The sequence below is a fragment of the Xenopus tropicalis genome, chromosome 4, assembly GCF_000004195.4.
Source record: "Xenopus tropicalis strain Nigerian chromosome 4, UCB_Xtro_10.0, whole genome shotgun sequence".
NCBI lineage: Eukaryota > Metazoa > Chordata > Amphibia > Anura > Pipidae > Xenopus > Xenopus tropicalis.
Window position 1 is genome coordinate 124435203 of NC_030680.2, and position 271008 is coordinate 124706210.

At 39.6% G+C, this 271008-nt stretch overlaps 4 protein-coding genes across 19 annotated transcripts; 3 read left to right on the plus strand and 1 right to left on the minus strand.

Moving 5' to 3' along the window:
* Positions 1 to 13375: 13375 nt before the first annotated feature.
* Positions 13376 to 180378, plus strand: atp2b2 (ATPase plasma membrane Ca2+ transporting 2). 12 transcript variants are annotated; one of them, XM_004913900.4, is made up of 25 exons: positions 13376 to 13849; positions 84054 to 84568; positions 120207 to 120404; positions 133689 to 133946; positions 134190 to 134315; positions 137064 to 137189; positions 138359 to 138391; positions 139986 to 140081; positions 141539 to 141580; positions 144922 to 145086; positions 146493 to 146707; positions 147346 to 147588; positions 153183 to 153424; positions 153887 to 154121; positions 156276 to 156455; positions 157292 to 157379; positions 157770 to 157876; positions 158966 to 159157; positions 166144 to 166357; positions 167003 to 167214; positions 167925 to 168032; positions 168338 to 168520; positions 169431 to 169602; positions 173970 to 174022; positions 178699 to 180378. In XM_004913900.4, exons 2-24 carry the CDS (start codon positions 84370 to 84372, stop codon positions 173975 to 173977), a joined length of 3642 nt encoding a protein of 1213 aa, XP_004913957.1. In that variant the 5' UTR covers positions 13376 to 13849; positions 84054 to 84369; the 3' UTR covers positions 173978 to 174022; positions 178699 to 180378. The 12 variants fall into 12 exon arrangements, with proteins under 12 accessions (XP_004913957.1, XP_004913955.1, XP_031756966.1 ...); XM_004913898.4 differs by lacking the exon at positions 173970 to 174022 and having other exon boundaries at positions 178699 to 178821; XM_031901106.1 differs by lacking the exons at positions 138359 to 138391; positions 173970 to 174022 and having other exon boundaries at positions 178699 to 178821.
* Positions 180379 to 196350: 15972 nt separating this feature from the next.
* Positions 196351 to 237876, plus strand: fancd2 (FA complementation group D2). Of its 3 annotated transcripts, none has more exons than XM_031901108.1 (44): positions 196351 to 196459; positions 199970 to 200045; positions 200182 to 200322; positions 201683 to 201750; positions 202416 to 202519; positions 203705 to 203768; positions 204219 to 204271; positions 204366 to 204444; positions 207869 to 207993; positions 209486 to 209573; positions 210109 to 210213; positions 211608 to 211708; positions 211853 to 211958; positions 213079 to 213114; positions 214302 to 214448; positions 215131 to 215265; positions 215453 to 215584; positions 215661 to 215768; positions 216520 to 216629; positions 220110 to 220167; positions 220257 to 220376; positions 220944 to 221017; positions 221272 to 221412; positions 221790 to 221890; positions 222269 to 222384; positions 222486 to 222594; positions 223522 to 223623; positions 225617 to 225726; positions 225894 to 226034; positions 226466 to 226579; positions 227300 to 227428; positions 228035 to 228153; positions 231087 to 231197; positions 233088 to 233215; positions 233332 to 233431; positions 233652 to 233774; positions 234221 to 234314; positions 234938 to 235009; positions 235129 to 235167; positions 235701 to 235775; positions 236212 to 236286; positions 236379 to 236525; positions 236808 to 236900; positions 237435 to 237876. In XM_031901108.1, the coding sequence occupies exons 2-44, from the start codon at positions 199979 to 199981 to the stop codon at positions 237507 to 237509; spliced, it is 4335 nt and encodes a 1444-aa protein (XP_031756968.1). In that variant the 5' UTR covers positions 196351 to 196459; positions 199970 to 199978; the 3' UTR covers positions 237510 to 237876. The 3 variants fall into 3 exon arrangements, with proteins under 3 accessions (XP_031756968.1, XP_002934277.3, XP_031756967.1); XM_002934231.5 differs by lacking the exon at positions 196351 to 196459 and adding an exon at positions 196471 to 196632; XM_031901107.1 differs by lacking the exon at positions 196351 to 196459 and adding an exon at positions 199467 to 199664.
* A 2091-nt stretch (positions 237877 to 239967) lies between these two features.
* Positions 239968 to 240721, minus strand: fancd2os (FANCD2 opposite strand). The gene is given in 2 exon segments (NM_001097248.1): positions 239968 to 240513; positions 240676 to 240721. A coding segment is annotated over 1 exon segment (522 nt). The 5' UTR covers positions 240506 to 240513; positions 240676 to 240721; the 3' UTR covers positions 239968 to 239983.
* A 2375-nt stretch (positions 240722 to 243096) lies between these two features.
* emc3 (ER membrane protein complex subunit 3) lies at positions 243097 to 252054 on the plus strand. Of its 3 annotated transcripts, none has more exons than XM_012961145.2 (9): positions 243097 to 243254; positions 244188 to 244356; positions 245045 to 245102; positions 245668 to 245761; positions 246404 to 246508; positions 247377 to 247458; positions 248746 to 248825; positions 249416 to 249498; positions 250572 to 252054. In XM_012961145.2, exons 2-9 carry the CDS (start codon positions 244202 to 244204, stop codon positions 250698 to 250700), a joined length of 786 nt encoding a protein of 261 aa, XP_012816599.1. In that variant the 5' UTR covers positions 243097 to 243254; positions 244188 to 244201; the 3' UTR covers positions 250701 to 252054.
* The last annotated feature ends 18954 nt before the right edge of the window (positions 252055 to 271008 follow it).

Here is a 271008-nt window from a genome sequence, read left to right on the forward strand (position 1 = left end):
AAAATCATTTCAATATTGAATAAACCCAATAGGCTTGTTTTGCCCCCAATAAGGATTAATCATATCTTAATTGGGATCAAGTACAAGGTACTGTTTTATTAATACAGAGAAAAGGAAATTATTTTTTAAAATTGAGTCTATGGGAGATGGCCTTTCCGTAATTCGGAACTTTCTGGATAACGAGTTTAAGGATAAGCGATCCCATACCTGTATATAGAAGTATTGTTGGTGATGTGGTGGGGGTGAAGGCAGGAACTGTGGAAGGTTTGTGATCTGGGAAATAAATAGAGTTTACATGATAACAAATGGTTTCTCAGGATATCATTGGTAGTTATTTTGTCTAAGCTAGATGCCTAATAATTTGCTTTAGATGCCTTTTGCTTTTTGCCATATACTAACATTTATTAAAATTTGTAAAATAGTGTTTAATGAAGGAAACACACACACAACTTCCTATTGGTCTACATTTCCACCACCCCTAAATGTCTACCTGCATCTTTTTTGTTTGCAACCTTGATGCCAGTGCCCTCATACATTGCAAATGCAGCCCCAGCAGAGCAGATGGGAAGCAGCAATAACATCAGCCAAATTGTGGGCAGGCAAGCAGCACTGGAATTATAAAAAAAAGATCTTTTTAAGTCCACACTTCTCCCATAAATGGCCCCAATTAGTGTCAAATCCTGACAAGTTCCAGATCTCATTATTGGAATGGGATCAGGGTACATTATTTAAAGCATGGTTATATATGGTGATCTCAGGGTTAGCCTGTAATTACTGGGCCTGATGCAGGCTATCAGAACACACAGGCTAGTCTGTACGGGGGAGCTGGGGTTTTGCTCCATACCTGCAGAAACTCCAAGCTGGATGGACTTTTTGATTTGCATTTTTTTAAACAAATATAATAAATGGAAATGAGAAAATAACTTAGAAAATTGTTTTTGTTGCCTGTTTTTTTATTGCCAGTGAATGGTAGAGACTACATTATCATCTTCTGGAGTTAGAAAAGGATAATGGCATATTTCCCTCCTAATTCTATTCCTACAGCTGTCAAATATATACCGTCTCATAGGAATTTGGTTTCTGATGCTCATGATGCTTAGTATCAACAAACAATATTACCATGTCTGAGTCTCACAAAAAAATATTTTGTGAAACAAAATATTGATCACTGCAGGGAAGCGATAAAAATCTTTTAATTTTATGCACAGAGAACTCTGACTCTTCTGCAACTGTGTGGGAGGTTATGTAACTGGCTGGGGGGCCAAGAGGCAGTGTTGGACGTGCCGTTCAGGGCACTGGGACAGGGCTACTTTAAGGTACCAGTGGGCCCAGGGCAAAATTTAATTGGTGGGCCCCCACAGCCCCAATAAAGTTGTGATAGAATAACCCTCAAGCACATGGGGTTCAATATTGTAAGGCAGGCAATAAAGAAATGGTCTGTGCTTACTGAAGTAAAGATGAAACCCAAGGGTCCCACCCTGGACCAGCTCTGGAAGCAGATAAATGACAAAATGGTGATGCTACAAGAAAAAATGCAAATATTTTAAAATAATAATAATCTAGAACTCTTCCAATTGATTACAATATGAGATCTGCCACCTCTGCAGGCTGCCAAAAAACCTATCCCAGATGAAATGTGTGCTTGTGGGCCCCCTATCCCGGTGGGCTTTGGGCAAATGTTCCTTTTGCCCATTTATTAATCAACCCATGTTCATCATCATATATGTACCACTGGATGTATGTGAAGTAAAAATGAGGAGGAATGTATGTGGGATCTAGTATTAAGCTGGTCAGTTTAATGTTTATTCTTTAATGTATTAACATTTATTTTATTATTAACATTTATTTATAAAGCGCCAACATATTCCGCAGCGCTGTACAATAAGTGGGTTTCATACATTGGACATACAGAGTAACATATAAAGCAATCAATAACCGATACAAGAGGTGAAGAGAGCCCTGCCCAAAAGAGCTTACAATCTACAAGGAGAAAGGGTTGAGACACAAGGTGTGGGAATGGGCATGACCAGAGTTGTGAGAGGTGTGGCACAGGGTATTGCTAAACTAGATTAGGGTAAGCTTCTCTGAATAAATGTGTTTTTAGAGATCTCTTGAAGGCAGAGAGATTGGGAGAAAGTCTGATAGTTTGTGGGAGAGAATTCCAGAGAATGTACCGTGATTTCATCAATAAATGTGTTTTTGAATAAGCGCTAACCTAAATGGTAATCACTGCCTAGTAAATGTACCATTTAAGGCCTATGGGTTGAGTCAGCTTGTTATTAGTCCCTACACAAATAATAAATATATCTACTTCCCCAGCTCCCCGTTAATTCATCTTTCTAAGACTTTGGCATACAGTAACCCGCAGAAAGCAGATGCAATGGTCATGTTGTATAATTATATTCCTTTAGCCTAAGAAACAATACTGGTGAGGATACACATGTAAAGGAAGAAGAAAGCAGCTATGCAATGCATACAGTAGATCATACATGTTGCATGTAAAAGTGAAACTGACACCTACAGAAGGGCAGATTTATAGCTTTATTTTATTGAAGTAAAGGAACCTATTGTTCCTTAGGCTTCCTGTAAAGCATATGTGCGTTTTTTCTAGAACTCTAATGGCTTCCATTTTGGTGCAGTGCAGACTTTCGTTCCAACTCATCAAATTAATATTCTGAGCAGCAAGTGAGCCTGGATGGCAGAGCATTAGCAGCGCTGCTAGTACAGTGAGTTGTGCCGCACAAGTATATGCTCTGTCCAAGATTCCTAGAAAGAGGGAACCTGAGTCAGATCCACCTGAACTGTTACATTCTGTCTCTAACTGCCCATTCCCAGTGCTACCGGTGAGACATACAAGAAAGGCTAGGGGCTCTGTATGCTATCTGACATGCAGGGGTTTTGTTTGCTTTTTTTTTACTTTTAATAATAATAATAATAATAATAATAATAATAATAATAATAAAAAAGGTAAAACAAATCACACAAAACATGTATCTATAACATCACTTTTACTTTACTTTGTATCACACATGAAATCAGAATTGTCAGAAAAACCTGTCCCCCTTTGTACATTATTCTTATCCAACTTTACACCCGGGCACTTCTGCAGATTTTTAAGCTCTAATACAGTTAATGGAAGGAAGCAGGTTACCTACAGATGAGAAGCACAAGGTATACAAGAAACCCATCAGACAAGTGACTAAAAGTTTAAAAGGGAACTCTGGCTTCTGAACCAAAATTTGTTAAAGAGCCCAAAATAACACAGAAACCCACTGTAATCTGTTTCTTCAAAATTATGAATAAATACAATTTTAAATGCTGAAATCCAGCTGCAAAACAGTTCTTCTCTTTCTGCATGTTTTGAAATCTTGGCAGGGGAGGAGGGACTAAAACATTGATGTTACATATTGTAACAACTTCTCCACAGCTTACAGACAGAATGTAGGAACCCACAATGCATTTCACTGTGATGTTCCTTTCATTATTGACATCACGTGTACAGGAAATTGTGGGATTTGGAGGATGCAGGCTGTAGGTAGGCTGAGGACAGTCGACTACTTCTCAAAGTAGTCAGCCACATCAGCAGGGGGGCAGCCTAACATTGATTAAGGTGTGTTACATGGTGGAAAAACAGCTTCTTGTAGCCCCAGGTGCAAGCTGTGCCCTCTGCCTGGGTAAATAAATACAAATTATGAAAATAGCAGCACTCCGGTTATTTTGAAAAATAGTGACTTAAGTGCAAAAAGGCAAGGGGGGAAGCCTTAGGTAACTGTATCAAACCATATTATTATAACAAAAATCATGAAAAGACTACATATTTTTTATGTCATGTATATTGCAAAGTTGCTCCCTTTAAAGGGATACTGTCATGATTTTTATGGTGTACTTTTTATTTCTAAATTACGCTGTTAACATAGCAAATAATTCTACCATTTAAAATTTTATTCTTGAACCAATAAATGTGTATTTTTAGTTGTAATATTGGTGTGTAGGCACCATCTCAGTGCATTGTGCCTGAGTCTGAGCTTTCAGTAGAGCCAGCGCTACACATTAGAACTGCTTCCATGTAACTGGAGGAGTCCCAAGCCAGACTTTGTTTTTTTACTATTGAGTGCTATTCTGATATCTACCACTATTAGCAGTACATGTGTCAGTGAGCTGCTATATTGCTGCCTTCCTCCCATTGTTCTGCTGATTGGCTGCTGGGGGGAAAGGGAGGGGGGAAATATCACTCCAACTTGCAGCGCAGCAGTAAAGTGTGGCTGAAGTTTATCAGAGCACAAGTCACATGGCTGTGGCACCTTGGGAAATAAAAAAAAATGAAATGAATCTGTTTGCGCTTTGAAAAAACAGATTACAATGCAGGATTCTGCTCTATTAATTGATTTTGAAAAAAAAAACTTTTTTTTCCCATGACAGTATTCCTTTAAAGAAATAGTTATTTAAATTAATTAGAAAATGTAGTAGGTAGGATTTGGTCAGGCCTTCAGCAGAATACCAAGACTACAAAAAAAGTAATGTCTAATTTTGAATCTCACATTACACTTTATATATTCTATTAAAATTCTTCTGTAAACCCCTGCAACACTTTTTTTTTTACCTATAGTGGGCAGTTAAGAAAGGTAGTTTGAGTAGCAGCCACTATGTAAATCTGTTCATTTGATAATGTGGGGATGATATACAATAGTTATTGTGGTATGTGAAAAAGTTGGGACCCCCTAGTAAGTTAGTATTCATTTCCAAAATCTTCTTCAGGTAGCTCATGTTGGCTTTTAAATTATGCTTAGGATCCTTGTCTTCCCCTTTTCATTCTCAGCCTGGCTAACTGTTTCACATTGGCATCTAGAATTTGCTTATATTTAGTGGAATCCATTCTTTCTTCTACACAAATTTTTCCTGTGTCTAACATTTGGCAAGGTTTTAGGTTAATAAAATTCGACTCCTTTTTCCTTCCAAAAAACCTTTGGTGATTATGGCCAAAGAGTTCAATTTTGACTACACCAGTCCCAAAGCACTTGTTTCTGGAAGTCCTCTGCCTTGTCTAGATGCTGTTTTGCATACTTTAGAAATTATTTACTTTTTTGATAAAGTCCTGGTCACTCTTCCATGTAGATCTTGTTGTGAAAGCAACGCTGCACCATGGAACACTGCAACACTGCTCCTGTGTCAGCCAAACCTTCCCGCAGGTGCTTTGCAGTCACAGGCCTTTCTGGTTAGCCTACAAGCCATTTTCTCTAATCTAGATCTTGCATTGACTTCCACATTTCCCCTTAACTGCCATTTTTTTTTATGACATTGACAGTGGAAATTGTGAGCTGAAAGCAATCTAAATCTCTTTATAGCTATTACACACTCCAGAGATCTGGCACACCTTCCATTCTGGTGCGTTGCTCACATTTGGCTCCAAGATTTTAAAAAAATTGATGGCTTTTTCATTCTCCAACCTTTGCCCAAGCTGGCTCTGTTAACTACAGTTTCTGCCTAACCTCCTGTTCCTGTTTCGATTTCCTGGTTATTGACTAAGATTATTCACTGCCTGCCCAAACTGCTAGCCTTCCTTGACTACAATTCTGTTTACATAGTAACATAGCAACATTAAGTTAAGTAAGTTAGGTTGAAAAAAGACATACGTCCATCACGTTCAACCATAATGCCTATATATAACCTGCCTAACTTCTAGTTGATCCAAAAAAACCCCATCTGAAGCCTCTCTAATTTGCCGCAGAGGGGAAAAAAATCCTTGCTGACTCCATCATGGCAATCGGACCAGTCCCTGGATCAACTAGTACTAAGAGCTATCTCCCATAACCCTGTATTCCCTCACTTGCTAAAAAGCCATCCAGCCCCTTCTTAAAGCTATTAAATGTATCAGCCCGCACGACTGATTCGGGGAGGGAATTCCACAACTTCACAGCTCTCACAGTAAAAAATCTTTTCTGAATATTTAAACAGAATCTCCCTTCTTCTAAACGGAGTGGGTGCCCTGGTGTCCGGTGGAAGGACCTACTGGTAAATAAAGCATTAGAAAGGTTATTATATTATCCCCTTATATATTTATACATAGTTATCATGTCACCTCTTAAGCGCCTCTTCTCCAGTGTAAACAGACCCAACCTGGCCAGTCTTTCTTCATAACTTTCCATACCCTTTACCAGCTTAGTTGCCCTTCTCTGGACCCTCTCTAACTCAATAATGTCCCGTTTGAGCACTGGAGACCAAAACTGAACTGCATATTCTAGATGGGGCCTTACCAGCGCTCTGTAAAGGGGAAGAATAACCCCCTCCTCCCGTGAATCTATACCCTTTTAATACAGCTCAAAACCCTGTTTGCCCTTGCAGCTGCTGCCTGGCATTGCTTGCTACAGCCAAGTTTATTATCCACAAGGACTCCAAGATCCTTCTCCATTGTGGATTTGCCTAGTGCAGTCCCATTAAGTGTATAAGTGGCTTGCATATTTTTACATCCCAGGTGCATGACCTTACATTTATCCATATTAAATCTCATCTGCCACTTAGTTGCCCAGAATGCCAGTTTGTCAAGATCCTGCTGCAAGGATGCCACATCCTGGATAGAATTGACTGGGCTGCAGAGTTTTGTGTCATCTTCAAACACTGATACATTACTTATAATACCCTCCCCTAAGTCATTTCTGAACAAGTTAAACAAAAGTGGACCCAGTACAGAACCCTGAGGGACCCCACTGAGAACCTTACTCCAAGTAGAGAATGTACCATTAACAACCACCCTCTGTACCCGATCCTGTAGCCAGTTTTCTATCCATGTGCAAATGACTTCACTAAGACCAATAGACCTTAGCTTAGAAAGCAGTCGTTTGTGGGGAACGGTATCAAATGCTTTGGCAAAATTCAAATAGATTATATCTACTGCATCCCCACTGTCCAGCTTCTTACTTACCTCATCATAAAAAGCAATTAAATTGGTCTGACATGACCTGTCCTTCATAAAGCCATGCTGATTACTGCTCATAATGGCATTCTCCACTACATAATTTTGAATGTGATCCCTTAACAAGCCTTCAAATAACTTGCCCACCACGGATGTCAAACTTACAGGCCTATAATTGCCAGGCTGAGATCTTACTCCCTTTTTAAATATAGGAAGGCATTCGCCTTCTTCCAATCCCTAGGTACCATACCTGATGAAAGCGAGTCTGAGAATATCAGAAACAAGGGCCACTGCAATTCTGCCCCTAGCTCTCTCAGTACCCGAGGGTGTATTCCATCTGGCCCAGGTGCCTTGTTTACATTTATCATGTGTAACCCTTTAAGCACCATATCCTGTGCCAACCACTGTGTAGTTGGAGCTGAGGCAACAGTGCAGCTATTGGGTGGGACTTGGCCCTCTGGCTCCCCCTACTGTATACACAGAAGAAAAGAACTGGTTATGCACATCTGCCTTTTCTGTATCCGCTGTAACCATATTGTTACTATAACTCAATGGGGCCACACCCTCAACCTGTATCTTTTTACTATTAATATACTTAAAAAACTTTTTGGGGTTAGTCTTGGCCTCGGCCGCGATGCGCTCCTCATTATCTATCTTTGCCTTCCGGATTGCTGTTTTACTGCTGTACATGCGCAGTTTGTAAGACTATGAGGAAGCTTGCTGCTGATTGGCTCAGATCACACATTCCTAAGGGGGGGGGTTCTTAGCATTCTTGGGGAGGGGGGAGCGGGAGAGGAGAGAGAGCTGTGCAGACTCTGGCACAGGAAAAAAAAGAGACAGGAAATCCTGTTTCTTTTGATAGAGGACTCAGTGCAGCATTACTGTGAGTGCTTATGGTTGTATTTACACAGACCTTTCTGATAGAGCTTACTTAGTTTTTACCTTTCCTTCTCCTTTAAATAATTGGCAAATGGCTGCAGGTAGGCATGACCTCAGAGGGCAGTGGTGTTAAAACACTGTGTATGTTAAAGGCCTCTTAGGAGAAGCTTTGCTTCATAACATTTGTTTCTGGTACAGAATTGCTTCAGTTCTCTTCTGACTTTAAAAAATAAGGTTTCTACAACTTCTAGAAGAAGCTTAATTTCAATGGCTTATAGATATAAAAATTACATGTTACCTAAGAAAACTAGAAGCAATTTTCCAGTATACATATATTACGCATTTTCTAAGGGTTTAAAATGCATGTCTAAATATAATTGCTGCTTACAGCCATATCTGTCTGTACCTCGCTATTCTCCTTATTGCTGGTTCTGACTGCTATACTGCTGTTTTATAAATAGAGGCATACCTTCCCTTTACACTAAGGTTAATGCGGTACAGGTATCCTGAGAATGCTCCAGATAAAACAAGCCTAAGGAGTTGAGGGGATCAGCTGAAGTAATGTAATAAAATGTTAATCTACAAAGGACTGGCAAAATGTCCTAAGTGCAAGTAGAAAGAAAGATCAATCAGTATCATTTTCCACCAAGTATAAGGGTAATCATAATCAGATTAAGAAAGTTGTAAGAAGGAGCTGAGATGTATTAAAAGCTGTTCCATTATGGTGTAATGTGATACATAAAGGATGCTGAGCAAACAGATATTCTTTTATACAAAATAGAACAGTAGTGGTAAAGTTGCAGCCCTCCCAACGCGATTTAACATCAGCCAGCATCCTGTCTATTGGGGGTGCTAGAAGCAGGGCAGCCATCAGGGACCATGAAACACTGAGGTGCCTCTGTCTTTTTGGTATGGTTAATTTTTTTAACATTAGATAAAGCTACAATTGTTTTGTGCAGCAAATAAACATTTTATCTGTGAGACGACCTGCTACTTATATTCCTTTATTATTATATTATATTGTTTACTCAGGGTCTAGGGCAGTATTCATACATGTATCAGGTGACTTACTTGTAAGTTCTTGCTATAATTAACTTATAATAATAAACTTTGGTGGAATTTCTATTCAATGTCTTTTAGATTGCAAGCTCTTTTGTATTGGGCCCGCTGTACCTCTTGTATTGATTATTTGTTGTTTTTTTTTTTAATGTAATCTGTGTGTTCAATATATATGCCCATTTAATGTACAGCGCTGCGGAATATGTGGGCGCTTTATAGATCTTTGTTATAATAATATTGTTTGTTAGTTCTTTAGTTGTAAAAATATCATCATCATTTATTTATATAGCACTTTATTTTATACAGTGCTTTACATTCATTTCTAACAAACAGGGGTTTTACAACAATATAACAAACATGGTTTACAGAATAAAAATGGGATCCGAGGGTCCTGCTCATAAGAGCTTGCAATTGGATTTATATTAATGTTAATGGTTTCTTTTAGCAGATTATTTAAAGGGGAACTCCGGCTTCTGGACCAAAATTTCTTAAATAGCCCCGCACAAGACAGAAACCCCTAATATACCGATCACTGTCATTTGTTCCTTAAAAAAAGTATGAATAGATACCATTTGTATATGCTGAAATCTAATTGCAAAGTAGTTCTTCTCTTTCGGCATCATTTGAAATCTTAACAGGGGAGGAGGGACTAAAGCAGTGATGTTTAAAATTCTCCACAGCTTACAACAGCACACAGGAACTATATAACCCACAATGCATTGCACTGTGATGTTCCTTTCCTTATTGACATCACGTGTGCAGGGAATTGTGGGATTCGGAGGATGCAGGCTGAAAACAGGCTGAGGACAGTCGACTACTGTTACATTTTATTTGAGTCTCAAAGTAGTCCAAAGTTGCTTAAAATCATGTTTACTTTTCAAAAAAGCTTCAGTTGTGTTTGGGTGGAGTTTCCCCTTTAACTTTGTGTTAAACCTCACTTTAATGAAACTATCTTAGGGATTAAGGGGAAGATGAGCATAATAAGGTTTGATACGTTCTGCACATGTTCTGTACACCCTGGGATGTTTATTTGATTCTAATGTGAATTTCCTTCTAGCTGCTTTTCCCCCACACTATTGTTTCTATTGTATTGTTATTATACATTAGTTTCCAGTATTTATTTTGATGTATCAATAAATGCATAAAGGTTTAGAAGGTTGGGGACCTGATTTTCATAGTTTATATGAGAGGAAAAATTAATCAATTTAATTGTATAAAAAAAACAACATTTCCTTCTTTAAATTTCATATGGATTATGAAGCATTTCACATCTAAATTAAAAATCCCTGTGTCCTTGCTATCTGTTAATTATTATTTCAGCAACCTGGTCACACAACTAAGATGTGTACACATAGTAAATAAAACCTAAGAATGAATAGTTGGTTATCAAGGTACGACAGCACTGTAGGCACATTAAACCAAAAATGGCTCAGTACCATGATATAAGAAGGAATGGTGCCCAAAGCAGATTAGACCACACTTCTTGGATATTTGTTTTTTCCAGCCAGCATGGCCTAGTTTACTATCTAAAAGTTTCACCAATCTTCTATGCTGCCCACCAGAAAAAAAATATCACTTAGGAGAAGGAAGGGTTAATACCTTCAGCTGAGTTGCACCAGTAGTTAGCCAGCAGCAGCTCAGTGCCAGGAGAGCATTAAAGGAGAAGGAAAGTAATTTTGGCATTTTACTGCCAGTAGATTCGCCACATTAGTGCCACCTAGAAAACTATATTTATTCTGCAGAAAGCTTTACTATACCTGAGTAAAGAGCCATAGAAGCTCCCACTGATAGCAGCTGCCATTTTAGCTTGGTCTTGGTAGCTTCCTGCTGCAGTTATAGCTGTTGTAAGCTCAGATCACTCATTCCTAAGGGTGGGGGAAGTGAGTTCTTATCCATTCTTATGGGAGAGGGGGGAGCAGGAGAAGGGAGGGGGAGAGGGACAGAGGAAAAAACTGAGAAGACTCAAGCCCCAAACCTGATGGAGACCTAAAAGAGAGGAAGTCTGACACAGAAGAACATGTTCCCAAAAAAGGAGACAAGAAATCCTGTGTTTCTTTTGATAGAGGACTCTGTGCAGCATTTCTGTGAGTGCTTATGGCTGTATTTACATAGACCTTTCTGATAAAGCTTACTTAGTTTTTACTTTTCCATCTCCTTTAAAATGAGGCCCAGAAATCCTGGAAGCCAGTAACAGGTCAAACTGTGAAAAGAATAAAAACATATAGATAAAGAATATATGCCTCTGCACCACTGGTTGCTGCTAGTCCATGTTAGGGGATGCTAGGAGTTGTAATTAGCAACTAGTATGGAGCCACATGTTGCAGATCACATAGGCTGTAATCATAATACTACAGCACTCAAGTCCTGTGCAAGAACAATTTTTGAAACCCAGACCTGCATCTTTACCAGCTTGGACCTGCTACCTGACCACTGACCACCATTAAACAGGTTGTGTAGTTGCTGTACACTGGAAGTGACATCATCAGAAGAGTTTAACAAACCACGTTATACAAGAGGGTTTCCCTGGTCACTGGCAAAGAAAACACAGGGAGCCTACAAATACATCCAGGAAGTGGTGTTTATCTCTGAAGGGCAACCTCCAAAGGAGTCAGCAAGCCTTTGTGTTTCCTTGTAAAGCATTCAAGGAGGAGCCTGTCAGAGAGTTTGGAACTATGTTCCCTCTGTATTTGTTAGAAACTGCTTACTGGGGAACCCTTTCTTTCTTTCTGCTTACTTCAGGCGCTTATATAAGTGGAATGACATCACTACCATGAAGTTCCTGGAGGACTTTAACAGTTGGCCACAAAAACATAGAGTAGAGAAAGCTTTTGCATGGTTTTTTGAATTCCCAATTTAATTAACAGTGATGTAAACTCTTTTCTACCTTTAAGCAACTTTTGTTGGTGCTATTTCCATTCACACAGCTGAAGTATAGACAAAACGTGTGTATATCTTTCCTTCATTGTTCCAATCCCAAATACAAAAGGAGGACATTATAAAAACTGTGTCTTTTCAAAATAATTTTCTCAGAGGGGCCCCTGCAATGCTGGGGGGCCCAGGTAAAATACACTACGTATAAAACAGGCCTTGTTTATGTGATGAGGAATAACCTGGATTGTACAATAATTGATTAACAAAACAGTTATTATCGAAAGAATTCCTCCTCACAACAAGTGGTGATCAATATATTGCTCTGCAGTGTCCAAGGCACAGAGAGCGAGAATCGGATCATGTGCCTCCTCGACTATCCTTCAAATCCACTGCGGCATCAGGCCTGGCTGTCCCCTTCCCTTGCTGTGTCACTTAACATGATTAGTATACAGGACTGAGGAGCTTCCTGTACATTGCAATCATGAACCTGTCTCTCGCCGCACTGCCAGGAATACAGCAGCCGTTTGCAGCAGGAAGGCCACGTTTAGCCCATCAGAACTGAGAACATGTCTGAGTCACATACGGGTTGCCAGAGGATATCAGACGGAGGGATCTGCCTCATTTATTAATGTATTTATAAAGCTGCGCAAAATATTTAAAGTTTAAAAATACTGTGTAAAAACTGACAGTGTCTGAACTAAAGCCATGCATCATAATTGTGTCATATTGTGGTATTTATGAAGAATAACACACCTCCGACCTGGTGTAACCCATTATAGTCAATGGGACAGGTTGTAGGCAGCTTGTGTAAATGCTGTGCAAGTACATATATATATATATATATATATTACTGCAATGGTTGATATAGAAGGCACTTAGAAAAACATTTTAATTTGCCAAAGGCTCAGATCAAGCTCAACCCCCCCAACAAGAGGTCAGAGGTCAGGCTGGGTGTGGAAAGCCCAGAGCAGAGGCAATTAAGGCCCCAGATGGCACATATAAACGATGTACTCTGAGGGCAGCCTGAGAATGTTGGTCGGACCCCCTAGGCAGTACATACCCTGGCAGCTATGCATTTCCCAGCTGGGCAGAGAGAGATTATGCCTGAAGACCATATCAACTTAAGGCAGAAAGGGTTAAAATGGAAAGCTTGGCGCCTGTGCTCTATTCCCCTATAAGGAAATACTGGAACTGGTTATTTTTATGACAAGCTGTAGTTCACACTGCATGAATAGATATACTTATGGTCATGGATAAAGCATACAAACAAAAGAGTGTGTCTGTCTATAAATATGTTTATATTTATATATATCCTTTTTTATTACATATGTATACTCAGCAATGATATGAATGCAGCCCTTCTGCATATAATGTATTGGGAATTTGGGGGGCACTGTATGGTTACAAGATAGTAGATTGGAGGGTGGCACATTCCCTTCCCCAGGAGCTTACAATCTAAGTACAATGAATCCTCATGGCTGCAGAGAAAGAGCAGGTCACACACACACACACATTTTACTGGATGCTCAGAGGAGTTTATTATTGGTCCTGCCTCCTCCAAAAACTGTCTGGCTGTTCCACAGCTCCCCCCCATCATTATCATTTGGCCTCCTCTCCCCGCAAATAAAGTCAATGTATTTGTGCTCTGCGCCACCACATCCAGCCTTTTCCCCGGACTCGTAGGGGTTTTTTTTTTGCTTCCCATTGTAAGAAAGAGTGACATGTCCCAGGGGAAGTGTTACAGCCACAAATTACCCCAAACAATGGTTCAGTCCACATCTCTGGGCTTGTGTCTCCCCTGCCGCCTGGCTGTTGCATGCAGGCGTGTGCGCTCCGTGTGCTCCTTCCCTCCCCTTTTTCCCCGTACATTCCTTCTTCTTACACCGCTCCTGCACTGCTGCCAGTAAACATCCTTCTACACATCCCTTGTGATCTCACTGCACCACTGGGATGCTGTGACAGTTAAGTTCGGCTTCCTCTCCTCCCCCTACCTGCTGGGCTCCGATGGTACAGTCTGCAGAGGGACTCCTGTAATGTATCCTGCTTTATCAATCCGCTCCAGATGCTGAAGAGTGATTACTCTGCTCCTGTGTCATTGAAGTCATTTTGGATTTGTGATGATATCTTAGCCAAGTAAGTAGCGTCATCCCTAGCATGAGAATAAGGAGAAAAGGTGGGGACATCTTCACACCTCCCTCACAGCTCTTTAGAGCACTTTCTCCCCTGTCTCCCTTCTCCCTTTCCACCCTAAGCATCTTTATTGGGCAGTTGCCTTCTCCTGCCGCCGCCGCTGTCGCTGCTGCTGCTCATATGGTGCTGGCGACTTGGGAAGGACGATGTGCTGCGATTCTCAATGTGTGTCCTGTGAATCCACAGTAAGGTGACTCATTCCTATAGACACTGTGGGAAGCACTGGCTGCACCAGGTGCTGGGATCTCTGTTAGGGAGGGAGACAGGGGGCACCCTACAAGTCATGCTGGATACGGTTTATTTCTGTCATTTTTCTGAATGTCATTTAAAGAGCTGTTGTTTTTCTGCTGCTGCTGCTGCTGGAGAGGATGGATTCACTGCCCAAGTGATGCTGCTTGAGGTTAGCATTACAAGTCAAAGTGGGACCAGATTTGGCTGTTGAATTATATGTGTGATGCCTGGAAAACAGGAGGCTGGATAGATTTAACCTTGTGTCCTGGCAGGTATTTTTTCCACCCATGCAGAATCTACAGATGGAGCAGACCCTACTGAGAAAAAAAAAAATCTCCCATTTGGTATCCCTCATCAAGGGAATGGCTATAAATTGTAACATTGTGGGATTGCTGCACCAATGAAGATGAAGTAAAGTCTGCTCCATCTGTATGTGATGTCCTGGGATTGGGGATGTAAGTAATGCAGGGACATATATGGAGGGATAATTGTAATCAGGTTAATAGGTCTGAGTTCAATGTCCAGCCTGCAGCCGTCCAGCTGCTGTCAGATTGCAACTTCTAGCATCTCAATGACAGCTGGTGGCGTTGGGGGCATTGTGGGATTTGTAGTCCAGTAATGGCTGGAAGTCTGCAGCGTGGAAGTCGCTGTCCTACTTGCTCAGTCTCACAGTTTAGGCGCAGTGTCAGTGAGAAGGGAGTCGTGGCTGCTTGTTTGAATCCCAAAATTAGAAATCAGGAATTCGGTGCGGCAGGGATGCCCAACCTGCAGCCCCCCGCCTGTTTTTTTAACTGCAACTCCCACAATCCCGACACCTTTGGGGTTGCTGGGACTTGAGGTTCAGTGACAACTTGAGGGCTAGGGGTGAATTTCTTTAATACGATTATAAAGCACCTAACAAGGATTAAAACAGTTATTAGAGCAAAACTTTGTCGCCTTTTAAAAACTCCCCATTAGCCAGTAATTCTGCGCAGGGTTGCTTTTCCATAGGAACCTGGAAGAGTTTCAGATTATTTGATTAAAAGGTCTGGAAGGCTTGGCTTATAAATATATATATTATTATAGAAAGACTTCCCTGCTGGCTCTGTACGATGTTCTTCATTAGTGATCTCCCTGTGTTCTGTCTTTTTTGGATATAGGATGATTGGTTTTATTTAACTAGTTGCACGCTGGATCTTATTTACCTCTGCATGGTTTAAAGTATCTAATGTTGGTGTATGTTAACAGGAATTATCCTCTGGATGTACAGTGTGGCCCTTACACCTGAGTTACATGTAGGCCAGCTCAGTGCCTGGGTGATACTAAAGTAAAACAATCAGTCCTTCTATAGGATATATACCTTGTTATGATCACTTATAGGTCTAGATGAGAAACACATAGCACATTTGATCTCTCAGCTGCTTAGCCACTGCCCCCACTGGGCAAGGAAGAGTTAAGAGTCACTTATTTAATATCTAGCAGCAATCGGAGTGCGGAATGCAGCCCAAGGTCACATTGAGCTGATAGTGTTTGTTACAGGGGTGTCCCACCCAGGAGTAAAAGGCCACCTACCTGTCACAGTGCAAGACTGATGCACTGGTTGCAAATACATTTAAGTGTAATGAGCATTTAGTACTGGATTTTGTCAGGGCTTCCACAGTCACTATTCACCTTGCCTCAACATACTCTCTGGCTCCCTCTCAAATATTCACTCTGCGGAGCTTTAGTGCAGCATTGGCTTGCTCAGTTCCTATAAATGCAGTTTCCCTGGATAGAAGGCAGCAATGGGGGGCAACCTTTGGGCCCTTCAGTTGTTCTTAAACTGCAGCTCCCAGTGCTGTCTGCCTAGGAAGATTGTAAGAAGATGCTGGAAGTTGTAGTTCAGCAACAGCCAAAGGGCTGCATGTTGTTCATACCTGATCCAAGGACAAAATTCTGTTCATGGATTATAATATGCAAAATGGGGTTTTAACCTATGTGGGGTGTACAAAGGTGGGACTAATGTATTATCAGTTGGAAATGTCACCCATTGAGTTCTAAAGACAGAACCTGTGAGTCTGCATCAGCTCAGTGAGTGATGGGACCGCACTGACAAGGTGACTCCTGGATTCTGCAGTGCCGTTTCCTTGCAAGTTAACATCAGTGCAGCAGCCTTTGTTCCCTGTACAATACAGTGTACCTGGGCTCCCTGCTTTATGGCTACAAGCCTGCAGATGGTTTTGATGCATGATCAGAGATGTTCACAGAGCGGACTGACGGAAGGTCGTCCTTACTGTACTAATGGCAAGGTCAATAGCTCCTCCTGAGACATGTTGCATATTCCCTTTATCTGATTGGTCCCTTTGCTGTGCAACACTTTAGCCTAATAAGCAGCGGATTCCACCCCTATTCAGCAGAAGTGGGAGATGATGCAAAGGTGATGGGCAGAGAATGCTGGAGAGTTTAGAGTAATGCAGAATGTGTAGGTCTCGCAGTGCAGAGATGGTTATGGGGTGCTACTGGTATCACACAGTGCTGCATGCAGGCTGCTGCGTCATGCTCTTTGCATAATCTGAGTTTTTCATGACTGGGACATAGGGGAGACTTAGTGACTTGGCCTAACAGGTGCATATGCAACACAGGTATAAAACCCTGGCTTCACGCAGAGTCAGAACTTAATGAGTTAAAAACTGAGCCACATATTCTCCCTTTAGCTTTCATATTCACTTTAGCGTCCAACTGGTGCCCTTCCAACTCTAGATCAACTACAGTTCCCAGCATCCCTTGGTTGCTTTGGCTTGTTATAGAGAAATGCTTTCTTAGAATCCTGCTAATGCCCCCTCACCTTCTCTCAATCTGATTAAAAAGTTTCCAAGAAGATGTGTCACCTTAGGCCTCCAAGTTGTTGCTGAATTACAACTCTCAGTATTTCTTAATAGCCCTTCTTTTGTGGTACAAGAATGCCGAAAAGGCAGTAAGTTTGCAGAAAATTTAATATGCTTCTGTATATAATAATAAAACGAGTGAAAGTGATTTGTAGCAGCAGAGTGACATATGAAGCAAGGCAGACTATCACTGTAGTGCAGTCCATAGAGAATATTGACCCAAATCACATTAACTGGAGAATTTAATAAATGATTTTCTGTCCTTCATCCTACTTTCAGTGTCCTCTAGCTTCTCACACTGCACCAGTGCTGCAGCCGTATGAATGTATAATGTGGCATCCATCAGTGCCCATCAGGCCCGCTGTGGCAATCGGTGGATTCTGGCAAATGCCAGAGGGGCTGCTATAAGATGCCATAGACAGTCACTATATAGTGGGCTGCTGGTGGGGCTATTTGGGTCTTTGTCTATTTAAAATTCCAGGGCCTATTTTGAATCTAGTCTAGACCTGGTGACCATATTCATTTAAAATATTGTTGCTAAGGGCTGCCTGGGCCCTACACATGTTCTTGAAATTGAACTCCCAGTATCCTTTAACAAGCTGCAACACTCATAATGATGTTGGGAACATTTGAGAGTATACAGGTTTATCATCACTTAGGAATCATTTGGGCAGCCCCTTCTATTACCTATAACAGACTCCACCTGACATTTTTGCTGCTGCAGAGAGCCTACATAATAGCACTGAGTGACACCACTGTGAAACATGAACAGGCAACAGTATCCTGAACAGTATTCAGCCTCCTGCATTTATATGGTTATAAAACTCCTCTGTGACTCCTCCCTATGTTTTACAATAGGGGGTACTTTATTTACTATATAATTCACAAGAATGTCCTGTAAATTATACCCTTATAAACAGTGCCTTGTGATGTCATCAGTTATAATTATGCTTTACCGTGTGATAGGGGGGGTGGCATTAAAAAATGCAAGATGCATGCAATACAAAACCATAATAGGACCTGTATAGAGACCCCCTAAAACCCTCTTCTGTATGTATATGTTCCATCAGGCTCGTTAGCAGATGTACGTTTGTCGGTAATTGTTTTTTTTATCTTTAGCAAGTTTTTCTTTCTTTTATTTAGAAGAGGTGAATTTTGTGTTTTGTACACGAAAATAATAGCTATAAATATGTGGATGTAAAACTGCTACAACATATGGTTGTTTATACTCGCCTCATATGGACTCCTGAGGGGAAGGAAACTGTCTTTTGAAAATCTGTTGCAATTGGCTTTTGTCTTGGTTACCCCAAATCAGAAATTCAGGGCAGTGTTTGGCAGTAGTGGGTCCAGAAGTTAATGCCCCTTGTAGTGTCCTGCCACCATCTTTCTATACTGTGTATACTAACGCTCAGTTGAAACAGCATAAAAGAAAATCTGTAGTGTTATGGGGCATATCATGCAGGGTTGCACAGAATCCACTATTTTTGTATTCGGGCACACCTTGAAGCCTTTGTGAAAGATTTGGCCCAATAGTGAATCAAATCCTAATTTGCATGTGCAAATCTGTATAAGGAAGGACTAAATAGACCTGTGTGCCACGGGCGGCAAAAAAATTTCAATTCAGTTCGGCCAGGACCATGGATTTGGCCAAATCCAAATCCTGCTGAAAAAGGCCGAATTTTGGACGAATCCCGAACCGAATCCTAGATTTATTGCATCTCTAGTGCATGCAACTGCTGCACTGAGGGTACCCTCAAAATATGGGGTCAGGGGTGCTCAAGCATGCATGTACCCCACTAAAGACAACGTTGCCAGATGGGCAAGATAATAGGGCTCCTTTACAATGCCCCTCGCAGTGTGCAAAGTACAAGAAGGATACAATCAGACTTCTTTTTTTTTTCATTTTACCCATTGTGTGGGGCATTGTGTGAATAGCCGCAGGTCTCTGCACTTCATTTCGGAGCACATATTGCCCTTTGAATCTATTGTAGCCTGTGAAAGGCCATGCTAGATTCAAAAGGGGCGGGGAGTACACAGGTGCTCTCCCCTTCACCCACATACCTGCCCTTTTGTGCGGTACTCCGTGCAGAGAGCTGCAACCCTGGAGGGCACAATAGCTAGTAAATGAACATTAAGGGGGTACTCTTTTGAGCCCCTTGCACTTGTGCCCCCCGGAATTGTAAATAATCCCTAATATATTGTTAAATTAGGAAGTCTGGTTTAGGCCAGATTATAGACATTTGGTTTATGCTGATTGCACTGACAAACAGGTATCATAAATTGCATGGGTTTCCTCTGGGTTCTCTAGTTTCCTCCCACACTCCTAAAAACATATAGGCAGATAAACTGACTCCATATAAAATTGACCTCCTGCTGTGTGTAAATGTGATAGGGACCTTAGACTGTAAGCTCAATTGGGACAGGAACTATATAAATATCATATAATTAAAAAAAAAAAAAAATGTATAAAGTTTAATACAGTTATTTGGGCTGGGGAAAGTACATCAGCATGGGGTAACTTTATTCAAGTTTTTTTATTTATTTTTTTTTAAATGGCAGTTATAAACATTTGTACTTGATATGTTTAACTACCTCATTGCTAAAATGAAAAAAAAGTACATGTTTAATAATGTACTTTCCCCAGCTCATTTTAGAAACTTAAGGGTGCAGTTCTGTGATCATCGTCCCAACCTCACCTAGAAACACTGCTCTGTTTCCTAGGACCTATTTTTGCCAGGATTTTATTTTCTCTGCGGTATGGCAAAGGGCCCTTCAGCTAAGGAGTTAAGTGGCAAGGTATTCCAAACATGGTCTCCATCACAACTAAAATCCTCATTTGTGGTTGCCTTGGTGATGCTTGTTGCTTTGACATGGGGTGTTCCACTCTAGATTTAGATTTCAGCTTAATGGTGTCCATATCTTAATTATAGCACAGCGCGTTCCACGCAGGCTTGCACCCAGCCTGCCAGGATAGTGTTCCACCTGATGGACAAACACAGATATTTTTCTCTCCCTATACATCAGAAAGCTATAAGTGCCTCTGACTATGTTGATTGGGAAAGGAAAGGGCTAATTTAAAAAATGCTGTCATGTTGGGAAGGTGTTGGCTTGATGTGACACCTTGTTGGTGTGTGCTGCTACACTATAATGCGGTAATAAGGATCTGATTTAACTCTCTAGCTCCCAGTGCCTGCCAGTGGTAAGATTGTTATCACTGTGCCTTTTGCTTCCACGTCACACATACAATTTGCAATGAGAAAGTAACGGTCGTGCCTTGTTGTGATTGACAAGATGGAAGTCCCGAGCCGCTTGCCTTTGCTATTCTGCTCATCCCCTAAGCATCACGGGTGCTATTTATAGCAGCACATGCAAGAATAATTCCTTTTCCAGGGAGCCTGTTGTCAGCCTCTAACCAGCAGTTACTAGGCTGCATAGGAGGGGGGAGAAGGAAAAATGGGGTTTCACGAGACTGGCAAGGATGCTTTGCATTTGTGTAGATACAAATTGCCCAGCACTGCAAGGGAGGCTGCGTGTAATTCTACACAAAATAGACCCATAATAAGATTATTGAGGGATCTGCAGAAATGATGCGTTATGCTAATTCCCTGGGGAGTTTAGACAGGTCATAGTACAACGTGAGTTTGCCAGTAGGTTACAAAATGATAGAACAGGTATGGAATCCATTGTCTAGAATGCCTGAGATTTTCCAGATAAGAGATCTTTCTATAATTAGTAGCACCAATTAAAAACACACACACAATATGACTGATTTGCCACCAACATACATTTATGTACTTTAGCTACTATCAAGTATAAGCTGCAATTTTACAGGTGTGGAATCCCTTATCCAGAATGCTTGGGACTTGAGATTTCCCAGATAAGGGATCTTTCTGTAATATGGAGCACCAATTAAAAAAGACAACAATTGAATAGCATTGATTCGCCAGCAACATGGATTTATGTACCTTAGATAACATCAAGCAAAAGTTCTATTATAAAAAAAGAAAAAGGTAATTATTTTTTTAAAATATCATTATTTCCTTACAATGGACTCTATGGAACATGGCCTTGCTTTAATTCTGAGTTTTCTGGATAACAGGTTTCCAGATAAGGTATCCCATACCTGTTTTATTACAAGGAAATACATCCGTATTATTGTCATATTTTGGAGTTTTGTGGATAACAGACCTCCATCTTGGTATTGAAGAATGCAAGCTAATCAGTCTTTATGGTGCTTAAGGTAGAGGGATGGAACCAAGGCTCTTGTGGATCAGAATTGTATCCAGTGAACCAAATGGCAGAGAAACATATACTTTGGGATTATACACTGGGATTGTCAAAGATCACAAATCCACTGCATCAATTTAGGATTTTTATTATGTTTGTATTTTCTGTTTTCCACGGAAATAGTGAAATAAACAGGCTATATAGTTTTTGGGTTAATACAAGAATTTTCCTTAACTTGGCTATAGATCCATTATATGAAGGCTTTGAAATATGGAAATTCTATTTTAAATAGAATTCTTTTTAAAGGGAAAGGAAAGATACAACAAAATGTTAGGCACCCCCCAGTGATTATAATCACTTACCCCGGGCTGGTGTGCCTGGGGTACCTGCAAGATAAATAGGAATGTATCAGATGTGAAAGGTTACAGATAAGAATATTATTTATTGGTTACTTTGTATCCTTAGGTTTCCTCCTGTTGCCAAGTGAAAAGTATCATTTATTGACTATATGGACTGGGTAGACCTTGAGCACTTGCCTGCAGGCACTGGAATACCCTGAAGTTACTGGGCCCCACAGAAAAATCAGATTTAGGGTTTCCCTAAATTTTAGGGAATTAGTCAGTGTCCCCTGAGCCCCCTATACCTCCTGGGCCCCCAGCAGTAACCTCCTCTATTGTTACGTCCCTGCCTACTGCAGGAATTATCTCAGATTAGGAGGATAATTATCCCAATGATTGGAAATAAGCCAATGCTTTAGGATGCAAGAATGACATCACTTTGACATATAGTCAATTTTCATAAGAGCTTCTAGACCAGGCTAGGTGCCTCCCTAAAATTGTTCACATTAACTTTTTACTTCAACATTATACCTCTATTGCTTTAGTGCAGGGGTCCCCAACCGTTCCTACTCGTGAGCCACAGTCAAGTGTAAAAAGACTTGGGGAGCAACACAAGCACCATAAAAGTTCATGGAGGAACCAAATAAGGGCTAAGATTGGCTATTAGGGGCCTCTATGCCCCCTATCAGCTTACAGGGGGCTTTATTTGGTAGGAAGTCTTTTTTTTATTCAACCAAAACTTGCCACCAAGTCAGGATTTCAAACATAACTACCAGGTTTGGGGCCACTGAGAGCAACATCCAAGGGGGTTGGGGAGCAACATGTTGCCCCTGAGTCACTGGTTGGGGATCACTGCTTTAGTGTATAAAGTGCTGTGTATTTGTAATTCCATAACCGATGTCTGAAGGTCTGTTATTACTTTATATATCTTCTGATCTGTTGTTGCATTCAGTGTTTTTTGCCTTTGTTCCCGAGTCATTGCAAGTGCTCCCTATATACTCTATATATACTCAGCTGCCCCCACAATTGGCTTATTTTCCAGCCTCTAAAGCATTTAGATTGTAAGCTCTACAGGGCAGGGAACTCCATCCTCTTGTCTCTTTGATTCTTAACTTATTGCCACTGTACCTTGTATTTATTTGTATTTATTGTTATACTTTGTATTTATCTATTATTATTTTAATAACCCCTTGTTTGTATTAATGTATTCTCCTGTACAGCACTGAGTACATAAGTAGCACTTTATAAATAAAGATATACATACATTTTACTGCCTTAGGGTGGCTAGACATGGGGCGATAAATCTGCTGACAGACAGCAGCTTATTGGCCCCTGTTTTGGGTCCTTGGACAGGCCGAGCCAGTCCCAAGTGATATTTGGCCAAAAATTGGCAGCTGTGGATCTGGCAGATTTAAAAAATACCATTGGGGCAAGGAACGCATCAACTTACACCCCGGCAGTCTGCATTCCATCAATTTGATCCAATCTTTGACCCCATAAACCAGTTATCGTCTGCCTCAAGGTGGGCATATCAGGAAATGATCAGCTTTTTGGAGACCTTGCCAAATGAGCGGATCTTTCAGTGTATGGCCGGCTTTAGACTTCCTAAAGTAACTTTTCTTCCATCCACTTACCCACCGACATATGCCTGTATTTGAAATGATTCTATAATTGAAGCTGGCTCTCATCCAATTTGTACCATGTCAGTGGCAGTATTATGTAATGTCCTAGTGACGAGGAAATAAGGGGTAAAGTGAGTTGCAATAGGAAATATTTGGAAATGTATTCCTGCAGCAGGTGCTAAGGCCCTACATCTGTATTATGTAATGCTGAGGCCTCCGTATGTAAAAAAGCAACAGAAAAATGATACACTAAGGCCTGTTGGCTTATGTAAATGTAGTTGCTTGTTCTGGCTTATAGTGTATTTGTGGCCCAGTCACTTTCTAGGCTGTATGTATAGTAAAGGGCCCCCGGCTTCTCATCACGATCCTGTTAAAACACCCAGATTGAAATCCTTGAAACAAACACGCCAGTTATTCCCTCGCTCAGTCTTCTCGTGACTCTGGCACCTCCTACATGCTTTATTTCATTAATCTGTAATCGGTTGAAGTAATGAGATTTTCTGAAGTTTTCCCTCAGTTTTTTTTTTTTTTAGCTTTATTCTTTCTTCCTTTTCTTTCTTTGTTTTTTTTTTATATTCCCTTCAACTTCAATAAACCTGTGGTTCAGCTGTAAATCTTTCTTAATGAGTTTGGCGACTTAATTTTTAGCCGGACATGAGCAGTCACAATGCCTTCAGCCAATGATTGCATTAACCCATAACATCGGGATTCCTTGGGTTACCAGGAAACTAAATGGGATATATAATGATACGTAGATATATATATACAGTATAGATATATACATATATATACAAATGAGCATACTGTTCCTAGCTGATATTGAATTTTATTATGCCATGTCTGTGGCTGTAGCAGGGCCTTTTGTGCCCCGGGCCTCTAACATCAGGGGGGTCCCATGAGGAAAAAAGGTATATAGAACATATATGTGTAACAGCTGTTCAGTATGAGAAAGGCTGAAGGCTGCAGAGACACAGGCTGAGTGTTTTCCCTTTTCAGATAGGGGCTACAGGCATCCTGCATTGCAGGGCCCCCTCCCTATCTTCGGTCCTGGGCTGCAGTTTATTCTAAATGCTTGTCAACCCAAATTAAATTTCATGGTGAATGCCAGCAGTGTATTACTTGCTCATGATAAGGGAGGTAAAGGCAAGAATATCACTGGGCAACGAGGTCAGTGTAAAACTAAAACAGACAATAGTTACAAGGACAGATGGGAAATCCAGCTAATTAGATATATTGCAGCTTTGGAAATTTTTCAAAATGTAGGTTGATAATATTTAAAATTTCAGCTTAATGAATTTCTGCTGATGCTGTTGGGTACAGTACATCTTTTAATATCACAAAGTCTTACTGCATAAATGGATATTGTAAAATGCAGCTAATACTGGCTAACATGCATTTTATTTGTAAACTGTTCCCAAGCTTCATAGGCATAAGGCTTGTGCAATAAAAGATTTAAACTCTGTTTTAGTTAAAGTAACCCATACTGTAGGCTTGTAGACCTGGAATAATCTTTGCCGAATGATTTCCCCATTATTGCATTTACAGTATGTTGATACAGTATATATATATATAGTGATGCCATCAGTTATAATCGGTGCTTAGTGATGTAATTTCTGTCACATGACTCACTGAAACTTGTGTATTATAATAAATAATGTACCTCCCAGTTTTAAATTATAAGGATATAAGAAGCCATCTTGGAATTCCATAGAATGCCTCAGTGACTCATAATATCCTTATATTTTAGAATAGGGGGGTACATTGTTTACTAAAAAACATTTATATAATCTTGTTGGCATTTTTCTTACAATCCAACATTCTTGAATGCTTACACTTGCTGTATCTCTTATGTGTAATAATTATTCTCTTGGGAAGATACAGGTCTTACTAGAACTGTATAAATAAACCTGTTTCAGGTCTGCAATGGTGATAGGAATCTTGCTGCAGCCCATATTCTGCGTGCTCACCTGTGAGCCAGGTGAGGTTAAATAGATGGAGATGCTAGTATGTGTTTGTTATGATTATTGCTACTATAGTATTACGGTATATATTAGCTATATAAGGGACATTGTAATTACTTACAGTCGGAAATATTTAATATTCCCATAACTCTTATGTCTGTCTTGCCTGTCCCACTGTCTGTCTTGCCTGCCCTGGTTCTGGACAATGTCTTCAGAGCAATGGCACAGTGGTGCTTTTGGGTCTGAAGAAGAAGCAATTAATTGTGTCAACTGACACACTGAGGAGGAAATGATAATTAGCGATAGTGTAGCCACACATAAAACAGTGTGTAAAAAGTTGCATTTTGTTGCAGTTGTTGTACAATGCATATAATACATTGCATTGTTCTTGACACTTTTTATACGTGCAGGTTTTCTATAACATTGATCTAACTGATTTTAATGAAAAGAACCAAGTCACCAATGGTGTACAGACACATGGGAGATTTTATAAAGGAAACTCCACTTACTCATGGAGTACATAGCGCTAAAGAGTTTTTTGGTTGAGACTGTCCAATTCAGAAATTCAACAACAAGCAACAGTAGATATTTACTTACATCAGGCAGTCCCTGCTCCCTAGACTCTGCCTAAGTACAAAACACATAGAGGAGACGTCCCTCACCTGTTTTGACAGTTGATATGTGATGGTGTTCAGTATGTACGGCCCATCTCTGGATAGGTTTGGGAGTAGGCACTTTCTGATTTTACCTGGTAGGGGTGGCCTTCATGTAGTGGCTACAACCAGTAAGTAAATGCCTCTACAGTTGCTCACACTGAATTTATTTGTGAACAGAAACTCATCATTTATCTCATCCCATAAACCCTTATAGCGCCATTTACTATATAAGTAAAGTGGAGGCATTTCTATTCACTGTCTTAATATTTCAGTGAGCTATAAATGACTTTTAGGTATATGGCAAATGGGTTTTCTAAATCTGTGAATTCCTGTAGATTAATGAATTGAATAACTGCACAAAAGAATTGCTTATCATACTTATGAATTTAAAGTGATGCTATTTCTACTCTCGTGGATCATAAGTATCTCATACTCCCTCTCTGTATAAAAACTTGAATAGGATATTATTACTTGGAAGGGAAGAGAAAATGAAGAGGAAATTTCTTTACAGAATTCCAGATTCAAGTTACCACAAAATATTGGGTATTAACTCCATTAATAAATGTTGTGAATTGTACAAAATCTAGGCAAAAATTGTCTGTTTCATAAAAAAATGATAAATCTAGCCATCTAAAAGCTGTTGAGATGTGATAGAAGTCAATAGGAAATGTATCTTCAGCTTTCAAACAATTTTACAAAATCATGTTTTTTCGGACATTTTGCATCAGTCAGGATTTATCAGCTTGCTTAAAAATGAATGGGAAAATATGATTTGCATGATTTGCAACTGAATGTTTTACGATCATAGGAAAAAAACGCATGAGTCATGTTTTAGTGTGAATTTGAATTGTACTTTTTGATAACTATGCCTCTAGTTATGAACCATGAGTAGAGTAGATAGACTGGGTCATAGCTTCCTATCTGGTAATGTCTGTCTGTTGGTTGCGATGGGGTTTAGAAGACAGTCACAGCTATTACAGAAGATATTTTAAGGATTAGTGGATGCAATGTATATGGTTGGAAAAATGCCTAACTTGTAGGAAGTCTGGATAAGAGTTGATGGTTTCTAGTGTAGGGTCTCTTATTTAAAGTAGAATAAAGTCAATTTCCAGGGTGGGACATAAAAAGGTAGATGTAGAGAAAACCAATGCACTCAAATCTTTGAAAAGAATTGTGAGAACAGGGAAAATCATGTATTGTGTTTATTATGTGCTGCCAAGTAGGTTTGACACATGATGAATATAAGGTTAGAAGCATAACCTGGTCATCAAGTTCAACCTTGAAACCTGCCTAGACCAGTGAATCCCAACCAGTGGCTTGCGCGTAACATGTTGCTCACCAACCCCTTAGATGCTGCTGCCAATGGCCTCAAACAACAAGATTTACTGCCAAATAAAGCCTTCTGTAGGCTTACAGTCTGCAAAGAGGTTGCCTAATAGCCACTCTTAGCCCTTATTTGGCACCTCCATTAACTTTTATTATGCTTGTGTTGCTTCCCATTTGACTGTGGCTCACAAGTAAGAAAGGTTGAGGACCCCTGATCTAGAGGAAAGCAAAAAAAAAAAAACCATCTACGGCCTCTCTAATTTGCTTCAAAGGGGACAAAATTCCTTCGGGCTCCTAAGAGGGCAATTGGACTAGTCCCTGGATCAACTTCTTGAGCCAATACAACATTCTCAGGGAAAAAGTTTCACAAATTCACAGATCTCTTCACACTTTCTGTTTGTGTTTTGAAGCTCCTCAGTGGCTTTTCCATAATCAATGGCTTTTCCATAATGTGTGGTCATTTATACTTCATGTACATGGTCAGCTTTAAGTTGGTCAAGAATCTGTTTGTTTCTTCTTGTTTTCTCTTGTATCCTCAAGCATGTTAAACAGCATGTGTTAAAATATGCTATTATTTTATGGAGGTAGTAGTGAATTTCCAGAAATTATACTCCTAACATAATTCATATTTTAGCTTTTTGGAATAAGGAATTGTGATGGCCTATGGTCTTTGATACGCTTGGGTTACTGCTAGCAACCAAGAGCTAGGCAAATGCACACATCCTAACTTCCTTAGTTACAAATCATGGCAGTTTTTGACAGACTCCTCTACCTCTACCACCATGTGAAAATCCACTGCCATCATGTATGCCCCACACATGTGTTCCTTATGCACTATGAACTCTCCCCCTTATTTCCAGGACACATTCCTTTGTTAGGGTTGTGATACACGCGGCGACTAATCTCCCTGTGTGTCACAGCCCTTAGCGGGGAAGTCGTGTGTATGGAAATGAATATGAACTTGCAAATCATCACACTTTAACCGCCCCCATAAAGAAACAGAGATCAAGCTAACACAATGCCATTTCAGCTGGTACGTGATATAAGCAATAGTTGATATGAATTATTTAATGACAGGATTACTGCTGCCGAGCCCTAGTGGTATTTGGGAGTAGTCCCTGTGCTGGATTGTAAGGGTACAGGCCTGGGGATATCTAGATATGTTAGAGATTTCTCTTGCTAATCGCAGATGTATGTCTCATACCTCACTGACATGCATGGCTCTAACTGGACTTTAGCTTGCTGAAATTAGAAGTGTTAGGGCAGAGCTGCAGGGCCATGCTCTTTCCATTAAAAATGGGCCACAGGCAGTGGCAAGAGTCAGTTTTGATCATTTAAATCGCAGAATTGCAATACTAAATGTGCCCTGAGTGTTTGAGAAGCCCTCGGTTCTTCTCAGTTCTGTTTCAGTCTCAGAATGACTGACATATGGCATATTTACTCACATAAGCCAAGAGACATATAAAGTTTATACAAAAGGCAGTCGTGTAACTCATAGTTGATGCTAGTGAAGAGTGGAGAGCCCAGTGCTCATACAGATGGGCAAGTCATGCTTTGTGCCTTTTTTTGGATCAAAAGGTGGATTTATATTTTGCCCCCCCCGCATTGCAGAATGGAATGAAATTACAGGTATGGGACCCGTTATACAGAATGCTCAGGACCTGGGGTTTTCCGGATAAGGGGTGTTTCTCTAATTCGGATCTCCTACCTTAAGTCTACTAAAAAAATTATTTAAACCCAATAGAATTGTTTTGGCTCCAATAAGGATTAATTATGTCTTAGTTGGGATCAAGTACAAGGTACTGTTTTATTATTACAGAGAAAAAGGAAATCGTTTTTAAAAATTTTAATTATTTGATTACAATGGAGTCTATGGGAGATGGGCTTTCCGTAATTCAGAACTTTCTGGATAATGGGTTTCCAGATAAGGGGTCCGATACCTGAACAACACTATGAACTATGTGGCACTCCTTTCAATAGCAATTACATTTACATGTAATTATATTGGTTATTGCATATATAAGTTTGACAATTTGCTCCCTTCCCCCCCGGGTTGTCATGGCTGTTTGGTTTCATTTTAATGCTTTATTTCTTCTTTAACGTCATGTGACTTTGAAACTGAACAAACTCACTATAATTGTCTTTCTTATTGGATTATGTCGTTTTTGGGGAACCAGGCTCAGTTATCATGGCGTTCATGTATGTAATCAAATCTTTGGTGGGGAACTTAGTAATTGGCCAGATCCAAAAATTGTGGGTTTAATGCATTCCTACATGTAATGTACTAGGTGTCAGAGCTTTAGAATTTGCCTGAATACACAAATAAAGCTAACTTCAAATTACCTATTAAAACTTTAGGTGCCCTGTCATGTTTATTCCATGTAAGTTTGTGACTATGAAGGGCCTTTTCTTATACATGACTTTTCAATTTCTGCTATAAAGCCCACTAATGTATGAATGTAACATTAACATGCCCTTCGCAAGTCCCTCTTCTCTATAGGGAAAAAGACAAATCTCATTAGTATTTCCTCTTTACTTAGTTCACCTATAAATTATTTTCAGTATTTTTTTTCAAGAATGGCTTATTTTTGGGAAAATCTTGGCTTTAAGGGTGAAGACACACAGAGCTACTAGTAGCAGCTACTTGTCACGGTTACTAAAATAGACAATGCTGATCATTTACTGATATCTGTCTCTACGTGTGTTTTACCAGATGCAATTCTCAGTATTGTCTATGGCAGGGTATTTTCTGGAGTTTAGTAGTCGTGACAAGTAGCTGCTGCTAAGTAGCTCTCTCTGTCTTCACCCTAATTATTTATAGTTTTTAATTATTTGGCTTCTACTTCTACCTCTTTCCTGCTACTCAGATTTTACTGTCATTTCTTCTTTAGGTTCTGATATCTTCCAGTCAGTCATTATAACAACTGCCTGATTGCAACCAGATAGCTGCTGAATTTCCAAACTGGAGATCTACTAAGCAATACCATTTTTAAAGAATAAAAGAAATAAAATAAAGACCAGTTGCAAATTGTCTCAGAATATCACTGTCTACATCACACTAAGGGGCACATTTACTAAGACACGAATCTGAAGCGAATTGGAAAAATTCCGATTTGAAAACGAACATTTTGCGAGTTTTTCGTATTTTTTGCGATTTTTTCTGCGTCTTTACGACTTTTCGGAAATTGTCGCGACTTTTTCGTTACCGATACGATTTGCGCGAAAAAACGCGAGTTTTTCGTAGCCATTCCGAAAGTTGCGCAAAATCTGGCGATTTTTTCGTAGCGTTAAAACTTGCGCTAAAAGTTGCGCATTTTTCGTAGCGTTAAAACTTAAAAGGTGCGATGTTTCGCGCAAGTTTTAACGCTACGGAAAAATCGCAACTTTTAGCGCAAGTTTTAACGCTACGAAAAAATCGCCAGATTTTGCGCAACTTTCGGAATGGCTACGAAAAACTTGCGTTTTTTCACACAAATCGTATTAGTAACGAAAAAGTCGCGATAATTTTCCGAAAAAATCGCAAAATACCGATCATTACGAAAAGAACGCAATCGGACGCATTCGGCCCGTTCGTGGGTTAGTAAATGTGCCCCTAAATGTTCATTTAAAGCTGAACTTCTAGGGAGAAGGGAGAGTTGATTTGGAAGCAATTACTGTAAATTCCACAGATGCCTAATATATCTTGGCCTTTATGTAATTGAATACTGCATTATTAGTAATAATTTTGCATGTCATGATAGTTCAAAAAGACATTTTAACACCATAAAACAATTTTTTTTTAACCGTAAGCAACATCCAGATGTAAAAAGAGAGGGGAGCATTAAAAAGATTAATGGGGTTGCCAAATAAGGGCTGTGATTGGCTATTTGGTAGTCCCTGCGTTGACTGTCAGCCTACAGGAGGCTCTGTTCCATCTCTGTTGTCACCGGAGGGGGAGGTGGGGCAGGCGCAAGGTTATAAAAAAAAGTGGGCAAGACTGGGCCACTGGGGTACCGGGGAAAAAAACGATGGGCCCGGCAGCCCAGATCCAATTCCCCCCAGGGATCCGCCGTCTCCCTCCCCCGACGTGCCACAGGTAAGTTTCTTTTAGGAGCACTCAGGGAGGGGGTCGGAGGGTGTTGGGGCCATTGGGGGGTGCAGGGGCCCCTGAGGCAGAAGCCCGGGTGGGCCTTGTACCCCCCAGTCCGACCCTGGCAAGACATTCAGTAGTTGGCAGAGACTGTTTCTCGGTTGACTTTCAAACTGCTAAATTAGTAACCTTTATATCCATGTAATGTTTCTCTGCTTTGATTAATGATTACTGTGTGGTAAGAGAAGGGATAAAGCATTTTAGACCCCCCCCCAACTTCCAGTTAATACCTAGTAATACGGGCAAACCGGTGTTTCTCATGAAATGACAAAGCAAGAAAATTAAAATCTGCTCAGTGTAAATGTCACCTTCAGTCTTTTCTAGCCATGATCTCTATGAAAAGGTGATTGTTGCAGGCAGCGACCTGATTCACTGGCAGAGTACAGATCAGACCTCCAAGGGGAAAGGGATGTAAATGTAACAGTTTTCATGTTTTTAAAATGTTCTGATTAGTAGAGTTACATAAAACTGCTGAACATTTCATTTTCAAGGTTCCGTATAATGATTTTCTGCAGAAACCCATGCTGTGCCACTTTCTTCTTTTTTTTAAGGCACTGGTAGTATCTACATAAATGTCATTTTTGTTGCTGGCTATTATTTTTACCCCCCCCCCCCCACTTTCCTTGTAGTGATAGGTTAATGGCTTTCTGGGAACGCTTGTGAGCAAATGTATTCCTCTTATCCTGGTGGTATCTCAATAAAGGTCCCAGTGAGTATTGAAATATTGATCCTCAGTAAATATTAACACATGAATGGGTTAAGGCTCAACCCGTGTCCATGATTATGGAGAGAATTCATTTCAGAATTAGCATGACCTTTATCTTTAATCATTTTTTTAGAATGTCAGTGGAAGTGGCAAAATGCTGCTATAATCTTTATTTTTAAAAAGGGAATCTGGGATTTATTTGAAGGAACGCTCAAGCTCAATATCAAGAGATATTGTTGATTAAAACGAATTATAAAAAGAGGTCAGCATGAAAAATAGGCCATGCCAAGCCAATTTGCCCAGAATACTGCAGTACTTTACTGTATGGAATTGTTATATGAGTATGTACTTGGGGGATACCTTTTCCATGTTGGGTGGCTAACCAATGTTTTGAAAACTATAGTTTTACAGACAGTTTTTTTTTTTGAAAATTGAAGTCTTTTTAAAACTATCCTAAAATATGCTAAAATCCTCTTCCTCCATTTCTCCTCTGAGAAATTAGGAATGGCCAAGGTATAGGCATCCATGGCGGAATGGTTAGGTGAGCCCACAGGCCCTGGACCTGGGCCCATCAGGAGATTTCCTGGTTTCCTGGTAGGACAGTTCAATACTGATCACCTTGCTGTATTCCCTCACTGGCCATTAGCTTCAACTGATTGGACAGATGGTCAGATCATCGTCTGTAAAATTATCTGATAGAAACAGAATTCATGTTTCATTTGATGTTGGCAAGTTATCCAAATACCAAGGTTCCAAAATGGAGGCCCATCTAGAGAATCAAGATACTAAGTGCGAGCACATGGGGTTTGTGGCTGTTTTTACGTTTTCTACATTTCCCCTCATTTGTAAATGAGGCAGTTTTTAAGTAGGAGCAAGGGCTTATTTCCACCAATTCTGTAAACCCTAGTAACAAATGAACAGCAAGCACCTGATTAGTTACTTACGGTTAAAGGTATGGGATCCATCATCCAGAAAGTTCCGAATTACAGGAAGCCCATCTCCCATAGACTCCATTTTAACCAAATAATTCCAATTTTTCAAAATGATATCCTTTTTCTTTGTATTAATAAAACAGTACCTTGTACTTGATCCCAACTAAGATATAATTACCCCTTATTGGGGGCAGAACAGCCCTATTGGGTTTATTTAATGGTTAAATGATTCCCTTTTCCCTGTAATAATAAAACAGTACCTGTACTTGATCCCAACTAAGATATAATTACCCCTTATTGGGGGCAGAACAGCCCTATTGGGTTTATTTAATGGTTAAATGATTCCCTTTTCTCTGTAATAATAAAACAGTACCTGTACTTGATCCCAACTAAGATATAATTACCCCTTATTGGGGGCAGAACAGCCCTATTGGATTTATTCCATGGTTAAATGATTCCCTTTTCTCTGTAATAATAAAACAGTACCTGTACTTGATCCCAACTAAGATATAATTACCCCTTATTGGGGGCAGAACAGCCCTATTGGGTTTATTTCATGGTTAAATGATTCCCTTTTCTCTGTAATAATAAAACAGTACCTTGTACTTGATCCCAACTAAGATATAATTAATCCTTATTGGAGACAAAACAGTCCTATTGGGTTTAAATACTGTTTAAATGGTTTTTTTTAGCTGACTTAAGGTATGGAGACCCCTTATCCGTAAAACCCCAGGTCCCAAGCATTCTGGATAACTGGTCCCATATCTGTACTATGCCCAAACACTCTTGGAAATTGTTCCTAAACTCATGCTCTGTTAAAGTTTGGAATACTAGGGCTGCCATTTTGAATATCTGGCCAGTGAATGACTCTGCTTCTAACATTTGTATTGTGAGTTTATATAAGCATCTGAAACAATACACACTTATTTTCTTGTGACTCACTCCTTGATCTGCTTAGTTCTCTTTTAAAAGGATTACATTCAGGGAGATTAAATCCCAGTGCTTAGAGGACTAAGAGGTTTGTTAGTATAACCAAGTATTAAAAGTAGGGACAAATGTCTTAAAGGGAAACTCTGTGCATCTTAATACAGACACTGCCAGATGGATAGAAACAACTGGATGAATATCCAAACTGCAGTTTTTAAATCCTACATTGCAATGTGACCAAATATTTATGTGGGCCCCGAAGCATCTGTTAAAGTGACCCAGACTATGAAGGACCTCAGAATTGCCAGCGGAGTCTTTTATGGAGCGATAAGTACGACTGGATTGTTAATGTCTAATGGGCAAGGAAATGCTCTCCATATTTAGCCAAATGTGTTCTAGAATTGATATAAAGCATTTAAATGAACCAGCGCAGTAGGGATGTGTATTGTACATTATAGATAAAATGACAGGAAAGTATATTAACTTTGGCAGGGTGGCATTATTGCTTGGCAATCCTGTGTATTGCTGAGGATCAGGGAAAACTGAGAATTATTGCAAGAGACACCGGCGATGCAGACAGGTTATAATACTGTTTAAATCTACTTACTAACTGTGAAATTCAAAACAGAGGAACAAGGACCTGATATACATGGGTTGGTGTTGGTTGGTTGGCCACCATTTGTAGATGAGCGGCAGGGCTGATAGAAAATATGCTAATCAGATGGGTGGACCCAGCATGCCTTGCACTATTACTAAGCTGCACTGACAATTTCATAGTGATATAGTAACATAGTAAGAGGGAAAAAAAGCCATCCAGTTCAACCTTTTATGTCTATATGAAACCCGCCTAACTGCTAGCTGACATATTATATACAGTATAATATATATACAGTATATCAACTAGCATTAACTAGTACATCAGTATTATATCTACTGATATACTGTATATAATATATACAGAAAATCAGTAGAATATTCTCACATTTATAACAGAGTGTGCAGTATTTTATATAATACACAAGTTTCAGTAAGTCACAACATATTACAACACAGAACACTGATTATAACTGATGACATCACTAAGCACTGTTATATATTTCAGGCTATTCATGACTCTAGTGTAATAAACACATATATATCCTTATATTACGCAGCAGGGGCGTGGTTACCATATGTAGACACATACAATTAGTTAACACATTGAAGACCACTAAGCATCAATTATAATTGATTATAATTATTAACATATTCCGCAGCACTGTACAATGAGTGGGCTCAAACATTGGACGTACAAAATTACATACAAAGCAACCATACAAGAGGGCTCTGCCTAAAAGAGCTTACAATCTCTAAGATATTAATAACATCACTATTATAGTATAGATATATTTTACAGCTGATATGGGGCTCTTGTATTTTATGTTAGAAGTCACCTAGAAATTCTGAGACCATATAAAGGCATGAAGCCCTATTATGCCTTATACACATTAGGTCTCATCCATAATGGCCCACACAGTGCTCTTCACGTAGTACTGGATTTTCATTCAGTGGGGGGTGCAAGTGCTCCATAGATGAGCACTAAGGGGCATATTCTTGGGCCCCTTAGTGCTCTTGCACTTGTGCCCCTGGGGTCATAAATGACCCCTATTATCTTGTATAATTGTGTTTAGGTGTTGTCGTGTCTGTGACACATTTTTTGCTGGCGTTTTTCAGGGAGTGGAGAAAAACATTACATTACCCTTGTAAAAAGGATGAACACAATAAACACCACCACTACTTTGGTAGGACCAAGAGCCATTGGTGCAGTTATAAAACTGTGGCAGTGAAGCTTATGTAAAAAAAAACTGTGTATCTTACAATGTTTATTATTCCATAGGCTTTAGCGAACTCCAAAAGTCGGTTGAAGTGTATCACTGTGATATAGAATCTGGGATAAGTCTAGTATAGGAATATTTATAAATAGGGCTCCCAAAGTTTTCACATATAGAATTTCAAGGGGAAACTCCGCTTTCATGTAAATGCAGCAGATTCTTAAAAAAAATGTTGTTAAAGCCTGATTTTAATGCCCATTGTTATAAATAAGCCCCATATAAATAGAGTAAACAGGGCCCAAGGTTCCCCCGCAAACATGAATTACTCCTCTCTTTTTGCTACCAACACGCAGAGGTAAATGTGAACTCATCTAACCTTCCTGCTGCATTGCACCAGCACTAATAATTTCAGGAATAATTAGATTAATCTACTACAGACAACTCATGGCAACAAAGGACTGCTGTGCTGCCTTTTATGCTCATTCTGCTTTTCTATCTCCCTATTTATCTATCTATATATAGGTACAAGCACCCTTACCCAGGAAACCATTATTCAGAAAGAATAACAGGAGGGCCATCTCCCATAGAGTCCATTTTAGGCAAATATTTCCATTTTTTAAAAACAATTTCCTTTCCTCTGTAATAATAACACAGTAGCTTGTACTTAATGGTAACTGAGCTGCATGAATCCATATTGGTGGCAAAATAGTCCTATTGGGTTTATTTAACGTTTTAATAATTTTAGCAGACTTTTGGTATGGTGAAACAATTTAAAGAAAGACCACTTATCCAGAAGACCCAAATGTTCTGGATAATCTATTAGATTGTATACTGTATATATATATATACATTTAGATTCTATGTAAAGAAATTCTTTTATTAACATGTTCATCATCTCATTAACACAGAAGCAGAACAACTCACACCTTTTCCTGCATTCAGAGAATTTTTATTCTGCTTTGAGATCAACATTTTAATCTGACAGGGTGCTAAAGTTTTCTGTATAGTTGCTGTACTGCTAAGGAAGTGATTCTTAACCTATGGGTTAGGACCTCAAAACATTGGTGGGTAGATCTCCATGAGCGCATTAAGTAATTAATAAGTAGATAATACAAACTTAAATGAGATGTATAACACATTTTAAACTCATTTTTTGTGTTTGTTAAGCTGATTTCACAATGTTATGGGTCTAGGTTCAGAAACACTGTGCTACAGAATGGCAGGTTTTATATTTACTTTTGTTTTAGATTACAGTTATAGAACTGTCACACTCTTGTTTGGCTTCATGGTAAACAATCCCAGTGTCGGACTGGGACCTCAGGAGCCCACCAGAAAACCTTAGACCTAGGCCCACTCTCTAGACTATTTTTTCTCCTTTTCTCACCCAACCTCTTTATTCTCCTAGTCTCTTGTATTACATACTAGCATTTATTTCTCCTCTTTGACAGAAAGAGGAGAAATAGGGAATGACCATGAAACAGGCCAAATACTCAGGAGCAGGAGGGCCCACTGACACCTGGGCCCACCGGGAGTTTTCCTGGTATCCTGGTGGGCCAGTCCAACACTGAACAATCCCATACTGTCTACCCCTGGATCTCAGTATATCTGTCCAGACATAGTTATCGGATGCAACATTTAGGTGCCCATCCCTGCAGTATAGCAGCTATAAGGACTTCCGCACCCCATCTTATTATTAAATAATGTTCATTTCAAAAGAAGCTTAAATATTCTCTGGAATGTGGGAAAAGGTGTGAGCTGTTCTGCTTTTCCGTGTAAATGAGATGTTAAACATGTTAATAAAGATTTCTTTACGTAAAGAATAAAAGGGACAAAGGCACATTTTCCATACCAGCCCCATGAGGGGGATGCATAGGAAGGCTTCAATGCTGTCATTTATATACTGTATGTGCTGGGTAATTTGCGTGACATACATTCATGAAATTCATGGGTATCGTGAGAAACATACAGTAATTGCAGTACTATGTTCTTTACATTTCGTTACTTAAATCATGAAGAACATTCAAAGTACGAAAAATGCATCCTGCTTGTTGTCTTTACCAAATAAATACAGGCGTATTATATATCTTATGGCTCTGCAGTCATAACTCACCTCTGCTCTCTGTATCACAACTAAGGTGATTCTCATTGCATTGTCTCTGAGATAATCTGTAGCTTATTATTATTGCTTATTATAAATGTATAGTACACAAGAGCCATAAATATCCTGTAAATTATATTCTTATAAACAGTGCTTAGTCATAGCATAGCACATAGCAACTGTTGTTCGCAGGACAGTCCCTCTTTTGACAGTCCCGGATTCTTACTGAAAACTCTCATTTCCCTTTGATCTCCTGCACTGAATGTTAAAAAATATACAAATTTAATTAAAAAGTAGCTTTTGGCAGTGAGCCAAGAAAGTTTACAAGCTTCACCTGCACTGAGATACAATTGTAACTAATAAGCTAAACAGGTCTCTTGGGGAAACTGAGACTTGCAGCTTAAGGCTGATGCCACACGATGCGTATTGCGTACATTTCCGGCAGGCCGAAATGCGATTGCTGAGAATACATGCCATACACTCCTACCTGTGCCTGCACCCCAATGAATGGAATACGCTCGGGTGCAGGCACATGTAGCCGATATCCGCATAAAATGTAAGAAAATGCAAAGTCTTGCATTTTTATGCGGATATCGGCTACATGTGCCTGCACCCGAGCGTATTCCATTCATTGGGGTGCAGGCACAGGTAGGAGTGTATGGTGCGTATTCTTGGCCACATTAACTCATAGCCATGCCAACTACCCTCTAATGAACCTGCGGGAGTTTTTGAGTCCATGCCCTGTGCTCTGCCAGGGCTATTAAATATGGATCACGTCTGACAAATATGGAACAAGTCTGGTAGTCATCAAAAATTAGGATCTGTTATCTGGAATGCTTGGGACCTGTGTTTTTCTGGAAAAGGGATCTTTCCACAATTTGAATCCCCATACCTTAAAAAATGTGAAATAAACCCGGTAGGATTATTTTGCCACCAATATGGATTCACGCAGTTTAGTTACCATTAAGTACAAGGCAATTTTTTATTATTACATTGAAAAATTGTTTTTAAAAAATATATTTATTGGCTTAAAAAGGAGTCTATGGTAAGTCCAAGCTCTGGATAATGGAATTACAAATAAAGGATCCCATACCTGTATTTAATTGTTTGGCTGTTCTAAGTGTATTGGCTTGTACTTTTGTTACTCTGTAAGACTGCAGATATCTCTGCCTGCCAGTCTCTACTGACGTGAATATTCTACATACCCACTTTTTGCTTTTGGTTTTCCCTTAACTTTCTTTTAGCCTTGTGTGATTTGTGTTTCTTCATTTGTTTTTGTGATTCATGGGAATGTTCCTAAGGGTTTCCTAATCTGAGCGGTTGAGAACATATCATTATTTGTTATGCCATAGTCCAGGACAGCTTCTCTAGCTGGTTGCTAAACAACTTGAGACATATTTATAGTAGCTTCTAGCTGGCTTTAAATGAGCAAAATAAATCCTCCCTTGATCCACAATGGCCAGAAGACCCGGCCCTACATAAAACTTTATAATATGTATTAATTACCTGTATGTCTACACTATCTAGAATGAGACTGAATTATATAGAGATATTATATGTTTTGGTTCTCTCATATCAGTGAATCTAAGACTAAAGAACTAACTAAATCTGAACTTACTTTCGGTTCGGAACCATCTACTCATTGCGATTCTCCAAATGCTCACATTCTATTCTGCTTCTTTGTAGTCAAAATGTTCCATAATTGACACCAGCTTGTTGCCATTATGCCGTTTTAGCAAGTTTACCATTCTGCCCTAATGCAATATGCATGCTCTATGCAGTGCCCAAAGGCACGGCTCTCTATCTAGAAATGAGAACTTCACTGCTCTGCAGGCAGCATGGGCTTCATTCTGCAGCACTGCGTACAGGAAGGGAGCTAGATTGGCTGCCCATTGTATCCTCTGGAGAACTTGTTGCTGGGGAGCTCTGTGCTTTACTCCTGTTTATGGCAGGCATTAAAGAAGTGGTTCAGTATTTTTTTATAGTTTTTTTAATTATTTTCCTTCCTCTTCTACATTTCAAATGGGGGTCACTGACCCCAGCAGCCAAAAAGCTATAGCTCTGGGGACTTACAATTTTATTATTTTTACTTTGAATTACTTATCTTTCTCTTCAGTCCCTCTCCTATTCATATTCCAGTCTCTCATTCAAACAACTGCCTGGTTGCTAAGTTTAACAGGATCTAGCAATCAGATAGCTGCTAAAATTTCAGACTGGAGAGCTATTGAACAAGCTAAATAACTTGAAAAAAACCCCACCAAAAATAAACAATAAAAAAACAATTCTAAATTGTCTCACAATATCACTCTTTCATACTAAAAGTTAATTAAGTTAATAATTTAAGTGCAGGGCAGTCCTTTACCCAATAGTGCTCATTTCTGTGCCTTGTGCCAGATATTAATCTGTCATAGGATGTAAAATGCAGTAGCTTGATAACCTTAGTGAACAGGGCTATGAGTCCCTTAGTATGCCTGCAGTTGCACCTACCCTTTTGTAAATGGGCCCTAACAGCGGCCCTAGTGCAACAGTTTTTGCAATTTCAGGGGATATGATAGCTTAACAAGACTGCTGCTAGTTGCTCATCGTGCCTTTTAGTGTCTGTTTGCTGTCTTTAACAATTTCAGAAAAGTGGTATTTCCAGGAAAAAAAGAAGAAAAATCCAAAGTTTATCATTTTTCAGCAGGGAGTAGGCGGTATTTTGCTTGGCCAAGCAGTTCTGCTACGCGAGTCAATTTAATGCTAACATGATGGCTCTTGTAGAGATAGGAAGGCGGCTTCAGTTCCGTACTTCTGCTTGTCACTTTGCAGTAAGTGATTTGCACAGAATATCAACGGCAGGTAACAGAAGTCCTCAAAGCTGCAACCAAAAAAGCATTACAGAAGATACGAGCAGAAATTCCTGGATGAGAGAAACATATTTTAGTCTTACAAGCCATTGTGGCACGCCACCTTGACTTTTCTCTTCAAGAAGAAATGTTCATAATACCCATTCTGAGCAACCGCGAGGCATTGATTCCAGCAGCTCTGCACAGTGCGGATGTTAAATTCACAATGGAGCGTGCATTTTCTTTGTTATTGCTGGCTGAGCACGACCTGGTGAATTTCTCTCCTCTTGAGAGTATAATGCCTTTGTAGGGTTGCTATTGTGTGGCTGGCAGTGTTGAGCTGCTCGTGCACAAAAGGAGATAAGTGGAAGTTACAGTGCAAATGATACCTTTACAAAAGCCAAATAACAAACACATTTTCAGCCCCAGAACACATTGTCTAACCACCTGCACGCTCATTTTGTTAAGCTAAGCTGGCACATTGGCTACAAAGAAGGGAGAAGGCTAACGGGAAATTTGTTTGAAAATAATAAACAGGTTCCACAAAGGCAACTAATAAAGCTCAAAGTGGTTGATCCAAAACTGAAATTGTATCGGCCATGGCCTTGTGGTTGTAATAGCAAAATGCAGAAAAAAATGACTGACTGGCTGTGACTCTCAATAGAGAGTCTGGTGTCACTTAATGGTTTCTTCATTTGAATGTGCTGTGGGATAAATGTTACTTGTTCTGCACTTACCCTCATTGCTGGATATTCTTCCCTTGCACTTGGTAATGCAAACTCTTAATTGGGTATGATATTAGATACATCCCTAAACTCACTCTAATTGATGTCTATATTCCTCTTCAAACTTTAATAATCTTACTTGAGAATGTTACGGGATAAATGTTACCTGCTCTGCTCTTAATCTTACCCTCATTGCTGAACATTCTTCCCCTGCACTTGTTATATATGATATATGTTGCTTACTCGGCTTCTGAACTCACCCTCATTGATGTGTATATTCCTCTCCATTCCTTAATAGTCTTACTTGAGTATCTTACCCAACCTTATTGCTGAATATTTTCTATCTCCAGTTATTGAATGTGCTGAGGGATAAATGTTCCTTGCTCTTCATTTAAACTCACTCTGATAGCTGAGGATATGTCACCCAAACCCATATCATGAGGGAGATAATGATCCTCTCCAGGATGTTTTTAGACCTTATTTCATGTTATCATATACATGTATGGGACCTGTTATCCAGAATGCTTTGGACCTGGGGTTTTCTGGATAAGGGATCTTTCTTGCTAAAAATCATTTAAACATTAACCATACCCAATAGGATTGTTTTGCCCCAAATAGGGATTAATTATATCTTAGATGGGATCAAGTACAGGTACTGTTTTATTAGTACAGAGAAAAGAGAAATAATTTTCAAAAATTAGAATCATTTGCTTATAATGGTGTCTATGGGAGGCGGCCTTTCCATAATTCGGAACTTTCTGGATAATGGGTTTCCGCATAAGGGATCCCATACCTGTAGCTTGAAGAGGAATTTAGGCCTAAAAACCAGGACTGGATCATTATCTCCAAATGGGGTTGGCTGACAGCTCTGCCTCTTCACTTGTAAATACAAAATGTTATTGGGTAAGTTGTGGGCTAAATGCCTATTGCTCTTCGCTCAGTCTCATTGCTGATATGGCTCCTCACCAGTTATTGGGTGTGTTGTTGGCAAAATTTTTAAATTAAACAGCGACATTTGTTGGATGACCCCAAAGTGGGAGAAGCCAATAACAGCCAATCAAATTTCACTAATTGACTTTAATGGGGAAATTAAAACTGCTGCCAATCTTACAGCTTTGAGGCTACACTCACCAAACTTGAATCACACAGTCATGGGCTCAGCCTGAATGAAAATATGATGATTGTTGGATGCCCAAAAGTGGGCGGAGCCACCAACAGCCAATCATATTTTATGTATTGAATTTCAATGGGGAAATCCAACCTGCTGCCATTCTCACAGTATTAACATCAGGGTCCCCAAACTCTTCACAGTTGGTCACTAGGGGACTGCAGTTTTAGGTTTGAAAAAGTAGGCAGAGCCACCAACAGCCAATCAGATTTTACCTATTGAATTTTATTGGTTTAATGCCAGGGTTCTTTGCACAGTTTGTCACTTTATTACTAAGTACCAAGTTTAGAAAAGTGGGTGGAGCCAAGAACAGCCAATCAGATTTCACCTATAGGCTTTCATTGGTTTAAATTTAAACTGCTGCCATTCTATAAATATTGACTTTGCAGTCACCAGGCAACTGAGGTTCAAGGTTAGAAAAAGTGGGCGGAGACACCAACAGCCAATCAGATTTTACCTATTGACTTTCAGTGGGGAAATTCAACCTGCTGCCATTCTCACAGTATTAACATGTCAGGCGCAGCCACAGGTGGGTGGCTGGCAGGTAGGAGCTTATATGCCGTGTAATATGGGTACAGGGGGTACTGTGCTTGTGGATAGCCAGGAAACAAGTTATGTTGATGAAACATGATTTATTAAAGAAATTGAGTAATAAGAATATGGGAGTCCTTACAACAGGCCAGTGGTCAGAGGCAGGCAGAAGACGAAACAAATCCGTAAAACAGGCAGAGGGTCAGGACTGGCAGCAAACAAGGAGGGTCCGGAATAACAGGCAGTGGTCAAAGGCAGGCTGAAGGCAGGGAGAGTCCAAATAATCAGGCCGAGGTCAATACCGGGAGATCAAACAGAGGTCAGGAACAGGAGTTGTGGAACAGGGTAAGGTAACGGAATCAGGCAGGTATGTGGGCAGGAGTCAGGTAGGAACAGGGACTGGAACAAGCAGGTAAGGTCACTGGAACGTAAAAGGCTCAATGATCAAGCAACCAGGGGCTGCTTGTGACAGGCTTATAAAGCCCGTTAATTGACTGATTGGAACCACCTGGGCTAATTAAGGGAGGTGAAGGTGGACATAAACACAGAAGCAAAGAAGAGGGGTTAACAGAATGTTCAGGGTTGGATGCCCAAGGTCTCCAGTGGCTCAGTGTGGTAATGCAGAACCTGCCTAACATAGAGTCCAGAGTTCTGGTACAGGCAGGTCCTGACATAACACCAGGTGGCTTTTTAGGTTTAAAAAAGCGGGTGGAGCCATCAACAGCCAATCAGATTTCATGTGTACTTATACTATTTATGCCAGGGTCCCCAAACTTTGCAGAGCTATTCACTGGGTGACAATAATTCAAGGTTTGAAAAAAAAGTGTGTGGAGCCACAGATAGCCAATCAGACTTATTTCATTGATTTTAATGGGGAAATTTAAAGTGTTGCCATGCTCACACGTTTAAGGTGATGTCCCCAAACTTTTCACAGTTGGCCACTGGGGGACTAAGGATAAAGGTTAGAAAAAATTGGTAGAGCCACCAACAGCCAATCAGATTTCACCAATTGAATTTCATTGGTTTATATTTAAGCTGCTGCCATTCTCACACTATTTATATCAGGGTTCCCAAACTCTGCACTTTGTCAGTCATTGGATGACTACGTATTCAAAGTTAGAAAAACTGGGCGGAGCCACCAACAGCCAATAATGTTTCTTTAATTGATTTCAGCGCCATTCTCACATGTTTAATGTCAGTGTCCCAAAACTTTTCAAAGTTTGTCACCGGGGGACTAAGGTAAAAGGTTATAAAAAGTTAATGGAGCCAATCCATTTCCACCCATTAAATTTCATCGGTTTATATTTAAATCATTTTTAGTTCCCAAACTTTGCAGACTTGGTCACTGGGTGACTTCGACTCATGGTTAGAATAGTGGGTGGGGCCACCAACCACCAATCACAATTCACCTATTGACTTTTATTGGGTTAAATTTAAACTGCTGCCGTTCTTTAACTATTAATCCTAGGGTCCCTAAACTTTGCATGGTTAGTCACTGGGTCACTGCAGTTCCAGGTTAGAAAAAGGGGGCGGAGTCACCAACCGCCAATCAGATGTCACTCGTTGACTTTCAGTGGGGAAATTTAAATTGCTGCCATTCAGACACTATTAAAACCAGGGTCCCCAAACTTTGCACAGTGGTTTTTACTATATAACTGTGGTCCAAGGTTAGAAAAACTGGGTGGAGCCAACAACAGCCAATTAGATTTTATTCAGTCACTTCACATTTTTCAAACCAACTTGAGGTTTGTTCTTAAACTTCCCTTTCTAGTTATTATTATTATTATTATTATTATTAATATTATTCAGTAATACTAATTGCCAATTATAATTCAATTATCAATAATAATAATACATGTATGGGACCTGTTATCCAGAATACTCTGGTATAAACCGGTATATTGGGTTTCCATTCTTTGTCTACTAAACCCAATAATATTGTTTTGCCTCCAATAAGGATTAATTATATCTTAGTTGGGATCAAGTACATGTACTGTTTAATTATTACAGAGATAAAGGAAATATGTTTTAAAATTCTGAATTATTTGTTTAAACTGAGTCTATGGGAGATGGCTACCTCATAATTCAATCTTTCTGAATAATTGATTTCTGTACGTAATAACACAAATTACCTTTTTGTAGTCTAGGTGTATAGTCTTCCTCACAGTTTGGTGGATTATTATGGGTAGAGATATTATTCTGGGGACTCAATGGGGGGAATTCACAAAAATATCGGCAAAGGAAAATGTTGTTTGTGCTCCAAATTATTCACATACCAATTTTCCATTATTTTTCCACTTCTACCCACAATTTTTTAAAAATTTAATTAAAAAGTGGGCATGGCTATTGTGTACAACCTTTTTGAAAAATGTTGATAGGTTAATTTGGGTTTAAGTCTGTATAAAGAAAGTTTTTTTGTGCAAAAACGACATTTTCATAGCTCAATAACGACAATTTTTGACAGTGTATACAATACTTTTTAAAATTTGGCAGCATTACAATGAATCCATAAAATTATAAGATACAGGTATAGGACCCGTTATCCAGAATGCTCGGGACAAAGGGTATTCCGAATAAGGGGTCTTTCTGTAATTTGGAACTCTATACCTTAAGTCTACTAAAAAATCAATAAAACATTAATTAAACCCAATAGGATTGTTTTGTATCCAATAAGGATTATTTATATCTTAGTTGGGATCAATTACAAGGCACTGTTTTATTTCTACAGAGAAAAAGGAAATCAGTTTTAAAATTCTGAATTATTTGATTAAAATGGAGTCTATGGGAGACGGGCATTCCGTAATTCAGAGATTTCTGGATAACGGGTTTCCGGATAAGGGATCCCATACCTGTACCTTTGAGAACTGTGTACTTACTGACACTTTTGTGCCCCCATTGTGTCCTCCTTTACTTTTACTAATAAAGGCTGCAGTGGAGTGCATCATATGCATCTATTGCAGGTTTTTAGGATTTATAAAAAACTGCAGTGTTGTATACAACTAATATTACCGTTAGGGTTTATTTGCTTGTTTTTAGGAGCAACATGGCTTAAATTCCAGGTGTGAAATATCAAAAGTGACTTTTGCAGAATTCAGTCTGATCTTTTAGTAATGCACATTGCATTTGGCAGTGTTCCCCTTGTAATGAATACATCAAAGCATTCCAAGTGCGGGGTTTTGTGGTTGTTGCATAGAAAATAGTTAACTCTGCATTCATTCCTGGGAGATTATCCCATACCTGAGCGCAGTTAATAAAGTCCTCACTGCATTACGTTGGAGCACTTAGTAAGCCCCAGAGGCGAAGAAGGTAAAGAGCAAAGTTTTCCTGAAGAGGACTTTCATAGAAAAGTAAATAACACAAATTTTTAATAAAACATAATAATAAAGTGCTAACGAGATTCTACACTTACCCAGAAGGGCAACAGAACCCTTTCCTAGTGGCCCAGTGACCTCTTTTCTCTCTAGTGATGGAAATGTAGGTCACAGAAAATATAAGATTCGGAAAGCACCTTTTGTGTATAGTAGGACTTTACCTGTAAATTAGCCCAATGCTCTGCAGGTGATTTATCATGTGCACAAACTACCATATGGGCTATGGTTACCAACTGAGATGCTGAGATCAGAGATTCTTTCTCAAATAGTTATGCATTGTGTACAGCATATTGCAGGCAGTAGGGGAATTCTCTCTGGAGCCTTAAGCAGCTGACCTTGGGAATGGTCACCACAAGGGTTATGTAGCCACCTTAGCGTTATGCCGGTGTAGCAGCTGGTAACAAGCTTGCTAACAAACGTGTATGCATAAATGGATCAGCTAGATCAGTAAGTGGAAAATATGGAGATATGTTATTAAAAGCAGTTCTCTACCCAAGAAAATATTATTTTTGTATAATAAAACATTCCAAGTTAATTACACATTTTCAAGGGTTTTAATGTTATTTGGAAATCTAATTACAAATGAAATATGTATTTGTTTATCCTTCTCAAAAGCCTCCTGGTGCTTGTAGAATGGAGCACAAAGTGTTGCACCTCCCTCTTTATGCAGAACTAGAGGGGCTCATTTATCACTGGGCAAATTTGCCCATGGGCAGTAACCCATAGCAACAAATCAGTGATTGGCTTTTTTTCAGCCAGTTGCAGGTAGAACAATGAATGCAACAATTTGATTGGTTGCCATAGGTTACTACCCATGGGCAGATTTGCCCAGTGTTCATAAATGACCCCCCTGTGTTCTGCAGAACTGCATACATAGTAGGGGTATATGTGTCTGATGGGATGCTCCCTTTCTTGGGCCAGATAGGGAGTGGTGGGATATTCAAGGTACTAGGGAGCTTTGTACTTACCACCCTCCTTAAGTAAAGGGTTATATAGCCAGAGAATTATGGAGGCTTAGGAGGCTTAGCTTCCACCAACTGGTATATATTCATATATAATTATAAACTCTCAATGAAAACCATCTATTGGCAGTCTGCCTAAACAAAATGTCACTGGCTCCTCAGCAGCTAATTTCTGATCCCACCAAGGTACAGATCTCAGATTGCACATACTGTACCATTGCCAGTAGCACCACTGTTCTCTGTAGGGACCCATAGCATTGGTAAATTAGATGTAGCCGTAGTTATTTGTATCACCTCAAATGGTGTTTAAAGAACAGAGTTTTGCAGCCAGCAGTGCAGGCAGTTTGTCTGTTTGCCAGAGAAAGTTTGTGTCTCATGAATGAGTTTCAATATGTATTTAGATAACAAAAAACTGCAGTTGCTCATTAAATGAGGAGTAATTTTCTGTAGCACTAAATGTAGGATGGTTCTGCCAGGAAGTTGATGAAGCATCTAAACCCGAAAAGGGATCCTGACATTCTTTCTTTAGAAAGAAGTACAGGGCAATAAATCAAATCTGTTTGGTTCAAATCGGTTTAGCAAAGTGCTCATTCATCTTAAAGTTACAGGTACTCTCCCTCCTTGGAGCATCATTGTAACTACACCCCTGTCCATAACCCCTCCCACTTACAAAATAGTCACACCTCCTGTCAGTTCTCTCTCTCTTTATGCATCCCTTCTTAAATCATCCATTGTGGTTTTTTAGTCTAATGCTTAATTTATGACAAAATGTTTCAGTTATAAAGCTTCGTTAGATATTATTATTAGTAGCAAATTCAGGGATTATTTATAAAATATTAAAAAAACATCAAAGAAGCCAGTATACTAGTTAATGTAATGAATGATTAAATTCCTTGCTTCTTTGTAGCCTGCACAAAGGGGACCCCTAATTACCATCCCCTTTCCAAGCCTCGCAACTTTGTTGAATGCAGATTCTATTCATCATGAAAGACCTTTTGCTCCAGAGAGGCAAATTTATAGCTGACCTCCCTCATTCACACAGCTTTGGTTCTTCCTACTGAAGTCACACCAGAAGGACAACAAACTTCAGCAGTGAAGGATACCATAGCCAAAGGCAATGAGGAGTAGAAGAGAGTGGAAAATGTATATATATTATATAGTATATCTTTAATATATAGATCATTATATGCCTCTGATGAAACCAACTTCCAAAACGTCAGGCATTAATATCATCATTATACATTCATATATATGTTATGTATATGCTTTCCTTTATCTTCAGATCCTCATATCCATAGGCACTGCTTTCCTTGACTCTTCTGATCTGATGGGAGATCACACAATCCCTGACACGGAGGAGTGTGGGCAGATCATCTCTTGTACTTTATCCATTTTTTGGGCATAGAAAAGTCTCATGAGAAAGTTAGCTGCAGCCGCTCTATCATGACTCCTGACTGTGATTCTTTGTACGTATATTTTTATTTATATAGCGTTACTTGTATATCCAGCATGTAAATTAAAACAATACATTAACTGAATGGCTGGGGACCAATACAATAATAAAGTATAAATAAATACAAAAATACTTTTGCACCCCAGTGTAAAGTCTACATGCTGAAAGACCAGCGGAAGGATTATTGCCATCTTTAAATATCAATGATTTTAGCTATCATTATAAGAGGACCCACAGTATTACCACAGTAATCTGAGAACAATTTTAACAAAGTAATTAAACAAGAAAATATGAAAAGTGATTTAGGCTTTCGGAATGTTCTCTCGGCAGAAAAGGATTTAAACAAGACAAGCAATGTAAAGACAGTGAAGTTTGACGGAGTCTGAGAGATGTAACATCAGTTTAGCAGGGGAAGAGAAACGTGTTTTCCTTGCTATAATACAAAGACCCCCTGGCGATCACTAATCGCTTGGCTGCAGTACAACAGTTTGTAGTTTGAGATTGTTCCTGTCTATTTATATAGCACATTATTTAGAGCCTCTCCAGAACTGCCAATAAAAAAAAAAATAACAATCGGAACCATTTCACTGGCTTCACTGTCTACATGAAGTTATCAAATCTGGAATTATGGCCATGTCTTTTATGGGTATGGGTTGTTCTCTTGCATCTTTTATACTGGGTCTGGTTTGGAATGCCATTCCTCTGGCAGCACTTTACCAAGGGCAGAAAATAGCCAGTCCTAGGAACCCTGGCCACATTTCTGTTTTTTTTTTTTAACTGGAAATGTTGATCTTTTGGTGAAGAGAATGCCATTGCAAGCCCTGCTTGCCTTGCTTTCAGCACAGGAGTGGGGGTGAGAGATGGTGGCATCTGGTCTGCCACCTCAGGGTACAGGCCAGACCCACCCATTAATAAATAGTATTGGCTTTTTCTGATACAGATTTGTTATCATGTACTGTAAAAAATGCTTTCAATACAAAATCATTGTACTGTTCAAGATGCCAGGGTAATTAATGTTCTTGAGAAAGTTGGGTAATTTTTAAAGGTTCACTTTATCCTCAAAGAAAACACCCCAAAGTAATCATGATATACCCTTTGCTGGCACAACATGCTCTCTCCCGGCTTCCTGTAATTGGTAAAATCACAATAGGAAACTGGTTGGTTCTTGCCTTCACCAGTGACACAGTGACTGCTTAGGCAGGGCTAAAACATCAGACTGATAACCTTCATAAAAGTCTTAGGTAAATAACACAATTGGAAAAAGAATATATCCTCTGCTCTTCTTACTTACATTAGGCATACATAAGGAAAAAGGCATAGTGACCCCTTATTTTCTCTTATGGAACAACTGTGCCGCTTCCCACCCGCAGCCTAATGCCATTTATGTCAGATCATAAAGGAAAACATAACAACCCAACTTTCTTACAGCTTTCACTTGTCCTTTAGCTAGAAAGTATGATGGGACTTGGTTAATTTCTCCTAGTGTCCCCTTGCAATATCCCTCCTTTTGTGCTAGGCAAGATGTGCCTATGAATAAGTGCTCCTAACACACGAAACGCGTCAGGCACTCTTTTGTTTTTAAACATGACGAAATAAAGTACAGATTTTAACGGATTCCTCGTGTCCGAAGTGTTCTCGACGTCCTTCCTTCCACTTTGAAGATGTGCCATCACTTTACAGAGAGCCATCCCTTCATTTAGTGGCCGTTCTGTGTATGGCTGTGCTGGGCACCTTGTCATGTCCCTACTGTATATTTCAGTGAGAGCCGGTGCTGTGTCAGAGGCAACTGCAATGCAGACATCTACAGTGACTTGCACTTGCAGGACCAGCTTCCTCACATAGATGTGTGTATATATGTATATTTTTATTTATATAGGACTGTTTATGTACACAGTGCTGTACAGCAGAACAGTAAATGAATAGAACAATATATGTCATTGCAATAATGCATACAGATAAATACAAAGTGAGCACTTCTCTGTTATTCTGTTACTCAGCATGGCTTTGCACATACACGATAACTATATATATATATATATTTATATAAACCAGTGTTACTCTAGGGGGCCCATTTACTTACTCACGAACGGGCCGAATGCGTCCGATTGCGTTTTTTTCGTAATGATTGGTATTTTGCGATTTTTTCGGAAAATTATCGCGACTTTTTCATTACCAATACGATTTTTGCGGAAAAACGCGAGTTTTTCGTAGCCATTCCGAAAGTTGTGATTTTTTCGTAGCGTTAAAACTTGCGCAAAAAGTTGCGATTTTTTCATAGTGTTAAAACTTGCGCAAAACGTCGTGCCTTTTAAGTTTTAACGCTACGAAAAAAGCGCAACTTTTCGCGCAAGTTTTAACGCTACGAAAAAATCGCAACTTTCGGAATGGCTACGAAAAACTCGCGTTTTTTCGCGCAAATCGTATTGGTAACGAAAAAGTCGCGATAATTTCCAAAAAGTCGTAAAGGCGCCGAAAAAATACGAAAAAGTCGCAAAATGTTCGTTTTCCAATCGGAATTCTTCCAATTCGGTCGGAATTCGTGTCTTAGTAAATCAGCCCCTAGGCATGGCTAATTACATATTCTGGGAATGTGATTCCTATAGTGAGCACAGTAAGGACAACTAAAGGCTGCACAATACCTACTGCACAGATAATCAGCAAAGTGTAACTATCACTCCTGTATCTGAAGTTGTAGCTGTTGTTGGAAAAATTGGCCAACTGTGAATCCATGGCAGGGCTTCTTGGAAGGCTGACTATCCCAGAAAATTTGTTTGCCTAATTCTTTTCATTGGAAATTATGTGGAATTATCTGGCAAACTAATAGTGAGAGGGGATACACTTTCCTTTCCCAATTATCTTATGATACAGTTAATAGTTTATTGTAAAATATATAAGCCACAGAGGAGGCCCGTGACCAAATATAGGCATAAAGCCGAAGGCCTAGTGCTTTTATACAGGTCAAGGTATCTTCTAATATCCTCATATTTTACAACAGGGGGAAATTACACCACAAAGCACCTGATGACATCACTAAGCTCCAATTATAAGGATATAATTTACAGGATATTCATGGCTCTTGTGTATTATGCAATTTGGCCCAGTTCCAAATGAGCAAATTAGAGTACTTTGGCCATCTGTGTATGTGTGGGGGGTGCAGTATACCACACAATCTGTTCTTGTAGAGGATTGTGGCATATTTTGCTGTACATACACAGTGGGATCCTGGTAGCAAACATTCAAGAACTGCTGGAAGGCTGCAATTTGGGCACAAGTAGGAAACAAATGAATACTGTATACTTTATACTTTGCTACGGACATTTTCTGTCCAGTTGGGCCCCTCTGAGATGGGGGCCAGTCTAGTCACCCCTTCTGCCCTGCCCTAAAACCGCTCCTGATTCTGCCCAAGGAATCACAATTGAACTAATTTGCGCCTGCGGTTTCTTTGTCAGTGAAAGTCAGTATCTCCTTTGTCCCTATTAGCTGCTTGAGGTATCACACAGCCTGCTTACGGAATATAATTATTGCTTTGCCTCTCCAGTGGATTTGGGATGCTGAGCTGAGCGCAGCGAGGGGAGAGATGATTTATCTTCATTTTTTCTCTGCTTCTCTGACCTTCAGGCTGAATTTTTCCTGCCTATTACAAGGCAGCCTCTGCCTGGGGATCCATGACACCTTAGCCCAGAGAGGTGGCAAGCAATTTGTAACTGGTTACGTTCCAGAGTCATTATAAATGGCTTTGTTCTGTCGTTGATTCAGACTCTGCTGTCAGGCAAATGATACATAAGACGTATCACTTAGATCCTACGCCTCGTTGCTTCTTATTCATGTAGTGAAGGGGTTAACTGTTTTTTTTTTTTCTTTACAAGTGGCTGTCAAATATAAATGTACAATAAACAAATGTGTGGGTGTATGTGCGTATATATTTATATACCAAGATGGAGCAGCCATAGTGTGGTACTATGTTTTGGTGTAAAACAAAGTCCTTTATATCCATGTTGATTCAGGATATGGAAATCAATTGTAGGCCACCAGTTAAGGTGCAAAGTTATATGTATATGGTATTTCCCAAACGACTTCGGTTCTGGGACCACTGAAATTCTCATGGGTATCACTACCTGTGGTTATTGTTATTTAATTACAATAATATTGGTGAACAGAACTAAAGCTCAACAAAAAAGTAGGGTACCAGCCCATGGCACTTTAGCAGGGAAGATCTGTGCCCCCAAAGATGCCCCAGTAGCCCCCCATATTCTTTTCTGCTGATTCCCTGCACATGCTCTGTGCTGCTGGCACTTACCTGAGCTTAGGGGCCCACTCACATTATTCTGTATATATAGAATATAAATGGCTGATTAGAAATTTATTCAGATTCACATTACATGGCAGCTCCAATCAGCACAATTAGAATTAGTTTTTAATATTCGGTCCTGTAGCATCAGCTTATATAACATGTGAACCTCATTTTTTGCTTGATAATTTGCAACGCCCCCTAAGCTTGGCTTCTCAACACCTGCTCAGAGAGCACTGAGCATGTGCAGGGTCACTGACAAATCTAACAAAATCCAAGATGGGGATGTGACAACTTTGAAGGCCTGGATCATTACTATTATAGAGTTGCTGAACCTCTAGGCTGGTGCATTAAGTATATATACAGTACATCTAACTTACTGTCTTATTGTTTGTAAACCACAGCAATCATTCTGCAACTCCCAACTGTCCCAATTTCTGCAGGACAGTCCCAATTTTAAGCACAAACGCTGTATTCCTGAATAGCTATTTAAATGTTGTGCCGTTCCATCTGCCACTCACTTGCTGGAGTTGAAAAAGTAATCAAAGTAAATCAAAGATGGCTGTGCATTCTACTGTGTAACGCACGGCCATTTTTAATTTTGTTTCAACAAGGCAATAAAACCAAGCAGTGAGGAAGCGCTGGGAAAGAAGGACAACTTTGTGCTATTCTGCTTGTGTAGGTAATGCTTTAAATATTTCTGCAGTGATCTTACTGGCATGTGTGGAGTAATGAAGTGCTCATTGACCATTTCTGCAGTGATCTTACTGGCATGTGTGGGGTAATAAAGTGCTCATTGACCATTTCTGCAGTGATCTTACTGGCATGTATGGGTTAATGAAGTGCTCATTGACCATTTCTGCAGTGACGGACACGTCTTGAGGGGTTTTTTTTGTCTTGATTTTTCATGGTCAGGGTGTGGCTAAAAGATTGGCATGTTCAAAATTCACCTCTATGCCAAATGGTGGAAAGCATAATCATACTACCAGTTTTCATGGTCATTTGGCCACAATAGACTGCCTTCATTTTATTTGGTATTTTATTTATTTTAAACAGTACAGCAACTCCCACATTTATTAATAAATGCAGATGTACAGATTTATATTAGTGAACATTCATAAAAATGAAGAAAACGCTACTTATAAATACGACATGGATATTTGTCGCCATTATATTTCTTGGTCTTTTCAAGATGACGTTTAAAATTAACTAGGCTAAATCCAAGTATTTATTTGATTTAATGGGCTGGATATAAAATAATGGCCAAATGCTATTGGTGTAATAGAGCGTTGTAATTAAGCTAACAAACTGATGGCTAAATTGGGAAAAAGGATGAGGGAAGGGGCGTATAACCACTTGTTTGCTGATGGGTGTTAACAAAAAGGGGAAAAAAGGTGCAGTAACTACTGTCGTGGTTAGGTTAGAGCTTTAACAATCTATTTTTATTCTCCAGAATCCAAGGAAAGATTACTCCACATGTCACATCACTTAAAGCCATTACGAACAATATATCTTTGCAATTGCATGTGCTGTTGGATAATGCCATAATCAAACACTTCTATTCCATTGACTTCAAGTACTAAATTCATTTCTGCTGGCTCCCATGAGGCACTGTTCTCACACACAAACCAAGGGCACACATACATGCTAGCTTGCATCAGCCAATGAATGGCCAGAGCTGTGGCTTTTTCCCCCCACATTTCTTCCTGTTTGTTTTAGAACACTAGCTAAAGGGTAACTCTGGCTTTGGATCCCCACACAACACAGAAACCCCTAATATACCTGTAACTGTAATCTATTCCTTTGAAAAGTATGAATAAATACCATTTTTATATGCTGAAATCCAGCTGCAAAACAGTTCTTCTCTTTCTGCATCATTTGAAATCCTGGCAGGGAGGGACTAAAACTTTAGACAGCATGCAGGAACTACATAACCCACAATGCTTTGCACTGTGATGTTTCTTTCCTTATTGACATCACATGGACAGGGAATTGTGGGATTTGGAGGATGCAGGCTGAAGGCAGGCTAAGGACAGTCAACTACCAATACATTTTATTTGAGTCCCAAAGTAGTCATCCAGATCAGCAGGGGAACAGGGCGCCAGGCTTAGGGAACTGGTCCAAACCATATTATTACATTACAAATTATGAAAAGGCAGCATATTTTTTAATTATGTTTAGTTTTCAAAAAGCTTAAGGTGTGATCGGGTGGCATTCCGCTTTAACAAATCACCTAATAGGATATACATTATATGTGGGTTAAGTCCTGTAGACCTATAGGAAGTGCTTTTAAAAAGTATAACTATTTGTAGTTGTAGAAATAATGGGGGTTATTAAAAAACATGGCCCATATGCCAGTAGTTAGCCTTACCTGGCTTTGTGCAGGTGAAGGAGTGAAAGCAAACATATAATTGGCTCTTATGTTACTAGACGGGGCTAAAATTACTCACGTTGCCATATGTTACCATCATGCACAAACAGGACAAAGAGCACAATCGTATGGGTGGTTCTTCAAGCAGCCAAAATGAGAAAAAGTTGTATGTAATTGCAACCACAATTTGGTTGCAACCTCTTAGTAAATGATACTAAGAAACACTGTACAGAATTACATATATTGCTTTATATCTGTTTACCTTTGTCTGGTTGAACATAGACACATGATACTGTGAGCGAGAACCGTGCACTCAAAAGCATTTGCTTAAGTAATATATTCTATGGTGGAGTGTGTCTGATAGAAAACATCCTCTGTTTTGCAGTAACCTGCCCATTGTTGGAGGCTGTGTCATGCCCTTATTTATCTGTGATCTCTCTCCATCTTTAATGCTGTCTCTCCTGTGACAAAAAGATGAACTCTCTTTGGGGACTGGCACACGAAACCTGTGAGGCAGTAGAGATGGCAGCAGCTTGCTTCAAAGACAAGGTTAGGAGGTGGATCTTGGGCAGTGTGCCTGGAATACTAATGCACCCTCTTTTGCTGCACTGTCACTGCATATAGAGAGATGCAGACCTTTTAAGGGATTAGTTTCTATCTCTTTGCTAAGATTGCTTGCGGTGCTTTAAAGATTGTAGTACCAAGAGGGGGCTGGATTTTACCCAGTCTGTACTTTGGACTTTCTTTTGGGGGAGAAGATGATTTTTATTATAACTGTAGACATTTATAGGCATTCAGCAGCCACAACTTCCTTGTCCCTGAACTGTACACTTTATATATATATATATATATATATATATATATATATATATATATATATATATATATATATACACACATACATTGGAGTGTCCTCACTCTAATGCAAAAAATTATTTATCATGGGGTGCACAGCCAAAGTAAATATACAAAGAACAGTTTTCAAACCGACACACCCTATAAAAATCTTCACAAATTTATTGTAGACAAACTGGAGCTCATTTATCAACACTGGGCAAATTGGCCCATGGGCAGTAACCCAGAGCAACCAATCAGTAATTGGCTTTTTTCAGCCAGCTGCATGTAGAACAATGAATGCAACAATTCGATTGGTTGCCATAGGCACAACCCACTGCACAAAATGTTCCAACGTTTCGGTCCTCACTAGGCCCTTTCTCTGATATCGTGAGTGAGGACCGAAACGTTGGAACATTTTGTGTTGTGAAGATTTTTATAGTGTGTTTTATAGAGTGTGCCAGTCCGAAAACTGTTATATATATATATATATACATACATTTTTTTATTCTAAGACACAGTAGAATCAAGGCAATAGTAGTATATCATTGTAAAGAAACTATGTTTATTCCAGGATGAGGGCATAACATGCATTTTGACTGCCACAGTATATTATGGAAAACAAGTTTTAGAAGAAAAGGGCATTTTGATACAGTTTTCCTTAGAACAAGGGCACTTGATTTAGCAGAAAACAAAAAAAGATATTCTGCAGCTCAAAGCTGATCATAAAACCAATATAGTTTATTTTGATCGGAATAAAAAATGCTAGCCTGGGGTCTGTATGTATATTTTTAATTATGATCTGAATAAACTTTTTTGGTTTTATGGTCAGTTTTGAGTTGCAGGATATCCTTTTTTTTTGTTTTTTCCTTGAAGCTACCAATTTGTTTTGGTGGTTATATTCTGCTCTCATAGGCATTTTATGAGTCAATTATACTCCTTATTTAATACATTTTTGCTTGCTATTTCCATTGGCAGACACTGGCATGGACTGGGCAGAATTGCGGCCCTGAGTGCAACTGTCTGACATTGGCAGCATCTGTTATAGACAGGACTATTCCATTAAATTTCAGTGGGAAACAATGTCAGGTGTGGAAGGATGTTTTGACCACCACAGTTGCCCCTGGGAGCTTATTGGTAGTCAAAAAGCCTAAAAAATAAGGAACCAAAATGATTGTTTTAATAAAGGAGAAACAGGCAGAACTCTCATTCTATTCAACCCTTATTTATTTGGCTTATGGTACTAGTAAAATTGGTGAATTGGCCAACCACTTCTATCTGCAATTTACACATAATGCCTTTCAATTATATAGCATCTCTTCATTTTTTTATGTCTTTCAGTGGTTCCATGGTCAGTTGTTTTTGTATTATAAAATGCCTTCCATTATAGCAGCAAATCATTTTAGCACCACTGGCAGGCTGTCCATTAGTTATTAGGACAACACTTGCACAGTCAGTTTTCATTCAGAGGCAGTGAATGTAATGCTAATGAAATTGGTGTCTCTGGAGAGGCTTATTCATTAGTTTTACACAGTGCCGTTCTGTACACATTTCATGAACCTAGTTTGTACAGGAATGGACCCAGATGTTTGTAATTGTAGTTTTTATATAATTGTAGTTTGAGAGTAGGATGGCCTAAAAGTTACCAAACTCTGCAATTTAAACTTAATTCAGAGAAAAGCTTTCATACAGAAGCTATTAGCATTTCCCTGCTGAACACCAAGAATTACCTCTCAAAAACAAGAAATGAGAGAATAATCCTTACAAACGTAGCTATGGGAGGGAGGAAGCAAATCTCTTCTTCTCTTCCTTCAGCCGCCAGAGCCTTTAGAACAGTTTTCACTGAATATAAACCTAGTTTTCTGAGTCTGAACATGAATAAAATCTCAGCTTTCCATGTTATGAATAGCCATTACAAGGTTATGGATTAAAGCAAAGTCATCACAACTATAAGAACCTTGCCTTCGTTTCTCAGCATTTTCTGTAGGTAAAGGTCCACTAAACATTTTTATTCAAGAGGTGAATGCATAGTTCCTTTCCCCTGGAGCAGAGATGCACAGAGATGGGCACAACTCTTAGCATTCCAGGAGCACAAAGAGCTGCACCTGTGGGTGACAGAAAGTACTCCAGGGGAGCAGGTGCACTGTTGGCAAAAAAATGGCACTTTGCACCTGTATTATGCACTTTTTTTTGCCTTACTCCACTTGTGAATAAGCCCTAGAGAACCAGAAATGTATAAGATCCAAAGTCTTGTTTCCAGAACTCTCCCTTTTCTAATTTATAGTATTATTAAGTATTTATTGGCAATTGGTTTAGCAACAACCCTTGAGATCTCCAGAATACAGTTCAATTCTATTACATTTTCATTGAAAAGTGCATATCAAGAACAGGAGAGAAGACTGAATTAAGAGGCAAAGTGTAAAGTGAGCGCTTGTGGGATTTCCTGCTTACTTGTACTATAGTTACCTACTAATACATCCTATACCTGCACTAAGCACAGTTTAGCAGGATTCCTTTTTATCATTTATTTATATAGCACCATCATGTTATACAGCGTGTTACATTTATTTATAACAGGGTCTTACAATAATATAACTAACAAGGGTTACAGAACACAATGGGATCAGAGGGTTGTGCTCACAAGAGCTTACAATCTAAAAGGTTCGGAAACATTTGAAACATAAGAACGATGTTTGGAGTTATAATGGCTCTTTTGGAATCTATAAATAGCTACATGATAGTTCATTTTTCCTCCGCACAGCAGGCAGTAAAGCAGTTCTTACAAGTAATGGATGTGTTTAATTAGCCAAACATAATATTAATAGCAATGACTTTTAGCCAGATATGTTTGGCCAACAGGGATAAAGATTCCCCGAGGACCGACAAACTGGCCAAAAAATGTTGAAATAAAATGTCTCTTGATAATGACACACTACACTACAATTAATTTTCAGTGGGATTTATCTTCCATTTGAATTTGCCAGTCAACAAAACTTGTTAAAAAAAGTGAATAATTCCATTATCAGTCACAATTACTACAAGCAGCAGCTTCAAGGGGCAGGGGATCTTGGACCCAGAGACCAATTACTGAGCCGCCTTATTACTAAGCAAAGAGAGAGACTTCACAAGTTCCAGTAACCATATACTAATATTTTGCTTATGTCTGGGAAAACTGTAAAAGATAGATAGATAGAATATTGCTTGATGAGATGTTCAGGCAGCTCATGTTTTTAGGTTTCTGTTGATCAGTTTAACGTATGCCCAATTTAACTTATGCCAGTAACTGGTAAATATAGAATATTGCTTGATGACATTTTTTGGGGCATTTTTGAACGGAAAAATCCAATTCTGCAATGACTCGGTACTGACATGAGGAGAAATAGAATGGATTCAGGGCATTCACACAACCAGATAAATGTGGCTCGATGGAAAGGTTTTTGTTGGGGCAATTGGTGATTTCTCTTGGTTTCTCTTGCACCATGGGACCCCCAATTCTCAAGTTCATACTGCATAGCATTCGCAAAACATGGGCTCTTGTGGAGTCACTTTCTACTTTGTACATATGTAAAGGCAGCATTCCATGTCCCTATTTCCCCAAATAACAGGGCGTTGTAATGCTAAATTTCGACTAATATTGTATGTGTTTAAAACTATTCCATTCTCTTTTGGTCTGGCAGAAATATATGAGCGATAAACCCAATATATCCAGACTGTCCAACTGGAAGCCTTTGGGCTGACTGTGACCTCTCAGCAGATATTTATGGCTCTCTAGCTGTGCAAGGGCTCTGAAGGCTCCTTTGGAACATGTTGCCCACACACAACACAGTTTGATACATTTCGACCAAAGGACAGGTGGTATATCAGAAAATGATCCCTCTGCACAGGGTTGATTTGCAGCTGATGGAATATTAGAAGAGGAGGTGCCCAAGAAGTATTTACTGCAAATACAATATACCACTTAGTGTTTCTGTGTTTGCATAAAAGCAGCAGTTTAGGATGCGGCACCCTTATCTTATATCTTTATATGCCCTTGTCCCATGGTCACCTGACCATATATATAAATGTTATTCTCTCTTAGTTGCTTGTATCTCTTGTTAGAATCCTTTCATGTTGCTTCTTTCTGAAGATGGAGTGTTTTTTATGAAAGCAAAGGCTGCTCTTGTTTCCGTAATCCTGTTCTGTTCAGTTACAGCCCCCCAGTGGCTCGGTTATTAGTTCTGCCTCAACGGCGGTTCACAGTCTATTCTGACTTTGCTTCTGTAACTACACATCAAGCAAAGTAAAGGTGTTTGTCTTTCACGCGCTCTCCTGGAATCCAGGATTGAGACATTTTTCTTTTGTATGTGGAGGAATGTTTTAGAATTGTGTGTTAGACTAATGGAAACAGGACATTAGTGCTGCCTTAGTGCAGCATTGCATACCTACTGTATATACATCTGATTCAACGTGAGCAAAACAAAAAAAAACATATACTGAAAATATATTCTGCCTATTATTTTAAATAAGGAAATTATAATTTTATATTTTGATATTATAACGCACTAATGGATCATTGTTTTATTGTCACACTTACTACCACTCCCTCACTGTAATCAGCTGACCTAGTCTAAGTAAAGATAATGACTTCCGTATAAACAAACCCACTCCCTTCTCTTTTTGTATTGTCTGTCTTGGTCACAGATAAAGTGTCAAATGGTAACCTGCTCTTCTTCCCCACAGTTGCTTGCAAGAACCAGAAATTTAAAAACTAAAAGCAGTTTCTATTTCTTTGTTTACCCTGTTAAACTGAAGGAATAACAAAAATCATAGTCCTGTCAACTGAACTTGTGTTGAACAGGGGGGGTATAGGGCCTATTTAAATCCAAAATCAATAAATAACATGTTGCAAATATGTATGTCATTATTAAAAAATATTTCCCATTATTTCTAGGAACCCATACCAACCAATCAGCAGGTATCTTTTACTTGTCTTACTTGTTTTCTTGCTGGTTACTTTAAAGACATAAATTTCAAAAACTATTATAGATAGTCCATAGCACAACGTTTCAGTAACAGTGATTTAACACTCTGATTGCCTGCCAGCCAAAACAGCAGTGGAAAATCATGATGTTGGCAGTCTAAAACTGTTAATATCAGTAAAAGTAAAATTAATTAAAAAAATAAACAAAAGTTCATTGAGGTGCCAAACTAGGATTGGTTATTAGGCAGCCTCTTTGCACACTATCAGCTTACAGGGGGCTTTATTTGGTAGTAAATTTTGTTTTTATCCAACCAAAGTCAGGAATTCAAAAATAACTACCTGGTTTGGGGGCACTGAGAGCAACATCCAAGGGGTTGGTGAGCAACATGTTGCCCCCATGCCATTGGTTGGGGATCACTTTTCTACATCATACTAAAAGGTAAGCAACCTCTTTAATGAAATTACTATGAAGGGCCCTGCATTTATGGACGTGTTCTATATAATTAGAGTGGCATATTCCACATTGTACAATTGTGTGGGAAATTTTCCTTCAAATATAACAATAGAAATATCAGTACAATATTGGGACCAAGAATGGCTAATGTACAAAACTGGATGGAATTTGTTCGCTTTTATTGTTTCATTGAATGTATGAAGAAAAGGCAGATGTTCCTTGAGAGAGATAGAGGGGGGAGATACCCACAGAGGTAGTTTAGTGGCTTGTTTGGAATGCAGCGCAGGGCAGGATTGCATAGGGATGGCTCTCGTTGGTGGGTGCCTGCTGCAAAAGCTTGCGGAGAGCCGTTTTGAGGTCAGTATCATGTGTGGCGCCTCCATGGTAACTCTTTGTTTTCACAGCTCTCATTTGCTGAGATAATGCTCAGGTTGCAGGGGAACGGTAAATATATTCTGGGCAATGTGAAAGACTAGATTCTGCGAGGAGTTCATCTCAGTGTTACCGGCCGCCTCATGTACAATTCAATAGGTTTCCATGAAACATTCAAGGTATATCTTGATCTGTGAAAAGATGCTTTTTGTAGTGGATTATCATGTTAGAACAGTTGGAAGAACACACTGATAGAATTTATATGTGCTTTGATGGCTGCTGCTGCGGGGGGAAGAGTTCAGAATTAAAGTGACTCTTCTGACAGGTTCCAGGCATTCCAGCTATTAGCTACATACTATACAAGCCACATTATCCTAACCGCAACAGGCTTTAAAGGGGTTCACCCACCTCTCAAAACTGTTTTTTTACATAATGACATATAATGTAAATGTAAGCAACAACACACAATACATTTATTAAAGAGCTTTTAAAGCTATCTGTAAATGCACTTGCAGTTGAAAGCACTATATGTTTATCTCTTTAAAGGGATTCTGTCATGGTTTTTATGGTATACTTTTTATTTCTAAATTACACTGTTTACATAGCAAATAATTCACTCCATTTAAAAATTTGGCATGTCCTTATTTTGCTATGGACAGACCCTATGCATAACCTTTCAGAGAGGCCGCCCTGTCGGTGATGTCATTGGCAGGCCCTCCATGATGTCACTGGCGGGTTCCCTGGCAAGGGTGCCTTGGCTTGGGTTCCCTAGGGGCGGATTGAGCTCAGATGTGGCTCATAGTTTTGTGACCTACACTACAAAGTGGGATGTTGAACAACAAATAGACCCACCCCCAGTTATTTTGACTTTTGTTCAGTGAAAATTCCTGTAGACTGGATACTGGAAAGTTGCTTAGAATTACTCTGAGAATTGCACACTCAGGGTGGTGCAAGGAACGTTACTCTGACTAATAAAGCCAAACCTCTACAGGCTTAGGAGACTATTCAGAAAGTGTGTCACGTGCTTTAATAACAGAATTAACCATTTACCACATGTACCCTCGAGTATATTTGTGGTACAATACTACATTCATTTGGATACCCAATAAAAATCAGTAGCAATCCACACAGCAGCAACGAGAAACGTAGATCCTACTGTTGCAAAAAAGGAATATATAGAATAAATGTGAATAAATGTTACCCCCCTTCTGCCAGTGAGAACTACACTGTGTTCTTTCTATTTTGGTTCATTTCCATTAACTCCACATTGGCCATTTCAAACATGTCAATAGCTTTCCTTTACTGTGGCCAGCAGCACATTGTGCATTTTTTAAGCTGCACTTTGTATTGGTTGGTTGGACAATTACAGTAATAATAATAATCATTATGGCTCTTACGACATATAGAGACTTGGCACATACATCATGTTTCTTAGGCTATGTAGCCACAGTAACCTTCAGTCTGCAGATCTTATAAGCAATTGTAAAAATAGCACTTGACAAGTGGAACAGAGAAGCTGAACAAGGTTTTTGTATTTTAGACACTCGTTTCTATAGTTATTTGTTGTTGGCTATTTCTACTCTTAATTGGTCCGTACATTAACTCCATCAATACTGGGTGGAATGTTTGCAATCTGCTAGGGACATTGGTATGAAGTAATAAGAATAATACTCACCAGAGCACTTTAAACTAACACCTTGGGGCAGATTTATCAAAATATGAGATAAGAACTGTCCAACTTAAACTTTCAGCCTTTGATAAATGCATTTCTAAAAATCTAAAAATAAGTTTAATACCATCAGTATGCGCAGGCAGGATGTCTATTGTCTACTGCATCTGCCAAAATCACTATGGGTTACTAGACACCTGTATGAAAGCAAACATCTTATTGGTTGCTATGGGTTACTGCTGTTGGGCAATATATACCCTGCTTGGACTTAACTGTTACGCTGCCTTCTGTATAAGCATGTTATGATGGGTGGTAACTGCACTACCCAAATTCTTGTGCAGGTATGGGATCTGTTATCCAGAAACCCATTATCCAGAAATTACAAATTATGGAAAGCCTGTCTCCCATAGACTCCATTTTAATCAAATAATTTAGATTTTATTTAAATTGATTTCCTTTTTCTCTGTAATATTAAACCAGTACCTGTACTTGATCCCAACTAAGATATAATTAATCCTTATTAGGGGCAAAACAATCCTGTTGGGTTTAATTAATGTATTAGTGATTTTTTCGTAGACTTAAGGTATTGAGATCCAAATTACAGAAAAAAACCCTTATCCGGAATACCCTTGGTCCCGAGCATTCTGGATAACGGGTCCTATACCTGTATATACATTTGGGGAAAACCCATTTAGAATCCTCTAGAGCTACAGGGATAGTATCTAGAAATCAGTTAGGGCTCTATTTATAAAATGGCAGTAATGTTAGCTACTTTAATGCACTTTCTGACTTACGAGTGAAATATTCATCATTTCTTCATCGCTCCTAGGAAATATTGAGATTTTGTCAGGTCCGAGCAAAGACATTTCTGAGATGTTATGAGTGAAATCCATATCACAGTTCACTATAAATAAGGTCAAGTGAAAAAACATACAGTCAGAATTGTGTCACTGTTGTACTAGAATGAAACATTTCTGCAAACATTCAACAAATGTAACTGTTCTGAAGCTCAATGAATAGGGTTATTAATGTCTAATAATTACAGTATGGCAATTTATAGTCACAGATTTGCTATGTGCCAATCATCAGTATGAGTAGACAGTCCTTCACACTTTATTCACTAACCGTTTCATAGGTGATACATCAGATTTCAGATGAGTAGAAAAGCAAGAACCTTTGTTGTGCAACCCCATGCTTTACATGAAGCTGCTATCAAATACACTCACAATCCAATCGCTTTCAGTGTACAAGGGAGATCAAACCTTCTATTAAAGGCATAGCTAAAACTACTTCTAAGGAGGCCAAACACCCTGCAGAGAAGAAGCAAATAAGGAGTTACGAGGCCATTTTTCTGCTGTTGGGATTATTATTGGTGTTGTTTGTATTTATCTGTGCTTATCATTGCATTTTACCTTTGTACTTACCCCCAATGTCCCTCAAATACAATACTGTAACTAAGTTTAAAGGTTATAGAATAATTTTGGAGTTGGAGTTTGGGGGTCACTGTTTTTGGTAATGGGACTATTATCCCTGATTAACACCTGCTAATGATAATATAAATCCAACAAATAGCAGGAATAAGCGACTGAGAAAGGGCGTGGCTTCATACCATCATACAGGTCAGTAGACTTGGAGGTGACTTTTTACACAAAGACGCCCAGCCTTGATATCAATGGGTTCTGACAGTTGCACAGTAGTTTATAAAGAAGTACATAGTAGTTTACATACAAAAAGAGATGGGTTTGATCAATGCACAATACATGGTCCCACTATTTTCTAAGTAATTTTGTGTCTATGCTAGTGCATGTATGTTCAAAAACAGGGGTTTTAGTTACAAAGTTCCATGCACTTGCACTTGTTTGCAGCTGATTTGGCCAGATTACTCTCGCTTATAATATCATTTTATATTTTTACTAAGCCTTGGAGTGCTCCCAATGTTTGTGTATTTATGTACTATAGCAGAGTTACTCTTAAGGAAGAATGGCCAAACTTCTATGTAGTTGTAGCACCCCCTACACCTATCCCTTTAAATCATGGTCCTGTGCCTTTAAAAAAAAATGGGTGTTGGTCTGGGCAGTCCCTCTCCTTTAAAAGCCCCAGGTGGGGGTGGATTAAGCCTGTGAAACCAATGCTGTGATCTTGGCAATCTCTCTTCTATAAAAGCTAATGACGGGGGAGGACTAAGCTCTGTGGCTATAACCAATGTCCTGGACAAGAGACACTTATCCCAATAAACACTACCATGCAGGGAGGTGCCAGTCTTTAAAAAATATGACCGGAGGTAAATAGTTAGGACTACTATGTGGGGGTTCACCTTGATTGGTCTGGTCATATGATCATAACTTTGTAACTAAAAACCCGGTTTTTGAAAATACATGAACTGGCATAGATACTAAATTGCTTAGGAAAAAGGGGGACAGGGAATGTGCTTTGATCAAACCCCTCTCTTTTTGTGTGTTTGCTGCAAGTCGGCCATCTCTACTGCTTATCCCTATTTTGCACAATTCCTTATAATGCAATATTGAGGTCACATTAAGGTCTCCTAAAGATCATGTCCCCAACACTTTATTAAACAATGACCACACCTGATTACACACTGTCTATGCCCCATTATGATCTGACATTATGACAACCACATACAGTATATTAAGCTAGGGTACTCAGAAAATGCAGGAGGGTTGAAGGAATTGTGTTGGGTTTCTCTAGGAAGGAACAGGATCAATAGTCTTCAGTCTTTCCAATAATCACTAACCCTCTTCTTCTTGATTGAAAGAATGGAATACCATAGCTTCTGTAAATGTATATAAATTACATTACCCAATGAGCTTCTCCTACACTTAATTTACATTATAACCCTTCTCTTGCATTATAATGTTGATTCTAACATATATATGTTAAGCATCTGATTGGCTGATATTATCACTGATAATGATAATGTATCACTGATAATATACCCCTAAGAGTCCATGGTATTCCTTTGTAACAATTAGGCTGATAGCTGACCTTTCTGCACAGGATAGGTATTAGCCAAGGTGGGGAACATTAACAGCAACAATGTTCATGGCGAGCAAATTCACATTTACTGGTCCAATTGGCCTTTGCTGCAGATGCAATTAGAACAATTAGTTTGTGATTCCTGAGCCATTGTGGGTTGGTGGGTGACTGCCTTTGTCTCTGATGCTATGTCCTTGTTTTTGTTTGAATAGCTCAAGTAGCATTGGTAGGTAGTTCCTCTGGTGTCTTGTAACACGTGTGGTCTCCAGTTCCACAACTTGGTAACAAGTGGTAGCATTTAGATCAGTGACAAGTGATTTACCTTATGACATAGTGTAAGTTATCTAAGGTAGTATGTTAATCCTGTGGATCCACCTTTAGCTACCTCTGATGCATTTGTACACCCTGTACGCCCCCCTGTATTCTGCTAATGTTGCTTTCTCCATGATAGTGGGACATAAGGTGCAGTGACCTGGGACCCATCTCTAGGTGCCCCTGTAACATTTCCATTCCCATTATAATATAGAAAGTGGCTAAGCGGTGACTTTAAATGCTGCATATCTGCACTGTTTTAAAAACAATAAATAACTCTCAGCGGCATGAAGCCTGTACAAAGTAGAACAGCATGGTATTTGAAAAGATTTCTCGCAATTCAGTGAAATTTGTCGAACAGAAAAGGCTCTGTGTGGGAGACGTACTTATTGAGCTCCTGCATTGCTCGGTCCCTGCTGAGAGTAAACCCTGATCATATTTAGACTGCAAGTAGAACAGTTGCCACCTGGGACACCTGCAGGAAAGCTATTTTCCTTTTCCCACCTACTTATGAGAATTTTCTATTCTCATGACGTGCAGCAAGTGACAGCTGTTCATGGAAAAATCTGCAGAATTACTGTTTGTTCCAGCAGCACCTCTGGGCTCAACTTTCGGGAAGGCTTCGGCCAAGTGTGCATATATCCTATGTAGACAATTCTGGTTATGTCCAAGCAATGGTCCTTCACCAGAAGACAGACAGAGGAAAGCAGACAATATTTTGTTGGGGTTGTTATCAGGATAGGTGGTTGGATGTTGAATTTGATACTGTAAGTGTTAAAAAGATCTGGTTGGTTGCAGGTAGGTTCAAACCTGTTCACTTCAGTACGTGGAAACACAGACCAAAAGAAAAAATCAACAAACAGCTGTTGGATAGTCTGTGGTGTTAGGGACATATTTCAGTATTCTCACCCTAAACCCTATCAGTCTGATTGTGCCATTTCATTTGTTCTGTGCAAATCATTTCATCACAGCTCCAGTACATTAAGTTAATAAACAAATCTCCCAGATTTAATCCCTTGCACCACACACCATTACTTATAGTATGGATTGCGTGTGTCTGTTGACAGGGCTGTGCAATTTCATTCCTAAATAGGCACCAAAGCCAGCGCCAGGCAGGTTTTAGAGTTATTCTCATTTCAGCATTGGCTTATCTATAAATATGTCACTTTGTTTGATTGCCCTGAGTCAGGGTTAGGCCCATAATATGGTCTGTTAGTGACCTGTGACTGCTTCTTCTTATTGAAAACAATTCAGTGGGGGGGTGATGGGAAATGCAGCTCAGCAATATCTAGAGGACATCCCTCATGTATCTTGAGGTATCAAACAATTGATACAAAAATGTAATAGGTATTTTTGGCTTTCAGTATTAGGTGCCAAAAGCAAGTGCCTAAGGATGTTCTTTCCTAAAACCAACCCCTAATTTAGACTTGTAACTATGTAACATTACATAGTTACATAGTTCATTTGTATTGAAAACAGACCATCAACCATCAAAAAGTCCATCAAAATCTACAAATGAACCCCAGTGCACAAATATACACATACCTATATAGACCTATCTATACACTTGCATATATAACTATACTGTATACTGTAATATATAATTGGCATATCAGATTTTAAAATACATTTTATACAAGTATGGATGATTTAATAAAAAAAGGAATTTGGGTTTCATGCTTAATTTGCAAAGGGCTTTTATTATACAGCTTTTTTTTAATGTGTGGGTGACAGGTCCTCTTTAAATCTTCCATCCCTGTACATAGCAGCATAATTTGGATTTGTTTACCATTCCATACTCTTATTAATCAGACCATCCACATAATGAATATATGGGAATATATGGATTGTTTTTTGCTATGATACGTTTCTTCGGCAAATGAACAAAAAAATCCAGCAATCTTGGGATGCCATCACTTCTGCGGTTTGTGTGCATCATTGATATGTGAGGCCTGTGAGCTGTTGTACCTTTCCCACAGCATGGTTGCTTTTATGTTGCTAGTCAGACTGTCATAGCTGGCCATCTTTTACAAGGCTTCTGTAATGTTCTATAGACTGTTTCCAAACAGAAGTAGAGAAACAAGTACACAAAGGTCATATTTAATTTAAAACACATTACAAAAAAATGTTCCTTAAGTACATTTTGGGTTAAAATGGTTTTGTATATGCTGGTAGTAAATATTTTATATGGCTACTTGTGATACTGAACAGCTTTGTTTGACCTGCATGTCCCCAGCCCACCATCTGTCTATTTTCCATTATTTTAAAGTGCTTTATAGAGTACATTATTGAGTCCTTGCCCCAGTGAAGCTTACAATCTAAAGGCCCTATCACATTCATATACACTGGTCACTTACACTAGGAGCCAATTAACCTGCCTGTAAGTTTCTGGAGTGTGTTTGGAATCCCAGGAACAGAGAGAACATCCTAAGGGCAATATACTGGCATAGCGGTTACCATTGCTGCTTTCCTTCACATACAGCCAGAGCAACATCTGCTGAGAGTTGATATGTTCTCCTCATTTTGCGTGGCGTTCCTCAACATATTTTGGTTTCCTTCCACATTTCAAAAACATACAGGCAGGTTATCTGGCTCTTTATAAAACTGGCCATTCAAAATGTGATAGAGAATTTAGGGGTCATTTATGATAACTCCCAAAAAGTGGGCGCAAAAAGCATCTATTTTTTGCACTTTGCCTGCTATCAGTAATCCTTTGAAAACTCCACTGGGGTAGGGATGTATTTTCTCTGTAAAAGCACTGCAGAATATGTCAGCATAATATAGGTAAAGGATCATAATAATATAAACTCTTCGCAGATAATGACCAGCAGTGAATTAAAGGCAGCAGTGCTAATCACTAAACCCCAGAATCTGCTGAAGAGCCACAGATTATAGATCATTAATTGTGAATAAAGAACAGTTATTAGTACTGAGTCCAGCATTTGGCAGGCTGAGGGTATACGCCGAGGGTATACTAACAGGTACTAATTACACTGGAACTTTCATGTCCAAACGAGTTTGTATTCCAAGCACCACGGTTAGGTGAATCTAGTAATGCAGCTGAGCAAGTAAAGTCGATGCCTATGAAAACGAAGCGAGCATCACAAATTGCATCACTCCACCAGCTGTGGTACCCTAGTAGCTATGGAAAAATGACCCCACTGTGTCATCATTATCTCCTGTTCATTACAGTCTCTTGGCAATACCATCGCCTGCAGCAATTTCTGCCATTAGTGTTTTTCATGAGTTTAAAAGACACGGGGCTTGTTCTTCCCCCTCCCAGTATTAGAGCCTGCATTACAAAGATGTGCTGTCAGGGATACTCAGTTCCGCTTGTAGTTGAATGGACCGAATGAAAACGAATATGACTTTATTGTCCTCCAGCGAAGTGTCCCCAAAAGCTTTGTGTTTGTGAGGAGCTAAATGCTTGTGTGCTTGTGAATGAAGCGCCGCGCTTCAGTGTAATGCTTGGCTTAGCCTACGGATCACTTTACTGTGACTAATTGCTCCATGGGAACTTACTACTTAATTGTCTGTTATTCTCCCAATCGTCATTATTTTAGATTTTCTAAAATTATTTTATTTTGTCATGAGCTGGGGAATAAGAATATCAACCTATGGAGAAGTAGGGTAAAATCAAGCAGCATGTTAGAGCCATAATACCATTACATTATTCTACAGAACTGCTTTAACTACAAGGTGTTCCTATGTTGTTATATATATTTATGTATACCTGTGCTTTATATTTATTTATAAATACATATGCTGAAAGCTTCTCTAATGACCCCTGTATTTATAACCACTTGGGGTGCTTCAATGGAGAAAACATGAAGACAAGGCCACCGTCTGGCTGTACCAATGCAAATAACAGAAAACTGACATTTAGTAAAGAGCAACTGGCAAAGAGGTTAAGGGAGCACAACTACAGACTGATAATTTATTGTCTGCCCCATAATCAATGCCGCTGTTGTCAAGGCTAGAAATTCTGTGCCAGCTCAGTTAATGGGCTGCGGGGAAATTACACCCTACATGAATGCCTCTGTTACAGTAAGTCGTGGCACATCAGTGAGTTGGCCGTTCGCTGGCTAAATATAGAAAGGTTAAGTCATTTCCTGAGCGCTGGTGATGTGAGAGCAGCTGGAGGGGATGCTGTGTGCCGTACTGTCAGTACATGCATGTCATTGGCATTGCCAGGGCTGCACCGCGCAGCCACTCACTCTGCACTCACATCTATGTCCGGCCAAACGCACTGCATACAGGGTTATTCCTTATCAGAAATAATCACCAGATATACTGTACAGACTTATGTCCGTTAAGAGCAATAATATGTTTCCCATTAGTTTATTTCAATTCATTTAACTATACAAAGTCTATTCTTTGTAATCACCACTTTCAGAGGATAATTTTTTTTTTTTCATATTATCAAAAGATTTTCTCTGGTGGTTTTGCAGTTTGTTGCATCCTTTAACCCCTTAATGGCCATGGCTGCTTTATCCTGTAGAAAAGTAAGCTCTGGAATTCGTCATAGGCGCCATTGCCTCTTTCTGCACTAGCCTGAAATTGATAGGGCTTTTTAAACTATGGCAGAGCACATTTATATTAAAAGCAAGAAGGCACAGAAGGGAGGGTACTTACGCACACTGGTCTGTGCCCTTGCGCTGTACAGTCTATTTTAAGAGAACATGAGCTAGGTGGAAGAAAAATCCTACTGAGGAATAGGGTATAATTGCCCTTGAGTGCCACAAATTACTAATTAGTCTGAGGAGATGTTTTGTATCACCTTGCCCCTTCTGAGTCTACATACTTTACAGGGATCTGAATTACAGGAAGGTCCTCTCCCGCAGAGTACATGTTTTTAAATAATTTCCTTTTTTCTCTGTAATAATAAAGCAGAACCTTGTACTTAATGGTAACTAAGCTGCATGAATCCATATTGGGGGCAAAACCATCCGATTGGGTTTATATACTGTATGTTTAAATGTTTCTTAGTAGCCTTAAGGTATGGGGATCCACATTATGGGAACCAAAACCCTTATTTGAAAAACCTCAAGTTTAAAGCATTCTAGTTAATAGATCCCATTCGTCTATGGTTATACCAGTAGTTAGGCTAGAAAAAAGGCATCAGAATTAAAAAAAAACAAACAAACTAACCAACAAAAACTGTATATAACAATAACAATATATAACCATAACCTTGCCCTGTCCCCGGCCATTATTCCCAGATCCTCTAGCAGATTCAGTTTTATGATAAATTATAATTTAATATAAATTATAAAACTTATTTCTTGTTTTATTTGATGAAAACTGAATTGAATCCTATGGGGAAATCTAGAATTGAATTAGGAGTAACGTTTTTTCTTCTCAAACTGAATCTGACCCATTGGGTGTTATATCTTGACTTCAGCTGGTAAAAAGGGTTAATTAATATTGTACAATAAGGTTGCCACCTTTTGCCATTCCTAAGTCCAGGCAGGGGGGTGGGATGTGACATCACTGGGTGTGACAGTGATGTCATGTGGGCAGAGGTGATATCACAGGGGTGGTAATTGGCAAATCGCTGTGTCAATCTCAGACAGTCCTGCCTGGTTTTCAGAATTGGGAAATCTGGGCAGTCAGTTTTGACCTAGACAGCCCTGGATCAAAACCAGGTAGGTGGCAACCCTATTGTAGGTACATTTTTAAAGCTCAGATTGTACTTGTAGTTAGATTTACTGCATTTACATTTACTACAACCTCCTACTTACTTCAGCACAATGGCATCCACTGTGGCAGGGATTGATGTGGATGATATATAATTTCTGTCAAGCCCTGAAGAATATTGGTGCCATATAAATAAATGGTGGCTGGATCTATACTGATATTCTTATGGTTAGTCCTAAACATGCAAATGCTTCTTTCCATGATGAACCTTTATGCATCAAGGGTACATAGTACCAAGGGCCAGCCAATGGGGTATTTCATCTTTGAAATGTCACATGATTCTATAGGAAAAGGAGTGAAGGACTGAATATTGTCATACTATGTAGACAGAGAATTAAAGACTGAACTATAAGCTATAACTGCCAAGTGAGCACTTTAACTTTTTACACAGGGCATGACTTAGCCTACAGACACTCCCGACATCCCCTTGATGAGATTCCACAGTGGGAGTATACCTACTTTATATAGACATCTTGGCCTCACATTGCTGATCAGTCATAGTGGCTGTTCGTCATAGTGAATATGTGATTAGATTTTGTGTTTGTGTTTTTTTCCTTTAGTACTTTCTCAAGATTTTGTTCTAAAGAGGCAGCCATGACATCCCTTCTACTATCTAATCAACACTATCATGGCTGCTGATAAATTGGAAAGTACATGGAATTCTGTTTTAGAAAGTGGGAACCCTCGGCTATGCACAGGGAAAGCATCTGACTCATCAAGCTCTTCACGTTCTCTTTGAATATGAATTTGCTCCAAAGAACTCCAATTTGAACTCTGTTAAACCCAATAATGTCAGAAACCAGGTTCTTAGCGCAATGTTAGCGTTATCAGGTGAACACAAAGACATGCAGGCAGTTCTAATTACTAATAATTCCTACTTTGGTAGTCTAAGATAGGGCAGAAAACCTTAGTGATCTCATTCTCTCCCGACTGCACACAGAACAGGTTTATCTTGGATCAGTATTCCAACAAAAGATAACAATAATAGCTCTTTGTATTTTATGTTTCTAGAAGGCTGTGCAGCCCATTAAATCCGAGAACTACTCCTGCAGATATGACTTTTCCTTGTAGGGCATGTCATGTCTTTACAACCTTTTTACAAGCCCTTTTCCATAAAAATAACCCTTTTTCTATAGTGACATCTGATGCCCTTGACTTCTCTGTGATGCATTAAAGGAGAACTAAATCCTAAAATAAGAATATGGCTAAAATGCTGCCTACTGTAGCAGACCAGAGTTTTAACAGTCCTATAACAGTAAAAATTGTGGACTATATAACTCCTCAACTTCTGATCTTATTAGCCCATATCTTGAGTGTCAATGGCACTGCACATGCTCAGTGTGCTCTAGGCTGCTATTGCTAAGCTGGTTGCCAAGGGGTCAGTCTTTAAGCTTGGGTAACTGAAAGCTGCAATAAGCAGAAAAGAATAGAGGGCACTACTTGGGGCATCTAAGTGTGTTAAGGTCTTTACTGTTAAAGGGCTCTGACGTCCTTGGACTGCTGCAAAACGCAGCTCTGTATTCACGAGGGGGGGCTGGGGAAGGCATTCCCCTTGCCATAGTTTACCCATCCCTAACTTACGCATCATTTGTGCACTGTAAATAGAAACCCAGTGGAGCTAAGGCTGATGCAGACCAGAACATTGGTGGGGGCCATTATCCTGGAAGATTTTAAAACATGCATTATTGTGGAATTTCTGGTTATTTCTGTTCACACGCGCCTGTGATGCTTTGTTGCTGCAATGGAACCCCATGGTTTGCAATACTCATTCGCTACCAGTAATACAATAAAGCAGAATTTATCAGTACATTGATACATAATGGTAAGGCCAGATAGGGCTTTTCTCCATGACATCGACACGACGGAGTAATAAAAAAGACGTATTAACCTTTTTTAAATATTTTTAAGAGAAAACAATTGTTTGCAAACATATTTCAGGGGTTAGTTGCTAATGGAAAGTGCAATCCCAATTTTTAAGCATCCCGTGAGGCTTATTTTTATAGCATCCCCGGATCCGATTTCACAAAATGATTTTTCTCCAAGGTTAGAAGCCTAATTTGTCTCCCATTTAATCGCCCCTGGAGACTTTTGTATCTTTCTATTGATTTATTGTCAGACTGCTTTCTGGTCAATATCCTTCAGCAATCCAGCCAGTTGGATCCAAGGTTAGCCAGAGTGTGGCTTTTCTATTTGTTATGTTAAAACTCCTTATACTAAACTTGTGTTCTGGACTGCTGACTCTCCAATATCTTGTATATTTGTCTTTTAGTCCTATCCAGGTCAGCATCTTCATTGCCATGGTGTAAAGATGGACACTATCTGCAGCCATACTGTAAAACAATTAAAGAAATCCATATAGTAGGGGTGATTAGAGGGAATCAAAGGTTGAACGCTGCGCCAATAGTAGTTGAAAAGAAGCCATCTATTTAAAGTGTAGATGTGATAGATGAGTTTTATCGGATGAGAGCTTGCATACAGCAGGGCCATTTACGCTGGAAAAGTTGCTGTTTTACTGAGCTTCAGCCCAACAAGGTATAACCTTTATCAGAAATCAGTGGTACCCAAAAGGTGGCCTTATACAGGCCTGATAGTTCATCCTAGCAAACAGAACAATATAAAAATGGTTATACTTATGGACACTTAATCAGTTTTTGTTTGTAAGGGGTTATCACTGTAAAGACTGGAACAGCAGGAAGTGAGGTGGAGAGGCAGCTTCTCTTCACTTTCTTTCGGGCCCCCAACACAAACCATGATCACGTGATTATGTGGCACAGCAAGGCAATTATAAGCAGGTAAAACCTGCACGTTTATTTAGTGCAAAACAGTGACGTTTCGGGGTGAACCCCACAACGTCATTGTGTTGCACTAAATAAAAGTGGAGGTTTCACCTGCTTATAATTGCCTTGCTGTGCCAGTATCTATGCTGTTCAAGATTGGATTGGAGGGTGCCGTTCCCTCTTGATACTGGGCACCAGGCTAAAGTTTTTTCTTTTGGAGGAGCCAGGGTGTGCTGGTGAGTTTTTCTTTATCCACACGTGATTATCTGTCCAGTTGACCCCCCAACTTGCCATTGATGCTATAGTTTTATAGTCGAAAATTGTACAAACTGCCCAAAATACGGCCACTTTCATACACTAGCCGATTCTACAGTATCCCACCAAAGGGATAGACACCAAATGAGTGGTTATACACATGATTGTGTGGTTGCATATTTCCACATATACATGGGCCTCTCTGTTTTTTCACTGTACAATGACTTCTGATACATAAAAACAAAACAGGCCCAAAGAACAGTGCAGTATAGGCCAGGCCCCAATCCTGCCATAAACTCAACCTACTCTCTGGCTAGCTCTGTCCCTGAGTTTGCAGTTTGGCACTGTCCCATGAAAATTGGGATGTTGGGAAGAACCTTGCTGGTAAATATGTATTTGTGATTTAGATGGGGTCTTTCCTGTACATATAGCTAGAATCCTAGCATGGGAAGGAGATAGAAAGAGATACATTTATTATGCAAATGGTTGTATTAAACTATTTAAACAATTCAGTGCTAATTTATTTTACTACTGTTTTCTATGTTGTACAGCTTCTAGGCTCTAGGTTCTGGATGAACCCTTTCCCCCCTGAATAAGAAAGTCTGCGCCGTCTTTATGTACCATGGATTAAAATGGGTCGCTTGAATAAAGATTTGATGGCCGATCAGTTCATTCATCAAATGGTGTCTTGGTGACAATTTTATAGGGTGATTCTTGCTGATGTGTACATGTCTGAAATATATGTCTTTCAGAAGTTATTGCTTTGTAAGCATTCTGCTGTTCCCATAATAATTGGGCCTGTGGGGGTAGCACTGTTTTAATCTACAGAGGGCTTATCACTTTAATTTGGCAGAACAAGCTCTGTTAGCTGGCACTCAGATAAATGCACACCAATATTTACAGCAATCAAACCCGTCTATACAGGAAAGCTAATGACTTATATTGAATTTTTGAAGTAGAAAAAAATAAATAAAAGTTACCCCTGATTCTAAAGGAAGGGATTATGCCAAGGAGTTAAAATATAATTCTAGGTTCATTATACATTAGTTACAAAGTGAAATACAAAATGAAATGTGCCTGTTACTTGCTATTCTCCACCCTGCTGCTTCTCACTATCGACAAGTCTACCAAAGCATAAGGCACAATTTGGCCTGTCAGACGCAGTCTTGTACATAAATAATTGGTGATGGTAATACATATAGAAGAGAAAAAAATAATGACCGGTAGCCCACAGTATATATACAGACTTGTTTGATGTTCAAGCTTACCACTTCATTGCAGATATATGGACATGTGTTTATTATACAAACAAAATCCCTAAAAAGCTAATTAATACAGAGAAAGCTATAAGCTATCATGGTAGAAAACGCAGGCGGAAAAAAGCCCAGTGTGCCATTAGCCTTAAAAGTAATCTTAACCCAAAACATGGATTGATATAAATGTAACCAGACTGCATCTATTTGCAATTTACACTCATTTTCCATTTTCAATGGTTCCTGAGATATTTGCATTTGACTGCTAATATCAGGATTTTGCCTCAACTGGGAGCCAGCAGCCCTAGGGTTAAGGAAGAGCATAAATAGTGCATAGAGAGGTAGAGTCACTGACACTCGGGCCCTTCAAAATGCTGTTGAGCCAAGCCTGCCTAGCAGTATAAAACAGCAAAACTACCCAATGATTTATATGCTGTTTGCACATTGACCATTGGGTGTTTGAAACCTGTTCTTAGTTCTTTGTGTCCCCTCTACCACAGTGTAAAGGTGATGCTGACCCTATTAAATAAAGAAGACTCCCCTAGGAGTCAAGAAAGAAGAAACTGCTGTATTACTAGTATAACAAGTGGGTGGTGAGCAACAGTATGGTGGCATAAAGTGGTTCCTTTTGGGAATGTTTTGTGTACACTCTATGGCTTTGAAGTTTCTATTGTTGGCAATTAAATCTTGTATAATGCAATACAACTAACTTCTCTTTAACACTGCTTCCCAATGGCAGCATATCTTACAACTAACAGTGAACCTGCATTAAGAGCCTGGGGTGGGGGGCATTAATGAATAAATGAACTGCAAAGGTCAGTCCATGTGTAAAAGTGCCACAGGGGGAGCACTGTGGTCTGGAGTGCTGGGTTACTGCTTCCATTAGCTGTGTTTTTAGCTAAAACTGGTTAGAATGCAATGCTCCCAACCGCAATCAACACGTTTTGCACTCCTGTGTCCGTGTGATTGAATTGATGTGACCTTGTTACTGCAGCCGAGCGGAGAGACATGTACTGCCCGCAGTTGTATTCTCTGCATAGGGCCTAGGGACATCAAAGAGTTGCATGTTGTACTGTATATAATCTGGTGGGCCATTCTATTGTAAGGTGTAAGGGAACACATTGTCATTGCAGGGGTGGGGCTCTAAGGGTGGTGGTTTGTATGTATTAGGCTGGAGTTGGGCCATAATAGGAAAGCTGGGGTTACCCATGTAAAGCTCGTCGATAGGGCTAGCAGTTCCACCTCCTCCATTCTCCTGCCAGCCTCTGGACCTCCTGCCTCTCAATTCTCCCTGCTAATATCTACATACACTTTCCTATTTTGAGGCACTAAAATGTTTTATTAGAGAATAGCTATAAATCTAATTATTAATCTGCAATATACATCTATATGGTACATGCTTTTGGTCATAACAAATCACTCCATGGTTCTTTGCTTTATAGCCTCCAACTCATGGATCCTTCAATGCTCATGGAACTCCTCAGTGACTTCTATTGCTGAGGTTAGAGAAAGGGTAACCCTACCCCCTAATGCAAGTCTGGCCCCTCCATCTGAGAGAGAGGTGGAAAAACATAAGTATACATAAGTCTTGAACTTTCAGCCTGCAACCACAGCTCCTACCATTCCCCTGAAAGCAATTGCCTGTTATGAAATTCTGCATTGCAGTTCAAAAACAGCTGGGGGGGAGTGGTAAGGATGAGCATCATTAATATATATATATATATATATTAAAAAATATTGGATCTGGTGCTGAGGGTCAGACCCGGACTGGCAGTCTGTGGATTCTGCCAAATACCAGAGGGGCTGCTGTTAAATGCCACAGACAGTCACTATTTAGTGGGCTGGTGGGGGGCTGTTTGGGCCTCTGTGTACTTTGGAATTCCAGGGCTTATTTTGATCCCAGTCCAGGTCTGCTGAGGGCCCAGGGCAAATGCTCTTTCTACCCTACTATTTCATTAAGAGCGTAGAAAATAAAGACTTGGCGGGAATGCTGTACCTGTTATATTTGAAATCTACTGTCAGCTGTTCTGTCCACTCCCATAAAGATTTTATGCTCTGGAAAAAAAAAAGATTTCATGGACGCTGTCCATTTGAGAAAGACCTAATTAATTTGGCTGAGCCATAAATGCTGCGTCTAACCATCTGCTCACGTAAACAAGAGCAAGTTAAAATAATGATTTGATTTGTAAGAGTGGAAACCTACTGCAGAGATTGTGTCCTGGGTGCTGCTGTCTGCCTTATCCTTTAACCCTTGTGCACGCCGACTGGCACAATTCATAAGGTATAAGTAGCAGCAAAACTGAATCTAAGGAAAATAAGTATGATTTGCAAGATACAGGAGCATTTTCATACGAATGCATGAAAAAAAATACATGATATTAGGAATCACCAGGCCGCATCCTTGTTCATCCAACTCCCCCTCCGACTCTTTTTAGTTAATCTATATCCAACCAAGCAAATCCGGATGCCTCTGGGGAATGCTGAGACAAATGGTCAAAGTGGGACTTGCATATAGGAAAAGAATGAATATGCTTGGCTCTTCACCATCATAACAAAGCTCATGTTGATGGGTCCCATTGATGTTCCTTCTTTCCTATATAACTTTTCTTTTTGGGAAAGCCCATATTTACCTAAAGTTGAATTGTTTTAAAATGTTTGAAGTTTAGCATATTTAGGATTAGGTTATGTTATGCAGAGACATTTGAAAGAAACACTGAAAGAAATTTTACCCACAATCTAGTGGCAATAAGTCAGAGAAAATGAAATCAGGGGACAAACCATAGGAGGCAGTCTCAGCTGGGGCACTTGGAAATGTAAAATAACCTTCATCTCATGGAAATAAAAAACCTTTTTAAATATAATCAGGTAAAAATGTTGTTCTGTTCATAAAATGTTACTCTTCACTGTCTCTATCTCGGCAATCTCTCTTCTCTCTCTCTTCTTCTCTCATCATGCAGAAGTCGGGGTCAGTTTTGATTGACAGTTAGGTCTAATACATGTTTTAGGGGTGCTCCCTTTCCTAGCAGATGTATTAGATCTAACTCAAATACCTTATTCCAGCACAAGCAAGTAGCTAAAAAAATAACTGACTCCAGCACCAATCCTGCACGCAGACAGACAGAATTCCTGGGAATTTTAAAAGAATTTGCTGTAATATATCTTCTAGCCAAATGGAGCGCCTCTCCCCAAAGGATCTATAGGACCTGCCAATCAAAAAAATTTTGATTTTCGCAATAGTTCTCCTTTAATAAAGCAGGTTGCTAGTCCCAGGAGGAAACCCCAGTCTGCACTGTGAGTGATAGGGTTCTGCTGTATTGTGCAAGTTGATACGCATGCAGGCTATTATTTTTATATTTATTTATTGAAGCCTTCCAGGGGCGTCATTATTTGGGCGTTCAGGCTTATGTTTGGGATTGCCTACAGCCCACATGATTTTATTGATTCTGGTTGCCTGCTCACCAAAACAAGCTACACCAGAACATGCCACATCAGGCCTAATACAAGGGGAGATAGTTGCTGCAAGAGCACTTTTACTTGTGAGTAATTACAGCGGATATAAGTTTCATGGAAGAAGATGTCCTGACCGTATCAGTTTAATAGTGAGTTGTCTTTCTACTTAATATTGCATTAACACCTCTGACCTAATTTTGTATATACCACTCACCTAGACCTCTGCCTAGAAAGCATACATCCTGATGACTGAGATGCTTATCATTTATTATTTTAATTATGAAAAAATTTAGATTTACTGAAACATTGTAATAACGCGAAAAGTTTTCCCGTCGTAAAACTCGTGTTCCTGCCTTGTATTAGGCAGTGATAATAAGCTAACACTGGAAAATTACCACATTATAAACAAATATACAGTATAAATATTAAATAAATAAATAAATATAAAATTAATTAAATAAATAAAAATAAATAGTCCTCCAAGTGATACTAAAAAAATATTGGAAACACTGTGTTCTAGCTATTGAGTCAAATAAGTGGGGCTCATTTATGAACACCGGGGGCAAATCTGTATCTGGGCAGTAAGCCAAGGCAACCAATCAAATGTTTGCTATTGTTTTTCTATCTGCTGCTGCCTGAAAAATAGAGACAACCACAAATATGCAGATAAATAATGCATAATCCATCATTTTACGAAGAACAAGCTAGAGGGGTTGAATGCCCAAGAGGGCATTGAAATGACCATGTTTTCCTCTCAGTCTGAGGAATCATATATATCTATGGAATATATATATATTTATATTCATTTGTGGTGGCACAGATAGTGTGTATGCACCTGCTGGTTGTCTGGCAAGGTATGAAAGAAATGCAAGCTACTTTATAATTGCAGGGAAAGATGCGAATTTAAAAACATAGGAACAAAGATCACCCATTTTTTGCATGTTGCCCTATTGTATGCTATTACAGGTATGGGACCCATTATACAGAATGCTCGGGACCAAGGGTATTCCGGATAAGGGGTCTTTCCGTAATTTGGATCTCAGTACCTTAAGTCTACTAAAAAATCAATAAAACATTAATTAAACCCAATAGGATTGTTTTGCATCCAATAAGGATTAATTATATCTTAGTTGGGATCAATTAAAAGGTTCTGTTTTATTTCTACATAGAAAAAGGAAATCAGTTTTAAAATTCTGAATTATTTGATTAAAATGGAGTCTATGGGAGACGGGCTTTCCGTAATTCGGAGCTTTCTGGATAACGGGTTTCCGGATAAGGGGTCCGATACCTGTATATGCTCTGCTGTACTTGCTTAGGCACAGTCTTTGTGCACACAAAACAGACAGCAAAGGGGCTGGTTTTGTATCCATGTATATGGGAGGGAGTCGGACTCGGCTACAGGGCAAGAACCAAACGATGTTAAAAACATGGAGGATGAGTAAGGGAACCACTGCCTTTTGGAGACTGGTTCTGCCTATGGTCATCCTCACTTTACTCCCAGTGTTACCCTACCCCAAACAAATATAGATAAAAATAACAAATATTTATTTATTTATTTTGGCAGTTAAGCCTGACTGAGTTTACGCACATAGGTTTTATCTTTAGTAAATGAAATTCTCCAGGAACCATATTAGGCAATAAGGGAGCGTTACTGTACAAGGTTAAAGGAACAGTAACACCAAAAAATGAAAGTGTATAAAAGTAATTACAATATAATGTACTGTTGCCCTGCATTGCTACAACTGAGGTGTTTGCCTCAGAAAAACTACTATAGTTTATATAAATAAGCTGCTGTGTAGCCATGGGGGCAGCCATTCAAAGGAGAAAAGGCACAGGTTACTTGGCAGATAACAGATAAACCCCCATTATATGGGGCTTATCTACTAGTTATCTGCTATGTAACCTGTGCCTTTTCTCCTTTTTTCCAGCTTGAATGGCTGCCCCCATGGCTACACAGCAGCGTATTTATATAGTAGCTTTTCTGTAGCAAAAACACCAGTTTTTTGCAGAGCAACAGCACATTATATTTTATTTACTTTAAAACACTTTAATTTTTTGATGTTACTGTTCCTTTAATTTGGTAATTAAGAAGTTTAGGTTGGGCAGAATAATTATAAGCTGTCTGTGATTCAGGTCTGTGTTTAAAGGAAAACTATACCCCCAGAATGAATACTTAACCAGCAGACAGTTTATATCATATTAAGTGGCCTATTAAAGAAACTTACCAAACTGGAATATATGTATCAGTAAATATTGCCCTTTTACATCCTTTCCCTTGAGCCACCATTTAGGGATGGGCTGGGTGCTCCCTCAGAGATCAGCTGACAGGAAATAATGCAGCTCTGACTGTAACAGGAAGCAGCATGGGAGTAAAAGGCAGAACTTTGTCCATCAGTTGACTGATAGGGCCTAATATGTGTGCCTTGGCTTGTTTGTGTGCACCGTGAATCATATGATCCCAGGGGGCGGTCCTTAGTTCTTAAAATGGCAATTTTCTGTTTAAGATCACTCAATGGCATATAATACTGGAAAAGTATATTTTTATGATAACGGTTAATTTTACATGAAGCAGTGTTTTACGTATGAGCTGTCTTATACAGTATTTCTTTATAGGGACCTACATTGTTTAGGGGTATAGTTATCCTTTAAACTGAAAGGGTGCTTGAGTTATGACAACAGAAAGTGTTGAGGAAAGGATCAAGTGTTTTTACAATGACAGAGATCCAGTGACTACTGATAAATCACACGTTGGCAGACTCATTAGTAGGAAAACGGCACGAGATTTAAGTGGCGGATTTTTGTTAGGGAGGTTAAATCCTCTCATTTAGGTGGGAGGCCCTTGCAGGGCATCATTCTGGTGACATAGTTAGGACAATTGCTCCGAGATGTGAGAACCTACTAAAATATTAACCAACTTCATGTTTTGCATGTAGATATTCTTCCTTGTGCAGGCATTAGTCCCTGTGTTTTATATATCTGTTGTACAAATGCTTTTATTCACATTGCCCAAGAGGTGGGGACAGTTTAACTTTATATTTAGGAAATTCGAGTGTTTTAGCTACCTCCAAATTAGGAGTGATAAATATTTATTTGAAAGGAAAGCTCTGTCCCTTAAATAATTCATCCCTGCTGAAAACAGAACACACGGAAAGTAATGTATTTGCAGATCGCAGATAGGCCAGCATGTGGTTTATTTTAAAATAAAATTTCTGTATAATTTATGTATTTAAGCCTTTACTCCATTTTCATCCTCCACTCTGTTCTCTTGAGCCAATAAAAGATTGATGGACAGTGTAAACCTGCCCACGTAATTCAGGCGCATCTAAGCTGTCGGGCGGATGTCTTGCTTATCAATATACATGAGCCATCTCATTTAGCTTAGCTCTTGGGACCTGACCAGTGCTGGGGTCTGCATGGTGACTAGCTGCAGTGCCTTGCATGAAATTCTGCCTCTCTGACCTTAAGCTGGCTTGTGTTTTGGAGGCACAACCAAACCAAATTTTTAAATTGTATATTTTTGCTGCATTAGGAATCCCTTGCAGGACGATGGGTTTTTAAAGTCAGTGTTTTGTTTTCCTCATGAACTTTTTCTCTCTTTCTTCTCCCGTCCATGAAGGTGCTGCCGAGGGAATGAACATGCACTTGCTAGCGCCAGAGTTCAGCACGATGGGAAGCGGTGAATGGAAAGAATCTATTTTGCACCCTTGAAAAAATTAAAATCCCTTTGGGCTGTTGACTGGCTTGGGACCAACACTTCCAAGGATCTTTTTTTCCTAGTCTATTCCATCAGAAGCTCGCTGGATTGCCGCATTACAGGAAATCTGTCCGCAAATCAGAAGGGTTCTGTGCAAAATTTTCTCTTTAGTGTCCTATATATATTTTTTTAATTTTTCTTCCTGGAATTCTAGCCCTTAAGAACAAAGCACGTGGAAATGGGTGACATGAGTAATAGTGATTTTTATTCCAAGAACCAAAGAAATGAAGCCAACCATGCAGCTGATTACGGCTGTACCCTTATGGAGCTGCGCTCCCTCATGGAGCTGCGGGGGACCGAGGCAGTGGTTAAAATTAAAGAATGCTATGCGGACACTGATGGCTTGTGCAGGCGATTAAAGACATCTCCTACAGAAGGTAAGAGCCATTGTGCATATTTAAACATCACCATTAGGAATAAGTCAATGAAAATCAATTATGTCCTTGTCTTTGTCAGAGATATATTGCTCTTATTATACTACTGTTCCAAATATTGTTTAGGGCTTAACTATGGTCTGATTACAATGATCAATGGAACACAATTAGGGAGCATTCCAAAATTTGGAAAGAAATAGTATTGGGTTTAATGAGTTGAATATCCTGAGTGTTATTTTATTTACACTTGAGTCAAATGTCTCCACCTTAATTCTTTTTGAAGAACAGATTTTAGAAGGTGGGACATTGTTTTTCAAGCCATATCATTTATTAATTAATGTATTCATTATTCATTTACTTCAGTAACTGGCAAAATTTGTACTGTACAGTGTTTTTTTTAGTGCTCAGGTCATTGCCGAAATACCTATCAGCACTTTGTTGCATATATATATATATACTGTGTACAGATAGATAGATAGATAGATAGATAGATAGATAGATAGATATTTGAGAGTACTCTGTATTGAAGTCTCATCTTATTTGTTTATCTCAAAAATGACCATGGGGGACTCCAAGGAAACAAATGCTGAAGAGCAATGATGACTAGCTGACTGTATAGAAGAAAAATGTTCCACAAAGCTTCAAGCCCAGTGGGGATGCTGGTTAACTGTATTGACTAACTGAGACACAATGTATTTGTGGGAGGGAATGGCAGATGTACTCAGTGTCTTGATTAGTATTGTCCCCTTGGGTGCTGTACAAGGAGTAGTATTTGTTAACTCTTGAAATTTCCCCTCTGGCCATTTAATAGTCATGATTGTGAGCCAAATGTTGTTTGACTGTAAGCTAGAAGCAGGAGCCTTAAGAAGCATCCTGATTGGCCAGAGAGTTGTTTATCAAGTAACTTGGCCAATCATATTGCTCTGGCATGGGTCAGGCTACAGAACCATCATAACATTGCCAAATGTCATAAGGCAATGCAGAGCAGCAACATTTTGACCTTACAGTGGTTTTTAGTACTCATGTAATAAACCACCATGGGGTCCTTAGTAAGTGCCATGCAGTTTTGAAGGAGAGTCACTCATTTTGATGTGAACCCCATGACTGTATATGGACTTGTTTTTCCATGTTATGTGTCTTGGACTTTTTATAATAGACTTCTTATGCATCTAAAGTTACAACCCTCTGTTCAACCTACTGTGTAGAGCTGGAGATAGACCCGCCAGATTGTTTTTGATTGATTTACACTTTGACTGAAACTACCCTGTGTTCTGTTGATGGATGCTCCAAATCTGCTTGAAGATTTGATGGGTGGGTATGGACTAACAAAGGCTAAGAGAAAAGCAAAAATGTCATGTAAAGTTTTGTAAACATTATGGTTTACAAAGTGCTGAATCTCTTGCTGCCTTTTTGGTTGATTCCATCAAGATACATTTTCTCAGTATTTCCTTTACCACCCTATACTTCATTATAACATTAGGTACCACACAATAGGTAGACCATTGCACTGTGCTAATATTATGAAATGATAGACCTGTTATTGGCAAAGAGTAAACATAACAATCACACACAAGGATGTGCAAATAGACACAAGTACCCAGGGGGCATCATGGAACAGGGCATATAATGTTGGCCACTTTGAAATTATTGGTGGTATTGAGGTAAGGCTGAGCTGGTAGCCAGGATTTGTATCTCCAGAATAGTTAAGGATAATTTCTTAGATAATTTTCCTTTTATCATATATATGGGAGACTGGTAAAATCGGAAAATCTGTTTTGCTCCAGGGTCTACCACAACAGCTTGTAAATGAGGCTGGCACTACAGAACCTTATGGCCTTAAGCTTTACAGCAGGAAAGATGGTGTATTGGTGTGCAGCTGACTAATTTATTTAATTTAGCCAAAGATACACAGAACACGGCTATAACAGAGGCCTTGCAATTTAGCTTCTGTTTTAGATCAGAAAGAAATATTGATTTTGTACCTCCGTAAATCAATCAGACAATGCGTTACATTTCCTCTAAATGCTTAGCAAGTTAACAGACAGGCAGCTTGGGCCTATTTTTTTTTTTTCAACTTAGTGGCTGTCCAAAAATAATGAACCCTACGACACCCTGTAAAACACCTACTCATTTTATTTGGAACCTTATTACCTTATTCAAGAACACAAGTAAAATAAAGATACAGGATTGTATACCTTGACATATAACAATTCTAATGATTTCTATGGCTATAGTTTATTCTAACTTAATGAATGCAATGGTTCTCTAGGTGCTGGTCTGGCCTTGTGAAAGTTCTCATGATCTCACTGCTTCAGTGGTGTAAATTCATATTATTGGGCCCAACAGCAAAATCTTTTTCAGGCCCCCCAACTTTGGGAAGATACTAGGGTTCATTTACAGTTCCTTAGGAAGCATGTGCTTGAGAGCTAAGGTTGGCAAAAGCGTCTCCCTTAGTGCTGATATAACAAGCACTTACACCCTGGGAAAAGGTGAACTCTGCTCTTAGTACCAGATTAACAATCCACCCCGAGGATCAACACAGCATCAGGAGGCGCAGACAAGCCCTGTCCTTACTGCCTGCCATAGGGCCGATGGAAAGGACAGGGCCCCATGCAGTCTGCACCATCTGCCTCCCTCTACCTTGTGTGTCTGAATGAGGACAGGTAGGAGCTGAGAAAAGGATCCCCCCCCCCCCCCCCCCCCCCAGTGCAGGCAGTACTCTATTTAAGGGGCTAGCCAGAGCTCTCTCTACTCTGTTCTACCATCATTCTTCTTAAAAGGTGTAAATTGGACTGAGCTCTCCTGTATCTCAGAATATCCCAACACATAACAGTCTGTGTCCACTGGTGGGTGCATAAACCAATGGACCTTAGCTTCATTCCTGTTAATAACTTGTTTCCTCTCTTTGATGTTTGTCAGGTTATTGCATATTGCTTGCCCAAGCACCATATTTGATTTATAACACTGGTAACATTATTGTAAGAATATAGATATCAATCCTTACTAAGAGCTATGAGTGTTAAAAAGCCCCCCTTCCTGTTATATAACCTGCATATACTGAAAGCTCCTGATAATTTAGTGCAGTCAAGGTAGCTTCCTACATTCTCATGAATACCTCAATAGCCCTAGCAGTCTAATATAGTAGTTACAAAGTGACCATATGTGTATGTGTATTTTCTTACAGTCATAGATACATTGGTAATACAGGTATGGGATCGATTATCTAGAATCCCATTATCCAGAAAGTATTGATTTGTGGGAAGGCCATCTCCCATAGACTCCATTATTAGCAAATAATTCAAATTTTCAAAAATGATTTCCTTCTTCTCTGTAATAATAAAACAGACCCATGTACTTCATCCTAACTACAATATAAGTAATCCTTATTGGAGGCAAAACAACCCCATTGGGTTTATTTAATGTTGAAATGATTATTTAGTACACTTTAGGTATGGATAACAGGTCCCATACCTGTATTTCCAGATACTTGACAGAGGTTTTGTTGACATTGAATATGACCTTACTTACTTCAGTGTTCCCTATTTCCCCATCAGTAGGTTGAGGGGTTGAAAGTCTGGTGTGAAAGTTTCTCTTTGCAAAAGCCATAATTCACATTTATTTTTTGTCACGAGTGCTTCAGGCAAGATTAAAGCCATATCTCAGATACATTTCCTTCAGATCAGCTCCCAACCCTTTGTACACAAGTTACTAGTGGGTCTTTTGTACAGTGTTCCAGTGTTCCTTTGATTTAGGCCTCCCACTACCTCTTCACTAGAGCTGAGCCATGCTGTCAGAGGCTTTGTTGTCTCCCCCACACCTTACCTGTAAGCTCTAGCACACTGAGCACTCATTAAAGCCCTCTGTGTATTGCTTGCAGAACTACTAGTTATGTGTACCATAAGTAAAGCTTTTAAGCTTATACTCCCCCCCTTTTTTTTACATGAGCTCATTCAGTTAGGCTTATGTAAAAAAAGGGTGCATAAACTCGATTGCAAACATTGAAAGGACACCAGGATAGTCTTATCTCTGCTCGCTGGGACCAGTTCCCCTTAGGGATTCAGGCACTTAAAGTCCCTCTGCTTTCCACTATGAAAAAAACTGTGTAATAAAATATATATATATATTTTTCTGGTCCAAATAGTGTTTCTTCTGCTTTTTTTTTTTACATAAGCCTGAATTGTACTGAATAAAGTCACAATAAAGTCATAAAAAGGGGATGTAACCTAAAAAAATAAATTGATGTTAGCTTATTCAGAGTGGTCATCTGAACACGTTTTCGAATCACGTATATTTTCTATTTTTTTGTGGCTTTGGGGAAATTAGCTGGTCGATAACAGGCTTTCAAGTCAACGGCTCGCTTTAAAATTCAGTGGGTTTAACTGTCTGTGAACTTTCTATGCACTTCATGCATTGAGTTAACCCTTAGAATACATATCAGTAAATATTGCCCTTTTACATCTTTTCCATTGATCCACTATTTAGTGATGGGCTGGGTGCTCCCTCAGAGATCACATGACCAGAAATAATGCAGCTCTGACTGTAACAGGAAGAAATTTGGACGCAAAACTCTGCCCATTAATTGGCTGATGGGGCCTAGCATGTATGTGTGCCTTGGCTTGTTTGTGTGCATCATGAATTGATTCCAAGGGGCGGCACTTGATGCTTAAAATGGCAGTTTTCTATTTAGGATTACCCAATGGCACATACTACTAAAAAAGTATTTTTTATTAAAAATGGTTTATTTAGATGAAGCAGGGTTTATATATGAGCTGTTTATGCAATATACTTTTATAGAGACCTACATTGTTTGGCTGTACTGTAAATATACAGTGTATGGCTGATACAGGAAAATTCTATTATATTCTGATACTGTGTGTATAATATGATAACAGTTGCCTCACATACATATGTATCAAGGGTAAATTGAAATAAAATATTTAGTCAAATTGAATTATTTAAAATAAAAAAGAGCAATGGTTTAATGCTTCTCTGCAAATCAGAATTAAGTCACTTCCCCGGTCTTCAAAATAATTTTATTTGTTGTTAAGGCTCAGTACATTGTTAAACAGTGGTATACAGTAGTATTGGGCCTGTTATCTGGAAACCAGTTTTCCAGAAAGCTCCATATTACAGGAAGGCAACTCCCAAAGACTTCATTATAATCAAATAATTTCAATTTTTACAAACAATATTCTTTTCCAATGTAATAATAAAACAGTGCCTTGTATTTGATCTAATATATAATTAATCCTTATTGGGGGCAAAACAACCCTATTGGGCTTATTTCAAACCATCATATATTGTGCCCAGTTTCAGGCATGCTCTGACCCATCTGATATTCAGGGTGCCTTGTCTAAAAAGGGATAACTGATAACTGTGTATATAGTGTTATTGTATCTATAAAAGTATCGCCATACCAATTAGCACTGTAAAGTACAATAAAGGAGAACTAAAACCTTACTAAAGAAGTAGGGCTGAAATTTTGTACATTATATTTTTGCTTTTGTACCAGCCCAAGGCAACCACAGCCCTTTAGCAGGGAAGATCTGTGCCCCCCAAAGATGCCCCAGTAGCCCCCCATCTTCTTTTCTGCTGATTCCCTGCACATACTCACAATATACTGTATATATAGAATATAAATGTCACAATATAAGGCTGATTAGTAATTAATACAGATAATTACTACATGACAGCTCAGAAATCAGTACAAATAGCATCAGAATTTAAAAATCAGCGCTGTAGCATCAGCTTATATGACAGGCCAGCCTCTGCTTGTGACGCCCCCTAAGCTCGGCTTCTCAGCAGCTGCCCAGAGCACACTGAGCATGTGAGTGCCGCAGACACTTTCCAAGATGGGGAGCTCCTGTGACAAGTTTGAAGACCTGAACCATTTCTGCTATTGAGATGCTAAAACTTTAGGCTGGTGCAGCTATTTCAGTATATCAAATATTGCATTTTTAGGGTTTAGATCTCCTTTAAGAGTAAGATAGAACTGATCACCAGGAAGGACAAGTGAAGAGGTCAGAGGATCCTGCTTATCTTCTAGAACAGAGCCCTAAATGTGACGCTGACCCAGGACACAAAGAAACAGATGGGACAGGGAGAAGCGTAAAAGCAAAACGTAAAAACAAAGGCTTGTTTGCAATTATGACATTCTTGAAACTATATAGGGAAGTCATTGTTACTACAGGTATGGGATCCGTTATCTGGAAACCCATTATCCAGAAAGTTCCGAATTACGGCAAGGCCATCTCCCATAGAATCCATTATAAAAAAATAATTCTTTTTTAAAAATGATTTCCTTTTTCTCTGTGATAATAAAATAGTACCTTGTACTTGATCCCAACTAAGATATAATTAATCCTTACTGAAGGCTTATCGATCCTATTGGGTTTAAATGATGTTTAAATGAGGTATGGAGGTATGGAGATCCAAAATACAGAATGACCCCTTACCCAGAAAGCCCTGGGTCCCAAGCATTCTGGATAACAGGTCCCATACCTGTACAATATTTTCATCATTTATAAACTTGCCATAAGCTATAGCAACCTGACTAAATAATGGAGCACAAAGGGAGGCTTCTACACAGAAAGTCTGGAAACCAATCTTAAGAATAACTTTTAATTAAGGCAGTATGCACCAAAATCATTATTCTTAGCGAAGCATCAAAATATAGTTAATTGAGGGCAGAGCAATGCGGATATTATCTCATTATTGGCTTTTTCAGCTGCAGCACTGTACTTTAAATATATCTAACCTTGAGACGTCCTCTAATCGCCCACACACTCCTGCACAAAATGTAATGCCCTGTATGATAGGGGATCCCTGGGATTGCAGTGGTGATTAAACATATACTACAATTTTATTATCCATCAGTTTGCCTCAATCAAATAGTCTGTAGCAATCAGTCGTTAGTTAGCTTGTACTTGTCTAAAGGAGTTCAAATAATAAAAGCGCACATTGCGGCAAATCTTGCCGGTGTTACCATTTAATCCTCTTTCTCTGGTTCAGCCTTATTCAGTAGGGCAGCCCAGGGAACAGAATATTAGTTATAGTTCATGACTTAATCACTAGCTAGCAGTAAGTCATTAATATACGTTTTACTTGGCTTCCTCAGGATCTTATAGGTAACTGGTAATCCAAAAACTGCTGATTAACGATGCTTGGAGCCCACCAGGGGGAAGCATTTGGAGGTAGAGAAAATGATTCTGACGATATCTGAGTGGAATGTTGCTATATAAGAAGATGAGTAAAACATTGTAGTTTTTTCAGGAAAGCAAACTATAAAAGAGGACACTACATCCATCGGATTGTTCATCTCTCACACAAGTGCAAATAAATTGTCCTATTTAGAGTTGTTTGTGGGGCCAGATTTGCCCTTGGACTCGGGGCTTGCTATTCATAGTATCTTTCACTGGGCTGCAATGAGTTTTTTGTCTTTTAGGTTTTATTAAATCAGAAACCAAAGCCCCTAATAAACTATTGTTATTTAAACAAGATTTTCTCATGTTCTGTAGCACACATCATACAGCTCCTTGAATAGCCATACCTTCCAGTCTCCACCTTCTTGGCCCTCTGCCTCTGGCCTTGGTGTGTGGGCAGACCCTGTGGTTGCAGAGGGCTCAGGGGTATAGAGGGCCCAGCAAAACTCTAATGTATTATCAATTTTAGTATATTTTGGGTCCCCAATTTGAATTTGCTGTGGGGCCTAGTTACATCTACTTATGTCCCTGTGTGTGGGGTATTGCGGCACAAACAGAGAGACAACACATTGCGTCTGCATTCATTCATGGACTAAGGGGGGATGGGCCATGTCATACTTAATTAACCACTTTTTGGTACATTAGAATTCTTGAGTATCATATCCATATACTGTATATACTCGAGTATAAGCCTAGTTTTTCAGCACCCAAAATGTGCTGAAAAAGTCACCCTCGGCTTATACTTGAGTCAGGTGCCATGGGTCCCTCCAGGCTAGCACCCTTTGTCCTTTGTGTGCAAATTAGGCCACCTGCAACCAGACCCTCCAGTGCCCTGGCCTAGGCTCCCACTAGCAATACTCATTCCCCCTTACGTGTCCTCCGTGACTGGGTCTGCTGCCAGTTTGCTAATGCGCAGTGAGCGTGGGGTAGTACTCATTTTGTTTTTGTTGACCCTCTTCTCCACTTACAGAGCTAGTTTACTGTTTTTCTTTAAAATAAATATTTAAAAGCATATACCACACTGATGCCTCATTTAATGTCATTTTATTGGTATTTATTTTGATTATTGAAACTTAGCAGTAGCTGCTGCATTTCCCACCCTAGGCTTATACTCGAGTCAATAGGTTTTTCCAGTTTTCTTAGGTAAAATTAGGTACCTCTGCTTATATTCGGATCGGCTTATACTCGAGTATATACGGTAATCATTGATTTTATTATTGTTTTTGATTTACTCTTATTGTTACAATTAATACTGTTGACATTCTTATGTTTAGATTTACTACATCTAATTTTGCATAAAATATTTTGCCGTTTACATGCATTGAGTGGCTTAAAATACCCCCTAAGAGTTAATATATAGTTAAACTGGTTTATTTGAGTTATCTAACTCTTTTTATTACAGCAAATAAAAGTACTCAGTTTTGTTATACAATATAAAAAAAGCTTCATAAATCTTTTGGCAATAACACAAGTGTGGTCATAAAAATCAAACTCTCAGAACTATTGCGCCTGTTGTGTATAAACTGACTCTTCTGTAACTTTAGAAGCCATTTCAGATAATGATACCTGCTGGGTCACATCTAGGTATTGTTATCTGTCTGTGAAAGGGCAGTCCGTGGACACACTTTTCCCCATCAATAAATGAATACCTGAAAACCCCTGTGTCTTTGTGGCATATAAGAGAACTCCTCTTCACCCCTCCACTACAGGCACATTGGCAATTTATTTAAAATCGATTATGTTTACAGGAAGATAGGCATATCCATAAAGTTTCAAGGCACCATGAAAAAAAATATCAGCAGGATACAAAGCTTGTTTCCATGGCAGAACCTGGAACTGTCAGGTAGCCATTTCCATAATGTTTGTAGGCATCAAGATATAAGTTATCAGCAGGATTTAAATCTTGTTCCTATAGATAGAATATGTGACTGGGTCTGCTGCCAGTTTGCTAATGCGCAGTGAGTGTGGGGTAGTACTCATTTTGTTTTTGTTGACCCTCTTCTCCACTTACAGAGCTAGTTTACTGTTTTTCTTTAAAATAAATATTTAAAAGCATATACCACACTGATGCCTCATTTAATGTCATTTTATTGGTATTTATTTTGATTATTGAAACTTAGCAGTAGCTGCTGCATTTCCCACCCTAGGCTTATACTCGAGTCTATCTTGTTCCTATAGATAGAATATGTAATTTTAAGTAGCCATATCCATAAAGTTTCAAGGCATCACAAAATAAATTAACAGCGGAATAACGAAACTTGTTGCCATGGTAAAACCTGTAACCATATCCATAATGGTCCAAGGCATCAAGGAATAAAGTAACAGCAGGATTAAAAGGACATGTAAAGTCTATTTCACTGGGGGGAGGGGTGTTTGGCGCCCCCTAGTGAAATAGATTGCAAACATCTCTATACCTTCAATCTCCCATCTTTTGGCACTTTGCATTCTGCACATGAGCAGTAGCGTAGATCTGCCGGGTTTACGTTACAGCGCAGGCATGAACTTGGAGTTTTGCTAGGGAAGGAAATGAAGTAAAATGCCAGTGCAGTGTTTAGGGAGGTTTTTCCATAGGCTGATGCCCTTTTCTAACAGGAGCCTGGGAAAAACTTACCAATCTATTTCATTGGGGGTGCCTAATATTTTAGGTGCTAAAATATAATTTACATGTCCTTTACATATCCTTTAAACCTTTATATTGACCCTGTATATTATTGTGTAAAAGAATTTCACTAACTATTAAAACTTTCACTTCTCTATTAGCCTAAGAATCCAACACCAAGATAAATTACTGGGATGTAAGCAGCCTTGGTGTCTTCCCACTGCTCCAGCAAACTCCATGTTGTTGTTGGCTTTTATGCATTATGCTAAATATGAACAAAAGGTACAAAAAGTACAGCATTTGCAGAGATAACCTAAGGTTCACTTTAATCTGACTCATGATGATTCATGAAGGATTCTTGGCCCACAAATAGATCCTCTTTAAGCTTGTGTACTAAAAGGAAAACTGTACCCCCCAACAATGTTGCACTCTGTAAAAATATATTGTACTAAACAGCTCATATGTAAAACCCTAAATAGAAAATTGCGTTTTTAAGTACTAAGGGCCGCCCCCTGGGATTATACGATTCACACAAACAAACCAAGGGCACACATACATGCTAGGTCACATCAGCCAATTAATGGACAGAGTTTTGCCTTTTACTCCCACACTACTTCCTGTTACAGTTAGAGCTGCATTATTTCCTGTCAGGTGACATTGTCAGGTAGGTGGGCACACTGACCGACTAGAACTATGAAGCAAAAAAAGGCAATGGCACTCAGGGCTTGCAGCCCTGAGTGCCATTTGCCTTTTTCTGCTACATTGGATTTGGGAGGGTGCCGATCCCTCCAGCAGTGTGCACCGGGCATTCAGCTATTTTGGAGAGCTAGGGTGTGCGGAAAGGTCTCTGTTGTGCTGACTAGAACTATGAACAATGCAAGATCAGGAATGGAAAATACTAAACAAATCCCTTAGACTTTGGACTTAAATTTAGCTTAGAATTGTTGCATTAGGAATTGCTTAAAGCTTTAAATATTTTCCATGAAAATGGACAAAGCGCAGATGCTGTGAAAATGTTTTAGAATTTCTATTCAAATACTGGTTGAATCAGTTAATAAAAAGGCAATATTTCAAGCAGTTCAGAGATATCTCTTAAGTCCCATTAGATGTTGTCGACAAAGGACTTAAAAGGGGAGATATCAAAAAAAATTTGACAGTGTTGTCAATTACCCACTTTTATATTTTTCTTTGAGATAATTTATTTAAAATTCTTACGTGTTTCTTAGCTATCTATGGGCTTTTTTTTTATCAGTTTTTGAGTTTGTGAAGTCGAGTTTGTTTAATAAATATCGAATGTTCGCTTATTTATTAATAAGGAAAACTCGTTCAAATAAAAAACTCTCTTTATCTTTTAGCGCAAAAAATCTCAAATTGTGAAACGAAATCAAACTTGAACGTTGATAAATCTCCCCCTTGGCGTTCCTTGCCCCTGGTCTCCCCAGCAGCAGTGCTGATCCCCTCTGACATGTTGTTGCTAGGGTGCTGTTGCTCTCTATACTGAGAGTGCTGTCTCTGGCACGGTGGCATTTAGACTAATGTGGATATATCAGCAGCGCTACCCAGGCTTTATTGATCTGCCTCACATGTTTCCTCTCCAGATATTCTGCTTTGTCTGTATTATTGGATAGATTTATACTAGCAGCATCATTCACACAAGGACACCTGTGTCATAGAGAATCCCTGATATTCTCAGCACTATTGGCCCTTGCATTATTGATTGGCTGAGTGCATTGTCGTGGGCTGCCTACTCCCGTGGGATAGCTGAGCCTTGTCCCTAATTAAAAGGAAGAAAATGCCAGAGAAATGTTTCATTTTAATGATCTTTTGCTACTGGTCTACTGGTTGTCTTTTAAGTCAACCAGTAGACCAGTGGTAGAAACTGATATTTTATAGAGGTTTGAAACTGAATATGTTTTAATGAAACTACCAGGGTCAGACTGGGCTGCCGGGACACTGGAAAAAAATCCAGTGGCCCAGACCCAATCCTTGCTGGGGCTCCCCCGGCCGACTGTTCCTCCCCTGATGCATTAAACTTATGCACGCTCAGGGAAGGATGTTGTGTGGGGGACCCTGTGGGGGGTAAGCAAGGCTCAGCAGAGGGGGGTGCGGGGGACGTGGTGGGGGACGTGGACGTAAAGCTCCCACCCCAGAACAGCAGTGGTGAGCTTGAGGGCAGAACATTGCTTTTGTCTATTTGGAATATTTTAAGATTTGTTTTATTATTTTAGTGATATATAAATATATATATATATATACTTGTCTGTTATGTAACACTTAAGTTTTAATTACTAGATTAACAATACATATGCAAAGGAGACTGTTTCCTGTAGAGCTTACATTTACCATACTGATGATATATTTGGATTTGTTAAGAAGTATCAAGTACATGGGCGTGCTGAAAGACATCCTGACTGAATGGGCCTACTGACAAGGCAGCTTAGCTCTACTCCAGATTACTTTTCATGGAATCTGAACCAGACAGCCCCAATGGCAGCTCTGCAATAGGGTGTAGATTGAAAGTGGCAAAACAGCATTGTCAGCATGCCAAACTAGGGAACATGGCCAGCATTTTCTGGGTTCAGGTATCATTTACACTGATCTGGGTAGTTTCACACAATACTGGTTTTTGACCAAAGCACCAGCCATGAACAGTTTTACCCCCAAAAGATACTGCTGGCGAAATACTGAACTTGATCCATTTTAAAAGAGTGACAATACGGCATAATAATGAATGAAATGTGGCCAAAGTACTCTGCTGAATATTTTTTTCCTCCAGATTGGTGATGGAATTGAGTGGAGATGGAAAGAACAGCAAAACAGGAGGGAGAAATAGATAATTTTAACAAATAATCAAAAATCAGTCAATGGGTCATACACACGCAATCTTGAAACAAACGTACTGTAGATCATACGGTAATAAGAAATTTTCTAACTATAATCAATGAACAATTCTGTACTGTTTCTGAATAACCAAGTTACTCTTCACTGTTTCCCTTTCAGCATCTGTCTCTCTTTATTCTCTGCTCATACTTCATAGGAAGTCTGATTTTGAATGACAGATCCAGGATTTTTGCCCAAGTCAGTTATTTTGTTAGATTTTGTTCCTTTGTTTTTGTGCTGGAATCAGTTATTCGAGTGAGCGCTAATACATCTGCTGGGAAAGGAGCCCCCTAAAAGATATTTTGGTTCTAACTGCCAATAAAAATCTGACTCCCAACTCCTGCATGAAGCGGCAAGCTGCTGGGAGAGGGACATTAAAAAGAAACTTGATTATTTCAGAAATGATACAGAATTATATTTAGAACATTTCTTGTTTCAGTTTGATGAAGCTTATATTACATTTTTATTTTTGTGATAGTTTTCCTATAAATATATAATTAATTATAATGGATTATATCAATCGGAGATCAAGCATAACAATGTCTGTCTGTTTATAAGCGGTTACCATTGTGATTTGCAGATCCTATAATTACTATGGAGAGACGTCCAATAGCATCACAGGCACATAAAGGTCAAGCAAAGCCTTTCTGCTCTTTGTGTAACTTGTATTATATACCCAGGACCTGCCCTTGGCATGGGTGTGCCAGCTATGTTGCTAGAGCTCTAACAACCCACTGTGCTCAGGTAGTGATTCTTTCCAAAGGTAATAAAATGCCACACATTTACTAACACTGGGAAAATTTGCCCTAGGAGAAGAACCCTTTTTGCGTATTCTTTCTACAGGCTTTATAGCCAAAGGTAATCACTGATCAGTTGCTATTGGTTACTGCTCAGATTTACATAGTGTTAATAAATGAGCCCCAGGGTTAGTGTGAGTTCTACAGAATTGCAGAATATATAAGAAGTTCCAAAGGAGTCTAGAAGCACCTCCCAGACAATGATAAAGATTGACCTTTGCGATGATCTGTTGTAGAGATTATAGGACATTTGCAATTTCAGTATTTTATGGATAATCCCCTATGGTACCAGAATGATCAAGGATAACTTTGGGACTGGGAGCTTAGGGAGTAACTACAAAATATGGAAAAAGGCTTCTCTAATCAGATCTGCCCCTGCATAGCCTGCATGACATCACCCATGATTTTATTCCTATGCCCAGCAGAGGCCTTTGTTATGATGATATTTTATTGAATAGTGACAGTGATTCAGCATAAACCTGATACGGGGAATAAATGGTCTTTCCATAATTTGGATCTCCATACCCTAAATCTACTAAATAATAATTTAAACATGAATTAACCCCAATAGGATTATTTTGCTTCCAATAAGGATTCATTATAGCTTAGTTACCATCAAGAACAATTTACTGTTTTATTATTACAGAAAAAAGGAAATCATTTAAAAAAAAAATAAGAAGTCTATGGGTGATAACCTTCCTATAATTCAGATCTTTCTAGATAATAGGTTTCCAGATAACAGATCCCATTCCTGTTCCCTTAATGGTGGGTAAAGACTAAACCTGTTTATGACTAATAGTTCAATGTACTTTGTTGCCTTTTGTAATTCACTGATTAGAAGAAAGCTGGAGTACAATTCTCATTCTTCCCAAATTGCAGGAATTGAGTCCAACAAAGTAATATCAGTTGGTGTCGCTTTTCATTCATTGCATGGCGTAATTATTGTTTACTGGTTTATGAGAGCCAAGACTGCTTTTCTGTAATGAGCACCTTTTGTGGGTTCTTGCCAAGAGTCCAGGCTGGCAGGTAACACCATGGTTCATATCCTCTCTTCCAGTAGGGAAGTTGCAGTGAAAAAAAAACGGAAATTGTTTTGGCTTCACTTGAAGTGCTGAAATTTTACAGGTTGTACTGCCAAACTAGCTCTGTCAGCTAGAGATTATCATCCAGGCCTTTACTGCTAACCTCATTTTGCTCATGTGCTCGTTGCTTCTAGGTTTACATCTATGGTTTACAGGAACCTTAAACATTGAACTTGGTTGAACTGAAGATATAGAGGTTAGCTATATCTGCCAATAAAAAGACGTTTGAGACATTTGGCACAGATACATCTCACAGGTTAACTGTACCATAGAACAGGAAAGAAACCCAATATTAGCAATTTACTGATAAACCTCTTAATTGGCCATAGTTTGGACACAGTGGAAAACCTTTATCAGATAGTCCTCTACAAAGAGCTGTGTTCCTGGAGTGTTCTCCTATTTAGGGCAGCATTAAAAAAAATATTAGACTCAGGTGGAAACTAAGGCAATGCAGGCAGGTTGGTGACCTTACGTTTGTGTAGAATGTGACCCATTTACAGGGTCTCAGATGCCACATCCCATCCATCTCTTCCCTGTAGGGAACAGCTGGTGAAATGTGACATCTGACAACACCTTAAAACATTTTCATTGTCCATAGTTTAGACTCCTAGATAGCCCTTTGAATACCCAACCACTGACCCTTTAAATGTTGTTTTGCATCTCCATGCATCCTCAAACACACACACACACACACCATGTGACACATTTACATATCTCTTTTTCCCCTTAGGGAAGAGCTGATGGGATGTGACATCTGAGAACACTTCTAAACACCTTAATTATCCATAGTTTGGACTCCTTTTAATGGAGATAGCCCTTTACAAACAGCTGTTCTTGTTCTCCCCTTCAGAGCAGCATTTAGATAACAGCAGACTTAGGTGGAAACAATCCAAGCAGGTTGGTGACCTTAATTTGGACTGTACATATTGACTACCCAAATAGAGACTCTATAAATGTTGTTTTGCATCTCCACGCACCCTCTAACACACACCAGCTTTTGGTATGATGCTGGAACTGTCATTTACAGGTTCTCAGATGTCACATCCCACTGTCTCTTCCCTTTGGGCTGCTTAGGTTTCAGTATAGGTCCCAGGTTTTACTTCTGTGTCCCCCCAACCAATGGGGTTTTATTTATTACAGTTGTCCTTTGTGTTTTTAAGACACCACTAATGACATTATTATTGATATGATTTTCCTTTTTAATATATTTTTCAATGACAAGCCAGGAAGGATATGACCTTATTAGATATGTAGAATATGGCATTTGTGCTACTTTGCATGGACAGCAACCTGTATGCACCCTGTAAAAAGGGTCTGTGGGTTTATTTTGTTTCCCATACCTTGCTCTGGCTTGGGAGGCATGGTAACATTATGGTCCAACAAATTGCTATTTCACTATCCTTCAACAATCCCTGATTTTAAGTCTTTGACAAGGGGCATTGAATACTTTTATAAATGGCCACAGTCAGAATCATTTCACTCTTCAAAGTAAATCAAAATGGTGCAGTTTCCACTTCTGTACAAATCATCCCCTTAAATGGCCATTAAGATGCACTGAGCAGGCCTTTGTCAAACTGTGGGTTGGTCAAAATGATACATTGCCCTCTAAACAGTATTGAATTTTCAGTTTCTGGTTAGTGCTGCTTCTTCCATTGCTTTATTACCTGATTTCCTCCCCCCTAGTGATGTCAAGGGAAAATAAACCAAGAAGTAAACAACAAAACTTGTGCATTGCCTCAAATCACATACTGTACAACTGTACATATAGTAAACACAGTACAGTGGCATAGTTTGTTATGTGTAGAGACTATGCCTTCCCAAATATGTAGCATTGATGCCATACATATGAAACATATCTTTGTAAAGGGAAGAAGCACACCAATATGCCGGCAATGCCTTTAACTCATTAATTGCACAAACAAATAGCACAAGCTTTTGGGGGACAACCCCTTCTTCAGGTGAAATAAATGAGTTAAAGGCTTTGCTGGCATATTGTTGTGCTTCTTCCCTTTACAAAGACACATGGAAAAGGCTTAGGAGCACCCTCTGAGAGTACGTATGTAAGTGGTGTGCTGAAGATTTTTCTTTATATACATATGAAACGTGCATGCCACTTGGAAAAAGGAAACCCCATTGACTGCAAAGTAGCAGGACCCTTATTGGTCATAAGCCAGTGAGGCTTCTGCTGAGACAAGCAAAATGGCAGGTCCCGCTCAGATGTGTTCTGGACTAGTAATCAGATATATTTTCCAGGGCTGTGGAGTCGGAGGCAATTTTGGGTACCTGGAGTCAGAGTCGGAGTCGGCAAAAAATTAACCGACTCCGACTCCTACTAAATTTAAATGGGAATAAAAAAAAAAAAATAAAGCAAGTTTAAATGTCCCAATTCACAAACTCATTCATTGACTGTATGAATGTATAAAATACATTAGCATATTAAAAACAGAGGAGTCGGAGTCGGAAGTATCAGAAACTGAGGAGTTGGAGTCGGAGTCGGAGAATTTATCTACCGACTCCACAGCCCTGATATTTTCATAGTTAAGTGCATGAATAGGCAAAACTAATGTAAGAAAAACCTAATTAAGAATATTTATCAACTACATAATTAAGGATGTGAATTTCTATCTGTACCAACACCAAATCTACTTGCCATGAGTAATTAGACTATGTGAGAAGAGGTGAGGACTTTAACAGTAACCACTGTCATTTTGTGTGTAGAACAATAACTTGCAAATTAGGACCTTCTGGGGGTGCCCTTCATATTTTATTTTTATTTTATCACTTCTACCAATGGCAAATGATTAGTTGCATCTCAATCTTTTATTCCACTAATTATTTATACATAATATCTCAGTGTTTAAAGTCTGCCCACCTGACTAAGGTTTGTTTGGCATTGCGCAGAACTCAGGGTAATCTTGTCAATTAAAGGTTCCCTCATTACTCATTCTGATGGATGAATTATGGATGGCCAAGCCCGACAGAGCAGAGAGGGCTGCTAACAGATATGTGCCTTTGCTGGGCTGTGAAAGGGGATGCTCAAGAACAGTATTCTTTTAATAACTGCACTATTGTGTCCGAAGGTGGCAGTGGAAAACTTCATCTAGCCTAACACAGCACGCCATCAATAAGAGATGCTTAACTGCCTCAAAGGACATGTGATCTACAGTCCAGTCCTTGGCCTTTAGTGAACGTTATAATGAAAAGAAGAACTAATAATTCCAAGAGTCAACAGTCTTTCAATTCCCCTGATAGCCGGCACGCATCATGGAGAGCATATTTCATGATAAACATTGTGGCAGCTTATGTGGAATGTTCAATCAGAAAACAGTCTAGTTAGTTAGAGTAAAACATCCCAGCTCAAGCAATCATAACCAGATTGGCTCCAGGGACCCACAAATGGCAAAACATTAGACTTACTGTCATCCTTTACTGCTCCAGCAACATAATTATTTGAGTATGAAGTAAAAAATGTCTTGTGATCACATCCAGGTCTATTAGTTGGGCAAGTAGAACTACTGAAATGCACTGCCGATCACTTTACTTGGCATATTTAAATAGGAGTTTCAAGTATTATTATTATTTTCTTGGGGCTGCCAAACCTATGGCACTCTATCTACTTTTGTACTACAACTCCTAATAGCATGATCTGTAATAGTCTAAGACAGAATGACTAGGCCAAGGTAACACAGTGTTAAGAACATTTATAAATCATTTAAAAGGATTGTTCAACTTTTAGTATGATGTAGAGAGTAACATTCTAAGACAGTTAGCTGTTGGTCTTCATTTTACTTTTTGCTTTAGAGTAGGGTTGGTTAATTCAAGCTTGAAGGTGCCATACTGATCTAATTTTGGTTGTGCCAAGGCACTAGGATATTACGTGGTACAAGTCAGTTATCTGACTGATGATATAGAGTTAGATTAGGTTTTCTAACTCAACAAAAATGTCAAATACTGAGAGATAATAAAGAGCTATTTGGTAAAACGAGCACTGAAATGCAGAGAATCCCCAATATCAAGGGTTTCACATATATATCACATATCCTCATATATATCAATAAACCCTGCTCTCCAAAAGTTACATAGTAATACCTGAGTTTTCTTGTAACATCTTTATAAAATATACAGACCGTTTGTATATGTTATAAATATTCAATATACAAACTCACCCAGCTACTCTAGCCTTGCAGCTCCCTTCATGCCGACCCGACAGTTTTATGTTGCAGACACACAACACAAGTTTATTTAGTATGCAAAGTCATAATGAGAGTGAAATGGTAAAGCTAAGGAACACCTAGCATTGTAAGGCTGCTTGCAGAACTAAAACATTGCTCAGGAGAGCGCCTATTAAATGCACAAGGAGCTGCCCTCCCATGCTATCTGCACATCAAAAGATTCATTATAAAAGGACAAGCATAGGAAAACTCCCTAGGCACTGCCGATATATATTTTCCATCAGCATTCCCAGCTCAGGCCAGTGAGATCTAATTACCTGGATCAGGTAGAATACCCGGCCAGCATAATAGCACACATTTTAATTATCACTTTCTTTCCCCTAGCAACAATTCCTCGCACTGACAAGCACTGCATATCATGTTTGTGTAATGGCTTTTTCTCCTCCTAAGGACAAGGAATGACACCGGAGCTGAAATATTGATTTCCAAGTTCAGTTTGTGCTGAGGGCAGTCAGAACCCAAGTATGGCAGGGGCGACATTGAATCAGCAAGCTTATTTTGTTTTTCTTCGGCGCCTTTTACTTAAAGGACTTGTGCCTTCCCTTCTGCTCTTCCTTGTTAGTGAAATATGAGCGAGCTGGAGGTGAGGTGCAAATACTTTCTCTGAACAGGTGCAGAAGCAGCTAGAAAGTACATTCTCTCTCTCTCTTTATTAAATTCTGCTAAGCAAGCAGCTTGGCCGCACTCAGGCTGACAGCTTTTCCCTTAGGGCTAAATGAATCTGATTCACCTGGGTATTAGGATATTAGGACTCCTCATACTTCAGCTTTAGGCACAGCCAGGCCTGGACTCAGCACTTCTCTCTGTTTGATGGTACAGACCTGCCGTCCTCCTCATTGGAATCATTTGTCCCCATACAATGCAGGTCATTATAAAAATATATCACATAAAACAGCTCATATGTAAAACCCTGATTCATCTAAATTAACCATTTTCATTACAAAAAATACTTTTTTAGTAGTATGTGCCATTGAGTGATCTTAAATTGGAAATTGCCATTTTAAGTACTAAGGGCCGCCCCCAGGGAACATACGATTCAAAGTGCACACATACAAGCCAAAGCACATACATGCTAGGCCACATCAGCCAATTAATGGGCAGAGTTTTGTCTTTTACTCCCACACTACTTCCGGTTACAGTCAGAGCTGCATTATTTCCTGGCAGCTGATCTCTGATGGAGCACAAAGACCATCACAAGTGGTGGCTCAAGGGAAAAGATATAAAAGGGCAATATTTTCTGATATATTTCAGTTTGGTAAGATTGTTTAATAGGCCACTTAATATAATATAAACTGGTTAAGTATTCATTCTGGTGGTACAGTTTTCCTTAAAGAAGAAGGAAAGTTAACGGGGGTGCCAAATGTTATGCCCCCTCCCCAGTGATTACGATCGCTTACCTGGTGCTCCTATAAGCAGAAAAACGCACCAGCCTGGGGCAGCAAACTTCTTCCGTTTTCTTCCTTCGCGCCTGCTGCATATGGGCAATAGAGTGAATAGCCACAGTTTAACAACAAAGTCAGCTTTTTGACTCTACTGTGTATGCGTATCGGGACTCCCCCGATAATCCTGGGAGTTGCCTGATATCCCTCCCCCAGGTTCCCTTTGAGTTTTCAGCATTTAAAACCCCCAGTAGTTCATATACATAGTGCTTGCTAAGGGCCTAGTGCGCCTGTGCAGAAAACTGTGCAAGTCCCCTAGTTCTCTACAGTTGACAGCTCTGGGATTTGTTTTGAAGAAAACAAATGTTACCAGTTGTCTTAAAGTGATTATGACAGCCTCAATATGGCAAAAACATTTCACGGCATTCTAGTAGTGTGTCAATTAAATGTGTCAATTTGCCAGAATGTCATTACTTTAAGTAGTCAGCACCATTCTATTCTGTTGTCTGGGATGTCAGAGCGAATCCTCGCTAAAGGAGAAGGAAAGGTAAAATCACTAGGGAGTACCAACATTCCCCCCCCCCCCCCCAGTGATTCTATTCGCTGACACCTTGGCCCAGTGCTTATGTTTGCTAAAAACTACACCAGTGGGGTACTTCAGTAGGAGTTAATTCATCAAAATCTTCTTCCATTTTTTCTCTTCTGCCCCAGGATGGGTGCCCACACACAGTACAGTGAAAGGGCAATCTTAGAAGCAAAAAGCCTGCTTTTTACTCTACTGTGCATGCATCCCTAGCCCAGGGCCAAAGAGAAGAATGAAGAAACAAAATCACAATGTGGTGCTCTTACAGAAGTACCCCAGGCTAATGCAGTTGCCAATGAACAGAAGCACTGACCCAGAATCTCAGGTAAGAGATTATAATCACATGAGGGTACCTTTTATATTTCCTTCTCCTATTAAAGACAAGAAAAACCACCCATATCAGTTTAAAAGTGGCCCATTCCCCACATCCCCCATCACTATTCTTCTTCACTGGCTGCCTGATTGCCTTATGGCTTACCTGGGAAAGCAGAGTAGTACAGTGGGATTGGCGGCTACCATGTCTTGCCCTGTCACAGTCTCCCTCACAATCAAATTAAGGTGCTGTTCAAGGCGCCCAAGCAAAGGCAAGCGTTTAGGGCTGAATCGTCAGATGGGGTAGAATTCCTATTGTTTCTACATCCATATCTGACGATTTAGCTTTGATCGTTAGTGGAGGGTATGAATGATCTTTCCTGCAACCAATGGACGACCAATAACGTAATTGTAACGTGTATGGCCCCCTTTAGGCATTGCCTAAAACAAATAAAAGCTTTCTTATTGAGCAGGCTATACAAGCAGTTTTAAAAGACAGCAGGAACCACAAGTATTTTTAGGCACAAGCTCCTTATATGACTCCATTCATGCTTCATATAACATGACACTGGCAAAAGCTATTACACCAGCCAATTACTGTGGATTAAGCCGGCATGGAGAAATCATATCCTGGCACAAAGGCAAGACAGAGAGACCCACAATATACGACAGAGAAGTTTAGAAAGAAGAAAAGTGAAATATGCATTGCTGATCAGTATGAGCTGGTTATTTCACATTTCCTGAGTTCTTATTTCGTTTCTGTGAGTCAGCTAAATCTCCCGCCGTGTCTCCCATTTCATGTTCCAGCACAAAAAGTTTTGTTCCAAACAGGCAGTTATCATCACATGTGGTGGCCGCTCAGACTCATGAATAGTTGCTCTGCCTCTATTTTCCTTCTCTCAGAGCCCAGAATGTTCCAGGCACAGGCAAAGCACTTCACTGCTACACAATTACACACATTTAATAGCAGCCGCATAGTGAAGGCATTTTTATGTGACTCACGTTTTCAGTGATTTGCAGATTTATTTTAACTTTTTTGTCTAGTTGGCAGGTAGCGCTTTCTTAGCTCTCTGCATACTGTATGTTGAAGGCATAGGGCATATAATTATATGTAAAAACTGTTCTGTTGAATTGCCGTCCTTTGTTAGTGACTAAGAGACTGGCTTGACAGTTGTCAACTGGGCAATTAACCAGTACAGGAATACTTAATGGGATTGTTCACCTTGTGAGTTAACTATTAGTATGATGTAGAGAGTAATATTCTGAGATCATTTTTTATTATTCTTGTTTGTTTTTAATTATTTTAACTTTCATTCAGAAACTCTCTTGTTTGGAATTTCAGCAGTTATCTGGTTTCTAGGGTTCAACATGGTTTGAATGAGAGACTGATACATTTATAGGAGAGGACCTAAATAGAGAAATAATTAATAAAAAGCAACATTAACAACAAGGTGGTAGCCTTATTGGAAGAGTTTTTTTGGCTGCTGGGGTCAGTGACCCCCCATTTGAAACTTGGAAAGAGACAGAAGAAAAAGGCACATCATTCAAAAACTATAAAAAAAAAACCCTAAATAATAGGACCAACTGAAAATTTGCTTATAACTTGTATGGCCCCGGCAAAGGACCTCATTCAGTTTAGGGTGGATCTGGATTATTGATTCTAAGATAAGTTGTGGGTTGCCAGGCTAATTTCCAGAAATAATATGGATCCCAAGAGAAAAACATTAAGAAAGATTGAGTATGAAAATGCTATTCTCTACACCGAGTTATAGCTCCTCCTAGTGCAGTGGTTCTATACGGAGGGTAGTGGCTGAATAGTAGCTATCATGGGGGGGTCAGCCCAAAGGCAAGGTGAGGTCTGGGACAAAATGCTTGGTGTCATCGTCACACAAACACAATAACTGTGTCGTTCCAGGAGAACCTTTTCTGTCATATTGTCACATTGTGTTGGGGGGGTTGCAGAGTGGAGCTGTACCCCAGTCTATAGGAGGGCCATGCCAACCCCAGCGATCAGGAGGAAAAAAATGTATGTTTGGGGAGGATTGGGGTGGATCAAGGGTGGGCCAGGGGCTTAACTTAAGGGTATTACACATTTACTGGCAGCTATAACAAAAGTGGGGTTTCAGAATTATTTCTTTATTAGTGATAAATCATTTGTAGGAGCATGTCAGTAGCAAATGTTGAACTTGCCATTTAGATCTAGAAAGATTTTATGGTTTTATGATTTCATGATTTTAAAGGTTTTATGCTGTACCTGTAATCATTTAGAATGAATTAGGAAGGTCAAGGTTACCAGGCAGGGATGGCAAAGTGGATTAATTAATACAGGCCACTTGGGTTGGTAGTAGAAGTCATTTGCTTACTGCATGCCCGCAAATTTCCCTGCAGTCAGTTGCTGGAAAAATCCCACTAATTAAAGGTACATGTGTCAATATATGCTCCTTGAACTTCTGTATCAGACAGGGGTGGGCCAAGCCGACCGGGCACCCTAGGCAACCTGGTCGGGCAATTCCGCCCACCCCGCCCCCACCCCCCGAAGGGCGCATGCGCGCCAAAGCACAGGAGGAGGTGCAGGGGGGGCGGTGTGATCAGATTGGTCATTGCCTCCACCACTAATAACAAGCGGCGGGGGCAATGACATAGTAGCACTAGGGGTAGGCAGGAGAGGCTCCTGCCTGGCGCCCCTCGATCGTTGCGCCCTAGGCAGCTGCCTCTTCTGCCTACCCCTAGTTCTGGCCCTGGTATCAGAAGCAAGCATTGTTGCAGCTGTTGACAAAGGCATTTGGGATACCGGCCCCTCTGTACCAGGCAGTAGCTCCAGGGTACCCCCAGTGGGCACAGCGCGGATACACAAAGCCTCAGATGCACAAGTCATTCTCATGCCAAATGCCAGAAATGATGTCAGCTGAACTTTTATCATATTGGTCGTAATATCATCAGGTGCATCTCCCCCTGGTAACCAGAGTTTCACTGGAATCATTGGGAAAAACACAGCATTATGGGAAGAAATATATTGATTGTAAAGTAAAATACCCCAAGTGAGTTGGGTTTTTTCTCTGCAACTGAATTGTGGGTGCAAAGGAAATGAGGTGCTGCTGTGCCATTTAGCTGCAGCTTGAGTTATCTAGAAATATGCATTGTGCTTCAGTTCCAGACACTGTACAACAATAATAATAATTATGAAAGTAGATGCACGTAAATGCAATTATCAAAATTATTCCTTGTGTACGGTGGATGTAAAGAGAAAATATATTCCCCAGTTTCCTATTACCCACACCTGCTACATTGACTGCGCTTACAAAAGTAAGAACAAGAGCAAGCTCTGGCACGCCTCGCACCTTATCCCTTGTAGGCAAGGGCGTACTATGGCCTAGGGCTTATCTACAGTTTGTTTAGCCTCCTTGTAGCATCCACACATAGACATGCAAAAGTTAAACAGAACTGAGGTTATGGGAGACTGCAGATCCAGTGTGATGTGTTGGGACCCAGGCCCAGGCTGGCAATCTGTGGATTCTGGGGCTGCTGTAAGATGCCATAGACAGTCATTATTTATTGGGCTGGTGGGGGGCTGTTTGGACCTCTGTGTACTTGAAATGCCAGGGTCTATTTTAAATCTCTGTCCATTCCCGGTGGGACCATCATCATCCTCAGTGGGGTCCTGCACATTCAAGCTAAGAATAATGGAATTATATATACTATACAATATAATATGGGTCTATATCGCTCATTGCTAGAGAGAGGAGATCCTTTATAGGAAGACAAGCTACCCAATTAGAGAAATGACGTAGATACACAGAAGGGGGTTGTGGAAGCACTCCGAGGCTAAATAGAGTATACTCTATTTAGCCTTCCGTGTGGTTGCAGCACCCCCACACCCGTCCCTTTAATGGTGGTCTTATGCCTTTAAAAAAAATGGGTTTTGGTTAATGGGCAGTCTTCTTCTGTACAAGCTGCAAGCGGGAGGATTAAACCTGTAGAACCAATGCTGTGGTCTTGGCAATCTCTCTCTATAAAAGCTGAAGGCATGGGGGTGGACTAAACCCTCTGACTCAAACCAGCCCCCAGGTCAAGAATGGCTACTGTGCATAGGAGTGCCAGCCTTTGAAAAATATGACCAGAGGTACATAGACGTGGTATGGTGGCTTACCAATCTTATGATCATAATTTTGTAACTAAGAACCCGTGTTTTTGTAAATACATGCACTAGCATAGACAATTTCCTTATGAAACAGGGGACCAGGGAATGTGCATTGATCAATCCTCTTTTTTGTATGCTTGTAGAGAAATAATGTGCATAGAGATGCAGATGCACTGTACTAAGTGAGGATGTTTGGAGTAGGTAGATGTCTATGACTTCCCCCCCCCCCCCATTCACAAGACTCAAAGAATATCCTTGAGTACAAGGAATCTTTCCGTCTTGGAAATGATTGTTGAGATCCTGTAGATGCTCAGCAGAGCACACCAGCTATGGACAAGAAGTTGGGAGGTTTTCTTGTAGGATAATGGGATATTTAACCAGTGACATAACAAGAAGTTGCACAGCAGTGCATTTACATGAACAGACAGTTACAGGACATGCCGCTTGGGTATGCCGGGCCTCACCTGTTATTAGCCAAGTTGTGGGCACTGCAATGTTCTTAGCGGCTGGCAAATCGGATTGCAGTAAATTGTTTATGAGTTAAAGGCATGGGGTAATCTTGGATAAATTCATAAAACCCTCTAATCTGTGCTACAAAGCCAGACAAATATTTTTCACTGCAATTTATCTCCAGGAAGAAAAGACAGATTAGGTAGCATCTTTTGTTACTCTAGCCCCCTGTCTATATAGGTCAGGCCCTTTGCCCAGAGCCCATCCTTCCTTTTAACACTAGCGGTGAACTTGCCCATTATTTGAAATTCTGTAGCTTGAATGTTGCCAGGGTTAAACACAATATAAAGCTGCTCACATATAAAGAGCTGTAATGTTGTCTGCAGACGTATATGTTTTGCAATGTGATATACTGTGAGGTATAAATATAATCCAGCTAAAGCATAGTGTGAGTTTCTCCCTACAGTAGCGTATGAGTGTGAATAATACAGTGGGCTGCATATTTTAAAAGGGGACATCAGTGACTGCACCCAGTATACCACAGCTTTCCTGCAACATGCCATAGGCCGGGTTGCTGCAAATAACACTTGCACTGTAGTAGGCGGTAATTAAAGCTGTATACTGTTGCATTCTTGCCTAGTGATACAGTGTAAAGCAAGAGGGCTTCTAGGTATGTCCCCAGCAAGGAGTAAGGCCCATAGCCACATTTATTCAAGGCAAGGGACACAATATTTGGGGTACAAAAAAAAATTGTTTAACACTAAAGTACCCAGATATATATTAGTCCTCAGAATGCTGTGTTGGACTGAGATTCCAGGGGCCCACCAGAATTTAGAGCTTAGACCCACTTTCCAATAAATATATTCTCCTAGTCTCTGTTTTTTACATATTATATTCTATCCATCCATCCATTTCTCCAATACAGAAATAACCATAAAATAGGCCAGATGGTAAGGAGCAGAAGGGCCTACTGAACCCTTGCCCACCGTGAGTTCTTCTGTTTCCTGCCAAGTCCCAGTGCAGTGGGTAGAAGACCTTTTTCCTACATTGGATAATATAACTAATCAAAAAACAGACTGGAACATAAAGTACCCATCACCCAATGGAAAGTGTAGCCCTTTTAAAATTAAAGTCCCCAAACATTGAAAATGTCCACGATAAGGTTTATTCAGCATTATACAGTTAAATACTAAATATGTGTAAATATTATAAAAAGTCTATGAATAATTCAGTAAATGCATTTATGGGGTTATGAAATAAAGGGTACTAAGTTTTCCCAGGTGCAGTAACCTATAGCAACCAATCAGCAGGTAGCATTTATTAGTTACCAGCAAACATCTCACTGGTTGCTATGGGTTTCTGCTCCGGGGCAAACAAAGTGCCTTTTATTACATATGCTGCAACAAACCTTCCTCAGGTTAATAGGCAGAACTTCTTCAGACCCTTGTGAATATATGCAGTAAATTGAATAGAATTCAGGGATGCCCCATGTGGGTGGGTACAATAACTTATATCTGGGGTGTCTGTACAGCCTTGCCCCAGCAGTGCAACTCCAGCCTCTGGCTGCCAGTGGAAAGTGCTGTGCCTCGTTCTGCCAGTGCCTGAATAATAATAATAGCACTTGGGTGCAGCAGGAGGCGAGCTTGAAGATAATTGATGTGTACGACTGGGACAATTTCCTCTAAATTGATAAATTGCAAATGTCCCACTTGTCAAGGACTGTTTAATCTTTTTTAATTAGACAATCTAAATTGTATGAAAATTGGTAATTTGCATAATAGTACAGCTACCCCACTGTATCACCTGTATCAGGTGGCTGAGCATGCCGTACAATAAAATGACAACTTCAGTGGCTAATGCCGGCCAGTAGGTTTCCATAGCCAAGGTTAACTATGTTGTAATTGTACACTCAGTCTTAGAGGGTTGGATAGTTTTGCTCACAGTATAACTGCATCCGTGTCCAATAACACAAAATGTGTTAGGAGGGTGGAACTCAGGGGCAATGGAACACTGAGGTACCTCTGTCCTTTTGGTATGGTGATTTTTTTGAATGTTGGAAAAATCTATGTTTTGTGCACCATATAAATATTTCATGTGTGAGACTGCCTACCATTTGTATTACTGTATTGTTTATTCATGGTCCAGGGCAGCATTGGCAAGTGTATATGGTGGCTTACTCCTAATTACTTGTTATAGTTAAAGTCATAGGGTGGGGGAGGCACTAAGGAAACGATAGCTTTACCTGATACTACAGGTATGGTAAGGCTGATTTTGACCTTAATAGCCATCCACTTGGACATGTATAGATAACATGACGGCTTATAGCATATAACTTTTATGCAGACCCATCAGATTGCAGTTGTTCTGTCTGGACTGCAAATGCCATCTCATGACTTTTCCCTGGGAGTGGATAAGGCATCTGCCAACTTTCAAATTAAAAGGACAACTCCCTATTATTTATTTTTGGCAATGGATTGGTAGTGTGTGGATTACACAGTTGGATACTACAAGACAGTTGGGACCACAAGTTTAAATGTACAAAAGCTTTGCTTAAGGTGGGCATTGTGGCTAACCTTATCTCACTGCTTAACTGGTTAGGATTATTTTTCTTGATGTCCTTTATTGTGAGCATTGTGTTTCAACGAGATCACTAGGACAAGTAACTGACATTGGGGGTAGCCATTGGGCCAGCAGCAAAAGCTCGGGGATGGGGCTCTGTCCCTCTAATGCCCAGCACAGTAAACTGACAATGCTAGAGGTAGGGCTTCCTACATATGAGACTTCTGACTGCTTTTAAAGCATGTTTTTCTCAAAATTAAGTTTCCAAGGGAGCACTTTCTGATTATTTAATTCTTTGTGAGACTGTCCTTTGCCTTTAAAAGAAAAGATGAAGGAACTGAGCCAGGAGATTAGGCTGGTGTTTAACGTTGGGTAATGCAGTCTGCAGGCAATGCTCACATGTTTATTTTATTTTATTTATAATACATGAGCATTGTTAATACTTTTATGGTGTCTTGTAAATAATATAGGGGATAATGTATCTTCTGCATAAATTATAAGAATATTAGAACTTACCAATTAAGCCTCTTCAGACTTAAAGAATTATTAATGAATTCTTGGATTGTGGTCTCAAAGAATTTGAAAAACCGTAAAATGGCAAGGGGACTTCTAATATAGCCTTAATGGATAGGAAACGTTTTTGGCCTGCAGCCTTATATCTCTATATAGCTAACAGACCTGCTGTATTACTATAATGTACATTAATGCACACTTAAGGACTTATTTACAATTAGGGAAGGGGAGATGAAAATAAATAGTGCAAAGCTGGAGGACAAATGTAAATAGTACTCCAAGCACAAGTTTGCTCATGAACCTGTGCTGTGTACTGTTTGCACCGGTTATTAAATGGAGGGCTAGGTAGAGGTAGGGGGCACCTACATAGGAAAGTGTTAGTAATGTTTGGGTTAATAGGGCTGCTTAAGGCATGGTGTTCCACATTGAGGAAAGCCCCCTTAGCCTTAAGGCATGGTGCTCCACATTGAGGAAAGCCCCCTTAGCCTTAAGGCATGGTGCTCCACATTGAGGAAAGCCCCCTTAGCCTTAAGGCATGGTGCTCCACATTGAGGAAAGCCCCCTTAGCCTTAAGGCATGGTGCTCCACATTGAGGAAAGCCCCCTTAGCCTTAAGGCATGGTGCTCCACATTGAGGAAAGCCCCCTTAGCCTTAAGGCATGGTGCTGCACATTGAGGAAAGCCCCCTTAGCTTTAAGGCATGGTGCTCCACATTGAGGAAAGACCACTTAGCTTTAGGGCAAGGTTCTTCTTTACATTAAAGAAAAACCCTCTAGCCTTAAGGCATGGTGCTTCACATTAAGGAAAGAGCCCTTTTTTTCCTTGGTCCCAAATGTTGCAAATTACAGATCACATATTGGTAAATAGACATTTTCTATAATAGAATGCACTGCTTAATTGCTCAGCTGTCTGTCTGCAGCCCGCCAAGCGTGAAACATATGTTGTGCCTATGTGTAATTATAGAAATGATCTGTAATGGTGACGCTTTTGCTGAAGGCCTGGGAGCAACTGAGACTTCTCTAACACTGCAGGTATTTTCATTCTGACAACAGACATGTCTCTAACCTGCACAATCACAAACAAAAACATGTCTCCACTCTTTGTGATAGGATTTGCTGCAGACTGGCTGACACATGGGATGGGTTATAAGCATTTGAAATATTCTTGCATTTCCCATAATTCTTTTAGAGCAGATGATGAGAAAGAAAGCCAATGAGCTGTTAGCTATAAAATCCTGTGGGCGACAGCTGGGCTGACTGTGAAGGGCAAATGATTTTAAATTCCCCGCAGCACTTATAGCAGTAACACTCTGTTGCAATGTGGCCTGTGGTGGCTACAACTACCTCAAGGGGCTCCCAAATCAGACAAGCAAACACTTGTAAGATGTTGCTGCCGCAAGTTGTATGTCCTGGCACAGCAGCCGCTGATGGTTTAATTACGTGCCAGGATGGTAGAGATATGAGATGATCTGGCACAAAGCAGTGGGCTCTTTCTGTCGGTAAAAATAGCAGGGTACCCCGTTGTGATTGGAACTGCCAGTCTGCCAGGCATGGAGTTAGTGTAATGAGCACTGCAAAGCCCCTATCACTGCTATAGAATGTTATTAACCCACAGGCTGGCATGCTACATTTGTTGCCAACAACTTTTGCCACTTGGAGAGTGCTGGTATGTGAAATAATGTCACAAAACTGCTTAGTGGGTGGCCTGAAAAGTCTGTTAGCGAGTCTGACTTGTATAGTGGCTACAGAATGGGAGTTCATAAAGTTTTGCGATATCATGGCCTCTTTACTTGCCCTTCAGACATATAAATCAAGCAGCACGCCAACAATAAGGGGCATTTCTATCATTCTGTGCCACGCACTGTAGCAGGCATTCCGAGCATCTCATAAGAAGTACATTGTTACAATCGCACTCAGTCATCGCTGATAATAAATTCATATAGGAACGAATGATGAAGACTGACTGGAATTCAGCCGAGACTACAGAGCCTCCTTGCTGCGGCCTGGCTGGAATGTAACTTTCTCATAATTCTACAGAATGAAACCCCATTTATACGTTGATGGATAATTTGCTCAAAATATCATTCTAAACTGTACCAACTGACAATGAGCAGAATGACTTTTATATGAAACTATAGTTTTTAAAAGGATAGGGGTGGGGGCACTGTTAGCTAGTGGCATGGAACATGGAGGCTGAAGTGACGATAATCCTACAGAGGCTACCATGGCCCCACCAATCTGCCTCCCAAGCAGCATTAAATGCTTTCAGTGTAGTCAATCATTATTTCAAGACTATACTGCTTGGTGATATTCTAGTGGAACTGCAGTACCTCTGTTACAATATTGAAATACAAAGAAGGATAGAGTGTGCAGAAGGAAGCAAAAAATTAAGATCCAAAATTAAGATCCAGCGTACCATTTCTGGATCAGTCAATAAGTGTTTGAAATGGAATAGAACTGTCACAATCATTCCAATTAATAATTCCTATTAATAAACATTCCTATTAACCAGGGCACTCTGAGTAGGAGACAAAAGAAGTGTATTTATAGTTCCAGTGCCCCCACCCCAGAAGATGATTACAGTTGCTTACACTATCAGCAAGGAGTTTGTATGTCCACAGGCTTCCTCTGGGTACTTAATTGTCTACTTATAAAACTTGCTGCAGTGGCTGTGAATGTGATGTAGGTATATTAGACTGTAAGCTTCACTAGGCAGGCACTGAATCTGTTTGCTGCTGAATATGGCATAATATAAATAAATGATAATAATAATCTAGGTCACTAGCCCTGTATTGTCACCACTTCTTAGTGCCCTTCATTACACTAAGGTACCAGGGAATTCAGTTCTCCACTTCATCGTTGGTTAAAGTAAAGTAATCTATGCATAATTTCATTTTCTCCATAAAGAACTGTGAGTCCTGTGTGTTCTGGGTTCATAACATTAATATGACTTGATGGGGAAGTCTCAACTCATTCGTTTTCAGTTGAGAGTAACTGTATAAGCAGGATCCCATCTCTGGCTAAATAGTGTTTTCTTCTAGCCACTGCCATGCCCCATGCTCCAAATTATGGGAAGTCCATCTCCCATAGACTTCCTTTTCTCTGCAATAAAAAAACGGTACCTTGTTGATCCCAACTAATATATAATTAATCCTTATTGGAGGCAAAACAATCCTATTGGGTTTATTTAATGTTTAAATGGGTTATTAGTAGACTTAATGTATGGAGATCCAAATTACAGAAAGACTCCCTTATCCCGAAAACCCCAGGCCCCAAGCATTCTGGATAACAGGTCTGATAACTGTACTTCCTACCTAAAAACTGCTGCTTGGAGTGGTGACACCATGTAAAAGGAAAAGGGCAGTTGCACCCATCTCACACCCTGACAAAGACAGTTCTACAATTACGCACCTAAAACAAGAATGTTGATCACTTATCCTTGGAGCTGGAAGCCCCCCAGCACTATCTCCGATGTACAAATACGCTGTGCTTGATTGGGAAGGGGTCAGCAGAGCATATGCAAACAGGGGTTTAGTATAGGGGGTTCTACCTGCTGCTCTTCAACTCCTTGTAACTAAAACTTTTCTCATGACTCTTATATCAGTGTTTCAGTATACAGTAATCTGCTTGGGACCTAAACATTTAACAATTACTGGGATTTATATCAGGAAGGTTAAAGTCTCTCACACCTCTGCATGAAATGTCACCCATCTATTCAGCAATAAACATGGCAGGTCTACACACTCACCTGGTGTCTATAGCACAGACCAGAAACCCACCTGGTGTCTACAGCACAGACCAGAAACCCACCTGGTGTCTACAGCACAGACCGGACACCCACCTGGTGTCTATAGCACAGACCGGACACCCACCTGGTGTCTATAGCACAGACCGGACACCCACCTGGTGTCTACAGCACAGACCGGACACCCACCTGGTGTCTATAGCACAGACCGGACACCCACCTGGTGTCTATAGCACAGACCGGACACCCACCTGGTGTCTATAGCACAGACCGGACACCCACCTGGTGTCTACAGCACAGACCGGACACCCACCTGGTGTCTATAGCACAGACCGGACACCCACCTGGTGTCTACAGCACAGACCGGACACCCACCTGGTGTCTACAGCACAGACCGGACACCCACCTGGTGTCTACAGCACAGACCGGACACCCACCTGGTGTCTACAGCACAGACCGGACACCCACCTGGTGTCTACAGCACAGACCGGACACCCACCTGGTGTCTATAGCACAGACCGGACACCCACCTGGTGTCTATAGCACAGACCGGACACCCACCTGGTGTCTACAGCACAGACTGGACACCCACCTGGTGTCTATAGCACAGACCGGACACCCACCTGGTGTCTATAGCACAGACCGGACACCCACCTGGTGTCTATAGCACAGACCGGACACCCACCTGGTGTCTACAGCACAGACCGGACACCCACCTGGTGTCTACAGCACAGACCGGACACCCACCTGGTGTCTACAGCACAGACTGGACACCCACCTGGTGTCTACAGCACAGACTGGACACCCACCTGGTGTCTACAGCACAGACCGGACACCCACCTGGTGTCTATAGCACAGACCGGACACCCACCTGGTGTCTATAGCACAGACCGGACACCCACCTGGTGTCTATAGCACAGACCGGACACCCACCTGGTGTCTATAGCACAGACCGGACACCCACCTGGTGTCTACAGCACAGACCGGACACCAACCTGGTGTCTATAGCACAGACTGGACACCCACCTGGTGTCTATAGCACAGACCGGACACCCACCTGTTCTTAGTCTAAAATATAACTGAACAGACTGCCAACTTCAGTATAAGGTGTGGAAGTGTTTATACTAAACTATGCAAACATCCAACCACTGGTGTAACTAGAGGATTGTGAACCTCTTATACCTACTGGGGCCCCCAGCAATGGCAGGGTTGGCCTCCTGATCCAGCTTTTTCCTTTTGGCCTCAGAAAGGGGACCCCCAACCTATGTGCATTGTGCTAGTAGCTGTATTGTATCCCTGCGGCCTATCACTGTACAAGGTCAGACAGGAGAAGAGCAGACAGCTTGCCATGTAACAGTAGAGCTCCTAATCGCTGCACATTTATGCACCAAGGCAGCATCAGGCCATCGTATTTCATCCTTTCAGTTTCTCTATCCAGAGCGGCGGCTGACAAAGCAGCAGCAATCTTCTATGGGCAATGAAAATTTACAGAGCTTTGCATCCCTGAAGCAGCTGTTTGATCTGGCTCCTTCATGGTAGATAGCTTGCCTCAATATCTCTGCACTACATTTTACTGTCTGTCTGTCCCCGGAGTATTCAGGCAGTCTTACAAGATTAATTTAGTACAACTGACCCTATTTTATAACCGTAATCTTACTGTTGTGGTAGGCTGGCTAATAATGGCACTGATCTTGTTCAAGGACAAGCCAAGGGCAAGGCACCAAGCAGCCTGATAAATGAAAAGCATGAAACAGTTCCTGCCCATTGCGCTTACACCAAGCAGCGAGGTTACGGACAGAGGCAGTCAGTAATACAATATGGGAACTCTAGGGCTGTTTCACTATGTTATGGAGAGGCGCAGCCTGATGATTTGGTGGGTTCAGGCATCGTATCATGAAGGTTATCTGCATTTTGTTTTAGAATCATATGGCAAGGCCGCCTTTATTTTGGCATAAGCATTTTGAGTAATAACAGTGTGAACTACTGTAGTATATGAGCCCCTCTATGTTTTACTGGTATTTTCCTGAGTCCATGCTAACTTCAGCTTTGATGACACCCCACTTCTGCAGTAATTACCCATTACCATACTGCCAACAGTCCTAATAATTATCAGAATCATAAACACAACTGAGGAAATGTATTGGTAATAAGATGCTGTATCACTGATAGTATAAGGGAGGCAAATTGAAGAGAAACACCATCCAAACTAAAGTTTTTTGAAGAGTAAACATAATTTCAAGCCCCCTGTTCTTCTGCTGATCTGGCTGGCTACTTTGAGACTCACATAAAAGGTAACAGTAGTCAAACCTGTCCTTAGCCTACCTGCATGCTCCAAACCCCACAATTCCCAGCACATGTGATGTTAATTAGGAAAGGACCATCACAGTGCAATGCATTGTTGGTTATGCTGTTCCTGCATGCTGTCTGTAAGCTTTGGAGAAGTTGTTACAATTGTAACATCAGTGTTTTAGTCCCTCCTCCCATTCCAAGATTTCAAATGATGCAGAAAGAGAAGGACAGTTTTGAAGAAATAGATTACAGAGATAGGGATTTTAGGGGTTTCTGTTTTGTGTGGGGCTCTTTAACAAATTTTGGTTTGGAAGTTTTTCTTTAACTGCTATAAAGTAAGAGAACATTACATACCTGTCTTTCTTAAAATGTCCCAGTGCCACAAAGCTTTTTAGATTTAAAATGTAACTTATATATACATTGCACCCATGTAGAGCTTGGTGTGTCCCAGAGTGATAAACAGTGGAAATCATAGGCAACTGATAGGCACCTAACTGATACCAGCAATATTGCTGATTGACTTGGTTACAAGGAGTCAGTAGCCATATCTAACAAGCAGCTCATGATAGACACACTATATTTCAGAATGAAAGTAATGTCGACGCCACCTTTTCTACTCCCTCTGGATCTTCCTTCATACTGTTTGGCAATCAGTGTATACAATGAACACTAATTCTAACTGTAGATAGAAATGCGTAAAATGTTCTTCACTTCTGCATGAATTTGTCGATACGTAACTTTTTACTTTGTTGTAGTTTATTGATGTGGAATCTGGAAATAATGTCCCCAAAGTCCATGTATTTGAGTAGTCTTTTTATTTTGCATCTCTTTGGAATTTACTGTTGGAAAAGTTGCAGTTTATTATCCTCTTCTTCTCTCGTAGGCTTGCCTGGCACAGCTGCAGATCTAGAAAAAAGAAGGCAAACTTTTGGGCAAAACTTTATACCTCCAAAGAAGCCAAAAACTTTCTTACAACTAGTATGGGAAGCTCTTCAAGATGTGACACTGATTATCCTGGAAATTGCAGCCATTATATCCCTCGGCCTCTCATTTTATCGACCTCCTGGAGGAGAAACTGAAGGTAGGGCTGAAATAAAGATAATTCTTAGGTGTTACCGTCTGGTTTATATTCAATTTCTGGTTTCCAAATGTTTCTGTGTGCTTGGATTTAGGGCAAACAGGGCACTTGCATTAGCTTTAGGAATCACAGGGGAATCATTAAACAAAAAAAATTTTATTGTATGACATTTGTTAAAGGATATGAACCCGAGGTCCATGTTCTGTTGCATTGCTTTGGCCATTGGTGGGAATGTTTGACAACAGCTGCTGGTTGGCCATCCAATAATGTTTTCAACTTAGACTTGGGCTTCAGGCTTTTGCTTAGGTCTTCTTTCAACTCAAACTTCAGTTCTTCTGGCAGGTATTAATCCAGATCAGGGCTATCTACCAGGAGACCTTCTTGGTACAGTGATGCAGAACACTGAGTTAGTGACTGGCTGAGCAGACTTTGAGATGTCTTAAATCCCAGATCCCAGCTGTAATATTTCAGGGCTCAGAAAGATAGAATTATTATTACTAACAGGCTACCCTTCCACAATTATCTTTGCTGTATTATTGCGTTCCTTTTACTTCTATCCCCTAGTGTTTCCTTTCCAACATTTTTAAATGAACTTCCCCTTTAACTATCACATCTTTTTCTGTTCTCTTCCTCATGCTTTTTACTATCTCCAAAATGATCTTTACAAGCAAGGCAGAGGAATGGAAATCTGGACTTAACATTCTGTGTCACCCACCTCCTCTGTTAGTCGTGTCTCTGTACTTCAGGCACCAAAGGCAGAAATTTAATAACCAATGAAAGGTGCCAAGTTTGCACTAAGTTTAATAACTTATAGTATCCAATCAGAAGTTTCCTTTCAAGCAGGTTACCAGTAAGTGCTACCTTATCTTTGGTTGCTAAGTGTTGCATAAGGTCTAGTAACCCTTAGCAACTGAAGCAAAAGTAGAAGTTAACGGTAACTGCCAATTTATCTGGCTCCTAAGGGTTACTAGACATTATGCAAACTTTTCACCTTTTATTACAATACTTGGGTAAGAGTATTAGATCCATGGGGTAGAGAATGACTATCTATACACAACTCTTCATGAACCTAGTAGTACAATATATGAAATACTCTATATTCAGTGATACTGAAACCGTCTAGATTTTATAAGAATATGCACATAGCACTTTTAAATTATTCAGAATTCTCTATTTAGTGCGCACATCTTTACTGGACCTTTATTATTTATCCATGCTGGACCACTGGGTGCAGCATTGGCTCTGGGCCTTGTTCATGTCAGAAGGACCTAGTAGGTTATAGCACCAGTGAAACTGTGTCCGCAGCCTATTGGTTCTTCAAGTATGCAAACAAAGGGAGTCAATTGTGGCTAAATCCTTTTTTGTTTAAAGGGGACATATAGGATAACTAAATTTGGTAGGCAATAATGAATATTATATGTTGCTGGTTTTACTTTGGGCTAAAAAAATACATATTATTATATATTTTTAATATTAACTTTAAAAATGGCTCCTGTATTGGAGTTCCCTATAGATCTGAATTGTACCAGTCTGTGTTTCAAATGTCCTAACGGCCCCTGCCAGAAGCACCGTAGGAGAGGGAGAGCCAATCACAGCGCTGCAGTCACACAAGCAAAGACAGGCTTTGGTTCCTCATCAAGTCATCCTTGCTGCTGATTGGTTCCTATCCTACAGCGTAGGGTGGTGAGAACCACCAGTCCCCCTATACAGCCTGGGAATGAAGATAGCACAAAGTGAAACAGATGGGAGGGGCAGGTAGGGATATTGCAGAATATTTCAATAACTCAACTCAAAACCCTACCTTTTTAAGCACATTCCTTTTACATTTAAAGAAGTATAATGCACTGGCACATTCTAGTTTTTACACAATATGTCTCCATTAAATCATGGATATTTACCATAAAATGGTGGAAAATATAATTATTTTTTTCTCTTTAGACCAAAATAAAACATATAAATGTTTCATTTTGACGCACTAATCCTGAACATTAACTATAAGACCCAAGTTCAAGTTTAGAAGTCTGGCGCTGGATGCCAAACTCTTATTTGGTACAGTTAAAAGCCCTCATTTGAATCCAAATAAGCAGGGTAGAAAAACAGGAGGTGTGTTAGTCCGATGCATTGATTGGCTGAATGCCTCCCAGTTGCCCTGTAATTACTATAATTGCTAGTGTTATGATTCAGAAGGATCTGTGTGTAAGTTTTCTGTTTGTGCTCTTGCTATTTCTTCTGGAGTCTAGCTCCGAATAAAGACGTTAATCTGTTTAATTGCCGCCTATCCTGCACATCGCAACAAGTACAAATTATCTGCAGTGTTTGGTGTAAAAACTATTAGAATCACTAATTCAGAAATTAGGAGGATCTGAGAGATCACATAGACACATAAGGAAGCTATCGTCTCAGCCCTGGCAACGTTGGGTGGCACACGGACTTAGTCATCCAAAACCCCCCGGCACTGCCAAAGCAGCAAATGTATGAACTATGTATTATCAGGCCTGAGTACCAGTAAGAGCTCTGACTTTAGGGCAGGAAGGGCATTTCCCTGGCCTCCCAGCATCACAGGGCCCCTTGAGGAGGAAAGACTATAAGGTATGAGACTCCATATCTGCAATCTGAGGGACCAAGCCATGATGGATAAGGGGTTTAAAACATTGCACCTCTACATGTTCCTTCCCTGGATTATAGCAGAATTCTGATTTTTAAAGAGATTTGTGTGCAGTTTCCCAGGAGCAGAAGTTTTTGTATTGCTTGAACCCAGATATGCCAGTAAGATCACTGCACAAATGCATAATGTAAACTACATAAACCCCAGATGTGCCAGTAAGTTCATTGTAGAAAATAGGTATTGAGCACTGCATTAACCCCACACATGCCAGTAAAAACACTGTAGGAAATAGGTACTAAGCACTGCATTAACCCCACATGTGCCCCTAAGAACACTGTAGAAATTGGGTATAGAGCACCGCATTAACCCCATGCATGCCAGTAAAAACACTGTTGGAAATGGGTACTAAGCAATGCGCACAAGTTTGAACACTGTCGAACATGAATATTGAGCACTGCATTAACCCCGCACTTACCACTAAGAACACTGTATAAAATGGGTATTGAACACTGCATTAACCCCACATGTGCCAGTAAGAACTGTAGAAATTGAGTATGCAGCACTGCATTAACCCCATGTAAGTTTGAACACTGTCGAAAATTAATATCAAGCATTGCATTAACCCCACATGTACCACTAAGAACACTGTAGAAAATGGGTATTGAACACTGCATTAACCCCACATGTGCCAGTAAGAACTGTAGAAATTGAGTATGCATCACTGCATTAACCCCATGTTAGTTTGAACACTGTCGAAAATTAATATTGAGCACTGCATTAACCCCACATGTACCACTAAGAACACTGTAGAAAATGGGTATTGAACACTGCATTAACCCCACATGTGCCAGTAAGAACTGTAGAAATTGAGTATACAACACTGCAATAACCCCACATGTTACAGTTAGAACACTGTAGATAATGAGTACTGAGCACTGCATTAACCCCACATGTGCCAGTAAGAATGCTGTAGAAAATGAGTACTGAGCACTGCATTAACCCCACATGTGCCAGTAACAACACTGTCGAAAATGAGTATTAATTGCTGAATTAACCCCACTCGTGCCATTTTGATCAATGCAGAAAGTAGATCATCATCATGTTATCCTCTTTTTAGCAAAATAAGCTCCTTTATCTACTTTAGAGAAGGAGCAATACAAATATAGAGACACGGCACAATACAGCAGATACACAGGAGACCAGCACAAGTTCAGGGCCACAATTGACTTGCCCATAACAGTGTCATGTGTCATGGAGATACTGAGAGTTTTATGTTAGTAAAAAAATAGGATAATAAATAGAATGAAGACATAGCCATGTGACTATAAAAATATCCTTCACACAAGCAGAACAAGTTGCCATACTAGTTAAGTTATCCTAAAGGGATGATGATATTAATTAAGTCATTATGTCTGTGTCATCCGGAATGTCATCACCTGTGTCCCAGTCTGGCCTGGCACTTCTTTTCCTTCAAAACACAAACATACAGGCCAGACTGACTGTAGACACAGAGAATGTCAATTGGCTGGCCTCATATGGCTATACAAGCAAGTAACCGCTAGGCTTCCACTTCATAAAAAGTGGGTCAGACCTGGAAGTCCAGACAGCCATACCCCAAAACTGCTTTTTTTTTTTTTTGTAGCATTTTGTCAAAGGCAAATAGGTAACAAATACAAAAAATGAAGACCAACTGAAAAGTTTCTGAGAATAAAATACATAAAATAATAAAATACATAAAGGTAGACGACCCCTTTAAGTTCATTTATCAGACTAACACAGTTATTCTTTACTCTTGTGTGGAGCAGAATCCTGATATTCACAGGAGTATTTCTTTATTCTTTTCTTCATTGTATTTTCTTCTATCAAGCACTAGCATTAATCACATCACTTCATTTAAGGTTAAACCACATTTTCAGGGGCAAATGAAACATTTCCTTTGGTGAGAGCATCTCTACCCTGGCATTTATTCCAGCACTTGTTAGAATGCAGACACTTTACTGTGTCCCATGAGCAAGGACACTGTATTCCGTTTGATTTTTTCTTAGGTTTATTAGATATGTAGGTCCCAGAGATAGGCAAGTCAAGCCCATTACAAGCAACGCCTGTTTGTTTAGGAAACATTTAAAGGGAAAGTTTTTATATGATTAGGCAGAACTGGCGAATTTATTCCCATTTGCCCTCTGTGGTGCAGATTATTACAAGTCCCTTCAGCGGCCGATTAGGGAGGCAGGATCCGTGCAGGCTTTCCCAGCGGATCGGAACTCATTGACACAGGAAAGGGAATTAAAGCTGGCTGGCTGAGCATTCTGCCTGAAAGAACCACATTTAACAAAACTTAAATAACTATCACTATCACTGGGTTATGATATCTGGCACTTACTCCTACCCCCACTCATGCGTGCCTTTACTAACGGAGGTTAAACCTTACTACGAGGAAGATGAAATGTTATTAACTGGATCTGTTTCATTGTTTGCCTTTTCTGCAGAGCAGGGATAAGGAAACATTTTAGCATATAAATCCAGGACCCAGTTTAGAATTGGGCCACATCCTTAGGGTTTGGCTTTGGAATGGTGTTCGATTTAAAGTCATGTGACTTTAAATCTCTGGACAGCTAAATGCAACAGTTTCTTGTTAACAACTGATGCAAATTGTTTTATTAGTGCAATTTATTTTTCGAAATTAGATATACAGTTTGGTTTGGACAAATCTATGGTGGAGAATGCAGTATTCAGCCAAATCTCGAATACAGATGCTTCTGAATAGCAGATTATAGAATATAGGCACAAAAAGTAAAAGGTCTCTATGTAGGCCAATAAGGTGTCCAATAAGGCAATTATTTCTGCTAAATAATATAAGGTATACAGTACGTGTACAGCAGGCGGAATAAATAAGGCAGCCTATAAAGGCAGTACAGTATACTGTATTGCTGACCGGGGATGTGTGCTATTTATTAGGAGGATGGCAATAGAACTTGACCAAAGGCAAAGCTCAGGCAATGCCAAGCTTTCAGCAACAGTGGGGGCAGCAGCCATTGCACTTTGTTTAACTGAATTTCTTAGGGCCCAACAGGGAATGTAACACCATGTGCCCAATTTATCAATAATTAGGCTAAATGTAATTAATGTTATATAGGCTTATTATTAGGGTTGCCACCTTTCTTACCTGACAGGTCTGGAAAAGGAGGGGCAAGGGTGGGTGACAGGGGCAGAGCTAATTATATTTGGGTTAGGTAGTAATGTTTAGGGGCAGGGTGATGACATTGGGGGCAGGGCTACGATGTAGCATCTAGCGATTGGCTGATTTACAAATCAATAAGTTCTGTGTTTGGGTTTAATATCCCTGAAATCCAGAAGGCAGTTTCTAACTGGATAGCATGTATAAAAACCAGAATGTCATGTCCAGTTTAAAATAAGAAAGGTGGCGACCCTACTTATGATGAATAGAAGACAGGACTGATTGGAATAAACCTAGGTTGTGATCTCTGGGCCTTAACCTATTGGGAGATCAACTGGTACTGTATCAGGCCAGTATATCCCTCATATTAGGCTTTCTAGTAGAACAAGAGATGCACACATAGGCACTGGAGTTATATGGCACAATATATGAATGGCTAGATGGAAATGTGACAGGGTTAATAAGTGAAAGTTGGGAGCTGAGCAATAAGGAGGAGGAGGAAGAAGCTAAAAACGATAAAACGCTATAACTAGACTGAGGGAGTAAAACAGGCAGAGATATTAAAAGGACAGAGATAAAGTAATGTGAGGACAAGGTCTGACAGATCATAATGTTATAATGCATTAAGAGAGTAAGACTCAAGGGGAGGGGGGTTGTGAGCTACAAACCATAGAAATAGAATAAAAAAGGCAGATGCAATTATAGAGGCAGGAATAGGGCAGACAAAACTGCATATAAAAGGGTTGGAGGCAACAGTCAGGGTAGGGAACTGAAAGTAAGTGTGACAGATATAAACCCATTAACCTGTTCTACGTCTAACGTGTCAGATGGGAGAAGATAATAAGGCACATGGCAGGGAAGAGGGGGTAGCGCAAAGGGTGAAACTCTCTGACAATCCAAGACCCTAGGATGTGCTTCTTGGTTCTGGAGCAGTTTTTAGAAAGATATTCTGTGACCCTAAACGTGACTCCAGAAAATATACCCACTGAGCTAATTAGTTTGTTACTGTGTAACTAGCCCAGCTGCCACATGGCTGTATCAGTAGATTTATCTTTATAGGAAGGAAGAGGCACCATCGTAACAAAAAAAGCCCCTTTTTCTGCCCTATTCTCTTTCTAACATAATCTACATTTAATTAGGAACACAACCTTTAGAAACAATATTGAAACCCAATTTTCAACAGAATATCAAAATGTCCAGGGAAGGAAACCTGGCGGCTTTTCAGCTCATTGATGTGCGGAGTTTCCCCCATTCCTAACCATTTCTTGGTGCTTAGAAACACATAAAATGTACTTATGCACTCAGTGCAACGAGTGTGATACACAGTTTGCTTTTAAAGAGTACTAGAGTTTAACAAGAAGGTAGAAATACTGCATATTATGTTTTAGGCACCCACAGCCCTTTAGCAGGGAAGATCTGTGCCCCCAAAGATGCCCCAGTAGCCCCCCATCTTCTTTTCTGCTGATTCCCTGCCCATGCTCCGTGCTGCTGGCACTTACCTGAGCTTAGGGACCCACTCGCAATATACTGTATATATATATATATATATATATATATATATATATATATATATATATAAAGCAGCTGCTTTGTACATTGCTTCACTGTCCAGGCACCCAGGTAGTGTCCCAAACTTTTGGTGTGCAGCTTTTGAACTGTTTGTATATATATATATATATATAGAGAGAGAGAGAGAGAGAGAGAGAGAGAGAGAGAGAGAGAGAGAGAGAGAGAGAGAATATGAATGTCACAATATAAGGCTGATTAGGAAATCAAACAGATTCACATTAAAGGACAGCTCTGGAACCAGTGCAATTAGCATCAGAATTTAATTATCAGCCCTGTAGCATCAGTATATATGTCAGGCTAATCTCATTCTCAACTTTATAATTTGCAATGACCCCTAAGCTTAGCGTCAGCAGCTGCATCGATCACACTAAGCATGTGCAGTGTCACTGACACTCCTTAACAAATCAGTGATGGGGAGCTTCAGTGCACAATTTTGATGACCACGGATCATTGTCATTCTATAGAGATTCTAAATCTTCAGGACAGTGCAGTAAGTTCGGTATATAAAATGAAACATTTCAATCCAGTTTCTATTATTATGGGGTTATTTTCTCCTTTAAGCCCTGTGCATTCTTATATATGTTACTAAGACCTACTAGACCATGGGTTCCTGGTTAATTGCAAACCCAGTGGGACTCATTAATCAACACTGGGCAAATGTGCCCATGGGCAGCAACCAATCAGTGAATGGCTTTATTCAGCAAGCTCCAGGTAGAACAATGAATGTAACAATTTGATTGGTTGCCATGGGTTACTGATCATGGGCAAATTTGCCAGTGTTGATGAATGACCCTCACTGAGTCTTCCCTATTTAAAAAAATATATACTGCAGTACGGTCTTTTAATTAGTTTGTTTAAAACAGGGCAGGTAGTGACCAACATGGTTCATAGCTACAGGAATTAGCCAGGTAAACATTTCAAAGACAAGCAGACCTCAGTTGAAAGCCCCTTGTACAATAAAAGGTGCTGCTGTACAGCTGTAAGAGGCCAATTTTCTGCTTCTAGAATATGCTTGTGCTTGCGTGTTATTAATAAAGGAGCCTTTGGATATTTGAACATACAGAATGTTTGCTAGCCACACTAAAATACACATACAAACCCCAAACAGCCACATCCCTGTTTAGATTGAAGCTTGCAGCGCCAGTATAAAAGTATAATTAAATGCTTACCCTGGAATTCCTAGAACCTATTATTTTAGAAAACAGTTGCACAGAAGCATTTCTATGACAACTGGAAATGGATTGGTGGCACTGTTCCTCCGAATATGAGGATTAGTGTATGGAAGATTAAACACAACTTCACCCATGCTAATCCCTATGCTATTATTGGGCAGTACCTTGGAATCATTTGTTTTAATGCCCCCGAAAATGCTGAGGAGACAGAGATGAAGAAAAGAACACAAAGCACTGAGACAGTTGCAGGCAATTTCTGCTGCAGACAAATCGGAAATCCGTTCTGTGCAGGGAGGATTTAAGCGGTTTGCAGAGAGATTTATTCCACAGAGGTTCCTAAATGCTCATATTGTATATATATATATATATATATATAGACTTCAACTGGAAATAATAAAAGAGTCATACTGCCAGTCCTTTCAACTACTATAGGGCTGTTTTTAGCACTTTCTCCCCCCGGAATTTGCCTCTATATGTGAAAATGTTAGTTCTCCCAATATGGAGTGCAAAAAGTTGCGTCTCTGTATACAGTGCATTCTATAGGAGGAGCAGAGAATAAGCCTCACTTAGACATGCATATTTAGGACATGAAAGCGGAGTGCCAAGGTGAGTTAAGGTGCCAGGGAGCTCAATACCTGTTTATGGCAGGTGGTAAATCCATGGCTTCCTTGAGCCCAATTGTACTGGGCAGTAAGCACAGGTGCTTTTTATATGGGGCTCTAATATCTGTGGTTTAGCCACGGGTTCAGCTCCTGTACTTGCACCTAGCTGTGAAAAAACTGACTTGTATATTTACAGATGGTATTTCCTTTGGAAGCATTCCATGCTAAGGTTACCAGATTTCCAAAGTGACATATTTTTGTTTTGTTATATTTCCATAGGAGATCTTCAAAATAATTTGATACATACATTTTCTTTTCTTCAGCAACAGAAAAGCTGGGGGATGGGAAATTTAAAGGGAGTGGGTGTCAGGTGACAAGATCACTCCTGTTCTAGAAAAGCAATGATTGGCTGGAGGGCAGCTCTGTTGCCACGGGACAGATATAGGGTCAATTTGCCACAGGGACAGGAAACAGGGTCAGTCCCCCAGAAACGGGGATGGATGGTAACCTTATTCCATGCTTGTGATTGGGTGCTTTGTTATTGATAAAACACTACAGCAGGTTTTGTGAGTGAAAGTTTTTCTTGAGTACATAAGAAAACATTCAGATTAATATGTTTTATTTTGAGCTGCCAAGTAAGGTTTTTTGCTACTGCTAGGGGTGCTATAAAATTTTATTGGGCTTGAACTGCAGATACAGTAGTACCTGTGTCTGGAATCATTAGTTCACTCACTAGAAATTTCAAAACCCTCTTCCAGATACTCTAACTCTAGTGCCAGTTACAAGGCCTGCTGATCATTATACATATATATGTTAGGTTGTGGTTATACATTCAACCTCCAAAAGACCACTTTCATTTGAATAAACCCTGTCTCTTTTAAAGGAAAAGGAAAGTCATTTTGGCATTTTACTGCCAATAGATTTGCCACATTAGTGCTGCCTAGAACAATATATTTATTCTGCAGAAACCATTAACTTACATTGCTTAAGGTAGCAGCTGCCATTTTAAGTGGCTTCCTTCCTGCAGTCTCTAGCCATTATAGCTGAGATCACACGTTCCTAAGGGAGAGGGGAGGGAGTTCTTAGCATTCTGGTGGGAGCAGGAGAGGGGAGAGAGGAGAGAGCTGCGCAGACTCTTGCCCCGGGAATTAAGGCTGTTTCTGATAGAGGAAGTCAGACACGGGAACATCATGTTTACAAAAAAGAGACAAGAAATCCCGTGTTTCTTTTGATAGAGGAGTGCATCAGTACTGTAAATGCTTATGGCTTTACATAGACCTTTCCGATAAAGCTTACTTAGTTTTTACCTTTCTTTCTCCTTTAAGGTCTTTCAAGCCACAACAAAGAACTTTGAAAGGCATCCTATAAATGTTAGTGGCTCTGCTTGGAGTCCCAGGAGTTGAGTGACACATGGATTAGTTGCCACTTTAGTTAAGGTTTCTGCCAGGTGCTCCAAGCCGACAACTATGCCCACACATGCCCACAATCTATCTGCTCTAAACCCAACCCAGCTTCAGGCAAGCCTAGATTTCTAGTAAAGTGGTCTCTTACCATGGACACAGGTGTTAAGGTACTAAGGGCTAAGATCTGCACCCCTCAGTGCTCACTTAGTGAAGGAATTGCATCCAGGGAGGGTGCAAAGTGCAAAAAACATGGCTGCTTCTAGTTTCTCAGGTGTAATTATCTGAGCAACCAGGCAATAGTTTCAATTCCAAGCCTGAGTGCTGCAGAACAAAATGAAATGACAGTATAAACAAAACTAATTTATTTTTATTGTTTTTTTTCTGATGCCTCTGTGCCATAGAGTACATTTCCAATAGAATGGCCGGAGCACAGACCTTAAAGCAACAGAACATCCATCTCATAAGCACTCACTGTTGAACATTTGGTTTTAGATAAGAATGAAGGGGACTTCATGTGCTGAGATTTTATTCTTATTTTAGAGAAGGGGAATATTGTAGGAGATTAAGAAATGCAGGAACAAGGATTTTAGTAATCTCAGTAAAACTGATATTTGGTGGGGGCTGATTTAGGTAGGATAAGATACAGCAGTGAAATCGAATTATTTGTGCCTAGCTAATACTTCTGCAAAAGCTCCAGGTTGCCACTAACATTAGTGTGCATTTGAAGCTTTGCTTTTTTTTCTCTTATTCCTTAGAGCTCCAGGGCTTAGCTTTATAAAAGTGTCTAACAGTCTAGTAACCTATAGCAACAAATCAGCAAGTATCCGTCGACTGAAAGCAAACATTGGATTGATAATACCTGAATAGGTGCTGCTATCATCTATCTATCTGTCTGTCTCTCTATATACAGTATATAGGTATTAGTGTGTTAGATTTACCAGTTGTAAGACATATTGATCTTTGTGGCATAACCTCTAAAGGTTGTTTTTAGTTTTGCCCACTTTGTCTGTATTTTTGCCTCATTTGGAGGATCTTAGGTTTCTTATTTATGTTGCCCTATACACTGGGACAAAGACTCCCAATCTATATTCATACAAAGACAAGAACAGACATGTATCCCACCTGCTTTATGGTCGGCTCTGGTAATATGTTCCAGAGTGATTGTATTTTTATAGCTTTGCCCTTGACGTTTTCAGGAAATGTATACAACATTAAGTACATTAAATCAACCCTCCCTCTCTCTGATTACAGGCCTTAAAATCTAATGGCAACCGCTAAATCCTCATGCCGGGGTGACCTTGAGAGGGGTGTACCTGATAACATGGCACGGTGCCCAAACCAGCCTTAGGAATCAGATCACGGGGTATTACAGGAGATAGTGCTGCGTGTTGTAAGCAGATCAAGATTCATTAATGATTTCAGCCAGTTTATTTTTAACTTCACCTCCAGTGTATTGTATGGGAGCCCAGCATCCCCTTGACCCTTGTCACCCTTGATGCAATGCACAGGCAATGACCAAGGCATCGGGGTTCTTTTTGTTATTAAAAAGATACATTTGTTTGCATGATAAGACACTGCTCTTCACTAAGTTGTGTATAGACCTGTGTAGAGCAGGAGCACATTTGAAGTATCAGCTAAGATGCAGCCACATAATCCTTTTAACGGCATCTTCTCATCACTACTTGGTCTAGCGACACTCACAGCAGGTGGTCTGAGTTTTGTTTTGGTTGTTGGGAAGTTAGACAGCAATGGGACAACTGAAGGATATGTGGCGAATCCCACCGCCTTCCCCCAACATTAGTAACACAATTATCAATAGCTCCCTGCCCTCGAGAGAAAGCAGAAGCTACTGGCATCACATCATTAGTGCAAGAAATAAATTAAAAGGGATGAGAGAACAGGTGCCAAGAATCTAGAAAGACAAGGGTTTGCAGACCTTCTAGATTTCCTGGTGTGGCCATGTTTGTTCTGCAAGCAAGTATAGAATGTGAACCACCGCAATTTCACCCCAAGTTTTTATGAGCAGATAGTTCTAAAAACATTTTTGTTATGGATGCAGTATTTTCTAGTTCCTTCACTGTTTATGCAGTCTCTGAATGGGCTAACCTAGGGCCAGTTATGCAGGTTACAATCTCAGGATGTACCCAGTGACTAACTGGAGCCACATTGGGGTACCTCAAGGAAAAAGCAAGTCTGACACAACCTTACAGAATAAATGAGGAATCTTTCTATTGTTCCTGGCGTGTATGCATATGTTATACCTTTAGCCCTAAAACCTTACATCTAACAGATGTTTGCACACTCATTAACACATTTTCAGCCTCATTTATGGAATCCTGGGTCAGATAGAATGGCCCAGACAATGGAGAACAAAAAGATGATGTGAATGCAGATGTGCCTGTGTTCACTGGTGCTGCATTTAGAGAGGGGTGGTAGGTGGGTGGCACGTGAGCATGCCCTGGATTAGAGTGGCAGAACTCCAGGGTGCCCTGCATTAGCACCTGTCTATGGCAGACTTGCACCTGACTGCTCTGTGTTCTGCACCCAGCTCCATCTTGCACCACCAGCTTCTCTAATAGAAAGTGCCTGCAAAATAGCCTGAGCCTCAACTTGCACATAGACAGAAATTAACATCCCCATTGGTAAAATGCGTGCAAGTTAACATTCATTTTTTCTAGGTAATTTGCACCAAACCTGACTAAGCTGCTCTTGTGGTAGTTATATTTTATTGCAAAAGACTCATTCTTCCACTGGTTTGCAGGTTGTGGCGGTGCGGCCGCGGGAGCAGAAGATGAAGGAGAAGCAGAAGCTGGCTGGATTGAAGGAGCTGCCATCCTCTTGTCGGTTGTCTGTGTTGTACTTGTCACTGCCTTCAATGACTGGAGCAAAGAAAAGCAATTCAGGGGCCTCCAAAGCCGCATTGAACAAGAACAAAAATTTACAGTGGTCCGTGGTAGTCAGGTCATACAGATTCCTGTGGCAGAAATGGTGGTTGGAGACATTGCACAAGTCAAATATGGTATGTGCCAGTTCTTTTATACTACTAGGCCATGCACCTAATGTAGGCTTTAATGATGTATCTGCCAGACCCTATTCCCTACTGAAATGAATGGTGAGATATGGGAACATGGGCAGAGCCATAATGTCTAGCTTGTTAAAAACTTAATGGAAATATTTTGCTTGACAATTTTTAATTCTCACCCAAAAATTTGTACAGTATAACTAACACTTAATGAGCTGTGTGTTTTGTCCTGTATAACAGGCGATCTTCTCCCTACTGATGGCATATTTATTCAGGGAAACGACCTGAAAATTGATGAAAGTTCTTTAACCGGTGAATCTGACCAAGTCCGCAAGTCTGTAGATAAGGACCCAATGCTGCTTTCTGGTAAATAGGATACTTCGGTTATCAATGTTTGGAACTATTAGATATCTTATTGCATGCAGCATGAACGTTTTCTCATCTATTTCATAATCACATAACAGGTAATTGTCTTAAAATCCACAACTGTCTTTAGAGGGGCACCTGTAACTGAGACACTAGGGAACTTTTTTAGGTGGTGTTGCCAGAGCAGTACTTGCTAGTCACTCTGGGAATGGCAAGTAAACCCTAATATACCTATCAATGTAATCTGTTCCTTCAAAAGTATAAATAAATACCATTTGTATATGCTGAAATTCAACTGCAAAACAGTTTTTCTCTTTCTGCATTATTTGAAATCCTGTCAGGGGAGGAGGGACTAAAACACTGATGTTACAAATTGTAACAACTTTTCCACAGCTTACAGACAGCATGCAGGAACTACATAAACCACAGTTCATTGCACTGTGATGTTCCTTTCCTTATTGACATCATGTGTTCAAGGAATTGTGGGATTTGGAGGATGCAGGTTGAAGGCAGGCTGAGTACAGTAGACGACTGTTACATTTTATTCGAGTCTCAAAGTAGTCAGCTAGTTCAGCAGGGGAACAGGGGGCGGGGCTTAGGTAACTGTACCAAACCATATTATTACATTAAAAATCATGAAAAGGCTGCATATTTTTCAGTTTATGAATATTACAAAGTTGCTTGAAATTATGTTTCCTTTTCAAAAAGCTCAAGTTGTGTTTGGGTGGCGTTCCCATTTAACAATGATGGCACTGTGATACTTGCTGGTTTTGCCAATAGCTGTGAGCCTTCCTGCAACATCAGCAATGATATTGCTTCCCTAGCAACAGTAAGGTATGGAGACTGCTCAGTGTAGCAGCTATAGATAGGGCCATACTTGGTGCTGTGCGGATATATAGAAATATGTAGGTTGGAGAAATGCACAGCTAACTTTTCCCATTTCAAGTCAGGCTGTGGAATCAGGTCATCCCCTGCCTGGAGACAAGAGCACGGCTCCACTCCAATGTATCCCTCCCCTACCAGGAATATTCCACTACCGAAAACCTTGCAGAGCAGCTCATTCAACCTTAAAATTTCTGAATAACCTGTTTTTGCATGGAAAATGAATAGAGATGTGGAGATTGAAAGCACTGTATGTAGTTATGTGGTAAGCACTGCCATCAGGTTTAACACACAGAGTCCTGTTTTCTGGGTGCATATTTTGTATATAGAGTATGAACTGGCTAAGGTGGAGGTGTAGATTCACAATAAGACATTACAAACTGTAAGGAATGCAAACATTAGCAAATGCTAACAAAGAGACATGCATACACTGCAAATTAGGTCATCTGCACATTGCTTTATGTGCATAAAATGTGTGTGCAACTATGGGGTCAATAAAATTATTATTTGTGTGCTTGGGCAAAAAAGCATTAGCCCTATATATTCTATATATTAGCTTGTATTTTTTAGTCATTGATTTGCTGATAAAATAGTCATTCTGCTTGATAGTATCCTGAATGAAGAGATTTCTAGTGTGGCCCTAGGTGTATCCTGTTCCTGCAGCCAAGTCTATATATTTTATATTCAGAACAAGGTGTGCTGCACTTGCCCTCTATATAGCAGCCATACATAACCCCCAGCTGATGGGCAGATACAAATCTCACTATTGTGGGGCTATAGATTAGCAGATGCTGGAGCGCTGCAAACTGGACATCAGTTGTATACTGTAAATTCATTGTCACAATCTTATAGATTCCTAAAAAATATACATTTACTAATGGGCACATTATTTATGCTCTTTTTTGTTTTTATTCACTATTGTGAGTGGTTAATTACAGCTGCAAAGTGCATCATAATTTAGTAGTTAATAACAGTAAATGTGTTTATGTTCTACCATTAATATATTTACATGACAGCTTGTGGCCCTGGGGTTTACTGCCCTGAACATCCCAGGAAGTACCCTGCCCTTCCAACAAACCAGAGCAAGTGTCCTTCGGAATCCTTTCTAAGATCAGTCTGAAATCACAAAATCATCTGTATATTGAAGACGCCGTTCAACTTTAAATTAACTTATAGGGGCACATTTACTAAAATTTGTTTTTTTTCTTGCCTTGAAAGTCGTATGAACTCGACATTTTATAAATTCGAATTAAACTCGATCATTGCTGTATTTATAAAATGTCACGATAATGCCTAAATCATTCGTACAAAAATTTTGAGTTTACATTTGAAAATCCTGAATTTTTCGAGTTGAAAGCATTGTTAAAACTCGAAAAATTTGATTTTAAACAAACGTTCGTTTCCCTGAATCCTTTTTTCCCAAACAGGAATTGCCCCAGCAGCCATTTTGGAAGCATTGGAACTCATTCTTGGAAAATAATAATGTGCTTAAATCCCAAACTGGGAGTTTATGAACAGCAAAATAACTGAAAACAAACACAAACAATTAAAAATTAAAACTAACTGCAGTTTGTCCCATTAAAAAGAGTTAGGACCAGGAGAATAGAAGCTCATGTTTTTAAGACGATTCTACCCTCCCAATATTAGTTCCCAGGTAAATTAATTTGGTAGATTTTGAGCAATCTGGGGCCAAAGAAAATACATATTATACACATTCAAAGCTCAGTGAATAGATGCACAGTATGTAAATAGGAGGCCAGTTCCATTATTGTTCCTTTGTTATTTATCACAAACGGTATTTAGTATTACAGATGTAGAAGTACATATATATATATATGTATATGGTTATGCCTCTTGCCATTTTAGGTACTCACGTGATGGAAGGCTCAGGGAGAATGCTCGTCACTGCTGTAGGTGTCAACTCTCAGACTGGAATCATCTTCACCTTGTTAGGAGCCAGCGAGGCTGAGGATGAAAAGAAGGATAAGAAAGGTTGGTGTCTCTACCATGGAGAATTGTCTGACAAATGCATCAGAATCAGACTGGATATGAATAGATTATCAATTATTTACTAAGAACAGATCTACTGAATGGGGTAGAATAACCACTTGACCTGAAGTTTTTCAATGTCATCCTGAATTTTCGTGTTTTCATCCAGTTTCCATGTCTGTTCTGTTTTTAGAGTATGGAATCCGGATCACTTATGAGATACCGTATTTTCTACTTTAGCTTTTTGGGGAGACTTTTTGAGAACTGTACTGCACTCACAGTTTGGCAGTGTGGCGCTAGTAATTCCTCACCAGGACTGGCTGGTCAAGGCATGAGAGTAATCTAATAAAAAGTGCTAAAGGTCTAGTCACCTATAGCAATCAATCAGCAGGTAGCATTTACTGGCTACCTATTTGAAAGCAAACATCTGATTGGCTGCTATGGGTTGCTCATTTTATTAAATATCCATATAGAAAGCTACAAACCATAGGCAGTAATTCAGGCAATCAGTATCTCTACCAGTACACCAATCACTGTACATTCCCACAGCCATTGATTCATATTCTATGTATCACTGCATCTTTAGGGCCGGTTTTAGAACAGGGTAGCCCTGAGTCTCCTGTTGCAAATAATTTGTACATTGTACATAACTATGCTGATAAATATTGGTAGTATTTACTTCATGGATGTCCATCTTGAGTCGTAGGCTGTCATTCCGACAGTCAGCGCTGGATTTCATATCCAGGCGCCCCGAGGCCACCCCCCCCCATTAGTGCCCCCCCGGTGTGCGTAAACAAACAACAGCCATTTAAACATCTAAACGGAGCAGTGGGGAGAAGTCCCCATTGCTCCGCATTGGCTACAAAATTACGTTGCGGCGGGGCGGCATGCCGCCCCTAAATTTGTGCTGCCCTAGGCCCGGGCCTTTGTGGCCTCGCCACAAATCCAGGCCTGCCAACGGTGGGTATCGTTCAACATCTGGAGACTCATAATCTGGACATTCCTTTTTAAAGTAGTTTTTACCCTCATGTTTGGGCCCATCCACTTCCTGAATTGCCCTTGGACCCCTACTCGCTAACTCTGGCCCTGGCATCAAGCCCACCTGTCTTCCTTTAAGCATCTTTCCATTGTTAACATTTATTTTTATTTTGTTTTTAATCATTACAACGCAGGTGTGAAAAAGGAGGAAGGACCACAACTACAAGGTAGTGTAAGAATAACAATGCTGTAGGATTAGATTTGTACCACTTATACAGTGTCTGAGGATTTACCCTCTGTTCTTGACTGGCCCATGTATGGAATGCTCTGGCATATCCTTGATAAAGCACAATGAATTGTCCTAGCTACAGGGAAATCTAATACTCATTTTTATAACTTAATTGTTAGCCATTTGTTAGCCATAGAGCAGAGGAACAATTTCTTATAAGAGAGAAACTGAAATTTCTGGATCAGTCTTGTCCTGTCTGAAGTGAAGAATATAAAAATAAGCTCCTGCACTCTCATATAGGTGTCCCTGCGGCGCTGCCGGTTCCCTGGTTGCCTGGGGTCTGCCTGAAGAAATAGGAAGTGCACTCACATAGTATTACATGCACCCATTGGGTAGTTCAGTACCACAGTGGCTTCAAAGCAGGAGCTCATTTTTAAATTCCTGGCTTAAAGCAAAGTTTTGAAGGCAATAGGACACAAATTTACTGTCACACAGAGCCACCTGAATGAATGGTGGTAGTTCACAGGAATCTACCAAATAACCAATCACAATCCTTATTTGGCAAACCTCAGAAACACTCTTCATTCTTTTGTGGCTCCCCAACACTTTATACATGTGACTCATAGTTAAAAAAGGTTGTGGACCCCTACATCTAGCACCTCCAAGCCCAGGGATCCTCAACCTTTCTTACTGGTGAGCCACAGCCAAATGTAAAAAGACTTGGAGAGCAAGATTTGGTAGTAAATCTTGTGTTTATTCAACCAAAACTTGCCTCCAAGTCAGGAATTTAAAAATAACTACCTGGTTTAGGGGCACTGGGAGCAACATCCAAGGGGTTGGTGAGCAACATGTTGCCCCCGAGCCACTGGTTGGGGATCACTGTCCAAGCCTGTGGGGGTTCTTCACAAATGTTCTTACTTTGTTTCCTGCAAAGTCTAGAAGCAGTAAAGTTATCTGTTTGTATTGGCTAGACAGAACAAATTAGGTTAACCTTCTATGCTGAATTACAACTCCACTGGAGTTATTCCACTGGAATGTTAGAGGTTGGATAGAGTAGAGCTGGCCATACACTGGCAGATTTAAGCTGCCTATTTGGCCCCTTCAGGCAAAGTCATCAGCTTATCTGCCCGTGTATAGGCACTCCCCAATGGCCTATGCAAAAATTGTACAGATATCTATTGGGCAATGATGTGATGATGCAGTCCTCTCCTGATGGGCCCACATAGGCACTTATTATGATCCAATCCTTGGCCTGGGGGCTAAACGATCGGATCAGGTAGGTGGCCAAATCAGGCATAGATCCACTTGTATAGCTATCTCACCAAACAAGCAGATCTTATTATGTATGGCTAGCTTACGGCAGCAGATCAACACTAGTGCAGTTAAAATGGCTGTAGTTCTAAAAAAAAACAAAAACAAAAACAAAAAAAACTCCAGTCTCTGTCATTATTTTACATTACAAACATCACATTATTCTTTCTAAGTTAATTTGTTGCAAATTACTCCATAATGTGAACTGACTTCAGCAGCTGCATTCATGTTCCTTTTTGGTTATTTTTCATGTTCTTTGTTTCTTCAAATTTATCACACAGTTGGCTCCACCCATCCACCCTCTCATCCTCCTGCAGCCACAGATGGTGCCGCAGGAGCAAACGCTATTGATAATGCAAATGCCAGCTTAGTGAATGGTACGTTCAGAGTTGTTCCCCATAATGCATTGCTGTTTTGATAAAACCTTGTTCTATGAAAGCCTGAGCCTTTCCTGCTAGTGCCAGCAATGTGTGTATAAGTCGGCATTAATAATGAAAAGCCTCATGCTGTGCAACGGGAATTCTTGGTTTTCTAAAAAGGGAATTCATTTCTTTGCTCTGCATTCTTGGAAACCTACATCTCTTGTGTACAGGCTTTCAGTTGGGGGGGGGGGGGGTAGCGGGTTACTAAAACAAAGATATCGAGGGGGTATTACGAAATAGAGGGGTGCAGAGCAACAAACAGTAATGATATCCATGTACGTCAGGCCAGAGAATATTTCGGTCAGTCAGTGTGCACATCTGTCAGTGAGAGGAGAAATGATAGGGTTGTCCAAATCTGTTCTTTCATTGCTGCTGACAGGTGAATATCTGTAGACCAGAGACAGGTAACAAATTAATTTCCAGCCGCTGCCAGAATCCCATTATATCAAAGGAATTCTGACAAACCATTTCCTTGTGGGCTACAGGCAAGGAATGAGATAAACTGCTGATAGGGGCTTATTTACAGTACTAAGCATTGTCCAGCTACAATCAAACGGACTTTGGCAGGACCCTTAATTAAGTTCTGTTATAAGCACTCTGTCCTCTCAGCACCTCCCTTCATAGGCAGCAGCAAGATGGCAGGATAACCCTTACCTTCAAAAGCCTGGCAAGATCAGCAAAATGACTTTGCACATAGAGATAAAGGCTTGACTCAAAGCCACGCCCACTATCCAGGAATGCTGAATTAACCGAGGATTGAAAATGAAGGGGCGGTGTTAGTAAACTGCCTATAACTTTTTAATACTTTTACATTTTTAATGTAAATAATTACATGTATGTTTTTCTCTATATTTTCACCAACGTATATAAAACTTTGTTTTAGTAATAGTTACCCTTTAAATTGCACGTATATTTTCTACTGAAACAGTACCTAAAGAGGCCAAATTACCCCTTAGTTACCTAATCTGCTGTTAAAAAATATAATATTATGGTCCTAGCATATAATGGTTATAGGCTAACATATATACTCTGTTCTTTGCATACAAAATTACCATGTTATGACATTGTTATATTTTTATAAGCAGCAAACAAAAGTGGTAGAATGGGAGAAAGGAAATAAAAGAGGCGGAAATAAATATTGTTGCTCCCACCATTCCAATACTTGATTTCATGAATGCCTTATTGCACTTTATGGTCACATAAGTTCAACACCCTAATATCTGGCTCCGCCTCCTACTGCGCCTTCTAGCAACTAAAAATGTAAAAGAACCCCAATGTTGGGCAGCCTTCCTGATTAAGAGAGCAACATGGTCTCTGTATTCTTTGTCCTATGTTTCACCTGAGTTGTTCTATGTGTGTTCTGATGCTTTATGTTCTACTTTTGTTGTCTGTTGAATCTTTTCACCGTGTAGGCAAAATGCAAGATGGAAATGTGGAGAGCATCCAGAATAAAGGTAAACACATACGCCTGTCTCGGCACTTACCTGTACAAACGCTATTGCCAAGCCCATGTCCCGAGGCTGCATATGAAGCCAGGGCCAACATGCAACATGCTTCACATCCAGTCATGTATAACTACCAATCTGCTGTAGTAAACATGTGTTTTCTCTATGATAGCAAACCAAAGCTTTGTAACTGCTATATTGTCCCTTAGGCTAGTGGCACGCTCTTTTCTCTGGCTAATCTGCTGTCTTCTGCCCCTTGTGTGCACTAACAGCTATGGCATCTGCCCCTTGTGTGCACTAACAACTATGGCATCTGCCCCCTGTGTGCACTAACAGCTATGGCATCTGCCCCTTATGTGCACTAACAACTATGGCATCTGCCCCTTGTGTGCACTAACAGCTATGGCATCTGCCCTGTGTGCACTAACAGCTATGGCATCTGCCCCTTGTGTGCACTAACAGCTATGGCATCAGACCCTTGTGTGCACTAACAACTATGGCATCTGCCCCTTGTGTGCACTAACAGCTATGGCATCTGCCCCTTGTGTGCACTAACAGCTATGGCATCTGCCCCTGTGTGCACTAACAGCTATGGCATCTGCCCCTTATGTGCACTAACAACTATGGCATCTGCCCCTTGTGTGCACTAACAGCTATGGCATCTGCCCCTTGTGTGCACTAACAGCTATGGCATCTGCCCCTTATGTGCACTAACAACTATGGCATCTGCCCCTTGTGTGCACTAACAGCTATGGCATCTGCCCCTTGTGTGCACTAACAGCTATGGCATCTGCCCTGTGTGCACTAACAGCTATGGCATCTGCCCCTTGTGTGCACTAACAGCTATGGCATCTGCCCCTTGTGTGCACTAACAGCTATGGCATCTGCCCCTTGTGTGCACTAACAGCTATGGCATCTGCCCTGTGTGCACTAACAGCTATGGCATCTGCCCCTTGTGTGCACTAACAGCTATGGCATCAGACCCTTGTGTGCACTAACAACTATGGCATCTGCCCCTTGTGTGCACTAACAGCTATGGCATCTGCCCCTTGTGTGCACTAACAGCTATGGCATCTGCCCCTTGTGTGCACTAACAGCTATGGCATCTGCCCCTTGTGCGCACTAACAGCTATGGCATCTGCCCCTTGTGTGCACTAACAGCTATGGCATCAGCCTCTCAGGGCACACTTGGAGTGAATTTAAGAACATGGGAGGAAAGACAGTGGATCAGTCTCCTCTGCATCTCTACTTTCATATTTTTAATATTACTACATTTTCTAATGAAATGTTTGGAGATTTCAGTTACTGTTAAATTACTTTTAATGTAAATGACCCTTCTCTCTCCTTTCATTAATAAAGCTCATATAATTGCATAATACCCTCTGTATAAGTGGTGTGCTTTTCTGAATGTGCCAATATAAGATTCTATTTAACCTATATTTAGTGTTTATTCATGCCAGACCTAGTCTACCATCTGTAACTGTGGGTATCTGTGTTACACCCACTTTAAATGAAAACTATACCCCCAAACACTGTAGGTCTCTATAAAAATATATCACATAAAACAGCTCATAAAACCCTGCTTCATCTAAATACACCATTTTCTTAAAAATACTTTTTAGTAGTATGTGCCATTGGGTAATCCTAAATAGAAAATTGCCATTTTAAGCACTAAGGGCCGCCTCCTGGGATCATAGGATTCACAGTGCACACAAACAAGCCAAGTCACACGTACATGCTAGGCCATATCAGCCAATTAATGGACAGAGTTTTGCCTTTTACTCCCACACTACTTCCTGTAGTTAGAGCTGCATTATTTCCTGTCAGGTGATCTCTGAGGGAGCACACAGCCAATCACTAAATGGCAATGGGAAAAGTTGTAAAAGGGGCAATATTTACTGATATATTATCTGAGATAACATAATCTGATATATTATATATTATTATAACATAATACTGATATATTATCTGAGATATTAACATAATCTGTTGGCTAAGTATTCATTTTGGGGATTATAGTTTCCCCCTAATAGAGCCCTGTGGGTTATTCATTTGCTATTGGCAAGAAATTTTAGCTGCAGTACTGATGGCACAGATTTGCACAGATCATTTAACCCCATGTCTGATTCCAGTGTAATATAATGAAGAAAAAAATGACATAATTATATATAAATGTAAGATAACAGGGAGATGCCTGTCATAGTGCTGGGAATCAGCATTCTCATTGGTCACTTTTCTTGCACTTATAATGACATTTTTGGTCAGTAGAATGCTCAGTGGTGAATTTCCTTGCATTAATAATTATCTTTTTTGGTAACTTTTTATAGCAAAACTAGGGGCAGTGGAACAGTGTTATGGGTGGGTTTACAACCCCTTTAATCTATATACAGGCCCTGTATTATAAATCCCAGGCCTAAATACAAAATAGGTGCCCCCTAGAGAAGCAAAAGAGGTTTAAGTGAAGTGTCTCATTCATTGTGCCACATTAATGATGCCCACCGTAATCGCAGCACAGAGCTAGTATTAGTTAGTAGTAGTTAGTATTAGCTCCAGATAATGATGCAGTGCAATTACATCCTCACAACGTACAAGTAAGAAATGCCAAACCCTGTACCATGTTATTTATGTAGTCTTGCGTTGTCTTTTTGTTCCCTATTCTTTTATTGTTTCATGGATGGTAGAGATGTCCAAGAAGGGTGTGGGAAAGCTCAGTAATTCTAGTATTTAGTTCAGTATTATCTGAAGGTTTATATGTTGAATGGTTTTATTGTATTTGTTTACCTTTAAAAATTTAATTTTAGTATGATGTAGAGAGTAGTATTCTGAGACAATTTGCAATTGGTCTTTATTTTTTATTTTCCGCAGTTTTTGAATTATTTAGCTTTTTATTCAGCAACTCTCCAGTTTACCAGAATAAGAAACTGGAAATTGAATAGGAGTGGGTCTGAATAGAAAGATAAGTAGAAAAAGTAACAATATCAATCAATCAAATTGTAGCCTCAAAGAGTAATAGTCTTTTGGCTGCTGGGGTCAGTGACCCCCTTTTGAAAGCTGTGAAGAGTTAGAAGAGGATGTCAAATCATTTAAAACCAATAAAAACCAGTTGAAAAGTTGCTAAGAACTTCCAATTCTATAACATATTAAAACTTTAAGGTGAACCACCTCTTCAGTATAAATAAGAGGGCCCCTGGCCGCCAAAAAAATCACAGGTTGCCCCCAGCACAGGAGTTTTCTTATGATCCAGTCAGGAAATATAATCATGGTATACAAATGGTATACAGAACTATCCCAGTTGTTATTAACTGCCCAGTTAAAAGCACTAGGTTAATATTCTCCTTTTGCTTTGACAGCCAAACAGCAGGACGGTGCAGCCGCAATGGAAATGCAGCCCTTGAAAAGTGCTGAAGGAGGTGATGGGGATGACAAGGACAAAAAGAAATCTAATCCCCACAAGAAGGAGAAGTCTGTGCTGCAGGGCAAGCTGACCAAACTGGCAGTACAGATCGGGAAAGCTGGTATGTCAGAGGAATTTGCTTTTTGTAGATACGCTTGTGATTGGCACCTTTAATAGAGCACAGCAGTTCAAAATGGACATCTTCTTGTTTTTATCAAGCCATTCTCTTTCTTACCACTCATTTATTAACAGATTTTGGGTGAGATTCAAATCAGTGACAAAATGGAATTTTATGGTTAATCAGGTGAAAACCTATGGATGAGATTCAAGCTAAGGAGAAAAGCCTTTTCTCCTAATTCAGGTCCAGTTTTTCCCCTAGACTTCAATAAAGCTTTCATGTGGCTAAACGTGAGATATGTTTTTCTTACTGAATGGAATCTGGCTCTGTGGGAAAATCTGGAATTGAATTTCAGCATGCTTTAACCCTTAATTACAGTATATGTAGAAGAATTCTAGGAGTTGTAAGTTACGGTTGCAGATGCCAAGAGCACTAAGGGGTGCAAATTCATGTCCCTTAGTGATTATTCAACAAGTGCTCTATCCTTATGGCAGATGGTAGGAAAAGGGTTCCTTTGCACCCTGTACCCGCAAGTGCTCCCTAACAAGTCTGTCTGCCAACTGCAGGCAGTGCTGAATTCATCCATTCTGGATCATAAGAAACCACAGGCGCTTATGGTGGGAAAGGGTGCAAAGAACAGAACATGGTAGCTTTAAATAGTTTCTTTGCATTTTGCACCCTGCTCCACCAAAAGTAAATGGACCCTAAAGACCCTAATACATCTTTTCAAACTGCACAAAAGGTCAGTATATTTGCTTAGAATTCCTTAGTAAACCCTAATAATTAACGGGATATTATATGCCATACATTTAAATACTTTTTCGCCCCACTTTGAAATTATGGACTAAATATGTGGGGGTAAATCCTTTTGTAGAGCACTGTCAAGTTTAAATTTTTTCATAAAAGGCGGGGTTCACTGTGAATGACAAATGAGAGACAAAGCAATTCTGTTTATGTGCTCCTCAGTACTAAGTAAATTGTAGCTCCCGATACACAGGCCTTTCTCCCCCATATAAAATGTTGGTTACTCAGATACAAGCAGTTGCTCATAGGGTCATTGTACTGAAGTGAATTTCTCCGTTGCCTTCACTGGTTTAGCTTTCTCTTTCTGTACATTCTGTACAATTCATGTGTAAATTGTCTTACTTGTTAGATAAGTCATTGGAAAGACTGTGGATAATTACAAAACAATTCAATTTGTCGACCTCAGAATATTAATACTCATTGTCTCATTTAATGCCATCTCTACTGGATAACCCCTTTTTTCTTATTTCCTCACTCCTTTATGGCTTTTCTTTTTCTCTATCCTATGTATTGCTCATCTCTTCCATAACCAAAGACATCTAAAAATATATAAAGTGGCTGTTTGGTGCAGCGCTATTTATTAGGATTCATTTTCAATCTTGCAGGTTTGGTTATGTCCGCCATTACCGTCATTATCTTGGTACTCTACTTCGCCATTGATACGTTTGTAGTGAACAAAAGGCAGTGGCTGCCAGAATGCACTCCAATCTACATCCAGTACTTCGTTAAATTCTTCATCATTGGCGTGACTGTATTAGTGGTAGCTGTCCCTGAGGGACTACCTCTTGCCGTCACTATTTCTCTGGCCTACTCTGTTAAAGTAAGTAGCATTAGCTTGCACTCTGTGTATGAGTTGCATATCTAGCTTGATTGCAGGTTTTCCCTTTGTTTTAACTTTTTTCTTAAGACAATGCTGCTTAGAACCACTGGCCCAGCTGGGTAAAGGATGACTTTTTCCCTACAAATGTCTTCAGACACTGACACAGGAGCTTGGTGTTCAAAGCCTACTTGTCATAGTGGGAATGTCAAGTGGAAACTCACGTATGCAGGGGCCACACCAGCTGACACTTCTTTGTCTGGGAATTGCAGCACTTAAAACATCAAACAGTGCCCCTACTGGAGGGAGGATAATTGGCTCCAATATAACCCAATTAATGTCAGCAGCAATGTAAAAAATATATATACAGTATATATTTAAATACCAATTTTCTGCTTTGATTATCATAATATTTTTCCTTCAAGTAAAAATAGCCTTAATTTATTTCATTTTTTTCATTTAAATACTAAGCATTGCTCTAATCTAAACTGTACGTCACTCTGCATTTTATGAAGCGAGGGTCTGTGATGTTCCACACAGAGATTTTCCTTCTTCAGAGCTTCCACTGACAGTGTTCTTATTAAAAAAAGCAGCTGACTGTCTGGCAGCTTATTAATCATATATATTTGCTCCCATTACAGAAAATGATGAAAGATAATAATTTAGTACGACATTTAGATGCTTGTGAAACCATGGGGAATGCAACGGCAATCTGCTCAGACAAGACCGGCACGTTGACCACCAACCGCATGACGGTGGTACAAGCGTTTGTGGGGGATGTGCACTACAAAGAGATCCCAGATCCTGACGGCCTTCCAGCGAAAACGTTGGATGTGTTAGTGCATGCCATCGCCATCAACAGTGCCTATACCTCCAAAGTCTTGGTAAGCAAAAAAAAAAACCAAAACAGTTTATTTAACATAACCTGACATTGTCAATATCAAAGTGACCATTCCACAATTACAGTTGTGAGTGATTGCTGTAGGGTCACATACTGTTTCTCATATTGCTTTGCAAATGTCTATCTATCAGTCGGGAGCATGTCCTCTTTTGGCCTTTGGAACATATTGGTCTCACTGATCTCCTGATGCACATGTACCCTTCAGCCTTAGGGTTGAGCTTTTTCCTAGAATGAGTATAATTCCTGTACATCCTTGACATGTTCCAGTGGTTGTGTATTTAAGAAATGGGCTAAAGAAATATGTAACATGGGTACAGTTAGTCAATTGAGCGACATTTCCTTGTAATGGGTATAATATAGCCTAAGGCTTTGCTAGCCTAGTATTCCACTTATAATATACATATGCACATACATGTCCATCACTGCCGGAAGATTTTTGTTGTTGCAAATGGACTTAGATAGTGAAACTGCATGGTAACTGTATTAGTACCCCAAAACCTGTCTACTGGTAAGGGCAAGATGCAGAATGCAGTGACAACAGGTTCAAGGCTTCTGTGTACAGTACATAAGCAGGTGGTTAGTATGTTGTACCCTAGGGCTTAGCATGCCTAGCACTTCTCATATGAGTGTTCTGAATGACACACAAGCTAGGAGACTACCAGCAGTGTCAAACTGGGGTCTCTGGGGCCCACTGGGGCTGTCACCTCAGGGTCCCCCCATCCCAGTCACATACTCCTCCAATCGCCACCAGCCTACAACGCTGCACACTGTGCCATGTTCCTTTTACTTGCAGCTACTGCTTGCACAACACATGTGTTCCTGTAATTTCTGGCTGCGATAGAGATGGGTGTAAAGCACCAAAGTCTTTGGTAGGAGTGGGCCTGGGTTGGTGGGGCTCATTGGGTTTTTTCCTGGTGTCCCTCTGGCCCAGCCCTGTATGTACCTAAAAATCAGTTCCTACCATTTACTGCAGACCCCTTTTTAGTCTCTCTCCTTATTAATTAATTTTCAGATCATTACCGTTTTACATGCAAGTTGGGGTGAAATAATACAAATAAAAAAAGCACCCACTTTGTATTTCATTCAAACTTTAAACCTACTAACTGCATGTAGTAATTTATTGTATGCTTATATTTGATATTCTGCTTTGGTAGGTGGCAAACTTAAAGGGATTCTGTCATGATATTATGGTATACTTTTTATTTCTATACTCTGTTTCTTTTATTTCTTTACTCCGTTTGCGTTTCATAAATATTTATAAATTTCAATGCAGGATTCTGCTGGAGAAGCTCTATTAACTGATGCATTTTCCTATGAAAGTATTCCTTTAAAGGGAAACTTCACTCCTGCACAAGCTGGGTTCCAGCCCCCACAATGCCTTACCATCTTTTTTTGTGTTATTCAGCTAGCCTCTGTTACATTGTTTCAAGAGTCAGAACCAGCAAATGCTGCTTTCAATAGCAGTTAGATTTACAAATAACTTCTAAATCATTGCAGTTTGTTTAATGAATGTATATTATATATCTAAGCTGCTTAGAACTACACTATAATTACATTACTTCTTTGTGCAGACGCATAAGGAGTCACGTACAATGCAGAATACAGTTTGCAAAGTACAAATAAAAGCTGCAATCTGCCATTGCACTTTGCATTCTGAATTTTCCCCTCCCCTCAACACAAATATTGGAGTTGATTTTAACTGTGCCAGACCAGAAACTGCCAATTGGTTCAGATGAGTTACAGAACTGGCCAAACTTTTTTTTCATATTTTGCTGTATTATTGCATCAGCCATGTATTTAACAAGGCATTAAAAGAAACCACGTAGAAACATATATATGTACCACTATAAATAGCTTGGCATTAAACTTAATTACATTTCCATTTACTGTGCTTTGAAGCGGTTTATGGCCACTGGTTTTAACAGCACAGCCTAAAAAAAAAGCTAATTCCTATGGGGGTTTCTTTCAGATTGCAAATAAAATAAAGAATGTCAAAATGCTGCATTTTTAATTCAAAAAGCTTTAGGTGCGGAAGAGGAAAGCAAGGGCCGCGCTAATGTCCTCTGAGTGATAGCACCTAGCACTGACTGGCTCTCTATAATTCATGGCTCTGCAGAGTGGAAGCTTCTTTAATAAATAATTTAAAAAAAGGGAATACAAGAAACGGTGCCCTGTGCAACTGACTGCTCATCTATTCTTGGATAAGGAGGTCGGACCGCATACAGCAGCACGGTGTCACCAAAGCCCAGTTTTATACCAATGAACTACACAAAAGGTTATAGCAAGGAGTAAGGCTATCCAGGCCGTATCTGTAGAATCAGTGCCAGCTGCACAGCCTGGCTTTATATAAATATGCCCCTCACCTGTCACCCTTTAGATCCTATTTACTTGCCCATTTACCTGTCCTATCCAGGGCATTTAAATCCTGTCTTTTGCAGCTAACTTAGCCAATTATAGGTGAAAGAAAATAAAGGAGAATTTAAGATTAACAAAGAAACAAGCTATAAGAAATGCTTTACATGATGGGGTTTAGAACTTAATACATAAAAACTCACCCATGTTCTATTCATTCCTGTGGGATTTTTAGAAGCGTATTTATCAAATGGTGAACTCCAACTTTAAATAAAACATGGGTGAGAAACCCCCTATATTTTGGATTTCTGGACCAGCCCAAGGCAACCACAAACCTTTAGCAGGGTTAAAGTAGCTCCCCATCTTCTCTTCTACTGATTTACAGCACATTATATGGGCTGATGTTAGTTACCTGAGCTTAGGGAACAGCTTACACTATACATATAATATAAATGCCACAATAAAAGGCTAATTAGTAATGAATTTAGACATTACATGGCAGCGCAGAAACCAGTGCAATCTGCATCAGAATTGATTAAAAATCAGCCCTGGAGCATCAGCTTCTATGGAAGACAAACCTAATTTATTTTCTGCTTGATACTTTTTTAATGACTCCTGAGCTTAGCTTCTTAATAGCTGCTCAGACTATACTAAGCATGTGCAGTGCCACTGACACTTTAAGAAAAAGGATTTACAAGATTTTGGATTTACAAGACTTTAAAGGCATGGATCATTCCGGTTATAGGGCTGCTAAACCTCTTGGCTGGTACAGTATGTTTGGCATATGCAATACAGCATTTCTAGCCATATTTATTTTCAGGCTTTAGTTTTCATTGAAAGGCAAAAGGCCACCAAACAAAACACTGAGCCACTCCACTATCAGTTGGCTTCCAAATGGTTTTGTTTCTTTTGATTGTTTTTATTGATTTTTAGTCTATGGCAGCTAACATAGGGAGTGAAGAGGAAGGGCAATAAAAGTGAGTTGTAGTTTGTCATTGGTCTGTACAGAAAAGAAAAAAAAATTCGATAAGTCAGCTTTCTCTTTGTCTAGTTGGTTTTGTAAAGACTCGCCTCGTTTTTCAGTTCCCTAATTATTTGCTTATCTGTTTTAATTCGTTTAGGTTCCATTTATTTCCTTTGAAATCATCTGTTCATTTTATAGTTCAGCCTGATAAGCAGGTTCTACAGAATCCTTGTGGCTTTTAATTGATGCCCCAGAGTCCTTTGAGTTGAATACTGTAAATGCGCACTTCTTTTCTCTTCCTATTACCCTACATACTGTTTTATCTGGGCAGATTGGAGTTGATTTATTACTTTTGCTTTTGTTACACTGGGGAACCCACTGTTTAGTATTTGTTCCTAGCAGCGCGCTGAGGAGAGTCCAGTTCTACTGAGCTTCTCCTCAAGGAGACTAAATCCGTAATGCTAGCCTCAGCAGAACAGAATTGGTCTTGCTAAAATGAATGGGTTTAATTGTTGTACGACCAACTGCTTTTAAATGCACTGCGTACATAAGTAGCGCTTTTTTAAATAAAGATATACATACTGTACATATACATACATACAAGTTAGTTTATAAAATACATATCGGGATGATTATTTAACTTGTACTCATTTTCTGCAACATATAAGAGGACATAACAATATTATAATCAATATTTTAGGTTGGTTGTTCCACAATTTATAATAAACTTGAAGCACCACATTATCAAAAATTGTATGAAACAGTATCATTAAAATAGATGTTTCATGCATCCCTGGCACTTAATCGTTGTTTGAGGCATTGCATGATCACAAATGGCCAATATTGCTCACTGAAGTCAGGATACAAGTTCTATTAGTGCAATTGAGCGCTGCAAGTCTGATGTGATGGTATGCATTCATTTATGGTTTGTAACGTGAAAACTTATGGGCAACATGGAAGCTGAGGTGAGAAAATTTTCTCCTAATTCAGTTCCATTTTTTTCCCCAGAGACCTCATATGAAAAACTTTGAGATAAGTTTTTCTGAACTGAATTGCATCTCAAATCTTGTCTGTAAATTTGCACTTGATAAAACTTTTTCTCACTGAACTGAGTGTGGCCCTTCATGTTATAAACAGTAAGATACGTTTTTTTCATTGAATTGCATCTGGTTCTATGGAAAAATCTGGAACTGAATGAGGAGATAAGCTTTTCTCATCTAATTGAATCTGGCCCATTGAGTCCATGAAAAAAAAACAAAAAAAAACAAACATATCTTATAGAAACGTAATAGAACTCTGTGAAAAAATGTGATTAGGAGATATGTTTCTCTCATTGAATTATAAGCTTATCTCCTACTTCAATTCCAGATTCTCCCATAGACCCAGTTGCAATTTAATGAGAAAAACTTATCTCACTGTTTGTCTCATGAAAACTCTATTGAAGTCTATAGGCCAGATTCAATTCAGTGAGAAAAAGTTATCTCCAGATTCCTACCATGAAGCCTTTGGGTGGCACTTTCCTCGGTAGCTGGATCCATAGCTTTGAAATTTGATGCATCAATGTGGGCATGAAGGCAAGTTAAAGATGCGTTTAGCGATGATCTGGGCATCCATTGGAACTTCATTGGGAACACCGGCCACATAGGGAACCTGCTCTTGAGTGATAAGGAAAACTTTTGCAGTCTTGTTTTACATCCATCTGATGGCATCTGATTTTACATTGGTTGGTGTGCTTTCTTTTGAAAGTTGGATCCAACTGAATTGTATAAAAAAAAATGCATGCAGCCAAGTGACACAACTAGAATCTGTGTATAGTTGTGTCTGGTTTAAGGTGCCTCTAATGCGCAGTGCCACGCTCTGTTTAGAGAATCCATTACATAGAGCATAACAGAACTGAGGTCTTTATGACAGCATGATGTAAAGGGAAAGTGCAAATAAATATTATACACATAGCAAGCACAGAAATTAATTTGAACATTTACAAAAAGGAAACTAAGCCCATTCATGGTGGCAATCACTATCCTCTTGAATTCACTGGCCAACAAGACAGCCAGCAACCCACAATGTTTTGTAGTGTTTAGGTTATCCACATAAGTGACAAATTAGTACAATTAACTGATCAATCATATGGTAGTTTAGTAGGCTCATTTACTGAATATGGGCTTCTTGGATAAAATTGATGCTAAAGATGATTTTGAACAGTATTGAATAGTACAGAAGGCATAATGACTTTTACTTTTTTTTGCTGTTTTCCTATATAGCCTGCAGAAAAAGATGGGGGGCTTCCTCGGCAAGTTGGTAACAAAACAGAGTGTGGTTTGTTGGGGTTTGTCTTGGACTTGAAGAGAGATTACCAAGTAGTAAGGAATAAGATTCCAGAGGAGAAACTCTACAAAGTGTACACCTTCAACTCAGTCAGAAAATCAATGAGCACTGTTGTTAAACTAGAAGATGGCAGCTACCGAATGTACAGCAAAGGTGCTTCTGAGATAGTCCTAAAAAAGTAAGTCACTGTCATTTTTATTCCAGTTCTAGCATTCTCCAACAGAGCAGTAACTACAGTGTTCTCATATGCTCATTAACATGGCCTAGTGCATTCGTACCCAAATTGTGGGGCCGCTCCAGCCTGAATGCTAGTTTCCGTGAGAATTTGGGACAATGGCCATTTGCTCTCCTAGATACACCTAAAAGCCCAGCTTAGAGGTCAGTTACAGTGAGATTTAGGGTGACTATGCATTTTAACCCTTGGAACTATTGCAGAATGATTGATACACTAATATTTTCCTATATCTGTACACTATTCATGAGCTAAGGGAAGGCTGAACCTTCAAGGGGGTGTGAATTGAAAACGTTTGACAACGACTGCCCTACAGTAACACATCGCTACATCACCTTCTATTGAAATGAACTATATTTTGCCCACTGAATAACAGTTTATAACAATTTTCCTTTCATACATTTTCAGATGTTCTAGAACTTTAAATGAGGCTGGCGAACCGCGGATTTTTAGGCCCAGAGACCGTGATGACATGGTAAAAAACGTGATAGAGCCCATGGCATGTGACGGACTTCGAACTATCTGTATCGCTTATCGAGATTTTCCCATGAGCCCAGAACCTGACTGGGACAATGAAAATGACATTGTCACTGACCTGACATGCCTTGCCGTAGTTGGTATTGAAGATCCAGTCAGGCCAGAGGTAAGATATGCTTATCGTGTGTCCTCATACAGCCATAGATTAAGGGATATACAGTGGAGGAAATAATTATTTGACCCCTCACTGATTTTGTAAGTTTGTCCAATGACAAAGAAATGAAAAGTCTCAGAACAGTATCATTTCAATGGTAGGTTTATTTTAACAGTGGCAGATAGCACATCAAAAGGAAAATCGAAAAAATAAATTTAAATAAAAGATAGCAACTGATTTGCATTTCATTGAGTGAAATAAGTTTTTGAACCCTCTAACAAAAAAAGACTTAATACTTAGTGGAAAAACCCTTGTTTGCAAGCACAGAGGTCAAACGTTTCTTGTAATTGATGACCAAGTTTGCGCACATTTTAGGAGGAATGTTGGTCCACTCCTCTTTGCAGATCATCTCTAAATCCCTAAGGTTTCGAGGCTGTCTCTGTGCAACTCTGAGCTTGAGCTCCCTCCATAGGTTTTCTATTGGATTAAGGTCCGGAGACTGACTAGGCCACTCCATGACCTTAATGTGCTTCTTCTTGAGCCACTCCTTTGTTGCCTTTGCTGTATGTTTTGGGTCATTGTCGTGCTGGAACACCCATCCACGACCCATTTTCAGTTTCCTGGCAGAGGGAAGGAGGTTGTCGTTCAGGATTTCACGATACATGGCTCCGTCCATTTTCCCGTTAATGCGAATAAGTTGTCCTGTGCCCTTAGCAGAAAAACACCCCCAAAGCAAAATGTTTCCACCCCCATGCTTGACGGTGGGGACGGTGTTTTGGGGGTCATAGGCAGCATTTTTCTTCCTCCAAACACAGCGAGTTGAGTTAATGCCAAAGAGCTCTATTTTGGTCTCATCAGACCACAGCACCTTCTCCCAGTCACTCACAGAATCATTCAGGTGTTCATTGGCAAACTTCAGACGGGCCTGCACATGTGCCTTCTTGAGCAGGGGGACCTTGCGAGCCCTGCAGGATTTTAATCCATTGCGGTGTAATGTGTTTCCAATGGTTTTCTTGGTGACTGTGGTCCTCCCGTGTAGTTCTAGGATGCTTTTTCACCTTTCTCAGAATCATTGACACCCCGCGAGGTGAGATCTTGCGTGGAGCCCCAGAGCGAGGTCGATTGATGGTCATTTTGTGCTCCTTCCATTTTCGAACAATCGCACCAACAGTTGTCACCTTCTCTCCCAGCTTCTTGCTAATGGTTTTGTAGCCCATTCCAGCCTTGTGCAGGTCTACAATTTTGTCTCTGACATCCTTGGACAGCTCTTTGGTCTTTCCCATGTTGGAGAGTTTGGAGTCTGCTTGATTGATTGATTCTGTGGACAGGTGTCTTTTATACAGGTGACTAGTTAAGACAGGTGTCCTTAATGAGGTTGACTAATTGAGTAGAAGTGTCTAACCACTCTGTGGGAGCCAGAACTCTTAATGGTTGGTAGGGGTTCAAAAATTTATTTCACTCAATGAAATGCAAATCAGTTGCTATCTTTTATTTAAAGTTATTTTTTGATTTTCCTTTTGATGTGCTATCTGCCACTGTTAAAATAAACCTACCATTGAAATGATACTGTTCTGAGACTTTTCATTTCTTTGTCATTGGGCAAACTCAGTGAGGGGTCAAATAATTATTTCCTCCACTGTATTTATCATGCTGTGTAAAAAGTGGAGGGAAGCCACTAAAAGCCAATTAAATGAAAACTCAGAAGTTTAATTGTCTAGTCAGCTTGTGTAGCTATAAAACAGTGTAGGACTGGGGTACCGATTGTGGACAATATTTACCACACCTTTACAAAGTTGCTTGTGAGTTGCAGGTAGAGGGTCCAACTGGATTGGGATACATTGGGATTTTTCCCAGTATCCCAGTGGGCCACTCAAACCCTGCTTAAAAGTCTAAAGTCTGTTTCTGGTAAGGCCCACAGTTGGTGTCTCTGCTAATAATATCCTCATAGTAACTATTACCAAAAATACATGCATAAAATAGCACCATTATAATTTAATTTTTTTTAACTGCAGTTGGCTTCAGAGCACACACAGATTGCAAGCTCTGTGGATCATTGTAAATCACATACAAAGAAAAAGATGTATTCATGATCAGGCAGAAGATACAATCCGTGTCCTTTGCATTAAAGTCACCTTCAAAGCTAGATAATTGCTTTGTTGTTTGCAGGTACCAGAGGCCATAAGGAAGTGCCAGCGGGCTGGCATTACGGTCCGCATGGTGACTGGTGATAACATTAATACTGCCCGTGCCATTGCCATTAAGTGCGGTATTATACATCCTGGAGAGGACTTTCTCTGCATTGAAGGAAAGGAATTTAACAGGAGAATACGCAATGAGAAGGGAGAGGTAAGTTTTCCTAGGTGCTAGTTATTAGTATCATAATAAAATATGAAGAGGTAAGGGCTGATTTCACTGCAATTGTACAAAGTTTCCTGCAGTTGTTGCACAAAATACTGGGATTCATTAAAGGTATATGTAATAAAAGAAGCAGTAACCATATCAACCAATTAGATGTTTGCTTTTAAACAGGTAACCAGTAAATGCTACCTGCTGATTGGTTGCTCCTGGGCAAATGTATTGCCTTTTTTACATAACCTCCTTTTTGTCTAAAGTCCCTTCTTACACTCCTTTATAGTCCTACTTACACTAAATTTCCGTCCTGCCTCCTCTTGCAAATCACATGCAATGCTCCTGCTTATGCAGGGGAACCCTGGAGCTACAACTTACTTTGAGTGTTCCAACAGTGACCTTACTAAAGATTTCGGCCACAATTGCATCAGGCTCATTGTCACCTCAAGGCTGCAATTATGCTGGCATTGTGGGAAATAATGATGCAGTATGAGTATAAAAACATGGCAACTTTCTTACAAAAATAGTATTGTTCCCCAAAGGAAGCACGGACTCTATAAGAACAATTTTGCTAGGATAAGTACCCTTTAATGCCTGCAATAAGCCTCCCTATTTAATCTTGTACCTGCCAATGGTGAGGGTGCAGTGTCTTCCTGTGTGGCCCCTAATGAGCTGAGTTATGTGCCGCCCCCCCCCCCCCCCTTAGCACTCCAGAACCTGCACCCTACAAGAAATTGTCAACAAATATTGAAACAGATCATTTAACATTGTATTACTGAAACAAGAATAGCTATAATGGATTCTCTGCTCATTACTTTTATATTTACTTCTAGATCGAACAAGAACGGATTGATAAGATTTGGCCCAAGCTCCGGGTTCTGGCCCGCTCCTCACCTACTGACAAACACACTCTGGTGAAAGGTACGTATCCCTAAGGCTAAAGCAAGGACAAATCAAAGCAATATTTGTGAAGTCTTACATTCCCTCCCCAAAAAGCAGTTGACCAATCCATAGGCTGCAGTTACAAATGGTCATAAGCAATTGTGTAACACTTGTGGCCATTTAAATGCTGGGGGCTGCTATACAACACCCAATATTTTTAGCTCTTGGCTGGACAAAAGTGTCGGTAGAGACAGAAAAATTACAGAAATTTAATCTGCAAATTGTTTCCACTATTGTGAATTCCTCCATAGAACGGTATTACTGATTCTGAGAGAGGACATTTATCAAAGAGCACTAAGCCAAAAATAGGCCCCAAACCATTATGTGGCAAAGTTGCTAAATGAGGTGAAATCTCTTTTGTGTCTGTAGGAATCATAGACAGCACCCAGGTGGAACAGAGGCAAGTGGTGGCAGTGACTGGAGATGGAACAAATGACGGTCCAGCGCTGAAGAAAGCAGATGTGGGGTTTGCCATGGTATGGCACTGAAATTCCCTAGCATTGCACATCATGCTTGTATTTAGTGCCAGTGTGTTGGCATCACCTCATGTGCAGCTCATTGCTCTGGATTGTTCTACCTCTTACATATAACTCATATATCAGCACCTTTCCACGGCCCAAAAAGTTGCTATGTAATGTAGAGAACTCAACAGGTTTTGGTCTGGTTTAGGGGTACAAAAGGCTTGTCTTTGCTTGGGAATTCCCAAAGCTGTTTGACAACTCTAGGATACACTTCCATCGTGTGATTTTTGGGTCTTTCATACCATACTTGAATTTAGTGTCCACCAAAACAAGAGGCTCGCAGATGCTTCTCTTTAAGATTGACCATCATAGCTTAAAAACTGTGCCCCTCCCAGTAAAATCTTTAAGGGGTAAGTAATAAAATCTGCACTTTTGCAGAACTCCAACTGAAATATCAAATCCCTCAGAGCTGGAACTATGAATATATGAAGATTTTGCATTTTATCCAGAATACCTGCACAAGAATAGCACCTCCCCTCTCCCTAACTCTGTTTGAAAGACTTTGTATATCTGGGCTCCCCCAGAAGGCTTTTTGAAAAACAAAAACATGTTTTCCCATGACAGTATTCCTTTAATGTTTACTGTAATACGTATATTTTTTTCTAACTAGGCCATAGGAATGGGCCCACGCATGTCATTTCTCCATGTGCTTTGAATGTATGGAAGGGATTATCTATTGAATATATTGATGTCCATCCTGAGAGCTCTAAGAACATGTACATTATCCTGGCAATTTCTTATTGTGTTCACATCTGTGTTTTTCTATGTTCTATGAGCTTTTACACAGCCTTTCAAACAACCTGTAGTGCACAAAAATGTTTTTGTTAAAACCAAATAAACTATTAAAAAAGAGGTAAAGTGCGATCTAGATTCCCAGCCCCTCATCCAGAGTCTGCTTCCCATGTTGTTTGACCCCAGCATAGAAAACATAAGGGATTGGCTAATTTGATGCATTTCAGAGACCTGACCCTAAAGGAAAGATCGGCACCTTACTTGGCACTGCAATTCTAGCTGTGCCTAATGCTCTCCCTTTCCTCCATTCAGGGGATCGCAGGCACAGATGTTGCAAAGGAAGCCTCTGACATTATTCTGACGGATGATAACTTCACCAGCATTGTGAAAGCTGTAATGTGGGGCCGCAATGTGTACGACAGCATCTCCAAGTTCTTACAGTTCCAGTTAACGGTGAATGTGGTGGCTGTCATTGTAGCCTTTACTGGGGCCTGCATTACACAGGTACGGCTTCCCCATAACTGACACAAAATGTATGTGTATAAGCTGATTACTACTGTTTTTGCCATCACAAACGAAACTTGCAGGCATGGAAAGCTGTAATGCAGTACAGGTATGGGATCCCTTATCTGGAAACCCATTATCCAGAAATTTCCGAATTACGGAAAGCCCGTCTCCCATAGACTCCATATTAATCAAATAATATAGAATTTTAAAACTGATTTCCTTTTTCTCAGTAGTAATAAAACAGTACCTTATAATTGATCCCAACTAAGATATAAATAATCCTTATTGGATGCAAAACAATCCTATGGGGTTTAATTAATGTTTTATTGATTTTTTTAGTAGACTTAAGGTCCCCATACACGGGCTGATTCTAGCTGTCGATATCGGTCCCTTAGACCAATTCGGCAGCTAATTGGCCCGTGTATGGGCACTACTAACGGGCCTTCCTCAACGATATCTGGCCTGAAATCGGCAGATCTCGATCAGGCAGGTTAAAAAAATCTAGTCGGATCGGGGAACGCATTGGCTCGTTGATGCGGTCCCCGAACCGACTGCCCCATTGCCGCCAATATAATACAATAGTTTGGCCCCAGGGCCAAATGATCGAATTAGTCTACACGTTCCCCAATATCGCCCACCCCGTAGGTGGGGATATCGGGTGAAGATCCGCTCACTTGGCGATCTTGCCAAGCGAGCGAATCTTCACGTGTATGGGGACCTTTAAGGTATGAAGATTGAAAATACGGAAAGATCCCTTATCCGGAATACCCTTGGACCCGAGCATTCTGGATAATGGGTCCTATACCTGTAGTACCTTGAAGTTAACTTTTAGTATGTTATAGAATGGCCAGTTCTTAGCAACTTTTCAATCTTATTTTTTTTTAAAGGGGTGGTTCACCTTTGTAATAAAATTGGTATATCGCTTTCCGGTGCCAATTAAAGCTCTTTTGCAATATATATGCATTAGAAAAAAGTAAGCACAAAGGAGTTATTCTTCATAATTTGCAGTGAACCACAAAAACCTTTCTGAAGATTGTTACAATGCAGGGGGATCGCCGACACCGTTCCTCATTCCTCCTCAGTAGGGTTTTCGCCACACTCGCGTTGGGCACAGCCTGCTGCAATTGCTGATGTGGCCCAATGATTCAGAAGAGACAAAGGTACATGTGTATCAGTGCTTGAAGCAGGCTGTGCCCAACCTGCACGTGACGGAGGACTGAGAAACAGCGCTGCCCGCCTTCAGAAAGGTTATAGCAGCTCACTTTGAATTAAAAAGATGCACATTTTTGGTAATGCATATATATTGCAAAAATGCTTCTTTTGGCACAGAAAAGCCATATATAAATGTTATTACAAAGGTGAACCACCCCTTTAATTATTTGCTCTGTGCCTCCTGTACTTTGCACTTAGTGCCTCATTTAGAAAAGGGACCAGCATTTTGCTGCAGGCACAAGTATAGTGGAGTATGGAAATAGTGTTTAAACGCACATCATTATGCAGACATATTGTATGTATTTCCATAAACAAAGCAGGTGCTGAAATGCTGAAAGCAAGCCACAGTAAGTCACCTAACTCTTTGCCTAATTTTATTAGAACATTGATTCATTTTTGGCTCAGTTCAGTGTTGAAGACATAATCATTCAGGAGCTTGGCCAAATTAAGCACATTCATCATGCATGCGCCACCTTTATACCAACATGTAAGTACACTAATAAGGAATGGCTTAATGCCTATTGTGCTTTGCCAAGATGTACACAACTTATATATACAGCAATGAAAGACAGGTTACTGTTTTATTTATGCCGCAGTCATTTAGCGCCACCTAGGGGCTGATTTACTTACCCACGAACGGGTCGAATGGAGTCCGATTGCGTTTTTTTCGTAATGATCGGTATTTTGCGATTTTTTCGTATGTTTTGCGATTTTTTCGGATTCTTTACGAATTTTTCGTTACCAATACGATTTTTGCGTAAAAACGCGAGTTTTCCTATCCATTACGAAAGTTGCGTAAAAAGTTGCGCATTTTTCGTAGCGTTAAAACTTACGCGAAAAGTTGCGCATTTTTCGCGTAAGTTTTAACGCTACGAAAAATGCGCAACTTTTTACGCAACTTTCGTAATGGATATGAAAAACTCGCGTTTTTACGCAAAAATCGTATTGGTAACGAAAAATTCGTACAGAATCCGAAAAAATCGCAAAACATACGAAAAAATCGCAAAATGTTCGTTTTCAAGTCGGAACTTTTCCAATTCGGGTCGGATTCGTGGGTTAGTAAATCAGCCCCCTAGTGTTTGCTGTACATATTGTGTGTGGCAACATGACAATGCAGTCCCTCTTTAAAAGGAACTAATGCTATAGCTAAAGAGCTTCCTGTTGTGAGTTTATAATGCAGGAAGCATTATTCTTGTTATTTTTTACTTATTTGCCTTTGGTGACGGAGCATCCATATTCCTGACTGGGTACAGGGTACAGAATTACCTGTCCCATTTTCAAACCCCAGCCTGTGAATTCCTTGTGTGCCTTGATATTCCACCTAATTGCCTTCCTTCCAAAATATCATGAGCTGTGTATTAGGACTTGAGCCTCACAGCTAAACTTACCCACTGTCTCATCGGAATCCTTATGGAAAAAGCAATGTGCAGGTTTTTAATGACCTTATATACACACACATATAACATATTTGATTGTGCACCCTGCTATATATGAATTGTTTGCATCAGAGTGCAGACATTTCAAGGACTAATATATACAGTGGATATAAAAAGTCTACACACCCCTGGTAAAATGTCAGGTTCCTGTGCTGTACAAAAATGAGACAAAGATAAATCATTATCTTGTCTCATTTTTGTACAGCACAGGAACCTGACATTTTATCAGGGGTGTGTAGACTTTTTATATCCACTGTATATATATATATATATATTGAGGTTGAAAGGAGCCACACACAGGTCTTATGCAAACAAAGGATGTGAATAAACATCCTTTGTTTGCATAAGACCTGTGAGTGTGACTCCTTTGAACTACTGGATTCCTGCTTGATATGGTCCTGCACGTAGGCAATTTATTTATTTATACAAGAGTGCCTACTTTACATGTGACTTATGTGTATATGAAAAACTTGTTCTGTACCCTTTTAGCTAAAAATGCAATTATAATAAACAACATGGCAGAAATCACCTTGACTAATGCCCTGAAGGTCATCATATTGACCTAAAACAATAAGGCAAAGTAATATAAAGTCTGTAACAGCCACCAACAGTAAGATATATTTAATATTCCCTGCTGATCACAGCCTATGGTAGTGTAATAGCTCATTAATCATATTATACTATGTGCAATGCTCAGCATTTTCAACAGAGGATAGGAGTTAAAGTGATACCCATTATTGGCTAAGAAGAAGAGATTGCAGCACTACTTTAAAGAGACCAAGGGGCCTAGTAAAAACGTACTAGTAAGTTTTTAAAACAAATAGTCTGAGAATCAGGACGGAGTTGATAAGATTTGTGGACTTATTTAGGACTTTAACTCAGTGGTTGTCAGACTTTATTTGGTTCAAGTGCCTTACACTTATATTCACCCTTTATCTCATAAAAAGGTTACAGATATAGAAGAGCATTGGTGTATCATCCGTTTAGGGATAGTTACATAGTTACATAGTTACATAGGGTTGAAAAAAGACCAGTGTCCATCAAGTTCAACCCATCCAAGTAAACCCAGCACACCTAACCCACACCTACCAATCTATACACTCACATACATAAACTATAAATACAACCACTAGTACTAACTGTAGATATTAGTATCACAATAGCCTTGGATATTCTGATTGATCAAGAACTCATCCAGGCCCCTCTTAAAGGCATTAACAGAATCTGCCATTACCACATCAGTAGGAAGGGCATTCCATAACCTCACTGCCCTCACCGTGAAAAACCACCTACGCTGCTTCAAATGGAAGCTCCTTTCCTCTAATCTAAAGGGGTGACCTCTGGTGCGTTGATTGTTTTTATGGGAAAAAAGAACATCCCCCAACTGCCTATAATCCCCTCTAATGTACTTGTACAGAGTAATCATGTCCCCTCGCAAGCGCCTCTTTTCCAGAGAAAACAACCTCAACCTCGACAGTCTCACCTCATAGTTTAAATCTTCCATCCCCTTAACCAGTTTAGTTGCAGTCTCTGCACTTTCTCCAGCTCATTAATATCCTTCTTAAGGACTGGAGCCCAAAACTGCACTGCATACTCAAGGTGAGGCCTTACCAGGGACCTATAAAGCGGCAAAATTATGTTCTCATCCCTTGAGTCAATGCCCTTTTTTATACAAGACAGCACTTTATTTGCTTTAGTAGCCACAGAATGACACTGCCTGGAATTAGACAACTTGTTATCAACAAAAACCCCTAGATCCTTCTCCATTAAGGAAACCCCCAACACACTACCATTCAGTAGATAGTTTGCGTTTATATTATTTCTACCAAAGTGCATAACTTTGCACTTATCAACATTGAACCTCATTTTCCAGTTTGCTGCCCAGTTATCTAATTTTGTCAAATCGCTCTGCAAAGCGGCAGCATCCTGCATGGAACTTATAGTTTTGCACAATTTAGTGTCATCAGCAAAAATAGAAACAGTACTGTCTATGCCCACCTCCAGGTCATTAATAAACAAGTTAAAAAGCAAAGGCCCAAGGACTGACCCCTGCGGTACTCCACTAACAACACTGGTCCAATTAGAAAATGTTCCATTTACAACCACTCTTTGTACTCTATCCTTCAGCCAGTTCTCTATCCAATTACAAATATTATGTTCTAGGCCAATATTCCTTAATTTGATCATTAACCTTCTGTGAGGTACTGTATCAAACGCTTTAGCAAAGTCCAAGTAGATGACATCAACTGCCATTCCAGCATCAAGGTTCCTGCTCACCTCCTCATAAAAGGCGACTAAATTAGTCTGGCAAGATCTGTTACGCATAAAACCATGCTGGCACAAACTAATAGTATTGTGAACTGCAATGTATTCAAGTACCCTATCCCTTATTACCCCTTCCAAAAGTTTTCCTACTACTGATGTCAGACTAACAGGCCTATAGTTTTCAGGCTGAGAACGAGATCCCTTTTTAAATAACGGCACCACATTAGCAATCCGCCAGTCTCTCGGCACCATGCCAGACCTCAATGAATCCTGAAAAATTAAGTGAAGAGGTTTGGCAATCACAGCGCTCAGCTCATTTAATACCCTGGGATGAATCCCATCCGGTCCTGGACCTTTGTTTACCTTTACATGTTCAAGTCTCTTTTGAATTTCCTCCCGAGTGACCCACGCGCCAGTAGCTAAATTTCTAGAACTGGGCATATTAAAAGGAAAGCCTTCATTATCTGGCTCCTCAGATGTATAGACAGATGAAAAATAAGAGTTCAAAATTTCAGCTTTTTCCCCGTTCTCATCAACCAACTTACCCCCCCGTGATAATAAAGTTCCCACCCCTTCTTGCTTCATTTTTTTACTATTCACATAATTAAAAAATAATTTAGGATTCTTTTTACTCCTAGCAGCAATATCCCTTTCCATCTCTATTTTAGCTTGCTTGATAGCTTTTTTGCATGCTTTATTTGCTTCCTTGTACCTGATGAAAGTTCCTGCTGTCCCAGCTAACTTGAATGCCCTAAAAGCACGTTTTTTCTTACCAACCTCGACAATAACACTTTTATTCAGCCATAAAGGTTTTGCTTTGCGATGCCTCTCCTTGCTTACAAGGGGGATATACTGTTGTGTATACCTACAAAGCAATGTTTTAAAGATGTTCCATTTTCCTTCTGTGTCTAACCCCATGAAAAGCCTTTCCCAGTTGACACATTGCAGAGATGCCCTTATACTGGCAAAGTCTGCACGTCTAAAATTGAGCGTATTAGTTACTCCCTTATAGCGCTGTCTCTGCAGCATTATCTCAAAGGAGACCATGTTGTGATCACTGTTCCCCAAATGCTCACCCACACAAATGTTAGAGATGAGTTCATTATTATTAGAAATCACCAGGTCAAAAATAGCGTCGTTCCTAGTGGGTTCTTGAACTGCCTGAAATAAAAAGTTGTCATTTAGCATATTTACAAACCTACTAGCTTTTTCTGACTTAGCCACCCCATTACTCCAGTTTCAAGAATATCTAAGACCGCAAATAACATGTTCACCATAAACCTCACCTTAACGTCTGTCTAGGAGAGCTAATAGGTACTTTCCCTAAAATCTCACCCTAAGTAGCCTCCCGGCTAAGCTTCTTTCCCCTAGGCAGGCAGCACTGGAGTCAGGGCTGTTTGATTAAATGGGTAAAAGGAACATTTGCCCAGGTCCCCTCAAGACTGGGCCCATCATCAGACCCATCATCTGCCATAACATTTTATTGAAGCATCCCCCTGAAATGGCAGACCCGTCATTTTAATCCACCGGAAGAACATGACATTGATCAGGTCTTTGTAAAAGACTGAATTTTTCAACTTTTTTTTTGTTTCCCCATTTTGTAAGTATGGTTTATCTGTTCTTATGCGCTGTTAGCCTAGTTCCACCTTGACCCCAATTTAGTTCACCTGCTTTAAGGTAGTACTATTGGAATTTGTTTTGTAGCAGCTACAGGGGGGCCCACTGGCATCTTAAATGGCCCCTGACTGTAGTTTGGGAACCACTGATTTAACTTGGAAGGGCACTAAAATTCAAAATCACCAGGGGTACAAAGAGTAGCATTTGCCATGTATAAACCATCAAAAGTAATATAGACTGATAATTCATACTTTGTTACTAATGTTGTAAATCTAGAAGAAAGGTGCTTGGCTGCCATCTACTGTTAGAAACTTGTAGAAAGCTGTGATTCAACAAGTCGATGACATGCAGAAAATCATATTCTGCTGGTAACCATTATATTGATGTTTCTTTCTGCCAATCTGAACACTATTCTCAGGGTACTCAGTCTGTTCTTCGCACTCTTTTTTCCAGGACTCTCCACTTAAAGCCGTGCAGATGTTGTGGGTGAACCTCATTATGGACACCTTTGCCTCTCTTGCTCTGGCAACAGAACCCCCCACAGAGTCTCTTCTCCTACGAAAACCTTACGGAAGGAACAAGCCCCTGATTTCTCGGACCATGATGAAAAATATCCTGGGCCATGCAGTATACCAGCTTACACTTATATTCACCCTGCTATTTGTTGGTACGTCTAAGAAAAGAAACCTCCTTATGTGCAAGAGCAACACATGGGAGCATTAGTAAAGTAACATTAACAGGGCCAAATGGACCTGCCAGGGCACTGGGAGAAGAACCAGAGGGCCCCGATCATGATGGGCCCTACCAGCCATGGCACATCAGCAGGTTGGCGGTGCAGCATGCCACATGGGGAGGGGGCAAGATTATATTGGTAAGGTGGTATGGCAGTGGCGGTCAGGGTGGTGGGCCCATAAGTTCGGGTTTTCTGGTGGGCTCCTGCTACCCCAGTCCGACCCTGAACATTGAATCTAACTTTACTATAGAATATTTCAAACTAATGGCAGCATTTGAGTTCCAATATAAAATCCCCACTAGGTTTTTGTGCAGTCTCATTTCTTTGTATTCTGTGAAATACAAATACAGCGGCTTGGATATCTTTTAGGCAGTGCCTGTGGGTAGCATTCCGTTACAGTCAGGAAGCATTTCTATAATCAGGTAGCAATGCCTCCTGGAAATGAGCCCTGCCAACAAGCAAGAGGAAACCCAAACACTAGACATTCATTCATAAGATGCAGAAGACAAGAACAGTGTGTATGTGTGTGTCTGTGCATAGTCCCACTTTATTTAAACACTGTTATCCATTGCTTTTAAGGGGAAGATCTGTTCAATATCGATAGTGGGAGAAACGCCCCCCTACATTCCCCACCTTCAGAACATTATACCATCATCTTCAACACATTCGTAATGATGCAGCTCTTTAATGAAATCAATGCCCGCAAGATCCACGGAGAGCGCAATGTCTTTGATGGCATATTCAGGAACCCTATTTTTTGCACAATCGTGTTGGGCACATTTGCCATCCAGGTAATACTTATGTTAGAGGAGTCAACCCAGATTCTCCTTTTATTCACAATTTACATAATCTCACAATTTACAATTATAGATAAAATAAAAATCGTAATTACCTTATTGCTGTTTGCCTCAGAAATGTAGCTCTTTTGTCATCTACATGTTACTTTCGCAGCCTGTAGGATGTATTTAGACAGAAAGTTTTAGAGGAAAGAGGGAGACTATATTTACTAGATTTAGATATCAATACCAGATTATCAGTTGGACAGACCATCAGAGAGGCACTTTAAAGAAGTCAGTATAGCTGTACACTGAAAGATCCACTAGTTTGGCGAACTTTTCCTCATATTCCTATCTTGAGGTGGGTGATATACATCAGATCACATTGACAAAATGCAGGCCGTTGGGATGAGGACTGAATCCCCATACACAGGTCGATAAGCTTCCAATACGGTCCTGTGTATGAACACCTTAAGCTGCCAACACAGTCTGCAAGGGCCAAGTTGGTAGCTTTTATCTACCCGTATATGAGCAGTGCCAGATAGTAGTGTGTAATGCTTGACACAAAAGAAAAATTAGGAAAGGGACAACAAAAGGCCACCAAAAAGACAGAAGGCCTAATGAGTGCAATAAATTAAGCAATGGGTGCATGCTACTGTGATATATTTTCTTTTTACTATTGTAAGGCACAGTTATTTTGAAAATGTTTGATTTTCTTTATCTAGATAGTAATCGTGCAGTTTGGTGGCAAGCCATTTAGCTGTTCTCCCTTACAACTGGACCAATGGATGTGGTGCATATTCCTTGGATTTGGAGAGTTGGTATGGGGACAGGTAGGTGTTACATTTTTTATTTAAGTGTCAACTACAATGCCACAGACAGGGCCAGTGGCAGAGGCATATGATTTTTTGTTAGACACAAAAGAACTTCCAGAGACCCAAAGACCATAAAAACAAAAACATTTTGCACTTAGTATGCCTCTTTAAAGCGATTGTATCAATTCCAAAAAGAGTAGTTTATTATCTCAGTACAGCAATCAAAATTCTGGTCTACATTTTAGAAGAAGCTTACCAACACTTTTCTGTAATACATAATTAGGAGCTCCAAAATCTTACTGAATGTTAAACATCTCTTACAGGTTATAACCAGCATTCCAACAAGTAGATTGAAATTCTTAAAGGGAGCAGGTCATCTCACTCAGAAGGAGGAGATCCCAGAAGAAGAACTCAATGAAGATGTAGAAGAAATAGACCATGCAGAAAGAGAACTGAGGAGGGGGCAAATTCTTTGGTTCCGAGGTCTCAACAGAATCCAGACACAGGTATGTCACTGGCAAATACATGACATTGTGGAATAGCATTCTCTTTGATGCCAAATGAAGCTCTGCCAGCCTGGGCAAGAAGGAACACAGTTTTAAAGGATTTCAAAGGTAATGAAAGACTCGGTTCAAGACTCGCTTGTAAGTATGAAACTGTGGACGAGATGCTTAAGGTGCTTTAAAGGCTGCAGACTGTCGCTGTGAGAGAGATATACTGTCTACTGTATTTTTAGCAGCCATGGTGGCCTATCAGTAGTTCTCTATGACCATACTTTGTGTTAATACAGCATGGGAAGAACAACAAAGAGACATAAACTATATAATTATTAGGTTTTGCAGTAGTTCAATTCCCCGTTGCCAGACAGTTGTTTTTCCACGCTGTTCATTTCCAATGACAAATACTGCATGTGGGTTAATACACGAATAACTCATTAATTCTGTGATTTCTTAATTTGTCTGTACTGCCATGACTCTCACGAGGCAGGGCAATTCATAATGAGGTTGGGCAGAGAAACAGAGGCTCAGAATAAATGAAAAATATCAGATTTGTATTTATTTTAGTGATGAGTAAAATATCTCTTCTACTGAAAAGCCCATTGGATGAATATGAAATTGCTGAGCAGTAAGTCTGTGTAGGGCATCATGTACTGAACGTGATACCAGTGTCCCTACAGATCTGAGCAAATTACTTCAGCTAACATGTAACCAATGCTGGAGGCAGCAATGGGATACACATCTGTATATTGTGTATATTGTTATTGTCACACTGCTGTTCTGTCTGTCCGTGTGCCTTTTTTTGTGTCTTTGTGGTTAATGTGGTTTATTTATGATTATTATTTTGTCACTAGTTTTGTTAAGTCTGTTTTTTTTTTGTTCCCTGAACAAACTTGTCTCATTCTCTCCTCCGTTGCAGATTGAAGTAGTGAATACTTTCAAGAGCGGCGCTTCCTTTCAGGGTGCTCTGAGGAGACAGTCCTCTACCACAAGCCAGAACCAGGATGTAACCAATATTTCTAGCCCTAGTCACGTATCGTTATCCAATGCTCTTTCTTCTCCTACCAGCACATCAGCTGCAGCGGCAGGGCGTGAGTGTGTCATCTTAATGCCTCAGCTCCACAGAAATGCCAACTCGCCATAAACTTTCCCAGGAACACCCTTATGCTGTCAATTTTCACTTTCCTGTAAGGAATTCAGCACAGATAATCAAGCTACATCCACCCAGCCATGGCGATTGGCATTCTATCCTTTCAGTGCCATTCCACCCTGTAGGCTAGACAAGTTTCATTCACTTGCATTTTATTATATTTTAATGTAAGTCAAGAGGGAAAGCTAAAGAAGACAGCAATAAATAGCTAAAATATATATTGTTCTACTTCTAGAATTATACATTGCCAGAACACATTGTTTAGTCATCCACATCATTCCCTCAGTGGAGCTTACAGTCTAATTTTCTATGACATGTATTATTAATACCTACCTACCACTATGTTTGTGTTGGTAGGAAACCGGCACACCTACAGGGAACCCCGCACAAACACTGTGTAAACATTAACCCCAGTACTGTGCCACACATATATAAACACCCATTATATTTAAATACCCCATGCACATATTGTCACAGCCTGATCCATCCAGGCCATATATCAACCTAAACCCTGAAACACATCAACAAAAGAACTGCCCCTTCACAATTTGCTATTCTCACCTTTGTGTATTTTTAAAGTCTCTGGAGCGCCACCTGTACCCCCTCCCTTAAGGAGGCCCTGTTGGGTGGCATTTTCTTCTAAACCAAACTTTATTCTACACATAGCAGTTAAGTTGCAGCAATGTCTGAAATCCTTCTTGATCATTATTTTCAAGCTTTCAAAGTCTTCTCTTGCCCCATATAGGTTTTATATACATCAAAGAACAATGTACTGCTTCCCTAAACTTTTAAAAAAACTTTATATGTAGGAACTCTGAAATAGTTCAGCCATTTTGAGAAAATTTGTCACCCATGGTAGCGCCGACTTACCAAGGCTGATAAATCTCATTTGCCAGTGCCCTTATATAAAATAAGTCTGTGGCTGCCAAAAATATTTCTAGGATGGAGAGATATACCCTGTTTTTAATGTTACTGGCCCTTTCAGTCAGTGGCATAACTACCAAGAGGTGTGACTGCACCCAGGCCTACACCCCCATGGGTCCTATTGCAGACTTGGCAGTTCCCGGTGCAAGGATGCAGGAGAGAAGGGGAATGATTTTATGTGTCCAGAGGTTGGAGGCGGCCAGTCCAGAGTTACACCACTGTTTTCTGTGTTTTAGAGAATAGTAAGCTATGATAGAAAGTAAAATCTGTACACAACATGACTTGATTTTACTATATTTTATTATTAGTGCATTTAATTTCCACAAACAGTTACACCAAAGGGATAGAAGGCTCTAAAGAACTTTAGATATTTAGGTACAAGTAGCACTGGTGAGCATGTATTTCTGCAACAGGAAGCTAAGTATTGACCAGATGCTCCTCTCCCTCATCTTTGGCCTTTATTATTTTATTTTGCTCCATACAGAAATTCAATTAAATTTCATTCCATTCTATTCTGTGTGCTGCATTCTTACAGGAAACCCAGAAAGCACAAATCTCAATCTTTCTATGGATTATCACTTTTCCTCACCCACTGCCTTCTTCTTTCCAGGTATTTCTACCACTGCCACATCTGTGCTAAGAATAGTTTAGGACAGTGTAAAACCTGACTCAGTTTGTTGGCTTTGCAGTTAAACATAAAAATCTGGTGTTCTCAAGCTAAACTGCTATAGCGTCTGTGGTTGGTTTAAAGGTGCAGCATCTGTACGTACCCCAAGATGTCTGCAAATTAGAAGGCAGCAGTTGCAGTGTATGAAGCAGTCATTGTTGTTTTGTTCCCTTCTTTCTTGTTCAGGTTCTGAACATGGCAATTGCTCAGTTAAGCCAATGGCACACAGCAAGTTTTATTGTGTCAGTTTAGATATTCATTGATACGGCAGGGAAACTTACTGATTATAGCAGGTACTGATACTTTAAGGGTTTTCTTTGCCAAAAGGAAAGATTTCCAAGCAATTGATAGTGGCATTTTATAATGCCATATGAATGCAAATGGGTGTAGGAGGGACTGCTGCAGTTTTTACTTGCCTGTGTACAATAGGCCTATATTATGTTAAGAAATAAATATAATTACTGTTCATAATCCTTGTATACTGCTCCACAGGGCTGTAAATATTTGTTATATCAATACTACAATAGTATGTAATAGAGTTTGTGAGGTTAAGTCAAAGAAAAGTGTTGAAGCACTGGGGGTCATTTATCAACACTGAGCAAATTTGCCCATGGGCAGTAACCCATGGCAACCAATCAAATTGTTGCTTTCATTGTTCTACCTGCAGCAGGCTGAATAAAGGCAATCGCTGATTGGTTGCTATGGGTTACTGCCCACGGGCAAATTTGCCCAGTGTTGATAAATGAGCCCCACTGTCTGAAAAAGCTATTCACATTAAAGCACTTGAGAGATGAAGTCCATTATTTGGTAAGAAACACAAGGTCAGAGAAATGTAAAAACAGTTTCATAATAGTTATCTAGGCCACAGGTTTGCCTTCAGACTGTCTCCATACACTCTTCACTAATTTGGGCAGCACTCTGCTGGGAAACAATGCCGTGGTTTCTGTAAAAGCTAGTTGTTGCAGAAGCAAGGTCTAGTTTTTGTAGTGGTGGCTTCCTCTGCATCATAGTTCTTGTGTTGATCAGTTCCTGTACAGCCTAGTTCTTGTGGTGGTCGGTTTCTTTACAGCCTAGTTCTTGTGGTGGTCGGTTTCTGTACAGCCTAGTTCTTGTGGTGGTCGGTTTCTGTACAGCCTAGTTCTTGTGGTGGTCGGTTTCTGTACAGCCTAGTTCTTGTGGTGGTCGGTTTCTGTACAGCCTAGTTCTTGTGGTGGTCGGTTTCTGTACAGCCTAATTCTTGTAGTGTTCCACTTATATAAAGACTATTTTGGAATGGTCACATTATCTCCTGTAGAGGCCAGCTCCTAGAAAACTGGTAGTGCAGCCATGCTACAAGAAGGCTTAAGATTTACTGGAAAGTAGTGCTGTCATGTTTCAGAAAGGTTTAGTGAGGCTTTAATAGGGGGAATTTAGATTTTTCTTTAGTCTTAATGCTAGAATGAAAGCTAAATAATTCCTTTATTCCATAAATTATTAAATAAAATTATAGTGATCATACCACAAAATCAAGGAAAAAGTTACCATCATCACTATTCTACATTACTTTGCCATTAGCACATGCTTGCGCATAAGTTAGTAGTACTGTACACTTCCAAAGATAAAAGTTGTCGCTTGAAATCTTGACCAAACATTGGAGCTTCATAAAAAAAACCTTCAACATTGCATTTTCCATTAATGTTTAGGATTGTGGAATGCTTCTAGCTTGGCCATTTGGGTGGAATTATGAGATCACTGCAGCATCTGCTGGAACAACCAGAGCATTCAGGAATGCAAAGAAAATCAGGAAAATATTTTAGTTTTATTTGGTTGCTTACTTAGTGAGGGAGCAGTCAGGCTTTGTTTAAAGAAGAAACATTCAAGTTTGATTTAGATAAGGTTTTATCAGGGTTGGTTTGGAGAAGAACAAATCATGTTTGGTTTAGAGAGTGAGCAACCAGGTTTGGTTTGGAGAGGAATTAGGAATCAGGTTTGGTATGGAAGACTAAGTTCAAGGAATTGCTGGAAATCCATGGTGCTTAATAGAGAACAGTTTTTATTAAACATGTAAATGTTTGAGATCTTTCAAAGATGCATTACTTACTTGATGACTATAGATACCCCACCTCTTCTGTCAGCTCCTCCTCTGCAGTCTCAACACACTGCAGTCAAAGTTTGAAAGTTTGGAACTGCCCCATAATTTAAGTGATAAAAGTGATAGTAAGAGTTGCATTACCAATGTAGCAGTCATTACTTGCCACAATGGTGTGCATGCATCTTTCTTTAGGCTGAGATGCTAGAGAAAAGGTGGTACATCATTACGATATGCCCATGGTACAAGTAAAGTGTGCTATGTTTGTCCCAGTATCTGTGTCAGTATTTGTTAATTTTAACATACAGCTTACACACATTTAATTTCACACAATTACTAACAAAAAGTCTTCTATCACAAATAACTTTTGCATGTTTGATTCTAAAGATATTGCACTACTGTGACCAAATCATCTTTTTCCAATACATATGTAACTTTTGTGGTACACACATGATATCTGGTTACTAGACACTACTCACGCAATGCAGTTGGCATCTCTTGGGAATTATATACATTTATTTATACTTAAAATTAATGATAATATCCATTGCCCAATATATTTTTGGGTATAGCAGCCAGCAATTTACATTTCTTTTTATACTGCTCTGCTCTCCATCTGAACCTCTTCCGTTCTGTTTGTTTTTCTCAGAGGGCTAGAGATCACTGGACCAAAGGTTTAGCGAGAGAGTGAAATAAAAAGAGGTTGTGAGTCTTTAACCTTGAGCCTGTAGTGAATGTGATTTCAATCACAAGGTTTCGTCTTGGCGAAGCCAGGGTAAACATTCGAGTATATGCCCAAAAACTGCCAACAGTGGAGCCATGACATAAGTATCTATTGTATAGGTTGAAAGCAGCACACATGATGAAAAGTACCTTGGTTCTGGTTCTTTCTTTGGAAGCTTTAACATTTTGGTAAAAATAGTATGAAAACTATTTTTTAATGGTTGTAATTTAATTTGATTTTTTTTAAGATACCACTTAACTTCGTCTAGCAACACCTACTGCTTTCAGATGGGATTTGTTTAAGTTGGGCAACAAAGCTTGGTCCTGCAGACTGAGATATGCTAGTTTTGCTGCTTGAATTTCGTTCTTACTGTCAGTGTTTGACACCTAAATAAATGACTCTACAGACTAGATATTTAAAATGACAACCAGGGAAAATGCCCTATAAACATGGACGGGAACTCTTCAGATAGATACCTAAGTGATGGTATGTGTGAATATTGAGAAATACAGCTAACTATATTATTGAGGCTAGAGATAATGGCTATCCATCTCTAAAGGGTGGATGTGCTGGCCTGTATCGTTTCTGGTTGACCAATGACCAAAACACATGCCAAGTACAATTATCAGTTAGTCCAGTGTATTTCCAAAGTTTGCACTGCCTAATCACTCATTAAGCCACAGGCATGCAGAAGATCATACAGTTTGATCTTGTATCCGGTGGTAACATTATTTACAGCATGTAAAAGAAAATCATATTTTGTAGCTATAGATTTACATAAATACCACTTTTTTGGGTTAGGAATAGTGTAAAATATAGGGATGTACAGAACTTGGTAATTCAGTATTCGGCCAAACCCCTGAATCACTGGTATGCATTTGGGCGAATACTGAACCTGGAAGCAGAAGTTTCTGAAGATGCAGTCTCGTGTGCAGGTGCGCGTGCAAAGGCAGGGTCTTGGATTTGTCCAAATCCTGCAAAAAATAGCTCAGATTTGTCCAAATCCCAAACCAATCCCTAGTATAATATATTTTCAACCAAAAGCCAATACTGTCTTTTACTTAGTTTTTGGCTTAGTTGCTTTTGAAACCCAGACTTCACCCAGTCTTTTAGCCATTTTTAGTTAGTAGCAGTAGTCAGGTCGCTATATGATGAAGAAGGAGGTTGTTTAAGCCTCACCAGCAAACTTTATAAATGAGGAAGTTTCATGAGAATTGATTTAACTTCCACTTCCAGATAAGGAACTATTGGTATTTTATTGCAGAAGAAAATAAAGCAAATTAAAATAAAAAAAAAAGGGAACCGTAGAAAATTACAGCCATAAAATGTCTGCATACCATAAGAGATAAGGTACTCCTGGAATTCAACTCTACCGTGATTGTTGAGGAATTATATTTAATCACAAAGTTATTTGAAGTACACACTGACTGCATTTTTTCCCCTGTTCTGTACCACCACTGCCAGTATTATAAATCTAACTTGCAGGGCTAGGAAATGGAAAGCGGATGAAGATCTTACCATGGTTGTTTGTTACAGCTGTCGAGAAGAAGTTTCCTCTAAAGCACGGCAGCTCTAGTATCCTCTCCATGTTTGTCTTGTAGAACCCTTGTCCAAATCTGTGCTGTCTTCTCCAGTTAGTGCAGGTGCCTGTCCATCCTTGTCTGTCATTGTCACAGCGTCTCTGTTTTGTGGAAGCTCCTCTAAAAAATATTTGGGAGAGATTAAGTCCTATATACACCTTAAAACTAACATATAGCTAGTTTTCCTTTTCTCTTTCCTCCTTTATCAATTTTTGCTTGTAGGCAGGTATGCTACATTTAGCTATACATTGAAAGATACACTTGTTTGGCCAGATAACCAAACACGTTGAACTTTGGCCTTCAATGTGGTGGCTTTAAATTGTTGTCCTTTAGGAAACGGGGGCCAGACCAATGTTGCTTTCAGCTAATGGTATATACCACAAATCCCAATTAGTATATGAACAAACCTGATCAGATATCAGAACAGTCAAGTTTTCCACCCAATATCTGCTCTATATGGCCACTCTATGCCAAAGCTCTTTTAGAGAAATGAAAATGAAGTTATTTACTAATAACATCAGTAAGAAAAAAATGAGCCATATGAAAGGTGGTTTCCAGTGATCACTCAACTCAACAAAATGCTGAACTTGAAAAAGATTAAAAGTTATTATATTTCTAATAGTTAATTCAGAGTGCCATGCACCACTGTATATTACAGTATCACAGATATCTTTAAATACATTGCCTTAGCAAGGCATAGTTCTAGCAATTCTGTACATTTGATCACCTTAAGGAGTTCAGAAATGTATACATTTATTCTATTAAACAGAAGAGTGTAGGTGTTGCAAGCCATTTTATTATATTCGAACTGTAACATATTTAAAGTATTGGTTCTCAAAGTGCTACATCTGAATTTTCTTTGTGATTAGACATCTGGCTATCAGCCTCACATGCTGTAGCTATTGAAATGACTCCTACTCCATAATTTAATATTACAAAGACTTTGGGAATCTACTGATCTACTAAGCAATAACATTAGGTTTGAACACTTCACATAGACAAGTGCCTAAAAAAGGTAGGCAGAATGTAGAAACTTTGGCTTCAGAAATACAAGTGAAAGTTGGTTGATTGAACTTTGGGCTTATACTCAAGTGTTTACTCTCTCTGCATGATGCATTTGACAGAAACATAGCTGCAGTAATTACAAATGACATAATGAAACATTGAATGTTTCACATTATCCAGGCCTTCGAGTTTCCCATGGTGTGCCAGTTTTTTTTGTGTTTTTTGTGGTAACTGTGACCCTTTTGTGTGGCATAGCATGTGTTTGTTATATGTCTTCTTGTGGCTGCTGTACATATTCATTTTTGTTTGGAGCCATTATTCTTATTTTCATGATATATAAATCTGTGTGTGTGTGTGTCCTTCTGCTGCTTTTTCTATAAAGGTTACTTCATGGAGATCACAGAGAACTTAACAAAGCTAATGGGCACTGCCAATTATAATTATGATTCCAAATTCTTTGAATGTTTTAATGTCCTTTTACTAATAACGAAACATTATTTTGAAAACTGCAGTAAGGTAATTCTGTTTCATTTACAGAAATCTGAGTACATCCAACTATTAGTATAATGTTAGTTTCAAAGCTTTACATTTTGCTACTGTTCATTAATGACTTTAGAGTAGTAAATGTACAAATTCAAACTCAATTAAATGTGGTGAAGGTAAGTTATATTGCGTCTTTAACAGTCCAGACTCTCACAGCTTATTTACCAAGGTCTTTATGGAGCGATCAACCTGTTCTGATTGATCCGCAATGATCATTAATTATTACACAATCAAACCATAATGAATTGGAGCGATGCATTATGTTATTGCTCAAGTTTTACGGATATTCCTGGAAAGCACAATTGCTCTTCTAGGGAAACAGGTTTGATCAATTTGATATTGTTCAAATTCACTTGAATAAAAATTAATATTTGCTGTAGCTTTTAATGGAATTCAGCATTCCAAATCCTTATTATGGTTGGTTTGGGATAAACAGTCCTGAAGGCTTGGGCTATGACAAATACCAATACTGATCCATATTCAAATTTATAGCCTAAAAATTCCCAGCCAGATCAAAGCAGTGGGAATGCTGCAGGAAACCTTCAGGATTCCCAGTTTGAAATTTGATAAATTAGTCTCTTGGGTGTAGCATGGTGACACAATGCTGCATATTTGTCTTTTACTGAATAGTATAGTAGCATTGTATCCACAATACTTCTGATCATCCCAAAAGACAAATGTCCTCTATTAATGTACAGTAACTACTGAAAATGTTTTCTTCTACTCCCCAGGATCTCAAGGAAACATAGACATTATGATAATAATTCAGCTACTTAGGTGGTGTTACTATCAGAATGATCTCCTATGGAGCAGCCACATGATAAAAGAAGGCCACATTTCTCTTATTTGTCATGTATCTTTTCCACCTAACCATGCCAGTGTTGTTCTGAGCTATTCTCGTCTGCAGTTTTATTGTGTCATTTTTTTTTATTGTTGTATTTGTAAATTGTTGCCCTTCTTCTTTTATTATTATTATTCCCAAATTCTATTTCATAGTTAAGTTTATTAGTTATGCAATAACAAAAATGCATATTGGGCCTCATGCAATTCGATGAGAAAAATTCAGATCATGGTTTATCTTAAAGGAAATCTATGGAAGAAACATTTTTCTCATCTAAATGACACTGGCCTAATTATTTTTTTCTACCTCACCAAAAAAAGGGAGGTTAAATTCTTGGCCCTTTTTAAGGGGTTATCTTTCAGTATGACTCTGGAACATGGATGATGTTTTGTTTCTTTTAAAACTTTATCTGTGTCCTTTTTTGTAATTACTGTTCAAACGGTTTTTCACAAGGGAACATAACTAGGACAACACTGAGCTGCCTTTTCTTTCATTTAACCTAACATGCAAACATTTCGGATGCCTGTTCTTCCTTAACCATCTTCTGCTGTGTATTTAAAACAAAAATCTTAAAACATTTCTTCTCTTACCTCTTTTTTATTCTAGGATATGAATGATAAATATCACATGACACGTATCTGTTTTATTTCTTCCTTACTCCCTTCCACCCTTCCCCTAAATACAGATCCGCGTCGTGAAGGCATTCCGTAGCTCTCTCTATGAAGGTTTAGAAAAACCGGACTCTCGAACTTCCATACACAACTTCATGACCCATCCAGAGTTTAAGATTGAAGACTCACAGCCTCATATCCCTCTTATTGATGACACTGACCTGGAGGAAGATCCTGCCCTGAAGCAAAACTCCAGCCAGCCCCCTTCACCAAACAAGAACAACAACGCCATTGATAGTGGGATCAATCTCACAACAGATACAAGCAAATCAGCTACCTCTTCCAGTCCTGGGAGCCCTATACATAGCTTGGAGACATCCCTTTAGCTGAAGAAGGCATTGCAAAATCAAAGTAATAATTCATAATCATGGAAAAAGTTATACCTGTGGCCTGGCTCATTGAAGATGTTTTAATTCTTGGAGGCCAGCAACAGATGCTCATGGACCAGGCAGCTCTGGAAATGAGAATGTGGCAGAATTTTAATTGCCATCAAGCCGCTTCCGTTTGGAAAAGAAAGACAAGCTAAGAAAAGACTCCAACCAACCATGTTCCTGCATGAATGTACACTTGCAATCCCTTCTCTGTACTGGTTTTATCATTTTATTTTTTACATGTTTCTGGGATTTTCCATAGGTGGGAGAGACCTTAAAAAAAAAAAAGACAAAAAAAAAAAAGCTTCCCAAGTCAACAGTATTTATCTGATTAACTGATAAATGAGCCATGGAACTGTAAACAGGGCAAATATGTCATGCTCAAGAGACTTTATAGTGAATTACTATTTTTGTTTTTCTTTTTGAAGATGCAAGGCGCAGTGGATTTGCACCAATAAGAACAGAAGAACACAAGCATATGCGAAAGATTTATATAGACGAGAGGTGTGTGTGCGTGTGTATATATGTATAAACCCCTCCATGTAACTCCAAGGAGAAATGTGTATATTGGCATACCGTCACAAGTGGTGGAAAGGATTCTGCCCATGCAACAGTAAATGCATTTTTAGTCTTTAAAACTTTACAAAAATGCAAAAATCTGTGTACAAACCCTTTATGCATGCATGTGAGAAGGGAAATATGTTGTTCCCTAAGATAAAATATATGAGGTCAAAAAGAAATGAAGAAAAAAATATAAAAACAAAAAAAAAAAACTATACTTAATGCAAGCAGGGTGCACGATAAAAAGGTAATGTTTATTTATGTATACCACTTGTAGTGGAAAAAAAAATGCACAAAGCAGCATTGGTGGAATTCCATGTATCTACACAAAGCATTCCATATTAAAAATGTACATAAAACCCATGATTAGAACTTGAAGACAATAGGGCTGGAAGAACAGAATGGACATTCCGTCATCTGACCAGCCATGCGATTCTTCATCAGAAGATCCAAATTGTGTCTGAATGGCAGACCTGCCATTGACATCTATATGGCGTTAATGCCAAAAACATGAGGATTTGTAAAAACAAAATCGTTTTTACCATTATTTTCCCCGTAAGGGGTTTTAATAGCAATAATGCCCTGTGTGTCTGGCCTTCATGGTTATTACATGACCTGTATAGGCCCTCTCCTTTAACACGCTGTTTAGTTGCTTGTGTACTGAAAGGTTGTTCAATAAGTACATTTTCATGAAAATCATAGAGAATCACACTTAAAAGAGAAAAAAAATATACTTTGGCATGTTGCCTTGTTTCTGCTTCATCTATTTGTTTTAGTTGTTTATGTTCTGAAATTTGAATGTAACGTGTTTACAACCCTGATGAAAACGCTGGGAAGGTAAGAGGAAAACACATGACAAGTGTGCTTAATAGGGACAAAGCTTTCGCTGGAGAGGTGCATTGTGGTTGCCTTTGCTCGCGAGAATCTGAGATTTACAAAGGAGTGTTAAACAAGTCTTCAGAAGAGGCTTTTGCTGCTGGGGTGGGTGGGTCCTGTAACACAATGATATTGTTTAATAATCTTCCAGTTTTCTATTTATCTATATATTTGTTATGTGTGCTTGAACCTGTGTAGTACCCAAATTGCATGTGTACATACCTGCATGACAAAACCATAATGCTGCCACTTTGATTCAATGGAATGAGCATAGTTTACAGATGTGCTAAATTAGCACATGACTTGCATCTGTATGAAAACCCCCTAAATTTCCACCTTTTGCACAATCTCTATGTACAGAGTGCAGAAGGTTTTATTGTGAAGCCAAAGTGCATGGGCACACCCGTGGGACAGTGAGACATGGACACTGGCACTGGTACCCGTTCAGATGCTTGCTCCAGGCCTTGTACATAGTGTAGATGCTGTGTTGCAGCCCCCCCATATCAAAAGAAGTACAGTTATATATTTTAATCAAAGTAATGATTATATTTTAAAATCTATTTTACATATTTTCCACATGTTTGGAAAGGGTTATTGTTAAATCGACATTACAAGCCATTTTGGTATTACTGCAATAAATTGAATTTAATGTATGACATACATTAAATGCGTTAGATATATTTATAAATACATAAACATGGCCATTCTCATGCCTGCTTTATCCAGTGTTCCCATCATGAAAAAAAAGATCATTTTAGATATTTTTTCTAGATTACTTATCAGATACTGGGCCAGATTCAATTCAGTGAGAAAAAGTTATCTTATTGTGAAAACTTATGGATGAGATTCAAATCGAGGAGAAAAAACTTTTCTACAAATTGAGTTCAGGTTTTTTTTTTAATAGAGTTTTCACGTGGCAAACTTTGAGAAAAGTTTTCTGAATTGATCTCAAATTGAATTTCGTCCAATGAGCTTTCACCATTTTCTCACTGAATTGAATCTGGCCCATTGAATGAAAGATGGGAAAACAGTTTTAATATGTATTCTTGTTACTGATGACAGATTTGGGATAGAATTGGCTCTAATAAGCACTGACCAATGAAAAGAAATAATTTCAGATACAGATAAATGTGTCATTAAAACATAATGCAACAATATATAACATGGAATATGCAACTTGGTAGATCACATTTCTATTAGAGGTCAAATAAATGACTTGTTATTGCAAAATTCTGTTTCCCAGGGAGTAATAAACAAAAGTAACATTGGAGTTTAAATGATCAAGTAAATGAGATACTTGTTTCTTAAGACTTCAAAGAGAAAGTATTGGCCATGACATTTACCTGTATAGATATTTTCATCTAATTCACTTGTCTGCTGGGATAGAGTATACTACCGGCGGTCTGATATCATTTTCTTAGTTGGCCAGACAAGGCAGGCTGTTTAGGAACAGAACACAAGTCTTTTAAGCTTAAGATTGCACATAAAATACATGAGCTTTATGTCCATGTGAAAACAAGTTTTATATGAAAATTCAGGTATATTATTTACGTCTTTACTGCACGAATATCCAGGATTAGGACGTGCAATTTAATAACTATCGAAGCATATCACACAAGACAATTTATCGATAAGAGAATAGTGAAGGCTGTGACTATGGGTCAAAAATCTGAATAATTAGCTTTTAGGCTAAGAGGAAGATTTATCATCGTTCAGATTTGAATTTTTCCACAATTTGAATTTTTTGCACAAAAACTCCCAAACTCGAATTAATGTTTCCAAAACACGAATGTTTGATATTTATTAAGTGCAAAAAATCCAAAAAAATTTAATATAAAAATCATGTAGAAGTTCATTGGAGCTGTATTATGCAAAATGTATGCAGTTTTTTAAAAATTTTTGAGAGTTTGTAGATCCATTCAAAATGAGGGATAGAATATAAATTATTTCATGGTTTAATTCAAGAGAGGTTTTCATATTCAAATTTTTTTAAAAAAAATAAGCAAACATTCGAGTTTGGATACATTTTGCATTTATTCAAATTAAAAAACCCTCTAATATTCACAAATTCCAAAACTGATAAATGAACCTTTCAGGACTTGCCTTGGTAATTCTCTATCCCACAAATGAGCAGCACACAACAACAATGATACTTCCTCAGTGGACTTGTATTTTATAAGATGATTCACATACAGTAAAGCGGAGGGCTACAGCTGGACTTTAGCAGTTTAGGTGCAGTGTGACACTGAGAGGCAAGAGGTACAGCTACAGGTGCTACATACATAATATAGGCACAAATACGGCACTCACTGCCCTTATAGAAAGCCAATAATGATGTTTTTAATCTGAAGTTATTGCTTTTTCAGTCCTAAAAGCAGACTTACAAAGATCAACATTACAAACATTAACCTAGCACACAGGCAGACTGAACTTCTTTAGTAGGTGCTTCTTTATCTTCCTACTTGTTCTTCACCAACAATATTAAACAATACTTTTATAAATTGCCAATATACATGAAATGGATAAAGGTTCACCTTTATGAAACATTGTTTCTAAATAGTTCAGGTATGAAAATTATTGTGTGAAATGTTCGGGACCTGGTGTTTTTACATAATTTGAAACACCATGCCTTAAATCTGCTAAAAAAACAGTTAAACATGAAATAACCCCAATAGCAACTTTTTTATTACAGTGAAAAAGGAAATTATTGAAAAAAATATAATGATTTGATAAAAATGGAGACAGTCTTCTGTAATTTGGAGCTTTCTGGATAATGGGTTTCTGAACAGGGGATGCCATATCTATACCATAAACAACGACTTTATAAAAATTGCTTTATTTGCAATTTTGTACCATTTTTCTAAAATCTAGCTTAAAACTGAATTGCTTTCCTTCCTCCTTTTTTCGAGCCAGATTCAATTAATTGAGAAAAAAAATCTCATCTCATGGTTTATTCATGTGAAAACTCATGGTCAGAATTCAATTTGAGGAGAAAGTTAATTCCACTTTTTCCCATATACTTCAATAGAGTTTTCACATGAAAACAGTGAGATAAGGTTTTTCTGGATTGAATCTCATCCATGAGGTTTCACAACATAAACCTTATTCCCACTGAATTGCAGTCAGCAACATCAGAGTAGAGCCAGCACCTAATGTATCAGATCAAACAGTTTTTCTCTCACAGAGGATGAGGCCGACTTATTTTTTTAAGGCCAAGTTTGTTTTTTTTTTAACTTGACCATGAAGAAAATCACTTTTTTAATGCTAAATTGCTAAATTTACCCCAGAAGCCTGCCTAGTAGAAGCTAAAGCTGCAGAGTATTGACTAATTTAATAAGTCAGCACTCTGGTTATGCAGTTGCATGGGAAAGAAACAAAAAAAGTGCAAACAAAATGTAAATAATTGATGGTCTAAATATTTTTAGACTTTGATTTATAAAGGTGACCTGCACCCTTTAATAAATAAGGCTCAAAGTTGGCGTCTCTTTTGCAGCTGTTGCCTTTTCCCTTTCTCTTTGGCTGTTGTGTTGTTTTCCGCTTCTGCTTTTCCCAATACCATTTCTCTTTTATTTTTACATTCTTTATCACTCATATGCTCCTGCATCTTCATTTGCCAATCATCTTTTTTGGGTTCCTCACATTCTGCTTTTCCGTTCTCTTGTCTACTGTTATGTTCTCCTTCATTGTTTCTTCTGTTTTTTCTTTTCTCAAGAAGCCTCTCTTTTATTCTCAGCTTTATATACTTATTCTTTTCTTCTGTCCCTTGCCTGCCTGGGCTCTTTAATGTAGCATAAATAATAGTAACCTAAAAATTCTACGGTCAGGTCTCCAAGCCAGCACCATAGAATGTATGATCTACAGAAGGCAAGTGGTTAATTTTCTCTTGCCTTTGTACGTTTCTTTATTTTGTTCTGTCTTCCACTTCTAGTTTTAGAATTTGAAGAAGAATGCCTGTGGCCAAAGCAGAATCAAGGAGCTGAACCATTTGCTTTAGTAATTAGATATAAAATATTAGGCAGGAATAATTTTTTCACTAAACCCTCCAATATTAATTCCTGAGTGGATTCCTCAGGCCATGCTAAAATAAATATGACATTAACTATATTTAGTGCACACACTTTATACTGTTTATTTAAGTTCAGAGGAATATAAGTATAAAGTAGCCAACAGAAGAGACCTCTAGACCCCCATATTCACTGAGTATTGTGGCTAGTTTTTATAAGCTTAATTTAAAAACTTTTATTTTTACATTTTTTATTTTCATTTTACTGTTGTTCTTTAACTTTTACAGATTAATTCGTTTTATTTTCCTCCCATTTGTGGAAACTCAGCTGACAAGCTTTCTAAACTATTTGATTGATCAGAAGATAATGAATGATAAAATGTATACAAGTAGCTTTAGACAAGAGAAAAAGGAATAAGCTATGCAATGTTAAAAGTTAAAGGGTCACTGTACCATCAAATGTACTTAAAGGAGAAGGAAAGGTAAAAACTAAGTAAGCTTTATCAGCCATAAGCACTCACACAAATGCTACACATCAATGCTTGATAGAGAGTCCTCTATCAAAAGAAACAGACTTTCTTTTTCTTCTTTTGTGTATATACGTTCTTCTTCTTCTGTGTCATACTTACTTGTCACAGAAAAATCCTTCAGGGCAGGGACACGAGTCTGCTCAGTTTGCTCCTCTCTCTTCTCTCCACCATCCAATCATCATTCTTTCTCCCTCCCCTGTCTGCTGAGAGCTGCAGCACAGGAGCTACTGAGACTAAAGCTAAAATGTCAGCTGCTATCTTAAACAAACAGAAGGAGCTTCTAGGGTTGTTTACTCAGGTATGGTAAAGCTTTCTGCAGAATAAATATAGCGTTCTACTGTAGCTTGCACTATTGTGACTAATCTATTGCCAATAAAATTCCAAAATGTCTTTCCTTCTCCTTTAACAATTTTGGCTCATGGGATATATAGGCTGGCATAGTTTTAGAGTATAAATACAGCTGATGGATATGGTTTGTGTTAAGGAAGGTTATACTTGTAGAACACAAGTTTCTGAGGGTACCCCTAATGACAGCATATAAGAAACTAAGCTGATCAGGTAACCATGGCCTTTTGTTACATTGAATTACACTAATGTTACAGAAGACTAAATGCAAACAAATCTATTTTAACAGCAAGAGGATATTTCTTTACAACTGCATGTGCAAGTACACCATGATGAAAGGTTGCACTGAGTGCTGATGTGCCTGCCACTCTGGACCCACAATGAGTTGAGTCAATAGCTGCAACAGATCTGAGCCAGTTCCATTTTTGGAAGTGACACATTTCCCCTAAAAATGCGAGTTGCAAATTGCACCCAATACACAAAAAGCGCAAGTAATTTCATTTTCAAGTAATTTGGCATATTTCGTGTAATTGTGAAGGTCCTAATTACAATGGAAATGTGGTGATTTGCTTCTGAAGGATGCACTAATCAAACTGCACTGTGGTTGTAAATGAGGCTTAAACTGTTCTCTTACATTGCAGTGAAATCTGTTAAAATGGGTTTGCCGTATATAACTCCATCTTTTTGGCAAGTAACTCATCCCTCCATTTCTATATGGTTGCAGGCAAATTATAGTCATGCTACTGGTGGAAATGTTGGTTGAACTGGTTTAAGAAGCCATTTGTGCTGTGTAACTACAAGCAGACATATTGAGGCTTGGGAATGAACTGCTTTAAAAAGATTTAATAAAACTGAAAAGCAAGGACCCCAGCAGAAAAGTATAAGGAGCAGGCAGAAAACAAAATCCAAATCCAAATACAGCAGGCAACCAAAATCCAAGTTTAGGCAGAAGGTTAGGGAAGGTGGCAAGTAAACAGAATCTGTGAGTTGGGCTGAAGGTAAGGGAAGGTGAAAAGCAAATTCAGGCAAAAGGTCAGGGTAGGTGGCAAGCAAACATAGTCCATGACAGGCAGAAGGTTAGGGCAGGCAGTAGCCTGCCGTTCAGGGTAGAGAGTCTATAGGAAAGGCAGGCACTCCGGAAATCCAAAAATCTAAAAATGGTAAAGTAGAAGCTCAAAATTTAAGTAAAATAAAAAAATACTTTATTTTAATTATACACATACATGCTATGAAGAAGCCTTACGCGTTTCGTACCAAATGGGTACTTAGTCATAGGCTATGAGCTTCTACTTTACCATTTTGGATTTCCGGAGTGCCTGCCTTTCCTATAGAATGTCTTCCTAAGTGGCTCCCCTATGCTGAGGGTCTGGGGCATGAGCACACGGACCAAACCTATAATCGGGTAAGCCTGATCTTCACTATCATATCTTGGATTTATATCCTTTCTGAGTTTATATTCACTAGAATAATATCCATGGTACACAACAATTGTCTGGACAGTATAAATGTACTGAACAGTTTTGTACAGTTTCAATCTTTTACCCCTAGAAATTTTAGGGATGTCTTTATTAAGTAAAATCAAAGCAAATCTAAGCTCTTGGTCTAACCTCGAAAGTATTCATCTGAACGCTCCAAAAGGATACTTTGTTAATTTGCTTATGGCCAGGGGCGATTCTGGACATATCGCCGCCTGAGGCGGCTCCTGGATGCCGCCGCCCCCCCCCCCGCGCTTACCTTCTGAGCGCAGGAGCGGGTCCGGGGGCGGTGAGATCGCTAGTGCAGAGAGCGCAATTGCGCTCTCTGCACTAGAAGAGCCGAATTTCCGGTTTAAAAACCGGAAATTTGGCTCTTAAAGTTACCAGGAGTGGCTTTTTGCCGCCCCTGGTAACTGGGGCGCTTCTGCCGCCTGAGGCGAGTTTCTCAACTCGCCTAATGGCAGAAGCGCCCCTGCTTATGGCGAAGAATGTAGTGAACAGTATTAGCAAAAGTTTTGTATGTACAGGCAGACCAGCCACCCAGTGGCATATGGGTAGATCTTTGGCCAAATTAGTCAGTAAATGCCCTAATTGGATCACTCAGTAGTTGGTCATGAATACATGTAGATGATTATCACATATTCACATGGGCCGATGACAACTACCAGCTAAGTTCAGCAGCGGAGAGCATACATAAATACTGCTGCATAAGTGACAGAAGCCTCTTTTAAATAACATTTAGATTAACAAACATTTAAAAGTATATCGAGGCATAAATATAGATCATGCATGGCATTTTTAAGTTTTATCAGAAATACATAAACTACAAGGATATTTTTCACAGGACAGCAGAATTTGACAGTTGTGTGTTATGTGTCCTGTTTTGCTGAACCTCACCGGATGTGCATGTGTGAAAGATTGTTTCATGGGCTGCAGAACACACTGAGGTTAAGATTCCTGCAATAATAAGAGGAGAGGCTATTATAAGTGAATTACTGTATTATATATACATGTACTGTATATGGCGACTAATCTCCCCGTGTGCCAGAGCCCTTAAGTATACTAAAAAAATATTTAAACAGTAATTAAACCCAGTAGGATTGTTTTGCATCCAATAAGGATTCATTATATCTTAGTTGGGATCAATTACAAGGTACTGTTTTATTACTACAGGAAAAAAGGAAATCAGTTTTAAAATTCGGAATTATTTGATTAAAATGGAGTCTAATGGAGACAGGCATTCTGGATAATGGGTTTCCGGATAAGGGATCCCATACCTGTACTGTTATTGGCTTCCTTGACTAATATTATATATAATATTTTATAAGATACATCAGTGAATAAGAGCAATGAACCCTGAGCCAAGATGAACTTCAGACTTTTAAAGATAAACAAGTAAATCTAAAGTTTTCAATCTTATCAGTCTGTCAAGCAATAACTTTTCATTTCTTTTTAATTTAATATTGGAGTAAGGCTAGTTGAAAAAGTTATTGGGACACAGGAGTTAAATGGACCTACTAACAAATCAGCAATTAGCCTTGTTTGGTTTACCCAACATTAGAACATTTACATTTTTTAGTTTTTATGGTTTAACACATGGTAAGGCAAGCACCTATACTAGTAAATGAGCCACAGTATGTTTAAGCCTACTTCCCTATCTAGCCTTCAGTTAAGGAAATTCAGGCATTTTTCCTGCAGGTTAATCTGTTGAATAGGAACAGACTCAAGTTCAAGATTTAGCTAATGAAGAAATTAACAGGTGTGGGAAGTCGACAGCTGGGTGACTTGTTTTTGGGAAGCATCTCCACCAGTAAAGCCAAAAAGTTGACAATTGTGGGAAGTTGACAATTGGGGGACTTGTTTTTCGGAAGCATCTCCACCATTGAATTTAGAAAGTTGACACCTGTGGGAAGTTGACAGTTGGAGAACTTGTTTTTCAGAAGAATCTCAACCAGTAAAAGTCAAGATGTTGACAGTTGTGGCACTTGTTTTTCAGAAGCATTTCCACCAATGGTGTTATGGCTTATTCTAGTGCTTTGCTGACATTAGCAGGAAGCAGGAAAACGTGTACAGAATTTCAGAACTAAGGATCAAAATGGGGTTATGGAAGGAAACAAAGAATATGAAGTGCAGGCATAGAAAAGGACAACAACTGTGAAAGATGGAGATAGGAATATTGGCCAGAAAAAGGGGGAATAAAAAGTGTTGCGGTGAATGAGAACAGAAGAAAATGTTAAGTGGGGACATCAGCAAATAAAACATATACATATACAGTGGTGCTTGAAAGTTTGTGAACCATTTAAAATATTCTATATTTTTATATGAATGTGACCTAAAACATCATCTGATTTTCAAACAAGTTTTAAAAGTAGATGAGGAAAACCTAGTTAAAATGATTTAATACAATTAATACCCGAGTGATCCAATGACATTGCTGTGTGCGGCAAAAGTCAATCGTGCTTGTATTTGGTGTGACTCCCCTTGTGCAGCAATAACTGCAATTAAGGGCTGTGAAACACAGGAAGATTAGTCGCCGCACGACAAATCTTCCTTGTCGCGGGGATCTAATCTCCCCGAAATGCAGTCCCACCGGGATGTAAATCGCTGGTGGGAGGGCATACACGGTGGCAACTTCGGTGACTACGCCAAATCGCGCCGCCTCGACAAGGAAGATTTGTCGCACAGTGACTAATCTCCCCGTGTGTCACAGCCCTAAGGGGGAGATTTATGAACATTCAAGTTTGATTTTTTTACAGCTTCAATCTCTTACCCCTAAAAATTCTAGCAATGTCTTTTTTAAGTTTAAACTTGAAAAATTCGAGGTATCACTTTAGGTCTTTCCACAGCATTTCAATTGGATTAAGGTCAGGACATTGATTTGGCCATTACAGAACAGTACACTTTATCCTTCTTTAACCATTCTCTGGTAGAACGACATGTGTTTAGGATCGTTGTCTTGCTGTATGACCCACTGTCTCACAGATGTCTTGACATTTTCTTTAAGAATTCTCTGGTATAGTTCAGAATTCATTGTTCTGTCAATGATCGCAAGCCTTCCAGGCCCAGATGCAGCAAAATAGACCCAAACCAGAACACACCCACCACCATGTTTCAGAGATGGGATAAGACTCCTATAATGGAATGCAGTGTTTTTCTTTCTCCAAATGTAACACTCCTTATTTAAGCCAAAAAAGGCTTCATTCTGATCTTTGGTAAATTGTAGATGGACAGCAATATTTTTGGGGAGAGCAGTGGCTTTCTCTTTGATACCCTGCCATACACACCATTGCTGTGTTCTCCTGATGGTGAACTCGTGAATATCAATATTCGCCATGTGAGACAGGCCTTCAGTTGCTAGAAGTTACCCTGGGTTTCTCTGTAGCTACTTGAACTATAAGATGCCTTGCACTTAGAGTTATCTTTGATAGTCTACCATTCCTGGGTAGGGCACCAACGGTCTTGAATTTCCTCCATTTATAAACAATCTGTCTGACTATTGATTGGTGGAGTCAAAACCCTTAGAGATAGTCTTATAACCACTTTTCTAGCTTTATGGGCCTCAACAACTAATTTTCTGAGGTCCTCAGATGACTCCTTTGTTCGAGCCATGATACTTATCCACATATATGTTGTACGTGTGATCAGGCTTTGCTGGATTTGCAGGGTCTCTCTCACACCTAATTATCATCCCATTGACTGAAAACACCAGACTCTGATTTCACTTTCGAATTATATGATAATCCTAAGAATTCACTTACTTTTGCCACACACAGATATGGATCTTTTTTTTTAATAAATACATGACCAAATATAATAATTTGCTTGAAAATTGGATGATGTTTTAGGTCAAGTTCATAAAAAAAAATATAGAAAATTTTAAAGGGTCCACAAACCACTGTATGGGTAATGAAAATCTACAAAAGGGCAATGAGTAGAGCAAAGGTGACAAAACATAAAGATTGAATCATATAAGAAAAAGGAGGATAACAGTGATGATGAAGATGATAAAGAAACTCTGTTTCCAGACTCACACTGATCCCTATCATGCTCTAACACCATGCAGAGATTCAATAAAACACTATTGCTTTATTATGCTGTATACATATGTGGCTAGGTTACTACCTGCTATTATTTGCACCCACTACCAAATTTTTATTGACTTGCCACAGTTTTGCCATATGGGTCTTATAAAGGTTTTAACTCAACCAAACAAATCTGAGTTACATCTGTTATAGATAAATACTGTCCATCTAAAATAACCATAGAAATGAAATATATAAATAGAGCATAGAGAAAGGTAAAGAAGATCCACCCTCATAGGTGTGTTTTCATTTAACTATTTAATTATATGCACCACAGCCCAATGCCCATCTAGTCACCATTAGTTCAGCTTGTTTGCCATTTGCAACGCCCTATGTGATTCTGCATTCAAGCTAGCAACTGAAGAAAGCTGAGTCCACAATTTATATTTCACTATGTACTGTGTAAGAATGGTTTGTGTGAGTGTTATAATAGTAGGCCATTTCAGTGGCCTCATCTAGTTATGCCCACTAAATTTGCTTTGCTGCTCAGACTAAGGGGAAAAAAATCTTTTCTATCACCAGTTTTTTTTTTTAATTCAAAAGAATGCTAATTGTAATGAAAGAACATGATGTGTATGTTCATCTATTACTATGCAAATGGTCATGCTCTGTATAGTTGTTCCCACTCCTGCCGTGTAATGCCGGGATGTTTGCGGGTTCAGACTAGAAAAAAAAAAAAAAAAAATTAATTGATGTGATTTCTTTTCTAATCTGGGAAGTGGAATGCTGAGGTTTTAGCCTTGCTGCTGTGAGTGTCTTATTGGATGAATCCTGGCAGGAGCGCAGGTGAAAACTTTAAACCACCAACAACAGAAAAAAATAAATAAATTTACAAAGCAGCATGAACTTGATGGTCTGGAGCTCCCATTATTACTTTACTTTTTCTTTCAACATACTCAAAGGCAGGCTGTAACATGGAATCAAACTCATAAGGATCACTGAGAAAAGAAACATCTTCAAAAACCCTTGAAAATGATCCCCTAAAATATCATAGGACTTGGCCGACGCATATTTTAGTAGAACCCAGTTATGTATTGATTTTTTGGTGTAACTTTCTTAGCTTCCAGAGGAAGGTGGAGGAAAGACATAGCAGTAATTTTCAGAACTGGAACAGTGAGAATCAAGTACTTACAGCACAGCCACATTCCAAACAGAGAGCACCTTGAGAGTGGCAAAGTTCCTTGCTGGTGGGCAACATTGGGCTACCAGCTGGGCGGTTGCCAGTGGCAAGAACATAATACATCTATACAAAGAAGTAGGCTAGAAATGCTGCACATTATGTTTTAGGGTTGTGTAGCATGCCAAGGGGACAAAATTCCTTTAGCAGGAAAGATCTGTGCCCCCCAAAGATGCCCCAGTAGCTCCCCATCTTCTTTTCTGCTGATTCCCTGCACATACTCTGTGCCGCTGGCACTTACCTGAGCTTAAGGGCCCACTCACAATATACTGTGCATACAGAATATAAATGTCACAACATAAGGCTGATTAGTAATTAATACAGATAATTTCTACATGGCAGATCTGAAACCAGTGCAATTTGCATCAGCTTTTAAGACCGTCAAACTTTATTTTCTGCCTGATTTACATCGACTCAAAAGCTTAGCTTCCCAACAGCTCCGAGAGCACACTGAGCATGATGTGTCACTGACACTTCTAACACGATGAGAAAATGTACAGGTCCTGTGCACAACTCTAAAAGCCTGGATCATTACTGTTACAGGGCTGCTGAACCTCTAGGCTGGAGAAGCAAGTTCAGTAAATAAAATTCAGCATTTATAGTCATATTATTTTCATGGTTTGATTTTTTTTTTAATATATGAAGTTTTTAAGACCACATAATTGAACCTACTGGGGTGTTGTTTCCTTCGCCTTGCTAAAAGCTCAGCATAAAGGGCAGGATTGCTGTTTTGTTATGAAAGAAAAGAAGCAAAATTAACCATCTGATTACACTTCCCTATGGTGGCACAAAAGAGACTAGAATGCTTTCCCCAAAACTACTCAACTTTGTTTTAGGCACAATTCCAAACTTTATTTATGGTGTAACTAGAACACAAGATAAATTGGAAAAGAATCCTCATAAAAGCCAAGTATTAATGAGCAAATTTGTTAAAATTTGGAATTGCATTTTTTCTGTAAAATTGAGGAAACTGCAGAGAAAAATCTTTTTTGAGTGTTTTAAAATGAAAAATGTTGAAAATGAATGGACAATAAGATTTTCGTTTGAGTTCCAGTTTTCGGTTTTTGTTCTCAAATAAGACAAGTGGGACTGAAACTGCTCGAATTTAATCAAATTTTTCTGTGCATTTTTTTTTAATTCAAGAGAGACTACAGATGTGTCTTAACAGTAAAATAACAACTGAAGAACCGTAACAACTAAAGCACCTGGCCTGAATGGATTCCAGTTAATGTAGTTCCTAACACCTAAAGCATTTTTTTTGCATTACATACAAAAAATAAACTTATATATCGGTACATATTGACTGTAAATTTGTATAGCCTTTAGTGTTCATTTACTAAGACCTGGGGAAGAAGTGTTAGGGTAAGGGGTGCAAGATACACTCAGTAGAATAAGGCGAGCAGATACACTCTGTAGAATAAGGCGAGCAGATACACTCTGTAGAACAGGGATCCCCAACCTTTTATACACGTGAGACACATTGAAATGGAAAAAGTGTTGGGCAGCAACACAAGTAGGGATGCACAGAATCCAGGCTTTGGTTCAGTATTTGGCCAGGATACAGCCTTTTTTGGCAAGGTTTAGTTTTCGGCCGAATCCAAGGTCCTGACCGAACCAAATCCAAATCAGCATAAATTAGAATATGGGAATTAGCATTCGGAAGGGTTAAATGTGGGGGGGGGGTTGCTGCACCACGATTTTTAGCCCTTACCAGTCATAATTAGCATATGCTAATTAGGGTCAGATTCAGTTTGGCGAATCTGTCGTCATGGGTTCGATGCATCCCTAAACACAAGCATGAATAAAGTTCTGGTTGTGCCAGGCTATGATTGGCTATTTGGTAGCCCCTATGTGGACTGGCAGCCTACAGAAGCCTGTGTTTGGCATTAGACTCAATTTTTATGCTTTCAAGCCAGGAATTCAAAAATAAGCACCTGGTTTGGGGGCAAAAGCAACATCCAAGGGGTTGGGGAGCAACATGTTGTCCCTGAGCCACTGGTTGGGGATCACTGGTATAGAATAAGAGGTGAAGATACACTCTGTATGTAACCTGTGCCTTTTCTCCTTTTTTCAATTTGAATAGCCCGATGGCTACACATCAGCTTTATGTATGGTGGTAGGTATTTGAAGCAAACACACAACTTTTACCAGTGCAGGGCAACAGAACAAAATATATTAATAACTGGTGTTACTGTTCCTTTACAAACAGAGGAGTCAGATTTGGAGGATTTATGTACCAACTTTACAGCCCTGGTCTTTACGATATTGGTGCAAAACATGTAACTTGGATAGTGTTGGATATTTAGTATTACACTTGTACAACTGTAATCATGGATCTGGCTTGCAGGATGAGAAAAAGGCAAGAAGTATTTGGTCTATTAAAATTGGGGACATGCAGGTGTATGAAAAAAGAAAAAATGCACCTCACTATAATGCCCCTCTTTAAAACAGAAATAATATGTAGAGGATTATACTTAAAAGAAAGATTTCTAGTTGAATCCTATGTACAGGACTGCACTACTATACTACACTGACTAGATGCAAGAAATCCTGTGTGTAATTACATCCTGTAGCTTATATTTTGTTTTTACTAGGTACTGTTACTTGACCCTAGCAGTTTATAGCCATTCTATTGTAGAAGCATTTCATTGCTAAAATGAAAAATGCTAAATTTAGTTGCCATATATGCACAGTATAAATATTACATTTTCATGAAGCTAAAGACCAAACAATTGTCATGGTCGTGGGTGCCTGCAATAGCAAGTATGATATGAACAATCTGGCTCTATATGAGGTAGACATCTAAATGCAGTTTCAGTGATGATACAGCAGCAACTGTGAATCTAAATAAAGCCATTTTGTAGGTCTTAACAATAGCTTATCAAAGAAGAAGAAGGGGTATTTGCCTATACCTAAGCATCCAATTTATGTACACAAGTAGGCAAAGGCAAACTATTTTTCTGAAAAACCACAACACAGAGCCTGTCGTTTAGGAGCACTTTGCAACCTACTGAGAAACAATCAGGAAAAAAAGTGCTTTTCTAACTGGAAAATTAAGGCTAATGCCACACTGAGCGTATGGCGTATATATTCAGCAAGCCAAAATCGCTTTCCAGAAATACCATATGCTCCTCCCTGTGCCTGCACCCAAATGAATGGAACACGCTCGCTACACATGTAGCCGATATCCGCCGAAGATATGAAGTCTTGTGTTTTTTGGCGGATATCGGCTACATGTGCCTGCACTTCAGCGTATTCCATTCATTTGGGTGCACACACAAGGTAGGCCAAATTGAAAGTAGCGGAGCGTATTCTCGGCAAGTGTTGTTTGGCTTACCGATAATACACCCGTGTGGCATTAGCCTAGTATAAAAGGAATGGTTCCCCTTTAAGGTAACCTTTAGCATGTTATAGAATGCCCTAGCAACTTTGCATTTGGATTCATTATTTATTTTCTATAGTTCCTGAAATATTTCCTTTTTTCTTCTGACTTTTTCCAGCTTTAAAATGGGGGTCACTGACCCAAGTGTCCAAAAACGTTTGCTCTGTGAGGCTACAATTTTGTTATTTTTACTTTGTATTATTTATCTTTCTATGGAGGCCCTCTCCTATTCATATTCCCATCTCTTGTTTAAACCACTGCCTGGTTGCTATGGTAAATAAGACCCTAGTAACCCGATAGCCTCTAAAATACCCAATGGAGAGCTGCTGAACAAAAAGCTAATTAACTGAAAAACCTTCCAAAATAAAAAATAAAGACCAATTGCAAATTGTATCAGAATAGCAATGTCTACATCATATTAAAAGTTAATTTAAGGTAAACTAACCCTTTAAGTACTTAAAAGTATTGGCCATTTCGCCTTGGGGTCCATCAGTTGTTAATTCTTTGGACGCCACCTTTAGCCACCCCGAACAAAAATATCACCCTCTGCCAATCAAAAAACCCGTGATGCACTGGCAGCATTAAGTTCTTGTGGGGACAAGCATTCCTCAGTACAGGTTAAACCCACAGCTTCACATCTATATGAAAAAGGCACAACGGTGCTTCCATACAGGTAACAGTTTCTATTCACTATTGCTGCCAAAAGTTCACTCGAGAATCTTATTACCCTGCAATTATTCAGTACACAGACCTCGTTTACGTTAGACATGACAGCCTCTTGTCTAATTCGTTCCGGTTCGTGTTACCTAGCAACAAGCTGTGCCATTTCGCCATGTTGAGGTTGGCAAAAAGACCCATCGTATTGGCTGGCGAGGAGGAGATTGCGGGAGCGGAAGTAACGTGTTCCTGACGTCACGCGTGTCAGCCGTCTCAAATATTTGGCGCCCTGTGCTGTCCGTCTCAGTAGGACTAGGTGCGTGAGTTTGGTGTTCAGGGTGGAACTGTTGTTGCTCTTTGCCTTTTGCATTACAAGCGGGAGATATAATGGGGTGGTTTTCCGGTTGGTGCTATAAGCTGATTGTACAAAGTGAGAAACAATGATCAGTAGGGAATGCTTCTGGGGCTGCTGAGCAGGGGTACATGTATGTAAGTTCTTGGCACAATAACCTCATCATAGTTAAAGGAGAAATAATCCTGGGGACGGATTTGTTAGGCACACCTATAAGGACTGCTAATGATTGCTGAAAGACCATGTATTGGGCAGGGCTATATTTCTATAGGCACCCAGGGCATGGGCTGTGCGGGCTATGCATAAAGTCTGCAAATCTGTCTCCAGGTACCCAAATTGCTTGTGACTCCACAGCTCTGTGTGTAGCTGTGTGAGCCTCTGGTGCCCATATTGGGGAAAAATGTAACCCTTTTCTTACCGCATTCCTGTAGAATCAGATTACACGCTTCTTGTTTACCTGTATTTGGAATCCAGTAGCCTGGTCCTCTTTGCATGAAAGCTGCTGGGAACTGGAATTTACAGCGCAGTGACTCCACCTAGTGGACACTGAGGGGTACACCTTGGGGATTGCACTAGGAAATAAATCACACACAGTTTGCAGCAACAAAGAAATTTTTGTAAGGATGGAAAAAAGATGAAACAAACAGTATTTGTTAAAACCCCTAGGGACACGTGGGTCTCTAAATCCTAGCACTGTCTCTCAAAATCCCACAGTCCCACACTCTACCTCGGATGCACAATTGCAGATTACTCTGTTTAGTCCCTGGCAATATGTCCTTCTCCCAAGAGCTTTTTTAACAATCTGGGTAGCTACCTGCCCCAAAGTACCTCTCCCTTTGGATAAGGCAGTTGCTCCCATGTAGCAGGCTCACTAGAAACACCTGTCCTCACACAGGTGATACACATGGATGGCAACAGGCATCCATAGCAGCTGAACAAGATGCAGAACACTCATTCTCTTTACGGCTGGAGCTCAACACTGTCCCAAGCTGAGCACACCACAGCGTCTCTAATTACTGGCAGTTCTTTCAGCAGGGATTCTTTATAACCTCTGCTGGCTCAGCTCCTGGTTTTGGCTCCAATGCCAGGCATTTTCTGGGTCCTCCTCTTTTCCCAGAAGTGCACTGGGGCTTCCAGCCAATCTGATTTCTCTCCAATCTGCAACTGGGCTGGATGATGTCACAGACAGGAAAAAAACAGGAGAAAGGTTTTTCTCATCACCTATATACATTTGGGGGGATGTAATAATGTTTACTAAGCATTTATTACACTGTGAATGTTTAAGATGTGCTTTAAGATTGTGTAAATGTTAGTTTTTTACATACACCGTCGCTATCCTACTGTTGAATGAAAGACAAAGAGTTTACAAAAGTATTTTAAATTTGCACAAAGGCTACATCGTTCACAATTAGACGTTTTAGTCCTATGGAGAACATTCTTTCCCTTAGTGACCTATATTACATTCCCTCATTTATATCACCCTTAGTTGGTTACCTGATACTTGCAGCCAAATGGCAGAACTAAAGGGAGGATCCACTTTCATCTGTGATAAGTGCATCATAGACTGGCCTGCATAGATCAGTGGGTTTTATCCTATGGGTTGGGTCCCCAATGCTGGTTACAATGGGTCCATATTCTCCCACCCGTTTCTGCTATAAACAATAGGAGTTACAAGGAGGCCATTTAAAAGGAATGTAGGGAGTGCCATCTCCATCTTGCCATGGGCTGGAACATGCACTTACAGTACTGCTCGTGCCCAGCTTTACTCAGCACAGGGGATACCTGGGAGAAAGCAGATAGCAGCCACGTGCTACCATCTGCCTCTGGCATAGGAGGTCGGTGAGTAGTCACTGCTGTGTGCCTAACACACTGGCACCCCTCCGTGATTTTGGGTTTAGTTCTACTTTAAAGGCCTTGATATAAATTTGCACTTGTAATGGTTTGGATGCCTTTTTCTACAAATAGGTTTTTATTATTTTTTTCATATAGTTTTTGAGATATAAATGTTTTATTCAGTTCCTCAGCCCAACATGTTTGGGTTGTAAAGTAATGAACGATTGTGTTGGTCAGTGGTGCATCGCAAACTGGGGACTTGTGCTCACTTAGTTTTAGGAACTGACAATAAGGGGCATATTTAGCAAAATGCGAGATTAGAGCTCACCACAGTAAAATTCACCCACTTTTTAGTAATTTCTATGGGATTTTTAGAATAGATGAAATAACATTCACCCATTGATATATATGCTTTTAAAAATCCCATAGGAATGAATAAAAAATGGGTGAATTTTTCTCTGGTGAGCTCTAATTTCACACTTCATAAGGTGCAAAAATAATGAGAAATAGGTGTTTACAATTATTGGTTTGCATTCCCTAACTGATTCAACTTTGGCAGCTCTAGCAGAGGCTCAGTAGAATGAAAAGAAGACTGCTTTGTAACACCTTTTGGATTTGGAGAAATCACTTAATGGCTCGTGAGCGTTTATGACTCTCTGACATGGACTCGCTGTACCTAAAAAACTGAACTCTGCATGATCAGCAGAGTTATGTAAGAACCATAGGAAAATGAATGTATCGGTCTATTAATGGTAGATAGATCCATGCTGCACAGACAGTATTTGAACTAATCAGCCCTTTTTGCAATTAAAATATTAATGGGACACAAACATAATTGCTTTAGTATTAGTCTAAAATTCAACACTGTTTGTGACTTATCTTAAATGGAACTGTCGCTATCATCAAAAAACAAAATACCCACTCGTGGGTATGGGATCTATTAGCCTCAATGCTTTCTTACCTGAGCCTTCCTGGATAAAGGATATTTCTATAACTGGGAACACTATTCCATAAAGGGATAGTGACACTTCTTAGATCTTTGCAGAATTTTGTTCTTCATGAAAATGTGCCTGTATGTCCTTTACACCATATAAGGGTCTCCCAGCGCACTTTACAAGTACTTACTGTTTACACTCTGGTATGGCTTTAGGGCCCTGCCTGCTGACTTTGTTAACTCATAGTGGGCTGGAGGCAGCATGATTCTACACACAGCTGAAGTATTGGATTCACTTGTGCCCCAGCCTATGAACCATTGCTCCGCCTGAAGCTTACAGTGCCTCCTGCTGCACACTCCTGGTATGGTGACTACAGGTACCAATAAGATGGGAGTAGCATGGTGAGATATTTCTACAGAAAGAAGATTGTGCCCCTGCTTTTCTAGTAATACTGATATGCTCTCATTTGTTTTTATAGGAGCATTTCTATATAAGTGGTATAGAGTTCAGTTATATTTTGTTATTGAATCCTTGTAATACAACCAGTGTGTGGGGAGTGGGATCAATAATGACAAATCCTTACCTCTTTTTAGAAGGTGGGAGCAATAAACCTACTTAACTAAGGCTGGATGACTAAGCTTTATCATATCTATCCAACATAATTCATCTTAACCATATTGTCAGGCTAAAATATTTTGTTTTGCAGACTGGTGCAATGGTGGCCAAAAGAAGGCTGTCTCGATCGGATGACAGGGAAGAGAGTTTTGCTGCAGACACTTCTAGTAAGTAAATAATGTTGGCATTACTTTTGGAACCATGTCTATGTTTCTACCTGTTAGATAATAACTATGTTTATATTTTAATTCCCTGTGCATTAGTGTTCTGTTGCTTCATGCCATTTCTTCATATCTCTGACAGAAAACAAGAAGTGCCGTACAAGCAGTAAAAAGACAAAGGCCTTGCCCCAAGATGGCGTTGTGGAAAATGACAGCATATTTGTGCAACTGCTGAAGTCCTCAGGAATGACTCTAAAATCTGGAGACCGTCAAAATGAAATTGGTATGATCCTAAAACAGATTGTGTAGGCTATTGTTCTGGGATATAGTTTGGTATATACTCAATAGAATAGAAGAAAATAGTAATATAGAATAAGATAAAATATAATATTAAAATAAAATATAATAGATATTGATTACTCCACCACTAGATATATGTTTTATGCCCTCTCAGTTGAATGGTATCTGCTTGAGCAATTCCCTGACTGAAGTCTTCCTGGGGTCTGTATGAAGAGTGGCTTTACTCATTTTAACTATGGAACCAGGTGGCCAAGTACCCTGTACTGAGTCCTTAGAATGCAAAGAAATGCAAACTGGTTTGGTTGTACTGCAGTGTTCGTTAGTCCTGTCACACTGAGCAAGAATAATGCTCTGGGACACAGACACTTTTTAGGCACTAAAGGATTCCAACATTTGCATTTTATTTTTTTCTTCTTATTTTGTGCTATGGAAAAATAATATCCAGACCCTTCAGACTTCAGAGTTCCCTCAGTTTACGTAACATAACTCACATGTGCAGTAATATGAATAAATGAACTATCTTTCCATATTTCTTTCCTGTTATTTATATAACACCAAGACCAACACCAATTTCTGCAGCGCTATACAGTGGTTATTCATCATTCACATCAGTCCCTGCCCCAGAGGAGCTTACAATCTAAAGTCCCTAGCACATTCACACATAGTAGGGTCAATTTAGTTAGAAGCCAGTTAACCTGACTATGTTTTTGTAGTGTGGGAGGAAACCAGAGTACTCAGAGGAAACCCACATAGACACAGGGAGAACATACAAATTTTGCAGCGAGTTTAGTTTTCAAGGTATCATACATTGATATCAATGAGAATTTGGCTCTCAAAACAACATTAATATCAATGCATGTATACAGGTTGATGTTTGCTGTGTGTATTTGGCTGTTACTGTGTTGTCTTTTGTGTTTAACCCTTTCTGTGCCACGGTCTTTTGTTTTTTTGCTACGTCACATATTGCCAATTCAGCATATGTCAGGAGCTACCTGGAACCATAGACTCTCTGGCAGATGGCATTTAAAGAGTTATACATATGATTCTATTACTACGGCACAAAAGTAGGTCTAATGCCACAGCTATTAGACTGGCATTTATATTCACTGAAATGATAGCTCAGTAATGCAGGGTCAAAATTCCAGTTCTATAGGATTTTGTATTAGGATACATTCATTTAACATGGTGCAGAAAATTACAAAGTTTTTTCTTTTTAAATACCTTTTGTGCCTTGTATTGTGCCTAAATAAATTACCCATATGGATAGATATGTTTGATTACTCCAGAACTTATTTGTAAAACTGTTATTCTGGGAATGTTTTCTGGTGTGTCTGTCTCTTCAGCTGTGGATCAGGCTGTTTTCCAAAAAAAGCTTCACCAGGCATTAAGAAAGCATCCCAGGCACCCAAATGTGAGTATTAGGATGTAGCTCTTAATTGACATAGTAGTACGGGACTTGTCATTCAGACTGCTCAGGGTCGGGGTTTTTCCAGATAAGTGGTCCTTCCGTAATTTGGATCGCCATACTTTGTCTACTGAAGAATCATTAAAGCATTAAAACAGTAAGAAGTCTTGATTTGTTCAGTACCTTTTTTCAGCTTGAGTATAATAAGTAGGGCACACTTTTTGTCTTTTGCTTTAATGATAAAATATCTATGGTTTTTGTTGTTTCTTGCTTTAAACCAGGAAAAAAACTAAAACAATGTGAGTAACATTCTACTCCTGAGCACAATCAAAAAAAATACTAATACAAGTTTTACTGTTAATGCAGGACATATAGTAGAACATTGTATAATGTCTTTATTTTATTTAAAAAAAAAAAATCCTCCCAATAACGGGGAGGTCATCCCATAAACTCCATTTTAATCAAATAATTTAAAATTTTAAAACAAATTTCTCTTTTCTCTGCAATAATAAAACAGTACTCTGTCCTTGATCCCAACTAAGATATAACTAATCTCTATTGGGGGGCAAAGAAATCCTCCTTTTTTTGCACACGTATTTCTGTTCCCTAGTGAAACAGTTTTGGAACACGTGTTATATTATTTAATTGTATCTTTCTGCTGCATTATTAAGGTCATTCAGGAGTTCATCAGTGGATTAGAATCACACATTGAAGATCGTGATACATTCAGGAATTGCCTTCTTCCCTGTGGAAACAGACAAGAGACAGAAGCAAGGTAACCCCCCACTTAATATATGGGGGGTATAATTTGGAAAAGCAGAATTGAATTATCTTTTAGCTTATCACAAAATTGTTATTTTTTTCTTTTGTGCTGGGTATATAAAATAGTAGAATAGGATGAAATATTATTTGGCTTACAACTGAAATGCTATCTAGTTGTTAGTTGCTGGACCTGGCCACCAAAAGAAAGACCGATTGTGAGATTTCAGTTTTATCTAATATACATAATGTTTTTTTTGCTGATATTTCTATGTAGGACTTCTTATATTCATTTTCCATTCTGCTGCCTGATTTCTAGGATAATTAAGCTCTAGAAACCAGATAGATATTTTTAAGATACCCTGACAGCTGTGCAACAAAAAATTATTATCGTAGAATAACACTATCTACTATAGTACATCATACTATAAGGATTTTTAAGGTGAACTATAAAATCTTTATATAAATTAGAAACCTGGACTCTAATTATGAATATGGTATATCCTTTGTTGTTCCTGTGTATATTTTGCTTTATTTGAATATTTGTATTTCAAGAAGCATAGTTGTGAGTGAGGTAATCTGCAGGCAATAATTCTTTTAGCTGCTTCTTTCGGGAAAAAAAACCTCCTTAGTTGAGGCATTTTTCCCTGAACGAGCTTTTTTAAATAAGAAAAAATTCAGCACCTAAAAACTGCCAAACATTTTCTTATTTAAGAAAGATCACTCAGGTAAAAAATACCTCAACTAATGAGGTTTTTTCCAAAACCCGCAAAAGTTTCTAAACTTACATGGGGTTTCCTTTATGATTGCTCGAACCAACATATATACAGTAAATTATATCTGCTTAAAGGGCAACATGACCAAAAACCTTTTTTTCTTTGCATAATGAAATAAATCTAATTTACTCACATATGAATGTTCAGTTAAAGTTATTTGTAAATGTACTGTATTTGCTGCAAAAAGCAGCATTTGTTTATCCCTTTCTGTTCTCTGGTTCTGACTCTGGTAACAGAAGACACTACTCCAAGTCTTTTATTCAACTGCATCTTCTACATTGTTTCAGGAGTCAGAGCCAGTAGTTATTTAAAAATAACATGTTTGCTGTATATTGTATTGCCTAGAATCACATCATCTTTCTTTATAGTGGATGACCTATTTCAAAGCTTCTTAAATAATGCTTGTTATTCTTCTTTATTAACAGTACCATGGTTGGTTCCTTCCATGACAGCCTAATGAAACTTCTGTTGGGATTAGAAATTCTTCAGGTATTTTAAATTTTAACCTAATAATTTCTTTAAATGATTACGGTTTTGTGTTTTTTCTACAGCACTAGGCTTTGATCGTTAAATGGACAATTACTGGCCATTCATAGAATCAGGAAACAATACAGGCTTTAATGAATTAATTGCTTTTCCTCTTCCTTTTTTTCCTGGCATTTTATAAATAATATGGCTTTAGAAGTAATGGCAACTACCCCTCATTACAGACATATATGTAGGTAGTTTTCTCTCAAGAATAAATTAAATTACAAGGAAAAATATAATAAAACAGAAAACAACCACTAATATTGTTTGGCCTTCTATTACGTTTATTATCATGAGAATGAAGTGGAAAGTTGACCTGAAATGTGTTCTAGAATTTATTTATATATATTTGAACAATTTTTGTATAATTTTAAAATGCCTTTTACTAATCTGATTATATTGTTTTATTAGGAATCTGTTATAAATACATTATTTGAGAAACTTCCAGAGTTTTTATACGATAGGTAAGTGTCCTGTTAGAGAAGTAATGAAAAATTCAGTTAATTTTTTAAAGGGGATTTATTCCTTCGATAATTAACTCATTTCTAATGTTTTCAGTGTTGGCAGCGATGGCATTAGCATTCCTCGGTTAATCATCAACCAGTTTAAATGGCTTGACCGCATACTGGATTGCAAGGTACAACATCAGATGTTTAACATCAACATAAGGGACTAGCATACTTATAATAGACAGAACCATAATTCTAAAATGTAGGCATTTATATGTACCGTATATACTCGAGTATAAGCCGATCCGAATATAAGCCGAGGTACCTAATTTTACCTAAGAAAACTGGAAAAACTTATTGACTCGAGTATAAGCCTAGGGTGGGAAAGGTATGTCCTTTTTCATTATGTCATTTACAAATAAATGTCTTACTAAACTGCACTGCTGGGAGAGAACATAAATATTCTTTACATTATATTTGCAGTTCAAACTTTTCAAATGGCTACACAGCAGCTTATCCATGCAAACTATAGGCATTTCTGAAGCAAACACATTATACCAGTGCGGCCCAACATGACATTACTGGTCCTTTAAAACACTGTAGAAGCTGCTAGTATTGTAGAAAAGAGAGCTATAGCAACAGAACCAGGGTGGAGAAAGAATAGTGTGTCAAACCACAAGGTGATTTATGAGACAATGCACACCAGCTATTTCCCTCTCATCTGTTACAGGCATTCACACTACCATTCTCTATTCTGGGGCTGCAGTAGGATGGGATGTGGGGGCTGAAGTTCAGCTAGAAAGATAACAGTTCACTGGTTTAAGGAAAAATTAAACATCATTATATACACAGCATTTACCTTATGCCTGCCTAATTGTACTAGCACACCATACTCCCATTGTAGCACTAAAGGCTGACTGTGCATGCTGGGAAATTGTTGTTGCTAGTCCTGCTGCTCTACAAGTCATGTTCATATCATATAAAAACACAGCAATGAAAGACAATAAAACTAAAAGCAATGAAGTGCACACACGAGACATGCATGTGACTAAAGGAGATTTAAGGACAAGTTGCAGAATAATCAGACTGTGCCTTGCAGCTCCATTCCCACCAAACAGCAGCACATGCACATACACATACACAGAGGATCTTACAGGTCATGGAAACACAGAAGATATGGGAGTGCACGAACTCTGACACTGCTGACATCCGCGGGGGTTCACGCTCCAGTAAAGCTTGTTGTAGTGTGGCCGTCGGCGTGTGATCTCCAGCAGGCCGGACCTCTCTTCCCATCAGGCAGATAAATCACTGCGCAGTGTCAGAATGTCAGCAGTCAGCAGCGCCGAATATTATTAGCTGAACTTCACCCCCCACATCCCGTCCTACTGCAGCCCCAGTATAGAGCCGGCATGACCTCGATTCCCATCAAGCAGCTCTGACACTGCGCGCGAATGTCAGCAGTGTCAGAGCTGCTTGATGGGAAGCGAGTTCATGCCGGAGTGTCAGAGTGCGCCGAATATTATTGATTTATTTGCTTCATGGGAAGCGAGGTCATGCCGGCTGGAGATCCCACCTATCATCACACGCGGACGGCCACACTACAACTTTACCGGCGCTTGCGCGAATGTCACCAGTGTCAGAGCGCACCGAATGTGCGTTCCCCTGTCCGTGAATTGACCCGGTCCCCCGCTCACACCTGCCAGCAGACAGAGAAGACGCAGCAGGAAGCAGTACTGGGAGCAGTATGGGGAGCGGTACGGTCAGCCGTATATACTCGAGTATAAGCCGAGGCTGAGTTTTTGAGCACATTTTTCGTGCTGAAAATCTCGGCTTATACTCGAGTATATACGGTAATAAAAAATGATTGTGAAATCACATGTGTAGGCAGTTTATTGGCTGGAGCTAAAATTGCTGCTTGTCTGACTAGTATCAAGTGTGGGATTAAGCAAGAACAGGTTTGTCGTGCAAGGACCTTATTGGTCTGTTATGTTTCCCTCCAGATGCTTCTGCATATGCTTCTATTGTGATCCTTTCATTGACTTGGGGGGTCAGGGTTATATAGTAAATAATGGGATTACCAAGACTTGACCCACCCAGCAGATTATGTTTGCAAGTGAAACACAGCTGCATAGTGCAATATTGTTTACAAAAGATGTGTCCCTCAGAGTGATTATCTTTCATATTGGCATTGGCCACCTGTGAAGTTAAGGATACAAGCAAGATCTGTAAACATGGAGAATTAAAGAAATACTGTCATAATTTTTCTGGTGTACTTTTTATTTTTAAAATATTTCTAAGCTATAATGTTTAAATATTATTCTTGAACCAACAAAAGTATTTTTTTTAGTTGTAATATTGGTGTGTAGGCAGCCATCTCAGTGCATTGTGCCTGAGTCTGAGCTTTCAGAAGGAGCCAGCGCTACACATTAGAACTGCTTTCAGGTAACCTTTTGTTTCTCCTACTCCCATGTAACTGGAGGAGTCCCAAGCCAGACTTGGATTTCTTACAATTGAGTGCTATTCTGATATCTACTGGGAGCTGCTATCTTGCTGCCTTCCCATTGTTCTGCTGATCGGCTGCTGGGGGGGAAAGGGAAGGGAGAGAAATCACTCCAACTTGCAGTGCAACAGCAAAGAGAGACTGAAGTTTATCAGAGCACAAGTCACATGGCTGTGGCAACCTGGGAACGAAGAATATGGCTAGCCCCATGTGAGATTTCAAAATTAAATATAAAAAAATAGTGGTTTGATTGTGTTTAGCGTCTGGGTGTATATGTGTATTTAATTGCTTTTACCACCTAAAGGAAGTTTTCCTATTTTTCCTCTCCTCTCTGCAACCATCTCTGTGGGTGGGGTTTACAAACGCAATTTCTAATTTATGTTATCTAGCATGCTTGGGTCCTGAGGTTTACTGATCAGTGGTGGACCTTAGGGCAGTGACACACAGGGAGATTATTCGACAATCTTTGTTGTCTTAAAGTATATTTTTATGAAAATGGTTTATTTAGATGAATAAGGGTTTTACATGAGCTTGTTTATGCAATATATTTTTTATAGAGACCTACATTGTTTGGGGGTATAGTTCCCCTTCAAGGGTGAAGCTACATGGGGAGTATTTTTAGAAAATACTATTTTTTTTTCTTTGAGTTTTCTTGGTTGCTTATATATGTCCCTAATAGTATTCCATTTTGTTTGATTAGTTTTTATGAAAATGTAATTTATATTAAAAAGAATTTGACATAACTAAAAGGAAGTAAAATAGCAGGTTCCAGTGAAGTTACTGGAATCCAGTTACCTTTGTACTATTCAGATAAAATAAATAAAAGATTTGTTATGGCTTTATTTGCTTCAATCCTGGCACTTTATGATTGATTCAGATTTAGAAGTGTTTAGTGACTTTGCAACTCTGGAAAACTCGATGCAACAATGGTTTGTTCACAGTTGATTTTGCTCAGATTTCAATATGCAAATCATGGTTCAAAGTTGGTTCTGTATGAGGCGGAATTCGTTATTTGGTCCCAAACATTCTAGATTTTGTGCATCCCTATAATTAATAGTGCCCCGTTTTACTTTACAAACAAACTTGCCACACCATGGCTTGTTTCTCTTTAGGACCTTACTTTGAAGATTATGCAGTTGATCTCAGTGGCACCTGTAGATATTCAGCATGACATTATCACCAGCTTGCCTGAAATTCTAGAAGATTCTCAACATAATGATGTTGCAAGAGAACTCAAGTAAGTAGCCAGATTGCACTTTCATAATATTTTACTTAGACCTTCAGTAACTGGTCATATCAAGGCCATAGGCTTAGAAGGGAAGGGACCTATCACCCACATATAAAAAGCTGTATAAGAGAAGCCCTTTTTTATAAAAACATCCATACTTATTATAAATGTATTTAAAAATCGGAGCCGTCAATAATATATTATCTGCCCTGCCTCAGTACCTCAGCATTTAGTATTTTCTAGGTGTCACTGCACTCCTCTCATTCCCCTTCATTGCTCATGGTCTGTAATTGTGTAGCCTGTGCACGGGCATCTGGTTCCCCCATTCTGGTGCATACACAAGATTTTGAAATGATACAAAGCTTGTCTTGGTAACATTGCCCACAAAATGGCACCTACCTGCTTGCTGTGATTGTGAATTCCAAGACTTAGGGGCTGATTTACTAAGACACGAATTCGAATCCGAATTGGAAAAATTCCGATTGGAAAACGAACATTTTGCGACTTTTTCGTATTTTTTGCGATTTTTTCGGCGACTTTACGACTTTTCGGAAATTATCGCGACTTTTTCGTTACCAATACGATTTGCGTGAAAAAACGCGAGTTTTTCGTAGCCATTCCGAAAGTTGCGCAAAATCTGGCGATTTTTTCGTAGCGCTAAAACTTGCGCAAAAAGTCTCGCCTTTTTCGTAGCGTTAAAAATTGCGCGAAAAGTCGCGCCTTTTGCACAAAATCGCGATTTTGCACAACTTTCGGAATGGCTACGAAAAACTCGCGTTTTTTCGCGCAAATCGTATTGGTAACGAAAAAGTCGCGTCAATTTTCCGAAAAAATCGCAAAATACCGATCATTACGAAAAAAACGCAATCGGACGCATTCGGCCCGTTCGTGGGTTAGTAAATGTGCCCCTAAGAGAAAATGTATATAGTGTTAAAATATATATAGAGTAAGTAAAGTTTATTTTGCTTATTATTTTGTAGGGTGAGAGGTCCCTTTAAATAAAGTTAACTGTGCACTTTTGCTTGTTTTTACATTATAAGAATATTTAGAAATTACTTTGAGACTGTGCAAAATATATATATATATAGTGCACTGGAACCTAATTGGAGTTTATCACAGAATGTATGTATGTCTCAAAAGGGACCTTAAAAGAAGAGGGCATTTTCTGGATATCTTCACATTGTTACATACTTGGGCAGCAACCCATGGCAACCTTGACCTACTTAGTTCACTGCTGCATATTGCACATCATCCGGAACATTCAGAAATCTTGTAACTAAAAGCTAGTGCTAGACATTTGTACTATAACACTAGCAGGGTCGCATCTGCAGTTCCCAACTATTCAGTATACCTACATGGTTATGGTGGGTTAAAAAAAGACCAAAGTCCACTAAGTTCAACCCCTCCAAATGAACCCCCAGTGCACATACTGTATATATATATACATACTATCTGTATACTCACATTTATAAACTATATATATAATTCTTTTTCCCCCCAGCTCTCTGCTGCAACAGAATACACAGCTTACAGTGCCAATTTTAGATGCTTTGTCCAGCCTCAATATTAATACAGACCTGCTATCTGAGGTAGGAACCTCTTGATCTCATTGAAAAATCATTGTCAGTTTGTTTTAAATTGAACCCACCCTGCACCCACGCACAACTGAGCCTTTGTAGAGAAAAATAACACTAAGGGGCACATTTACTAATCCACGAATCCGAATCACGAATGGGAAAAAATCGTATTGGAAACAAAAATTTCGGAAGATCGCAAATATCACGAAAATGCTTACGAAAAAATCGTATTAGTCACGATAATATCGTATTTGCGATCCGAAAGTCACGAAATTTTCGTACCGAACAATTGTAAAAACGGTAAAACCTTTCCGATTTTTTCGTGCAAACGTCCGAAAAAGTCGTGCACCCTACGAAAAAGTCGTGCGGACGCCCGAAAAAATCGGCAAAAATACGCTCAGAGCGTTCGCATGAACGCTCGAGCGATCGTGCTTTTGTAAATGTGCCCCTAAGGGGTGTATTGTAGTTATTTTCCAAACTAAATGTGGCCAAATTCTCAATGGGAAATATCTTTGTGCATATAATAGTTTAACCTTTTCCTATACAGGTGCGCCAGTCAGTCATGTCCACTCTCTCTGCAGTTGAACTAGAAGATTTGCCAGTTATTATAAAGTTTATTCTTCATGCTGTGACACCTTCAGATGCAGTAGAGGTGAGGTGTCTTATACTGTAGATCAGTGCTGTCCAACTGGCGGCCCGCGGGCCGCATGCGGCCCGTGACCCCCCTCTGTGTGGCCCCCACCTGTCTGGCTGCTTTGATGGCTTACCTTTGAGTAAGCATTAAATGGTATCAGTACTGAGATTAACTGCCCCCCTACATGGTTCTCACCTCAGATTCAGGCTGTAATCCTCCTGTATTGTTTAAAAATGTAATCCCCTGTGTTTTTCACACCTTTTAATACCTGCATTGTTCACCTCCTGCAGTGTTCACACCTCAGGCTCAGACTGTAATCACTCCCATTGTTCACTTCTTCACACCTCAGACATAGGTACTGTAGGCAGAGTATGGCACATACAGCCAGCATAGGGCAGGTAGAGTATGGCACACACAGGCAGCATAGGTCAGGGAGGGTATGGCACACACAGGCAGCATAGGTCAGGGAGGGTATGGCACACACAGGAAGGGTAGGGCAGGCAGAGTATGGCACACAGTCAGGGTAGGGCAGGCAGAGTATGGCACACACAGGCAGGGTAGGGCAGGCAGAGTATGGCACACAGAGGCAGCATAGGGAAGGCAGAGTATGGCACACCCAGGCAGGGTAGGACAGGCAGAGTATGGCACACACAGACAGCATAGGACAGGCAGAGTGCTGCCTGTGTGTGCCATACTCTGCCTTCCCTATGCTGCCTCTGTGTGCCATACTCTGCCTTCCCTATGCTGCCTCTGTGTGCCATACTCTGCCTGCCCTACCCTGCCTGTGTGTGCCATACTCTGCTTGTGGGAGGTGAACCTGGCAGGGGGTTGTTGTGGGAGTTTGTTAGCAGTTGGAAATAGCCATTAAATGGTCCCTAAGGTGTGTAATTATGTACTGGGGGTTGCTCTGCTATCCACAGGGGAGGAGGAGGCATATGGAATTTAAGGGTATATCTTAATATGACATAATTCTTTCACATATGAATGATGGTTGATATCCCCACAGTAAGGACCAAGCATTTGGGATTTTGCTGTGCTACCACCATTGTGATAAAATAGGTGTGGTTTGAAGTGGGTGTGGTTTCAAAAGGGGGAGTGGTCAAAACTGGCTTCCATTAGCGGCCCTCCACCATGTATGCTAGAGAAATTCCGGCCCTCGGCACCGTAGAAGTTGGACAGCACTGCTGTAGATAAACAAGAATATATCTACATTGTGGCAACATTTTAATAGTTAAAGATGATTTTTTTTTTTCTTAGCAAATGGTCCCTGTACAACATGAAAAGAACTTGTTTATGACAGTAGGCTGAAGACCTGAAAATGCTTTTTCAGCAAAGAATATGCCCCAAGTACCATAGGCCTTAGAACCCTTCCTATAGTTTCAATTGAGTTTGATAAAATAAATATTTTTCAGGTGATTTCTGAACTCAGAAAGAAACTTGACCTGGAATCCTGTTCTTCGCTTGCCCAGATACATGCAACTCAGAATAAAGAAAGAAATAAACCACAGGCTGGGTAAAACACACCTGTAACTCACCCTATGAATGTATGGTAATGCCCCAAAAGAATGAATGGCAACCCCTTTTGTATTGGTTTAGCTGTAAAATGACTGTAATGTATTTATAATATGACATCAGAATAATAACCATTTATTTTCAGCTCTTCAGTGAATAAAACAAAGAGCAGTGACTGTGTTTCACTTATGATGGATGTCATTAAATCGGCTGTCAGATTTCAAAAGCACATGTCTGAAGCTTGGATTAAGGTAAAGCTCTGCATATTATCTCTCATGTAGCTGTGAATTTAGCTTAAGTTCTTAAAGGGAAAGTTCACCTATAGAATTGTAAATTATTTCTAAGATGCCTCTTTGCTGTTAATAACTTTTTTCTGAACATATTTTGTTCCAAAAATTCACCTTTAAAAGACCCTTAAGTTCTGCTTGTCCCACTGTCCCTTGGGGGGTTATCAAAAAATAAAAAAAATTTGCACTAAATTTGCATTATGGGTTAAAAAAAATACATTTTTGATATTTATTAATAAAAAAAAAACCCATGAACAACTCCAGTGTAAAAAGTTGGCACCTGAAAGCTTGCAAGGTCATGTAGTGAATGGGAGCTGTCCCAGGCAAAAAACTATATTCAATTTAAGTTCTTAAAAAAAATTTTTTTACCTTTTTGAAACCATTAAAAAGAATGAGTAAAATACAAATTCTAGATATTTAACTTAAAAAAAAACACGGGGGTGAAAAAAAAAAAACACTGTTAAAACAAGATTTTATTTCCTCAAGCAGTTCCTTATTTAAGAAAAAAATGCAACAAAAGAGAATTACATTGTTCTGTTCATCTTCAATGAGGTTTAAAACATGGCTTTTAATAGACTGGTAAAATAAATAGATTAATAAAGTTGTTAGAGAATATTCCCATTGACTTCTATACAATTTGCAGTTGTCAGTTGCATCTTGCATTTGTAAATGAGCCCTAAGATAAATATGTATTTGTTGTTGCAAATAAATAGCTTTCTTTCAGTTTAGCAGTGTTGTGCAATTGTAAATGTAAATCTATAAAAAAAAACATCTCATGTGCAGGTTTTGAGGGATTATTTTCCCTCTATTCTGTCCCTGGCCAGTCTATGCTACGATCAACAGAGCAAAGTGTGGTCAGAATTAAGGAGCTGTGTCTTGTAATGCTTGCCTTTTCTGATTAATTTGGTGTGTAATAAATTCCAATGTATTAATTGTATACGTTATGAAATGTGATCATTGCATATTTGATCCCTGCCTTAAGGGGTAAATTATATTTTATGTTAAATTGATTTGTTTAGTGCATATTGAAGAATGTCTTTTATACGTGCATTTTGATACTAATACTTTTTTTGTGTAATTTAAGGCAATAGAAAATGTTGATACTGTTGGGGACCATAAGGTAACTCAATTGTAATAATACATGTTACTGTAATCAGAACAAGTCTTGTCTTCTACATTATGTTATTAATAAAGGTATGTTGTACAGGTATAGGAACTGTTATCCACAACATACACTGTACAGTTAAAAATCAAATGCTGGGTGCTAATAACAGACAAAATATACACTAGGGTGCCTGTTTATCATGCTGTGTAAAATGAAATTCGCCCAAAAAAATGGTGTAAAAAGCTGTGTAATATAAATGGAGAAGTTTGCCGTCTGAAAGGCAGATTCTATGGTGTTATTTTATGTATTTGGAAGAAAAAACTCTTAAAAAAAATTTTACGCCGATGTTTACGTGAGTGAGTTTTGTCACCTTTTTTACACAGCATAATATATCTGCCCCTAGGTAAGTATAGCACTCAACAGGTCTTATAGGCTCACAGGCTCATAGTGACCGAAATGTTGGTCTCTAAATAAAATATATTTGTCAAATTATTAAGACCTCTTGGGTGCTATGCTTACTTAGTGTGTGTATGTATGTATGTATGTATATATATATACAAAAAAGGAAGAAATGCTGTACTCACAGGTCTTAGTGTAAAAATAAAGAAAATTTATTTAGGCAGACTAACGTTTCGGCTGGCTCCCCAGCCTTTCTCAAAGTGAGAAAGGCTGGGGAGCCAGCCGAAACGTTAGTCTGCCTAAATAAATTTTCTTTATTTTTACACTAAGACCTGTGAGTGCGGCATTTCTTCCTTTTTTGTATATACTTTTCTATATACTGCACCCAGGCAACATTGACTCTTACATGACGTGAGTGCCGGCTTTTCTTTACACATATATATATATATATATTGTTTTCCATATATTGCAATATACTTCAAGCTGGCCAACTACATCAAAGTCATCCCTGGTCTGGCCAATCCTACACTCTCTCTTTTATCTATTTTATTCTGATTCTACTGCTTCAATATATATATATATATATATATAAGAGGAAGAGTGGAGCACACCCTACAAAGGCTCAAATGCCTTGGGTGCTGGCAAAATGAGGAAATACAAGGACAGAAAGCCGCACGCACAAGGACTTAGCGATTAGTGAAAAAAAAATTATTTGAAAAACTCCAACGTTTCGAGTACTGACTGTACTCTTCTTCAGTATATACATACTAGGCACTGACTGCTGATTTTTATTTCTGTAACAGGTTTCTGATTTGATCGTTCTCCTGATCCTTTACACCACACAAACAAACAGCAGCAAGAAACAAGCAGAAAGGGTTCTGAGGAACAAGATTCGTTCTGGCTTTATTTCAGACCAGTTATTGCAGAATGCCTTCAGGAATCATTCACAGGTGAGTCAGGGAGGAAGAATAGTGTGCCCTTCCTCAGTCATAATCATATGTTGGCTTTATTCAGCTGTTATCTCTAGCATTAATACAAGGCATCATTTAGGGTGAAGACACACTGAGCTACTAGTAGCAGCTACTCTTTCATGGATACTAAACTCCAGAAAATACCCTGCCATAGACAATACTGAGAATTGCCTCTGCTAAAACACACGTAGAGACAGTTATCAGTAAATGATCAGCATTGTCTGTTTTAGTAGCCGCAAGCAGTAGCTGCTACTAGTAGCTCTGTGTGTCTTCACCCTTATTGGAATCCACTTACTTACGAAATTCCTAATAAGTGTAATAGCAGCTCCCACAAGATACTATGTAACACAGCTGGTGCAATTTACCTATGTGGGCACTAATTAGTATCTGTGTTGTTAATGTCTAAACTGGGGCACACTGGCTCAGTGCCAGAAACAGTATTAGCATTTAATTTAATAGTTGTAAGTCAGTTGCTTGTGTAGGTGCAGCACACAGGGAACCCTAGAACTGTCACCTGGTGTTATTCCATTATTCCTTTGGTCCATTCACCCTCTAATTTGTATCTTGCATTTGTATTTGTTGTTTTAAATAAATAGCTCTCTGTCAGCTTAGCACTGTTGTCCAATTGTAAATTTAATTCTATAAAAAACATCTCGTGCAGGTTTTGAGGGATTATTTTCCCTCTATTCTGTCCCTGGCCCAGTCTATGCTACGATCAGCAGAGCAAAGTGTGGTCTCATTTGGCAGCCTTATGTACAAAAGTGCTTTCTCTGTCTTTGATTCCTACTGCCAGCAGGTAAGACCATAGGTGTGAATGAGATACAAGTACAATTGTTTTGTTCTCTCAAAGATATGAAAAAAATCTTGAATTTACGTGAAAGAGTAAAAATCGCTTTTTTTTATTTAATCTTTCCATGTGATTATATTGTTCCAGCAGAATGTAATGCTTTTATTCAGAATATCACCTTTCACTGGTCTTGCAGGAGGTGGTTGGAGCGTTGGTGACCCATGTGTGCAGCGGTTACCCAGCTGAAGTTGATGTTTCACTTGATGTACTTACTGACTTGGTGTCCAGTCATGCTGCTGCCGTGGCTCTTTATGCTGTGTTTGTAAAGGTCTGTAAGAACTGTCTTTTGGAAGATTCTACCTATGTTCTTTTATTTATAGTAAATATAATGTGATTTCTTTTAGGGTATATTAGATTACCTGGATAACCTAAATGCGCAACAAATCCGCAAACTGTTTCACATCCTCAGTGTGCTTGCCTTCAGCAGGGGCCAGGAGGGAAGCCACATTCAGGTAGGAAGAAAACCAATGCGGATATTGAATTGTATCATTGTACAGATACAGAGAGTTCAACAGCATAAACACATTAATTATGCCCCCCCCCCAGGCACTGAACTTGGGCAGAATAACCATTCTAAGTTTTAGGTTGAGCAGTGGTTTAAATTGGAGACTGAAAGATTGATAGGAGTGGGCCTTTTTGGCCGATAGGGACCAGTGCAACTTTGCGACTTTTATTCTATTATCCCATAAGTGTTTTCCACTCCAGTTTAATTTCGCCAAAAATGCATGTAGGTTTAACAGTATGTAGGGAATACCATGTTGTTCACTGAAAGCTATATTATTATTATCACATATTTATAAAGTGCCAACATATTCCATAGCCCTGTACAATAATGTGGCAGGAGCTTGTCCATATTGACACACTATGTTGTGCAACACTGACTAACATTATTTCATGGCTAGATTGTTTAGGATGGGGTTGAATCAACATCCTACAAGTCAGATGTAGTTACATGGGTTAAAAAATAATGGGTCTGGTAGAAAAATCTGATGTGTAAACTACATGGAAGCTTTGCCATCTGACACAATGCACCTGTCCCAAGAAAACACTGCGTCTGCATCCAACAAGATAAAATCTAATGGTGTTGGAAAGACTTTTTTTCTTATTGAATTACTTTCAATGCCTAAACAAAAGTCCATCTGACTTTATCTGATCTATATAAATCAAGGATAATAATAAAAGTCTTTACTTTATTCCATTCAGGATGACATGTTTATTGTGATCAGGAAGCAGCTGTCCAGCACAGCCCTTAAGTACAAGCGCATTGGTATCATTGGGGCTGTACGGATGGTGGGGAGCATGGCAGTGAACAAGTGAGTAGCTCTGCCTACACGCACCACACTCATTAACTTAAAAAAGCAACTGAACAACACCCAAATGAATAATGTACTACTGCAAAATTGGAAATGCAAATAACAGTTTTAAAGAAAGGCTATATACCCCCAGAATGAATACTTAACCAACAGATAGATTATATCATATTAAGTGGCCCATTAAAGAATCTTACCAAACTGCAATATATATATCAGTAAATATTGCCCTTTTACATCCTTTCCCTTGAGCCACCATTTAGTGATGGACTGTGAGCTCCCTCGGAGATCAGCTGACAGGAAATAACTGTAATAGGTAGAAGTGTGGGAGTAATTAAAAGAACTTTTCCCATTAATTGTTTGATGTGACCTAACATGTATGTGTGCCATTGGGTTTGTGTGCCCTGTGAATTGTATGATCCCTGGGGGCGGGCCTTAGAACAAACCAGATTCCAAAAAAGTTGGGACACTAAACTAATTGTGAATAAAAACTGAATGCAATGATGTGGAGGTGCCAACTTCTAATATTTTATTCAGAATAGAACATAAATCACGGAACAAAAGTTTAAACTGAGAAAATGTACCATTTTAAGGGAAAAATATGTTGATTCAGAATTTCATGGTGTCAACAAATCCCAAAATAGTTGGGACAAGTAGCAATAAGAGGCTGGAAAAAGTAAATTTGAGCATAACGAAGAGCTGGAAGACCAAATAACACTAATTAGGTCAATTGGCAACATGATTGGGTATAAAAAGAGCTTCTCAGAGTGGCAGTGTCTCTCAGATGCCAAGATGGGTAGAGGATCACCAATTCCCACAATGTTGCGCAGAAAGATAGTGGAGCAATATCAGAAGGTGTTACCCAGCGAAAAATTGCAAAGATTTTGCATCAATCATCATCAACTGTGCATAACATCATCCGAAGATTCAGAGAATCTGGAACAATCTCTGTGCATAAGGGTCAAGGCCGTAAAACCATACTGGATGCCTGTGATCTCCAGACCCTTAAACGACACTGCACCACAAACAGGAATGCTACTGTAAAGGAAATCACAGAATGGGCTCAGGAATACTTCCAGAAACCATTGTCAGTGAACACAATCCACCGTGCCATCCGCCGTTGCCAGCTGAAACTCTACAGTGCAAAGAATAAGCCATTTCTAAGCAAGATCCACAAGCTCAGGCGTTTTCACTGTGCCAGGGATCATTTAAAATGGAGTGTGGCAAAATGGAAGACTGTTCTGTGGTCAGACGAGTCACGATTCGATGTTCTTTTTGGAAATCTGGGACGCCATATCATCCGGACCAAAGAGGACAAGGACAACCCAAGTTGTTATCAACGCTCAGTTCAGAAGCCTGCATCTTTGATGGTATGGGGTTGCATGAGTACGTGTGGCATGGGCAGCTTGCATGTCTGGAGAGGCAGCATCAATGCAGAAAAATATATTCAGGTTCTAGAACAATATACAGTATGCTCCCATCCAGACTTCATCTCTTTCAGGGAAGACCCTGCATTTTTCAACAAGATAAGGCCAGACCACATTCTGCATCAATCACAACATCATGGCTGCGTAGGAGAAGGATCCGGGTACTGAAATGGCCAGTCTGCAGTCCAGATCTTTCACCTATAGAGAACATTTGGCGCATCATAAAGAGGAAGGTGCGACATAGAAGGGCCAAGACAATTGAACAGTTAGAGGCCTGTATTAGACAAGAATGGGAGAGCATTCCTATTCCTAAACTTGAGAAACTGGTCTCCTCGGTCCCCAGACGTCTGTTGAGTGTTGTAAGAAGAAGGGGAGATGCCACACAGTGGTGAAAATGGCCTTGTCCCAACTTTTTTGGGATTTGTTGACACCATGAAATTCTGAATCAACATATTTTTCCCTTAAAATGGTACATTTTCTCAGTTTAAACTTTTGTTCCGTGATTTATGTTCTATTCTGAATAAAATATTAGAAGTTGGCACCTCCACATCATTGCGTTCAGTTTTTATTCACAATTTGTTTAGTGTCCCAACTTTTTTGGAATCCGGGTTGTACTTAATGTGACTATTTTCTATTTAGGTTTACACATGCTACTAAAAAAGTGTGTTTTTTATGAAAATGGTTTATTTAGATGAAGCAGGGTTTTACATATGAGCTATTTAATGTGATTTATATAGATACCTACATTGTTCATGGGTCCAGTTTTCCTTTAAAATTGGAAATTTTGGAGCACTCACCCAGCACCTGATCTGGGAATCAGCACTTATATTGTAGTGTCACCCACTGTGACCTACAGCACTTATACTGCATTTTACTATTTGTGTCTGTAAGTTACCCTCCCATATAGATTGTAAGCTCTACGGGGCAGGGACCTCCATCCTCTTGTGTCTTTGACTCTTAACTTATTGCAACTGTATTTATCTTGTATCTATCTTTATTTATTGTTGTACTTTGTATTTATCTATTATTATCTTAATAATCCCCTGTTTGTATTAATGTATTCTACTGTACAGCACTGCGTACATAAGTAGCGCTTTATAAATAAAGATATACATACATACAAATTAACCTCAATATTTTGGATGATTTTAAGTAGTATACATATACTGTTTTTATTGTTAATTTGGGTGTATGAACTACCTGGCTTTCATTTCCCCATTTTAAACCATATAGTCCCTAGCAACCAGATGGCTGCTTCATTTGCTAAGGGTAAAGCTCAAGAACTAAAGAATAATTCATTAAAAACACTATAAATTAAAAATATTTGTGTAATTTTAGATATTGTCTGTAGTGCAAAGTGTTGTTTTACTTAATCACTTATTTCCCCTGTGCTCCTTTACTGTCCCACAATGATATACTGAATGCGTGCCAAAGCAGTACACATACAGCCAGCTTCATGGTATTATAGGATATGTAATCTCTGTTTTCAGAGTGTTTCTAATTGGAATACATGGGGCTTTGCAAGTTTGTAAACTGCATTTATTTCCTAGTAGTTATATAGCAGTGACACATTTCTGCAGTGCTTTACAGAGATTATATATCATTCACTTCAGTCTCTGCCCAGAGGATCTTACAGTCTAATCTCCCTATCACATTCACACACAGTAGGGTCAGTTATATTAGAAGCCAAATAACCTGCCTGTATGTTTTCGGAGTGTGGGAGGAACTCCACTCAGACATGGGTAGAACATACAAACTCCTTGCAGATTGTGGGGAAGTTGGAATCCAACACAGGACCCCCATAAGGCATTGAGCCAGCAAAGAGCCCTGCCCATCTAGAGGCCTGTACTCTGTATAATGCATTCCAGGATTTTTTTTTCTATTGGCTTCCCCAGGCTGTCCAAGGGATCCAATTAACTGCTTTGTATGAACAGCACTGTATGAATTGGAATATCTCTAGCACAGCAGTTAAGTTTTGTACTATTGAAAGTATGTACCCCAGCATTTGTTTGCATGTTTAATAGTTATTCTTATTTCAACACAATTTCTTTTAAAGAAAACATGGAAGTAAAAATCCAGAAAATAATCCTCTGAGTGCAGAAAGCTTCAGACAGGTAATTATACATAAGAACTAGAAAGAGCTTGTAAGGTACAGTGGGGCAGGTATTATAAAGTGAAGCATTTTATTCCTTTGTGGCTTCAGGTAACAGCCCTTCTTGAGTTGGTACAGACTTGCAGCGAGCAGGTACCAGAAGCCTCTGCCCTCTATTATGATGAACTGTCCAGCCTGGTACAGAAGAGAAATCTGGATCCTCTAGTTATGGTACAACTGGATTTGTTTACCTGTCTGTCTGTGCACAAACTCTGCATTGTAATAAAGCAGTATAGCACTGAAAAATACTTCAGGCCTTTTTACTCTTGCGGCCAATCAGTACTTTACTAGAGAATTCTGGTCTTCTATGGTCTTTCTGTAATTTAATAACTATTTTTTTAACTTTCGGTTTCTAGATTATAGATATCTTATAAGTATTACATTATCTTATAAGTATACAATTCCCAGTATATCCAATGAAAACAATAGTTTACTTTAAATATGATATTTATGCACCAAAATTGCCAACTTATTTTTTTTTTTTAAATGGTTAAGCCAAGACCTCAATCACATGCAACACTGAAATGACATTTATGATTACAGGTGTCTGCAAAAATTACTGATATAATCATTTTGACACTATCTTCACCCCAAATCAAGACAACAACTGCAATACAATGTATTATCTTATAAATGCAAAAAATGGTTTTGAATAAGGGGAGAGTGCCACTATGCACAGACCTGTACATTTCTAGTCATTGTGTAAGTCTGTTAATAACACATTTACTTGTGTTCTAGAGTTGGGTGGGAAAGACAGTGCTAACAGACTTTCAAGATGACTTTGTGGACGATCTCACACCGACTGTGGAAGGGTATGTTGTGCTTTTGGGAAAAATATAGGCAACAGTTGATATCCCTGGCATAGTACCAACAGGAACTTCCTCTGCTGTAGCTCACTTTCTTCTTTAATCCTCCTAAATCTGTAATTTTCAAACCTCACCAGTTAGATTGGAGAATTTTTTGGGGCCCTTGCTCCTCTGCCATGTTATGGACAGCACAATGTGTTTTGTGTGTTTGTTTTTGAAAGATCTGCTAGTAATCATAACCTTGTTTGCCCTGTTTATAGAAATTACATTTTCCCAGTGAAAGCTATGTACAATCTAGATGAGGATGATAGCCAGGGTGGGATCGCTATCAACATACTTCCTGTTCTGTCCAAGGACATGTGCAGTAGAGGTGCAGAACAAGCAGCCAATAAAGAAGAAAGGTGAGAGTACATTTTTGCACACTCTTGGTAATATCTGTTATGTCAAAAATTCTAAACCTATGGGGCAGGACCCCAAAACTGGTCTCTGTGATCTTTAATAATGTTGTGTTTCTTTCTGTACAGTACATAGCACTAATGAGAGAACAAATAACAAACAACTGAAGATGTATATATACCTTTATACCAGTATTTAGCTATAAATACACTTTATTGGTATTGTCTTTCTTCAAAAAAAGATTCATTATATCTTGTGTTGGTGTAGGTTTTTTACATTCCTTTGTAAAGGGGTGCTTGTTCTCATATGATTGTTTTCTTTATGCATCGATCAAAGATTATTCCTACATGGCTCACACTCACTGTTAAACTTCTGTTAGCAGGGTTGTTTCTCCAATCTGTCTGTCTCCATTTTTTCGGCTTCTGAGGCTTTGTATAGAAGATCAACACGAAGGCAATCTGGAGGAAATTGATGCATTATTAGGTATTAAGCAAGGGATAGTGTTGCGTTTTTAAATGTAAATGGCACACAACACGGCTGTCTATGTACAGTACGTTTACTTACTGTGTCCAGCTTTGCTGTGGGCAGGAGCACTCTGTGGAGCAAGGGTTTCCTGTACTTTATCCCTACCATACAATTGAAATGCAAGTTAAACGTGTGCCTCCTACCTTGCTTTGCTTCTTTATGCAGGCAGAACTCCATATGTAAAAAGGAATACGTTTCTATAGCAGGGCAAAAAAATTCTGTTGGTGTTGAGTGCAAAAACATGATGCTATGTGCCCGTTTTTCTTGCACTTTGCACCTTTTTTTGTGGAAATTAGCCCTTACAGAGAAACCCTTATTTATCCTTTATCTTTTTAGGCTGCCCCTTATACCTAACAGACTTAGAGATAACAGAAAAGATGGAGTCTCTCTCCAAACAAGAAAGGGAATTTCTCTGCTCGCTACTGTTTTTCGCTCTAAACTGGTTTAGAGAAGTAAGTATTGTTATGGGTAAGGGGATGTTTTCTACTCCTGCCAAATGTCCTCCCAGAAGCAATATACTGTAGATGGTACATCATTTGCTCATTTTCATCAGATTGTGAATGCATTCTGCAAGCAACAGGATCTAGATATGAAGAGCAAAGTGCTGACACGATTACAAAATATCACATGGCTGCAGTCAGTTTTGGAAAAATGTCTGGCAGGTGGGTTCATGGAGATCATAGCTTAAATTTGGGACTTTAAAGGGCCAGTAAAGAAAATTATCTATATGCACGTATATGTAGTATGAGGTCTTAAGGTCTTGTCCTGGTGAATCAGAAGAGATCCACAACGACTCTCTGGAGTTTTGATCAGAATATATTATGTGTTAAAGTTCTGAATGGATTTACATTTGACAGTATCTATAGTGCCTAAAACCATACTGGCACATACTGTTGTGATTCGAACTGCATTCTGATATATTATCCCTTCATATACCCTTCCAACCACAGACATCAAACTATCATGGATAAATGCCAGATATTTGACGTCTTGCAACAGTACAGCTAAGCTTATTACCCTTGATTGAATACAGTCAGGTCCTTGATCTGTCTGCATGTAAATGTTCACTTCTCATTTAAACCTCCTCAAGTCAACCAGTTACTTATGCTACTCAGATGTTGGCATTATTAATTAATGCAAGAATCTATCCAAGTTCTTCCTCACTTGAGAGGTATGTAAGGTATTGCATTGATAACTTTTTAGCAATCCTATGTACAACTATTATCTCTTCCCTGATGGCGCTTAAGCACCCCAGTGCTAGGCTTAATCATTTTAATACAAGGTGTTAACTATAGTTTTCCATATAGCTGTCTGAATTCACAGTACAACAAGTCTCAACATTAGCCAGTTAAAATTATCTGTACATGCAGCTTAACTCTAGGTCTTACATTTTGTCTAACAAGCTCTGTGCTTTGCTGGCAGGAATTACAGCATTTTGCTCTGCTGGTTTCCATCTGAGAGTTATATATGTACATTTTCATTTTTATGCTTTATCTGGCAGACTTTGCTCAAGCTTTTGTCGGTAAAATACATAGCTTGTATTTCCTTGAGAAAATGGCTTGCCCTGTGTTTTTGTTTGTTTTTTTTAGCCTCTCCTGGGTACATCCCACCATCTGCACAGTTTGATTCTGAGCCACAGGAGGTATTGCCTTCTGCTATAGCATCAGCCCCAGCCAAAAAGGCAAAAAAAGGTATTCATTCTTATGTGTTCCCTGTATTCATTCTTATCTGTTTTCTTAAAGGACAACTAAATCTTCCCTCCCTAGACAAAAGCCCCCATCCACTGCCATCTAATGAGCCTCCTCCGTGCTCCCTCCCCACAGTGTATTTCAGTAAGTGGATAGTAAAACTGACCTATACAAGCAGAACAGTGGAGCTTGCAGGAGCCATGTTCTGAATCTTCATGTTGTATTTGGATCATTTTGGTGACACAGAGCTTGCTGGTGCATGTACAGTTGAAGGTTATCCTGGAGTATCTTTAACTGCGTATGCGCCAGCAAGCTCTGTGTCGCCGAACTGATCTGCTGCACTGGTCTGCTTGCATAGGTCCGCTTTACTATCAGAGACACCGTTCACTGAAATACACTCTGCAGGGGGTCTCATTACATAGCAGTGGCAGTGGCCTTTCGTATGGGGGGGAATTAGTTCTCCTTTAACCATTTCTTAACATAATTATACATGTAAATAATGCCACACTAACCGAAATATAATGAAATAGCAGTTTTCAGAAGCATTTATCACAGCAATAAATTTTAGATGCATTTATTTATTATTTATTTAAGTCCTGTTAATTTAAATATAAGATTCTTTATAAAATATTTTAGTATTTAAAAGTATATATCCTTATTAATTTACCTACCCTGTAGAGCCAGGGGACAAATCTCGTCACAAAACTTCACACATTGGTAGTCTCTGAGGAAGTGTGCTGTCACGAAATGCGCAAGACCTCAAGATGTGCAAAAAAAGGTTGATCGATTTTAATACCAACTGTTGCGGCTTTTTATGCTGTCCTGGAGTGTACTGCCAATGTGTGAAGTTTTGTGATATCATTAGCTGCAGCGCAGTCATGGAAGGAGCCAGTTAAGCTGAATGGAGTGTAATGGTGGCAGATTTGAACTGCCAATTCAGGCTTTGTAGACCGATTCACCAACTTATCTGACCATGTATCTGATGGCCCTACCTGAACAATATCAGGCTGATTTTCGACAGGCAGGTTTGATATATTCAAGCTGGCCAACTACGTCAGTCATTCCTGTCTAATGGTGTCAGTTTAGTGGTGAGGGCAATTTAACCTGTTTACTATAGCTTATATAAGAGCAGTGGCTGCTCCATGTTGTAGCTCCCACCATCCCCAGCTACAGTCAGGTGATCCCAGTGGAGCCAATAAAAGGACAACCATTTGGGAGTTTTAACCTTGGAAAGCAAGTTACGGGTAAAACTTAGTCTTCTATGATAGATGTATAATGAAACAGATGGTGCCCTTTCTGGAATCAAAACCCTGGAACCCATGCTAGAAGGCAGCAAGGTTAACCATTGCACCATTGTGCTATTACACATCAATTACACTAAGGGGCTGATTTACTTACCCACGAACGGGTCGAATGGAGTCCGATTGCGTTTTTTTCGTAATGATCGGTACTTTGCGATTTTTTCGTATGTTTTGCGATTTTTTCGGATTCTTTACGAATTTTTCGGATCCAATACGATTTTTGCGTAAAAACGCGAGTTTTCCTATCCATTACGAAAGTTGCGTAAAAAGTTGCGCATTTTGCGTAGCGTTAAAACTTACGCGAAAAGTTGCGCATTTTTCGTAGCGTTAAGTTTTAACGCTACGAAAAATGCACAACTTTTCGCGTAAGTTTTAACGCTACGAAAAATGCGCAACTTTTTACGCAACTTTCGTAATGGATACGAAAAACTCGCGTTTTTACGCAAAAATCGTATTGGTAACGAAAAATTCGTACAGAATCCGAAAAAATCGCAAAACATATGAAAAAGTAGCAAAATGTTCGTTTTCAAGTCGGAATTTTTCCAATTCGGGTCGGATTCGTGGGTTAGTAAATCAGCCCCTAACTGTCTGTTCTGGGTTAAAAAGAAGAAAAAGTCTGCAGTACAAAAATCATACAGTAGATGGGCGAATAAAGGCTAATAAATGCATAAAACATCCTTGTTTTTTGTTTCTAGGCAAAACCCAAAAATCAGCAGCGAGTAAAAATTCATCTGCCGACAGCTCTCAGCTTGAGGAACACCAGGATACTGAGAAGTCTGAATTAGAAAAAACTCAACCAGAGAAGGTAAAAAGAAGTCTTGGTGTTTTAAGCAAAAGAGTTGAAAGTGATTTAAAAAAAAAAAACAAATCTTCAAAATGTCATCAAATGTCATCTTCATGCTGACTTTATATTTTGTTGTGCTTTTGTGTTAAATATGAGTGGCAGTTTCTGCTTTCTATTAATGACCACAGGAGAAGGAAGAAAGCAGCAAACCCACCATCAACCTAAATAGCTACCGTGCCTATTTTCGGGAGTTGGATCTGGAAGTCTTCACTGTTCTACAGTGTGGCCTACTTACGCGATCTGTTCTGGACAGTGAGATGCATACAAAGGTACTTTCTCCCCTTACCCAATACAGTCACTGGAAACTGGAGGCCTTCCAGATGTTGGCAAATGGCACCTACCAGTATTCAGGGGTGTAATAAAGTGGTGCCCCTTTAAAGAGCCATTATAGATTTCATAAAGCTTAAATTCCATCAAAAGGGACTCTTGAGTAAGTCGGGAGTCTGAGAAAGCAAGACCCAAAGAATGATATGCAAGAACTATATTTGGTTAATAATAATATGGTTTATTGATGTAATTATATACAACTGTATGTACCATTGATAATACTGTTATGTAACATGTCATTCTCAATAAAAAAAGGGACTCTTGAGTTAGTGCTGGTGTATTTAGTATTAGTGAGTTCCACCTGAACACAAGTGGTTTTGATTTGTATTATATTAAGCATGGTTGTGCTTAATTCTGTTTTTGTCTTTGCTAGGCAACTGAAGTGGTGCAGTTAGGTCCAGCAGAACTGGTGTTTCTCTTGGAGGATCTGTTTAGAAAGACTGAACACATGCTCACCTCTACTGTGAAAAGAGTGATGTTCTTAAAGGTATTATGTGTAACAGTGCTAAATGCAATGCTTGTTTTGATAAATTAAACCCCCAGTGTGCATTTTTAATTGATGGGACCTTCTTCAACCACATTGGTTCCTTCAGCTAAAAGTCCCTTGCTAAGCTGCGTAACTTCATGGGAGTTATGGGGTTTGCAGAAGCTATCTCTGGCAGGTTTGGCTCCCTGACCATGTGTTAGAATTACCCAGACAGGAGCCAAAGGGCTGAGTAAAACATACTGCTTAAAAGAACTGCTTGTTTTAATAAAAAAAAACAGTAACAGGCAGAAAACCATTCCAAAGAACAGGCAATTGGTCTGGGAAGGCAACATGTAAACAAAGTCCATGACACAGGCAGGGAGTCAGGGCAGGCAAACAAATAGAATCCAAACAATCAGGCTAAAGGTAAAAACCAGGGCATCAGAACATAGGGGACATGGGCAGGACAGGAACAGACTCTCAGGATACAGGAATAAAAAATACAGGGACTAAAGGTTTGGACAAAGCTGACAGGCTCATGATCCAGCACCAGGGTATAGGAGAGGCAGGCCCCTTAATTGGCTACTTCTGCAGCTGCATCATAGCAGGGAACAGACAATGGGAAAAGTCGTTTATATAAACTGGAAGGCTATAACAACACTGCTTCCAGTGCCTCTTGGGTCCCTTACTGACCAAAAGAATAGCACACTCCTTCTAACATTCTCTCTCCATTTATTAAAGGTTAAAGGAAGCAGAAACATAGGATTTTCACAGTTGCACCAAAAGACTCCACAGGAAGTTGCTCAAGCAGTTATCCACCTGTTAAATTCACTGTGCAACCACACTGAGAACATGCACAACTACTTTCAGGTCAGGAGTAAGTCTTTTGTGTTTGCTATTGACACATTTGTGTATATTCTCCAATAAAACAGCATGTGTAGCATTCATCTGAATTAAAGGGGCAATACACAGTTATTCAACATATTTCACAGCGCTGAATTGTACAACTTCAGCTAAAGGCTGACGTCTCAGATGTGTGAGCACGCAAAGTAAATTGCCTTTAATTTTTAAAAACAGGGGTTGTGTAATAAAAGGTACAGTGTGCTACAGGTCTAATTACCAATAACAACCAATCAGCAGGTTGCATTTACAGGTCATCTATTTCAAAGCAAACATGGTAATGGTTGGTATGAGGTAGTGTATCTGGACAAATTTATTGCCTTTTATTACATATAGGGCAATAGGGTTTGTGCTAATTATATCTCTGCAAGTTAAATGTGCTGTGGAAGCCATGTTCTATTAGAAATATAACTGGAATCTTTTTTTACTTTATTGAAAACATACTACCCCCCTTTCTATGCCAGCTTAACACTTTTTAATACTCAAATATAGGCCTTATAGGAGCAATTGTGCCCCCTTAGTGCTCTGGCCCTTGTGCGCCCCAGTTACTAAGTTGCAATGTGTTGTGTTTTGCAGACACTGATGTTAGAAAACCATGGTGTAGTAGATGCCCCGAGTGTTGATATTAAGGAACATCAGTATATGTCGACTTGCTACCAGCTGCTGCTCCAAGTTTTCCACACACTCTTTTGTTGGTAAGTTCTTTACTGCGTCTCTGCACATAGGTTTATCTGCTAACAGCTTTAGATGGTACAATATGGAAACTAGTAATCCACCTTTTATTACATTACATTACTGTAGCAGTAGATGAAGTAGAGAGGGAGACGTCTCTAACTGTTACTAGGCCAGTGATAAACAAGAGAGCAAGCTCTGGTAGAAAACAAAAAGAGGACTAATCAAGTCTACTAGTTCCTAAGCTACAGAAAGGTTTGGCAGCTATATAGACTTCTTTCTTACAAAATAACTTGGTTTAATGCTCCTTAATGCTTCCTGCAGATTTCAACTCCATCTTTTCCAAAGTGTTGAGCAAGGCTTGTACACTGTGTTTATGTATTGCACAGGGAGCCTTTCTTATCAGAACCCCAGAGCAGTGCTCCCTGCCTTTGTACAAGAGAGTGCAGTGCTCAGCTATGCACATAATAAAAGCCCCCCCTGCTACTTTCCTGATACTCTGGAGAACAGAGACAAAATAGCTTGTTCATCATTGAGCTGACTTTTAGTATGATGTAAAGCAATGCTGTCCAACTGGCGGTCCGCGGACCCCCTTCTATGTGGCCCCCCCACCTGTCTAGCTACTGTGACTGCTTACCTTTGTGTAAGCTTTAAATGGTATCAGTACTGAGATTAAGTGGCCCCCTGCATTGTTCACACCTTAGATTCAGACTATAATCACCCACATTGTTCAGCTGTTCACACCTCAGTCTGGAGCCTAGTGCCAGCATTGTGTCACTGTATGTACTGCCTGCCATATGCTGCCTGTGTGCCATACTTTGCCTGCCCTATGCTGCCTGTGTGTGCCGCACTCTACCTGCCCTATGCTGCCTGTATGTTCCATACTCTGGCTGCCCTATGCTGCCTGTGTATGCCATACTCTGCCTGCCCTATGCTGCCTGTGTGTGCCATACTCTGCCTGCCCTATGCTGCCTGTGTGTGCCATACTCTGCCTGCCCTATGCTGCCTGTATGTGCCATACTCTGGCTGCCCTATGCTGCCTGTATGTGCCATACTCTGGCTGCCCTATGCTGCCTGTGTGTGCCATACTCTGGCTGCCCTATGCTGCCTGTGTGTGCCATACTCTGGCTGCCCTATGCTGCCTGTGTGTGCCATACTCTGCCTGCCCTATGCTGCCTGTGTGTGCCATACTCTGGCTGCCCTATGCTGCCTGTATGTGCCATACTCTGGCTGCCCTATGCTGCCTGTGTGTGCCATACTCTGGCTGCCCTATGCTGCCTGTGTGTGCCATACTCTGCCTGCCCTATGCTGCCTGTGTGTGCCATACTCTGGCTGCCCTATGCTGCCTGTATGTGCCATACTCTGGCTGCCCTATGCTGCCTGTGTGTGCCATACTCTGGCTGCCCTATGCTGCCTGTGTGTGTCATTCTATGCCTGCCTTATGCTGCCTGTGTGTGTCATTCTATGCCTGCCTTATGCTGCCTGTGGGAAGTGAACCTGGCAGGGGTTTGTTCTGGGAAATAGTTATATGGTCCCTAAGGTGTGTGATTATATGCTGGGGGTTGTGGGCTATGCACAGGGGAGGAGGCGGCATATGGATTTAAGGGTGTGTCTTAATATGACATAATATAATTCTTTCACATATGAATGAAGGGTGATATTCCTACAGTGAGCACCAATCATTTGGGTTTTTGCTGCGCTACCTCCATTAATGTGGGTATGGTCTTAAAAGCTCTTGTGATAACATGAAAAAATTCAGGCCCTCTGTACCACAGAAGTTGGACAGCACTGATGTAGAGAGTAATATTTCAAGACAATTTGCAGCTGGTTTTCATTTATTATTTTTGTGTTTTTTTTAATTACTTCACTTTTTGTTCAGCAACTTTCCAGTTTGGAATTTTAGCTGTTAACTGGTGGCTAAGGTTCAAATTACCTTAGCAACTAGGCACTGGTTTGAATGAGAGTCTGGGATATATATAGGAAAGGGCCTGAATAGAAAAATCAGTAATAAAAAGTAACAATAAAATTGTAGACTCAGGTAGCAATAGTGTATTGGCTGCCGGGGTCAGTGACCCTTATTTGAAAGTTGGAAAGAGATTAATAATTAAAACCAAGTGACAAATTGCTTAGAATTGACTATTCATTCTATAACATACTAAAAGCTAAATTTAAGATGAACTAACCCTAACTAATTAGTAAAGAATTGTGCTAAATGATTATATATAATAATGTAATAAAGGGACTTTGTAATTGTGACTGGGCAGTGGGTGATATGGAAGAGAAGAATGGCATGAAGAAGTTGATGTAAAGAAAGAAGCATAACAGTTAATAGATATTCAGGCAACAAAGACAAATATGAGAAAAAAAACATGAATTGCTGTTTTATAGCAGTGATTAATAAATCTGCCCCAACTGTCAAAACTAGAACAATCAGTCCTGTTCACTCTGATAATTACTGGATTGAATCACTGCTAATAATCATTAGAATCTATTACCGCTAATAAAAATGCCAAATAAACTCATATCATTTTGTTTTAAATGATCAACCTAGAAAGGACTTCGGGAACATGGATTTGATCAGTATAGATTTTGACTAAATCTGCCCTTTGTTTTAAGTAAAGTTGGTTAGAGAGCCATATGGTCGAACTACAGCAATGGGTATAGGAGCCGTCGGAGCGAGGACCACATCAGTGAGCCAATGCGGTCCTTGATCTGATAGAAGAATCAAGCCTGCCTGATCAACATCTGGCTGATATTCACTCAGATATCAGTCGGGTAGGGCTCTCGGGGGTCCCCATACACAGGCAGATAAGCTGTTGAATTGTCCTAGGGACTTGAATCAGCAGCTTAAATCTGCCCTTGTATGGCCACCTCAAGGCAATAACAATCATTTGGGTATATTCTGTCCAAAATAATTAGTTGTTTATTAACAGAAACAAAATTTTTTGTTCCTCAGGAGTGGATTTTCCCAGCATGAAAACAGGAAATTACTGAAGTCTGCACTTATTGCCTTGGCAGGCAGACTGAAAGAGACTGAAGCCGAACCTGCCCTTGATGAACTTGTCAGGTACAAATGAGATAGTTACAGCTTTGTATTCAGTGCTTAGCTAACTACACTTACCTATGTAGAGAAATGGAAAATACAGTGGTGTGAAAAACTATTTGCCCCCTTCCTGATTTCTTATTCTTTTGCATGTTTGTCACACATAAATGTTTCTGCTCATCAAAAACCGTTAACTATTAGTCAAAGATAACATAATTGAACACAAAATGCAGTTTTTAAATGAAGGTTTACGTTATTAAGGGAGAAAAAAAACTCCAAATCTACATGGCCCTGTGTGAAAAAGTGATTGCCCCCCTTGTTAAAAAAATAACTTAACTGTGGTTTATCAATTTCAATTTTCAATTTCAATATCAATTTCTGTAGTCACCCCCAGGCCTGATTACTGCCACACCTGTTTCAATCAAGAAATCACTTAAATAGGAGCTACCTGACACAGAGAAGTAGACCAAAAGCACCTCAAAAGCTAGACATCATGCCAAGATCCAAAGAAATTCAGGAACAAATGAGTAATTGAGATCTATCAGTCTGGTAAAGGTTATAAAGCCATTTCTAAAGCTTTGGGACTCCAGCGAACCACAGTGAGAGCCATTATCCACAAATGGCAAAAACATGGAACAGTGGTGAACCTTCCCAGGAGTGGCCGGCCAACCAAAATTACCCCAAGAGCCCAGAGACAACTCATCCGAGAGGCCACAAAAGACCCCAGGACAACATCTAAAGAACTGCAGGCCTCACTTGCCTCAATTAAGGTCAGTGTTCACGACTCCACCATAAGAAAGAGACTGGGCAAAAACGGCCTGCATGGCAGATTTCCAAGGCGCAAACCACTTTTAAGCAAAAAGAATATTATGGCTCGTCTCAATTTTGCTAAAAAACATCTCAATGATTGCCAAGACTTTTGGGAAAATACCTTGTGGACCGACGAGACAAAAGTTGAACTTTTTGGAAGGTGCGTGTCCCTGACATCAGGCGTAAAAGTAACACAGCATTTCAGAAAAAGAACATCATACCAACAGTAAAATATGGTGGTGGTAGTGTGTTGGTCTGGGGTTGTTTTGCTGCTTCAGGACCTGGAAGGCTTGCTGTGATAGACGGAACCATGAATTCTACTGTCTACCAAAAAATCCTGAAGGAGAATGTCCGGCCATCTGTTCGTCAACTCAAGCTGAAGCGATCTTGGGTGCTGCAGCAGGACAATGACCCAAAACACACCAGCAAATCCACCTCTGAATGGCTGAAGAAAAACAAAATGAAGACTTTGGAGTGGCCTAGTCAAAGTCCTGACCTGAATCCTATTGAGATGTTGTGGCATGACCTTAAAAAGGCGGTTCATGCTAGAAAACCCTCAAATAAAGCTGAATTACAACAATTCTGCAAAGATGAGTGGGCCAAAATTCCTCCAGAGCGCTGTAAAAGACTCGTTGCAAGTTATCGCAAATGCTTGATTGCAGTTATTGCTGCTAAGGGTGGCCCAACCAGTTATTAGGTTCAGGGGGCAATTACTTTTTCACACAGGGCCATGTAGGTTTGGATTTTTTTTCTCCCTAAATAATAAAAACTGCATTTTGTGTTTACTTGTGTTATCTTTGACTAATAGTTAAATGTGTTTGATGATCAGAAACATTTTGTGTGACAAACATGCAAAAGAATAAGAAATCAGCAAGGGGGCAAATAGTTTTTCACACCACTGTACATTCAGAGGGGACATTCTACATAGATGTTCTACATTTGCAGAATAAACTGTTCATTTTCACAAATGTATGCAAAGATTTCCCCTGGCCCGGAATGCCACAGCAGCCAATTAGATGTTGGCTTCATTAAAGGAGAAGGGAGGGTACAATCACTGGGGGTGCCAAATGTTTGTTACGTGCCATGTATCTTATTTCCTTTCAGGCAGAGTTTCAACTACTTAAAGAACCTGCACAGCAGTGTGCCTACCTGTTCGTCTGCTCTGTGCCTCACTCAGCTGCTTATTGTTATTGCAGAGAAAGCAAATGTTCTTCATTATCGGGAGCAGATCGGTATTAACCGTATTTTTATTCTATGGCGTTCTTCTCTAATGTAGTATAATTATATTGTAGTCCTCTTGTGCAGGCTTCATTGATTTGTCTATTTTATTTTATACTTAATGAAACAGCGTCAATGGCAAAACAGTTTCTTTGCCAGCCATGGATCCAACCCAGCGGTGAACGGGAGAAAGGTACCCGTTACCATGAGAATCTACAGAGTCTTTTGTGGTAAGAATGTTTGCAGGGCTCTTCAATCTTTTCCCAGCTTTTCATTAGGGTTCTTGGGATAAACTAATCTATGCCATTAGTGCTTTTTGGTCCATATGCACAACCCTACATTCATTTGTAGCATTCGTTGTTCTTGATAAAAATAAATCAGCTGTGCCCTTACTCGAATGGTTGCTATTCTTTACATTTTTTAATCAACTTTTTCAACTTCTTGTTTTAGTATTTACCTTGAAAACACTGATGATGTCCTTAAAGCTGTTGAAGAAATAGCTGGAGTTGGGGTTCCAGAGCTTGTTAATGCAGCTAAGGATGCTGGCTCATCTTCTTACCCTACACTCACCAGGTAAAATGACCAACCCTATACATAAACTGTAGCATATCCATACATTCAAAGATTACATGCTTAAACGTATTTCTTTTGTGAGAACAAAGGACCGCTGACTCAGTGGCATATAGTGAAATTCTGGGCATTTTGACACCTGATCAATCAGTTTATAGGTCTGCATGTAACAAAAAGTTCAGAATCACTCATTCTGAGACGCTGTTTGAACCTCTTTAGCTGTTTGCGATGGACTGTTACCATCATGCACTGCATTCACAATGACTACAGTGGAATTTTATAAATGCGTGGTTTATTCGACATCACTTTTTATTTGGTTTTAGGCAATATTTTGCACACCTTAAAATTGTATCTTCTCTGGCTATATTAACCATTTACCTTCCTCTCTGCTTTCTATTTGTTATAAGATAGTTTGTAAGAAAATCATTTCTGGTGTCTACTCTTGTCAGGCAAACTTTTATAGTGTTTTTCCGGGTAATGATGGACAAACTGGAGAAGTGTGTGAAGTGCATACCCAGTGGCAAGAAAGCTGAAACTCTTCAGGTATTGATTGATCTAAGCAAGGTAGAACTGCAATAAATAAATGTAATACAATGTCAGTCATGTTGTTAAAGTAGGTGAGTATAGAACTTTGTTAGTGTAAAATTAAATGCTGGAATATAATGATGTAAAGCACTAGAACACAATTTTATGGTTAGAGTTCATTAGCACCTTAAGGTTATATAAACACTAGCACCTTGGAGTCTCATGTATAGACACTAGCACTTAGGGGTCTGCTATATTGGCTCTAGCACCTAGGGGTCTGCTATATTGTCTCTAGCACCTAGGGGTCTGCTATATAGGCACTATCACCTAGGGGTCTGCTATATAGACACTAACATCTTGGGGTCTGCTATATTGACACTAGCACCTAGGGGTCTGTTATATAAACACTAGCACCTAGTGGTCTGCTATATAGACACTAGCACCTAGGGGTCTGCCATAAAGACACTAGCACCTAGAGGTCTGCTATATAAACACTAGCACAACATGGGTCAGTTGAATGTTTCTTACCTACCCAGGAGGCCAACAGACATGGTGACTTTTAACTGGGCAATTCTGTAGTGATCAGCCAATAAAAAAAAAACAATTTAAATGCCATATTGCATTTCATTGTGTTATCATAGGAGCAGACTGAGCAACTTCTACGCTGGAATCTGGCTGTCAGAGATTTTCACATCCTTGTTAACTTGGTTAAGGTTGGTTTCGTATAAGAGTTGTTTCATGCAGAGAATAACACAAATGTTACTGTACTGCACACTCAGGCCAGCAGTAGCCTTTTACTGTACATTTGGTGATATGGTTTTTGTCATTCCAGGTGTTTGATAGCAGACCTGTACTGAGTATCTGCTTAAAGGTAAGAAATTTAGCTCACTTAGTTATCCACAGGGGCTAGGAATATGATAATATGGAAAAGAATAAGAGTAAGTTATTATTGCAAAGCAGTGAACAGATCTTTTTCCTGATAAATAAGCAAATATTTGTCCAAGGACAGAGTTTAAGGGTTTTTTAATTTATTAAATATATTTTAACAACTGGGTCCCTAACCCATGACTCTGCAGTGAAAAACCATCGGAAGGAATCTTCAACATTTGTGATTCCAGGGATTTTGGTTGATGCCACATAATGCAATGATGCATACTTTTTACCCAGACAAGTGTGCATCAATGCATTATGTGGGATAACAAACACTAAATGGCCATGGAAGTAGTGGGCGAGACTAATAGGGTCTGATGAGTCGCCTTTTACTTTTTCCTGTGTCTTGAACAAGTTTTTTGTATCAGTCTATACGGCCTCAGCTGTTTAGTATGGAGGTGCACCTGCCATTGCATGAAACCCCATCTTATTGTTTGGAGATTTTTGTATTGCATTTTTTTTTTAATCTTGCAGTATGGTCGCATGTTTGTTGAAACTTTCCTGAAACTTGGAATGCCCCTCTTAGACTGCTGCTTCAAGAAACACCGGGTGAGAATAAGCTCTCTGTGTCATAATGTATTTCACGTGCCCACAGATCCTTAAATCTATATGTATGTAATAAAATAAACACATTTTCTGGTGACAAATCCATCTAGGTAGTGCAATATAACTGTCAATATATGGCCAAAGGATAGGGTATAAAACCTCATCAATCAAATATGCCAAAAGTTGGCCCTTGCGTGGCATAGGCATAAGTGCACTTGCAAAGACCATGCTAGTGCCTGACATAATAGAGTCATTTTAAGTGGAGGAAAAAAGACTGCACAAAATATATTCAGGCTGAATACATTTGCATAGGAAGTATGCGGATAAACAGAATAATAATTTTTCTGCATTAAAATTTAAGATATGGGTAGGACTGTGTCTTATCAATGATCGCACCATGATTTTCTCAGTTTTTTTTGTCATCCCCATATCTTAATAGGAAGATGTACAAAGCTTACTGAAAACATTGCAGCTTAGCACAAGGCAGCTTCACCATATGTGTGGCCACTCCAAGGTAAGATTCAAAATAAAATGCTTCAAATATATTTTTAAAAAACTTCAGTGTACAGTAATATGATAACAACATTACCTTTGCTATTATTTTAGATCCACCAAGACACTGCGCTAACCAACCACGTACCTCTGCTGAAGAAAACATTGGAGTTGTTTGTGTATAGAGTAAAGGCAATGCTTGTCCTAAACAACTGCCAGGATGCTTTCTGGCTAGGAAATCTCAAAAACAGGGACTTGCAGGTATACTATGCTATCAAAGAATGGTGCACACACCATCTGTCTGTAAGAGCATACACTGGGCAGATTTGAGCAGCTAAAATGCATGCCTTTGTGTTTTTTCTCTTAAATCAGCCCCTAGTTTGAACTGACAGGTGGATGCCATGCTTTTCAGTGCATACTAAAGTCTGGGTGGTAGGCAGCAGATCATGTGCCACTAGCCTTACAATAAGTTGTCTCTGACTCTGCATGTTCATTAGCCATGTTCATTAGCCAGCTCTTTGATTGTCTCCTTTCTTGCATTAGGGGGAGGAGATTCTGTCTCAGGTCTCCCAAGATAGTGAAGGTGAGGAGGAACAAGAATCCCAGCTCCCACCAGAAATAGAGGAGACAGAGGAGGTATGTTATACTTGGTTATTTCATCATCATTTATTTATATAGGTCCAGCAAATTACACAATGTTTTACATTAAATTCTACATTAAACAAACAGGGATCTTACAATAATTTAAGAAACAAGGGTATACAGAGTAACAATAGGATCATAGGGCCCTGCTTGCAAGAGCTTACATTCTAAAGGGGTAAAGGGTACATTTGAAACAAAAGGAATATGAAAACTGATGATTTATGATACAAATATAAATATCTGATCAGTTTAGATACATTGAATATGTTTCCCTAAACAGATGGGTCTTTAGGGAGCGTTTGGAAATAAGGGGAGAGTTTGATGGGTCAAGGAAGAGTTTTCCACAGACAGGCAGATTCCCAGAAAAAGTCTTGTAGTTCACATGACCCAAAGAAACCATAATACTAAATATTATAACAGTTGTGTCATTAGCAACACCAGTTTATAAATCAAATAAAGGTAGCAGTATGGGCAATTCAGTCTGGTTCATTTCTCAATCTCACCAAAACACTCTTCTTCTTTCTGCAGGAGGAAGAGAATGAAGGAAGTGACAAAGAAATTGAAGGAGAAGATGAGCATAATGAGGATGAAGATTCAGATTAAATTGTAATTATTCTGCTCCCTGTAAATAGATCTTTTGCTTTCCTAAACACCTCTCTTGAAGTAAACTGACTGTAATTTAAGCAACTGTAAAGTAAAAATGGATCACAAAATAATGAATCCAATCCGACAAAAAATATCAACATGCTTTTGCACTGAGGGACACCCAGTTGTAGGTATTTTACCTTATGGAACTCTCCCAGTCTTTAAAATTTCCCCAGTTACTGTACATTTCTTTGGAATATTCTGTTCAAATGCTGCAACTATTATATTCTTTCTTTAAAGTAATTGCCTTCTCTGGTATATAATTGTATCCTGGTTCTTCTGTATATATTTCTTACTAAATAAATATTCAGTGTACTGTGTTTGATAACAAGGATATATTGATGACCAGCAGGGAAATGGTATATTTCACTCAAGCTTGCTTGCAAATTGTTACAGAATTTGGTCCAGCAAAAGTTTCTCTGCTCTGCAAAGCAGATGTGCAATCTCTTGTGCTGTATCCTCTGGTGATAACTGCCCTGCTTGCCCCTGTGTGTCAGAAATTGTGGGGTGCCAAAATGTTAGGCACCCCAGTGAAATAGATTGCAAAGCTTTTCCTTGGGCCGGCACCAACCCATGGAAAAAGCTACCTAAGAGCTGTGTCAGATTCTCTATACTTTCAATCTCCCATCCTTTGGTGCTTGGTGTTCTGCACATGAGCGGTAGAGTAGATCTGCCGGGTTTACTGTACTGCACATGAACTAACACAGATTTTCGTAAGTGACACCTGGGATGCCAGTAGGATGATAAGTAATATGCCGGCACAGCCATTAGTGAGGTTTTTCCACAGGCTGGTGCAGTTTTCTTCTAACAGGAGCACTAGCCTTGTGATCTATTTCCCTGGGGGCTGCCTAATATTGTGCCCCCCTTCCCAATTGAAATACATTTTACATATCCTTTAAAGGAACAGTTAAGTTTAAAAATGAAACTGGTTTAAATAGACAGGCTTTGCAAAATAAAATGTAATCTATAAAGGCTGGAGTGAGCAGATGTCTAACAGAATAGCCAGAACACTACTTTCTCCTTTTCCATTTTCACATTTTCTTTATTGAATTAAGTAAACCAGCAAGTTGTTTGGGAAATATGTAAAATGACAGAATTCAAAGAATATAGTTATACAATTTCAATAACTATTCCAGAGAAGGGGGGCAGCCCTTGCAAAGTCTCGAATGCGAGAGTGTGAGGAGGGAATGAGAGAGGAGTTGAGGAGCAGGTCAGTAGAGGAGCGTAACAAGCGGGTTGGATGGTACCTAGAGATGAGTTCAGAGATGTAGGGTGGGGCAGAGTTATGGACTGCTTTAAATGTGAGAGTTATTAGTTTGAATTTTATCCTGGATGGTAGGGGAAGCCAGTGCAGGGATTGGCAGAGTGGCACGGCAGAGGAGGAGCGGTTGGAGAGGTGTATGAGCCTGGCAATAGGCAAGAGTAACGGCAATATATTTACTTGCATACAAAAAGCTTTTCGGTGTTAATGGCCCTTTAACCCTGAATGTTAAAAAAGAGATAAGGACAATGTAAGTGGATGGATTGGCTATAAACTATAAATATATGTAACCTGAACCTGTTAGAGATAGCAGACTGGGAGATTTGTCTCATGGTTAAATCTGCGATACTGTCGGCAACTAATCTCCTGAAAAACATTAAACAGTAATTGTAATTATAGGAAAAGTAGGCAATTATGTGATGACAGTATCTATTTAATTGGATTAAATAAATTTACAGGGCAATTAGTTTACACTTATTTTTTCACATTTTTTAGTATTTGCACTGCAAGGAAATGACAGTAAACCAATCTAAGTGCCATTTTTCTTACAAGTTCCGTTCATATAACACTGGACCTGATAAAATTACATTTAAAAAGCTGCATAAAAACTGAAATCTGGAGTGAGGGCAAATATCTTCTCTTCGCATGATTGCAGGCCCTTTGTTACAAATGCGATCAACAAAATGCAAACAATATGGCTGCTTGAGAAGCAGAATAGCCAAAACAAGAGGCCTCCTTCTAAGTATTCTTATTCTCTGGGCTTGCTAGAATGCACATTGTCTGCAGCATTTAGGGTCCAGCCTGAAGATTAGTTAGGGTGAACAGAAATGTTGGATTCTAGATACATCTGGAAACCCAGCCTGGAGGTCATTTATGGTCAGATTCTGGAGGAACACTTACTTAGTAATCTAGATATTCTTGGAACTATGACAGACATCGTGGTGGGGAAAACCAAATACAGTGGGAGTTTATACGCTAGTGAGACAAAGCTAAAATATCATTTTATTTGGTTTACTTTTCCTTTACATATCCTTTCTAAATTAATATGTATTGCACAAGCATGTTCTATGAAATAATCCTGCTTGCTGTGTCAATGATGTAGATCTGGTTATAAGAGCAACATCCGGAATAATATAGAAACCAGCACTAGAGGTATGGATTATTGAGAATTTTATTTTGAGTGCTGCAAGACAAAAGAACATTTCTTATAGATGGCATAAAGCAGCAGAATAGATCGCAGTAATTTCTTGCATATATCGATGGCTATTTCTGTTTGTTCTTCTTTGAGCCCTTCTGGCCACGTATTTTTCGGAATGATGACCCTGGAGAAGGCTGACTTTTCAGACACTCGGAAGGAGCCAGTCCTCTTAGGAGGCTGACTAGTGACCATTCTCCCGAGCACTATATCCAAGCCAATTAGCCTCACTGGCTGCGGCTTCAGAATTTTGCTCTGTATGTTTTTCGGATGCATTACGTGACGTGCAAAGTTTGGGCTGTGTCCTGCCTTTATTACCTTGTCTTGATTGATGTGAATCTCATGGAAGCAGGCCTGCATTTCCACATCTGCTGTGTACACAGAGCTCCATTCTCCCCTAAAGGGGTGTTTGGAGAACTTTTGTGGAGTTGCCTGCCTTAACCACTGTAAATTATCATCCAGTGGGGACCATGGAGACCAGAGTTGATATGTTGCCATTATAACATCTGAAAGAAATGAAGATACGCAGGGTTGTTGTGGCCCAGCAGGCATATATACATATGAAAACATTGAAATATTACCCCCCCAACCCCCCAGAAAAAAAGCTTAATCTAGGCTTCTTTCTTATTAAAGGAGAAAGTAAAATGATAAACCAGAGATTTACTAACCAAAAAATTCACCCAGTTCAGCAGTTAATGTTTGGCTGCTCCTTTCCCGTGTAACACATGAAATGTGCCAGTTATGACAGGTGACAACTTTGGCAGTTGATAGGGAGCCACAGCTTTGGTATTGGTTGGACCTCTCAACGGAATTCTGCTTCTCAACATTTGACTTAGGGAAAAATATTTACAGTCCTCCACCCAAAAACTGATTGATTTGCCTAATGAAATAAATGTGATTCTAAGCAGCTTTCTAGTATATATTCTTTAACATTTTTAAATGGGTAGTTCGCCTTTAGTTACATTTCTGTATGTTATACAATTCCTTATTCCTAGCAACTTTGCAATTCGTTTTCATTATTTTCATCATTTTATTTTATATTCTTATAGTTTTTGAATATTTTGCTTTTCTCTTCTGCGTCTTTCCAGCTTTCAAATGGGGGTCACTGACCCTAGCAGCCAAAAACTATTGCTTTGTGAGTCTACAATTTTATTGCTATTGTCCATTTCTATTACTTATCTTTCTATACAAGCCCTCTACTGTTCATATTCCCATTTCTTGTTCGAGCCACTGCCTGGTTGCTAGGGTAAATAAGATCCTAGCAACCATATAAAATGAAGACCAGTTGCAAATTGTCTCAGAATGTCAATGTCTACAAAGTAAATTTAAAGGTGAGCTAACACTGTAATGGTATTAAATTATTTATAAATGTGTTTGTGGCCGAAGGCACTGATTTCGATAGCAGTTACATTTATAAATAACTTTAAAGCCAAGTAAATGTAAATTAACGTATAATGGAAAGGTGCTTAGAACTGCAATTTCTTTCACCTTCCTTGAAGGCCAGATGACATGACAAGGGAAATGGAAGAAATGTGTGGGCCCTGTCACTTTTCTAGTCTGCCCGGTGTTGTATCTGCACTAATTAGAGGCATAAGATAACCAGATTGTCTTGAATAGTGGACAATACTACCATACTTAGTACATACAGGGCAATTTTAAAACACATACTTATAGGATAAATGTCTTTAAAATAGAAATTATTCAAATGTAGAAGTAACACTGATATGTTCCTAGTGATAACAGAAACAGAGTTACCAAAAACACCCTTTCCCCCCTACATTTCTAACCCCCTAGCCTAGGTCATCTTTACTTCAGTGTTCATGGAAAGCCTAGTCTGCTAGTCACTTTGGTTTGGGGATTGTACATTCTTGGCATTAAACTATGAGACTTTTTTCATTTTCACCACATTCTGCACAAACCAACACACACTCCCTATAACTACTGGACTCTTCGCACTGCAATCCTCACTGCACAATTTCAAATATTTCATTGCATTTTTTTATTGTAAATACTTGTACCTTTATTGCACACTTTTATTATATTTAATATTTGTATTTATTTTTTTTTGTCTATGTAAAGTTGGGAGGAACACGGGTCAAAAAAATTTCATTACAGTAATGATGCTTCATTGTTATTTGTATATGACAATAAACTTGAAACTACACATGCACTAGGATCTACAGCTGGCAAGGTGCCTACAATAAGCTGGGCAGTAGTGCCATCATGCAGTACCCAGTGCCATCAATGACAATTTAAGGTACCAATGGACCCAAGGTCTTAATGTTGGGTCCTTTGCATAACCCAAAGAAATTTGTGATAATATTTATATATACATTTTTATATATAAAGCAGGTAATCTGTGTTTTCCTAAACAAAAGTATGGTATGGTGTCACCTCCATGGACCAACAGCCATCGGAATTTCTATTCTAAACCATAACAAAATGTGAAAAATTCAGTCTTTTATAAAGACCTTAAAAATATTAAGCCTCAGTGGATTAAAATGAGAGGTCTGCCATTTATGGGGATGCATCACTTATGTCAGATAAAAAGTCTGGTAGTGAACCCTGGGCAAATGCCCCTTTTTTGCCCATTTATTAAAATGGCCCTGCCTAAAAGTTAATGGGCCCTTGTGCAACAATTTGATCTGGGGCCACTTTGCAGCTCACCAAAAATGACCCATTCCACAGCATTATCCCTCAGCCCCTGTTACTAGTCTGTAAAGTAAAACAGCAGCCACAATCCTGTTACCATCTCATTCACCCTACACTTAAGGTCAGATTCAGGGGCCATATAATGTGCATAGCCCTTTGTGTCGGGAGGGTTAGGGGTTCCCAGGTTTACTTTATTTAATGAAAAAACATAATTCTAGTGTACGTGGATGGGGTTCAAAAATACATCGAGAATCTTTGTTCCTCGGCTTTCGTATGCAACAATAACAGCAGCACTTTCCGCTAACAGTAGGGGATTTGCCAAACATAAAAATGGCTGCCAAGAACCCGGCATATGGATCTCATCGCCATGGTTACAGCCGGTGCTCTACAAAGGCTCCGTTCCTTAATCATGCGATTGGCCATTGGTTGTTGGGATGCTCTGAGACGCTTATCATTGGGTAGTGCTTCACTGACAGCTCCAGCAGCCAATGATTCTCAAGAGATATGGAGCATCTGCCCAATCTGGGTGGAGGTCCCTTAGTCGGTGAGGGGGAAGTGGTTCAGTGGATTTACGCATCTCGGATTTTCGGATAAGGTGAGAAAAGGCCACCGCTTGCTATTTCTTATAACTGAGAGAATAACGCTGCCGCTATTCCCAGATAGTCAGCCCTGTGGGAGAAAGTGTATGTCATAGCGGATATTCATTGTAGGAAGGGTGGGGTATAGTATCTTATGTATTCTAATAGCAGCGCATGTATGCGATACTGCACCTTGTGTTGGGGGATATTCACCCGAAAGCCTTTTTGGCATAATGAAACAAAATGTCATTTTAAGCAAATTTTAGTATATATTATAGAAGTGGTTTAAACGTATGTGTAATTGCGAGAACTATTTGTGTATCCCTTTCTGTTCTTTGGTTCTGACTCCTGAAACAATATAGCAGATGCCAGCTGATTGCCATACCCGGAGGGGGACTGAATTCTGCTACATTGTTTTACCAGTCAGAGCTGCTTTCAGCTGCAATCACATTCACAAACATGTTTCATACATATAGGAAAGTCCTCTGTTAGGGGGGCAGCTGCTCATACATGGGCATAAGCTACACAGCCCAGCAATAATAAGCCAAGGGGCATTTGCTTTGTACAACAGAAGGGAGGCAGAGAGGATATTATTTTCATGGAGTGTTGTAGGGCAAGGATAGGACAGGTATTTGCCTGGATCCCCATACATGCCCAGCATGCAGGCAGCTCAGCTCTTTATCCCACAATCTTTGTGGACTTTACTGTTACCATAAAGGCTAGCATCTCTCTCTGGGGGCATAGAGCAGCAAGGCAACAGCTATCTATGTTTAGGGATAAAGCTGGCAGCAAGTGAGCCATTGGTTCTGTCTGTGTGTAATGTGCTGAAGTGAGTGAGCACTTATCTATTTATATATAATTTACTATAATGCATAATCATATTATTATATTGCCAATATATTAATTGTTATTATCTTTAAGTGACCATGCAGTGGTTTCTGTTGGTACAGGCCCTGAAGCAGACATGGCTGAGCCAGAGCTGTTGCTGGATTCCAACATTCGACTTTGGGTCGTCCTCCCCATCGTATTCATAACGTTTTTTGTAGGAATGATCAGACATTATGTTTCTATTCTGCTTCAGAGTGACAAAAAGCTGACACAGGAACAAGTGTCAGACAGGTATGTTCCAATAAGCACGTCGTACTCCATATCAGGCCCGGACAGGCAATCTGTGGATTCTGGCAAATGCCAAAGGGGCTGCTGTAAGATCCAAATATTAGCCCCCCCCCCCCCCCTTCCCCCCCAGTGATTGTAATCGCTTACCCGATACTGGTCCACTGGACCCAAGTGGGTACTTACTTCCTTTTCAGCCTCCACAAAACTCAGAGAGGGCTCTAAACAGGTGCTTTAGGAAAGTAGCTGCCATTTCCAAGTTCTGCACAGCAAAGCTGAGTTACAGGTACTGGCGAGAGACACTGACAAATTATCTGCTGCTAGCCTTAAATCTACTTGGCATATCGATCTTATGAACTAATTAGGAGGCATACTTATATCTACTTTAGATTCATTTTTAAATCATAGCCAAGTAAGAGAATGTAAAATAAGCACAACAGTTTATTTCATAGTTGTAGTTTTTTTCTGCTGGATTCTGTCCTTTTGCTGGCTATAATGAGGCGCTCACATGTAGCTTACCAATGCCTCCGGAATTAGTATAATCCACAAACATTGCAAGTTTGTTAGCCCAGAGGAAGTGCTAAGGAGCTGATGTGTAGAAACACATCCATGTCAGTTTTTGAAGATGCAGAGGGAAAATGTATAGAGAAAAGTTAAATAAATGAATATTTTCCTTCTCTTTTCTTTTTACCAGTCAGGTTCTTATTCGTAGCAGAGTCCTTAGAGAGAATGGCAAATACATTTCAAAACAGGTACGTGGCAAGTGTACTTGTGATCTGCAATATGAGTCTATTCATAATAACTACTCTGTACTGAATTGCATGGACTTTCCCAGGTTTATATTTTTTGTGGATCCTTTTAACTGACACGGCTTGTATATTTGGACTTCACTGCTTCATGGGCCTCCATTTTTACTAAGGTCCTTAAAAGTGTCGAATTTTGAATCTAACTTAATTCTCTTAATTAAAGAGTGTGTCTTTAATAATAAAATATTATTATATACTGTGTTTACAATGTAGCAGAAGTCAGGTCTCCTCCAGGCCTGCTAATCAGCTGGTTTCTGCTACATTGCTTCCGGAGAAACATAATTGCAGAAAACATAAAAAGTCAGACAGAGGCTTCTTTCTATTGCAGTTACATTAAAAGCTTCACATTAGCAAAAGGTGAACGTAAATGTCTATTTGTTATTTTTATAAAGTCATGAGTTCTGCATGTGCAGTCATGTGACCTTATATAAAGATAAAAATATGTTTTTTCAGTGACTCAAAATATGCTCCGTTTCCATTTTTCTGACCCCATATTTTTTTGCTGTTCCAGTCATTCCTAATGAGGAAATTCTTTTTCAATAATTCAGAAGATGGATTTTTCAAAAAGACCAAGAGGAAGGTGGTGCCCCCCTCCCCAATGACAGGTACTGCATCATTTATGATTTGGCTTGATTTAGGATGCTCACATGGCAATATGGTAATATGACAATTACATCAAATGGTTAATATGGAAACTAAAAAGATCTAGATTGAATATTGCCAGAACCCTACCAAGTGACTTTGGGCTGAATGAAATATTACTTGGCCCAACTCTCCACTAACCAGGGCCAGGAACTAAGGGTAGGCAGAAGAGGCACTAGGGCGCAAAGCCCAGCGGTGCCAAGCACATAACTTTTCTGCCCCAACCCTTTTCTGGCTCTACTGTCTGGTCTGTAGTTCCCACTCCTCCCCTGGCCCCCCAATCACCACTCGTTAATTAGTGCTGGTAGAGAGAATATCGCAGTGCTGTTAGGGGGGAGGAGCGGGAGGGAGTGCTATGAGCAGGGGGCCGTGACGATCTGGGTCCCGTTTGGCCCGGCGCAGGATATCAAAGTGCTGTTAGAGTGGGAGAGTGGGATGGAGGATGACAAGCAATGGGGGGGGCGTGGTGATCTGGATCCTGCCATGGGCACATCAAAGGTTTGGCCTGGCACTGCCACTAACTCAGCCCGCCCTGGTCGTTCCCTCACTCTTAGGTACTTGAGGTACTTACTGAATTTTATTTAAAACAATTTTATTCTTTTTAGATCCCACAATGTTAACAGACATGATGAAAGGAAATGTGACCAACGTGCTTCCTATGATCCTCATTGGTGGATGGATCAACATGACTTTCTCTGGGTTTGTGACAAGTAAGAAAAAAGTCTTTGTGTTTACATGGTAAAGTCACTGGGGGGTTCTAAATGTTAGTTACCTCCCACTGCTAATAATCACTTACTTGGTGCTCTTCTTTTCTATGGCTCAGGCTGGGTTTACATGCACAGCGAAGTGAAAAGCAAATGGGCACCCAGACCAGGCTCTATAAAAGATACAGGAAGAAAAAGAGCATAGAGTTGTGATTCTTCTACAGAAGTACAGAAGCACTGGCCTGGGGTCTCGGGTAAGTAATTATAATCGCTGCGGGGGCTCAAAATGTTAGGCACCCCAGTGACTATAATCACTTACCTGAGACCCCATGCCAGTTTTCCTATTCAATGGAAACTGCACTACTGCTATATCTTTCTTTTTTTTTTTAAATAAATAAAAATAATAAAAGTAATATATATTATACCTTTTCTTCTCATTTAAAGAGACATCAAAACTAAGTTACAAGAGTTGGCTTTTTCTTATTACTGTAATGTAAAATATTCTACAGTATATGTAATTATTAACTATCCGAATACAGCTGTTACCTGGCAGACCTTGTTTCCTGCCTAAACAGTTACTATAGGGCTACATGGATTCTGTAGAATGGAGACTTCATCCTTTAGTGAATAATTCACTAATAAGTCAGTCAGTCACTAATTTGCAAATATAGTCAGTCATTGATCAGTTTTGTGTAGTTAGTTAACAATGATAAAATGTGTGCAGTGGGTAAAATCAAAGGAGCCCTCCTATTCCTGAAATTCTGATTCTGATTATATATCTGTGAATGTTATCTGTAGCTCCTAATTTGATTAAAGTTATAGAGTAAATTATGTGATTGTTCTTACTAAATGTGTCTTTGTATCGTTTATTTAGCAAAGGTACCTTTTCCCTTGACTTTGCGCTTCAAACCAATGCTGCAGCAGGGGATAGAGCTCCTGTCACTGGATGCCTCCTGGTAAGAAATTGAGCACCCATTTGTCAAAAGTTATTGTTGGCAACAAGAGACGTCTGCACTCAGAAGACATATTTATGTCTGAGTGTTGTTGTATAGCTTAATGCAGTGATCCCCAACCAATGACTCGGGGGGCAACATGTTGCTCACAACCACTTGGATGTTGCTTCCCGTGGCCTCAAAAGCAGGCGCTTTTTTTTTTGAATTCCAGTCTTGGAGACGCATTTTGGTTGCATAAAAACCAGGTGTACTGCCAAACAGAGCCTTCTGTAGGCTGCCAGTCTACATAGAGGCTACCATATAACCAATCGCAGTCCTTATTTGGCACACCTGGGAACTTTTTTCATGCGTGTGTTATTACATTTGAATGTGGCTCACAGGTAAAAAGGGTTCGGGAACTCTGGCCTATCTGATACAAGTAACTATTTCATTATTTAGCTTCTTAACCTGTGGTTGCGACACAAAAATTGATCACCGTGCTGTAAAAGGTGGGTCACCAGGATCCACTATAATATACCAACATTCTTTCCTACAATAGACTGTAGTCACTTTAGGGGATATATAATTTCACCGTAAGGAAAATTCACTATCAGTGACATGGCTGCTAGTACTTAAAGCAAACTTGTTTGTGATTTGGATTCTAAAAAAAATGTAAAAAACACAAAAGGCAGGGGTGTCAGTTACCTGCAAAGTAAGTGCTTAGGTGTTTCTGCGGCAGTTTCTGGAGAGGGTTAACTACACTTCCCTCTACTACAGTGATGCTGAGTTTTGCAGAAGTGGATGTGAGTTAGGTTTCAGCCATAAATGCCCCGGTGAATGCGTTTGGGCTGAAAGTGCTCACACCTGCACTTACACACTTGCATTCCATTCATAAGGCTAAAAATCTCACTGTGTGCTATATTATGGAATAAATGCTAGTTACACCAGATGTTTGGGTTTTTGGTTGCCATTCTTATTGCATTTTATCTTTCATAAATTAACTGTGAAAATTGCCATGTAGCACTAGCATCTGTGCATTAGAGAGCAAGTTTCTATGGTGGTATGAAATGGCAACCAGTCAGTAACACCTTCATAAAAGTTTGGGACGTCAAACCGAGGAAATGATTATTAATGTACCTTCTTTCTATTAGATGTATAAAAAGAGGAAAATTAAGAATGTATATAGTCCCTTAAGGAATAAAGAAAAGCAAGGAGAAATATCATTTGTATCTGTCTCTGTACAGTAGTGGCTGATATGAATTGACTGTAATCCAGGCCTGTTTTGCTGTAAGTTGTCTGTTTGCTTTGCAGGGTAAGTTCAGCTTCCTGGTACTTCCTAAATGTATTTGGGCTGAGAAGCATTTATTCGCTGATTCTGGGACAGGATAACGGTAATATAATAAAGTTATTTTGCTTCTATTTTGCATTTAAAAAATTTGTTTCAATCCATTTTCTCTTCTGGATGCATGGTTTGTTTGCACAAAATTTTTTTTTCATGTAGCGTAGAGTAACATAGCCTCGGCTGCTGGGATTGGGGGGAATATCACTCCTACTTACAGCGCAGCAGTAAAGTGTGACTGAAGTTTATCAGAGCACAGGTCACATGGCTGTGGCACTCTGGGAAATGAAGAATATGGCTAGAAATGTCATAATGAATTATAAAAAAAAACTCTGTTTGTGGTTTTAAAAACAGATTCCAATGCAGGATTCTGCTAGAGATGCTCTATTAACTGATGTGCTTTGAAAAAAACTTTTCCCATGACAGTATTCCTTTAATTAACAGCCTACTTCCATCTTCAATTTTGGGCTTCACCTGTTTACTGAAAATAATGCAGTTTCCTGATTTGTACATTCTAGTACTGTATAAATATTTTTAGGTTGAGGAAATCACTAAAAAGATACTGAATTAAAAGCTTTTTAGATCATGGTAACTGTTATTGAGTATTGATTTTTATTTATTTTTTATGCTTTTGACTTCCAGCTGCAGATCAGTCGCGAGTGATGCAGGAACAGATGACCGGGGCAGCCATGGCAATGCCAGCAGACACCAACAAGGCTTTTAAGGTATGAAACAGAGCTGTTTTTAACCTGGGCCTCATTGGAAAGCTGGTTATATTAGAATTTCTAAAGCACTGTTAATACCAAAATATTGATTGAGTGATGTGAGTATAACAAAACCTGCAGTAGGTTTTAAACATTAAGGGGGTTGTGTAATAAAAGACACTATGGGGCCGATTTACTAATCCACGAACAGATCGAAAGCATCCGAATGCGTTTTTTTGTAATGATCGGTATTTCGGTTTTTTCGTAGCTGTTACGACTTGCATGAATTGTCGCAACTTTTTCATAGCCATCGGAAAATCGGAAAGGTTTGCCCGGCGTTTACTAGCACTCAATACGAAAAAGTCGCAACAATTCGCGCAAGTCGTAACGGCTACGAAAAAGTCGCGACAATCCGCGCAAGTCGTAACAGCTACGAAAAAGTCACGACTATTTGCGCAAGTCATAATAGCAACGAAAAAGTCACGACAATCCGCGCAAGTAGTAACGGCTACGAAAAAGTCGCAATAATTCGCGCAAGTCGTAACGGCTACGAAAAAGTTGCGACAATTTGCAAGTCCTAATGGCAACAAAAAAGTTGCGACAATTCACGAAAAAGTTGCAACGGCGGCGAAAAAATACGAAAAAGTCGTTTCCAATGCGATTTTTTTCCCATTCGGGATTCGGATTCGTGAATTAGTAAATCAGCCCCTATGTTTGCTCAAATGCAGTAATCAAACCAATCGACAGGTAGCATTTACTAGTCACCTATTTGAAGGCAGACATCTTATTGATTACTATAGGTTACTGCACATGAGCAAACTTAGTGCCTTTTATTATATATAGGGGTTAGTTATATAATATGGAGCTGGAGACATCCAAATAATAGTCGTAGTATGGTGCGCATGTAGGAAGTCCACTTGTAAGGGCCTAATTTATTATAGTGGGGCAAGGTGCGTGATTTGTTTTCCTCCAAAACAACATAGAAGGACCTTGATGGACCTGTGCATTGCTTAGACTCGCCAACTATATTGCTGACTTCAGTGCTGTAATCCAAACCCAGTTTAAAACCAGGATATGTTAATAATTTTCCTCAGACGGAGTGGGAAGCTCTTGAACTGACGGATCACCAGTGGGCACTAGAAGATTTAGAAGAAGATCTCATGTCTAAAGATCTAAACCTTGAGGGCATGTTCAAGAAAGAAGTTCAGACATCTATCTTCTGAAGACTGGGCTCTAGAATCTGGTTCTAGATGGAAGGTGTTTACATTATTTTCAATGTTTACTGTCCTGTAAAAGGTGCATTGCTGATTCAGCAGCATTTATTAGGTGTACAGTAGATACATTTCTATCCACCATAGACTATCCTTTTCAAAGATCTTAATGACATTTCCAGTAAAAACTAGCTAGAGATGCTGGGAGTTGAAGTCATGAAGAGTTAGATTGCTGACCAAGTCTCTAGCACCTAGCAATGCATCTGCAATCCTAATGTTAATTCCAGATGATAAGTAAGGCCATATTTATAAAGGTTGTGTCAAAACCAGTGCACAAATACCATTTCCAGCACTGCTATTTACACCGCTGATTGCTGTGTGCAATGTAATATCTGACAGTTATACAGCTGTGAAGCTCTGGCAATAACCATGTGTAGAAAACTTGTCCAGACACTGTCGTAGTGAGTAAAATGGCATAAGAAACTGGCGTAGCTTAGGCACTATTACTAACTGTGTCCGTTTCTATGCAACCTTTCTACAGCTGGCCATACGCAAACACATTTACTTGTATGGTGAAGTTGCCAAACAAGCAGATCTTGTGCTGGGCCGAATTGGCTCTAATGATTGGATCCTAGGGCCTAGGCAAACCCAATGGATGTGGGCCACATCAGTGCGCCAAAACTTTTCAAACCTAGCTATGTTATGGCCAGTTCTGGTAGGCTGTCAGGAGGACCCCATACTTTGTTAGAAAGTTACTGACTTGGGGGCTGAATTGGCAGCCATGAATGACCAGCTTTAGTGTCGTTTTTTTTTGCCATTCACTGACTCACTTGACTTTGTCACCTCCAACAAGAGACAACATTTTTACATATTAAAGCATAATTCTGCCACACACATGGGCGCCAGAGTTTTTACTTACTGAATTTATGTGCAAAGGGGAAGGCAGCGTTATTTTTAATGCTGTGGCTTTATAAATATGCGGTTATACTAATTTTAAGCTTTTTTTTTGTGTTTAAAATGATTACTGTCATTAGAGCACTGATATGAATCCTGTTTGTTTTCCCTCAGTCCTACTTTCACTGTGCTGTAAGCTAAACATTCTCTAATGTACAAGCAAGAGACCTCACCAAACTGCCTGATGCATTTCTGCCTGTACGTTTGTTATTGAGTTTATTAGGGGATGGGGGACTTGCTTCAGCCTGTGCCTACTGCCCAATACTCACTGCACATATACAGTATTTATTTATAGTTACATCATCTGCACTGTTTTATTTTTGAATATTTAATTTCATACCACATTTGTGTTTGTGTTTAAACTGCAATACTGGATGTTATCCTTTTTATTAAATTGTTTCTTTTCTGTTTATGTTGTTTCTTTTTTTCTGCTGTCTAAAACATACACTAATGTTCTAATGTCGTTTGTAAGGGATATTTATTCTTTTGAACCAAGCTGAAACACTGAAACCAGCTAGACCTGTGCTGAGAAGGGGACTGAAAATGTTATACAGGAACCCCAGTCTTGTGTTAGCCCTTCTGATGATAGACATAATGCTGTCTGGGACCCATTATTCACAAAGCTTTGAATTACATGAAGACTATCTCCTATAGACTCCATTTGCTAAACCTAGCAATTTGGGCATTCAGACATGTCAATAAAATGCCATTATGGATTCCCAACAAAATTACCAGCGTGGCGATTCTGTGTGGGGTATCCATATGGATTCCCAGTAAAATGATCAGAACAACGTGGCGATTCTGTGCAAGGTATCCTTGCAGCTTTTTTGCAGAAAAAATTTACATTAACATTTCGGGGGGAAATGCCATTACCCAGATATCAGGTCCTGTGAGTGGCACATACAAATTGTATCAGTATCCCTTTAAACGGGCACTATATACTTAAATACAACATGAGCCAAAATAAAAACTTCTACGGAAGATGGGTTCTGCCTTTTATTTTGGAAAAAAAACTCAATTTTTCCATCTCTCTATACATCGGTATCTCCTTGCTCCCAGCTGCTAGTCGTGTCTTAGGTTTGCAGATAAGGAGGAATCCTTATAAAGTCAGTTAAACATTGACTTATTAAAACTGCATTCTTCTCCTCCCAAAAATGAAGAACCAAAGACGTGAATAAAGGGTAAAATGAAAGTTCTTTACGCTTTGCTTTATGCACTTTTTAGTCTAACAAATAACCATAGATATATTTAATAACATCAATTAGCAGCATTCTTATTGTAATTAAGTATGGTGGCAGGTAATGGCAAAATGAGATCAGACATGAATGTGTCCTGCCTTCAGTATGTTCTGGACACTTGCTTATAATTTATAGAACAGGTTATGTTATCCCTTATAATACATGAGTGATACTCATAGTTCCCTGTATAACTCAGCCTGCAGCCTTGTGCCTTTATATGGACACAGAACCCCTCAGTGACTGTTAATATCCTTATCATTTACAGTAGGGGGTACATTATCCCTTATAATACATGAGTGATGCTCAGAGTTCCCTGTATAACTCAGCCTGCAGCCTTGTGCCTTTATATGGGCACAGAACCCCTCAGTGACTGTTAATATCCTTATCATTTACAGTAGGGGGTACATTATCCCTTATAATACATGAGTGATACTCAGAGTTCCCTGTATAACTCAGCCTGCAGCCTTGTGCCTTTATATGGGCACAGAACCCCTCAGTGACTGCTAATATCCTTATCATTTACAGTAGGGGGTACATTATCCCTTATAATACATGAGTGATACTCAGAGTTCCCTGTATAACTCAGCCTGCAGCCTTGTGCCTTTATATGATGGTAAGTTCAGTTGAGTTTTAGACTTACCAGACATTGCAATTCCTTATTGATCTGGATGAATGAGAACCTTCACAGTCATCACACTAAATGTTTCAGGCAAACATGCCCTTTATCAAGTGTACATCACCAAACACAAACCACCTTTTTCAAAGTAAACCCCCCCCCCACTCCCGCCCAGTGCCTATTGGTTTAGCAGAAATTCAAATCAAGTCAGCATAATATAGCATAGTTGTCTGAATATTTATGAGCAAATAGGAGAAAGCTGTGCTCACCACTACATTTTTTTAAACCATAAGGCTGGGTTGCAATGATGCTTTGGCCACAAGAGGTCCTCAGCACTCACCCATTATTATTATTATTAACATTATTTATAAAGCGCCAACATATTCCGCAGCGCTGTACAATAAGTGGGTTTCATACATTGGACATACAGAGTAACATAAAGCAATCAATAACTGGTACAAGAGGTGAAGAGAGCCCTGCCCAAAAGAGCTTACAATCTAAATTTAGTGGAAAGATTCCTTTCCAGGCCCACATGACCTAAATTCAGTCCATTCTAGAACTTAGCTAGTTGGAAAAGACTGATAGTAAAATCTTGGGAGTCCCCCTTTGTGTATAATTTGTACATTATGTCATTGAATCCTTTGGCAAATAGCATGTTCCCCACGAGGGGAAGTCAGCAGGTTTAGAGGGAACATCCTCTGCACATTGCACCTTAATCCAACAGGCTCTTCAGGAAAATGAATGGAATGCCCCTCTTCATGATAAGACAGTTGTAAGTTAAGAGTATTATTTCCAGGTTTCCCAGTGAGTATTGATATTACTTTTACAGAAATGTATGCGATTTATGGATTTTCTGTGACCATTATAAAACTTCCGGCCTGTGGTGTCATGCACTTACATGGCCACATAACTCCTCAGTGACTTCTAATAGCTTAATACGTTTCAGTAGGGGTTGCATTATCTTCTGTCTTATAAAACCTGCCTCTGCAAAAGGCATTTTCATCCTGGAATAAATGTTTTTATAATGACCATCTATGAGCAGTTTTGCACAGGAAAGAATTTGCTTTCCTCGATATTTCTAAAATGATTTTACCAAATGTTAATAAATCCACCACTAATTGTAGAAAGGATATATCTGACACTATTCTGACACTCGTATCAGATATAGGGACTGCAGGCTGCATTATACCTTTCAAAATGACAGCAGGTCAGGGACTGGTTTTTAGCCCACTGACATTTAAACAAGGGCTGACACCTTTCCTAAAGGGCTTATTCACCTTTAGAATTATCTTTTGGCATCAGGGCCGGTCTTAAGCCAATTGGACCTATTGGGCCCAATAGAGCCCCACTCCTATGGGGGCCCTGCAACAGCGGAAATAAGCACATAAAGCTGTCCAGCCTGCCCCAACAAAGATTGCCTGATAATGCTGCTATGTGTTCTGGGATAGTAAACACAAAGTGGGCACTGTATTTATACTGCTACCCCAGGGTACCCACTGTCTGTCACTGTGTATAGTGTGCTTGAGGGGCCAAAAATCACTGTTTCATACTGTGTATAGTGTACTTGGTGTGTCAGTGCCCAGTGCTTGGGGGCCAATGGAATGAGAAGTGAAAAGGCATTATTTACATGGAGAGAATGAAAGGCAGGGACTATTTGCCCACCCAGCCCATGAACCCTTTGCCAGCTGGCAACACCTTGTGTAGGGGACCCCGCCAAAATGGACCCAATTGGACGTCACAGTTTATAAGACTGGCCGTCTCAATGTTATTATATTTATTTTAGTAAGTGCAAAATAGACAGTTAAAACAATTGTGTGGTGTGTAAGAAGAGTTAAATAAATATATTTTGAGAATCGTAAAAACTAATGGTCAATACCAATAAATCCTCAATTTTCCAACTGGCTTTTCAGTAATCATGTGACCAGTGATGACATCATGCCAGCTCCAAATAAACTCTCTCTGATATCTCTGAGTTGTGTCAGTGTGAGTGGGGAAGCTGAAGAGTGAGGACATGCAGGTAAGAGACCTACAATATTTACAGAGTTGTCAAAATGTAACAATCATCTTAATTTTTTCTAAAATTTTTAACTTTATTACAATGTACTAATTCCCTTAATGCACAAATTGTGGTGTTTGTTACATTCATGTAACATAATGTAATAAAAGCTGCAAACTTTGCAGCAGGTCTATTAACCCATAGCAATCTACCTACTTTAAAACATGCGAGCACCAAATGCTAATTGGTTGCTATGATTTATTAGATCTTTGTGAACTTTATTTCATTCTACCCAAACAGAACAGTAAAAAGAGGCGTTTATTGCATTGAGATTAAATGTAAACGTTATAGAACGGTAACTGTAATTCCAATGTCTTTATGCTGTAATGTAATGCTGTAAACAATATGTAGGCCAGACAAGTAGAAAACTAAAAGAACGCATCTGATAACATATTTTGAATATTACAGATGATAATAGAGAGTTTGTGGCAATGAGTGGGATCCGGCAAAGAGAGCTGCAATGTGCCATTTATGGCAGAGAGAGTTGCAGTGTGTCGGTCTCCCCCAGCATGGACACCATATGGACTGCTCCAGCGGTTGCTGCAATGAGTAGGATCCGGCTGAGAGATGCAGTGTGTCAGATACAGAAGAACACAGAAGAATTTTTAATTCTTTTTTTCATTTTTTAATACGAGAATTCCTTTTTTCACTTGCTGCCTATTTTTACATTTTACAAGGCTGCAATGTGCCTTTTTTTTGTTTATTTTTGCTTCTTTTTTTTTATTCTCAAATAAGCAAATATAAACATCTATTTTTGGCCCTTTTAATTTTTTTTTTCAATCCAATTTTTTTTCAGATTTTTAATATTTTAACATTATTTTCCCTAACTGAGATATCACGTTGATCCAGGGCAATTTTCCGACTGCCATTAAGGCCTATTGCACATTTGGTGTTCACCACCATGGTGCTCTTAATGGCCCTTAGGGGTCAGGAAGGAATTTTTTCCCCTGTTGCAGCAAGTGCCGCAAGTGGGGTTTTTTGCCTTCCTCTGGTTCAACAGATATATTTCATTTTTTTTTTTTTTTTAAAAAATAAATGTTACATTTTAAATATAACAGCTTATAAGTGTTGTTTTTGTGCACTACATAAGAAAACTACTTCTACGCTTAAACACATTTCAGTGTCTGGATAATGGGAACCTGTCACCCAGACATAAAGAATAAAAGTCCTCTCCAAATTAAATATGAAACCCCATTTTTTTTTTCTATTAAACATCCTCACCTGTTACAATCTCAGTAATTATGTTGCAAATATCGACAGGTCATATAAAGAGTAGGTGGCAGATGAACAGGAAAATGAAGGACCAACCACTGCCAATGACATAGCTGACAGGAAGGACTTACAAACTGAGTTACTGCAGTAGAGATATCATTGGTTGAAGACACAGAATGTAATAATTATGGCCACAGATATTGGAAAGTTAAATACCATGACCATCTCTTATGCCACACCCACCTAAATCTATTGCTTTTGGTACATTTAATGACAAATGTGTAATGTCTTCTTAATGCAGACACAAGTTATAATAAAAGGAGCTACAAAATCCTATCAGGGAATATGCCATGGCCTATACAGAACATGGCTACTAGCAATTTGGTTCATGTAGATATAGGGGGCCCAGCACTCACCTATATTCACTGCTGTGTTAGCTTTATTGTACCTTACCAAATGGAAACAACATTTCAGAGGGGAAGAGATGGAAAGGTAAAATTACAGGGGGGTGCCAAAATGTTAGGCAACACCCACTGATTGTAATCCCTACCTGATACCCCGGGCTGGTGCTCCTGTTAGGAATAAAACCACACCAGCTCGGGGGAACCTGTAAGGGAGCGATCCTCTTCCTTCCCCTGTCTTTGCACCACGTTAGCAAATGCAGTACAGCGGAAAGCTGAACCTTAACAAAAAAGCCGACTTATTCACACTATTGCGCATACATGGGCCCCTGGATTCCAAACATAGACATAAGAAGGAAGAGGATTGCTCCCTCGCAGTTACCCCGGGCGGGTGCGGTTTGCTTGTTACAGGAGCCCCAACCCAGGGTATAAGGCAAGGGTCCTCAAACTTTTTAAGCAGGGGGCCAGTTCATGGTCCCTCAGACTGTTGGGGGGCCAGACAAAAGTCCTCTGCTGCTTCCTCATGCTCCCTGCTCCCCTGCTGTGTCCTCCCACCCCCGCTGCTTCCTCCGGCACCCATTATCAATATATATAGGACATTAAGACATTCTGTGCATTAAGCTACCAAGAAATCACCTCCCCTTTAAGCAAAACAGGGATTGTTTGTCCATATATTACAATATACTTCAAGCTGGCCAACTACATCAAAGTCATCCCCGGTCTGCCTAGTCCTACACTCTCTTTTATCTGATTCATTAAGAATTCTACTGCTTTAATATACATTTAACAAAGGGACTGAGAACACTGGGGCTCATTTACCAACGCATCGCAGCGCTATAATAGTCGCAGAGAAAAAACTTTTGCCCTGCGCATAAGTATATTTAACAGTATAGCGCAAACTCGGCTGCTTAAAGTTTCATGCGCTAGTTTTGACGCAAACTGCTGCGCTATACAAACATGCACATATAATGTCGCAAAACTGCACATATGACGACGCAAAACTTGTCATAAATTGTGTGCATAGATGGTGCAAGCTAATGCTCTTATAAACCCGTACCAACTACTTGCTTCCTAACTTAAAGGAACAGTAACACTAAAAAATGAAAGAGCTTTAAAGTAATAAATATATAATGCACTGTTGCCCTGCACTGGTAAAACTGGTGTGTTTGCTACAGTAACACTACTATAATTTATATAATAAGCTGCTGTGTAGCCCCGGGGGCAGCCATTCAAGCTGGAAAAAAGGAGAAAAGGCACAGGTTACATAGCAGATAACAGACAAGTTCTGTAGAATACAATAGTGTTTTATCTGTTATCTGCTATGTGCCTGTGCCTTTTCTCCTTTGAATGGCTGCCTCCATGGCTACACAGCAGCTTATTTATATAAATTATAGTAGATTTTCTGAAGTAAACACACAACTTTTACCAGTGCAGGGCAGCAGCACATTATATTTTAGTTACTTTTATACACTTTCATTTTTTGGTGTTACTGTTCCTTTAACAACCTAGTCAGTTGGTGTTTAAATGGAAAAAAGATATGAAAGACTCCATCACATTAGCAAGGGAAACTGCCTTTATAGATAAGAACAAAGTTAAAAAAAAGGGTAAATGTTATTAACACATTGTAAACAAATTAACAATGATATTTTTCTAATAATGCTAATCAACATATCATAAATTAACATGGTTTTATTAATGACATACCTAAATTAGTTTATTGTAGCGCAAATCTGCGAATATACTAGAGAAGGACCCCCCAAGAAACCGACACCGTAATTTTTAATTTGAGTCAACATGTGCTAACACCGGGGGAATTCTCTCTCCTTACATGTGGTTTGTCGTTTGTACCGGTAACTAAGAATAATCCCTTTAATTTGGAGGTTGATCTCTTTAGAATTCAACGTAAGTTGAAACTAAGAGATCACTTTAAGGATCAAGCTGAAACCCAGATAGAGAGGTTTCGCCCGGTGAGCACATTTGACCCTCCTAATACAGCCACGTCCATTAAGACATATTCTAAGATAGTACAAAGGGAAATCCCAAAAATTTTTTTCTAATCTAACTGAGAAAGAGAGGCGGGCTATTAGTTCACTACGTGATGATAGACAGCTTGTTATACGTCCTGCCGATAAAGGAGTTGCAATAGTACTTTTAGATCTTAAGTATTATAGACAGTATTATAGACTATTGCATTATTATATATTATAGACTATTGCAGCAGCTTTCTAATTTGGAGGTGTATGTGAAACTCCCGGGCGACCCCACTTTAAAATTTAAAGCTAAATTGGATGCTGAGGTGACTGATGCTATGTCAGCCGGTTGGATTAGTGAAAAATGTGGTGCATTTTTAACAACACAATATCCCAAATGCCCAATCATATTTACCCTCCCTAAGGTGCACAAAAATCCTTCTGCCCCTCCGGGTCAGCCTATTATATATCTGCTAGAGATTCTCTCTTTTCAAATGTGGCTAGATATCTAGATAGCTTTTTACAACCACAATGCGCCCGTATGAAATCCTATTTGACTGATACATCAGCCCTGTTGGAGATTTTAAGGCAATGTGATACACTGCCTGATGATACACTATTTGTGACACTTGATGTGTGTAATTTGTACACCATTATCCCTCTGGACGAGGGGATTACAGCATGCAGGGAGGCGCTTATTGATGGACACAAAGGGGCTCCACCAATTGAATTTTTGTGCTCTGTGTTGCAGTTGGTCTTGACATGTAACTATTTCAGATTTGAGCAGAGTTTTTATCTACAGCGGACTGGCACGGCGATGGGCTCCAATGTGGCCCCCTCATATGCCAATCTATATATGAATTCCTTTGAATGTAAATATATCTATCCTAGATATGCAGACAATTTGTTGCTATACCGTAGGCACATTGACAATATCTTCATTATTTGGCGTGGGGACCAGATTGGGGTCGAATCGTTCGTGGCCACCCTGAATGATTTACCTACTCCAGCAAGGTTTACTTTAAATCAGTCAAAAGATGTGATTGATTTTGATGTTAGGATTTTGCGTACACCTATGGGGGTGGGGACTACACTGTTCCGTAAGAACACGGATCGGAACTCTGTTTTGCATGCCCATAGTTTCCATCCACCTATGGTGATTAAAGCTATTCCTTACACTCAATTCTTGAGAGTATTCAGGATTAATACGGATCCCGTAATTGCACTTCAACAAGCTAATGAGAAGCGGGACAGATTTCTTGAGAGGGGATACTCTATCGATTTTTTGAATGCTGAATTGAATAAGGCAAAAGAAAATCTACTTAAAGATGAACCTAGGGGCACACGGCCAGGAGACCAATCGGATCTTATGGTATTTGTGAGTGACTTCACACCGGGAAGCCATGATGTTGAAATGGCTATTAAAAAACATTGGCCAATTTTACAATTGGATTCGGGTTTGCCCTTTACTAACATTCCACCTCCAGTGTGCGCATACCGACGTGGACGTTCACTTCGTGACATACTTATGGTGACAGATTTAAAACCGGAGGTACCAGACACATGGCTAAGGCAGAGTAAACCTGGTTGCTATCGATGTGGTACCGTATATACTCGAGTATAAGCCGATCCGAATATAAGCAGAGGTACCTAATTTTACCTAAGAAAACTGGAAAAACCTATTGACTCGAGTATAAGCCTAGGGTGGGAAATGCAGCTACTGCTAAGTTTCAATAATCAAAATAAATACCAATAAAATGAAATTAAATGAGGCATCAGTGGGGTATATGTTTTTAAATATTTATTTTAAAGAAAAACAGTAAACTTGCTTTGTAAGTGGAGAAGAGGGTCAACAAAAACAATATGAGTACTACCCCACGCTCATTGCGCATTAGCAAACTGGCAGCAGACCCGGTTCCGGGGGTCACGCAAGGGGAAATAAGTATTGCTAGTTGGAGCGGGCCAGGGCACTGGAGGGTCTGGTTGCGGGTGGCCTAATTTGCACACAAAGGACAGAGGGTGCTAGTCTGGAGGGACCCATGGCACCCAACTCGAGTATAAGCCGAGGGTGACTTTTTCAGCACATTTTGGGTGCTGAATAACTAGGCTTATACTCGAGTATATACAGTAATTGCAAAACTTGTGGTTGTCTGATCACCGGAGTGACATTTGCTCATCCACACTCCGGGAAAAAGTATCTGATTAGACATAGACTGACATGTATTTCGGAATATGTGATATACTGCATTATGTGCCCTTGTGGCCTTTACTATATCGGTAAATGCATCACAGCTTTTCGTACAGGAATGAATAATCACAGGTCGGTGAGTCGTCTGGCCCTGGCATCTGGGAAATCGGATATTCCATTGGCCTGACACTTTGTACAGTGCAAACATTCACTGCCTATGTTGAGAGCAATATTGATTGATCATATTCCCCCCCCCCTTGCACGGGGTGGAGATAGATCTAAGCTATTGCTGCAGAGGGAGGCCCAATGGATCCGGAGACTTGACACAATTGCCCCTAGGGGATTAAATGAGATGCTATCACTCTCTTGTTTCATATAAATTGACTGTTGTGTCCCTGGGTATTTCCTATATGATGGCCTTATGACCAATTTTTTTTTAGATAGGATTGGTTTATGTAATTTGAAGTTAGTTAATTAGCGCAATCCTAATTTAAGATATTTGATGCTATTTTGATCATCCACTATTCTAGGTGATGTTTCTTGGTCTTTATGTAGTGACTTCCTTAAATGTTTTTTAAGTGTGACTGTTTTCAACTTTATAAAGATTGTAAGAAATGTTTTTTATTAGTATTGGACAATTTTTGTCCATTTATTTGTTCACATTTTCTAAATCTCACTATGAAATTGAAATTATTTTTTACAACACGTTAGTTTTTATCACATTATAATTTTGGGTGGGTAAATTATTTTCCCTATTAGTATGTAATAGTTAATGTTCATGAGTATTGAAGTTAATGGTGATATTTATTATCTTAATTTTTAGACATGACATGTGACTTTTTGTCATGTGTCTTGATAGATTGTGTTTTAAAATTATATTTCACTATGAGCTTTGCCATGTGGCTTACTGCATTGATATATATGGGATATATCCTAGTTTATGCATTTTCATAAATTTAGATGAGTATTGAAGTTAATGGTGAATTTATAAACTTAATTTTTAGACATGACATGTGACTTTGTCATGTGTCTTGATAGATTGACTTATATGTGTTTTAAAATTATATTTCACTATGAGTTTTGCCATATGGCTTATTACATTGATATATATGGGATATGTCTTAGTTTATCTATTATCATGAGTTTAGATAAGCATTGAAGTTAATGATGATATTTATAAACTAAATTTTTAGACATGACATGTGACTTGATCATGTGTCCTGATAGATTGACTTATATGTGTTTTAAAATTATATTTCACTATGAGTTTTGCCATGTGGCTTACTACATTGATATATATGGGATATGTCCTAGTTTATGTATTATTATGAGTCTAGATGTTTGATAATTATTCTATTTTTGATCATATGGGGATGTTTAAGTGCCTGATATTTGAATACACTTTGCACATGTTATTGAATGGGTTAATGTTGTATAAACACTGATTGGATACTGCTGGTTTTTAACCTGACACTTCACTTCCTGTCTATCATCCTGATGACGATCCTGTGGTGATCGAAACGCGTAGATGGTATGCTAAAATAAATCACTGACTTGATTGATCCTATAGCTGTGAGTGCTTTCTACTGTTGAGTTTGATATATATATATATATATATATATATATATATACTGTATATATATATATATTTATTACTATTTTCCCCACTCTGATGGGCATGTGGTGGGTGCATAATGCAGTCAAAGTGTTTTATATTAACCGTGTGTAATGGGACAGACCAAGACCAAAGGGCAAAGGTGCCGCCTTTGATCTGTGCCAGGAGACTCCTAGAACATGTTGCTTGTGTAAAATATATCCCATAGTGCCAAGCATCTGTTAGAAGTGTTAAACACAGGGTTTGTGTGTGGCGCAGTTAAAACACCCATGTTACAGGGCTACTTTACATACAATAATAGACATTTTCTTAACTATGCACTATGTACTATGCAATAAAAATAATATTTAGCACTAGTGTCCGAAAAGAACTTCGTATTCTGCCACTTCCACATTCATGGTTGAAAAACTATTTTGTGGCTGTAATTCCATGTAGCCGTACTGTTGGTTATCCAGTGTATAAGGGCATTGGATCTGCTGGAAAAGAAGATCATTGGTGTAAAATTAGGTTGAAACTAACACGTCAGTGTGGAACATAGAAACCGCCCAAACCTTGGCTAATACATTTATAGACCCAAGAAATCAAAGCACTAGAATGAAGCTGCACAAGTGTCAGTCAATGAGATGCCCCAAGATTCAGCCGATGGATATCCATAAAAGCCCAGGCCAGTATATTTTTATTAAAGAAGTGGAGTGCCGGCCTGGGGTGAAGCAACTAGATTACTGGCACCCCCACAATGATGCTACATGTTCTTCTCCTTTAAATCATAGGTCACACTCTCTGGTTCCCATCCATTACAAATGAAAGTGCCCTTCACTATACCCTGTGTTGTGATAGTAGTGGCAATCCAAACACCAGGGTTTTGTAATATCAGGAGCAAAGTTTGCTACACTTCTTATCACCTAAAGCCACCAATCAGTGTGTATCATTAACTGTTTAAAAGCAAGCATCTTATTGGTTACTGCTCCTGAGCAAACTAAGTGCCTGCTTTTACGTATGGGGGTTAGAGAGCTATAAAATTATTATTATTTAATGTAATTATTTATAATTTAATAAGACTAAGTTAATTCTTGATGGAGGACCTATTTAGGAGTAGAATGTAGTTAACTTTAGAAACAATGCCCTTGCCAGATCAGCAGAATACTTTCCTTTACCAGCAAGTTCCTAGTGTCCCCTGTCACTCTGTCACTCTTTAATCCATACTTACTATAGTGGGGTGCTTATAACACAGTTGCATGCCATATATAACATATTATAGTCACTTGGGGTAATTTATAAAGGCCAGGCAAAGTTGCACCTGGGCAGTATCTCATGGCAACCAACCAGATGTTTACTTTCACTGTTCTACCTGCTGCTGGCTGAAAAAAGGTCATCACTGATTGGTTGCTTTGGGATACTGCCCAGGTGCAAATTTGCCCATTGTTTATAAATGAGTCCCAGTATCAGCACTTTTCTTGTATGGTACCAATATTTACATGCAAGTTGTGGCACTGGATTTTGTACATCAATGCAAAAACCAATCCGGACATTCCAGGCATGCTGATAAGCACAGCATCAGTAATGGCAATAGGGTGCACTTCATTCAATGCAAGTCAATCCTAGACTTGCTTAGTCTTTTACTTTGCAAAATATAAGAGGAATAAATATTACCTGCTGCGTTGGTCCGCTTTGGAGGCCGTCATTATTTTGTGCTGAGGAAAACAGATCAATACAGTTGTAAATCAGCAGTTTTCTCAAAGCTTGAAAATATTTTGCTTAAACACTGACAGAAGTGTTTGATATTCCAGTATAACTTGATCAAAATCATTGAAAGTCAGCTGCAACATCTGGCATAAAGCTATTCAGCTTAGTAAAATCAGTTTGCTTCTAGAGACAGACAGGAGAATATTTATCAAAGGGTAAACAATAGAGTATACCACAGATTGCCAGAGGCGGCAGAGATCTCTATGTACTTGTACAGAGTTTTTAACTGGCCTATTAAAAAATGAAAATTAGTTTTCCCTTAAGTGTGAGTTAAAACATCTCGTTCTTAGTTTAGTTTAATTATGCTATCCCCTTTACCAGTTTAGTTGCACATCTCTGCACTCTCTCCAGCTCATTAATATCCTTCTTAAGGACCAAAACTGCACCGCATACTCAAGGTGAGGCCTTACCAGGGACCTATAAGAGGCAAAATTATGTTTTTATGCCTTGAGTGCTAAGTAGACTCTGTGTGTGTTTAAATGCTCATCTCCACTGACTTGACTTATTTTCAGACTTTGGTTGAAACTGCTTTATGAGCCGTTGGGGATCCCTATAAAACCTTTAGAAGCAGACTAGGCAAAAGATTGACATAAATTTGCAGTGACATTTGCACCCAGACAAATAGACTAAGCACGAGTCTCCCAGAAAGTCAAGACAAATTTTCTCCACTTACCTGTAGAAATGATTCTTGATACCCGAGATGTATAATTTAGAACTCTAGAGCCTCTGGTGCTGATGCGCCTTAGACTGTTTAAAAGAAACAATCATTATTTCAGAAGATAGATAAGAAGGACGTAGTTTAGGAGTTGCCTTTTGGAGATATTACTCAGATTAATACTCTGCAATATAAGGGGGGCATCAATTAACGTTTGGATTTTCGTTGTTTTATAGTTTTTTCAAAATCATGACTAAACTCATTTCTAAGAATGCCAGTCATTTATCAAAAGATCAGAATTTAAAAAGCACGAATGAAAAATGTTGCAGAAAAAACTTGTAAACCTCAATCTGTTTGTATTGTAACACAAAAAATCACTTTTGTGTATTGTTGAACAAGCTTTGAAAAAACCCAAAACCACGAAGCAAAGAAAGATCTTCCAGTTGTGAAAGGGACATCTGCCATTGACTTCTACATGCGACAGGTTTTAGTTGTGGTTTTGTTGCATAATAAATTGAGAAAAAAAATCAAATTTTTTTATCATGAAAAAATGAAGTGTTAGTAAATGTAAATGAAGTGTTAGTAAAATTCTTATTTTCATACATCTCTTTTTTAGCTGCAAAGGAACAGATTATATTCATGTAGACATAATAGTTGAACAGCTTCGCAGATGCAGATTCGCTCATTACTGCTGTTGTGTTTAGTGTCTGTAAGAAGTCAGTGTATAAGGAAGAGGCAGACTTACAGTTCTCTGCTGGGAGCGTGGCCTGAGGATATGAGAAACATGAAGTTAGTTATAACTCAGTTATAACATATAAAATGGCTTATCCTAACCCTCTTTGGCTGCTTGGGCTAAATATCAGGATTGAACAATTGCAGAATATGAACTGCCATTCCAACATGCTTTCTCTTGTTTATTTCCATCAAGTTTAAACTCCTCATATGCTGCCAGACATTGTTGAGAGAAAAATGAAAGAATCCAGGAGCTTTTGTGAACAAAACTCATATTAGAGCTTTAGCCCCAGCATGTGTGATTTTGGGTACTTTATTGGTGAGAAATGTGTACTTTCTGTGATGGTTTTCCTGTAATCCAATGGATTATGGGTATGTTATTACCGTATATACTCGAGTATAAGCCGAGTTTTTCAACCCCCAAAATGTGCTGAAAAAAGCTACCTCGGCTTATACTCAAGTAACCCTCTTCGCTCTGTGCCCCCCTTGTCAACAGGACAGGCCCCCACCAACAGGACAAGCTACCCGCTAAGCCCACATGTAAAAAAAATGTGCTGCTACCGGTAAATACGGCACATCAGTGTTAAGTCCCGCTCCCACCCCCCTCCGTTCTGTGCCCCCTCCATTCTGTGCCCCCGCCGTTCTGTGCTCCCGCTGTTCTGTGCTCCCGCTGTTCTGTGCCCCCTCCGCTCTGTGCCCCCTCCGCTCTGTGCCCCCGCCGTTCTGTGCCACCGCCGCTCTGTGCCCCCTCCGCTCTGTGCCCCCTCCGCTCTGTGCCCCCGCCGCTCTGTGTCCCTGCCGCTCTGTGCCCCCTCCGCTCTGTGCCCCCTCCGCTCTGTGCCTCCTCCGCTCTGTGCCCCCGCCGCTCTGTGCCCCCTCCGCTCTGTGCCCCCTCCGCTCTGTGCCCCCGCCGCTCTGTGCCCCCGCCGCTCTGTGCCCCCCACCACTCTGTGCTCCCTAATCCTACCCCGCTCTGTGCCCCCTCCGCTCTGTGCCCCCCGCCACTCTGTGCTCCCCGATCCTACCCCGCTCTGTGCCCCCTGCCACTCTGTGCTCCCCGATCCTACCCCGCTCTGTGCCCCCCGCCACTCTGTGCTCCCCCGATCCTACCCCGCTCTGTGCCCCCTCCGCTCTGTGCCCTCCGCCACTCTGTGCTCCCCGATCCTACCCCGCTCTGTGCCCCCTCCGCTCTGTGCCCCCTCCGCTCTGTGCCCCCTGCCACTCTGTGCTCCCCGCTCCCACCCCCCTCCGTTCTGTGCCCCCGCCGTTCTGTGCTCCCGCTGTTCTGTGCCCCCTCCGCTCTGTGCCCCCGCCGCTCTGTGCCCCCTCCGCTCTGTGCAACCGCCGCTCTGTGCCCCCTCCGCTCTGTGCCCCCGCCGCTCTGTGCCCCCTCCGCTCTGTGCCCCCTCCGCTCTGTGCCCCCGCCGCTCTGTGCCCCCGCCGCTCTGTGCCCCCTCCGCTCTGTGCCCCCTCCGCTCTGTGCCTCCTCCGCTCTGTGCCCCTGCCGCTCTGTGCCCCCTCCGCTCTGTGCCCCCTCCGCTCTGTGCCCCCGCCGCTCTGTGCCCCCCACCACTCTGTGCTCCCTAATCCTACCCCGCTCTGTGCCCCCTCCGCTCTGTGCCCCCCGCCACTCTGTGCTCCCCGATCCTACCCCGCTCTGTGCCCCCCGCCACTCTGTGCTCCCCCGATCCTACCCCGCTCTGTGCCCCCTCCGCTCTGTGCCCTCCGCCACTCTGTGCTCCCCCGATCCTACCCCGCTCTGTGCCCCCTCCGCTCTGTGCCCCCTGCCACTCTGTGCTCCCCGATCCTACCCCGCTCTGTGCCCCCTCCGCTCTGTGCCCCCTGCCACTCTGTGCTCCCCGATCCTACCCCACTCTGTGCCCCCTCCGCTCTGTGCCCCCTGCCACTCTGTGCTTCCCGATCCTACCCCGCTCTGTGCCAGATCTCTTGCTGCGCTCCTCGTGCGCTCTTCTGCTCTTCAGTGCGCTGCTGTGTCACCTGAGGAGGAAGTGACATCACGAGCCCCTTCATGGCCTCTTCGGTACTTCTCATTCTTACTTTGCTGTATAGTTACCATAAATATTATATAACGGTTCCACTTACTGGTATATTAAATGCATAAAGATCTAATGAATACCTAAATATAATCTAATTATAGTTAAGAATTATTGATTGAAGTTAAACCTGTATTTAACACATCATGTGTGTTTAACTTTAATCAATCAATAATTACCTATAATTAGTAACTAATTACAGTATTTCCAATTATTTCTGCTCTGTGGCCCCTTATCTGTGCTCCGCTCTGTGCTTATACTCGAGTCAATACGTTTTTCCAGTTTTCTTAGGTAAAATTAGGTACCTTGGCTTATATTCGGATCGGCTTATACTCGAGTATATACGGTACATTATGTTTCATGTAGGCATAATACACTACATTATATAGGTATACCGATATCAGGAAAACCCCAGATATAGCATCTCACATAATATATATAGTAGATATAGGGCCTGATTCTGATTTAATTATGTGAATAGTAAAAAAAATGAAGCAAGAAGGGGTGGGAACCTTATTATCATGGGGGGGGGGGTAAGTTGGTTGATGAGAACGGGGAAAAAGCTGAAATTTTGAACTCTTATTTTTCATCTGTGTATACATCTGAGGAGCCAGATAATGAAGGCTTCCCTTTAAATATGCCCAGTTCTAGTAATTTAGCTACTGACGCATGGGTCACTCAGGAGGAAATTCAAAAGAGACTTGAACATGTAAAGGTAAACAAAGGTCCAGGGCCGGATGGGATTCATCCCAGGGTATTAAATGAGCTGAGTGCTGTGATTGCCAAACCTCTTCACTTAATTTTTCAGGATTCATTGAGGTCTGGCATGGTGCCGAGAGACTGGCGGATTGCTAATGTGGTGCCGTTATTTAAAAAGGGATCTCGTTCTCAGCCTGAAAACTATAGGCCTGTTAGTCTGACATCAGTAGTAGGAAAACTTTTGGAAGGGGTAATAAGGGATAGGGTACTTGAATACATTGCAGTTCACAATACTATCAGTTTGTGCCAGCATGGTTTTATGCATAACAGATCTTGCCAGACTAATTTAGTCGCCTTTTATGAGGAGGTGAGTAGGAACCTTGATGCTGGAATGGCAGTTGATGTCATCTACTTGGACTTTGCTAAAGCGTTTGATACAGTACCTCACAGAAGTTTAATAATCAAATTAAGGAATATTGGCCTAGAACATAATATTTGTAATTGGATAGAGAACTGGCTGAAGGATAGAGTACAAAGAGTGTCGGTAAATGGAACATTTTCTAATTGGACCAGTGTGGTTAGTGGAGTACCGCAGGGGTCAGTCCTTGGTCTTTTGCTGTTTAACTTGTTTATTAATGACCTGGAGGAGGGCATAGAGAGTACTGTTTCTATTTTTGCTGATGACACTAAATTGTGCAAAACTATAAGTTCCATGCAGGATGCTGCCGCATTGCAGAGCGATTTGACAAAATTAGAAAACTGGGCAGCAAACTGGAAAATGAGGTTCAATGTTGATAAGTGCAAAGTTATGCATTTTGGTAGGAATAATATAAACGCGAACTATCTACTGAATGGTAGTGTGTTGGGGGTTTCCTTAATGGAGAAGGATCTAGGGGTTTTTGTTGATAACAAATTGTCCAATTCCAGGCAGTGTCATTCTGTGGCTACTAAAGCAAATAAAGTGCTGTCTTGTATAAAAAAGGGCATTGACTCAAGGGATGAGAACATAATTTTGCCCCTTTATAGGTCCCTGGTAAGGCCTCACCTTGAGTATGCAGTGCAGTTTTGGGCTCCAGTCCTTAAGAAGGATATTAATGAGCTGGAGAGAGTGCAGAGACGTGCAACTAAACTGGTAAAGGGGATGGAAGATTTAAGCTATGAGGTTAGACTGTCGAGGTTGGGGTTGTTTTCTCTGGAAAAGAGGCGCTTGCGAGGGGACATGATTACTCTGTACAAGTACATTAGAGGGGATTATAGGCAGATGGGGGATGTTCTTTTTTCCCATAAAAACAATCAATGCACCAGAGGTCACCCCTTTAGATTAGAGGAACAGAGCTTCCATTTGAAGCAGTGTAGGTGGTTTTTCACAGTGAGGGCAGTAAGGTTGGGGAATGCCCTTCCTAGTGATGTGGTAATGGCAGACTCTGTTAATGCCTTTAAGAGGGGCCTGGATGAGTTCTTGAACAATCAGAATATCCAAGGCTATTGTGATACTAATATCTACAGTTAGTACTAGTGGTTGTATTTATAGTTTATGTATGTGAGTGTATAGATTGGTAGGTGTGGGTTAGGTGTGCTGGGTTTACTTGGATGGGTTGAACTTGATGGACACTGGTCTTTTTTCAACCCTATGTAACTATGTACCTATGATTCACTAAAGTGCGATAAAACGTACGCTATTTATAGCGTGCGCTAAAAAATTTACCGCTTCTAAATTGTGGCGACTTTTCGCACGATTCACTATAAGCTTATTCGCGGTATTTTACACACGATACGACGATATTTTAGTCGCGCTCAATCACACATGCGCTACTTTCCACATGCGCAAGCCCACAGCGGTATGTTGAGCATGCACGCTAATTATCGCACACCCACAGCGGTATGTTGCGCATGCACACTAATTGTCGCTCGCCCACAGCGGTATATTGCACATGCACGCTAATTATCGCCCGCCCACAGCGGTAAGTGACGCAAGCACGCCAATTAGCGACTTGACGCACGCGACACCATAAAACTGGCGCCATTTTGCATATTTGCCTTGGGAGAGCACAGAAGTGCAAGATTTTGGTTAAAACCATACTAAAATTGACCCAAATTTATTATGAGTTCCAAAAAAAATTTACCAAGGAGGAGTCAAAATTTGCCGGAGGTCTCAGCCAGCTCTGGCACTGAGGGGGAACAGGTGCC

Coding starts and splice junctions, on each gene's coding strand:
- atp2b2 (XM_002934230.5), top strand. CDS start 84,370: ATGGGTGACATGAGTAATAGTGATTTTTATTCCAAGAACCAAAGAAAT. Junction 140,082..141,538: donor AAATGCCAGCTTAGTGAATG/GTACGTTCAGAG, acceptor TTCACCGTGTAG/GCAAAATGCAAGATGGAAAT. Junction 154,122..156,275: donor AAGATCCAGTCAGGCCAGAG/GTAAGATATGCT, acceptor TGTTGTTTGCAG/GTACCAGAGGCCATAAGGAA.
- emc3 (XM_012961145.2), top strand. CDS start 244,202: ATGGCTGAGCCAGAGCTGTTGCTGGATTCCAACATTCGACTTTGGGTC. Junction 245,103..245,667: donor GCAAATACATTTCAAAACAG/GTACGTGGCAAG, acceptor TTGCTGTTCCAG/TCATTCCTAATGAGGAAATT. Junction 248,826..249,415: donor GATTCTGGGACAGGATAACG/GTAATATAATAA, acceptor TTTGACTTCCAG/CTGCAGATCAGTCGCGAGTG.
- fancd2 (XM_002934231.5), top strand. Junction 200,323..201,682: donor AGACCGTCAAAATGAAATTG/GTATGATCCTAA, acceptor CTGTCTCTTCAG/CTGTGGATCAGGCTGTTTTC. Junction 222,595..223,521: donor TTTGGAAAAATGTCTGGCAG/GTGGGTTCATGG, acceptor TGTTTTTTTTAG/CCTCTCCTGGGTACATCCCA.